We start from the raw sequence: 288,358 nt of genomic DNA on the forward strand, positions 1-288,358 counted from the left end.
ATTATTTATAAAATTCAATTGAAAAAGTTCAATTGTAAAAAATGCAAGGGTTTGTGGATTGATACTGAGTTAAACTTTGTGAAAAACATTGATTATCTTAAAATACAATGAATTCTAGGCTTGGGATACTCTATACTGTAGGTATAAAAAGATTTTTACAATGAACATTAGAAAGACACTTGTATCCCAGTTATGGTTAGCTCTCTTGGCCTATGGTGACATAATTTATGGGAATGCTATCCTGGATGTGACAATCTATATTGATTTATTCGTAGATGTCCATGTACAGTAGAACTCACCATTGCCTAATGTAAACTGATGTAAATGTAATCGCTTTTCAATAGCCGAAAGCTTGTTTATAGGAGCTGTCTAAGCTGTCTTAACACCATATACTGTATATTATTAGGTTGGTAATAGTTATAGATTATAGTTGGTTATAGCTTTTAGTTATAAGGCTCTGATGTATTGGAATTATTTACCCTCCGAACTAATATCACAGAGTTTAATTTGTGTATTTAAAACATGTCTTATTTGTAAAAACAGAATGTTATTATAATTGCAGTAAATATAATTTTATTAATGTTCAGCTTTTATTTGACGTACCTTTCATGGCAGCTATACAGTTTGTATTTTTATTTAGTTTTTTTTTTCTTTTTTATGTTGTGACTTTTGTGTTGTATTTTGTTGATCTATTGTTTGTAGAAACACTGTACTGTATATTTATTCTTACAGGACCCCCATGAAAACAAGATGATGCATTTCAAGGGGTTTTATCCTGTTAATAAGGTTTTAAAAAATAACAATTCTGGAGCTACAGCCCATACGTATGTAAACTTCCAGAGCCAGATTTGGGAGACGATACTGAGAGAGATGTTTATAAACATAATGGTTTTGTTACAGTTCCACCATCCAGCCACCAGAGGGCACCCCAACCTTTATTGCCTACTCCGACTGCACAGCCAAGGCGCAGACCAATCTATGCTCGCCTAGTGTCCCTAGCTCACCACGCCTTCCCTCCTCCAGCCTCTTAAACCTTGCTCATTGTTCAAACTGTGCTCAGTATTGTTGCCACTATACGGAGTGCTAGTTTGAGACTGGTATATTCTTCCCTGGTTCCTGTTTTGTCTCCCACTCCTGTTTACCTCCCTGTTCATACTGTAGTTCACTTCTCCTTTGTTTCTGTGTTTTGTTTGTTTGTAGCTTTTTGGATTGATTTCCTTCAGTTTGGTGTTTTCAGCCCTTGATCTTATTTTTTTTTCTCCTAGACTGCTAACCTGGTTTTTGCATTTTGGCCTGCTCCTTGACTCTGACTTTTTGGATAGTGTTCCTGGAGCTAGATTCTTTATTTCACCTTCTGGCTCTGGACTCCCCGCTTGCCTTTTGACCCCGGCCTTGGATAACCCTCATTTACTGTTTTGGTGCTTTGTGACCTAGGAACCCGCATCAGGTCTATTCTTTGTTTTCTGAGCTGTGGACCAGCTTTACAGCTTTTGGAGGTCAAAGAGTAACAACAACAGATCATCAGCAAAACAAGGAAGCTTGACAAGACTGACCTGGTGATGAAGCTGGTAGAGACTGAGAAGCAAGTGACTGAGATGACGAAGATGTCAAGGGAGAAGGTACAAATGAGAGGATGGTCCCGAGGAGCCAGACATTTGTGATCTGAACGGAAGATCTAAAGATCCATGGTGAAATGTGAATAATATGGAAGACGCTACAGATGCTACAGCATGCCTTCTCAATCTTGTCCTTCAACACCTTGAGGGAAACAAGATCCATGCTAGACTGCTGTTTGTGGATTTCTCCTCTGCATTTAATTGTATCCAACCTCACCTACTGGCAACTAAGCTATTGTCAAACTTTGGTCTTGATCTCAATCTCGTCAGCTGGGTTACTGATTTTCTAACAGACAGAACCCAGGGGGTGAGAGACAACAATGTTTTTTCCAACGAAAAGCATTCCTCTACTGTGTCCCCTGAAGGATGTGTATTAACTCCCTTACTTTTTGTCCTATACACAAATGATTGGAAGAGCTATCACCACTCAAGACACATAATCAAATTATGTGTCCTTATGTGTCCTCACACCTATTTACAGTATATGTCCTTACACCTAATTATGTGTCCTCACACCTGTAGAAGGTTCCACAGCCGAAACTTTGTGTTTTCTTTCTTCTTTTTTTTCAGCATGGAATAAACCTATTACATAATCAAATTTACTGATGAATCTGTCATTGTTAACCTGCTGCAGAGAGAATGGAGTGACACAGAGCACAAAAAAAGTGTTTATGCTTTAATTATTATGTTTTGTGCTGCCACATTATCAATTCTTGTCCATCAGATTGCATTCTGGAATCTGGAAAAAGGGATTCACAGGAAGCAGACTTAATAGTATATTTTCACATACATTGGTTTAGGATAACCCTTATTTGCTCATTGTGGTTTACATTTAATGGTACATTTTACATTTGATCTTCTGTGTATTCAACCATGTCTTAAGTATCATATTTCTTTTGGACAGATGACAATGTATTTAGACATGCAACTTCAAAGTATAAGATTGAATTTTATGTAATTTTTGCATTTACAAACTGCATAGCATAGCTCATAGAGTTAAAAATAAAATGATTACTGTATAGAACTAAGCCCATACACAACTACTGTCTCAGATGATTCTAACACCAGACTTGGACAAGTCCCTTTATATGGAGTGAAAGGTGATGATATAAGTACAGGTAGTTGCAGAATGTAAGAAAAAAAAACATTTCACGAAACACTGGAAGCCCAAAACAGGGCTGTGAGTGCTGTTCACCTGGGGCACCTACTGTAAAGGCACATTTGATAAATCTTTAATCATTGGTCCAGCTATTTTTGTGTAAATAAATTACAGTTTATTACATGGAGCACATTTCTTCTGTGCATCTGCTAACTACTACAGTATTTAGTAACACACGTGATACCTTGGTGACTTAATGAATTTCTAACCAAAGAGGAGGATGAAATTGAAAAAAAAAGGTTGCTTTTGCCTCATGTGTGCTGAGGTCTCAATAAGTAGGCGAAAATGTCATGTCATGTGTGTGGGCCTGCTTATGGAGCAGCTGAAGGCATATGAAAATGTTCACATCTGATGCTCAAGTCCCTTTCTAACACTCATTGGTCCTGTTAGACTGAAACCACCGTGCTACGATTTAAAAAAACATAATTCGTTTGGTGCTTTGGTGGCACAGTGGTCAGCATTGCCTATTTGCAGGGCTGGGGTCCAAGGTTTGATTCTGGACCTGGGGTGCTATTTTCGTGGCGTTGTTCTCCTGGTGTTCACATGGGTGTCATCAAGGTCCTCTAGTTTTCTCCCACAATCCAAAAACAAAGTGGTACAATAGTTTAATTGGTTTCTGGGAAAATTGGCCCTGGTGTGGGTGTGGTGTGTATCCTGCCTGGCACCCATTGATTGCTAGGAAAGGCCCTGGCTTCCCATCAACCCTGAATTGGAAGAAACAATTAGAAAATGGATAGATGACAATCCAAGAATAAAGTCAATGAACTGAACATCATGTGGCAATAATAGAGAGAGCTGAGTTCCAGAGAGCCAGAATGGATCTCCTTGAACTACAGTGCAGTTCAAGGCAGAGTTGTGGAATCCTATCCTTCAGCAATTTCATCAACAAGTTTCACACATCAAAGGCAGAGATCAAACTAGGTTGTGCTGCCTATGTTCTGGAGTTGCTGAATGTTTTTAACATCCCCAAGAGATCAGTTTGATGAAGTGGAAACATGTACAGAGACAAAATCAGAAACTGTAGCACAACCTTATTTCAATGAGATATATTGCATGAAGACAAACCGAATGAAGGAGATAATAATGTTATCATTGGCAGTTTGAGTGTGTGCCTTTAAAATCACCTTGAGGCACACATGAGTGTTGAAGAAGAGTTTGTTTTGTGACCAACTCTAACAATATTCTGCACACAGTGATTCATTCAACAGCATCAACTTTGGTTGGGTATTTGATCTTGAAACTGCTTTTCCACACAAACAACTCCAATTGTTAAACACAAAACAAAAGTAAAATTGGAATAAATCTATTGCAGCAGCTGAAATATCAGCATCTGCTTTTGTTTGTAACTGTTATAATTATATCCTTTGCAACTCTTCTCTGACAAATCCATAGCATCTCTCTTCAGCAGCTCACTTATTTCTTTTACTAGGGATCCACATATAAACAGGCAAATTTGACTTACACAAAGCTTCCTTTCTATCTACAATATATTAATCAACCACTTTGCAATATGTTAGATGTCCAGACAAATTGCTTTCACTGAAATAACGTTTGTTCGCATTCTGCAGCTCAGGTGAAACTCCTATTACATACTCAGATAAATCACAAATCCCAAAGGCCATTTCCTTTACAAACTGCATGGAGGTAATAGCACATTTAAAGAGGAGCACAGCTCCTGAAAAACCTCAAACATAGTGAAACAGCATGTGTTGGAGAATTCTACATGAGTAGGTTAAGCCAGATTTTAATTTAGAGCATATTTTAATAGTCGCTTGACAAAATTGTGATATTTGACTGTGCATTTTGTAAGGACACCAAGGGTAGTGTCTACAAAGTGAAGTACTGTACTTCACTTAAAAGGACGCCCTAATTTGAAATATTTTCACCTATAAGCACACCCAATGAAAGCTGTCAGCAATGGTTATGAAAGGGGATCTGCAATCCCAATTTCTTAGACCGGTTATGAAATCTTGGTAGCCAAATAAATTCATTGACAGTACAGAAAAAAAAATACAAATTTCAAATTAAGTAAAAAATTGTGAACTTTGTGAATGTACTGTAAGTTGCCATGTTGTTGCAGCGAATTGTGACGTGATGCAGCCCTTCCTGCTCACTAGTCACTGTAATGACTAATATAATGCAATGTATGAACGAATAAGTACAGGTTGTGCAACAGACATTTCACCATAGAAGGTTTCTAATGTGATCTGTACGCAGAGTTAACAAGTTTCTATTTATCGGCAAAACTGTCTCGAAGCCAAGAGCAATATTTCTTTTGAATTAAAGAGATATATTTGCAAGCCTGCTTGTTTACAGTGTAATAGGACCACTTCAGGCCATGGGAGGTTTTGTTACCTTGTTTTGAATCGCAGAATATAGCGCTGTGCATAGCTGGAAATTTAGTCTATGTTACTGTAAAACCCAGAAATATAAATATAGCATTGCAGTTTCCCTTGGATGAGCTGGGGAGCAGCTCTGTTAGCCTATTTAAGTTGACTACTGCACTGGCAGAGGTGTAGAGAGATGTATAGAATCACTGAGAGATGGTACAGTATGTAGCTGGTGTGAGGGATGGTCAAAGCTGACAAAGAAGAGCTGCTAGTTGAGAAACTGAGATGAATGAAAACCACTGAAAGAGCCACTGATAGAGAAAAGAGGCGGCAAGTGTGCAAGAGGCAGACTGGCTTGACACAAGGGAAGACAATGGCAGCCGATAGTTGAGAAACTACTGTGAGTAAATCTAATATGAGAGCAGCTGTTAGATGAGATGTGCTGGGAGAGCTGCCACTCTACGTGAACAGTGTACCTGCCTGGTACCATTAGATAGGGAAACTACATAAGTTTAGTTAGGAACTCAAAGAGGAGCTTAGATTTTTTTAAAATTTCATTTTATTCATGGTGGTTGGCGTACTCACAGTACACATAAAGAGCACATTTCTGAACCATGCGCCATGTGTTGGGGTATGTCTATCGATTGGGGATCTGCTTCTTTGTGTGCACAGTGATGATCATGCTCTCTGTGGCATCGCAATATACTTAAAAAGTCGAAGGCATATAAAAGTGTCTAGACAGGATGAGACTTACCTTAAAAAATGTACGCAATCAATCACTCACAACATGGCAAATGTATTTCTATGTGTGATGCATCATTTCCTCCACAAAATGGATGGGCATTATCTAGTTTCCTTATAGCATATACCACTTCATGAGCCAGCTTAATAGGCCTGTTACATGCACAGATAACAGACAATTTTAATTCATGGTCTTTTTAAAAGCATTTTTACAATTCATGGACAAGTGGCCTCAAGGGAACCTTTGAAGGTAAACTCTTCTGTGTTTATTGGTGTATACAAAGTACCACATCATTTACCATATATCAAAAACATAAACTCACAGGCATTAAAAAGTATTTCCAAACCCATGAAATGGTTTCCTGTATTAGGAATCTCAGAAAGAGTTTTTATGCATTTCAGTAACAATCTTATAGCTAGTTTCCTTTTTTTAAAATGATTTTTCCCGCTGGAAGCAAAGAAAGGTTGTTTACATCATGTAGGTTGAAAAGTACACATGGAGATTAGTAGACAATACAGGCAACAGTAGGGGCTCTGAAACACAAGATACTAGATGAAGTGTAATCCACCTGCTTTCTGGATGTGTAATTTACTGCAGTGTTATGGGATTTGTACACCATTACTTTCCAAACTGAAGATTTGTCTTTGCATAAGGAAATGAAAAATGAAAGAGGGTCCAGTTCCAACAGGAAATTTTAAAATGCTTTACTCTGCCCCTATAAAATGGGCACATACTGTTTTTTTTCTAAATCAATACAATATTATTAAATATAAGGAAAGAAGTATTGAACTGTACTCATCATCTGAATTATACCACACAGCATGCTGTAGTTATCTTGTATAGAAAAGAAAACATATCTTGAATAAGTCAGCATTAAACCTTTGCTTTTGGCACCACTGGCCATTATAAGGGCAGTAATGTGCCCATCAATACATGTTGTGCTGCCTACTTTCTATTGATTTGCTATATCACAGCTCACTACTGGGCATTTTGTAATTCCCAAGATCCTCAAGGGTGTTTTAAGAACAGACAGGGTTCCTGACTAGCTTAGCCAGTAAAGGTGCTTGTTGAGCATTTGGACTGAGCCCTGTAGTGCAGACGATAGCCTTAGAACAGGTTATGTCATCAGCCAACTGTGACAGGGGCTCCCCAAGCACCAGGATAATTGCTTGCCACTAGAGTTGGGACCGATAAGGATGGCTAGGGTTTTCTTAGGTTTGGCTTAAAACCCCTGTAACATGCTTGTTGCCTGTGAGTTTGTGGTGTTGTCAATAATTGTCATATTTTCTTCCAATCTGTGTTGACAGTACTGTGGGCACTGTAATGTTGTGAGCACTTTTCATGGTATGCATGGTATGCATTTCGGAGGGAAGTATACAGTACTTTTGCTCTTCCTACCAGCGATGGTATGAGGGTTCTGATGTTACATTCAATTAACAACTGGAGTTTTAAAATTGTGGTGATAGAAAAAAAATGCTTAGTCATTGAAAGTTTAAAAACATTTTTTGGGGTTGAGTTGAACTTCATATTTTTCATATTCAAGTACTCAATGTACAGGTTCCACAATATATTGGGTGTTCAGTTTAGAATAATAGATATTTGTTGACTTAAACAGGAGCTCACCTTGGTCTCTCAAGTTCCTAGCATTTGCTACACCATCATAGTTATTTTCAATAATAATAATAATAATAATAATAATAATAATAATAATAAAACAACAAAAAACATATAGAAAATATTTTTTAAAGATAATGACCACAAGATATAATCATTTTAATGTGTTTTTAAATATGTATTGCATAATGAAACATTTTAATGGAAGAAAAATGCTTCGGGTTTGCCTCTTGGGCAAAATAAAGATGTAGTGGAATTACATGCATTCTCAGTTTTCATCTGTTTACTTATTTGTTAAAGGTTTCTCAATATTGTACTTTTAATGTTGCAGCTGAAATCACCATGCGGGTGGTGATTTGTCATAACCCAAGCGCAAGAGACCGGAGAGTGAAAAATGAAAGATGACAATAAAGTAATTGATTACTGGCTGGCCAGTAGGGCTTAATCAGCCCAGGTTGGTCGGTAATGGGGAAGAACAATGGGCTAACTGCATCCCTAGCAAAAGGAGGCTGCTAAACACAGCTCCTTGGTCAGAAAAAGAGAGTCTTGGGTACGGGAAGAAACCGAATAGCGAGATCCATGAAAAGGGAACCGAATGGACTTAGAAGGGCAGTCCTCAGGAGTGCCAGGGCTGCAGGTCAGCAAGCTCAAGGGTTGATGCAGTGGCCAGTGAAAAAAATAAGAGTGGAAAAGAGTGCTGGATAGAAACTGAGGCTGCTGTGTCAGGTGATGTGAAGAGCAGGCTGGGAGCTAAGGCTGGTACGCTACAGTAGGTGACACTGGTGCCAGGCTTCTGCGCAGAGCGAAGCACTGTTGGAAGCCAAAATTGCTGGCAAACATAGTCCTCTGGAGCTTTGGGTACAGGTGAATCTGAATGGTGGGCCTCCTGAAAAGAGATCCGAACGGGTCTGAAGCACTGGCTTAAGGCTGCAGAGACCGTTGCACAGAACGAGGACTGGCTTGGTGTGGCGGGCGATGCTGGGCCTAAGGTTGGTGTGCCAGGTGCCACTGGAGCTGAAAACTGCTGTGTACAGTGAAGAGCTCTCTTAAAGGCAAAATTGCAAAGCAGAGTGAAGTGCTTTCTTGAAGCTGAAATTGCTGCCAAATACAGTCTGCAGGTAGGGGTGAAACCAAGTAGCAAGCCTCCTGAGAAGGGAACTGGGTGGAGTTGAAGGGCAGACTTCAGGCGGGAAACTGCTACACAGCCCGACATAGGGTCAAACAGTAAAGGGAAACTTGAGTACAGGACAAACAGAATAGTGAGCCTCCTGAAGAAGGGGACCAAATGGGTTACAGGGTAGTCTTGGCTGCAGCTTTTGCTTAGAGTAAAGTGCTGTCTTGCTCAGCGGAGATATGTGGAGAGTGAAAACAATAGTGCGAGTGAGGTAAAACCTGGGGTGATGTGAAAAATGACGAAGCACCGTCAAAGCGGTGCCTCAGCTTTAAATAGACAACTGGGAATTGAATAATAACATTGGTCACAAAAACGGGATCCAGTCAGAGTAGTAAACCCTGGAAAACCATAAGCCCTCTTGAGAAGGTGACGATTTCCCAGGGCAACAGGTAGCTGAAGGACGCCATCTTGACAGTATTTCTCAACTTACTGGATCTAGAATATTTTAATAAATCTTACAGTCGGATATAATAATAGCTATAAAAATGTATGCATATTTTTATATAGCTACAGACAGAAATGCATAGGTGAAGAGATATATAGTAGTAGATACTGTATAGATATATATCTAGTAGATACAGTATATAGTACATATAGCACATAGAACAACATGCTATACATATACATTCATTTAACATCACGTACAGACAAAACAGTAAAGATTAAAAGTTGTGAGGAATGTTTCCACAGCATACAATGTGAAAAGGTTTTTGAAAAAAAAAAGCTGTGGACATAGCTGTTTTATCAGACTTGCAAAATGCACGGTACTGCACAACGTCTGTTGGGACAGTTTACATGCAGTGCTCCATATAAACTAATTTGTGTTAATTGTAAAAAGCAATCCCACTTGATGATTAACCCAACCAACAAAAAGAGTAAATGAACTACTATTTACATTTTCACAGCTTCCTTACACTTGATCTTATATGTGAAATTAAGATCAGGTGCTGTAATGTGTGGACTAGGTGGAACAATAATTGGTCCCTTTGAGAAAAGAAATCTGTAGTAAAGCCCTTTCATGTTAATGTGGGGCAATGTGCAGAACAGCACGATCTTTTGGATGAATTGTTAAGACACAGAGTTGCTGTTGTTTTGGGTGTTCCAGGTCTCACAGCAACACAAGCTCTGAGGTCATTTGTTGTACAGTTATACTGATGAGCATATTCAATCATTTATCCTTTTTATGTATCTTTGTATTTTAATTTTGTCTGTTTAAATTTAATTTTGATTGTACATTTGTCAAAATAATTTTTGTTACAAAAACAAAAAATGTTCAAACCACAATATACAGTATGTGCAGTGCCACGTTCTGCTATTTGGAATGATGCAGCAAAACTTTTGGAGATGTGTTGTGGCCCTGTTACATCGTAAGCAAACAATGTGAATACATTGCTTCAAATGTGAATATATCTCTTTTAATCCAGCTGAAAAATTGCTTTCATTTTCGAGAGGGTTCTGCCAACAAAATTCTACTTACTTGTAAACTGTGCATGCAGATCATGTTGGAACATTTCCACAGTGAAATGTTTGTTGCACAACATGTATTTATTCACTTGTACATCACATTGCATTAAATGGTCAGTGACTAGTGAGCAGGAAGGGACGCATGATGTCGTAATTTGTGGGAACTTGAATGGGAGTTTGCGACAACATGGCAACCCTACTGTACTGTACTTAAACAAAGTTCACGATTTTTTGCTTAATTCGAAATGTGTTAAATTTTACCATAACATTAATGAATTTATTTTGTTACCAAGATTTAATAAAATTGGGACTGCAGTTCTCCTTTAAAAAACTCTTTCAAGGAATGCGATTGCCCTTGTGGCACAGTCGAGCAAGAACACTTACAAATTTACCACACAGAAATCTACCTGTTTTGAGGTATAAAAGCTTTCACAGCTTATTTCTTATTTACCAGTAAATACAACATGCTGGGAAAGGTTTTCTTTTTAAAGATTGTAAAAGATTTGGGTAAAAGTTGCTCACTGCTTGTGGCAACTCAGAGACAGTACAGGGTCAGCCATTTTCCACTAGTAAATGAACTTTTGCTGACAGATACAGCAAAATTTCTTTTGTTGTTTGGTGCTCTTTCTTTTTTCTCTTCAACTGCTTCTGTTAGTTTGGGCTGATCACTACCCCCATTATATTACACTGAATTGTTACTGGACCTCGGTTGACTAAAGGATTTTCTGCTTGGTGCTTGATAATAATTGGATGTGAAAATGTTGCTTACAGTGATTAAAGGCTCACACTTAAAAACACTCTGTAGCCATCAACATCTTTTCTATACATTTAAGTTCCATATTTTGCATATATCACATTTTCCTTCTGAGCAAGGGATTTTTTTAAAGAGACTTCTATTCAGTTTACCAAATAAATACCTAATTTTACATGTACAATGATCTAATTATGGCTGATTGTAATATGAAACACATTTTAGAATTGTTAAAGCTCTCAGATAATATTTTAATTGCACTCTATTTACATTCACAGCTTAATCATTTAATACTAAATTCCTGCATACTATAGTTTTACGGTGATCTAGAGGCAGTGGGACTTTCGTTCTAGCCAATAGAACCTTGGGGAGGTATATTAACTTCTACAGAATATGTGTTGAACTGAAGTTTTAGTTTAATTGTCCCCGTTCTGAAAATTACACACAGCACAATATTGTTTACCCAAAGAAACTAGTGTCCTAGCTTACTACACAATTTTGTTATCAATGCTCTTTGAAAAACAAACAATATTCAGTAATTACATATTTACATTTTTTCTTCTGTTCAATCATGGAAAAATTGTAACAGCTCAAATGAAAAATGCCCAGGACAGCCTGGATTGTGACAATAGGTGATGTGTATACAATTACTGAAACATTTATATTTTCAAATAAACTGATCAAAGGTATCAACTTTTACATTAGTATTTGTTTCTCTTATATAATGTGTCTTTATAAGCAGTAATCCAATACTGTATGCCTTATATTCTAGAAACTAGTAGAAAGTTGAAGGCTGTAAAATCCATTTCAAAATGTGATTTCAATTGATGGAGAATATAAGCCAAAATGTTTAAGCCTATAAAACCAGAACATGCATTCCATTATGATTTTTAAACACTTAAAAAACAAAATTGGAAGAAACACCTCCTATACTATTTATGTAAGTAGTGTCTAACTGAAGAATTCGATTACCTTTATTTTGGTACAGAAGATAAATGGTTTGGAACAGCAATTTACTCATGAACCAATATGGAAATAGTGTTGATTCCAAATGTATGAATTAAACATTGAATGGAAAATGCTCTTCCTTAGCTGAAGCGCTGCATTGTCTGAACAAAATAAAAGTAACTAAAATCTCTTTTAGTTAAGCGCTAAAAAATTGACAACTGAATAATTTAAGGGAATGCATGTACAGTATAGATAAGTTTTTCTTGAAAAAAGTACTCTAAGACAATAACTAGATCCAAAGTTGTGATGCAAGAAGTTGTATGTTAAACTGAGGAAATCTACTTACTTTTCATAGCTGAGGGAAGAATCTAGTGTTATCCAGATAAGTTGATTGAGGATAAATTCTTATTTGCAATGGCAGCCTGGAGAGTACCTACAGTACATATATGGTGGCATGTTTTGTTATACTATCTAAATAAAGTATCTTGTTTGAGGGAAAAAATCAGTGGTCTGTGCTGAATTTGAACAAATGATGATGTTGTAACAGACAAATAAGTTCTGGATCCCGAGATGAAGTTTAAACAACTGAGTTTATTGCATACAAGGAACAATAAAATCAAAGTATTGTTCGGAATATAGGTACAAAACTTTCAGTTTTTATAGCAAACTTCAGCCGTTTCTGATACAGGTTACCTGTGTTTGGACATTCCCAAGACCTTGTCCGGTTTTAGCTTTAGTTCCTTAGTTCCTTTAGTTCCTTAACTATCCTTAGTTAGGGACTCTCTATCTTGCACTTGGAATCTCTTATCAGTTAACTCCCATCCCTGCCATAACTCAAAGGTGCTTAAGCACGGAATGTCTTGTGTCACAAGAAGTCTTTGTGCAGAAAGAAATCAGTTAATACCTTTTTCACATCCTATATTTTTCTTTAATGATCTAATCTAGAGTACAGAGCCTTAACCACTACTCTGCTCTAGAGCTGCCCCATTAAGCTATTGAAGTTCTGTAGCTCAGCTATTCTACTGCTCAACATTAATTCATAAAAGAGACTGGTTGCAGCCCAAGCTAAGAAAATCTTTTTAGAAAAAAACATTTGCTATAACCTTCAGAAGGATGCAACAGAAAGAATGTCATGCTGTATATGTTTAAATAGATGGGCTGAAAAACCTGAAAAAAAATTAAGTTTATGTATGAGGAAGACTTAAATAAGCTTGAACCTTATGGAATCAAAGTGGGAGACAAAAGTTAAATTCTTCAGGTCAGACAAACTGTCTTTAACCATTATTTAAATACTGTATATTATTATATATTAGTAGGTTGTACAGCTTATTGATGGGGTATTGTGTGGAAGGTATTATGTACCAGTGAGTTTTAAACTCTTTCTTTCTGACAATCACCTGTGATGTGTCATTAATTTTTCTAATGTATGGGTTTTCTAAAACTTAATTTATCTCTATCCTTTTTATTTTCAAACATCTACTGTAAGTGAATCTTGATGTGTATATTGTTTGGCCCACTGAATTCTGGAAATGTCTTTTTTCCTTCATTTAAATAGGAAATGTAAATTAAGCAACCTAATTTAAGTTTCCTGTAATCAAATAAGGGGTGAGGGAGAGTAAAAGTCTGTAAATATTTCTCTTGTTTATAATTCTGATTAAAAATAATAATTAATAATTGCTTACACTTATATAGTGCTTTTTCTGGGCACTCCACTCAAAGCGCTTTACAGGTAACAGGGACTCCCCTCCACTACCATCAATGTGCAGCATCCACCTGGATGATGTGACGGCAGCCATAGTGCGCCAGAACGCTCACCACACATCAGCTATCAGTGGGGAGGAGAGCAGAGTAATGAAGCCAATTCATAGAAGGGGATTATTAGGAGGCCATGATTGGTAAAGGCCAATGGGAAATTTGGCCAGGACGCTGGGGTTACACCCCTACTCTTTTCGAGAAACGCCCTGGGATTTTTAATGACCACAGAGAGTCATGACCTCGGTTTTATGTCTCATCCAAAGGATGGCGCCTGTTTACAGTATAGTGTCCCTGTCACTATACTGGGGCATTAGGACCCACATGGACCGCAGGGTGAGCGCCCCCTGCTGGCCCCAAATGATTAGCTTCAGAGTAGTATTAAGCGAACTTTCTACATTCAAAACAATACTCACAATGATTGTACTAGAGTGTATATAATGTTTATCACTCCGAAAAGCTGAAATGACATTGGATGTCATTTGGGCGTTTCTTCAATGTGCTGCTGTATTAAAGGATATTTAGTGTGATTATTCTGTTGAGTAGAAAGAAATATAAATACTTGCATTTTTAAATAATATTTTGCCTTGTAACACTTCATTCACTACAGTAAAGGCAACTTCTAGCTAAAGGGGCAGCATGGGTGAGTTGATATAATTTCACAGAGTAATTCACTAATTACAGGAGAGCATTTTCCCCCTACAAAGTTTCATTTAGATTCAATACAGTATTGTGGTCTAACCACTTACTAATGTTTGCTGTTCAGTTTATTTATTCACAAGACCTTCTAATCCTTAATTAATTTTATTTTCTTATAATACTGGTTTACCATCACTAATCTCATTTTTTCACTTTCAGATCCACTTGGTCAGCCAGAGTGTTCACCAGGGGAATATGCTCTTGTTTTCAGTTTGAGTCAAGAATAATTGCACAATAATAACACTGCAATGAAATTTCACTAAGAATGGCACATTTTGTTGCTTTTATTTAACACATGCTATAAATACTTGTTTACATTACCTTTTCAAGTTTATTCAACTTAAGCCACATTATAACTGTTTATTATTTTCTGGATCAGGTTAAGCATTATTTTATAGGAAGTCTATTTCAAGTGGGAGTCAGCCATCTCTTTTCTACGATTGACACAGTCTGCCGGATGGTCACTTAGTGATTTTATGTAAATTTAAGAACTTGGGAGTGATATTTGATCCAGGCTTGACATTTGACCCACATGTGCAACATATTGCTGAAACATAATTTTTCCACCTCAGAAAAATCGCCAGACTTCATCCTACTGTACATTGTTGCTAACAGTTGCTGAATAGCTGGTCAAAACTTTTGTTTTTTCTTGTACTGACAACTGTAACACCCTCCTCACTTAGGTATCTGAATCCACATTGAACGAACTGTAGAACAGTGGCACAGTTACACAGTGATTAGCATTGCTGCCTAACAGCGCTGGGGCCTTTGGTTCACTTTTTGACCTGGGGTGATATCCATGTGGAGTTTATACTGTATATTACCCTGGTGCTGGTGGGAGCTTTGTTCTTCTCCTGCGGTATAATACTATTAAGTAATTGGTTTCTAGGAAAATTGTCCCTGTTGTCTTTTAATGGGCTGGCGTTCTGTCCTAGATGGATCCAACTTTTTTCCCGTTGCTTGCTGGGAAAGGGTCTGGCCCTCATGTGACCCAGAATTGGATGAAGTGGTTAGAAGATGGATAGAATTACCAATTAATCATTAATGGCCCACTTAATCCTCAATCTGGTTATGTACAAGTAATTTAGAGGCTGTATAGCAATCTACTGTATAAGAATTGCATCCTTCTCTTTAGCTAGCCTGCCACACCTATTCTTATTTATTCACAAATATACACAGCTATACTGTACGTTATGAGGTGTATTAAGAAATGTACTGAAATCAGAAGAAAAGCATTAGTTTTAGGTTTTAAGTAGTTAAGTAAAAGGTAATTAAAATTCAAAAGTCAGAAAGTGAAATTGCCATTCTTATTGCAGTTTGCCCAACTTTATTATTACAACGTATTTTGGTGACATAATGGGCTCCATCTTACAGTATGCACGAAATGGGTCATTTTTCATCTCGGTGACACACTGGAAAGCAAAACCATATTGCTAGTTTTCTGAGTTAAATGTGTTTTCCAGATTCTGTTAGTAGTATGTATATACATCAATGTCATAGCTCATAAATCATTATGTTTAAAGATTTGAATACATATTACATCCAGTGCTATAGAAAAAAAAAAACATTTTTATAAAACATTGATGACAAAGATGACAGTATTTGAAAACCAATGGAAATAAAATTTACTGACAGACAAATTCAATTAAAACTGTATGTGCATTTAAATATAATCATATGTTAAAATCTCCTGCTTTGCCTTTTTCATTTCAGCTATAGTTGTGTCAACCTCTTTTTGACCATATTAAACTAATTCTGAGTGGGACAGACTACCAAATAAACAAGAAAAAAATACAAACAGTTAAAACCAACAAAACAAGAGCAAAATTCCACTGGGAAAGAAAAACATTTTTGGGGGGGGTTTTAAGTTAAATTCACAAATTGAAAAGCTGACCTGAACTGAAAGAAGCAGCTTTACCATTTAGACAAAATAATTGTGCTATACTGTCCAACAAATCATAACTGACACAAATACATTTGTACAGTACAGTACAGTAATGGACAGGTGCATCATATACTGTAGGGCCAGATGCAGACAATGATACAGAATAAGCCATAGGCCTGAAAATACTTTGGAATATTGGGTAATTGAGTTAGGGAACATATTGTAAGATTTCAGATCTCGTTACAGTCACACTTTTTTATCTTCAACATAAACAGAATGATTACATTTTTTCCCTCACAATAAAATGTCTACACTTTGACAAATGTTTTTTAGTCTTTTCAAAGCTTTACTTTTTTTTTCTCTTTTCCACATGCATAAAATTTCATGGTTGTCAATAAGAAGCCAATCTGCCTCAGACTAATTCACTCAATTGTAGAAAAAGAAATGCATAATAACTCCATGGATTGTCAACGAAGGCTCCAGGATAACCTAGAGATAAAGTTACTGTGAATTCAAAACCTTAGCGACACAACCTTCCCGGAAGTGCTCCAGATACTACTAAACAATTTATGGAGCATAATTTGTATTTCCACACTTCCATGGTTTCTAGATGAATGTGGGCTAAAGAGCAGTTGGACTTGGGGCGAAAGTAAAACTTAGTGTAGAAGCTGAGCATGGAAAGTCAAATAAAAATGTTCTTTGCCTGCTAAATGATCTTTTAGCAAAGAGGAGACAGCATTGCGAGTTCAGAGTTTGGCACAAACATTTGAGTCAATACTATAAATAGTATTTAGTCCCCTTTCAGCACCTTTTTACATATTCAAGTCTAAGCCTGTCTATGGAAGTTGACATCCTTGGTTATCTGTGGAAACCACTAGCACTAATGTACAGACATTATAGATTTTTTAAGCTGTGCTTCACACATCTATGAACTTACCATCACTGGATGATTTATTGCTTTGTATGTCAGCTTAGGCAGCATTGCCCAGCACATTTTAAACAGCAGTCAAAAGGAAGTGTAATACTGTGATGATTAAAAAAAGGGGGAAAAAATCAGAGAGCTATTTTTTCATTTCAGTTTAAATGAATGTTGTGTCAGTTCAAACCATCATGGTCATACCTCTTTCCATTGCACTATAAATGTGTTATTTCTGCATGCATTGCTTTTGCCTGAGGTATTTTATACAAATTATACTTTCCTTCAGTTTAGTTACTTTGGTGCTGTGCAAACTTGATATTTTCACCCCTGTTTTTATTACTTCCAGTAACATTTTGCCTCCTCTGATTAGTTTCAGCAAGCTCAAATGCTGTTTGTGCTCAAAAGAGCATACAGTACTTTGAAGTTTAAATCTTTATCAAATAACAATATGCTCTGCATTTAACACATTGTTATGCAATGTGTTACAGTCTTTGTTTGAAACCATGAAAAGACATGCATACTGTACATGTACATCTTTTAGCTTTTATGAAAAGATGTACTGAAATGCAGAGGAATTTTCAAGCTAAAACCTTTACTGTAGCTAAAACTAAAATTAAGGAATGAAAAGATTGAAACTACCCTTGCAGAACACCTTTATCATGCCCACATATAATTCTTTCCATAATTGTACCCAAGCTACCTTAAATACACTTTTATTAAATATTACAATTCACTGATATCTTATTTGATCTTTGTCCAATTTGTTGTGATCTTAATCATAATTCCACCTTGTCCCTTTGGAAAGATTTTCCCTAGATACCACAAAAGTGATTAAGGCAATTTTATTTGTGCCCTAGAAACAAATTTACTGTAAGTTTTATAAATGGTATTCTTGGATTGGACCCCTCAGGTCCCAGAATAAAGAAATTTGTTTGATAACAATCAGCTCAATTCTGTAATGTATGATCACAGGAAAGGATCAGGCACATTCCTTTGCAATATTTCCTCTCTACCTTTCTCATTCTTTTAAAAACGTTCAGTAAATTAAAACAAAAAGAAGCATGTTGTTGCGTTTTTTGTTTGTTTAAAACAGTTCTAAATGGAGTTACGCATTGATGGCAGTTGCCCTTTGGTGAGTAAAATCCTTTGATCAGTTGTATCATTTAAGTCTGTTGGAGTTGCATCTAGTAAAGACAAACTTAAAGAACCCTTTAGTTTGGCTTTAAACTTTCGCATGGTACTGAAGCAGCCCTTATTTAAGTTGTCACATTACTGATGCCTTTTCTATTTTAATAATGTTGGACTTTAGTTCTCTTGCTCTTGCTTGCTTAGAAAATGTGTTTTGGGGCTTTGATGTTACTCTAAGTTGGTTCTGATCTTATCTTTTGGACAGAAAGCAGTTTTTTGTTTGGGTGGGGGGGGTGTGGTGTCATGCCCTCTGCAGCCAGAGGGCGCTCCTACTCTGTCCTGTCCCTAGTTTCCTGCCTGCTGCCCTTCCGGTCCCTCTCTTTCCCTTGGGCTATATATCTCCGGGTCTTGCACTCTGCCCTCGCTCAGCATTGACATTCGGATGTCCTGAGACCCGCCTAGCACCAGGTTGCCCCACGTCCCCTACTTGAGGGCATAGGCTTCTATACGGCACTCCTGAACTCTTTGCACTAACGAGCCCGGGCCTTTTTCCCGTTCTGCCGCTACGCATATGGGTCTTTTTCTGCTCTCCTGCTCTCCACGGTTAGTCCCTTTGGACGTCCGTGACATGTGGTAGCTCTGTCAGTTCCCTTGGATGACCCCCAGGGACCATTTTTGGACAAGTTCTATTTTAGATTTGTATACTGTAATTGTATAATTTGTATAATCTATTTCATAATTGTATAATTCCCATCAACCAAAAGCTTGAGTGGTCATGCTGTGAAAACCCATCTTTTTGCTGATGCCACATAGACAGTACAGTAGACATCTCAAATCAATTTAAGTGTCTCCATTCTAACAGACACTGTATTTGATATCAAATGTTTGTTGGGACATAACTCCTTGCAGTTAAATTGGGACAAAACTGTCTACTAGATTATCTGCCTTTACTGTGTAAGACAAATTGTTTGAGCATGACTATTGGTACTGTAGGACATACATGTATTCTGAATTTTGTGTTAGAATGAAAAATCTTGGAGTTATCCTTAGCCATAATCTCCTGTTTGAACCTCGTACTGAAAAAATCAGCCAGTCATCCTTCTTCTGTCTGGGGAATGTGGTCTACTGCCTTCTCTGTCAATGCTTGATATAGAGAAAGCAGTTCATACCTTTACTGCCTACTGACCTGATTACTGCAATGACCTTTGTGCAGACCACTCTGTACTGATTACAGCATATTGAAATATCTGAGTCCAATTATCAAGATATTCCTTTTCTTAAATGTCTGCATTGGTTTCTGATTCAGTCCAGAACTGATTCCAAAATCCCATTATTAATTTCAAAAGCCTTGAATTCTTTTGAAAATCTTTGATTATTTGGATGCAGGTTTGTTTTCTCTCTAAAGACTGCTTGACAAAAACTTCTGTTTTTATGCGCACTTCTAAATAATATCAAGGTCTCACTGGATACTTTTAAATGTTAACAGATTAGTGACTTGACATGTTTTTAACAACCACTTGTTTAAACAGGCTTTTATTACATTTTTATTTTTTAACTCCTTTTGTGTTCCCAGTGTTTATCTAGAGAACACTGGGATGTCATCATGGAAGTCACTTTATAAAATAATGATGTTGCAATCTATGACATGACTCATGATATCTTGCATGTAAACATCCTGATTTGCTTAACACTGAAAACATACTGAAAGATGGATTTGAAATCTTTTCTCGTTTATGTATTATTTACAATAGACTTCATTTGCCTGTATAACATAAAGGAAATGAAGGAAAGGAAAAAGGGGAAATAGGAGGAAAAGTGAAGGAGACATCTAGGAAACATGCAAGAGTTAACCAGGGGATTTTTTCCTTAGTTGTCCCTTTCAATTTTTCACACCAGAATGTGAAGCTGGTAACAAAAACTGACCTGCATACCTTCATAATAACACACCCTGCCAGTTTTCGTTAAAGGAGATGGTATATAAATTAATTCTGACACACAATTAGTGCTAATAAAGATTACTCGTTCCATATATATATTTAATGTAAAAAAATACTTAAGCAAGTGAAATGTGTAATGTTTTTAAAATCTGAATTTCCTCCTTATGTTCTTCTGGTTTGTAAAGACTTACTTTTCAATGATTATTTCTGTCGCAAAAGGCGATTCTGCTTCCGCAGAACTGAACATTCCCACAGAATAGTGTTTTCTAAGACATTCCCAGGTGTAATGGAATGTCATTTAACAGAATAGGCTGAAGAATCTGAGGATCTGAGCAAGGAAGGCTATAAGGGTACCTGAACCAAGTATTCAAGCTCCTCAAAAAGCTATTAAAGGTCAGTGTAATTCAGAAGAAAACAGTGAGTCAAACACAAACCAGGGGACTAAAGTGCAAACTACTGTATATCAAAGCATATTTAAAACCATGTACAGTACTTTAGGCATTTCTTAATCTAAATGGTTGTGGGAGCCTACAGTAGTAGATTCCATTACCAGGACGTTCCAAGAAATGGCTAAGTGAGAGATCAATGAATCAATTAAAGCGAATGACTACCAAACAGGCTCGGTGGGCTGAATGGCATCTTTCAGTTAATAACCTTTCTTATGTTCGAATGTTTGCTGGTATGATATTTCTGCATACACATTAAAATCAATGTGTAAGTTAAGGTGAACATCAATACATTTACATATTTTAGATAGTTTTGATAGCTGCATAATATGTACAGTAGGTCTGTTAAATGAACACAACAAGAAAAAGTTTAAAATCACCTGCTGTTTTATGATTACATTGGGCTTATTTCTTACAGATGAAAGCCTTGTCCATTTGTTCTAAGAAGCACTGTTACTGAATGTCACTTGAAGGTTTTATTGAAGCTGAGCCTTTCATAATCTCTCATGGTGATGCTTTACAAATCCAGTATTTAATTAGATTAGTCATTTAATCATTTACAGTTAGATGTTTAATTCCTTCATTTCTGTGTAAGCAGTGCCATTTTTTTATGTACTAGTTATGCAGACAACATAGATGCATACAGGGATATGATGTTTAACTAAGATATTTCCTTTTTCAAATTCAATACAATTTGAATAGCAAATTTGATTCACTTTCTAATTTCTGATGCTATGTCTAATGAAAAAGAATCTCAGAATACTGCACAGTGAATTTGACCATTTAAATACCTTTTAATTCTATTGAGAAGCATTTTGTAAAATTAAAGGGAGGTATGCATGTTAATTTGTGAAGTTTTGTCTAAAGCATAGTGGGTAGTTAATTAAATATGATAATCCAACATTGATATTATCATTGTCAATCTTTAACATTAAATTGTGAAATTAAATATACTGGCATTACTAATTCACATTTGTTCCCATTCTTTCAATAATAGCTGTTGGAGGTACAGTACTTCTGTCTTTCAGGTGAAGCTTTTTAAATAGAAAAAGGCCTTCTTTAAAAAATCATAATTCAATAGAGGTTTTTATAAACACAGGTTTTGAGAACAAAAATATTTTCCTATCAGTACTAATGATACATAGTTTATGAAAAGCAAAAAACCCCAAGTCCTCATTGATTTTGAGCCTTAAACCACAAATAAATTTTGCAAGAGTCACTATTATTCTACATTCAAAGCATTTGCAATTGATTTTTACTTGTTTTAACCTTTCTGTTCAATTCCATGACATTTTCTGATGAAAGTAATTCTTAAAGATGGAGGCTAGAGGCACAAGTCTATCAATACTATCACTGGGGAGAAATGCATTTTTACTAGATGGTAAACAGTAGATTCTTGCTTTGGAAATATTATTTCTTCACAGTTGGTGTGCTCTAGGAAGAAAAAAAAGTTAAGGGATGACTAATCATTGGCATAATTATTTGCAAAATTGTCTCAAGGCTGATTATAATGTGCAAAATCAAACTTGATTCACTTTAATGGTAATTAGTGCATAAACAATGGCCGTACTGTCCATCACCTGCATGGGCTGCTACAGTATGTCAAAACATGGTTGTTCTACATTCATTCCATAAGGCTTTACCTATAGGATTTCATACATTTGATCATGGTCACTGTGAAAAGTGAGTCCCATGCATGGAGAATTAACCAACAACTGTAATGAATAGTAGTAACAAATAGCAAAGACTTTATGAGACAAGCCAGCAGAAAGTACGGCTGCACAAGAAAGCTGAAGAACATTTGCAGAACAGATTCTCTTTGGGCCATTAACACTGCCGGACAAAGTAAGGCATAGAAAATTCTGATATTAATGAAAAGCAAAGTTATGTTTACTTGGTTGCAGGCAGCTACAGTATGACACAACTGTGAAAGTTGGGGAGATCAGTTCTGCCAGACTAATGTCCTTCAATATCACGCAAGAGAAACCTCTGCAGGAGGCTCACAGTGTTTTCCTCCTGGAGGCTACATACTGTAGCAAGGCTTTCTTGACAGCATTAAACTTCAGTAATAACCCTACAGGTTTAATGTAGATTGTTTATGTCCATTACAGCAGTCTGAACATACTTGCCAGTGTCTGGCACTCATGGTTTAAACAGTATATACAGTATGATTGAAGTGCCATCACATTTTTCTAGTGGATGAATGGATGGATGTTTGCTTGTTATGCCTTCCGGCACTTAGGGGCAACAACATTCTGTTGCTGTTACATTAACATTTGGCTTGTACGGGACAGGGCTGTTAGCTGTTAACTTCCAACATGAAGGACCTGGCTCCCGACGTGAGACACAAAACCACTACCCTGAGATTATGAGTCTCATGGTCTATCAACAGAGCTATCAGGGGCACTTTTTCAAGTGGAGATAACATTTAATGTTTTTTTGACACAATTTACAATTACTAAATGCAGTATCCTAGCATACAGTTGGTTCTGTGTCTGGATAAAAGCTGCCTAACATCTACTACTGGATAAATTTTCAGTTTGTAGGAACTCATTTCAGAAGCGATTGACAACCACTTGTTCTATTGTTTTATGTGTTTTTTCCTGCTTTTGTCCTCACTAGAACACCTTTGCTGCCACCACAGCTGAGTACATTTTCAACACTTATTCATTTATCTGTAGTCATGCATTTTTAACTTTGGTTACATACCTTATCATTGCAAAAACAGTGTACATGAATATTATTCCTACCTTGATGTTTCAGTTGCTGGACATTTTATCACATAATGCATTTGGTACACGGCTATTTTCATCTTAAAATAACATAGTGAGAAAGGGACAGAGCAATAGAGTTAGAGTTCAAGAAGGCGTGTGAAACAGTATTAAAAATTGTCTGGATGAGATCAGCAATTGTGGTACAGTACATGAATTAAGGAGTTCAAGGAAACAGCATTTACCAGGATGCTTCTTCATAGATCTTTGGATTCAGGTCACGTATGATCAATAGGGTTCATATCAAGAGCTTATCCAGACCACATTAGAACTGTGAAGCTCTGATTTTTTGCACAAGATATCTGGGTTTTGTAGATATTTTTGTATCAGACAGGTGATACATTTCCTTCATACCAGCTATCCATTGGGCTCTTAATACGATCCACACACTGACAAGCAAACCCTGAGTTGTCTGATAACAATAACTATGAAATTATTGAAAATCAATGGTGAAACACCACGTAGAGGACACAAAATGAAGCTATTGATAAACACATTTAAAACTGATTGCAGGAGGCTCTTATTTTTACACAGACGTTTGTGGGGGTCTGGAACAAGCTACACAGCTGTGTTGTCAGACTTGACTGTAACAGGCCTTCCTCTCAGAAGGTGTCTCATGAGGCCAGTGCACTTGGGAAAACCCCAATGGAAAGAAGAATGGTGGGAAGCAGATTTTACTTAACAAAGGTCTTCACTATTTACAAACCAAAACCCGCTCTAACCAACACAGTACCAAACTATCACCATGAGTACCTTTATTTACAAACTAAATGGTTTAAATTGAGCATATGTGATCTGACTGGCTACATCATTTATCTAATTAATCAATAATGTATATTATATGCACAGAAGACAGCAGGAAATCGAATCAAATAGACAGCAGGTCAGTTGACACTCCTAGCCTAATTACTGCTGGCCCGCTGGCTGGCCACATTGACACTCTGGATTTTTTCAAGAAATGGCTTTTTTTAGAACCTTAGATACTTAGCTACAAGTAACCAAATGAGTTAGCAACAGTGCAACCAGAAGGTACACGAAAATCAATGTGACAGCATCCTTTTCTTTTTCTTTTTCACAAAATGATATGAAAACAAAAACTTTTGTGTTGTCTGCGGCAGATGGTGGGTTGCTCTACATCTCCACTCTTTCCTTCTTGTTCAGCTGAGTTCTCTCAGCGTCTGGGGCTCTCGTACAGAACCCAAGAAGGTAGTGTCACTAGCTCTCCTGGCTACCTTGCACACCTGCCGAGAAGACGCGATTCATTTAAATAGGGCGGAGCTGCTGTAGCTCATTTGTTAGGTATCAGGAGTGCAACATCTGACAGATGGCTTCTCCGAGGCAGTGGCTCATGCTGACTGCTTGCCACAGTGTAGTTCTGGAGAAATAATTGTATTCCAAAAGATACACACACTTTTAAGTTGTGCCACCCATTGCAGTAAAAAATTAATAATACGTGGGCTGAAGAGTGGTTTGCATCTTGTTGCTTCTCTTTTGTATAAACCATGCTGTGGAAATAAAATGTGCTGGATGGCACCCTACTCCTAACACAAACCCATATGAAAATAGTGCCCTTTATCTTTCTTCTGTGGTTTCACTAAACTGTAATGATCTGTGTACGTATCTTGAACATAATTTTTATTCTTGAAGTGCTAATATTGGTTTAAATTACCACTATTTTGAGTGTTTTGTTTCACCTACCTGTATATGTTAACTGTACTGTACCATACCCAGAAACCAGTCACTCATTGATTATGTTCTAATGGTCAGAAACTGTTTCATACAATTTGAACAAACGTGGATTAATGATCATTTAGGAAGTTGCTGGGGCTTAGAGGACATTTGTAAATAAACCCTAGCATTTTATTCACAAATTTATAGTAACAGCAGTAATTTTTCTTATGTAATGGAACTAACCAATGCATGATTTGCCTGTTTCACCAGGCAATGTTAAGCTCTAAACTGCGTTCAGCCAATACAAGACATCTTTACATTGCTGTTTAAGTGTTTCTTTAAAACTTACTTTGTACATATGACTTTAATAGTACTTTGTTCTTACATATTAAAATGCAAAGGTATGCTGCAAACATTATTTTAAATGTATTATTATCCAAGTATGCAAGTATGTCTTGGGTGTGACTTACTGTACTATTGTCATTTAAAACTCCATTCAAATAATAATTTCTGCTTCATCATTTTGTTCAGTTTAATGAGCTCAGAAGCTGAAGGCCTCTTGAGGACAAGTAGAGGCATGTCACACAAGACAGGTTGAAAGAATTAGATATATTTGGCTTGGAACAAAGAAGGCTTCAGGGAACTTTGATTAAGTTGCATTAAACCTTGATAGGGAACTGGGAAAGTCAAAGGAAATCGCAGTGACAGATTGAATAGTGAATACTGAAAACAAGAGAAACATCTCATTTTAAAGATCTGAACTAGATATGTAAAACTACCTGTCCACAGCACTTCTTCAGACTTCAATGCCTGTGTTGTATTGCAGGTTTAGATTAATGATTGAAAGAAATCTGTAAATTACCTGTAGATTAATAATCAGATGCACATAATAGAGTAGAAATAAAACAAGTATTATTTTCTTTTAAAAAAAACTGCATTTACTGTACAATGATTCTATTAACAGCTAGCTATTGTTGTTGAGGTCCTTGTAGTATTTTTTGCTCAAGTAACTGAACGTTTTGTAGTCTAGGCATTCCAATGCTTAATCTGGTGGGCATTAATGACAAACAAATTTCCTCTGTGGTATTCTGTTAGTGGCTAAGTACAAAACCCTTAGCAGCTGTTGCTACGTGTATCAAGGACTGAAATATTACATATAAAAAGATTTCTGGGGACAACAGTGAGGACAATATAGTTTTGTCATCCAAAAACCATAATCTTTGATTGATTTTCTAATGTAATTCACCTCTCTTGATGTCATCATTTTAAGATAGTCTTACTTCCTTGTGTTCACTCTATTCAGGCAGCACGTCATTAGACTTGACTGGTATACAAATGTAAGTGCAGTTTTTGTGTTTTGAAAAAAGTTGAATAGCATTTTATGAAACGGACCAACAATTCACTTTGTGAACATAACTGTGTGAAACAATGAGCACTGTGTAGGCAGTTGCCATGTTATCTTAGTAGACTTGGCAATCTGTAATAAATCCATCTAAAATTACATTAATATATACATAACCACATCAAATCCTCTCGTGCCATCGTGCATTAGAAATCCATGGCAAGCCATGTTTATTTTATAGTAGAGATATATGTGACAGTTCACAGATGTTCTGCCTGCTTAAACCTTATATTCTGATTATAACATATGATACATGCGTAGTTTTTCTTCCACAATAAACTTCAGTGTAGCTCTATTTTAAAAAATACAGTAGGTCAAATAAAATGGACACCATTTTTCTTAAAACTTTCAGTTTTACAATCACAGTTATATGATAAGCAGAAAAATCAGACTTTAGTATATGTTGATTTTTGGCCACGTATAGAAATGTAGAGAGTACGTCAAGTTGCACTGAGGAAAAGTGAGTGGCAAGCAGTCTTGGGGTCCAGACAATCATGAAAATACCCTGTGAAAAGTGAAAGTGTATTCCATCAGGAGGTATTTTGCAAGTTGCTACTGAAGAAAAATGTAAAGCTTTTTTATTTTACTTTCTGGAAACTTCTTATTTTAGTACTAGAACACAATCCAAGAACAATCAATCTTTGACAGGTTTGCAATGATTATGTGCGGTGTACTGTAACCCCTGATGTTAATGCTTACAATGATAATGATTAAATAGCAATTTAGCTAGCTGATACAATCAATTAATATGATATACCAAAATAAAATATTGTGTTATTTAATACTATAGTATCCTGTACTTTATCATGGCATACCACACACAATAAAACAGAAATTAAACATCATTACTCTAAATTATATTAAAGCAATAAAGAACACTACAGTTAAGCAGAATAGTTTGAAGCTCTGAAACGTTTAGTCCCTAGTGACTATTTTTTGCTGTCTGGCCTCTATGTGTTCTACATTGAATCTTAAACCATTAAAACCACTTGTTTTGTTCAGTAGATGTCGCATTCAATTTATTATAATGCATAACAAAAATATGACATAATATAGGCACAACAGATATGGACTGTCTTCACACTCTCAGGAGTGAATAAAAAATATAAAACAGTAGCAGTATTTTATAATAGAGATAATATTTTTATTCCCACAGAGTACCTGTGAAGACACTGTAATAAAATGTATGTTTGTATGCGCTCACTGTGTCCATAACTGGTGGTTTCATGGACTCATACCAGAGTAAACTAATAAAATCTGATTTTCTGGAAAATGTGATTTTAAAATAAATTTACAGAATTCTTTTAGGGGCTCCTAATGCAAAAACATTTTCCCCTTAAAATCACTCAAATTGACAGTAACTTTGGATCATTACTTCAGTGTATAGCACTTAAAAAGCTGAGCATCTGATTTTCAATAAGAGAAATGCCTAAAGGGACAGTTTAAGAATAAATAAGGAGGCTGCTACAACAAATGCAATCCAAAAACAAAAGATGTAATAAACATGAAACTATGGATCTGTCTTTTAATGGTTATGTTCAAGTAAGGGGTTCAACTATATTACATAACCTATTGAAAAAACCCCAAATGTATAACTGCATAAAACCTTTAGCATCAAATTCCTTTACCACACTCAAATACCTTTTCAATTTTTGTATTATGTTGTGTGAAAGTGTAATGGTCTGTGAATCAAAATTGCTTGGAGAGGGCAATATTGCGCTCAAGTACCAGAAACCAATGTTTAGTAATCTATGCAGGACCTGCCCATCAGTTGTTAGGATATACTGTAGACTTTGAGGCCCAAACAATTCAGCTATGAAGCCATGCTTCAGCAGACACTAATTCTTTTTTTTCAAAGTGCTCTTTTATGATGATTTAAGGACTGAACCAACCATTATTTGCACAGCATGTATAGCTGTGCTGCTTCAGATAATCATCTGTACCATATAAGTCATCAGATCCTTGACCTAGGAGTCCAAATAGGGAGCATGTTAGGACTGACAGCTAAATCACATGTATCTAAATGCCTGGGAGTCAGAAGACTGTGTTGTCTATGGCTACATGTCCTAAGATTTATTTTTTGTAAAGCAATTTTTAAATGTGGTGTTGCCACCTGACCCCACAAAGATTGAAATGTGTGCTTTTAAACTGATATTCATGCCAAAATTGATTGTTAAGTATGCTAAGCTTGTACTGACTTTCACAATGAGACACTTCTTGTTTTCAGTCTTTTAACCAAATTTCTTTGTTCCTTTCATTTTCCCATAATGTTGGACCTTTCATCTTCTTTCAATCAATTTACCGCCCTAACAAGCTTTCAAGGATTAAATAGGTAGCACTAATCAGCCATTCATCCCTTTTGATCAATGCAATAAATCCTGTTATCCATTGTTGGTAAACAGTAAACGAATTACGAAGATCTCTCACAGTTGTAACTGCTTTTAGTGACTCTGTGGTTATAATGCAGTATCAGGTGTAACATTACAAAATTAAACTACATTTAAGGGACAGTTTAAGACAATAACTACAAGATACTAATCTGTCTAATCAACAATACGAGTTTAGCAAAATTTTAATGTTCAGTCTAAGCACTAATTTATCTTATCTCAGGGGCAACTATAAAAATTGGGCCAAGTGAAATGTCTCACTAGAGGCAGTATCATGCACTAACCCTTTCAACTGACATACAGTATATATTTTTTTTTCCACATCGACCTGATATAATAACTGTAGGCTTCTGATTGACTTGAAGAAAGCTTTACTCATCTAATTAATGTTGTCAACAAACTGTGTGTGACTCATGAAGCTTTTTTAGGTGTCCTTCAATAAATCAAACAGCATGATGCTATCACACCAACATAACTATTAAGCAGTAACTTATTGTTAAGTAAAAAATAACTCAATCTGCCTATCTATTGTTCTGTCTTTGTATTGTTCTGTCATTTGTCTCTTTCTTTTTCTTATTTCACTTGTTTTCCTGGAAACAGGCTACCGAAAGCCTTAAAATGCGAACCCATTGATCTCGGTTCCTGATGTTATATTGTACAGTATGTTTTAAAATATGTACAGTATTGTTTTCCTCAATGATAGGAAATTCTATTTTTTGTATAAGGTGGTTAGTGAAATGTCTTCCTGGAGTGCTACTGCTACTCCTGTACAACTCCTGCTACTGCTATCCATATTATATTTATAAATGTTATCTATATCTTATAAAGCCTGTTTACAGATTTACATCTTTAAAAAGTGAACTCCAATTCTGTTACTCACCTCATTTGTAACCGCCTGAGGTAATTTTTATAATACTTTTTGAGTTTGATATTTGACTTATTTTGTCATATATCTGTACAGCATTTCTTCTATTAGAAATTCACTCTATGCTGCCTTTAGACTTTTTTTATAACATAATGAGGCTTACAAATGAGACAATTAGACATGCTCAAACTGCAGCCCCACCTGCAGAGCCATTTATCATCTACCAGGCTACAAGCTACATGTGCCTGACAGGAGAGTTAGTACAGATTGGAGAAGTGGTACATCTATCACTGCAATTGCAAGCCTGTGGTCATGGTTTTCCTGGGTAGCCAAGAGACCTCTGGCAGAATAATACCATCCCTACCCTGACAGCTGTCTCCCCATTGCATGCTGACGCTTGGGGTCTCAGCCAGGCTTGTGACATGACCCCGTCTTGTGATTTCTGGATCAATGAGTTCAAACAGTTCTCTGAGTGAGCATGTTCACTGATTGAATCATGCAGGAGGCCTACAAATCCCTTCTTCAATAATTCATGTATGTTAACAATTGTGCATTCTTATTATTGTTTTCAGTAATACAATATCAAAACAATGACAATTAACTTTATATTAGTGCCTTTAAAAACAATCATCTTAAAGGTTTTTTGTTATTGAACATCGAAGGCCTGTATATACTGTAAAGATTTTCAACATAAAGGTTTTAAGGTTCTGAATTTCTGTGTATAGAAGGAAGTATATTTAATTTTATATGCATTTTTATTTATTATAATTGTAGTCTGTAATACAAACCAATATCTTTTTATTTTAAATTATTAGATTAAGAGCAATGAATTTAAGCATAAAAATGCCGACCACGCTCTTGGGGAGCCTGTAGTTTTGGATTTTCTTTATTTTTTTTAACATAGTAATTTATTTACTTAACCCAAATCTGACTACAGTATGTGAGTCAGACCCTTTTCATATAGACAAGCTTCTTTTGATTAGGTAAATTAAGTGCTGATTAACCTTAGAATTGCTTAAAACAATATTTAAATATATTACATCCATATTTAGCTGTACTTATTTCAGATCCTCCACCACTACATTATTAATTCACATATATATACTGTATATATGCCCCTTTTAAGTATTAGTTTTGCTATTTTTACTGCTCTAAAGCGTCATAATACAAAGAACTAACCCATGTAACTGAGTGAACTAATATATTAAACAGACATCGACTGCATTCATGGAGAGATGGGGAACAGGTGTGGGAAATACCATAACTTTTATTATAGCAAAGAGACTGTCAGTCGTTCGTCTCAGTCTTGTTGTGCCCATTCAGTAAACACTTCTACATGTCCTAAAGAAGATGGAATACACAGAAAGTGAGGATGGCTTTAGGAAAAACATGATGAATAGTTGCCCTTTCTCCTTTACTGTCATCAGTCAAGAAAATCACAGTGCCAGCTTTTTGCTCTTCCAGCAAAGGCATTAGGTGAATGAATGGATTTAAGATACTGCAGGCCTTCAAAGAAGACATCATCTTCTGTTCACTGTGGTATAGCAATATCCAGAGGAAAAGTAGTATTTATCTCATCAGGAGATTTATGTTGCATTGGAATTGCCTGATGATTTCAGGAACCTTGAGCATCAAATTTTAGTGTTGTTCAAAAAGAACAATTGTGTTACTTATGGACACAAAAGAGCACGTATTCCTAGTAATGTATGTCATTATGCGTTGCCACATTTGTTTTAAGAAATGTGCCTGTAATCCTTCTTTTGATTGCGCGTGACCTCCAAAAGTAACTTTTGCACTTGTGCAAGGGTTTGCCGTTGGCACTGTGGTCTACTGTATCTGAGGTCATTCATGAGGAAAGACTGAAGGCACTTCTATTCCAATGGGGAAAGGCATTTCTCCAGCAGCAGCAAGCGACATCAGACAGAGCCTGTTACAACCTGTAAGAGAAAAACACACCACAATGAATGTGACAGCAATTGTGATCAAAGATTAGCCTAATATAGTGCAAAATACATATTTTTAGAGTCTCAATACAATATACAATATATTGTATTCCTGTAATGAAATTGAACTGTGGAAATAATTTTAACATATGAGAGATTTATTTAATATTCACCATAAAATTTGAAAGCTGATTACTTATTGTAACGAAACAGTTCTTCCTGGGCCCTATGCAGATGACACAATCCGGAATAGTGAGGAAACACTGGGGGGGAAAAGTCATGCAGGAGACGGGAATGGTGACAGGGGGCGTGTCCTTGGTGTGCAGGTGTCCAGGGGGAGTGAGTCCAGGGCGAACAATCCAAGAAGTAGTCCAAACGGGGAATCCAAAACATAAGCATATGTCCATGGCCAGGTGATCCATCCGGGAGAATAAAAACAGGAACCGGGTTGGGACCGGCGGGGGGAACAGGAACAGAAAGTTAAAACCATAACGGAGCCAGACGCATCAGGACCCGGACCCACAGGAAACGGAATTCAATGTAGAGCCTCGAATGACGTGAGCGCCTGGCTTTTAAGGCGGACTGAATGGGGTTAGAATAAGGAACAGGTGGGTTAATAAGACAGAACAAGGAAGGGCTGGAGCGCCCTTAAGAGGAGGGGTTAGCGATTGTGACACTTATGGCTCTGTTTTTTACAATTTCTACATAAGTCTTTTTGCTTTGCTCTTGAGATTCTCCATGAATAAGTAGTTCTTCTAATACATATCCCTTACAATATGTCTTGGAAAGAAAAGAGGACTTTGAATTAATATACAATACTTTTATTACCTTACATTTTACTAAACATACTATACATTGGACTATATGTCCAAATACCTTTAGAATTTTAAATTAAGAAGCAGATCTGCAAATTGTTCAGAAGTGCCCATCAAAATATGTAAAAAACCAAACAAAACTGAATGCTTAAACAATGAAGGAAACAGTGATATTAGTCATTGCATTAGGATGAGCCATTACTTTGTTAGAAACTGTAATTGTGGGAAGTCCTTTTAGTAGTCTTTGCTTTAGTCCATTCCTCTGTAGTATAAAAGTATTATAGTTTTTATAGGAGTTGTGGGAGAATTGACTTTCAAGAAGTGATTTTGATTAGGTAGATCTGATAAATCTCACAAATAAGACTGTGATGAAAACAACAATAAGGTTCTCGTGAAAAAAAAGTGATACAGATGACATTTCCAGTAAGCTGATAAAAAGGGAAACAAAGTTTGGGATGCACAAAACATGACATTTGTTTACATGTTTGACAAGCTCCATTTATTTACATTAAAGTCAGGCTTGATACAACAGTCAAGTTTCTCATTTAATTATGCATACCTTCAGTAATCCATAGTGATAATGCAGTGGTTTAGTTCTTAAACTTCACTTATTTGCAGATTTCCGAAGTGTTCTAGTATACTGAGTCTTACTCTGGCAAGATGAGTTTTTAAAATTATCAAATCATTTCATAGTTAAAAGTGTGTATATACAAATGGGACCATGAGGACTTCAGCAGTACACTGCAGAGTGTACTAACATCACAAGTGTCCACAAGTGTCACTGTAAGTCATCATAGACAAACACTGTGGTTACAATGACTGTACATAAAGTGTAAATAGCATATACTATTAAACATTTTTGTTATCCTTGGTTACCATTGGGCCATTAACTAGTATACAATATATCATTGCTCCACATACTGTACATCATAACCACAATACAGTTGTTTGAATAGGCCAGCTAACTTAAAAACCTATTAGTTTTTACTAAGCAATATAGTTGCACAAAGTCTCATTAATGTGTTTCTACTAACCTCATTACTACTAGTAACTACTGTGGTAGTAACTGGTTCCGCCTCAACTTGATTAATTGGGTGAAAGACTGAGCAATAACATACTAATACTTATTTTCTTAAACATCAATTTGATTTTCAAAATAGTTGCCGCAGCGCCTAAGGTTAAGCCAGACTGCTCTGTCAGCAGAGAAGTAGCCTTAGTCTCCAACTGAATTATAATGTGATTATTAAATAATCCTATAATCAAATAAGTTAAAAAAAAACAAACAAATTATATAAGAAAAGGTGCAGAGACACTTTTAGAAGGTAGATAGGAAAGTTAAACGTAAATGATACCCAAGTTTTTCCCCTAAAACAAACAGTAGCACAGTAGAGAACATTAGTGTGTAGTGTACTAAAATAAGCAGATGTAAAAAAAAACATGGTGAAACACAGTAAATAAGTCTAGTCCTACATATGATGACTTTTAAAACAAAATACAACACTGCAGTGTCTTTCACTTTTAGGAAAAAAGAACGCTCGTATTTATTATTACCACTTTTAAAATGAATACCATCTTGAAATACTTTTGGTACTGCGTATATTTCTGTAGATGTTCATTTCCCTTGTGCATTTATCTTATTTGTTATTCAATAATGTGTCCTGAAAGACCTCTCTGGCTTCCTTGCTTGAATTTGTTCTAGTTCTATGATTCTTCTACTGTATATCCTCCCTTAGGCCATTGGGATATATTGCATTCTAGAAATTCAAAATTCATGTGGAAACTGAAGTAAATGCATATTAAATTCTCCATTCTAAATACAGTATATGAAATGTCTGTGGGAGACCTACCTTTGGCCAACTTTTAGGTTTTTTATGCCTTTGTTTTGTGTGCATAGTATGTTTGGTTTAACCCTGAAACTACTATATCTTGGTACCTATTTGAAGAAAATCTGTTCTCTCCATATAGACCAAGATCTGATTCATGCTGGAGTATCTTAGAATTTTGGAGAGTTGATTTTGCCCTATAATAATGCAATTCATTAAGATCAGGCCTTAAGTACAGTATAAAGATATAAGAAACTGAGTCTTCTTAATTCTCCCTTCTCGTTTTTCCCCACTAGAGTCATAAAGAGATCCACATTCTAACAGATATTCTCAATGTGTATTGTTAATGTCTTTGCTCTTCCCAGAACTTGTAAGCAGAATATTAGATTCCAGGTTCCTGTTTTGTACTTCTCTCAGTTCTGCAATGCATGTCTATGGTGCCACTAGAGGAGGTAGGCTACATAGGATAAGATGGTAGTAGGAAATTGTCTTTTCACATACCCCAGCTTGCTCTCCATGAGATACACAGACAGGGAGAGAAGCTTGGGGTCAGAGCACAGGGTCAGCCATTTATATGGTTCCCCTGGAGTAGCTGGGGTTAAGGGCCTTGCTCAGGGGCCCAACAGAGTAGGATTCCTCTGCAAGCCACAGGATGCGAGCCAACAACCTTCCAGCCACAGGCACAGATACTTAGCCACAGAGCCACTGCAGTGCTCCTAAAGGCACCACTGGGATTCAAACCCAGGATCTCCTGTTTACTAGACAGGTGCTTTAACCAACTAAGCCACGGCACCCGCTACATATCCAGTGCATAATCTGTTTAATCTCATGGACAAAACAAAGAAAATGATTTCCTGCATTTATGACATCTTATTGCAATTACAGTATATAAACAATGAAGTTACTATCTGAAACAATTGTAAATGTAAAAAATGAAGTGGTGCGATATTTGGGATAGTATGAATTTTGCTTTCAAAAATTAATAAACATTGAATGAGTCATCACTTAGATTCTCTTTCTTAGATTTTCTAGAGAGATCTGATCCATTATGGGTGATATCACATGAAGCTCATGTCCAGTCTCCTACTGTACAATATGTTTGCTTTGTATTGGATGCTATGTGAATATCCTTTAAAACAGGTTTTGGGAGTATCCAGGGTCGGTTAAGTTGTGCAGATAGGTCTCTTCATGTTTGCCTATTATTATAAGTTTGTACTGTACATTTTCTGCTTTCACTTAGTCCAATTCAGGTTCACAGGGAAGGCAGATCCTATCCTAGCAAGCAAGAGGCCCAAAGCAGAGTACCAGCCCATCACAGGGCACACGCAGACAAACACACACACACTCACACCAGGGCCAATTTTCCCAGAAGCCAACTAACCTACCAGAAAGTTGTTGGACTGTGGAAGGAAACCGGAACACCGGGAGGAAACCCATGTGAACACAAGGAGAAAACACAAACTTCACACCTTGAATCCAGGGTGCCAACTCTTCGAGGCAGCAATGTAAACACCATGTGCCCTCCCTTGGTAGATAGTGACCGTAATGTAGATCTTTTTCAATATTTTCAGTACTTTTTCAGAAACAGATCTTGCTGGCTGGTTTAACTGAAGCTAAAAAAGTTTCTGGTGGTGCATGAAGAAGCTCTCCATTCTCTCCTCTGTCATTGCTGAATTCTGGCCTACAGTATATAAATATTATTTACTGTATATTGAACATTTGACTGCTTGGAAGCATGATGCTGGTGTAAAGTTGATAGATGCTTGAAATCTTGCTGCTGATACAGTCAAAGCCTTCTGTATTTTCATGGGAGGTTATTTTGTAGCTGCTTGTATTTCAGAAGAAAACTGGAAGGAAATTCCACTCATGTGGTTGAATGATGGGTGAAGGGGTTATGTGAGGGATGGGAGAAATGTTGTTTTTTGGGGGTTTTTGTTATGAGAAACAATAGAAACTTTATATAACACAAATAATCCAATGGGTTGAGTGATTTATCTGTTACCCATTGGGGCATTCCTGATCTCAAAGATTCTGATAAGTTTGAAAATTTATGCCTTATCATTATTCTTTGAATGAATCACTATCCTAATAAATTAGAATTATATTATTTTGTTTGTGTTCTGTAAGGTAGAATGGCTTTTTCAAACTACATTTAAACACTGTTTCTTGTTTCTTTTCTTTGAAACATAAACTAAACTCAGAGCAGAGAAAGTGCTGTACAAGCCAAAGACTGAAATCATTTCCCCAGGAAATTGAAAAATATATATATTTTTATTATTATTTAAAAAAGTCTTTTTGAAATGGCTTTTGTCACTTGATTTGTCAAAAACAAATTATTGAAAAATAAATTCAGGGGAATTGATGTAAGATTGATAATCTTTGAATTCAATTAATTCAATTAGTAGTAGAAACTAAACTTTGAGGCCCAGAGAAACAATTGTCTAGGATTGGGCTGAGAACTGCTAGGCACGTCCTTTGCAGTGTGGAACGTTGTCTTTTCTGCTGAAGGATATAAAATTATTAGATTATTCTTTATTATTACAACCTTTAAACAGCTGTGCTAAACAACTTATTTTTATTGAAGAAACACCACCTTTCAAGAACAGTTTGACATTATTAATATTTTTTAAAGTATTAAAAGTGTCACAGCAGGTTAAATGTTAAAGCCAAAAAATGCTGGTACAAATAATTAAATTATTTTAGGAACACAAACTGTATTTAACAAAACATGTCCTGAAACTAAAACAATTACTGTAAGGGATAAAAAAGCCAGTCTTCAGCAGTTTTAATGCATTAGACTGTAGGGTAAGTGCTACTTTATCAGGGGTGCACTTCATTCAATCCAGAATTCAAGGAAACATTTACTGCACAACAGGCTACCTGAACATGACATTTTTTGAGGGAAAGATTATTAAAAAAATCAATCCAGGACTTTAATAGTATAAAGGCGGTCTCCTGAGAACAGCCCATGATGATTTCTCATCAGGCACTGGCGGCTATGTGCTAAAGAAATAAGGCCCATCAGCTCCTGTTTCTCAGCAGTCTAATGATCTTATGATCACTATAGTGGGTGAGTAATAAATTCTTTGATTCAAGAATGAGCTACAGTACCTCTCAAGGTTCAGTTTCTCAGTGTTTTGACACTGAAACAGGAGTGGCTGACAAACCTCTCTAGGAAAAAAAAAGGTGGATTTCACTCATATGAGCTTTGCTTTCACAAAGACAAAATGTGACTGGAGTAATTTTCTTCAGGCTACAGTCAGTGCTTCTATGCATGACAAGTGAAAAATGGGCCTAATACTAACTCTGCTGGAGGTCAGTGGAAGAAGTGTAAGAGAAGTGCTTCATTAATTACACAGTGTGTTTTCATGATGGCAGAAGCATGAACCTTAGCAATGTTACTGTCAGGTAAGGCAGGACTTGCTTAAGGTCCCGGGTAGTTTGGTGTGGGAGCTGGCTAGTTGCGACCCATGAGAAAAATAACAATAGTAACAATAGTAGATTTAACTCTCATTACTCATATCCTACCAAGAGTTTGCTATAATGTACATCACACTCACAGTTTTCCAGGCTTACATAAAAAGAAGCTGAAAAAAATAGACTACCATAGTTTTCATACTATAGTGTTGTGAATTATAGTACAATATACCACGATAGTGTCAAAAACCTGCCCATATTAAAATAAAAACAGGAAACAAGAAAGAATTCACACAAGACAAAGAAATGAGAAGGGGATGTTACCAAGAGAGAGCACATAGGGCTGACCGCAGCACTGTCCGTACACAGATACTGCTACTTGTAAAAGATATGCTTAAAGTGAAATATTTAAAGTGTAATAAAAACAATGATTAACCATCTAAAATCAGTTTTGTTAAACTGGTAGTTGCTTAATTTCCATGCACAGCACATAAGGATAACTGACACGCTGTTCAATATTCCTGCCATGAGTTAGATTGATTGAATGATGCTACTTAGAATGTGAAGTCACAATCAAATAGAGTGATAAATTATTCATTAACATAAGATAAATACAACATTAAAAGAAATGAATAGCTGAATAATATTTGAAATGAATTTTCTATTTTGTATTCCATAAAATATTGTTAATATGAATATTGGAATTTATCACTATTATTAAATTGTCTGAAAGAATGTCTCATTGAAGTGTTAACCTTTTGATAAATTTAAGCAATAGGATGAGATTTTAAGTGTTCCAGAGATTATGAAGCCAAATGATCATCAAACATAATACATTTCTTACTTTGCTTCTGCCTTCCGGCAAAAACTGGAGAAAAATAAACCACTTTTTTTTTTTTAGCACATCAGACCATTCTGATGCACAATATTGCAACTCACAATGATTTTTTTCTGATTGCCATCCATCAGACTGAGTGAATATCTATCTATTGATTTTCTAACTGCTTTGTCCAGTACAGGGTCACAGGGGCAGTCTGCGTCTACCTTGATAAGCAATAGACAGAAGGCAGGATACACCCTGGACAGGACACCAGTCCATTACCGGGCACACACAAAGACACATCCAGACTCACACCAGCGCCAATTTTACATCAGCCAATTAGGAACTGGAGCAGCCAGTGGGAATCCACAAGAACACAGGGAGACCATACAGTACAAACTCCATGCAGATAGCACCCCAGAAATGGAACCCAGGGTCCCAGCACTGTGAGGCAGTAATGCACTATGCCATTATGCCAACACACCGTGTGAACAATCATCACTATTAATTTGCTCTTGGCGGGTTACTACAATGTAGGACCATACATTATGATTTTCAAAAGATAAATAATTATAAAATGCAGGAAATTAAACCAAGAAAATATTTTAAGTTATTGAATAAAACCATTGTATTTGTGCTGAACAGAATATTACCAGTCTGAATGAAGTGAATGTCTGCCTTTATGAGCACGCACATGTCCATTTTTGCTGGGTTTGTTAGCATTCTCTTTCTATAGTATTTATTGTTTGTGTGCAAAGCAACTTCTAAACAGTTCCTTTTGGGCTGTTGGATAGAACATTCCTTCTCTAAAATAATGTGTTTAACCTGTCATTTAGAGTACATAGTATATGACTTCTGCCAATTCAGTGACAAGACAATAGTGATTGTTACCTGCAACAATAGATCATACTGGATTTGTACAGACTTTATCTTTGAAAATCAGAATCTGAAGATGTATCTTGTCACAGAGTCCCAATGTGTGCCTCACATTCACAAACTCCATTTACTCACATATAAATATATGTTGCTTACTACCATTTACTTAAAAAAAATATTGAACAGATTTTAACTTTTAAAACAGGGCACACGGGTCTTATTTATTTCAAATCTCTTGTAAAAAATGCACATATTTAACATACTGTACATAGAACTTTTCACTATCACTACTCTCATGGACTGTTCTAATCTCTGGTTTCTGCTCCATCTTTCTAATAAGTTATACAAAAGCAGGGCATGATGGGAAGTCCACCTCAGCAAATACCAGTAGCAATGGGCTGAGAAAGTGAACCTAGAACCTATGGAGATAGGAGGCTTGAAACTGAGGACCAGTCTTGGAATTGAGCTTGCATATGGTGACCCTGCCCTTGTTATCTGCCAAAGCTCTTCCCTACAAAAGTATTGTGCATTTTTTTCCCACAGACAGCTTATTGAAATTTTTTTAATTAATTTGTATTAGTTACTTATAATAGTGGCCATGTTCATTAGCTAGAGTGGTCTTGCATAATTTTCAAAAGATGATGATAAGACTACAGGTAAGTGAAGTGGAACATGAGTGAAGTCCTCCATTAGTTGAAGCCCAAGACAAGGCATATGGAAGTGTAACACATACCGCTGGAAGGTAGCATAGCAAGGGAATCTGCATATAAACCCAACCTTATGGTAAGGGAGATTAAACTGCCCAGGGAACCACACCAATGTTACACTCCCTAGCCTAAGCTGTAGTTGTTCTTCTTGTGACCGTTTAACTCCATGTTACAACCCTTGTAGCAGTGGAAGTTCCTCATCCAGTCAATTCAGTTTGGCTCAGTCTCTTTCTTTATACATCTTCTTTATTACTGCTACTTGATAAAAAAAAAATCTTTACTGGACTTCACTCTATCTGAATATTGTATAGTCTTTACAGAAATGCTCCCTAAGGATCTCACCCTGAGATCTTCTGTGCTCACTGTCCAGAGTCACAGCGATGGTCTTGACAGACAAACACTGACTCCACACTGCTTTTATAGAGAGCTGGCATTCCCAATGACAGTTCCATAATTTCCTCATGAGAATTGGGGGAAAATTATCCCCAGGACTGTCTCAACAGGGCCCTCTGGGGGGTCAACCCTGTTTCCACAGTCCCAACTTGTCTTCTCTGCTGCAGGAAGATTAAACTAACACTGGGAAAAAAAAACTGGATAAGTGGAGGCAAAATACATACCTTATTGGAAAAAAATTATTGCATAAAGATCAGGTTATGAGCCTGTGCAGAATCGCGATGGTCACACTGTTCACCTTCAGTTTTGGTAAGTGAGGCCCAAGATGAAAATCCAAGTCTGTATTTTTTAAAAAATATCTTCTAAGATGTGTATTATCTATATGTACTGGGTTAGGGAACTGAGTTCAGACCATCAGTCATTTTGAAATTAGGTGATTTGATGTCAGTTTTTTTTCAGGGACAAAGGCATCTGAGAAGATTTGTTCATTCATACTGTGTTCTCTTATAGTATGTATCTAACCCCCAGTGACATAAGGGTGTGGGCAAATGTGTGAAACAGTAAAATAATTAGCTGTGGGGATATGTGTGAAGGCATCATAAATAGTTGTAACTCCAATAGACTTGCTCCTATTTGACAGCAATCTATAATAAGTGCACATATTACTGTAAGAGAACATTGCAATCAATGTTAATTGATTTAATGGCCAAACCATAACTACAGTGACATTGAATCATACAGCAGAATACCTTGCTTTTCAGAGGGTGTGTGTTCATTATAAAACAGACCTGTTTCAAAACACCCGTATAAAGGCACACTGCCATTGTTCAAAACAGACATCTTTAGTGTAGCCTTCTGACATGCCTTCAGACACATGGTGTACCTCAGAATGCAATAACTCAAGCTGTCTCTAGCTCATTTAGGAGATGCACGTACCATATACAGTACATATACAATTCCTGTGGAAACACAGCAACTTTTTTACCAGTGCTGTATTAGTGATTGCAGGAAAAGAAAAGGAATAAAATGTTTTTTTGTTTTGTTTAAATGTCAAAATCTATATTTTGTATAAAATTTAAATTCCATGTAGTGATCACTTTGAAAGTCAATACACACATGTACACTGTACATACAATTGAATACAGTTGATGGTTATGAATTTTCTGAAGCTGAATTCACTACTGTCTGTGCAGCTGTCTCTGTGGTTTGTACTGTAACTACAGAAAAAATAAACCCCTGGTTTCTCAGCATTATTCTGGAATGTTCTGATATCCTGCTTGTAATAAAACTTTACTTTTGAAAGATAACTGACCAGTTTATATAGAATCCATATAAACTATTCACTTGCCCTTGAAGTGCTCTTGGAGATGAGGATGGACCATCACTCAACTTTTCAGGTTAAAATAAGGGTGATGTAACAATCTTGGTCATTGTAAACTCCATATTTTTTCTAAGTTGTTGACAGATGTAGTCTCCTAAAGCAGTCACCAGGTTCCAGGAATGTTCTGCTTCTGACCTGTTTGAGTCTCTACTGTATTTTGCGGAGGAATGAAATGATTTAAGCTGAGCAGAAGAGGTTGGGATATCGCTTTTTCATAAATTAGTTATATTAATCATCATTTGATGATTTGAAAGCATACTAAAAAGCGATAGCAACTTTCCTGTTTTTAGTAAATGATGGTTAAACTTGTGTTTTGCAGATCTGTTTATTCTAATTAGTGTGAAATGATTTTCCAGACACTTCCAATGGTACAGGGGAATATGGAGGCCAGTTCACTACTCCTGTGGTGCTTCCAAATGTTAGTGTATATTAACCTTCCATTATAGAGCATGCTCATGCTATCTGGTTTTATTCCCATGCTGTTAAGTGCTGGTGGCTACACATGCACTTGCCAGATGAAATACAGACAAGGTCAGCAAGATAGCAGTTTTACTACCACAGTTCTTAGTGCACTGCCCCCAGCAGTGCTCTACAGAGGGATGTTCAAAACAAATCACTAGCTCCTAACCTCTACAGTTTTTTTTTGCCTCTTCTTTTTTAAATATGATTAAAATTTTCGTTTGGCACGGTTAATGATGAGGTTGCAAGCTTTTGTAATTGTCCCCCAATACCTCTTGCTTTGCTAATCTTTGGATTCTTCAAGGACTGACTTCTTAATGACCCCAACTGTTTGCACTTTAAAATGACAGTGATGCAGCATTCCCAGCTTTTAGCTGAAGTCACCAGAGAATTGAACATTTAACATCTCTGATTCCAAATTTTGAAATACTGCAGAGATTCAGGCTCTTTCTTGATGGGCACTGAGGAATTTTGTTTTAAACATGAACTCATTCTGTTGTTCCAGATACATTTTAAATTCATTTTGTGACCCACACAATACAAAAAAACAAAAACAATGAATGACCAGCTTATGTTCATATCTATGCCAGCTGTCATTGCTGCATTCAATTCTAATGATGATTCCCAAATGGGTCAGCTGGTATATTTCTCCATTGGGAGAACAATTTACTTCCTCTAATCAAAAGAGCACTGGATTCAATCTGAAACTGTGAATAAAACTGTGATTGTTTCAAAGACTATTTTTTATGAAGGTGTATGGTTGTAGAAGGCATGCTTATTATTTAAACAGTCTTATGTTAAATGTGTTCCCAGAAAGTGAACATGAAATGCTTGTGATATTTAACTTACTGTATAATGCCCCTAACATTGTATCTGGCTTCTTAACCTGAATAGGTTGCAAGGCTGCATATTGTGACATCTATCTGATAGGAGTCTGATTGATTGATCGCTGCAAGAATGTGAGAACTGTAGTTCCTTGTCAGCAAACCAACCAATCAGTCAATCTTACAAGACAAGCATCAGTGCAAAAAACGAAAAACACTGACTACGGCTGCAGCTTGAGTTGGACAGAAGAAAATCTAAGGACAGCTTTCCTGGCCTGCAGTCACTGTACCTACTCAGTGGAGAAAACATCTAGATCAATGTACATTGATGTGAAAGGACTCATATCGCGGTGGTTTCAACACAAGGAAAAGAGTGTAGTAAGATCTGGCACAGGTTTTATTCAAATTTATTGAACGTGAATGATATTGTAGTACACAATTAAGTAACATAATTGGCACTTGGAACTGCCTTATAATTCGGGAGGATAGGATTCTTTGCCATCTGTGATTTTTAAATCTGAAGAGAAGTTTTTAAAATATGATTGGGTGGATTTTAAGATCAGTGGGGGTGTTCCCTCTCCCATTAGAGTTACTGTTTATGTACTCCATTAGAAAAAAAATCTATATAAAAAATATGCTTATAGACTTTATGGCCAATACACACTTTACAGAAATGGAACAGCTTCTTTAGGTTGCACCTATAGTAGGAAAACTAAAGTTCCGAGCTTCCAGATTTCACACATTATAGTGTAGTTCACATTACATTTATCTTCTAGTTGTATAGCTGTGACTACAATAGACATACTGTAAATTCATTGGGGGAAACTGAGAGTGCCTGTGAACAGATTGCAGCAGTACTTTTTAAAAGTGTAATTAAATAGTATAAATTAAAAAGTGCCGTGCAACATTAAAACAAACATGTTGTTCTGTAAATCCAAAATTATTCTCAAGTTTTCTTTGTTTCTTTTAAATCAACAAGCTCATGAAGCTTGAAATAGGGAATTTCAACAATCATTATCTTCACTTTAAAGCTACAGATGTTCTAGTTGTTTCTAATTATCTTTAATTATGCAACCACCACAACAGAACAGAGACAACTTTGATTGTTATGCTTCGTGACCCCTCCTCCACCCCAACAGAAAACATATAGTATACATATTTTTTTCATTTTTCTAGCACAATTATGAATTCTATTTTTATAATATAAAAAAATCAGTGTCTAGGAATCCAGTCAAAGGATGGGAAACCAAAATAGAACTCAGATCCGAAGAGTAACTGTGTCCAGGAGTAGTAATGGACACAGGATACCTGGGAAATAGTACTCCTAGCCATGTTCTGCCTTTAGGTAAAAAGAAGCAACACCATGTTTGCTGCAACAAAAACAAGAATTTGATATCCATATGTATTTGAAATTTTTGTTTGTATGGTTAGTACAATTTCTTAATGAGAAGGCTATGAAGTCAAAGAACTCATCAGTTCTTCATCACTTGAAATCAAAACTAAGGACCCAGAAATACCCAGAAGCACACATAAATATTTGTTACTATTAAGATAATTAGTTTTAGAGCTACGGCTGGAGTTAGGGTGAGCATTAGGTTTGCAATACTTTGTTATACTCAGATATACTTTGATACATAGCAGTGCTGACAATGCCCTGCATGCATCAACAAAGAATCAAATCACTCACTATAAATTCACTTGCATTTGAGTCACCAGAAGGTAGTATTTGGTGACAATACTAAATATGTCAGATGTTTTGGGGTTTCTTGTCTCTTTGCTCTGTATTCATTGCACAGTCCAAGAGAACAAGATCTTATGCTTCACCTCCCAAGCAGCAACAGCTTTTTTTTCTCCATTTTCCCTCAATGCCACTATTAATCACAGCCAACAGGGACCAAAGGGGACCCATTCCATCACAATATTCTAATCCTTTTTCTATTTGAAATTGAGGGTTTCATTGTCTTTGGGATTCTCAGAGATGAAATGTCCCCTAAATAGACATTTCACACTTACACAAAAAGGTTTTAACACCAGCTGAAGTACCCATATCTTTGTTCTTACTGACTTTTGATCCCGTATAAATGAATTGTGATTATTGACATTCAAATTATTTTGGCTGCAATACCCAAAGAACATTTACTGTATGCACTTGGTTAGAACACCCGAGGCTAGATAAATTCCAAATGGCATTAGTTAATTGAATAACATAATAAAATCCAATAATAAAGCTGCGTCATCAGCATATTGACTGACTTGTATTTTCTTTCCTTGTCTGCTAGTTATAATAGCTTTGATCCTTCTAAGGAACAAATAAAGGTTAGTTCCACACTGAAAAGTAAAAAGAAGTGAGTCATACCTGAAGAAGGCCAAACAGCTGTAACATTCCGTTTTGGAATTAACCTTACTTGTCCCTTTGTAACCTGCACTCTTATGGTATAATTTTTACATAAAGAAAACAGAATCATTGTCTGATGTGTGAATATCTGATTAACTGTTTTGATAGTTAAAACTGGGTGGTATAGTGGTTCAGTAGTTAGCATTGTTGCTGCGGTCCAAGGTTAAATTATTGACCTGGGGTGCTGTCTGTGTGGAGTTTGTATGTTGTCCCTGTGTTCCCATGGGTTTTCGCCAAGTGCTCTGGTTTTCTCAAACTGTCCAAGGACATACTGGTAGGACAATTTGCTTCTGTGAAATTTCTGTGAAATATGGCCTTGTGTGAGTGTGTGTCCGACTGCTGTGTGATGGACTGGCTTCCCATCCAGGGTGTATCTTGCCTTGTGCTTGTTGCTTGCTGGGATACGCTCAGGCTCCCCTGCGACCCCAAATTGGATGAAAGTTGAATGTGGTTAGAAAATGGATGAATAATTTAAAGTTTTTATTGTAATGTACTTTTTATGCCTTTCTGTTTTTACAATGTCCTACTTTTACATAACATTCGGATAAAGTTCACCATTGAAGTATACTTTGTAAAACTATTTGTTAAGTACAAAATCTTCTGTGACTTTAATTCCTGCTAACATTGAATATAATGAGCTTTATTTGCACACTTTACCACATTGTATTGTGGTACTGCTCTCCTTAAATAACAGATCATGAACATTTGGCATTTCAGAGCTCTCACAGTGGAACAATTACTGCTTTTTCTACACATGCCATGCTTTTTCAGTACTATGGATCACTTAGCAGAATTTTCTGCTTAAATGGGTTTACAAACAGTTCAGTGTAAAAGTGATTACTGTTGGAGAGGTTTCAAAAGGTCTCCCTATGGTAATTAAGAAAATATCTTGTTTAGCAAGAGGACTTACATTATTTCTTCTATGAGTGCATATATAATATATGATAACAACTAAAGATGACTGAAATTGTAAATGGACAGAAAATAATAGAAATAATATTATTAGAATGTAATATCCTAACTCTTAAAAATTAAGTGGAATGCTAAAATCTTTCTAAATCACCCAAATATCCTGTAACTGCTTATGTAACAAAAATTTATTTGTCATACTTAACATGATAATTTCTTTATAAACTAAATGCTTTAAATCCGTACACTTCATTTTCAAGATTTCTTCACTCATGCACTATGCTTTTGCAATAGAGGAGTATGGTTTGGACCTCAGCAGTAGCCATGGCGTGCTAGTCTTTGATGCCTTTCCAGAATAAGTTTTTTTTTTATGACCAATGATTATTGTTATTGCTTACTTCTGCCACAGTAGAACTAGCAACCATATTATCAAACAGATCGTAAAGGTCAGTGCAATGGCTGTATTTTTAAGTCATTCATAAGGCAAGCTAAAATGCAGTGCATGACAGAAAACATCTTGAATCAGTCATTGGCTTCAGCATTTTAGTTTTAAAAATGCTTTCAGGATTTTTGCAATGCAAATACAAAATACACTCACATATTATGTGAGTATCTAAACTGCTATAGAAACATCTAAACTGCTATAGAAACATACTGCATGGGCAAGTATAACACTTTTTTCCATGCATATGACATTCTAATTGTTCTTTGTCTTCATTGAATCTACCACTGAAAACATATTAATTTCATTCTGAATGGCTGATAATGTTTTTAATTAATAAATTCAAACACCGGTATCTTTACTGGTATGTGAATTTGTGTTTAGCTGAAAGTTTAAAATTACAATATGGAGTTTCTGGAGTTTTTTTTAACACTACAGCAACATTTCCACCTAGAGACCCAAAGTACCTTTTAGATTTGGGGTTTTTGAACCAAATGTAGTACAACCACAAAACTAGCACCAAATAAACTACATGTCTTAGGTAGAAAAGCTGGATATCATAGATTTGAAGTGATGATGTGAATGTGTATGATAATTATGTTTAACCATTTAGGTACCTCACTATGATAAAGTAGTGCCCTTCACATGAAATAAATGCTAACAGTGTTTATGCAATACTTCAATGTGACTGTGTTTGGTGTTAAATTAGTATATTCAGTGTAAAACTGAAGAAAAATGTAAACTTACCTTTTGTAGTTTCCTGTAAACAAAGGAAAAATAGATTAAATTCTTTATTGTTAAGGCTGTTACAGTAGGTCAAATAGGACATTTCTATAGAAAGGTTCATACAGTATTTTGGGGTTATTTGCAATACTATTGATTACAATGTGTTGAAAGCAATTTTTACTCTCGTCACATTATACTGCATATACATACCAGTTCTATTTGTTCATAATTTACTGTGAACCACATTTTTATTAATGCTTATAAAAAAATGATGTATTGCACCTGCAACTTTTGGGTTTATGAGTTTTTGCAGGAATTTCTATTTTATGCATAAACATATTGAAGTTGTTAACATCCATAGTCAGTTGAATTACTACTCTTATAAAAACAAGTAATGCAAACAAATACGTAGTGGCCTACTATAAAACTCATACTCCATCAATTCATAAAGAGTTAAATTCATACTACAACCAAACTGTTATTACTTTAGCTCTTTTCAGTATTATTTTCTAGAATGAGCTGCTCAGTTCTGTTGCTCTTTTTAATTATTGTAGTGTGATTAACACTTGTTTTTAATATATCTTTCTGATGCGTATGTTTCCACACCTAAGCATTGCCTTTTTGGATTATTACAAACTCACTTTTAATTTAAGTATTCGCTTAGTGTGATATAGAGTTTTATTAAGTCAAGAGGTTCTTGCTGGCTGAGTAGGCCTTTTCAGAAATGTAATGAAAATAATGACTAATTTTCTAAAACAAAAGTACAGCTTTGTATGTATGCTTTACTTTCCAAATTTGTTGCCATGTTTTTTCATTAAAAAACAGAACACAGCAGGTTTATATTGAGCTTTGTGGCAGCATTGGCTGGAAAACAGCCCATTGACTTTTTGCAGTCACCCCTTTCAATTTTGTTTTCCGTTGGGGAAACGTACATACCTGCACCTTGAAAAGAATAACAGTTTGTTTATTGTCAAAACTCTTTGTCAAAAAGCTTTTATTTCCATAGAGTAAAATATTGTCAGGAAAATGAACATTTGTGTATGTACGGAACTGTTACCCACATCCTACTTGAAAGATAAACACATTGTTTTACAATTGTTTTTTTTCATTTAGTTCCTAGGAAAATAACAAACTAATAGGAAAACTTTTGATAGTTTTATTTAATGTACTCACGACAGATAAAAATAGTTCATAGTGGTATGTTATACTTTAACTACCATTTGTGGAAAGCTTAAAAGTGCCACGTCCCATTCTTTAAAAGCTTTTATTTTTTGATTCACTGTTCCACAATGGCATTTATTTTTATTTCCACACCTCCCTCCACATTGACATCACAAGTTAAGTAACTCAGGCACTGCCACTCAGCATGGCACATGCTTTCCTCTGACACACTTGTTTCATCCATCTGCCATTTTCACACTTCTAGTGCCACAGTGACTACAGGTAAATTAGCACTGGCTGGAGGGGTGAGGCAGCTCATACTGATGATGCTGCAAAAACACAGTCGGTATAAGAGTCTCAGTTGGCTGCTGATGAGTGGCAATTTCAGCACAGCCTGGCTGAGACACCCTGTCGTACTCTTTTGTATACAACTGTTTGGGTAGTCCCAGTTAGTGACAAAAAGCCAGGTTTCAATGGGTTCCATCTGAAACACAGGGCTTTAGAGTATCAAAGACTTATAAAGATGCAAAACTTTATCTCTGTTAATTTAAATATTTACGTATTGCTAAGGACAACACTCATCCTGGTTCCTCACTTTTCCCCTCCCGTCCCTCTGGTAAGCGTTATAGGAGCTTAAAGATACAAACCTCCAGATTTAGAGACAGTTTCTTCCCACAAGCTGTTAGATTACTGAACTCTACCCCTACCCCTGAATCCCACTGATGTTTTTTTTTTTCTTCTCACACTGCTTGTCTGACTTGCTTTTAAAAAATGGTATGCTATTTAACTTGTTGTTACTGATGTTCTGTGTTTATGTTTTGGCTATTTCTCAATGTCTTCGTCAGAGCATACACACAAATAAGCATTTAATTGCACTTGTGCATATGACAAACTGAACTGAACTTAAATGCTACTCTCCACTATTCGTTCTAGCATTGTGCTGATTGTCTTTTAATTGTTTTGGCCGTGGAGCCTTCTTCAGGTGTGAGAGAGACAGGGCAGTAGGCAAAGGTAAAGTAGCGGGAGAACAAAGGTTGGGAGGGAGGAGGAGTGAGAGGCGGGAGCAGGGGACAGAAAGAGAGGCCAATCAAGAGGCCTCTCTTTCTGTCCCCTGCTCCCGCCTCTCACTCCTCCTCCCTCCCAACCTTTGTTCTCCCGCTACTTTACCTTTGCCTACTGCCCTGTCTCTCTCACACCTGAAGAAGGCTCCACGGCCGAAACGTTGTGTTCTCTTTCTTCTTTTTTTCAGCATGGAATAAACCTATTACTTGTTCCTTTGCAGCCTACGCATGCTGACGCAGCTACCCACCTGAACTACTTTTAATTGTTTTGCTACATTGTTTAGATGATATTCTTCTGCTGCCTCCTTTTAGTCCCAGTTATCATGGCTTGGGCAGTACAAAACTGTTGGACACAACTAGTAGTAGAATGTGAGGGGTTAAAACTCATCCCTCATTCTAAGTATGTCCATGTCATTGAAGCAGCAGAGCAGCCAGCGGCTTACATCTGAAACTGTGACTTGCAAGCAGATTATCATTTTCATTTGAAATCTTTGAAGCTGGAGGCACAGTCTGCATACTCCTTGCATCAAGACATCCAGAGCTAAGAAAGCAGTCCCTCTGGTTCTGATCTCTATATTTTATCGTCAGTTCATGCTGCATTGTTTGTTCAGCTAAGAAGAAGTGATGACTTCATTTGACATTCCACCCCATTGCTTATTTTTCATTTTAATGAAGACAAAAAACCCTCAGCTTCTTTTGCATGAGTTCCATGTGTGTTTCACAAACACATGCCACTGTGCTTAATGTTTGACTGATATCAACGCTGTTGCCACTGAGGGACAAAATAGAAACAAAAATCTCCATGAAATATCTAATGGTGTTAACAAAATCATCTGAAGGAACAGCCCTGCAAAATTGCTCAACTCACACCTTTGAATGTGCAGAGAAGTATAATTTAAGTACAAACATAAAGAGTATTTCAGGGTAACCAGGATTCAGTTTTTAACTGAGATTACATCTCATTATCAAACACAAATAAAATAAGGCATGAACACTGCTGCTAATGAATACAGGAATCAATATCATTTGTGGGGTGGCATAGTGACACAGTTGCTAGCATTGCTGCTTTGTGTTAATTCCCAGGGTGCAACCGTATCTATGTGGAGTTTGTATGTTCCTCCTGTGTTTGCGTATGTTTCTGCTGGGTGCTCCAGTTTTCTCCCTATTCAAAGACATATTGGAACAGTAGGTTAATTGGCTTCTGGGGAAATTGGACCTGGGTTGACTGTGGGCATGGTTGTGTCTGTGTGTTCCTTGCAATAGACTGGCATCCCATCCAGGGTGTATCCTGGGTGTATCTCGCCTTGTACTCTGTATTGGATAAGGAGGATAGAAAAATGGATGGATGGATATAATTTGTAATGCCTCTCAGTACACTTTTATATTCAAGGAACATCCATTAATCATCATATACATAGATATTCAGAGCTGTCCATGCATTTTTAATACTTTTTAAGTCTTGATTCTGCGTATATATATAGTTATGCCCATATTCCTCCAAATGAAAATGCTAATTTGTTCTAATTGATATTGTGTGTTAAAGGTCACTTAATAATCAGCACCAGAGGAGGTAGAAGTTAAAGGTACAGTATAGATTTTAATCTGAAATACCTACAATATATTTGTGTCTTAAAAGTCTAAACATTACTCAAAATATTAGGTCTGTCATCACTGTTTTTTTCATAGTTCAATCAGGTATATATGTTCTTGAAAAAATATATTATTCACTCTGCTGAGTCATCTGATTTCTTGCAAAGCTGGATGTGTAGCCAAAGGTTTCTGGAAGATTCTGGAGGATCACAAATCTATAGTACTGTATTGTAAGCCAATCTCTTACTTACAAAATATAACCCTTAATAGCATTAATTTGAACTGTGTTACTGCTGTCAGCTCTCAAAAATGCTGAGAGGTTGTTTTAACTATTGCTTTTACTGAATGACATAAAATTGCAAACCTTTGAGTAGAAAGGAAAAACCTACATGAATATTCAATTCAAGCAACTTGTTAGTTCAATTAAGGGTTCGGCTGGGTAATTTTAATTTAATCTCAACTGGAATTAAATCCAGCAGGTGTGTGGTCCTTCAGAAACAGGAATGGGAACCCCTACACTATGGGGCTCCAACCATAGTCCAGGAGAAGTTCAGTCCAATATACAGTAGGTAACCAAAAAATCACCAATTTCTAAAGGGTGGGAACATTTTAATTGAGATCAATTAAGTAGGTGATTTGTTAAAGGAGGTAATTTAGAGATCATCAGGACCAAACTTTCCGTATTCTACAGTTCCCAAGGACTGAGGCTGAACAGATTATTTGTTAATAGTAACAACATACAGGGCAGGAAATAATCAAGCGTTACATTCCAGCACAACTCTGATGATGGGAAAATAATCAGGCCCAAACGTAAGCAAGACATATATTTATTAACAATAAATATCATAGCTATAGAACACAGTACATACAGATATGTACACACAGAGTGTCAGAGTCCTACTTACTATAAACTTTTTTAATTCAATTGTTCAAAAATTATAAATTGAAGGTTAAAAACTCCAAAATGATTACAAATACATGTGGCTAATGTAATGCATTTGATAGTTAGGAATTAAATGATCTGAGGATCTCATGTATTTTTTTTCTTGAAAGAAGTGAAGTGGAGATTGTGGCTTAACCCACAAGATAGGATATCTTGTTCCTTACCCCCACAATCCTTTGTGTAAAGAAACGTCTCCTGTTCTCAAACTGACAGAGGTTAGAGCTATTTAAGCCACATCTTAATATTTAGAGTTAAAGCAGTTTGACTCATGATTTGACCCTTTGCATGTTAATAATTAAAAAATCAGGGTTGGAATGAGGTGGTGGAGCAACTATATATTTTTTAAATGTATGAAGTTATTGATGGGAGAATGGATGACATTCCCAGTTGTACCAAATATCAGTGCGCAGTACCACAGATAACTTGATCAGATGATTTCTTAGCATGATAGTACATGATATAATGCACTGGAATTTTCTGCAGAAAAAATCTTCATGTGCGTGCTTGAAATGAGTCAGCAGAATAAAATATCTCTCAGTTGCATGAAATATGTATACCTATTTTGCTGAGAAATTCCCAAAGCATGGAGGAGGCTGACTATATTACAAAGTGTTTTCTAGTTGTCATTGCATGCTTCCTAACCTTGTTTTGCTTGCTGGAGAGCTGTGCCTCAGCCCACAATTCTATTTGCAGCTGCTCATAGATGTATTTATATCTTTGAAAGGAATTCTTATTTGATCGGTAGCTGATTTCTGGTTTCGGTTCCTTATCGTATTTATTTACTGTATATATTTTAAATTATCCTACATGTCACTGTATAGGCTTACCTGTACATTTTCTGACTATTTTTAAAAATCATTTTAGAATGTACAGTAAAATAGCAACAGAAAAAACTAGGTTGAAAATCTGGCTAAATACCCTTGATTATCCAAAGAGCAATTTATATTTATATATACATATTTATATCTAATTTATATTCATTGGTATCTTGGATGCAGAACCATTTCTGTACAAATGCTTTCCATTAAATGACTGATACCGGACTACTGTAATACTAAAATAATAATTGGTTGCAGCAACACCTTGTAAGTGTTTTCAAAGGAGCATCAATATCCTCTTTATGGGGTTGTTATGCAATTGAGAAAGTCGTGGAAAGTAGATGGTTGCATAGCAAGGTCTTCTGCTGTCACGTCTGATTCAGAGACTCATCACAGTGGAGCTCACTGAGGCGCATTAACAAGCAGATGTGACCAGTATACATGCACTGTAGGAAAGCAAATCCCATTTGTGTCTGTCTTACTGAATATATCCTTTTGAATATGAAAGCACAAATGTAAAAAAAAAAGTTAATGGGGTTATTTACATTGTGTCCCCTGTTGTTGAAATAATAATATATGTAATTTTCCTGGCACAAGATGCATTTAGTAAGTACATTAAAAGAATCACTGCTGATGTGCCGACAAGTGTTCCTCCCTATTTCAAGCTGCTCTAAGATGAACAATGCACTCTGGTCCACTAGCCAGAGGAATTATGATTCAGGACATGTCAATACAAACATCCACACCACAGTGATTCTGTCATAAAAGGTACTGATGTGATATGGGCATTAAATGTGACAGCTAGCATGTACTATGAGCAACTGTAGACTAAGAATCATTCAAAATGCAAGTCACATGTTGACTGCATAGTATGCTTTGTGTACTGTATGTCCAAACATCCAGTATGACATGTAGAACTGACATTTATGTTGTATTTGATCAATGTATTCCTTGTAAGACACTTCAGGTTAAAGTATTGTTGAACAGCACTTACTGCTTTTCTATAAATTTATTTCTTCATTTCAATAACTTTGAATGGATATTTATTGTTTAGATGTTGCGTTGTTTTTTCTCTAATGCATTTTCTCCATTTCACAGTCTTTTACAATGCCTTTCCACCCCATTTCCAGTGCTGTTCCATTTTTTGGAACTGTACATATCGTATACACATTTTTAACGTGAATATTTTTAATCAACAACACTCCAACTGAACTGATCTTAAGGTGACAGATGATTTAGAGTTGTGGATTTAGGAAAGTTACTCAGAGACATGTCCTAACTATGCCTTTCTTTTATGTCTCATATTTGGATTTTGACTTTAGAACTAGGATCATGAAACTAAGATGACGGACCCAGGATACCTTGGCTATTTCATTCAGCTAACTCTAATGACAGACCCAGGAAAGCATGATCCCAACCTGGAAAGTTTCTGTTTTCCTCTCCTTCGTGTCTACATGGTGAACTGTTCCTATCTTTTTAACTGCTACAGTATATCATTCTGTATAGTGCACTGTGGAAGGTAAATTAATTGATTGATTGATGGATGGATGAAACAGTAGTGTTTGCATTCTATATACACTATAAATAATGCTCTGCTACTTTTTAGATAACATCCCCTTCCTGTCTGTATAAGTCTGTACTGATTTTATTTCATATTTTTAAACAGAAGACTTAGATTTGTTAAATGAACATTTCAGTAACTGCAGGAACACCTGGTCTGTTCATATCAGTATGCTCTGCTACAGTATATGTGAACCTGAATTGGGGGTTCTGAGGGATGCAGTTGTTTTTAATTATGTCTGCATCTCTGAAGTCTCTGAAATGTGTTTTTACATATTATTCCCAAGCAATTATCCTCTTCGTCAAATACAGTATTTATTTACAAAGGGGCAGAAATTGATAAAATACTGGTTGATAATTTTATAACAATTTTGGATTTAGACGGGATGGGAATTGCAATTGCAGATTACTACAGTGATTTTACTGAATTAATTAAAAGGAAAATACACATCAATTTGGAGTGAAGACTTAGAGTAAAAACAGTCATTTCATCTGTTCATCACCATAAGGGACTATCTACTGAAAACTGAGGAAGGCTTATATTGTAATTGTACCTACTAAATATGGTATTACTAAATTTCAACTGAATTTTACAGCACATAAAGGATGGAGTAAAGTTTTCAGATTTGAATGGATATTCTATGTTGTGTAGGTGCACCTGAATGCATGATTATCACATGAAAAGTGAAATGTTTTCTTTCGTTTGTGTCCTCCTCTAGATGCAGAATATTGCAGTTTTTTGAAGGTGCAAACCTCATAAATCATCAATCCCTGTTGGGTAAAGACATTTTAGCTGTAGCATGATTGTAGTAGCCCTGAGGTTCAAGTCAAGATGATAACGGTAACAATGAGAAGACGGTACTGCACAGTGTAGATTATCTGCAGTAGCTGGGATGGGGGTTAGAGAGTATAATTAATTTCAGAGATCAACCTATGACATATCTTTTTTCCTGAGAGCTTCGATGCAAATAGGAAAAGTCTCTTTTTTGGCCTAAAAGGCAGAAGAAGGGACAAAAACTGAGTTAAAATGACAGGAAGCACTGAAACATTTCCTTGTATGCACTCTTCTTTTCTTTCCTAGCTATTGCTCTGTCTGATCTCATTAGAAGTCTAATTGCAACTGTCTGTTCAAATATCAGAGAACAGCTATTGTAAATTTCCCCCCTTTCCTACTCCATTCTGAACTAATCTATGCTATGCCAGCAAGAGATAAGGTAAAGTGCTTGCCTACTGCCTTTCTACCATCTTCTGGTCTTTAGAACTGCACAATAATTCATTTGAAGTACAGTGGATTAAAAAAGTTAGTATTCTTCACAGGTGGGTTACTTTCCCTAATCTGTTCTGAGGTTTCATGGTTTCTTTCCATTCAACAGCTTTATTGCAGTCATTCTGGAAATCAAGGGTGTGATGTATTTTATGCTATTTTTTAATATTTGTGAATATAGTCTACAGGTACAATGCGAAGCCTTGGTATTTACCTAATAGATATACAGAAAATGGGACTAGTACCTCAATAGAATCAGGAAAAGCTGAGGAGCTTCCAAATATTTTTCCTTTTATTTGTTATATGCTTGTTCTTGATCTTTATTTATGAACTACCCCCATTAAGTATTCTGTAAGGGATAAAACTGAAATCACAATTTCTAACTGCAACTTTGGTGCTCACAAACCACATATTTTGCATTCGAAACATACGTTTTTGAAGAACTGTATACTGTATGTTCTTCAAAACTAAAGACACACATATACTGTACAGTACATATAAGTAATCAAAAAACAAAGATGACTTGTGTCCCTGAAAAAGGTGCCTTCCCAGCAAGTTCTTCAGTCCACCTTCCTGAATGAATGAGTTTCATTACATTATCTGCTTCACACCATGGAAAATGGGTTAGGCTCTGGCCTGATGAGCCACAGATTAATCTTACTAGCACATTAACTACTATAGTAGGTAGCTGTGCCATCATGTGTAGGCTGCAAAGCAACATGTAAAGGTTTATTCCATGCTGAAAAGAGAAGAAAGGAAACACACCCGAAGAAGGCTCTACAGCCGAAATGTTATGTTTCCTTTTTTCTCTTTTCAGCATGGAATAAACCTTTACATGTTCATTAACTACTATATACCACTCTGGCTGTAATCGGTGGGAGAAAACTGCAGATTCTGTATATGTGCTGTCTTAGTTGGAGAAAGGTGCATATGTTCTTATTGACTCACTCATTGATTTTCCAGTCAATACATGAAAACTGTCCATGAGCTGGGTACAGTAATGACTAATCCTAACATAAGTGGGGTAACAAGTCTCATTCTGAGCTTGTTAGAGGTGAATTAATTCCACCGGAAACTGTGTAAATGATTAATTCTGCTCTAGAAGGCTGACCTTTCGGCAAACTAGAACTGACAAAAGTCTGAGGAAGTGCTGTTGGGCTCAGGTCTGGAAATTGCCTGAGAGACATTGCAGGCTAAGAGCTGTACATGGCACAAGGGGAATAAAGAGAGAATCATGGAAGGATAAAATATGTTTATAGTTATGAGTTTATTGTGTGATTCTTTGTGCATGAGAAAAAACTGCCCGTTCGGCAATCAGCAGAACAACAAAGATTCTGCTCAAAAATAGCAATGTCAAAATGTCACAACATGGAATACATTTAATGATACATAAAATCAATGTTTACATGAAACAAATGTTTACATTCAAAATATCAACATGATATAGAAAAGATACATAAAAACAAGAATACTATGGTTCGTATCCTTGGTTACACTAACTTCCTAATCATTAAAAGTTAACTTTCGGGCACTCATGTAACTACAGCTACTTAAATGAATTAAATTTATATTAACATGTGTTAATATAACAGTTTTGTTCTCGAGAGGGTGAATAATGAATTATACTCATCCACAATCATGGATTCTTAACTGCTGCATTGTCCAATCTATGCTTTGCAGGCTCGCTGCCACTGCAGTCCTTAGGGAGCTTGAGGCATCAGTTAGAGAGAGATCTGCTGTAGCCTTGTGCTGACAGTGGATTCCCTCAAATGGATTGTCCTGTTTAGTGCAGAGCTAATGGAACAAAGTCTTTGCACAGGATGGTGACTGCTCAGTCAGGGCAAGTCAAACAAAAGAGAAACTCGGTTTGCTCCTGGAGTAGCAGTTAGTGCTGAATAATGGTATATTATGGTATATTCAGGTGTGTCAATGAGAATTCCTACAGTATTGGTCTGTTGATCAAGCAGGCACATGGTGTTAGCTAGTCACAAGGCCCTGGTGCAGGCTAGTCCTCAGGCAGAATTCTGTACTTATGTACAGGCTCACCCTCACACTCGGCACTTCATCCAAGAATTTAGACAACAAGTATGGCAAGCACGAGGTATAGTAGGTAGGTCGTTCAGCAGACAGAGCATGGAGTTAGAGGTGATGCACTGCTTTAAAACTGGGGGTAATTGGTCAAGAAGCTACCAAGTGGAGTGGATATTCACATCGTACAGTTCCCTGCTTGGATCGTTATCTTGCTGGATGATTGACCATGGCCTGTGACTTTTAGGATTATCTCCAAATGTGCCAACTGTACTGTATGTCCCTCTGCCAGATCTCCAACATCTTTGTTCACTGGGTTGGAAAACTGTACTCCCCCTATAGTGGATCTGTCCTTAGACTCTAAAAGCAATATACTGTATTGATGATTGTATCAGTGCTGCCAACTGCTCTAGTGATCAATTTTAGCATCTCTTTAACAACTCACTGATTCACATGCAGTGGGTATCTCCTTTACAGGTATGTTACTTCCATCCCAAATTAACTCCAGACTGATCTTTTCTGATAATTTCTCTGACTTTATATTTTATGCAGCATTGAGGCTGATTTCTATGACTATGCTCCATCAATGCAGTATTTTTTGGCAGGTAATATACATTGTACAGTATATCATTGAGGGTGCCCTTGCCTCAGCCAAAAACATGCCACAGACTACAACATTAACTGGAACGTTCACAATGAATGCTGTGAACTGAATTTAACTTATCCATGTTAAACAAACATGTTAGGCATGTTAAAACGTCCTGTCTATTCCGATAATACTCAGAAAAATTCCCTGTTTTATAGAATAGCCCTTCATCTGGATATCCTTTTTCCATATGTAGCATTCATCTCATACTGCTGACCCCCTAATCTGCAAAGCTCTCTTGTCCACAGATCCCTTGATTGTTCACAACTCCCAGCATGCAATTGGTCACTTTCTGCCATAGCTGCTTCACCTGAAAATATACACCCAGCAGCATGCATATTGCTTTATGCTTGTCCAGCAATATCATTTTTGACATTTCACACAAAAATGACCCCACCATTTAAATTGGTGAAGCAAGATGAAGACTGGCCAAACAGTTCAGGGAATATGTCAGAGCAGTGAGGTTCAGTTTCTCTGCAATATTTACCCATCTTACAGTACATGCCCTGATCATGATTTTACTGATCTTTCTGTGTCCTTTTACAGGTATTTAGACTTCTATACTAGAAAGACATAAAAAGGCACAATTTTCCTTAAACGTGGTTTAAATATCATTTTAGTACTTCATGATCATTTAATTTATTTCTAAACTTTACATTCATTTACAAATTGCTGACTTCCACTTGCTGACCTTTCTCCATGTCCCTACACGTTCACCTTTTCTTTTTGTCTTCCTTACTCCACTCGTCTGCTTAATATTTCTGCTCTCCACCTCTCTTTCACACATCTGAAGAGGAAGACTCCATTGTGAAAAAAAAATTCTCTCTGCTTTTCAGCAAGGACTTAACCTCAGCTTGATTTTGGTTTTGCTTTCGTAATTGTATTGACATTTTTGCAGTAGCAAATTACTACTAGTTCCCCTCTACATTATGCATTTTTGCACTGTTAATAATTTACAGTTCATTGTTTACAATGTAATGATTTATTAACATTATAAGGATGATAAATAGATAATAGTGAAACTATTACCCAACAAGCTATAAATCTTTATAAAACAAGTTATAAATAAATAATGTCCTTTTCAGTTATGTAAATAGCTTATTTAGTAAGGGATAAAAATTAGATCTGCCTCACCCCACATTCTCAATTTTTTAAATGTACAGTCAATCCACTCAGCTGTATTTAATTAAGTTTGTAAGGGGAGGGGTGTCAGAAAAGCAGATCTGATAATACTCTATAGAACAGTTACTACTGTAGGCTTTAGAATATAAATGATTAATTTAGCAGTACGAATACAGATTTTGCATCTTACACTTTATTAGTAACAGATCCATAGTGTTTAATTAATAAAACTTAACATAAAGCAGAGCCTTACCATTAATAAACTGACCAACCTAAAAACTACCACAATTGCCTAATTCTCCATCATGAATTCCAGGGTTGTGTATTGAGTACTGCACCATGGTGAGTGGTAAAAACAGATAAAGATGGGTTTGTGGATGTTTTGTATGCTGCTCAGTCTTTTATCACGTACAGTAAGACCCATTCATTTTTTCATTTCACAAGTTGCACATAACCACCACTTTCACCATTTCTGTGGACGTCATTGCACAGATCCATTAGAGACACTGTAAACTGTTTTAAAATCCTCTTAAAGACCTATAGTTTTACTATAGCTTTTATCACATGTACAGTATAATTTAGTTTGGTTTTACCAAGTCACTTTGCTGTTCTTTTTCCACTTTCTATTTGCTATGGTTGTGTATTCTACTTCTGTTGTTTCATAGAGTTTTGCGTTTGATAGAAAGTTCATAAAATTTAATTATTATAGGATTAAGACAAACTTTGTTGAACTATCCAAGATTTGTGAATGTTGTTTCCACTCTTGTTTAAGGACACAGGGACATTTTTCATCTATTCTCTACAGAGCAGCAAAATTCACAAGGAGTGATTTCTATCCAGCAAACTGCTTCCAAATGCATTACAATGCATTGAAGCTACCACAGCACGATAGCAACAGGATGCTAGTTTTCTGCTGCAGTATACTACAGTATATATGTATTCATTTCTTTTTTACCTGGAAGCCTGCTAAAGCTATATTGCGGTGGTTCAAGAAAATGAAGTACACATACGGTAATTCTCCAGCTTCTCTGACCTGACTTCCGACCTTCCCTGGCCAGAATTTTGATATTCATGAATTCTTGCTACTTCAACAGTATGTGTCTGGGTCTCTGTCTCACCGTCCTCCATTTTCTCTCTGGCAAAATTCTACCACAAAGTGAAATTTAACCCTCTACCTCCCGCACCCCTCAATTTTCAAATCATAGTTTCGCTTCTGCTGCTAGAATGTCTGTGTCTGTTTAAAAGTAACTTCATGTGAATGGGCTATGAATGGCAGTGTCATTCAGTTTGTCATCTGTTGGAGCACTAGAAAGCTATTGTTCTGAGAAAATCTTTGAAAATTCTAGTATTTTAAGTTACAGGGCTCTGAGTTGTTTTAAAAATGTAATCTTAAAATACAGTAAGTACATTTTAAGTTACTAACAATGCCCCATGTTAAAATACACCACTGAATATAGTATTCTTGTGAGCTTTTTTTTACTCATTGCAAACCAAAATGCAAAAAACATACAGAAAACAAATATAAGTAAGATATAACTAAGAAGTGGAGGGATTCACAAAAAATGGAATAAAGGGATTAAACATGTTTTGAAGACGAGAAAGAGGCATTTAAATATTATTCCCAAGGAATCATTTCAAATTAATGGGTGTCCTTTATTTTTGTGCTGAAAAAAGTAAATTTACATCTTTCCATTATAAAATGTTCATGACAAACCAAGTGTGATATTAGCATGTTTTGTGGTATTCTTGAAGTATGTAACCTAATGTAACTTCACTCTATGTCCCCCATTCTTAGCCCAATGTTGCCCACGGGTTTAAAAACTGTAAGTGAAACACTGACATTTTAATGTGTCCCTCAAGAATAAGATTCAAATGAATAAAGTGCCTCTTTTTCACTTTTTTTAATGAGCTTCTGCAAACCATTTTTTCCACTTTCAGATTAACACCACATTACTGCTTGTTATCATTGTCATGTAATATAAATGTAATATATACCCCTGCTTTAAAACTTGTACTGTAAGTTATGTTCATAATTCTGGAAATATTTTTCCTTTTATTGCATTTTAAGGTCAGAGCTGTCAGGAACTGACTGGTAAATTAAATTTCTCCTGTTAATTATGCGTGACTCCCCATTTCTTCTGTGATTTCTTACATGAGCCATTGAGTTGTTTATACTGAGATGTAAATACTGTGCTTTTCTTAACAATAAAGCCACTAACACTTTTCTTATAAGTTTGGTGAAAGATAGAGTAGGAGGTACAGTATAGTTTTAATACAGTATAACAGCATCAATTCTAAGATGATCATTATTCCTAAGGGATCATTTCAAATTAATTGGTGTCTGTAAAGGATGTACTGTATACAGTATAGATTTATGTTTAGTTATGTAAATTTAGTCCTATAAGTTGCTACCACCTTATACCAAGAGTACTACCTTAACACATCAGTAAATGAAAGACCCTGTCCCCTAAAAATAGTGTGATTTTCTAACATCCTAAATACAATACATCTAATTAATACAATCTGCAAAAACTAAATTAAAGAAAATGAATGATGCAGAATGATGCAATCTCTCCTGACTGTTATCGAACAGAACTTTAATTGTTTTATTTACACAGAACATCAATCTGAGGTCAACTGTTTTGTTTATATTTTTACAGTTTATAATAATAACAGGAGACAAGAATCAGTTTAACAAAGATTGTGAGGTGAGGAGTAGGAAGATAATAGATCACAGAGATACTGAGATACCAAGCCATATAGAGCCTTTAGGGTAGGCATGAGGATTTTGAAGTTGATATGAAACTTGATAGGAAGCCAGTTCAAAGACTCCAAGACAGGAGTAATGCAATCACTTGCACACAACCTGGTCAGGATTCTGGCTACCGAATTCTGGAATAGTGTTATTTGTTTAGTATGGATTAAGATACCCCAGTGACTGGGGCTTTGCATTAGGCAATTATGGAAAAGATGAATGAGTTGACCAGCTTTTCTGGTACAGTCAGAGACAACATAGTATATACTGTAGTCTGGCAATATTTCTTAAATGGAAGAATGATGTTATTACAATAAGGTGCACATGTGAATCAAAGGTCTAGCCTGTATCAAACAAATTCTACTATTTAGATTGAAATTCAAGCGCAGTGCCATCCCTATCAGTAACAAATAGGGTTACTGCACTGGCTTTACATAGTTAATGAGAGGTACCAAGAAGCACAATGCGCAGTGAGTTGCATTTATGTCAGTTATACCATTTTAAATTTAAGATATTTTGAATTATCCAGAATTTTATGTCAGAGATGCTATGAGAGAGTGCAGACACAGCTACATTGGCATCAGGTTTAGAATGGATGAAATTTTGAATACTGTATCATCAGTATAGAAGTGATAATTCAGACCATTTCATTTTACTAACTGACCAAGTGAACACGTAAATGCTGAACAGAAGGGTTACTAGTATCGAGCCTTGAGGAACACCACATTTGATTAACCCAGCATAAGAAACCCCCAAGACAGAAAAGGTCAGTGACCAGTAAAGTAAGAGCTGAACCATTTAAGAGCCATGTCAGAAACACTGTGGTTTTTTTAGTCACAGAAGTAACTGCAGAAGTTTTAAAAGCTAATGGTACAAGACTAGAGCTCAAGGACTAATTTATTATGTTGAGGATGACAAGGCAGTGGGCAGAAAAACAAGACTGAAATTATGCAGTAGGAACAGGATCTAATAAACAGGTGGTGGATTCCACGTGGAATATGAAGGTATACTTGTACAGTGTCAAGTTGAGAGAAACTAGAAAGAGAAGAACAAACAAAAGTAAGCATGCAGGAAGGAGGCTTAGTAGTAACATGCATAGTGGAGACAATGTGATGCTGGATGTTGTCAAATTTGGAAGTAAAAAACTGTAAGAAATTTTTGCAAAGGTAGGATGGTGGGATGAGGTTGGTAATGTAGTGTACTTAAACAATCTACTGTATTAATGGTGGAGAACAGGTATCTCAATTCTCAATGATATGGGAGAATTAGCTGGATCAAGCAGATTCCATTGCATCCTTGTATTTAATCATGTGTGCTTTCCAAAACTGAAAATGTACTTTCAAGTTAGAAAGATGCCACCCATGTTCTAGTTTGCGAGAGATGGTTTTCATTGAGCACAACTGGTCAGTAAGCCATGGGACAATGAGTATTGGAGATGGTTGGAGTTTTAAAAGGAGCTACTGTATGTAGTTAAAAGAGGGCTATTGAACACTTGTCTTGCAGAGTGTCTGAATGAGAAAAGCAAGACAAAGAAGACAGAGAAGAATCAGCAAAAATCCTTTGCTAAATTGGAAAGCACAGCACACATACAGTAAATGTTTTTTATTTAAAATCACACACAACGGAGAAGAAGTGCATAGGAGGGAAAACCAGATGGAATTTCTTCAAACGTGTATTATCATTATTTAAGTGAAATTGTCAAACAAATACAATCATTAAGTATTTTAAGAACGTGTACATATTTTCTCAAGCATTGCTCTTTATTTCAGTTGGCATCTTATCTACAGAGCACAAATTGGCATGAAGTGGTCACCTTTAAGCAAGCTTTAGGACTGTTTATACACTAATGAGGATGGTAAATAACAATTTGTATCATCTGGGTGAAAGAAAGAAGGAAACGACCGGAACACCAGCAAAAATAATTGAAAGCCTACAGAAACACTAGTAATGTATAACAGTACAGTACAGTATGTAATGGAAACCTTGTTATGCATTTTGGACTGAAATAAGGTGGCACGTCTTTACACAAAGACTTTTAATATCTCTAAAAGAATAAATGCATGAGGGCAATTAAAAGAATCTCCATCCAAAGGCAAAGTGCAAATAATCAATTTCCACCATTATATTACAGCTAATTCTTTTCCATGGGCACATGGTGGTAATTTGTGACATCTTGCCAAAGATGTGGTTATGTTTGCTGGTGGAAAAATGTAATGTACTATGCTCATGTTTTCGAACACATTAACCATCTCCTGATGGTAAGATTAAAGAGACCTTTGATTTTTGCTGAAGCAGCAAGATTAAGACAATCTTGAATTATCCCTGCAGCCAGAATGATACCACAGAGAGTAATTGCACGTTAATGATGGGATGTGTGTTGGTCCAGTGCTGGAGGCACCAAGAACACACTCTCTCAAGAGGAATCCTGAAGAACTACAGTAAATGCCTCAGAATATATTATCACTAACAAGTATTATTCTGACAAAGAGCTCAGCGAGGTCCCATTAGTGTGCTTTACAGAAAAAAGTCCATCAATATCAAATGCTGTAGTTCATCTGAATTAGAACACTATCTTTTCGGTACTGAAGTTTTATCTTAACCATGGGTTTTAAAATCTGGTTTAGGGGTGGGAGATTGTGTGTTTAATTCAAGTTAATACAGATACTTCATTATTTTATTAGTGTTCATGGGGTTTGTATCCATCTGGAACTGCTCAAATGTTTCTGAATGCAGGCCATACAGAGATATAAAATAATCAGAATTATTTTAGTCATTTTTTTTGGTCTTCCTACAAATTGTATTTTTTATACTAAGAGCTGGCATTACAAAATATGAAACGTATTATGGCTGAGCCATAATGGCTGACCTGTCTTCTAGTTGTTATTATTCTTTTGTGCATGTACTGTAGTTCTGTGTGTGTTTATATCTCATATGCAGCAGAGAAAACAAAAAGAAATGCAGCTCTTCCTTATCCTTATCCAACATGAAGGTTACTGTGAGGCCACACAGAGATTGATAAAAATGCCTGCCTTGCAGTCCTGTTAAATGATACGCATGTTTAGCATTTTGAGGTCTGTGTGCAAAGACAGGGCTGAGAAAGCGATTCCCTTCTTTTTCTTGATTTCAGTTTGATGTTGTTGCCAGACGTACGATACTATGCTTTTGTGGCCTCCTACTAACTCACCCTGGTGGATCTCTGTCAATGAAAGCGATAAACTTTTACTCAGTGACTGATGAGAAAGGAACATTGATACAGTAAATATAAACTGACAAATGTGCAACAGAAGAAATTCCACATAACAGAGACCTAAGGTCCAAACTGCAAGGAAATAATGGATAGATCCAGTAATAGTAAAATATTAAAGAAAATTATAGTGCATCAAGTACAGAATGTGAATTATTGATTCATGTACTGTACATTTTTTACACATTATAATAAATTTTCCATTCTTATACTTACAATGATAACATGATTAACTTGCAGGTATTGTTATGACAGTACATTTACTGACAAGATTTACTTTTTGCCATTGCTGAAAGTCTCCTCTTTTTACCAAAAGTTTTATTTTTACTAAAACCTTGAAATGAACTTGGTTTTTGATCAGATTTGTGCAAACTATTTTTATTTTACTGTCCCATAGCAAAATATACCTTTCCCAATCACAGCTGTTGAGGAAAAACTTGAGGTTTCCTAAACCAAGTACCACTGTAGTTCAGATCCTTGCTATGTTATTGAACAAGCATAAGAAAATGGGAACAGTTCCCAGCTAAAGGGAGGCATTTGACACATTTACATTTATCCAGTTTGGTAATTAGGAGTGAATTGATCTGAGGATCTCATCCAGTCATTTCTTGAGGAGCCAGGGTATCGCTTCAACAATGAGGCTGGTTTACTGGCTCAATACTCTCTCTTGTAAAGAATCTGCTAATTGAAACGTATTTCCCGGCTTTGAAACTCTTGGATGTAAGAAGGTTTAGAAGTAACATTTGAGGAGTTTGTGTCATTTTAAGGGTTAAATTAAGATGTACTGTACAGTACAAAGTATTTAAGTAAAAGTACTATTGAAAATGCTGTTATATGTTCAGTAAATTTACAGCAGGTCATTTTGTTTTCTTTGTTATTTTGTGCTATTCTGCTATTTTCATAATTAAAGACACAAATTGGATTCTATATCACTATTGGACCATAGCTAAGAAACAAAGGAACATCTCTGTATTTCTAGTGTTAAAATTGTTTCACTCTAGTTTTCATACAATTACACTGACTGAAAAGTTACAAATTCTCTAGCAAGTAAGACTCTCTCCCTTCTATTGGGCTACTTTGAGCACTGATCCAACTACTGGAAGACAGATCATTAGAAAGGTAATCAAAGAGAACTAATTAACCTAATATAATTTGTCGGAACTAGTTCACTGATGCTTCAAAAGGTCTGGAATGGTGGTAATCTTTGAGCTTGTATGCTGTCCCTGATATCTTAAATAAAGTTATATTCTTTTATTACCAATTGTTTCTCTGTACAACTTTCATTTTATGCCAGAGTTGTTAACTGCACATGGAGGTCATCAATGAAAACTATTAATAAACCATAAGTGAATACATTTCCTGGGGTTCCTGGGGTGGAAGACAAGTGCTTTAGAACCTATAATTACTGACCTTTATACTCTGATCTCTAAGAGATGTGTAAGCAAAAGAGATCACACATCAGATGCTTAAAGATATGTTTATACAACTTTCTCAGAAGTAAGCTGTACTTAACACTGTTGAAGGCCACTGACAAATCAATATATATTGATCATGCCCAGTTGCCCTTGTTCGATCCTCTTAAGAGATGGTCTGAGCAGTGCGGAGGAGCCATTCATGTAGAATAGTAACAATATAAATCCAGACGATAACATGGAAAGGGTGCTCTTTTGGCACCAGGAAATACCCAATAAATCACTATGTACAGTACGTTCTTCAGACAACTGTTCTCTTGAAACACACTTAACTCCCTAAAATCAGTTATCACAGATTTTATTGCTTAAATAATAATAAAAAATACATGTTTAAATGTAATAATTTTAAAAGACTACTTACACACGAAAAAAAAAAAGTTTTATTCATATTTTGAACACCAGTATGTGCATGTTTCAGTTTTCAAATAATTAATAAGAATTACAATTCTTAATAAGTCTATTAAAGAGTACACTTTATTATCAAACTTTTATTGAATTGTAACACTGAGATTTAGGTGGGGATCTGGAGAAAATGGTATATGATAATTATTATAGCTAGTTGTCATGGAGCACATTTGCAATTGATTTTTAAAATGCAGTGATTTTATCCTCAAAATAATCCTTGAATTTTGCTTGACACTTTTGCCCTTTGCTCCTATTTATTATTTTGGAGTTGTGTGAGTTAGTATTGTACAGTACATATAACATAGACAAGAGTACTGTTATCATCTTAAGGAATGGTAATTGATGTTTTAATGGAACATCTTTAAGAGGTATTAGTTGAAAATAGGGATTTGGCCCAGCACAGTCATGTTTGGGCTTTAACCTGTCAGGTTGCAAGAGTATCTCTCGGGACCTACCAGGAGCCTGCACTCCTGCAATATATGATAGATGTGCTTCTTTTTTCTTCTATTGAGTGAATGGTAAAAAGGGGAGGTCTTCTCCGCTAAACCTACTGTACTGGACTTTGAAGATGCAACAATTATGAGGGACAATTACTGTGCATATACTTTTACCTTCAGCCTGCTTCACTTCCTCCTGCATTATTGAAGGTTTGTTTGGTAAATCTCCCCTACTTTGTGCTCTTTGGCTCTCAATCAGTGCACTGGTGCAAAACATATTCCACAATATTTCATTCACAACTGCAACTGCTTTTTAGTATGCAGTGGTGTCTAACAATTTCAATGTAGGCGAAGGACTCTTCTCTATGATACACCAATGGGATCTGTGTAACTTAAACAATACATTTAACACACTGTGTTCTATCGGTCCCCCATCTCATACTTCAACTGTATATCCTGTACTGTGAGTACACACAAAGGACATCATGGCTCATGTCTATCTCCATCTCTGTCATGCTGGTATACGGGCACTACAAGTATAGAGTACAAGTATAATGGAATGAGCAGGGAGGAAGTTATAAAAATAAACTTAAAAAAACATGCATGAAGCTTCACCTGACATGTTCTATGTCATTTGCTGCCTTTAGTCATGTACATTATTATCCAAGCAAAACAAAAATTCCAGCATTTTCAGTATGCGTGGAGGATTCTCATTGAAGTCATTTCAATAACGTACAGTATGGGATATATTAATGACATTAGGTCTTAAAAGTTGATATCCAGGCTTTCTGTCTGTCGTCTGTCCCAGGAGGATAAGAAATTCTGTTATAAAAAGTACAATCCATCTAATGAAAGCTCTGAAAATAGTGCAAAAATCACTTAATTAACAGGCTCAGAAAGAACAGTGAGTGCCTCAGCTTCTTTAATTCACTGCCCTTATACCTTGGGGACTCATGTTCAATCAAAATGGCTGAAAATCGTTCCTGTCTGACAAGAGCACAGGTTACAATATAAGTCTGTGCAGTCTTAGTCTGCTCCCTAGTGAAACCCAGCACATATCTTCATTGCACTTCAATGAACACACATTTGAAAGCCTCTTAAAAGAACTGTTTTAATCCGTCAATGAGGCAACATGCAGATGCTTTTTTGTGCTGGTTCCTGAATTGCAATTTGGTAGCAGTCAAAGTTAAATATTACTGCTCAGACATAAAAAAGCCAATGTTTCATGCTATTCATGGTATCTTATGTTCTTTACTGGAACTGCTCAAATATTTTACATCACAGCTGAGATGATCCGTATAAATGACAGGCAATAACTCATTCCCTATTGGCATGTGAAATTAATGTCTCCTGTAATTTAGGAAGGCTGCTGAGAACCAAGATAATTTTATGTTCTACTTTTCTTTTTAATAATATGATTTTGATCTGGGAAAAATTAAACAATAAGTGAAAGAAGAATGATAAGGCACGTGGTTAAGCTCAATCACAAGGTTAAAGAGACAGAATCGCTATGCATGTGTACACCATATAACTGGGATGAAGAATATCAATCAAATACAGAATTATCTCTAACAAATACATTTTTCATGCACAATATTTTAAAATATTTTTATATTTGTTTGGTTCAAAACATCTTTCTTTGCTCATTCAATCAATTTACAACAATACATTCAGACATTCTATTACAAAGCAACAGAATGGTGATTAATAATTATGTTTTTGTGGGTAATTATAAGCACTTCATCTCTTAATTTATTCTTACTCATTATCACAGGTTCACTTAGCAAAGTAATCGTGGAATACCATTCTCTTTTTCTATGTTTGCATGATACTGTAGAAAATAAAAACGATTAAATGATTGTTTAAATGTAGGTCACTTAAACTTACTATCTGAAGGATAATTTTGTAATACAAATGTCCTTATTAAAATAAGGGTTTAACATAGTGTAGTAAATTCAAGTCTAGTTTATACTCTTCTTAATGATAGAATTGTGGCCAGAATGATTGCAAAGTTAGCAAAATAATCATGTCAATCTGAATATGCAAAATTGGCTTCTGTGTCACAAAAAACATGTTGTTAAATAAACAAGTTATTTTCATATCCAGTGACTTCCGGACATGATTTTTTCCCCTTTCACAGTTTACATGCATGATGCTAACATTAAAGAAACCAATATACATGTCTGCTACCATGTTGGTTTATGTTTCTGCTTAAGAAAAAGCTCAGAACTGCAACAGAAACTTACTATGCTGGGAGAGAGTAGTACCCTCTTATTACCTTTAATTAGCTTCAGTGTGATTTTCACTGCTTTCCTCAGCTTAGTAGTTGCATTTGAACATCTCACAAAAAGATAAGATTTTTTTCTTTTGTGGACTTCATTTAGGTTTAGCTGATTTCCTTAGAATGTTTGTTTGGACAATGGAATATCCTCTGCTGTCATTGATCTGTGGAGCTGGATATCTGAATATGGTAGCATTTACTGTTAATTTATTTTTGTTTGCGACTCCTTCTCCAATAGCATTAGTAAATAGACTCATTTGGTTTGTTATTTTATAATTATTTTGTATATCATATTACCATTTAACTTAGTAAAAAGCAATATCCAGTAGCTATTTCATTGTCCCAGGCTAAATGGGGTGTCACGTAGCGGTTCCTAACGGGCCCTATGCGGACGACGCGATCCGGAATAGTGAAGATACACGAGGGAGAAAGTCAGGCAGGAAAGGGTCAGGATACAGGGGGGCGTGTCCAAGGTGAGCAGGTGTCCTGGGGAAGTGAGTCCGGGCGAACAAACAAAGCCAAAGTCCAAACGGGAGAGTAGAGTCCAAGGCCAGGAGATCCATCCAAGGGTTAAAAGCATGAGCCGGGTCGGGACCGGCGGGGCAGGGAATCAGGAACAGAAGGTTAAAACCATAACGGAGCCAGACGCAGCAGGACCCCGGACTCTCACGATGCGGAAATCAATGAGGAACCAGGAGTGAGGTCCGCGTCTGGCTTTTAAGGGGGAAGGGGAATAGGGAACAGGTGCAGACAATGGGAGGGAACAAGGAAGGGCTGGAGCGCCCTTAAGAGGAGGGGTTAGCCATCGTGACATGGGGGATGCAAGAGAGCCATTTTTTTCAATGAATAAAACTCTTTATCCATCCACATGCAATAGTTCTAACAAGACATGTTTACAGTGTATGATGTGTATCTGTACTACATTTACAGAATTCCAACACAGAACCCAAATTACAACAAAGGTTATGGTAATAAGAAACAAAATAGAACTTGTCACTTTCATAATTTAAACTTTGGATATATTTTAAGGCATGGATTAATCTGGTAAGCAAATATTATTATTGTTATTACTAAATAAATAATATAATTCATAACATGATAATCAAATCTGAAACCTGAGGGAGCTATTTTAACAGTATCTCTGACCAGACTAGATTTAGATACTCTGTCAGTTACTGTGGGCTTGGCTAGATCAAAACAGCTAGTAGACGTGTGTCCATGACTAATATCTGAGGGTCTGTATCAAATGTTTTAGGAACCTACTGTTCCTTTTGAAAATTAATGCATGCATGTTATTTTTTTGGCAACAGTAAATGAGTGGTAATTTCTCCAGTGTAAATGAAAGCTCAATTATGTGTGTTTCTTAATGTTTCCTATTATGTAAATAAGTAGGTAGCAGATGCTCTAAATACTTTTAGGATTCTAACAATTAGTAATGGTCTAAATACAATACATTCTAGGCATACCTACAGTAGCAGGCATACCTGCTGTAAGTAAGTCGCTGCATGACATTCATAATCTTAATTATCAGTCTAGTGGCTCAGCAAAAGATTATTAAGACATTTTCTTAAAAAGTGTTTTCATTAATATCTAACAGAAGAGATTTAACTCACTGGAGGTAAAAGAAAACAAAGCTTCACAGGTGCCATTCCCCATCACCACTACCAATGTGTAGCCCCCACCTTTATCACGTGCGCCACTACACTCACCACACACCAGCTATCGGTGGGAGGAGAACAGAGTGATGAAGCCAATTCATAATGAGGATTATTTGGAGGCCATGATTAGTAAATACCAGGGAGAAATTTAGAAAGACAAGAACCCTGTAAACAAGAACTGTGAGGTTGAATGGCTTACTATAATACAGGGGGGAAATTTGTCTAGGACACTGGCATAACACTCCTACTCTTTTCAAGAAACATCCTGAGATTTTTAATGGCCACAGGACAGTCAGGATCTTGGTTTTATATCTCATCTGAAGGATGGTGCCTTTTTTACAGAATAGTGTCCCCTGTCACTATACTGGGGCATTAGGACCCACATGGACCACAGGGTGAGCACCCCCTGTTGGCCCCACTAACACCACTTCTAGCATCAACCTTAGTTTTTCCCAGGAGGTCTCCTATCCAGGTACTGACCAGGCTCACACCTGCTTAGGTTCAGTTTATTGCCAGTTGTGAGTTGCAGAGTGATATAGCTGCTGCGATAATTTGATTTTCAGCATCTCATTAATTCCTGTATTTTACTTTGTACTAATTTTTAGAAGGATACAAAGAATTTGTTTCAACAACATGGCTGGACAGTACAGTATGTTCCATTATCCACAACATGGTTCAGGAGTTTATTATAAACAGTCAATGCCTTTGGCTAAAAACATTCATTCTCTTTTTAAATGCACTTCTTCTCCATTTCTGATTCAGCCTTGTTTCTCTTAGATCCATAACTAATCCATTGGACAACTTTGATACTTTTCAGGATTTGTTAGTACCTTTATGAAGTCTCTTTATCACTCTCCTCTATTCAAATCTAAAATTAACATTGCAATACCTTTAGATAGAGTATGGTGACAGAGTAGCCTTTGAGGCTAATTATTACCTTGAATTAATTATTACCTGGAACTCCCAATTCTGGACAATGTAAAGTAATTCCACTCAAATGCTGTATGGAATTTGTTTTACTGTATTCCTTTTTGTGATTTGCAACTATTGTATTTTCCTCTTCAACATAGGTTCTTTCATCCTCAATTATGTTCATTTTCTTCAGTGAACATTTAAATTCTTTTCACAGTACACCACAGAAGCACTCTGTAACTCACTTAAAAATCAGGATAATGTTTTTGCATTTTTATATGTGCTTCTTAAAATTTTGGCTCCTTGTAGTACATTTAGATTCATCCATCATTACTTTATTTTCAAATCTTATCACTGCTCAGATTTAGAAGGAGATGGGATTACTTTGTGTCAAATTATCCTCGTTGCAAATCAATACTTTTTGATGGACTGTGGAATATCTAACTATTGATTATGAATGGTTGAAAGCTTGAACTAGACTTTCACCGTCAAATGAAACAATATTTAAAAAAAAAGTCACATCAACAAATCTTCTTGTCAAGATGTACTGAATGGTAGCTGTGACCAGAAAATTAAAAAAAAAATGTTTGCAATATGAGGCTGTACTTACAATCTTTTCTTTTTTATATAAAATACACTAATTATATAAAAAAGGGAGAATTGGGAGTTCCAGGTAATAATTAATTCAAGGTAATAATTAGCCTCAAAGGCTACTCTGTCACCATACTCTATCTAAAGGTATTGCAATGTGTTTTGATCACCTATTTTTAATAAATAAAATGCATTTTACAAAAGGTAAAATATAAGTCTGACAACATGTCTGTTTCAAGTACCACCATGTCCTCTGGTAGAATGCATTGAAACAATTCTGCTTTGGCCTTTATTCTCAGTGAATGACTGACAGTGCAGAACGCCCATGCAGGCACTCAATGAGACTGCAAACCAGATTAGAAGTGACACTATACACCCTATTGACATCTTTCACTAGTGACACGCTAGACTGTACTTCTTAAGACAGCAGAGGTATATAAGCCCTACAGAAGATAAAAGCACTTATGTAAACTGGTGTGTAAAAATGACTAGGTTGTGGTTTGATCCATAAATCCATTAATTTTGTTGAGAACATATTAATTATGTTGAGGAATGTTCTAAATATGCATTAAAATGAAAAAATATACCTCAGATACTTTCATATTTTCACCATAAAGAATCATGTTGAGAACCTCTGAACATAACAGGAATAATAATTTGTTGTCTTTGAAAGGCAAAATTATTCACACTACCCTGTAAATAAATGAGTTAGAGCCTACAGGTATTTTACGGTGCATTTTTTTCTACAGGCAGCCACATGCTCTATCTTGTGCAGATGTTTCTAAAGGAGAGACTTCAGATCTAGAGATTAAGCCTCATGGCCTGTACTCAGCTTTATAGGACTCAAGAACTAAGACTCGCTAAAGCTAAAACACATGATACAAATGTACAGCCTTGCTCTTATGCCTTGTGTCTTATTTCATCTTTATTGTAAGCTTAGCAAAGACAGAGAACATATTCAAGGTTAGACATTTTGCAGCATTATTTCTAGAAGCTCTATTAAATGGCAGCAGCAGTGACAGACATGAGGATTTTTAATTATTGCTACCCCATGCTAAATATTGATTACTATATGCAGTATGTACAGTAGCATGTTGTTCTTACTATATGTGTGTTTATATACAAATCTTGACTCACATACTGTATATATAGACACACACATAAAGTTATAGTTTGTAAACAGAAGTTACTGTATGTGATACAGTAAATGACTATTGATTAACCAAAAACATTACACTACAGCAGAAAGCCAAACTGTTTGACAGACAAAGTTGTGAAATGATAATTAAAATTAATATATATACTGTACTGTACACATTCACTGTATAATTGTACACAGTATATAGACATTTGTTTCATCAGCTAAGATAATCAGTATATTGACTTTTACACTATTTTACGTGTACATTTAAAGCTTGGAAACTGCTAACAGTCACATCAAATCAATGTTTTAAATAGGAATTGTATTAGGTTAAAGGCCTACCCATTCAGAAGCCTCTAGCCCTGTGCAATCATGTTCCTTCAGCCATTGAAAACTACCATTGACTTTAGGTGATATTAATAGTGTGGTTTGCAGATACTGTGTCCACACTCTGTAGGTAAACATATATTTTAATGTGTAGAAGCGATTTTAGATGATATAAACAAAGTCTCTGCTCTAACATAATCCTGTTATATAAAAATGGCAAAATCAATATCTATTTGAAAAGCAAATATGGTTAATTGCTGAATTATGAGATCCTCTGCAATAAGGTTTTAAAACAAAAATGCAGTTGAAAATAATTATGAAAGAGAAATGTCTATAAAGGCAGCACAGTGACACAGTAGTTAGTATTGTTGCTTTACAGTGCTGGAGCCCTGGGTTCAATTATAGACCGGTGTGCTATCTGAGTAGGATTTGTATGTTCACCCCTATGTTCCGTCTTCTACCAGTTTTATCCAATACAGGGTCATGGGGGAGCCAGAGCCTATCCCAGCAAGCAACGAGTGCAAGGCAGGATACACCCTGGACAGGGCGCCTGTGCATTGCAGGGCACACAGCGACAAACATTTAAGCCTCTGTGTGAAACTAAAAGCGACAGTTTTTCCAGAAACCAATTAGCCTACCACTATGTCTGACTGTGGGAGGAAACTAGAACACTGGGAGGAAACCCACACAAACATGGGAAAGCACACAGAAATAACCAGTAGTCAAAACTAGGACCCCAGCACTACAAAGCAGCAAGGCTAACCGCTGCACCACTCTACAGTGCCCCAGTGGGAAACACAACACATAAAATATCATCTTCCACCCATATTTAGCCCAGTGTTTTGAACAGAAAACAATGGTATAAAGTGCTTACTTACTATTGCTTATAAAAATGACAAGTAATAATCATGATATACTGTAGGCACAAAATAAATGTAATGTGGCACTGTGTGCTGCTGCTTTACAACTCCTCTGTCCTGTGTTTAATTCCATTCTGGGAAGTCTTCTGTGGGAGGTTACATGCCTCCCTATGTCCATGTGGATTGTATGTTCATGCGCTGTTTCTCCTTCTATCAAAATACAAACTGGCAAGGTTAATTGGTGTCACCAAATTGTCCCTGTAAACAGTATGTCCAGCCTGTGATTTAATGGCGTCCTGTCACTGTGTAGTCCCAACTTGCATTCTATGCTTGCAGGATTGGATCCAGACTACTAGGATTAGGCAGATCTCTCATAATCACATAATAAAGATGGATGGAAAATGATAATGAATTTACAGCTTTTCTCAAGTACACAGTATAGCCTTTTTGTTACCTCCAGTAATATGCAAGGTAAAGCATTTCATGATGTTATTAGATAAATAATAAAATGTTATAAACTAGCAAGGGTATGGACTAGGTCTTATTAATGAATTGAAAGTGTATGCTGCTGAGAAGCAGAGGTGATTAAAGAATGGGTTGTCATCCTGGACAACCTTGGTCTACCACCTATCAGTACTGAGGAAAAACCACAATGAGTTCAGTAAAATGTTGTTTGAAATCTATAAAGTCAAAGCTTAAAGTCTTTGTAAACCCCAACAATGAAGTGTTCCTTTCTGACAAACTACTTCAACCTTTGAAGCACTTAGTGAAGATAACATTGTATTTAAGTTATGGCTCCATATAGTAAAATTTGTAAGCCTAAGCTTTTCTTTATCATATAAAGGTGACATCTCTGACACTGAATGGAGAATGAGTGCAAGGAGGTCATCTGTAAGAACCAAGACCGTATTCTAGCAATATACAATTTTGCTTGTCATCCTACTCTTTTTAAGGAGTTTATCTTTTCTATGGTAGAGAAAATCACATTTATCTTTGAGTATATTGCCAGTCTTCATAAGAAGTGTCTCACTGGAGGATTAAAGGAAAGAAAAGACTTGAGGTCACTTTCAAAAATTTCCCAACAGTGTCTTGGCTGTTTCAAATAGCATGGAAGTTCATTTTATGAAACTTCTGAAATTTTACTATGCATACTAACACTATACATTGCATCTATACATTTTTATTAAATACATATGAAAGTAATCAGCAGGTCTGGCATAATTATACAATTCCCTATTTACAACTTACAATTTTATTTATCACTGGGAAAACAGAAATAATACCAGAACTAATGATATTGTACTCTTCTATTTGGAATCTTAGATATATTGAATAATTAATTATTGTAAAACATTAAGTGTGGTAGGAAAGGAGTGGTTCCTATACCTCAATCACAATAAGATGTATACAGTTTAATGAATGAAAATGTCTTAGTTCCACTTCAGAATGAATGGAAAGTAATTGGCAGTACACATTTCCCCATTAACTAAGCTTAAGAAAGAATACTAAGAATTAGTTTCACAGTTTATTGTATTCAGGTTTGTCATATGATCATATTTAACCGTAAAAAATGTTGAAATTTGAGTTCGATAGAAACACATTTTTAAGAACACTACATTAGTTACTGTACAGTGTGTTGCTGGCTACAGACAATTAATTCTATTTCTTTTCCCTTACAGGCATACCAAAGAATAAAAACATCTCTAGAGCCCAGTAAAAATAAATAAATTTAAGTAAGGAAATGAAAATGGACAGAAAACTAGGTTTGTTCTATTTCTTGGAACTGTTATAATAAACCATTGTTGGCGAAACATTTGTGTTTGTGCTAATTGTATTCATCTTTCTGTTCTTTCTATGGAGGGGTTTGAGTTTTCAACTGATACATGGAAGTGTCATTTACGTGAATATGTTCACGTCACTGAGTCATTTTTATATTTGAGTCATTGTGCTATGACTCAAATATACTGTAAAAATGTAAGTCAGCTACTGAATAACTCTTCTACAGTATGTTTTTCTTTAAGCATTTTTTATGTGAAATGTATTAGGATGCTGCTGCAATACTACTAAAGCAAATATAAGATGAGAACTAAAACTTTTTAGAGCTAATTAAGTTCTGGAAATTTGTGTTTAGTCCATTTTCTTCTTAGATTTAGCTGCAGAATAAGCAATCTCAAAGGATATTTAGGTGCTCAGCCTCTTTCTAACTGGAGCCTGCAGCAAGTCTCCATTGGTAGTTTAAAGGTTTCAAGGTACTGTAATATAGTCTTCCAAACTCACAGAATAAGTAAGCACTTTTCCCAGAATGTCTACTGCCTTGAGAGACAATTTGTTTCCTAGTGTGACACACATTTTAGTCTTGGTTTCAGCTCAGTGCTGTATAGTGCCTGTAACAGGGGAAAAAAAACAAGCTATAATGTCTTTTCACATACTATGCTTCCTAAGATTCTCGTAGAATGGCATGTTAGTATTTTAATTTGAGTTGATCAATTATGTTTTGTAATGCTGAACACAGTGGCTTTTAAAACGTATATTGTTGATTGCATTCCTTTATAAAATTGCAACTTTTAATCACATAATAGCACATAATGCAATCTAGATCACACAAGAGTGTGTTAGCTTTAGAGGGAGTCAACTCGCAAAAAAATCACTAAAAGTGAAAAAAGTAAAAAAAAAAACATGGCCTAAAATCTCTTTCCACACAAGAACATCCAAAGTCCTTATCCAAAAAAATAGAACAAATCCAGTCACACAGGTCACTTTCTCAGACAACTAAGGCAGAACCAAAACCATTTTTACCCTTACTGTTTTATACCTTCTCTGAACTTTTTCTTAGGTCAATCAATAACTTCATCACTGAATGTTCTGGAAAATTTAGTCTTTTTAGCATGGCTTACTCCTCTAAGCCTCTGCAAAGCATTGATGTACTTGCGTTGATGTACTGACCATACAATGAGTCTCACCAATATCCCACCAGATAACCAGCCCTGCATGTCAACCACCAGTCAATTGACAAGTTCCCAGACGAGCTGCACCTCCTCTTCCTCCTTCAGCATAACAAAGTTTACTGTGACAACAGGGGATTCCTAACCACAATCAGTGGCAACACAGCTACAGCACTTTGCAGATACTGTACCTGGGAGCACTAGACGAAGCTGCTTTCAGTGAAACATAACTGCCTTGTCGATGATTGATTCAACAACTTACCTTACATTAATTTAGAAAAGTACAGAAAAAAGGAATTGATGAATAGAGGTTAATAAAGTTGTTTCCCTAGTTATATCTATGTCTTTCTTGTGGGTAGCAGCGAGTAAACATGGTAACAGATACTTTACTAACAGACAGATATCAAACATACAGGTATTTGTTATCTGGTTGGTGTTGCCATTTCTCAGATGTGACTTGAGACTCAGGGGCTCCACATTTCAAGTCAGCAGTATACAGTTTCCTGTTAATCCTGTGGCCAGAGAACCGATCAAACAGGCATTTTGAGAGCAAGGTATCTCCTTAGAAAGTTTGTATTATAACAAGGCATGTCCTAAACCTTTAGTTGAAACACCAATTGATTATTATTTTATATTAAAAAGCAATTTTTTTGCAATACAATTTTATCTTATGACACTTCACTATCTGTACATCAACCATTATTTAGATCACCAAGACTAACTATACTGTCAAGACCAATTAATTGGTCAGTATGGATTCAAGTACTGTAGGTCTTAGTAAATTGTGTCATAAGATAACAAATTGTTGTCCTTTTCTGAATTATCTTATCAAACATCTCTTCCAGCAAAACAATTTTTAAATTACTCAAAACTTAAAAGTTTACTGTCTAAAACCTTTCCGGTAAGTGAATTTTAAACAAGAACTGGATAGTTACAGCAATAAACTATTGCAGACTAACATACAAGTGAAGGCTCGGACATTTTACAACCTTCTCAATGCAAAGTCAGACAATTCTTTTGATAGTTGTGCAATTCAGTGGACAGCTGATCTCTGTGTAGGGTCAGAGGAAATAGACTGGGATACTGTGTGGCATAATGTTAGTTATCCATTTAGAGATATACATAACAAACTGGTTCAGTACAAAATTTTAAGTAGACTCTATTGTACTCTAGAAAATTTGAAAAAGATAAAGTGGCATAATACACGAATGTGTTCCAAATGTAACACACATAAAGGATCGCTATTGCACTTGTTATGGTACTGTCAGCACATACTGTCATTCTGGACCTCCACAGTGGGGAAAGTTCTCAGGCACCGAAATATCTCAATTCCACTTACTCCCATTAAATGTATCCTTGGTAATTTATTTAAGGTTAAAGTAGTAATTTCATATAAAAATACTTTTTCGACTCTGTATTATTGCTAAAAAACGAATATTGTGAAAATGAGTGGACAGTACAGGACTATCGTACAAAGAATGGATTAAAGAAGCTGTATCACAAGTTAAATTTGAAAAGATTTTTATATAATTTACACGGGAAACTTAATGAGTATAGGATTGTTTGGGGCACATTAGAGACATGCTTGAATGGCACTGGATGTTAAGAATATTAGTAGGAAGTTTTTGAATTAATATTTTTTTGTGAATGTAAGTTTTTTTTGTTATTATCTAATAAGAACAAAAATGAGAGAGTGAAAAAAATAAAAATTAAAATAAAGAGGTCCTCCAAAGTTGGGGGGAGGTGGGTTAAAAAATAAGAAAAAAATACAGGCATTTTGTTTCTAGAACCTATTCTAGGTTGATTATGTACTGTACATTCGTTTTGCTAGCCAGTTTTCCATGTTTGGCTACTTTGTATATGGTATGATCTTTTTAGTGGGCATCATTTCATGCTTTAATACATTTTGTTTCATTTTAAAATATCTGTAGCATGATCGAAAAATGCATGCATTAAATCCATTCTGTTTAATGATGTGGTGCGATTAGTCTTGGTTTCTGGGTTCTGAATGATGACAGAGATTTCGAATGATTGTGATTCTGGATCTTGATGCTCATCATCTTTAATCTTTACAGGCATTATTCTTTAAAAGTGCAAATACAGACAAGGTCTAGTTAAAGTTCTACCTGTTTATTCCACCAGTTATTCTACACTTTTTTTACTAAACAGTTCTTTTGCCTTTGGAAAAAAACAAATCATTTAAAGGCTGCTATAGCCTCTCAGCTTCTACACTGAGTCATACTACTGTATGTTGTCAGTCTGGATTAAATACCTCTTGGAAGTGATTCAAGTCATCTACATAACCTCTATATAACCTGGTGGTTTACATTCTCTTTCTCCACAGGACACCACTGTGAGCTCCAGCCATGTGAAATAAAAGAAATCAACAGTGTTTTTAAAAATGTAGTGAATGCATTCAAATCACCTCTACTGTAGGTTGCAAAAGAAAGTAGAGCTCACCTCACATGATGCTGTATGAGCCTGCTACAGTGACATACCCCACTGGAGCTTGAAAAGCATTACAAATCTTCTGATACCTATGACCCATCTTTTGGCTCAGTGGGATTTTGTTAGGGGGATAGAAGATACCTAAGAGATGGTGAATAGAATCCCAGCCAGAGAAGAATCTCATGTGTGACATTGCTCCTGTAACATAGATCACTGATACTGATCAATCACTGAGGTTGCTACAGAAATTTAAGGAATAACTCATTTGTGCAGCTTTAGGGACTGGGAGATGCCAAAGAGACTGGAGAATGAATCCTAATGTTTAATGTTTTAACCCTAAACAAACCAACCCGTTGTAGATTTGCTTTAATCAGATTGACTCACAGAATGGTGATGATTGATCAGTCCATAATTTTCCATCATATCAAGTAAGTCAGTTGTGTAATTTTTCAACTGTATAATTTATAGTGTCACAGAATCAAAAGATTGCATGAAAACGTTGTGAGGTAATGAAATGTGGTCATGTGGTTCCAATGCAAAGTATATTTAACCAGGTTTAGTTTAGTAATATTTTCTCCTGTAGTTCAATAAGAATAATTTTCAGCAGTGCCATCAGTCCCGTGAATGTTTCAATGCAAGTATTGTGGGCAGTAAAAAACTGGTAAACATAATACAGAATTTTAAAAAAGAAACAGAATCCTTGTAAAATGACATTTTATTCTAATGGAGGTAACTTTTACATAATTTGTTAACTTATGCATTTGTATAGGTAAAGGAAAACTGAGAAAAAAAATAAGAAAGTGATTTATATAAATCCAAATGCACTACAGAAATTACAATAATCATTAAGATTCACTGTGTGAAGTCTGAATGTTTTCTCTATGTTTGTGTGAGTTTCCTCTGGGTGCTTTGGTTTCTTCCCACAGTCCACAAACCTATCGGAAGATTAGTTGACTTCTGGAAAAATTGGCTCAGGTATAGTATGAGTGCCTGTGTACATATCTGTGTTTGTGTCTGTCTGGCCTGCAATTTACTGCATCCTATCCAGTGTGTAACCTGCCTTGCACCTGTTGCTTGACAGGATAGGATACAACCCCCTGTGACCCTGAATTGGAAGAAAATCCAATCTATCAGAAAATAGATGGATGGGTTAAGCTTCACAAATTGAGTTTTAAATGAAACTTTGGAAGGACCAAAACATTATTTTGCTGACTTCTTCCTACACTACATATAAATATCATTACAAATTATCCTACAGATACAGTAATTTTCAGCAAAGACATTACCGTATATCTCTATCCCATCTAACTACAGAATTTTAAATAAAAGCTCAGAAGAAAGGCTCTCAGTTACATCTATCTACCTGTGTATAAATATACAACGCTATCTTACCCATTTAATCATTTAATCATCCACCCCATCATCACTTTTCCAGTAGGTCCCTGGTTCATTCTCATCTTCATAGGATGTTGTTTTTGCAGACTTAACAAATAAAGTTAATGAATAGTCACATTTTTCCTCAATTCCATATAATAATTAGGATTTGACTGCACTACTATGTAAAATATTAGACAAAGATACATGCAAATAAAAAGTGTACAAATTAAAGTTATACTTTTTATAAAACTCTGCAAACTGCCTTTTTTTGGGATTTTTCAACACATCCAGTACTGTATTGTTCTTCTGCATTCAGTTTTCTTCATATACAGGTACTGTTTATAGTCAATATAGAGTGTTCATATTCCACATCCTACTAGAATACAAATATCCATTCACAAGACTTTTTGCACTGGATAACATTAAATTAACTTTGATATCTTACAGCATTCATTTATCCTTCAAGAGTACATAGGTTGCAAATATGTGAAGACAAAAAGTAAGCCCATATTTTTAAGTTTACACGATGTTTAACACTGGACTAAAAAACTTCAAATTTTGCTTCTCTTTTCCTCCAAGAAAATTCTTGTTAGTGAAGAAAAGTTGAAAAGTTTTTTTTATTTGTCTGACTGTAACATATGGCTGACAAAATCATGAGATTTCTTAAAGTAATCAATGACTTTGTGCATTGATTATAACAAAATATTGCAATTGGTTTTCACTCATGTATGTTCATCATACAGTATTAAGGTATTGTTAAATGGTTCACTTGACAATATCTTGACCACCTTATCTCAATTCATAGCTTTTTATTTAAAGATCTTGCTGGAATCTGAGAACAATTCATTGTGCACATCATGCACAAAACTTGTTTTGTCTTCCTTACTTGGAGGCAACTGCAGTAGTTTTTGTTTTCCAGTATTTGTCAATATCACCTCACACATTTCTTTTTAGGCAAATTCTTTTCTTTGATTTTGTTTACAGTAGCTGCATCACTGCCTTTTTAAGACTGTTGCTGCATTATTGCTTTGTGTTTTTACCTTTACTTTGCATTTCTGAGTCTTTCATTAAACATTTAATAATAAAGGAATTGTGTTGAATCCTGAAAGCTGTCAATAGCGAACAACAACATTTTGTGAAAATATTTTTGATTGCCCATACTGTATACCTTGGCAAAACGCAAAATTACAGACCATTTTAAATTATAAACATGCTACACGCTAACTTATTATTTTATTCAAAAGATGAATCTCTCATTTAAATTTCAATTTAACAGACTATAGATGTCTTATATCTCTGTTTTTTGGGGGGTTAATTGTCTAAATAGTTTTGTCTGCTTCTGTATGTTTTGAAAGTAGAGGCACCTTGTAGTTAAACTTGATATATTTTTTGGAAACTGCTCAGTTTTCTGCAAGACAGATGTACTGTAGAAGTACAAAATCTGAAAATGCATAGACCTGGGTACTATCTCATTATCTCCCAGCTTCTCTGTCACTAGTGATTATTTCTCTGAGTGTTTACCTTTATACTGCATCCCTTTCACAGTGATTCAGACCATTCTAATTATCACATTGCTTACCTAAGAATGCTAAGAAAGATTACAAACAAAGGGACATCATTCATTTTGGCTATGTTATTTGGTTACCAGTAACTAATTGAGGTAATAATCTCATTCAGGTTTACTTGAAAAAAAGCTGTAGTATTGACTTTAATATAAGAGCTGGATAGCCTGTTCAATGTTCCCATGTGTAAAAAGTATGATACATACTGTAATAAAGGTATTTATTATTTACTTATTGCCTGATTTCTCAAAAAGTTGTTTTGCACCCGAACAGCTATGTTTTACACATACAGACACTAATAACAATATCTAAAGTAAACAGTACAAATAAACATTATATTATTAATAAATATAACACTACATAAAATACATCAGCCCATACAGTACATAGTCACTATGCACCACTCCTACAGCAAGTAAACCTACAGGCTCTGGAATCCACACAGCTTACCACAACCTGTAAATTTACTGATCACAATCACCTTAATCCCCTGTAATTGCACAATACCCCTTTATTTTTGTACATAACTATCATTTGCACTTGCCCATTGACCAGTACCTCCTATATTAACCCCTCCTGTTCCCAGGCCAAGAATGCTCTTCTTCTTAGTTTTTTTTATCAATGTCCATGGATTTATTTTCCAGTGCATTACAGTTCCATAGCTCAAATTGTCTTAAAAGCCTGATTGATTTCAAGCTGTTGTTTGTGAGTTCCCTGCAAAGCTATAGTTTTGGCTACTTTCTATTGTCTGTTTTTCTCTTCCTTTTGTAAATATTTTTCTGCACTGGAGCACTTTATGAAATTGGCACTTGCTTTGAACCTCATTTTGATTTCCGATGCAGGTTTTATGACTTCTGCGACCACCCTTTGACTTACAGCAAAACGCTTTAGTCACAGATGGCTCAGGAGAATTAAAGAAAGATTTTTGTTTTGCCAGATGCTTTTGCTTTTTTTTCCCCTTTTGTCTATTTTGTTTTGTTAGTGGTAAAAAACAAAAACATGAAATCAAAAGATTCGAGGGAGCATCTCAATGAGGATGTGCCTGTAACTGTGGGAGCAGAAAATATATCTACAGCCACTGAACTTGCTGATTTGGGCTGCCCTTAAGGAAAATTAATCAGTGGTGCCATCCTCCATTATAGGCATATGAAACAAGTTGGGGTTGTTGTTTGAGTTACAGAACCATCCTACAAAGTCAGTGACGTGATAGAATAATGCCAATAATAACTGAAAGGAAATAAAACTTGTCCTCACTGAGGAAAGCTACCAATTTCAGCTGTTTGAAAAATGCCTGGATGAACTGGATGTACAATGCACTGACCACAACATAACCCTTGAGCAACACATAGAATTTGCTTCAGATTCTGTAGGAGTGATCTGGATTCATCTGCATTAATGGCACCGGTGACTTTTTACGACCTCCTCAACTTCAGTCATCAGTATTTCCAGCTACAGTCATGACACTGCCTCCAATGGCCCATGTTCTCACTTCATCTATGTGTCTGGTACCAAAGTCCCTAGCACAGCTGCTGTATGTGCAGTAAAACTCACTGGACAGTGAAGAGAGGAGGTGAGACATCCTTTCACGTTAATGGACATTCATAATGGAATGTATAGATTATAATGTTTTAAAAGATGCTGTTTCAGCCAAAAATGAGATCTTGGCTGATGTTTATCACCAACATTTCCATGAAGTGACACTGACTGTTGGGGGAGAATGGGTATGGGGGGGGGTGTCCTTAAAGAAACTCTCCTAAAACAGGAAACGATTCCTGCTTTTAGTAACTGTTTCCATGCAGTTTGTTCATTTTGGATCCTACCCGTTGAAATGAGAAGTGGATTCATGATCATTAGCTTGCTACTGTCATGGAAGTCTGTCATTGGTCTGATATTTACCTTCAGACTCAGCCCACCATGTTTAACCCACAATTATTTACCTCACTCAGTGCAGGCCATGAGGATGCCAACCACTGTGTCAACATCTGATGAGGACCAGTTTTAATGTATCTTCTGTCGAGTCTCAGTCAAGTTCATTCATCAGTCCTGCCAGCAGCACACAAGACTCACAAGCCCTTATGTGCCATTCAGCAGTAAATCTCCACTGATGTGGTAAAAAGGGATACAAAGTTTATAATTGTTTCTTGGGAAAACTGAAATATTTTTTTTGCTGATTTTTGACTGGTGAAAATTAATGAAAGACCATTGTCTGATTTAGCCCATTTTCTGGACACTCCATTGAAAGTGCTTCATAGGAAATGGGGACTCCCCTCCACCGTCACCAACATGTAACATCCACCTGGATGATGCGACAGCAGTAGTGAGGAGAACAGATTGATGAATCCAGTTCATAAATGAGGATTATAAGGAGGCCATGATTGGTAAAGGCCAATGGGAAATTTGGCCAGGATGCGGGGGTAACACCCCTACTCTTTTCGAGAAATGCCATGGGATTTTTAATGACCACAGGAGAGTAGGGATCTTGATTATATATCTCATCCGAAGAACTGTGCCTTTTTACAGCGTAGTGTACCCGTCACTAGTTTGGGGCATTAGAAACCACACAGACCACAGGGTTAACACCATCTACTGGCCACACTAAAACCTCTTCCAGAAGCAACCTTGGCTTTTCCAACATGACTTCCAGCAAAGTATTGGCCAGTCTCACACCTGTTTAGCTTCAGTGGGTTGTCAGTTGTGAGCTTCAGGGCGATATACTGTAGCTGCTGACTATATCTGCTCTATATTGTAACAAGGAGCTTAGTAATTGCTGCATTGATAGGGATACATGAAAATATTTTTATGTTGATCTTAATTGTGATAAATTAGCTTTATTCAATGACTGTAGATGTAGCAGAATTTAATCTATGATGTTATATTAAGAACTGAATTGATGAGTATACAAGATGCGCTTGAATCTGTTTCATGCTCATTTACTGTCAATGTTGCTGTACTGTAGCAGGGGAGTGCAGAAGGGCAACTGAGGTTAATACTAATATGTAATACGAAATTAAACTTTATACATCAACAGAAACATTTTTATAATACAACCTATTTCAACCTGATTTTTTTATCTGTAACTTTCTATTTGTATCACTAATTTCTCACAATATGGTGGGTTTGATAATCTGCATACAATAACTAGCAAAGAAAACTGCCTCATTTCCACATTAAAACACATAATTATACTTTTTATTCCTCTGTCCAATGGTTCAGTAGCCTCGTTTTTCTAAATTCATCATTTTTTAAGGTTCACAATTATCTGCTCATAATTTGTTGTTATGAGCAATAGGTAAAGACATTCTTGTTGTATCGACCAGTTTGGATTTATTAAAGGCAAAGGAAGCTGAAATCATCTTTGTTAATATCTCAAGGAGATATCAGGTACCTTTTCTGTTTTGTTGCTTCGAGGAATCTACTGATTTGCCTTGCCTGTGGTAGATGTCAGCATCTTCTAGCTGCCAACCTGATGCTGATGCACAGGTGATACAGGGTGAAAATCAAAGCTTTTGTCATTATTGGGATAACCTAATGTTATCCTAAAATGGCATGTCAGAAATTACATAATGATTGTGATCAAGGGAAACTGCCAGCTTCTGTTTAAACTACCTTCTCTGTTGGGCATGAACATGCCATAGAGGATCATCTTCCTCCTGCATTGCAGTCGCATCATGTTAGTAACTTGTGTTTGGGTCACAAAAATCATATTCAATAAATGTGAACTATTGGAAATATTCACAAGAAAACAAGAAGCAATATCTGTGCTAGGAAATAAGCATAGACACCGACTCAACTAAATACTTTCAAAGAAGGCAGTAGAATGAACTGTTTGACTGTTTCTCACCGTAGTGAACCACATCAAAGCAATTGGATTGTAACTGGCCACTTCACATAATACCAATAATTACATCTTGTGCAAAATGACAGTTTTTCCTGTTTACTGTAGGATACGTACAACCACTTAAATAGAGCCTGATCATTTAGTGCATTGAACAGGGCTCATATTCAATAAGGTTGAGGTTATCACTAGCTCTAGTTTGTAAATTTTGCACAGATTGCAGATACAGTGTTTCCTAGCTTAATGAAATTCAAATTCACTGCTCCTCAACACATACCTTATAATAAAATCTTTAAACCTGTCATCTCAAGGTTGAATATGTAAATATTTGTTTTGGAACAGAATTAGTGAATCCATTCTATGAAAAACATAGTGTACAAAATACTTTTTTAATGTAACGTTAGTATTATAATGTACTCTATGAAAAAAAAGATTCAGGACATGCATAAAGATTACTTTGATGTGGTACAGAGATAAAAAAATCTCTAGAATTTATGCATGGTGTATGAAAGAAAGACAGGATAGACTTTCCAAAAATGTAACTTACAGGTTGTATCAACAAGGAGGAGGAGAATATAACATGTCCCAAAACATTACATGAATTTAAAGGTAAATTCATATTAACCTTTATGGATATACTAAATTAACACATTAATGGATAATTCTTATTTTCAGATTCTGCCATAGCTAGAGTTAAGAGGCAGCTGTTCAGAACTAGAAAGTGTGTTTAGGGTAGTTCTAAAAATCCAACAGATATATAGTATAACTGTTTAGATATATAGCTGTTTCATGACAGTTTCCTTTAGCTTTATTTTTTATTTGGCATTTTTTTCCGAGTCACTTACAGTAGGTTGTGGTTTCATAGATTCTTATGATTATGACCTAGGATTTTCTTAACAGTTTGGGTTATAGGTGTTAACGTTATTTGTTTGCTTGGTAGCAGCTTATTGTCAGTGGGTCAAATTTTATTTTAAAACATATTTATATTTATACTGTAATATATTTGTTTTGTGAATTGTGTTCTTATTCATTTTATAAACAATAAAAATAATAAAAAAGTGTCTGGTGTCTGTAATTTAGCAAATTGAACAGATCCATGCTTGATTACAGTCTACCATTATCATGATAAGTAGACAAAATAATACTAAAATAATTAAATAAAGGTATTTAACTTGCAAATAACTAAGAATCTTTTAGGATTTTTAGCCTTTGACTTATATGCAACCACATCCAATTCTGAAATTAGAAGAAAAAGCTTCACAAAACAACACTTCATAGTAGTGCCTATCTTTAAAATCTGCTGAAAAGACCCAATTAATATTATGTAAACTTTGCCTGTGTCTTTTAACACATTAATATATAGTTTTATACTGACTCAGACTGTTAAACAAAAACCTTTATCTTTGCTTTTTAAATGATATCTGACAAAAGGAGACTGATTGTTCAATCTTCTGTAACTGTTTGCTTTTGAAGCAATTCACTTAAAAGGGAAAAGTAAGCTTCTCTGAATACCATACTTAACCAACGCATAAATAGTTTATAACACAGTTGACAAAGAGGTATTGAAAGAAGCTAAAGTGAAAGCAGTTAAACAAATGCACCTGGGTATTGTGTTTCAAGGAATTTAGAATGGCTAAGGCTGATGTCACAAGAGACTGTTCTTACAATCCTTAAAGTGGTGCCTGGACTGCCAAGTGATATACTAAGGAAGCTTACTTCTGCTTCATCACAATTAATCATACAGTAAATAAACAATACATTTTTGCAAAAAAAAAATTCCAGCTGAAAGACATGTTTTGTTTCTTTCCATTAAACATTTACACAGGCCTCGACATTTCTGTAAAGTACAGTAAAAGATAAAAGACAATGAATATATGCTACACAAATGTACTGTAATTTGTCTGTTAGTCTCATCATAGTTCTTAATGAGGTAAGTCTCGCCTCAACAACACAAGTCACTGCCTGTGATATACAGTATGAGTCACGGATAGTGATCCCTAAATTCAGGAACTACTTTTGCTTTATAGACTACTACCCCACCTAGGAATTAGAAACAACATTACCCTTCTTTCCTAGCCATAGAATCTCACAGACTGGCTAAAGACAATTGTGTTGTTTAAGAGCCCTTTTTTATTTTCTAGTGATCACAACAGTTAACACTAGCTACCCAACACCCACGGCAGATTATACAAAATCAACATCAAAGGAATCACATTCCAGACTAGCCACAAGCACCCCATTGGCCCCATTTACTAAACATACAGTATGTCACTATAAAATTTAGACCAGCAGTGCTGTCCTCTGTGTAGCTCCTTTGGTGGTTCTTATGCATATTCTCCAGTCCTGGCCCCCATCCTGAATAATGTGATAAGGCTCCCCTCTCCACCTCGATTTCTCTGAGTCCAATGTTAGGTGTGGGGGGGAAGATGATGTTGGAACCTTCTCTAGCTGCTCACTGTAAAATCCCTGGTTCTGTGTCCTGTCCTGGTTCCAGTGCTGTAATTTGTTCTGCAAACCTTCCTTTTGTGACCGTTGCAGTTCCGCGCCGGCTCGTGCCCTCGCCACTCTACCCTGCTGGTTCGTCCCGCAACACCTGGGTGTGAACCTGGGTCTCCGGCGTAACACAACAGGGAACCAGCCGAGTGAGCTAAAGGAGACCTCCCTCAACCCAGGTGGCTGAGGTCCCTTCTACGCGCAGGGAGGGCGATGATGTCACCGTGCCCAAACTAGCTCCGCTACACTTCTTTCAGAAGGTTCCAGTTCTGTGTGACTGGGGCCTGGGGTTTTTTCAAGCCTCCTTTACTAAAGCTCTTGACTCTTCCCTCAGGGTGGGGAAACGTCCCCCCGATGTTTTGTGTGGGGAGAACAAACTGCCTTGGGCCAGGTGTAACAATGCACTGTTCCACCACATCCTGTCCCTGCCACCCTCCCAATCACACATGTTACCTCTGGATGGTGTCGTAATTCCCCAGATGCTTAGAGGGGGAGAAAACACAGAGGTTAAGGCATGAAAGTGCATGAACACTAGGGTGTAACTGGCCCAACAATGCCATTTAATATCCATACAGCACTTGACGTCTTGTGCCCAAACATGGAAATGTATTGTGTTTTTTATTTATAGTTGTTACAATACTGAAATTAAGGACCAATAGGAGAAAAGCAAATAATTCCTACATTTGCAAAGTTAAAACTGAGGAATTTTAATGTCTTGTGTACATGAAAAGAGCAAAATGTATTTTTTTATCTTAAATTTTTGACTGGATTATATGATAACAATTACTTGCATTATATGAGCACTAGCAGTACAGGTTCTAAATCTTTATTTATTTTGGAGTAATTTCAGGTAAAAATATATTAAATTCCAGATAGAATTACTTTGGCCATAGTAGTAGAATATTGAACTCACAAAAATGAATGGATCTGTATTATGAATATTCATTTTTTGGCCTAGAATTCCTTTATAATGTTGATGTTGTGTTTGATGCGAAGTGCTTACTTTTAATTAAATAAAACATTTTTTAAAGTTTATACTGTGTTCCTTGTGGTTATCCAGAGTATAACCTGTAAATTACTGCAGGTTGTGTTCTAAAAGCATATACTGTAGCATAAGCTGAAAAAACTGCAATGGTCTATTAAGTTCTTGTGACTGCATATGAATTTGCCCTGCATCATGTCAATATAGTTTGTGAGACCTTTGTGATTACATCTACACAGCAGATTCTACTACATAGAGCAGCAACAAAGTTTCCAAGCTATGAGCTAGAGTAGGGTCTTTTGCACAGGATATTAACTGTCATGCAGAAAGCTTCTACATCTCTTGTCCCTCTGAATCCAGGGGGTCATACTGTATCTCTGATAATAACAGAGATGGGCTTAGCAAGTAACAGATGTTTATCCTGATATACAAACTGTGGTTTTGAGGAACTGCCTTACTAGAAATTCAAACAAATTTACTAATCTGGTACTGTTCTCAGACTAAGCTCTTCCTTCAACTAGTTTTCTTGTAGTACCTGTAATTGCACTCACTCAGCATGGGCTTTAGAACCATCCCTGTCTTATCTTACAGAAGGAAATATCTGTATTAAAGTGTCTAGGTCCTAATTTTGACACAGTAAGTCTGAATAGTCCAGATTTCAGGGTGTTGTGCTAAATTAGCAGCTCTGTGATAATGGATGGAAAGACATTAGGAGTACATCCACAATATCCAAAAGTTCTTTATGTTCTTTATCACACCCTATGATAAAAAATCTTATGCTACAAAACCTCAAAGAGATCCAGTCTGCTGTATCAAGTGATGAGCTGCAGAAATATAATTTAAAGTATCTAAATTAGAGTACTGCGGACACAACAACAATTTGGCAATGACAAAAGCCTGAAGCAAAAGATAAGAGGTCTCTATAAGTAATAATAATTCTAATGTGGAATTAAGACTGGTGTGTTTTTTAACCTTAAAATACAGTAAAGTTAAAAGAAATTGACCAAGAGAATCATCAGATGGCCTTTGGGTTGAAATGGTTGATAAATGACAGTCATTCATATCTTATCACTGTAATTACAGGTAAGTCCCTGGATTGTTGTTTGATTTACAGTTTAATTTGGAAATCATTGTGAGTTTTATTGTATAGTTAAACATGTATGTACCTCCTCAGCATCTATCCAAACAGCATCCATTCTATTTATAGATTCTTTCTGAGTGCCAATCAGAATATTCTGATTCGGTCTACATTCTGCCTTACGCATTATAAGATTGGAAATAGGATACATCCTGGACGCCAGTCCATTGCGGAACACACAAAGACACAAAGACACACACACAACAGGGCCAACTTTTTACTAACAATACTAACCACAATCACTGTGCTGACCCATTCATGAACATACAGTATCCCACATATTTTAACAACAATAATGTCTGAAACTTGTACTCATTTTTTTCTTTTAATAAAGAGTACAAGACCTTTATTGTACAATTCTATTTATACTGTATCTCAGTATATATCAGAATATGAACACCACTAATCAGCACTGAAAAACTATAAATCACTTATTCAACTTGAAATCTAAAACCCATCATTAGTATAATGCTGGTGGTATTTTTAGCATGTTGTCTGTATAATATAATTGTTTTACCAATTATTTAGTAGAAAAGGCTAAAAGCAGGGGATGAGACAAGGTATTAGTCATAAAATCATTATGTAATTAATATAATACAGGCAATTTTGTACAGGGCCTATTTATAACTTTAAAAAAAGAAATTAACTGAAAGAAAATGACACTCATATAAAAATTATTATGAATAACATATAACAAAATAACAAACATATAAAAAAAATCAAATTAACAAGCATAGAATTATGTTCTGGATCATGGTAGCATCATGGTTAGCCATGCATCCACACAGCTCGTGTTTGCTGGGTTCTAGTCTTTCTAAATGTCTCCCTGGTCTTTACCAATCATGGCCTCCTGATAATCCCCATCTATGAATTGGCTTCATTACTCTGTTCTCCTCACTGCTTTTAGCTGATGTGTGTTGAGTGTACTGGTGCACTATGGCTGCTGTTGCCTCACCCAGGTGGGTGTTACAAATTGGTATTCCCCATTACCTGATAAGTGCTCAGAGTGAAGTGTCCAGAATTCTCTTATATTGTATTCTGAAGTATAACATCCAAAATCTAATAAAAAATAAAATTCTGCAACATTCTGATGTATTTTAAAACCTTAAGATAATTTATCTTACCCAGTTGACAGACAATTGTTCTTACATTTTTCTAAAAATATATATTTTTTTCTCTTAGGCATTCAATTAAGTTTGTTTAGGTTACCTGAAAAGTCATATAATAATATTGAAATTTCAGTTGCACATTGGAAAAGCTTAGTTTAATTTGTTTGAACGCCTGAATAAGAGCTTTATCAATGATAACTAAATTACTTACCAACTATGCACTCCTCCCTTGCTGACTTTACAAGCTAATTATATTGAAAAAAGTTAGAATGACTTTTAATCAATTTTATCCTCTCAAAGATTTTAAAAAGTAGCATTCCTTTTAGCCAAAAGACCTGACTGTATTTAACTCACAGAATTCAAATTACATACAGCATCATATAATTTCTTACAAAAATCTACAGTACATATATTTATCATCTTCATTTACAAAAGATATTTGGAATATTGAATCTGCCATTTGAAAGAACCCCTTTCAAATCTTATCACTAGACTCTGTCAGTTGGAAGCAAATCACTGAGAAATGTTCACTTGCACTGCATTTGCCATCCAGACATCAAACAATTAGTGTTAGGAGTAAAAAAAAATAAATCAACCATTCAATTCTAAGCTCTTTCAAGTTAACTCATTACATCAAGAGACCTTTGCGGAAGGAACATTGCATATTTGTTGTGTGATGCTGTGTTGGGTGGCTCATAGCAGGGGCACAGGTTTTAAAAAGATCCATGATGACAGACACACTACTAGACATGTCTAATGTTCAAAAGCACACTTTATTGACAGTTGTGAGTAAACCCAACCACCATACAACAAAATAAGAAACAAAAGAAAATCTCTTCTCTTGTTTACTTTAATTTACTTTTTCTGGTCTCTAACTCCTCTTGCTGGGCAGCTAAACTACTACCAGCACAAATGTCATGGGAGCCGGTTCAGACTCCCGTGGAGTGTGTTATTAAAGATCCTATGCGGACGGTAGAATCTGTAAAAGACAACGGAGAAAGGTACAACGGGGTTAGGATGGGTTGACAAGACAGGGGGCGGTTACTGTAGTGATCAGGTGCATGGGGGAAATGCGGAACCAACCAAGTCCAAGGAAGTCCAAAAAGGGAAATTGGGGCGCAGTCCATAATTCGAAGGCCAGGAGATCCATCCAAGACAAACAGTAAAAAAGGGAACTGGGTAGGAACCGTCAAAGGAACAGGAACTAAAAACATCACAGAGACCATGAGCTCTGAATCCTGGACCCAGGCGGTCAGGACGCCAGGGAATAAGGCCTGCCTTCGGGCTACCCGGAAAATAGGCAAGCCTTGTGGCGTCCATCTTCCACTACTGAGCCCAGAACGGCAGCGACGCTAGGCTTTTAACCAAAAACCAGACGAGATGCACCAGAAAATAAAAATAACTAATCATTACAGAAAGGGGTAGGAGCGCCCTCTAGAGGAGGGATGTGGAATATAACAACAAACAATCAAACATACCAGAGTATGATTGATACTCACTGGTAAGCCTTCTCTCTGGAGTTTGGCCATCTCAAAATGAATTCACACTTTCAGCCCATTATAGTTTGCAACCGCTCATTCCTTCTAATCCATATCCATCTGGATACTGTCTCTACTTGCTTACTAACTTCGGCCACTTACTTTTTCCTTGCTGCTCCTTTGCTATCAAGCAGCCCCAGGCCTCTCCAGAGTTTTGTTCTTACATGTTCCAGATGTCTTGCCAGGTTAGTGATCTCTCCCTTACATCTTCCCAACATGTCTACCTGCCCTATTTTTTCATTGCCAATGCTCTATCTTGCCGGATCTCTTCCTCAACCTTCCTAACACTGTTCTGTATCATATCCCTTCTAGTCAACTCACTTCCAGCTGGGTCTGGTTATACAGTACAGTCCAGGCCCAGTTTACCCTGATTCACTGACCTCACTATATCAAGATGCAACCTTTCCTCCACCTCCTTGAGTGCTGCACTGGCTGCCCATTTGACCCAGTTCTAAACTCTTTTCCCACCTGACAAAGCTGCTAATCTTTGCTTGTCATCTTGTAACATCATGACCTGGTGAACCTTAGTTGTTTTAAACTCTTCTTCTTATTATCTTATTGGTAGCTATAACTAACTGCCTGTGCTGTAAAGATCAATGGAAGAAAAGCATCTTGGAACATTCAGCCACCTCCTGAGAATGTTGTTGGTTTTCCTCTCCAATAACTCCACTGCTGACAGCGGTACATCATTGACCAGCAGAGGCCAGTGGAGTCTAGGAAGAACTCTATGTTGATAACACCAGGCCTTAACCTTGCCAGGTATGCCACTTCTGTCTACAGATGTCATCCAAATATCAGCTTGTGAAAGCATTTCTTTCACACTTTGCCATTAGATAAGATAAGATCATTTTATTGGCCATATACAATTTCTTGTATTAGGAATTTGTCTTTACCCAAACTTGCTCTCCATGAGACACACAGACAGGGAGAGAAGCTTGGGGTCAGAGTGCAGGGTCAGCCATTTTTTACAGAGCCCCTGGAGCAGTTGGGGTTAAGGACCTTGCTCAGGGGCCCAACAGAGTAGGATTCCTCTGCCGGCCATGGGATTCAAACCGACAACCTTCCAGCCACAGGGGGCAGATCCTTAGCCACAGAGCCACCACACTCCACTATATACTATTTCCCCAAGCTCTTAATAGGTTTTTCACTGACTGTAGGAGTGGTAACTTACAATTCTAAACCAGAATCTGCCCTGAACGTGCCCCTTTTTCAAGACTGAACTTCTTGATTTTTTTAGGCTTTTCACTCAGCTGGTGAGCTCTATGAGGTCTTCTAGAAACCCCATGGCATCTGGTGCTGACATGTCTGTAATCGTCAGATCATCCATGAACACTTTAATTGGAGCCTGCTGGATGCTACTTGCCAGAATTGCTTCTGTCATTTGTTTTTCTGCTGATTTCACAGGAAGGTTTACTGCTGCAGAAAACAAGATGACTGGTATATAGTTCATCCAGTGATGATGCCTACCTCTAGCCTCTGCCAGGGGTGGTGAAGTCCCTACTTGTGAATCAAGGTGTGGTTACCTTTAAGAATAAGAAAATACTGCCCCCGACTGTATTCTAATTAAGACTACCATCCAGCTTGCTTAATTCTTATAAAGATAAGTGGGAAGTATTTTAGATGAGAGAAGAATATCGTAGAGAAGACAGCAAACTCTTTGTAATGACTGGTGAAAAAAATATGATCATCGCCTGGGCAAAACAGTAAAGCTATCACTCCATATTAGTGAACTGCTCAGTGCATCCTGAGATACAGGAAATACTGTAACATTCTGTAGGAAAACTCTCAGACCTCTCTTAAACTTCTCTCTCTCTGTGGATCCTGAACAATCCACAGGCCATTGTCATCGAAGATGCCACCAGTAGTATGAACATTTTCTGTACATGTTTTCTGGAAATTATTCTATTATTTAAAGCTTATGAGAGACTGAAGGTGTGGCTGCCAAGGAATTAGTTGTTTCCTCTTCAAATGTCAATTTGACTGCCCTGATCTTCCGAGAAGAAAAAAGATTCCATGTCTAATTGGCTTAATTTAAGCTTCTTTACTTGGGCACAATGAGACTGATGCTCTGGAATCCACCAGAGTTTTAAACATGCTCAGATAAAAAAAATCTCTTAGAAAATAGCCTATATTGAAGAATTTTAAGAATTCAAGTTAATCCCAAACTACCAATAACAATGCAGATGGCAAATCACCTAATCCAGGAGATTTCCACTTCTGCCTGTATTGACCTGCCTTTAACTGTAGAGGAGTTAGGGGTGAGCTGAGGCAACGTCAGGAGGATTAACAATTCATTGATCTTAGCCATACTGTACCTGCCCTTGCTTCAGAAGAATACAGATGTCTTGGAAAACTTGCTTAACTTGCTCAGGGCTAGAGGGTATAATATTATTATTGTCTTTGATCACGTCAAAAGAAACCAAGAGACCTTTGCGGAACAAATTGCCACTTTGTTTTAATTATGTTAATATTAATATATAGAAGAAATATAAATAATCATATTTAAAGGAGTCTATTTTTAAATGTAGAGGTAGAGTGCAATGGATAATGAACTTGATTTTTTTCTTCCCATTAACTGCAATCATCTTACATTTATACTGTACATGATGCATGCTGTGTTAAGACATACAGTAAACTTATGCAAGGTTGGAAAGAATCTTGACATTAGAGCCCCTGCCCTCTACTCTTAATACACTTTTGGATTTGCAGTTGCTTAGGCATTCATCACAACTTTCATATGTTTAGTATGCATCTAAAATGGATTCAAAATAGTTGCTTAATATCATTTATGAAGCATTATCTGCTTTCTAAATAATAATACATGGAAAATATATTTTTAAGGATTTACATATTCTAACTTCTACATTGGTTCTAGCAAAGCAAATATATATACAGTAGGGTCCCGTATTGCTATAGTCATTTAATTATTGTTTGTGGGCAATTAATCTCTGAGTTATGTACTTAATTTCTGACATAAAGACTTTAATCCGACCATTATAGGATATTCTTCACAAAAAAAATATATTTATATAATTATATATAAAAATATTGTGATATTATTCTTGCTACTATTATAAATGCTGTGTCTCCTTCTACATTTTGCTAGTCTATTCATTTTTGCCTTAAATCAAAAACTTTTGAAACTTCAGGAATGCGCTCTCTCGGGAAACACTGTTATCTGATCTGATGTTTTTTCTAATCAGCAAGGTAAGACTAACCCATTCTTTGACAACTATTTTAATACTTCTGTGGATTAACCATTATAATTGAAAGACAAAGTTATAAATCTGTATTCCCTAGTCAGTTTAGATTCTTTGAAAATAAAAAAATGGCAATTGCACAAACCTAGTTACTGTGGGCTATCCTATATTATGTCTACACAAGAGACTCAGTGCTTCTGATGCCCTAAAATGAGCTGTCGAATCAGAATGAGTTTTTGTCTCTTGGGTGTGGGACAAGAGCATACCAAGGAATGAGCCTAAATCTGCTGCCATTAAACTTTAAATGAGCAGAAATTTGCCTTATGATTTTGATTATTTTCAGTAATATATGCCAGGAGCAGACGCTTTGCTCTGAGTCAGTTTTACTAAAAATCAAAACAGTCTCTTAATTTTGGTTGTTTTTAATTAACAATGACACCAAACTTAATATACTTTAGGCTTCATAGTGAGATTGACACTGAAAATAATTTGTACTACTCTGTCAGTGGAGAAAAAAATGGATGCAAATTCATTGGTACATTGGTAATGTACAAAGGCTTTAACAGCTTGAAAATGGTTTAAAAACTAATGAACACGAAAAGCACTAGAAGAGAAAACCTTGTCTGTTAACTTGTAAATAGAGTAAATTGTATGGTGTATGTTCATGTTGTATGATGAAGAGTGAGCAAATTGTCACTTTTAATAAATATTTATTTAACCAAGTGTGTCAGAATTAATACTCTTCACCACAGCTGTGCCAGAGAACAAAGAACACACATGCCTCTAACTATACCAACTGTTCAGTTACATTCTTGGCAAAATCATTTACAGTACAAGTAGGGGGTAATAATCATGTATTTTACTCATGGATTTGTCTGCTTGGTCATTTCAAAATGTTTCCATTTTCATAACCCCCAATTTGTAACACTATTAACAATTTGTCTGTTGATATACTGTTTGAACTTGTCACGATTGCTACTCCTCCTCTTAAGGGCGCTCCAGCCCTTCCTTGTTCTGTCCCATTAACTGCACCTGTTCCTTATTCCAGCCCCTCTTCAGTTCCCCCTTAAAAGCCAGACACAGACGTCATTCGAGGCTCTTCATTGAATTCCATTTCGCAAGAGACCGGGTCCTGCTGCGTCTGGCTCCGTTATGTTTTTAACTTTCTGTTCCTGATCCCCCCGCCGGATCCGACTCGGTTCCCGTTTTTATTCCCCGGATGGATCGCCTGACCATGGACTTTTGCTTCTGTTTTGGATTACCTGTTTGGACTTCTACATGGATTGTTCGCCCTGGACTCACATCCCCTGGACACCTGCACCCCTTGGACACGCCCCCTGTCTCCATACCCTCTCCTGCATGACTTTTTCCCCAGTGTTTCCTCACAAATCCGGATTGTGTCGTCTGCATAGGGCCCGGAAAGAACTGCTTCGTGACAGAACTGACACTAGACAAGTGTATTGTATTTATATACTGTAGTGTCACTCCAAGATAAATAAGAGAAGGTAGTGTGCAGCTAAGAATTACTGTAAATGGAAATCAGTACTCTTTCAAACACATGTTTTGCATTTACGTTTTTAAATTACATACATAGTTATCTAAACCTAATCTATTTGTAGAAAATAATGTACATATGCCTATTCTTTTGTGGGCCACAATACTTTTATAAATTTAACTTTGTATTTGTCACCAATATGGAGCAACTCTTTTGCTTTTCTCTTGACTTTAAACAATGGTAAGAAAGTGCCAAAGACCAGATAAGTACAATTTCCATTTAATCTGTAACTTTGCCATAGCCAAAATGTAAATGTAGTGGCTCTCTGAAGGCACCAGTTCTGTAGGGTTTGGGCATTTACTGTGACAATTATTAATTGTAGCAGTAAATCACAAAGTTATTTCTTTTGATGGCTTTAGAATCCAACCATGCGACATAACTCAAACAACGCACACACACAGGTACTAATACACGAGGATACATTTATTAATACATAGAATATGCATATAAACCTAACAGATCTTATCAAGAGGGTTATCAGAATACAAAAGGTATATATTCAATCAGTTACGAAGTGTTACACATATCAAGAGGACATACGTTCAGTATATCATTCATTAAGACCGTTTCATAAATGAACTTGGTTATAACTTCTACATTAGATACTCAAAACAAGTACATAACTCTTAGGAATTAAATTGATATCAACTGGTTGGGATAACAATTGAATTCTCGAGCTGTAATGCATTGAAGTTGAATACTCATCCAATTTCTGGGGATTCATATCTCCTGCAGGCACAAACAATCAGCTGCAGGCTTGTTGCTGTCCAATCCGCGCTCTCTGGCTCCGTGCCAGGCTGTGCTGTGCGGCTTGCGACAGTGCGCTGCTGATGCTCACTGACCGGCTAGTTAGTGTTGGCTTTAACTAGCAAAGTTTGTGCACAGGAGAAAAGATGACTGTGGGTCCCAGCAGGTCAGGAAGGGGACCGGTTCGTTCCTGATGAAGCGCTAGTTCTGAATAATGATTCAGCTGTCCACAGTTCTGACCTGTTCACGAGGCCTGCTGCTGGTGCTAACCTTGGGTGCATCCTCTGGTTATTCTCTGGCAACCTCCGCTCTAGACTCTTAGAACAAAGGAAAGTTCTGGCACTCGGACACACTGGCCGTTCCGTGGTTGTCCGGGCTGAGTCTCAGGATGGTCAGGAGGCGCGCTGTGAGAATGTCCTGCCCTTGGGAGCCTTCTGCTCCTGGGCTGTCCTGCCCTGGAATTCTCCTTTGAATTCCCTTAAGAAAAGTCCACAGAAGTCCACTCCTGAATCTCACAGGCTCTCTGTGTTGCCTGTTTTTACCTGGAGGAACTTCAGCTCGTTGATTGGCTGAAAGTTCCATGGGCATCAGAGTCCCACGTGGGTTACTCGGCCCTACCAGTCCCTGATTGGTTGATCAAGGTGAGATATGAGTCATTTACTCCTAACACTTAGGAATGCAGTCCAGATGTCCATCTGGCACTCCCTAGACAGATAGGCGCCAATGGATGACCATTGATCATGATAGCCAGGCTTAGCTAAGTGCATCCCCCTTTGGGAGCTGTCCTAGGAAACCTTATCAAAAGAAACCTTAAATCAGCCTGCATGAATAGTTTCTCTGTGGCTGCACCACAGAGATGAACAGAGAGATGAGGCCTAATTTGGGAAAACTCAGAAACACTTAATTCTTTCTTATTAATAAGCCTCGCCGCTACAAATCTTTGCCTAAAGACAAGAGCTCCTGTAACTGTTAATTAAAAAAATGAAAATGAAGAAACAATGAAAAACATAAGGGGTTGTTGGAATGGTACCAAATTTAACACTTTGCATGTACTGTAGACTCAAATGTTTTTTGTAACATGCAACATGTTGACATTATTGACTCGTTTTCTCCCATTTTGGTCATAAACTCTGTAGCTCTTTTAAAGTTGCCACACAGTGGCATCCCAGTTTCTTCGCAGTGTGGTTGCTTGATTTGGAGGAACAACATGATCTAGGCAGTGTCTAGGAGGTATGATACATTTTCCACTTCTCGACAATCAACTTCAATGTGCTCAAAGAGATATTCATTGTCTTTGAAATGTTTATTCAGTACGTTTCTCTTGATCTCCAGATCTACACTGATACAGCATTATCCCCGAGTTTATTTGAAAGCTCATTTGTCTTTATGGTTGACTCTTTTTAATACCTGACTCGTAGACCCCATAGAAACAAATGCATTTTTTTCTGTGGGTAATGTGAACCACTATCACTGCACAATGACAGAGGACATTCAACTTCTGTTATTATTACAAAATAATGATGCGCACCTTCGGTTTGGCATAGAGGGTGAATCCTTATGGATTGATATTTGTCATTTTATGGACATTTGACTTGTCTGACATACAATTTCAACACTCTGAGTAAGTACTGTTTCTAAATATTCGTTTTAAAACTATGTGCACATCATTTGTAATGAGGATACAATTCAGAGAAAGGAAGTAAGCTGCGGTAAAGTGCAGATTTCATTCATGCTATAAGTGTCTATGTCAGAAGGAGCATGGTGTAAGATTTTAAGCAGTGGGTAGTTTATTCTGCCTAAACAAAAAATAGGACAAGCAAACTAATGCTTTCAAAATATTGAAGTTTTTTTTTCTTTTTAACAGTGCATGTGAATGATGTACTAGGGTCTTTTCCTGTGTTGGTTCCACCAGCATTGCAATGACATGCCTTAATGTGTCTATAGCAATATACTGTAAATAATACAGTAGGCAGTGTTTATGCATTTGCACAGAACTACATTAGTAAATAAAAAAGAAGGCTATTACTTTTTAGTGGGCTACAAAGGACCTCATGAAGATCTTTAAGGAAAATAAAGAATTTTTTCTGACTGGTTTGAAATCTTGCAAATCTCATCAATGCATATTATGGCCCACGGTTGATGATCTGACTTTAGCATACTGACCTTATAGTTGCCTTCCTTAGACACAATTGAGACTCATATGTGAGCTGATACTAGATTTCCTCAGTGTACTGTACTGAGGCATCAGCTGTACATGAGTTTACCAGTTCTAACTCTCCAGGTGCCTCATTCTTTTCATCAGCCATTACCGCAACAGAGAATCACTTTATTTCTCAGGGGGCAAACAGCATTTGTTACTGGTGGATCTAAAGTAAGTTGGAGGCACGTTTTACACATGATTTAATCTAAATTAAAATCCAGAAGTCTTCAAACTGATGCTCAAAGCTGTTTTAACTTTGCAGGTTAATGTTACACTTGCAGAGTTGGGCTTGCTATTTGAAACCACCAGGTTGTAAACTGGAAATCGCATTTGTATATTCATATAATGTAATTAATTGTCTTTCTAATTGTTGCTGCCAGCCAATGTATGTCTGACTCATTTACTGTACATCTCATTATAGTAAGACAGAGAAAGAAATAGCATGTGAGGCTGACACCATGAATGAATTTATATAACTAACTGGCAACAAAGAAAAAATAGTTCAGAACCACCTATATGTAAATGAAACATTGTATATTGTTTATACAATACATTTATATAATTTACATTATTATGTATTTACATTATATAAATTAAATTATATAAATAACAATAATAACGTCTATCCATCCATCCATTTGGGGGAGCCAAAGCCTATTTCATTTCAAAAGGCACTTAGTGGGATACATCCTGGATGGGATACCAGACCATTGTAGGGGACACAGAGACACAGACATACACTTACACCAGGGCCAAATTTCCAAGCAGCCAATTAATCTACCAGAGGATCTGGAGGAAATCCATGTGAACACGGGGAGACCATTCATACTCCACACAGATAGCAACTGAAGACCAGAATCAAACCCAGGGCCCCAGTGCTGTGGCAGCACAGTGGCAGCAAAATTAACCACTGTGCCACCCACTACATTTACATATTAAAGAAAAAATATTTGTGACCATTTCATTTTGCTACTGTATTTATAGTTTATCTTTTGTTATAGGTTTAGGTTAGTTCTTGTTTTAATGAGAGTGATTTGTAAGATGCAGTATATTATCTGTGTTAAGATTAAGTTGACTCATTGGAATAATGTCAAAGATATAACAATTTGAACAGGCTTTTTGAAAAGGTGCTCCAAGTGTTAAAAAATTCAGAAACGTAACATGTATCATAATAGAAACTAATAAGGAATGACATTCCTTAGTTTAGGTGGGTAGCTGCGTCAGCATGCGTAGGCTGCAAAGGAACAAGTAATAGGTTTATTCCATGCTGAAAAAAAGAAGAAAGAGAACACAACGTTTCGGCCGTGGAGCCTTCTTCAGGTGTGAAAGGAACTAAGCTTCCTTAGTTTATGCGTTCATTTACATCTGATACAGCATAAAGCTTAAGTTATTTAAAGGCAGGTTTAATTTGCAATGACGGCAGATACCTTCTATATGCTTTTCTGTAGCTCTGCTACAAAATAGTAAAAATAATTGAAATAAAATATCAAGAAAAAATAGCTCAAAATAGAAAATTCAGACAAAACACATTAACTTAAAAATAATAGGAAGTAAAGGTGTAGCAAATGTGTAGCGGGGAGATATCAAGAGCAATATTAATGGAAATGGAAACTTGTGTAAGCCTTAAACAACCCTGAGATATGGATGTAATGACTTTTTTGGCATAAAACTGCAAAGTGCCTCATGCTCAGGCAGTTGTGGCTTTTAAATTTCACCGATCTACCTGCTTTATTTGTCCTGAGTGTGATGGCTTTAACTACATTGCTGTCAGGCCATCAGACTCACTTGCAGGCCTAATCAAGATCACTGAGTTCAGGAATGACAGCTCCCCTTAATCAACTACAAGACTAAGTCACAGAACAGACAGGGTCACTTTAGTAAGTTACTTCTACCATTTGGTAACAAATGTGTCCTTACCCAAGCCATAACTCTATACAGCTCAAAGATTGCTTTTGAAAGAATAATAGTATAGTTTGGGTTAAGCCCTTAATTACCGATTCCTTGTATTAGTGCATTCTCCCACTGATAGATCTTATTCTATCAATGAGTGGTTGTGATGGCCAGTAAAATGTGTTTTAAAAGAGTGTTTTTAAGGCCATGATCCATGCAGCAGCATAGCATGGGTGAAATGTGGACCACGTGCATGCCTGAAGGATAGAGGAAAGATCTATTGGAGGGGGTGCTATTTTGATGGACCAGTGGAGAATTCAAAATGGCCATCAGATACATACAGTACGTACAGTTCTGATTATCCTGTGGAGTGCTGATGCATCAGTGGAGAAAACATCATTCCTCTTCCTTCATTTCATACTGTTCTATCATGTGAGCACTTAAGTCTGGTTCCACACAGTTTCCTGTTAACTAGGAGATCAGCTCCTTTTGTTTGTTCAGGCACAGAATTAATTTCCATGCATGTGTGCAGTGTCCTGGTGGTGAAACTGACAAGCGGTATGATTGAGGAGCATGTGAGGAGCACTATGATAATAGTGATGGAATTTGAGGGAGTCAGTGGCCACGTGGGCTGTGGGGATTTGAGTGCCTGAGGTTGTTGGGCATTTCTGATGAATCCCTTTGGATTAGGTAGCAGTCTCTCCGTTTCCTGAGAACCAGTGTGGTACAGTCTGTGCCTGTTTGGTGTCTGGGTTGTGTGTTGCAAATGTTCCTAGAAAGGGTGCCCAGAAGGCTATTACTGGATTTCTGCTGTCTAAAGCAGTGGGGTAGTCTGCAGTCTCAAAATGGGTGAATGGGAAGTGTGCCTCATCAAACCTGCAATCAAGCACTAACTGCCCTATAAGATAACTGTGCCTGCTCAATATGCACATAATTTCATGGGTAGAAAGAGAACAATGCGTCCAACTAGACTACATCCCAGATAACACAGTAGTGCCACAATTTATAGTAGCTCTGCTTTTTCGATCCTTGGATTCTAACACAGTAGTTTGTGGGCTTAAAGTGTGACTCATTAAACAGCAGCTAACGCTGCTACCCCTAAAGACCTAGAGTACACTGTACAGTTTTGAAGGGGGGTGACATCACTTCAGAAGTGTAAGGACTGCAGGAAGGGGTTGACTTTTTTCCACTCTGTGGCCACCACCTTTTGATGGTGACCTAGGAGAGCTGTGTGGGGGAGTGTTCAGGGGCATTGGCATGCAAGGCAGATAGTTATCTGGGAGGATACTGAAGTCAGCACTAGTGTTGTAGAGCTTGAGTCCAAACTACAATTCTTCAGATCAACACTGGTGTCCTCGACACCAAAAGAACAAAGTACTTAACTTAATAGCTCTTCCAGTTACAGTACATCATCAATATTAAACTCAAATGTTAAGAATATAAAACACTGCCTTTTAATTTGTAATGCATGATTTGAACAAAGATTATATTACTTTTTAGTAATACTTAGATTTTAAACACAAAAAACAGATGTTATTTTCAAAAAGCCCTGAATGACGATTTTCTTAATATTTTGCTGAATATAGTATCTAATTTAAGGACATATTTTTCACAGGTCAGATCCAAAGTAGGTGCACTATGTCCATACCATCATAAATGTAACATTAATCAAATAAGCTGCACTGTATTATCTATGACAAGGAGTTGCAAAAGAGATGCATTTACATACAGAAGTCGATATTCATTTGTGATTATTCACATAGCTTATTGCTCTTCCTAAGATAGAAACATTGGGTTTCTTTCGGTAAGGCTCTGCAAGGTGCAGATTACATTTGCAGCCTCCTGAAAGGTGGAACAAGAAAGAAGCCTGCAACCGCAGAAACAGTAGTTTCAAACCTGCCACTGAGGCAAAAATGAAAGGAGCAGAGCTCAAACACTGAATGAATCCAGGTATTTCAGAGACCTGAAGTGGTTTTCACATTCTAAAAAATATCCTATTATTAGATTTTTCCTGCTATATACTGTATGTACTGTATATTCTTCTCATGCAAAATTGAAGTAGCTGATTTCTAGATGAATTCCATTTTTTATTTCCTCTTCTTAAAGAAAGGCATTCACAAAGAACTACATGCATTATAGACTTTCAAGGTAAACATAGAATGTATCAACAATAGAAAATGTACAGTATAAGTTATAAAACATTAAAATTTTCAATACCATCATGATGACCCTGTAGTTATAAGTCATAGCCAGATTCCTTAGAGCTGAGGTGGCTAACATCATGCATACTGTAGATGTTCAGAAGCTCAAAGCAAAAACAGGTAAGGTCCAAGTAACTTCATGAAGTTATTGCCCTTTTAGTGATGAATGACATTAACACGAACAGTATGATTACCATTTGCAACAAATTCATGCATCTTAGAAACAGAAGGAAGAACATATCCAAATTAATGGTCTTTTCAGGAGCCATACGATACCTGAATCGTGCAATGATGAACAACTGAAAATTTGATTTTGTCAATATAACAGATGGTTGAGAAAAAGAAGAATCCAAAGAAAAAATCCAAGGATGATACACAAGGAGCAAAATCAGAAAGTGTATACTGTATACCTTCAGACTATACTAGTTAAGTATAAATTGCAATAATCTGGCTGCTGAAATTTCCCTAGCTCTGTACTAAAACTATATTTTGCAGGCATCAGATCCCTTCTTCCCTGCTGTTGTCTCCAGGATTGGTGCCACTCCTTCCACCTCCATCTCTCTCCTGTCATCCTCCATCTTTCAGTGTTCAACTCTGTCAGTCTGGCTTCCGCTTTTATAAAACTTTAGTTAAAGCCTGTCAGCTTCTTGCGAGCATTGCACAGAACAATGCTGATACGTACAGTACATGCACCTCTGTTGCACCGACGTAAAACACCAAAGCTGCAGAAGCACGTTTAGTCCTATTTACTTAAAATCTACAGTACCATTTCCTTAAATGCATGACTGGTATCTAAACCATGTTTGTGTCCCTGGGATCTCTCAAGTCCTTTGAGATATCAGTCTTGAGTGCTTTGTGTACACAAAAGAGTGTTTTGTTTCTGTGATGGAGAACTATTGCACACTCTCACATTAGATGACCTCCTTTGAGCTATGTCATTGTATACTTACTTTATCATTTTAATCTTTATTTTGCATATATTTTTTTATTGTAAATAAGTATTGTTAATTTAATCTGTGGATGGGTTGTTTGTATTTTTGTTTTACTTGTTGTGTATGCACAGTGTTGTTCTTTTCTGTTTATTCCACCGTTTTGTGTCAGATGACACACCCTGACTCACATCAGGCCTATTTCTGAAACTGGTACTAGGAAAATTCCATAGAGAAAATGCAGCTAAGTTGTTGCATGTTTTTTTTTCCTTTTTTGTAAATATGTTTTCTTTTACAAGAGAGCTGTCAGTAAATGAGTGCGCTTTGGACCATTTATTTTTTCTGGTCTATATTTTTCTGTGGACTTCTGTGACCACCCTTAGGTGTACTGTAAACTTACAATAGTATGCCTCATGTTTTGTTTTCCTCAGCATGAAATTTAACATGAATGAATACACCTATAGGATTTTCGTAATTTTTAAATAGCTTATGTTCACTTGATGGAAGTTTTTGGCACTAGAAATCCAATTTTGGAGCCTTCCTTACACTTTTTTTATGACAGTTAGATAAGTCTGATGATCAAGCTGGGAATTAGATTAATCACAGAAGGAGCAGGACTGTGATTTGGCAGAAAAAGCGATCTCTCCTTCAAGGTCAACAATGTGGGATTTGTCAGATCAGCCAGAGTTGAGAACTAAAGCATTCCTCCAGATGAATCAAAGGCACCTGTCAGTGTAAGCCCTGCAGGAACAGAAATATGAAAAATATGGAATGCATCGAGCAGCCTGTTTAATGGTCAGTCTTTAATTGACAGCACACTTTAATTTTTGAAACCTAATAGCATATCTTGGCAGCTGAGATGAAGGAAGAAGACATGAATTGAAAGTAGCTTTAGCTCAAGTGGTGCACAACATCTGAGACTAGCAAAAGCAGAGCTCATTTTCACAGTGATGTTTTTCAGAGTTTATTCTTCAGCAATGAATGTTTAAATCACCTGCAAAATCCCTAGCGCGTTGCACTTCACAGCGTGTTTGAAGAGCACAGAGAAAAATCACACAGGCATGAGAACATGGGTGATGAGCACTATGGAACTCTACAGCATTGTGAACAGAAGGCAGTGACAGCACCAGAAAAATGTCAGGAAAACAAACAGTTTCATCTTGTTTGCTAGTAATAGACTATCATTTTTTTCAACTTTCATCCCTATACTACTGACAGAATGTGGTAAAATAATAATGTCAAGCAAGAACAAAATCAGTTTTTCACTGATTCAATAAACAAAGTCTTTTGTGGTCTCTAGAAATGACTACATACAACTGGATTTGAAAGTAAGGTTTAGTTTCTCAACAGATCTGAAAAAGTCCCCGGAATGTCTTTCTTATTTGTGGTGATACTGTAACTGTCATCTAAACAGCTGCAAAACAAAGCATTTCTACTGTAGGTTCAAGTTAAAGTGATTTTTTTGGAATCATTTAATGTACAGTAGATCTTTATATTATAACTTGCCATAGTCTTCTGTCAAAGAAAGTGTTATCTTTAACAAAATAAAGATTCTTCTTTATATTTTTAGTTGGACAAGAAATAAAATCAGCACTGTCTTGGAGATGGATGCAGTACTGAATATATTTTCTTACTGTAGGTGGTTATCCCATATTCAATGTGGACCCTAATCAGACAGGATGACTCAGCATCAAAGTCAAAGCAGATGTACTAAGGAATGAAGACAGGAAGTACAGCAAGAGATCTTGTTATAGTTCCTTTAAATGTAAGTCAATGCCATTCTTTTAAAATTAGGTTTTAAATTTCAGTTGTAGACTAGTCATCATAGTCTCTGTTTAGGTTTGGGCTTATACTGTACATACAGTAACAAGTACCTGATTTATTGATTACTTAATTATTATACAAGATGACTGTGATTGACAGTTTGGGGTTTTAGACTGAAAAGCAGGTTCTCACTGATTCCATATTAATCAGATTGTTATAATTCATATTGTGTTGTGCAATAGCCATAACATACAGTATAGAGGTGACTAGTATTTGGTTATCTGACTAAAGTTTGTGGTTTGCAGCTACAGCATGCTACTGTAAGTATATGATGGGTTTATAAAACAAATATTGGAGCAAAAAAAATAACCTAATATGGTAAGTGTTGGTGGGTATTATTTCACTATGTTTGTTAAATGTTTACTTTCAATAAAGATTAGAATACTTGAAAATCTAGTCAGGTGAATATGTTTACCCTTAACAGAACATTTGTGTCAATAGCTGAAAATAAGTCTAAAAAATAAGACTATAGCAAAGCACCAGAACAAGTGGAGCTGACAAAGGTAATCTTCTTAGTGCCTGCCAAAAATTGTTACTTTCAACAAAACTTGCTTAATCGGTGTCCCAGTATAAACCACGGCAGCAGTATTTTCAGTCCATTCAGTAAAAAAAAAGACAGTATTACATAAGGAAACTCAGAAAGTCTCTGAACTTTTAATTTAGAATGACATCAATTCTGGTGGCTGAGGGTGACATTGCCTAAGCTTCTTTTAATCTACTCAGATGATTGGTCACTGTACACTAATGACTCCCTGTTTGATAGTACATCCCCTGTCACGATTGGCCTGCTGCCCAACTCCTTAGAGCTGACATTAATATCCAGAGTGATATGAACATTCATCTGGATTTTATGTATCACTACATATTGACTCAGCCAGGTCACATACAAAGTGCTGTAAGTCATTCTATCAGTCATGAACAATCTTATTAGAAGTTTTGAAATAAGCCTTATTGGTAGCCTGAAAATGCTTTAAACATCAAGAGGAAGATGTCTGCATGATGGCTCCATGCAAAAAACAATATCTGAATTTTTGTCACTTACTTTTTACAGCACTTAGAGTGTGTGCTGAAATTCACTTCATGTTCTAGATTCATGTTTATAAATCCCTCATTGCTTTTTCTTAATGTCTGTTACATTTTCTACAGCTGTTATAGAATACTGGTTTGTAGTGAAGACTGTAAAGAGCCAGGGTGGCATTTCTTTCTGGTTCATGTGGACATTAAAGGCATTTTCTAGACAGCTCATTGAATGTTTGCCCAAGAAATGAGAGCAAAGCACTATGCCACATTCTCATGCTGGTCAAATATTCAGTCACGCCTCCTGGCAGGTTAAATACTGTACATAGGGCAGGAAGCATTCTACTTATTTATAGTCATTTGTAACAATTCAGTGGTCTGGACGTACCACAGTGCACAGAAGTACTATTACAAAAAAAAGATTTAAAAAAACAGATCTTTCAATAACCAGTGAATATATGTTCCTTCCTTGTTTCATGTTCTGTATTTGCAAACAATATCTATTTCCATGACATTTCCACTGAAAGCTGCTGATGACCCTAGATCTACAAGTTTAGAGCTGATGCAAGAGCAGAAGTTTGGAAAGTCCAGTGCTAAAGTTAATCAATCACATAGTGCTGGAATGAGCAATTTCATTTCAAGGAAGCTGTAGATATTTTGCTGACTTTTACCTTACTGCCTTAAAGCTTAGCTCACTTTTGGGAGCAAGAGTGTGCTGTTTTAAAGATTAAGAACATTGTACTATAAAGGTATTTATTGTTTTTTCCATTTACATTTAACAATTGTTAATAATATGAATGGTGTAGAAACATGTTAGAAACATGCTAAAAGTAAATTATTCTCCTGACATCTGCTTTTTCATGTGCAAATCAAAATAGCAGACAGATTGGTCGTCTCTGAAAGTGAATGAAATACTGTGAGGATGGAAATAGCACACTGGCTGCTCCTGTGTTAGGGATACAAGTGTTTGAGTGAGTTTGAGAGAGAGAGTATTAATAAAGAGGTGAGAGAGAACCTACAGTATAAGTTTAAGAAAAGTAAAATAAGAACATAAGATAGGAAGTACAGTATGTGTGAATGAAGAAAGACTTGAAATGACCAATGTACAGATAAGTCTGTTCAATCTTCCCTAATAAGGGAACAATACAAAATGTCTAAAATTTTGATGTGTCCAAAAAAGTGTATAAGAGCATACACAGACCACATAAAACCTGAAAAACGAAGGTTGCGCCATCACTGTAAGGATGTTGGTGGTGTCTAGTTGTGTTTATCATACTGGAGCTACAAATCAAAGGAGGCCCTGTGGGCTGTCTAACTCATTTTGTTGGTAGTAGCTAATTGATCTGAGGATCTTGTCAAGCTGTTTCTTGAAAGAAATCTGGGTATCAACTACAACACCATGACTGGGTAGCTTGTTGTAGACTCCCAAAGGACACCAATTCTCAGATTTACACTTGTCCCCTTAGTTTGCTCTTGTACCATCTGTTTATGTTTATTTTTATGTTTATGTTTAAATGTTAAGACTACTGAGAGGCACAGAAATGCAAGTACCTCACAATTGCTTGCTTGAGTGACTTTTCTGCAATGTAAGCTGTCAAAAACCACGTATCTCCAAATCAATTCTTTCACTCAGATGTATTTAGGTAATGGTTGTTGATGATTTGCTCCACACTATTATTCCCTCATTTGAGTGATATACAGTAGTAAAAAATGCATTTTTAACTAATTTGACTAAATGATTACTTAAAAAAGCCTCTGACATCTGGAGCTTTGAGTTACTGTTGTACCCAGCATTGGGAAAGGCCTTTAATGAAACCTGACCTCTCCAGCATGGTTTTTAAGAAATATACATAACTCACAAACTTTTGAAATGATACTGCATCCTTTACATTACAATTACTATGTTGTCACGATCGTAATCACTCCTCTTAAGGGCGCTCCAGCTCTTTCACATTTTAGTTGATTATGTGCACCTGCCTCCAATCCTTCCCCTCCTTATTTAAGCCGGGCGCTCTCGCTACTCCTGGCTCTGCATTGGAAGACGGACACCCGGAGGCCCGCCTACAACCAAGTCGCCCTACATCCACACCTTGAGGGCATAGGCCTCCTATCGGTGTCCTGACCCAGCTGAGTCCGGGGTTCAGAGCGCCTGGCCTCGTCATCCTGTTTTTATTCCCCATCCCCGTACTGGATCCCGTTCCGGTTTTTAACTGTGTCTTGCTTTCGTCGTGGATGGATCTACTGGATTTGGACCTTGGACTTTGCCCTGGATTTTCCCTTGGACTCCCTTGGACTTGTTTGCCATGGCCATGTCCCACGAACACCAGTTCACTCTCGTCACACCCCCCTGTACGTCAACCTGCCCTGATCCTCGTCATCTCCCCCCCATTTTCATTTTCCACTTACTTCCTGATTATACTGTCTGCAAAGGGTCCTGAACTATGCATTGTAACATATGTAAAAATTACAGAATCAATTTTTATTCAAAAACAGTCCAGTTCAGAGGAAAAGACACATTTTTCCCATCTAGCATTGAAAACATAAAAAAATTATGATGATTATTATGATGAGTAGAATTAATAAGTCAGAACACCTTTTTTTTGAGAAAACAATATAATTATGTGAGTAATTCAGAGGGAGTTGCATGATTTCTTATCTGTATTGCAACATCCTAATTCAAGCAAATTCTTTTCTTTTAGTTACATGTGTGAAACTGAATCTCAGCATATTTTTTTTCCTGTTTCCATTATTTATTACAATCACTGATCTCCTATACTATGAAGCTTTACAGGTTTTGTTACATTGCGCTACAACAATGTGACTACACTGCAGTTAACTTTTGACCCATTCATTGCCCAGTCTGAGACAGTTATAAAACGTGTTTGTTGAAAAATAAATTTAGATGTTTGCATTAGCAGTTTTTTTAAAACACTATAGTATAATATTTTGCTATCTTTGTTTACTCAAATATCTGTCCAAAGTTTGGTAATATAAAGGTTTTTCTAAATTAATAACTGCATATGCCCAAAGGTTGTTATATTTTCTCCTGAATTTTATAAGAGGGACAACAACAAGACATTAATTTAGGATATTTTATCTTCTACTGTTTTCAGTGAGAAAAAATAATGAATGAATTAAATGAAATGAATGAAAAAATGTCTTCAGTGACATCATCTCTGTCCTCTCATCATTTTCCGCTTCTACTTTTAATGAAAATTAAAACAACAAATTTGTTTGAACAAATTATACCCTATACTGTATATAAAACAGGTGATTGCAATCAATTCTACAGAGATATAATCCAACAAGCAACATTAAAACACTATCATGCAAGGTAAGTGGCTGAGTTTATTATATTCCTAATAAAAGTTATGAAAATAAAATTAAATGTAACAGGCCCAGTTTAAGAAAAAAGATACATTCACATGAAGAACAGGAAAATTGAAGTAATAATAGCATTGCATAACAAAATGTGATTTTGAAGATTATTATAAATAGCATAATTGAAATTTACGGATACAATACCAATAATTAAGGAAATACAAATATAACATAATCTGTATAACAGGATAACATTTAAGGTATCTATATGCTTGCAGGAGGAAGGGCCATGAAATGCTTACAGCTTTTATTATTACTTCTATTTTTTCTATATCTTCTATATATATTTTATCATTATATATTACGTGTATTGTTATTTCTTTCTGTACACTATTTACTTTCACCTTTGTAAGCAGGTAAATTGTAATACTGAAAAAAAATGTTTTTTTTTTCAGTATTACAAAATGTACAAAATGTTACACTCTTTCTCTTTGTATCTTGAGCCTCTGCAATGCAGTCTGTAGACTGCTGTTCCGTATGATTACTGCATTTATTAATTTCTCCATTAAACCATTTAGCACTTTCCTGTGCTGCTCCCAGTTTAGCATTGTAAGATCTTTCCTGCTCCATAATAGTCTTTCTTAAAATTAGAAATCTTAATTCTAAATTCAAGATTGAAAGATATAAAGAATAAACCAAAAGCTACTATATCATGGCATTTGTTCCTAGTGTTTCTATCACTATCAATATTATATTGTGCTTGAATATAGAATCAATCTTCAGCTATATCAGTTTCAGTTTCTGTAAACCCAATGCATGTGTGGAAAACTGAAATCTTCCAGTAACATAAAATCGCTTTTGCTACCTACTTTTCCAGACTCATCATACAGTAAGCTACTCATTCTCTATGCTGTCTATGCTGTACACTTATTATTGAACCCTCAGAATTTGCATTTTCCAGAACTTTAGTCCACACAGATTCTAAACTGCCTGTACCCACCTGCATTAGTCCTGTAGCTTGCAGGTTATTTGTGACATATGGTTCTATCCCTTCCAACCTGTCTATCTGTATGAAAAAAACATGTACCCATTAATTTTATATCCATCCTCCTATAGCCCTGTAAATTAGTGCAGTAGACTCAATCTTTTGAATTTTATTCTTTGTGCCTCTAGTCTTGAAGCATTACAGATCGGATGTGTTACTTACTGTAGGTTGGTCTCAGTTTTGCTTTTGGCATTCCTTCTTCTACCAGAATTGATCTGTTGTGGATGTCCCACCTCTAGGGTCACTAGCATAAATACAGCTCCACTTCTCTACTGCATATGCTTTCACAATATATCGGTGTCTGTCTGCATAAAGTGTAAGCTGTCATTCTTGTTAAGGTACAGTATCATATTGACATCTAATATCCTAAAAGCCTAAACCTCTTTTCTCTGTCAAAATTTTTCCTCTCGTTTCTCTCGACTTGCACCTAGCACAAAGTCGTAACAGACTTTCTGCTCCTGTGTTTACAATCTAAATCATTGAATGTTTCTTGCAGAATTATGGTTATGTCTTTCTCTCAGTTTTTCTCCCTTTAACTCATTTGTTCCAACACAGACAATGACAATTGGATTGAACGGACCCATGGTCAGGAGCCTTTCCACTCATTCAGGCCAAGATGTCTTATGAGAGTATTACTATTACTTGTGCACACTACACCATCTCTAACAAGTTCCCCACTATTACTAACTCTCTTTTAAATGGCCATAGCATGCAAAGTAAAATTAACACCAAAGCACACACCAAAATATTGTTAAAATATTCAAATTAGAAAAGCAGAATTTTATTGTTTCAAATCTACCTTTTCAATTCTATAATGCTTGCAGTATTCATTTTTGGGTTCATTCACTGGAAAAGTCATACTGTATCTAGATCCTCATATACAGGGTACAGTATACTGTATACTTTAAAAGATTAAGGTGTTTGCAGTGTTTTTGGTTCATGGGCGTGCATGTGTTACTAATATCACTAATATCACTACACCATCATTATTGCCACTTTTACTCACAACAGTAATAAAACATACTGTATGTGATAAAATCATTTACTGTAAATATTTTTTAAATACATGTAAAAATGTTTTTAGTAGTACACTACGGTGTACTTACGGAAAAGAAGAAGGTCTTAAATATACAAACTATTCTTTAAATGAAGGAAGACAAAATAGTTATCTATTTTTATTATGCTATTGTATTTTCAGAAACAAAGTTGCAACTACAGTGGTAAAGAATAAGTCAAGGTTTATTCTACACTGAAAAGTAAAAAGTAAGAAAACATAAGCAAAACAAACTTATTCTGTGCAGCCTTCTTCAGGTAACAGGAATAATTGCATGAGTCTGTACTGGAGCTGTGCTCAGACAGATGGCTGATGAGAAAGATGGGGCACAGGGAGCAGTAATCTGTCCTGTGGCAGTCGTGCATGCAAGTGTCTGTATGGCTTATTAATATGCAGATTTAAAGCTGTGCACCACTTCATTAATTAATTAATACCAATGTCCTCTGTCCTGTATTCTAATTTTGTATACTGTGATATTTGCTAATTAAGGTTAAACAAGACATAAACCTTTTATTTTCCACTAAATTCAAATGTCTGGCAGGCAATTGCTTGTTTCTCTTCATCATACCTTTGCTCAGTAGTAGCTTTTACCACATATAAGTAATGACGTAATTAAAATGAAATATTTTGTTCTGAAATCTTTTAACTTGTTTTGGGGAACAATATATTGCATAGATAAAGGAGAAAACATTGGTGATTTCTGTATATTAAAGTGCCACTATTTTCTGAGCCAATGGACAAATTACGTAGGATTCTAACGTACCCTGAATCCCTATTATAAAATAGGAATTAAATAATAGTATTGCTAATGGTGGGCAGACAGTAACTCTGTCTTAGTTTTGCTAAAATGCACTTGGGACTAACACAAATAATGAGCATGACTTTAGAACCATTTAACATGTTCAAAATTCTTTGAAGTGAAGCGTATGGGGACTGTGATTATTGTGAAATTACAACAGGGCCGTGAGTTCTCAGCATGTACCAACATTGTTTAATTTGTTTCGCACATGCTTCATTGAATGTACATCAAATTCATGAACCTTATAAGCTTAAAGGACTTACTATATGCACTATGGCTGAGTTTTAATATCCAATTACTCTTCTGGACACAAAACATCACTTAGTACTGATTTTTGTGTCCATTCCCTTATTCTCCTGACTGGAACTCAGAGTCAAAGGTTTTTTTCACTGATATACAGTAGGACGGAATATGTGAACATCTGATCACAGACAAACACTGATCCAGGAAGGCCCTTGCAGAAGCCTCCCTGACTGTCTTTTCGTATCTTTCTGGACTAGGCTAATGGATTGATTGAAATGCATAAGAATGAAAACAGTTCTACATTTCTGTTGTTCAGTCAATCAAATGAATGTACTGTAATCACAACCTGAGTTTTGGGATAACAAGGCTATTTTATTTTTAATATCTAAAGTCAGATGCCATTATTTACTTCAGTAAAAGTTAATTTTTTTGTAAGCCCATCCAATATTTTCTCCTAACTCTTGAGCTGCCTGCTATACATTTACACATTATACATTTCTATAAACTATTTACGTACTGTAGACATTATATACACTGTAGAACATGTCAAAGTCAGGCACTTGGTAACATTTCCTGGGACATAATGAACTACATGGATGAAAGCTAAATTATCAGTGTAATTGATGTCACTTTAGTTTCTGGTTGACTTTAGCAGCCTCTGTTAAAGTTTTTTTTCAAAAGTTTTTACATACGTTTATACTGTAGTTGTTTAGCATTTTTTCTGCATTTACCGGAAGGACTGTAATCATTTATTGAAAGTGCCCTGGCAGAAGCAAAAAGTTAGATAAGATAGCATATGACTACAGCTTCTGCCCACTTTAACTTTAGGCACCTGCCTGTGGCACACATACAGTACCAACAACAATGCAGCAAGTTAATTTTTGTGAGATGACTAAAATGTTGCTTTATAACCTACAGTATCAGTGGAATATAATGTAAGAGGAATTTAATGTGCTTGATTCTCTCCTAGCAAATTCTCTCTCTCTATACAGTATATATACAGTATATATTCAAAATAAATTCATAACATTTTTTGTAACTATTATTAAACTGTGCTTTTAATTTTCTGATTTAAATTCATGAGCAATCACTTCATATGATCCTGTGCCAACTTTTTATCAAATACCAACCCACTCTTGGGAATGAATCAACAAAAGGCATCACAGTGCTTGATCTTTAGAGAGCATGATAATGCTGTGTCAAGACGATGAATTAGTACTACTCTGTATTTATCAACCTGCATTGAATTAATGGGGGCTGGTTTATGCAGCCGAATTCTAAAATGTTGCACAAGGGAATAGTACCAATACAGATCTCAAGAGAGTTTTTGAAGGGCTATTAGTTTGTGCATTGCCAGCTGAGGAAGGTGCTGTGCTTACACATTAAATGATGTATAGTTTGAAAATAGAAATATTTGTGGCAAATGAAGGCAAAATATTCAGGATATGAAGTGTTTAATTATTCAGAATATAATTTAGCTCACAGCTTAATTGCTTATTTAACAACCTGTACTTTAACAGAAGTTAGGTAATATGGGCCAGCTTTAGTATTTATGAAATTAAAAAGCAAATTAAATCCTGTATCCTGCAGCCGACTTGTCTACACTATTGTTTGGCCTTAAGACTGTCTTTTCCATTTTGCATTTGTGTCTCTGGGGAGTACAGCGATTCTTGAGGGGCTTGGCACATTTCATAGCACAGCCCCAAGCCCTGAAACAAAAACTGAAGCCACACTCCAAATGTAGGTAACTACAATATTTCAGCTGCATTGTGGAAGTGGCGGCTTTTGCTAAATAAATGCTAAATACAATCTGCTGTGTCATGTGCAAGAGTTACAAATGCCTCGAATAAAACTACAGTTATTCTTTTTAAACTCTGGTCACTTTATCTATACAATTCATCCAGTCAATTAAAGGTCTGACATGACCTGTTTTGGCACTACCCACTTAAAATGATACTTTCCACTCCATACCAATGTGTCTTTCTAGTACAGTCTTTGAATATGAAAGGCATCCTTACCTTTTAGCATAATTAAATCAGATAATTTTCTTAGATGTAGCAACCCACCTCTTTTTTCCTGCATTAATAAATAATTATTAGAAGTCACTAGAGTTAACAGGACTGTTGGATGCAGGGTTTTTATGAATAGTGTGGTTCCCAGGCCGTTGTTGCTGTTACATTGTAAAATGAACAGATTAGCTGCTGGGCATTTGCTGACGTTCACGATGATGAAAATGTGGCCTTTGTTACACTATTCTTGTGTGCAATGTGTATAAGATTCAACAGGGGTTTTAATTCATGGAGGACTACCCCACACTGCTAAATAGAGCACCTCCACTGAAATAACAGATAGGTTACCTTTGTATGCCCTACAGGACTGTACAAAAATAAATAGGATCTAAATTTTTTGCTGTTTTGTGAAGTTATGCAAGTGACCACGTGTTTCTATGATATGCTATTTTATTTACTGTGGTGCAGTAAGGAAAAAAAAACACACCTAAAAGTAGCACCTGAAACATAAGTAATAATAAATGTAATTATATCACAAATATAAAGATTTGCTTTTACAGTAGGTCACACTATACTACACATTTTGAAATGGAATTTTGGAAAGGGAACACTAAGTAACAGTGTTTTACAATAATTTCTGACCTATGAACTTCATCCTTTACTCTTTTATTGTTGCATTGTTATTATCTGTTTTTACATGCAGAATTTTATGATTTCATTTACCATGCTATGTTCTCTGAAAAGACTTTGTTCAAGGATTTTCATCATATCTTTTTCATTAAGTATCAGTATTAATGAGAAAATATTAAAAGCGGAGCAACACATAAATATCTGCATTATCACCCATAAATGATGTCAGGGTACATCCACTGTGTGACAACATAAATTTTACAAAGTGTTAGATTTGTGACAAAGTCTGCCTTTTGTTCTGTGGATCACATGAATGAAAGCAGGACCCCAGGGATTTTGGGATTCCTGACTAAAAAGTGCTGTAGTAATTAATTAAATGTCAGCTAATAACTTTACTAACTACTGTGTTACAGTCTTGTACTTAAGAGCCCTTCCTCTAGGTATTGTTTCCTCATTCATCTGCTGACTACGATCAAGCAGAAATCCAACATGCTGCCTGATCAAAAATCAGCTAATAACTGTCTTAAGGGAGTTTTTCAAGGCTTATGTTGTTGTGAAAGCCCAAACACAGCTCTTTTGATTGGAGCAATCCTTCCTAATTAACTTTAGATTGAGCTGGCTAAAATTCATAATGTTGTTCTAAGGCCTACACAGTAGGTCTTTGTTAGCTTTGTCGAACCAAGAGCAGAGTAACAGTTTTTGCTGCCTGATGCAGCTGTACTGAGCTAATACTTTGTGGGGGATCCCATATCCTCATGTTGATCATCTCATGACGCTCTAATGACTTGCTATGAATCTATCTATTAGTTTGGATATCCAGAACAGTTTCTTGGTAATAATTTCCCTCTTCCATAAGACGTCTCCATCCAAATGCTTATGCAGTAGGTACTAGTTTTTTGAGTTGCTTAGTTTCTGGACACAGGCGTATTCATTTTGATTTTTTGTTTTGTCAATCCCTGAATTCTCTCATTTTGTCACGAACTTCATTGTAGGCTCCACATGTAGTTTTGATTATGGCTAGATGCAAATAATTTCAACATTAATTTCTAGTCACTGAAACCTCTTCAAGTTTAGTTGTTTAGTCTTTACAATGAAATCAAATCACTCCTACACTCAGTGAATCTTGCTACAGCATGTTTAGTATAACAGCACATTAACCATTGACTTTAAGTATAACCTTTTCCAATGTTTTCATCTAGAGTAATCAACAATATATAAATACAGCAACAATATACAAGCTAAAGAGAAAGATTGAAATGATCATATTAAAAGTTCTTTTTGTAAAATGGAGTTTGCATTTAATCTATCAGACTCAGACTTAGAATCTTACTGTAATTAGTACAGTATGACAAATATACTACTTCAGATTACATTATTTCTATGTTTTTGTGTTGTAAAATTGATCACATGAAAGAAATATACAGTGGTGTTGAATTTTTATCCACAAAATTGTTAGCAAAAATCAAATTGTTACAAGATTCTTTTGTGGAAATAGCCTTTGGAAAAAGTAAGACATTCTGGATCCTTGATCAATATTTTCATTTCAGGTAAAATAAGCATGTTTGGCCAATACCCATGCTGTATATGCTCATTGCTCACATCAGTGATGTTGTGAAAATATCAAGGACATACTGTATCACTGTAGATTAATAATTGATTGCTACATTTTTAGTTGGTACTTTTTTCTTGAACATTGATAAGATTCCAGAGACACAGTTGCTAGTTTTGAAAATTATTCTACAATGTATGCTATTCTTCAGTTGCATTTTTATTGTTTTATTTATTATTCTCTTAGGTAGCTCACACAGTAGCGTTTTACATAATACAGCTCTCTATACTGACATTTTGCTTTTATTTATACTCATGTTCACCTTAGTCAATAGCTGCAGCTGCTTTGACTATTTGCTGTTGGTCAGGAATTTATATCATCAGATGGAACTCAGCTTTCTTCAGGTGTTTTGACCTTTATCTATAGCGGCCTCCTGCTGGCAGGTCAACAGAGAAAGCCAGTCACAGCTCATTTCCTCTGGGCCTCCAGACTAGCTCCTATGTCTTGTTCTAGACCAAGCATGAGGTTCTCATGCCAGATACTGTACCAGGTTATGAGTCCAGGAGAAAAACAAATCAAGGGCTGAGAACATCAAACTGAAGAAAACCGAACCAGGAAGCTACACGCAGACAAAACTCAGGAACAAAGATGAGGTGAATAATGAACAGGGAGGTAAACAGGGCTAGGAGACAGAAGCAGGAACCAGGGAAGAATGTACCGACGGGTAGAACTAGAGCTCAGAATAATGGCGACAATATAGAGCACTGTTTGAACCATGAGCAGGGTTTAAATAGGCTGGAGGGCTAGGGAAACTAGACGAGCATAGATTGGTTATAGACATCTGTTTGGTCTGTGCTTCTGTTGTTTTGTGGGCAATAGCAACAGGCAATAGAGGTTGGGGTGCCCTCTGGTGGCCAGATGGTGGAACTGTAACACTGTCAGCAATCTCCACATTGTGCAGAGAATCCACTGCAATCAGCATCCACTGGGAATAACCACATCTGCTTCCCTTTTCCACTGCAATCTTGTACCAAATAGTCACATTTAGCACTTTCCCTCACAGAAGCCTTCTCAGATCCTTCCTCCCACAGCACTTTCAGCTTAACGATCTTTCTCACCTCTGGAGACCACACCACCACATTTGGGTTAGGGATGTTTGAACAACCTTGGGAAACTGCAAACTTCCTTCAAAGTTCACCCTCATGTCCTACGATGGAGCTTTATGTAAGACAGTCTTTGATTTAACCTGACCATGTCAGCCTCTCTCCCTCTCTGACAAAAGACACTTTTTAGATTTTAGATCCCCCATGATCTTGCTGTGTCTTACATCCATCTTTCTCCCGACTGTCCCCAAATGTCATCAAGACCTTGTCATGGTGCCATCTGCACCTCCCTTGGGAAAGTGCTATCCGGAGAGGATATGTGCCATGGTGCCCCTCTCCACAGAGCCTGCACAGTGAATCTTCCCTCATACCCCACCGGTGCGTTTGTGATATGAGGGTGTCCTGGACTGCCTGCAGCAGAAAAGAGATGTAAAAGGCCATCAAAGTTCTGTCCAAGTCAAAATACTTTCAAGAAAATTCTACTGTGTCCTTGTTCCCTCTAATCCAACTTGGATTGGAAATACACTCATCTGTAATTTGGAGGTACTTCAATCACCTACAAACGCTTAAACAAATCTTTACTCATAGTCCAGGTGAGACGCAGTAAAAGACTACAGCCTCAAAATAACTTTCCTTTTGTTCAGGATGAATTCTGATTCACCTGAAATCACTAACACTCAATAATAATGATAATAATGTTAAACTCAAGGAAATTATTTCAATGCACTTACACTATACTGTATATCTTTATGTTTTAGGGACAATTGTATTAGTACAACTATGAAGAAGAGCTTTTTTTCAGCCCTCATTTACTGGGCTCTGAAACAACATGAATTATTTAAGTAAGGCATTAAACCAATGGCATATCTCAGCCATTATAAAGTTCTTTTATGAGTTCACCGAAAGATAAAATTCTGTTCACATTCACGCTTTTACAAGGACATTCTCCCTTCTATGTAGCCAGTTTAACTATTCCTTAGGCTCCTAGATATCCTGCAGTCTGTTGCTGCAGAATCCTATATCCAGGCTAAATATGATTTAGTTCTATCATATTCAGCTTATATGTCCCAAGCACACAAACGCACACACTATTTAACTAATCATATCAATTATAACTTCATAATACTTTTTAGTACTGTACATGTTCAATATTTGAAAGCTTTTTAAAGTCCAGTGCAGTTACAATTTCTGAAAAAAAATTCATGAAGAATTCAAAAAGCTTTAAAAATCATATTTTACTCCTGCAAACTACTACTGATGAGGTTAATTTGGATCAAATTGTCCCTGAAACAAAACTAAAACAGAACATTTTGAAGGAAAATTGAAGGAACATTTTGATTGTAGTTTAGATTATTAATTACCTCATGTGTTTCATAGGTGAAGCATTTTGACTTTTTTTATAGGTAATTATGATACTGTTATATGTGTATTTATGTTACCTTAGACATATGTGTACAAAACTGTGTAATATATATATATGCACAGATCATATAAACAGCCATGTAAAGGAGGGAAAATAGAGGTAAAAAAAGAAAAGAAAAACATGGAATTGATGGGATCTCAGTATCATTTGAGCTGAAAGAGTCAAAACCTTTAAATGATCTAATTACCTAAAAAGCTAAGGATTAATATTTCATAAAGCCCATTTTGTTTTGTTTTTAAAATTAAATATACAGAACATTTTATTATGCTAATAATACTATTTCACCAGAGGCCATTTGGTTTTATTTCACTTGCTGTGTATACAGTATTTCAGGTGGGTAGCTGCATCACCATGCGTAGGCTGCAAAGGAACAAGTAATAGGTTTATTCCATGCTGAAAAAAAGAAGAAAGAGAACACAACGTTTCGGTCGTGGAGCCTTCTTCAGGTGTGAGAGAGACAGGGAAGTAGGTAAAGGTAAAGTAGCGGGAGAACAAAGGTTGGGAGGGAGGAGGAGTGAGAGGCGGGAGCAGGGGACAGAAAGAGAGGCCAATCAAGAGGTGTGAAGTCAGAATGGGTGCAGAGAGGTGTGAAATGAAACTTCCGATGAATGGAGAAAATTTAAAAGAACAGTAGTCTGTCATTAAGAGAAGGGAGAATGTGTGATCCTAGCTGCAGAATAATTTTAGTTTCAGTGGTCTTTCTGATGTATGAGTTCGGAAAACCATCTTTGAGAACACAGACGGAGAGATTAGAGTGGTCGTGGCCGTCAGAGGTGAAATGAGAAACAATGGGCTTGGAGAGATCTTTAATCTTCACAGCCCTGACGTGTTCTCTGAAGCGGTCTCCAAGTCTCCTTCCTGTTTCTCCAATGTAGATGGCTGGGCATTTACTGCAAGAGATACAGTAAATAAGGTTGCTGGAGGTACAAGATGCTGTCTGGGTGATCCGGAATTGTCCTGAGGGGCCTTGAATGAGTGTGGTGGTGGATGTGTACTTGCAGGTGATACAGCGAGCTCTGTTGCAAGGGAAAGTGCCTGGTGTGGATGGTTGCTGAGGGCGGTCAAGGGAGCTGTGAACAAGGAGGTTACGCAGATTAGGTGGTCGGCGATATGAGATGATAGGGCGATCAGAAAAGAGGGCCCCAATGGAGGGATCATCCTGTAGGATGGAAAAGTTGTGGTTAATGGTCCTGGGGATAGGAAGTGTGTTAGGGTGGTAAGGAAGCACCAAAGGAATGCGGTTGTTACGGCGGGAGTTCCTGATCGGGTTGATGGTCCGGGGGGTGTTTATGGCTCGGGCAAGGGCCCTGTCAATCACACTGCTGGGGTATCCTCTGTTGATGAAAAAGGAGTACATTTCGAGGGCTTGGTTCTCGAAGTCGATGTCGTCGCTGCATAATCGTCGTAGCCTAAGGAACTGTGAAAAAGGAAGAGAGTTTTTAGTGTGGTTGGGGTGAAATGAGCTGTACAGGAGGTAGCTGTGTGAATCCGTGGGTTTGTAATAAACTGAAGTGGACAGTCGGGGGTAGTTGATAGAGAAGTTGATGTCTAGAAATGGAAGAGTAGTGGAAGATATGTTAACCGTATATTTGAGGGACGGGTGGAAGTTGGTGAAATGGTGCAGGAAAAACTCAAGCTGATCGTTGGAGCATGTGGCGGCACCGACGCAGTCATCAATATATCGTTTGTAGAGGTCAGGGACATACAGTATGCAGTAGTGTGTACACTTTTTACTTTTATAAGCATCAGTTTTCTCTCAGCAGTTAAGGCCATCTGATACAATGACTGGATTCATTTGTAATTGTAACTCATTGTAACAGTTTGCAGGGTTTCATTTTATTTTTTCAAATAAAACACATTCAAATGTAAAAAATGAAACAATTTTATATATATATTCATGTACAACTGACATGGTGAAATAACCTTTTTCTTAAACTATTTTTTTCTACGTTTAAATAATTACAATAAGAATTACAATTATTCATTTTTCAGCTGGCCAATGTTTACTTAGTCTTTTTAAAAGTAAAAAAGAAACTGCATGCATATACATACAATATTATAGAACAAATTATCTAAATGAAACAGTAATAATGACAACACATTTCATTCTTGTCTCACTTTTCTGCAATAGCTATGTTTATGAGGATTAATAATTTAGTGTTGTTCTTTTTTTATATTTGCACTTTTCAAGTTTTGCTTGTAAAAGAAAAGATAAACCATGGCTGAAAACCGGTTGGATGTTACAGATAAAAAATCCATAAACTAAACTAATTTCTTGTTTCTGTGTAGGAATTACAGTAAATACATTTAAAGTTATTGACAGAATTCTGAAAGGAAAGTAGGGAAGTCAGAAGAAGTAGTTTAGGAGCTCACAACAATGAATGGTGTTTGGAATGCTTTTTACTGCAACCACTTATTGACAGTTCAGACAGAAATTAATATTTCGCCTTGGGTTATCTTTTGGCCTAGAAATCTTTTTGAAGGCTTGTCAAAGTTTTGAAATTTTAAAATTTGATTAAAATCATTGAACTTGAGCTGCTCTAAAAACTATGGATTTCAGATAGAACCAATTCCCACAATAATTATTATAAACATACTCCTACAATGTGCATAGCACATTGTAGTAAAGGGAATAGTAAGTGTATAAATAAGCTAATATAACTTGAGGGTCTGACCACATGTGTGGTTTACTTCATTAATCTTCACCGATTTTTAACAAGAAAGCCTTAAAAATTAATTACATTAAAATGCAATCAGAAATTACTTTAAGGAACAGCTATTCTTCATTGTAATTTAACATTGCCTCCTTCAACAATAATGCAACCAAGAGGATTCTGATTCATATTAGATTGGATTTTGCTTGCCTGGTTTATTGGATTGGTTTAATCAAGGTGTTTGACTATGCTCTCACCTTGAAGTTATATCAAAGCCCTACAGTGATGCTATTTGTCTGAGTATCTCAGGTTATAGCAAAGCTGTTTTCTTCCAAGTAAGTTAATGTCTGGGCATTTCCGAGATCAGTTCTTTTGGGATTACTGAAAGAGCAAAGAAGCTGTTTTTCTTTTAAGCAAGTTTTTTCCACAAAACTTGTTCAATTACTGAATGGCCTTGCCTGCTTCATTCAATGACAATATTAGTGAGAAATCTCCAGTATTATTTAGAAGACCATAAAAAATGAAAATACAGCCTTGTTAATTTATTTACTAGTGGTTTATTAATCAGAAAAGTAGATGAAAATAACTAAGCAGTGAATTCTGGATAGAAATTCAAATCCAAATCATAATAGTGAAAATTAAGACACAAAAAGTTAAAAAAAACTGTACCCTAATTTTTAGCTCAAATCAAAAATCATTTAAATTCTTTGAAGTATTTGCTTCAATTTTGAGAAACAGTGTTCAAAGGTTAAACTGCATTAAATAACAGTTTTGTAGAAAATTGCTTTCAAAACTGCTTATCAATCTTTAAACTTGTCTAAAGTTTTATTTTTATGCTGTTTTTCTTTGTCTTAAAATGTCACAGAATGTCATAATGCCCTTTTTATTGTCATGATGCATACAGTATATACTGTTGAATTTAGAATTTAGAATTCTATGTAACTAGGACACCTGTGAGCATGCTCACAGTTTCATTAGTTTTATCAGTATATGTATTTATTTTTTACTATGAGGGGAAAGAAGTCTTCACATTTTTATACCGACAGCATCAAATCTACTGACTAGGTATGCTGTGTCTAACTTACATTGATGGCAAAAATATGTCATTACATCTCTATCCATATGGCAGCTGGATTGCATTCCAAGATGTAAAGAATAATATTACAAGTTCCTTAAAACATCATTCAAATAGTACTTAAGAGTTATACTACTTTGTATTGACATGTGAATACGTTTTGTGAGCAATGTTGAGGCAGGAGTTATCACATGTTACATTTACTGAAACTTTTTTAAGTAGTTTGTGCAATGTGCTTGCAATATGATTATTTCTTGTTTATCTTTTTCATGTATTTTTATGACCTTTTACATGTAGGGTTTAATGTGATGGGTTTTATGTGACAATAGTTAGTACACTTCCATCTATCCAGTTTCTAACCTTTACAGTTTCTCTTAATCCATTTCAGGGATAAATAGGGATTTGATAGGGAGCCAGTGCTTGTTCCTCCAAGCAAAGGGCCCATGGAGGCACAGCCTGGAAGGGACACCGATCTATCGCAGAGCACACACAGACACACACTCAGACCAGGGCAGGTTTTCCCAGAACCTAATTAACCTACTAGCTTGTCTTTGGACTGTGTGAGGAGGCTGGATCATGCGGAGGAAACCCACTGAACATGGGGAGAACATACAAACTCCATGCAGAGAGCACCTTAGGTCAAGGATTGAACCCGGGGCAGCAATGGAAACCACTGCACCACTGTGCTGCCTACTAGTACACATCTCCATCATAATCTATCGTGTGCTTTTTTATTTGTACATGTTATCTATTGTCTGTCTGCTAAAGCAGGTTTACTACAAGGTCCCATTAGTGAGCGTCAACTGAAAAAGCCTATAGTGATTTTTTCTGTATGAATTCCATTTCATTGACTGTCATTCAAAGTGTTGACAATAAGACTGAAGAAGACTTCAGATGGCTTAATACTTTATTTTGTTAGAGAGGCACTGCTGTACCTATCATTCAAATGTCTTGCCACGAAAATCACATTTTTTTATTTCGATGGTCAATGAAGATACTGTAGTTTAATTAAAAAATGCAGTGTATAGCGGTTTAACTTAGAATGATGTAAATTTGGTATATTGTTGCTGCAGACTGAATATGAACAAAAGGGGGTTTCTAAGAAGACAATTTCTATTTCTATAGTAATAACAATGGTTATTGCAGAATCCCTGTCCTCTAATCTTAAAAAAAAAACAATTCAGAATGTCTTAAGGATCTTTTTAACCTTTTTAATTTTATGGAAAGTATTGCATATTTAGAAAGACATAAATAATAAAGATAATAACTACACTAACTGTCACTTTTTCAAAAATTAAACTTATTTGGCTAATGTATTGAAATAAACAGTATAGTGTTTATATAACATACTACACTTATTGAGTTAAGTGAACTTAATGGACACTTAATAATGCTTATAGTTTGCTTACAGTTTCATAAGAAAATTTTAAAATATATAAAAATATATTTAAAAAAATAAAATATATAAATGTGTTATAATTGTGTGCTTGGAATATTTGATAAAAAATTGCATCAAATGTACAGTAAATGTGGTTACTGACATGACTTTCTATTAAATTAATTCTATAGGTAGTGATTCCAGGTTTGAGGTTCACGGTTTTTGGAATATACAGTATCGTATCAAACCCTTTCTTACTGTACTGTAGGTACTTACTGTTATGAAATCAGTCACCTGTAAATTAAAATTGTAATTGTGAATTAGGAATACTATAATTGTTGCTTTGGGTTGATAAGAAAGGACTTAATGGAACTAAATGTTTACACTGAAGTTTTGGCTATACTAAAACAATGGGAATGATCTGAACTGTCATTTAGTTTTTAGGGAAAGGGCACCATCTTGCTTGTCAATTCAAACTGTTTCCTGAGTTGAAATTTAAAGGTCCTATCAATGGCCCAATGGAAACAAAGTGTATAATTCTGCAGAATGTACTATTTTCATGTGAAAAAAATTTAAAAATCTGGACCAGATGAAAAAATATATAATTGCATTAATGCATCTTACGAAAATAAAAATTAAAAAACACAACCATAAAGTTAAAGTTGTTCTGTTTATTCTGAGATGTCCTTAAGCAACATTGAGATAGGTCTACTTCTACAGACAAAAAAGTGTGTTCCTAGTTAAAAATATCACACATAGCACACCTTTTGTAACCTTAAAATATTATCAATAGAAGTCATCTCAATTCAAGAAAATGTTGACATACTGTATCCCAGATCATGTCTGCTTTTTATTCTCAAGATGTATTATGGGGTAATGTCGAATAGCTACTTTGTTATTACCAAGACCAAAACAAAGATTTTGATTTACAATAAGTCGAAAGCAATCCTGATAAGCTATGCTTGAAAAATATTATTTACATTAAGAATATGGCACTGAGAGATATAACATATGAGCCTGTCTGCTGTATCATCTATTTATTTGTTTGTTTTTTATTGCTTCCTATGGCCTGTTCATTATTGCCATCATTTCAGATTTCTAGATCAGAAAAATAACAACATAGAAATATATTGAGAGATCTTATCCTCTTTTCCAAAAATGAGCAAAAGAGATCAGCTTTACAGGTACAGAGCTGCTCTAAAATGTGTTTGATGTCTCAACAAGAGTTTGCAAAGTTATTTCTTACAGAGTGTCATACCTCATGTGTTTTGAAGAAACATACAGATCATAAATGGCATTAGGATAAAATTACAAGGTGTTTACAAGGTGACAAACCTTTTGATATTACACAACTTATCTCTCAATCTTTTGTTGTAATAAAGCATCTGGAGCAGGTCTTATCATCTGCTTTTACTTCTGAAGGTAGAGTCTGATAATCTCAGTCAAGAGTGTTTAATTATTGGTATCGATAAAAATTATAATTAATTATGTAACAATTAGTGTAGGTAAAAAGTAAAATTGAACTCTTCAGGATACTTTGGTCTTTGTTCTTGTTTGTTTACTGACTAGTGAGTCTGTATCTTTGCCTTTATGACGTTATCCCTAGCCTTAACGGGACACCATTATTACATTTTTCCTAAGAAAGTTATAATTTAATTACGGGCCTCCAGCAACTATATAAAATACTGTTATTCTGAAACATTACCTCTTGATTTAATATAGACCATGGTCATCCATACAATATTGTGATTTTGCTCCCACAGTAATCTTCTATTGTACTTTTCTTATACCCTGTAGTAACATGACTTGTTTAAATTGATTTGAAATAGTTCCTGTCATATATGGCAGGCTTATTATATATGTTTTTATATATGATTTTTTATATCATTTTATATAGAAATCACTGTCTGACACAACAGTCCCCGTGGAAAATAGAGACATATTTTTGCCATTAATGTGAATATTATTCTAACTTAATGCATTGTTGGAATAATAGGCACAATCTGAAAGCTTTACAGTGCAGAGATTTTCCTATGTAAACATGCCAATGGGCCTCAGTTTGAAATGGGAGAACCAAGCATTTTTGTGTTTGATAAGGTGAAAGGCCTTTCAATGTCCTTTTCAAACAGTACTTAGCCTCCTGTCACAAGACTACTTAAAATGACAATTGAAAGTGGTAAATTTATGAGGCGATTTTGTCATTCTGGCACACATCTATCAAGAGCTAGTATGACGGAACTTGATGAACAGAACGCATTATTACTGTATATGAGTTCTATTATATGGATCTTTTGACTTATTTTTCAACACAGTCAACAAAATGAAAATTATTATAAAAATACAAGCTCGTTAATTAATGTCTCATAAATACACCGTAAGAAATTTGCTAAAGCAGACGAAACAAGATCAACATCCATCGTAAGCAATTGTCATATAGGGCGCCATTGATAATCCTGAAACCTATGTAGCTTTACTTTGTTTTATATTTGTGCCTTTTTTTTTACATTTTGCTAGCTTCTGTGTATTTTTCAAATTGAATGTTTTTTTTTTAATTCGGTAAAGCATACAGAACACAGACAGCACCCAGTGATAGCAATTCACCTGGCTCTACACTGTACCAATTGCAGGGGTTGTCTGGCATTTCTGATTTTAGAGACAAAATCCCCCTTTAACTGATTGACAGATTGTCCGTTAAAGTCTGTGAAAGTGAAGTCCATTAATCCAAGGGTTTACTGTAGTTTAAGACAGATCTAAGTGAGGCCACTTTGCTTGAATCACCAATGCCTTGTGTAAGCGAAAATGCTGGCACAAGTGCAAGTTTTCATTAGTGTATCTGGGGCAGCATTAGGCTGGCAGATTCACTACCACATCTTTTAAGGCAATCAAATCTCAGCATGTACATGATTAAATAGCTTTTAAGAGGTACTGCAGGACCCTTGATCTAAATCTAAAGTAGAAGTAGCACAGCTGCTTAATCAAGGTACAGAAAATAACTTGCTAAATAATTCAGTGTTAATTAGAGAATTATCCCAGGAATCAAAAGACAAAAATGTGATATCATAATGGAAACGGAGCTTTGAAAATTAAACTAGACAATTAGCTTTAAGAACAGATTATGCTGCCTTTGCACAAACACATCAGATGCATACTGTAGCTGATAGAAAATACTGTGATGAATACTTGATGGTTCGTATCACAATGTATACAGTTCAGCTTCCATGTTTGTCAAAAAATATTGCCAACTGCATTAAAAAACCTAAGAAACTTTTAAATACATACACTGTTGTGAAAAAGCCTTAGACATAATCAAGACATAATCAAGCGTTAGATGTATGTTATGAACATCATCAATGTATTTAAGGCCTTCACTAGTGTAATATATTGTAACGCAATGGGGGCTCAGGCGGGCGCCCTTGCCGCTTCAGGTCGTCCCCGCACCGTCAGGGGCTCGAACCCGGGACTCCCGCGACGCTCTGCAGGGACCCAGCCCGGTGAGCTAAAGAGAGATCTCTCTACAGCCCAGTAGCTGTAGTCCTGCTATCACAGGGAAGGGTGGTGACGTCACCTGCTCTGGTACGCTGGCTCTTACACAGTGCCTGTCGGCCGTAAGCGTTACACTCTCCCCCGCTTAAATCGCCGTCCCCTGCGAAGGGCTATCCCACCCCGCTTCTGACACCAATGTAACGCAACGGGGGCTCAGGCGGGCGCCCTTGCCGCTTCAGGTCGTCCCCACACCATCCCGGGCTCGAACCGGGGACTCCCGCGTCGCTCTGCAGGGACCCAGCCCGGTGAGCTAAAGAGAGATCTCTCTACAGCCCAGTAGCTGTAGTCCTGCTATCACAGGGAAGGGCGGTGACGTCACCTGCTCTGGTACGCCGGCTCTTACACAGTGCCTGTCGGCCGTAAGCGTTACAATATATTTAAATGAATATCATATAAACTAAGACTGTAAACCTTTCATTTAGCTGTCTTTGATTTATATTATCAGAAACTGCCTTGTAATCCTGGACTCAAAGTAAAGTTGTACTCTTAATTGACATTATTTGTTCCTCTCTACACAACCATAATGCTGAAGACTATGTTTGTACTATAAAATACAGTTTCATGAAAATTAACTGTTTTCTTAAAAAAAGTTTAAATCTCCATATAAGAGAACCATAGAATAGAGTTTCTACCTGAAGAAAGAAAAACAGTAAACATAAAATAACGGTAGTTCAATGCAGATTGTCTGATGACTTTTTCACAGCAATGTATGTTTCAAGAAGCGTGCTAATATTTTTGATTTTTAAATTATGTTGAGCATTAAACCTTTTATCATGAGTAATGATGTCTTTGACTTACAGTATAAATTAATCCAACTTGATTAACAAATCAAGTTTCAAGCTATTCCCCTAATACATAGATTTATGTATGGTTTAAAAATATATCAAATCTCTTGACCTCTTATAATTTGTCACCTACCGTATTGATATTGTTAGAAATAATTATATGTGCACCTTTCAAAATACATTACATCATGTGAATTTTTAGAGACGATACAATTCATATAATAGCTAACAGTTCCATGTGAAAATGTCTAATTTCTTATTATCACAGATTGAAATTAATTTACCAGGATGAAAAAGTTTTTTTTTTTTACAGTGATCCTGGTCTTTTCTGAAAGTATTTCAGAAAAGAGATTAGTTAGAGATTACAATAATTGAATTGATAAGCTTTTTGAAAAAAAAATAGATTTAATCTAGGAAAGAATTAATGTCTTCTTTAGAGAATAATAAAGACCCCAATATTTTATGCATTACTAGATTTTCATAACTCAGTAATCAATTTAAAAAAGTACCTTTCCTATTATTCTGTAGTTTTTTTCATTTTCTATGTTTTGTTTTTAAACATTCAAAAAATAATGTTATATAGCTAAAGCCAAGTTTAATGCTCATTCTAGAAACATTCAAGGTAATTTGCACAAGTACTAGAATGATACTTTTTGGTCATTCTGTAACTGTAGGAAGATGCACACTACACATTAAAGCTGGAGAGCTGTGCTCCTATACAAGTTGCAAAGAAATAACTAGAGGTTAGTTTCACACTAAGGAGATGTAATACTGTATGCAACATTTTCAGATGTGGAGTCTTCTTCAGTTCTGAAGAAATCTGTAACTGAAAATTCCTCTATCTACTTTTTAGTATGGAGTTAACCTCTACTTGTCCCCATATACAGTATCACAGTTGTAGGTATTATAGCTACTGTAGCTAAAGTGAACTAAAATAGGCTTTGATTCATCTTTTGTACTGTATAGTAAGTACAATTGTTATACAATACACAGATTTTAATCAGACTACACCATGTACTGACAATATATTTTCTTTCCTTCTTTCAAGTCCCAGAGGAATATGCCATGAAAACATATTTTTTTGTTTTCAAATTAAGATTATAGGGATAGGAATTGCTACTAATTATCCTAGATTAAATATTGTGTTCCAGCCTCAATAAGACAGATGAATAGAGGAATCACAGAACAGATATTAACAAAAGATAACTGATTTTCATAAGATTTTTATGATTAATTACCTGCATGTCCTGCAGAAAGTAGAAAAACCTTGAAATTTACAGTATTTGACACAATTATTGAATTATTTTGAATTATTGAATTATTGTCACAATAAATATGTTCTCATTTCATGAGACTTTTATCACATGCAAAATCTGTAGACTATACAGTATACTGAACCTCTAGATCAATAGACTAGTATTAACATTAATGAAATATAATATAAAACAACTTGGGTTTTAACCATGAAAAATGTGAGTGTATGGTTTATCATATCAGGAGGCATTTGATTTATAAGCAAAAGATACCTAATATGAGAAATCATCAAAATGTTACTAAGAAATAGTTTGGAGGGAAAATGGACAATATCAGGAACTACTTAATACATACATTAAAAATGATTGATTTTCCAAAGCAATGTTTCCATTTATTATATTTGCCACAATCTCATATTTCATCTTTAATATAAATAAATATTAAGGAAACTAGGACAAGAAAGAAACAATCTACAGATAAATAAATATAAAAAATAAGATAACTTTTACTTATTTTTTTCTATTTAATTCGACTGGTATTATAAATAAAAGATACAGCTTCAGTTACAGTTACTTATTGATCTGTGCAAATCAGACATATTTTCAGACACTAATGTATGTGATGTGACCCTTCCCTGCTCACCAGTCACTGTAATGACTAATGTAATGTGATGTACGAGCGTAGAAATACTAGTTGTGCAGCAGACGTTGCACTGCAGAAATTTTCCAGCGTCATCTGCATGCAGAGTTAACAAGTAAATAGTATTTGTCGGCAAAACCGTTTCAAAGTCAAGAGCATTTATTATGATTTCTATTGGATTAAAAAAGATGTACTGTACAGTATTCACGTCTGCTTCTTTACAATGTCATAGAGCCATATCACATCACCAGACGTTTTGAATCGCAGAAAATGGCACTGCATATACTGTACAGGTATCTGGAAATTTTGTCTATTTTGTGATGTAAATTGGAGATTTTACGGTGTTACGGTGTACATTCTAGTTTTCTGTGGTTTGCATTCATCAATGCTGATTCTTTCTAACCCCAAAATATAAAAATAGAATTGCAGTTCCCATTTACAGTACTCTTTCTGGGTGATCTGAAACAAGCAGCTATTGCTTTCCCTCTTCTCCCTAGTTTTCTTAGTCTCCTTATTTCCTAGCCTCCCTTTCTTTTTCTCTTTCCCTTTTCTCTGGTTGTCTCATATTTTACTCTCTGTTCCTGGACTGTTGATTGACACTTAATCATTTTCCCTGAACGTAATTAACTGAGTAAACCAAAGTAAGCTTTACAATTGCTTTTATCAGTTAATTTTATTACTGGGACTAAATTTTATTTTATTACATCTCCTTGCTTGCTTGAAGATGGAAATGTTGACACTAGTCAGGTGTTCCCCATTGCATCTAGGCTGACTTCGTAACACTATGACATTTTTATTTGTTTACCTGAAAAGATGAAACCTCAATAAAGTCATGGTCAGTTATTACCAATACACCAGACTATCACTTGTTAGACCTGTTTGGAATCTCAGACTATAATTCTATAATTAAAAAGCACAAACTAAAAACTGAGAAACTTATTATGAATCAGTCAAAACATGGGTAAGTAGCTTTTTGGATGAGTTAAAACAGTTTGATTGCATTGTGTGGAACATATTAGAGTTGACCTGGAGGAAATGGGCAAAGTTATTACAGATTACTATCCTATGTGGATACTATTGTGCCACAGAAAGAAATCAAGATTTATCTAAACAATAAGCCCTGAACAAGAAAGGAAGAAGAAAAAAAATGTTTTTTTATTAATCTTTCTGCAATTTTGGACAGAGTTAACATCTGCTATAGTGGCAAACAGAATATACCATGAAATAATCATACCTGATCACTTTGCTTTTGCTAATGATTTGAACACGTTAATTCTCACTTTGCTAATGCTGACATCTTAAAAGTGATTGAGCTGGTATATCATTTACTTGAGGGTATGTATCTAGAGATATCAACTTCCAATGTGCTACTATCACTTACAAAAATTAACATATAAAAATCAGAGAGTTCTGATTATATTCCTGATATTATGTTAAAGGTTATGTTGCATATTTAACACATTTTCCACAGTTCTATTGATTTACAAGAAATACCATAATTTCATTCAAAATTAACTTGTTGTTGCTTTGATATCTACAGCATGAAATTGCTTTAATGTATGGTAAAGAAGATAGGTCATTACTTGAACCTTTCATAATTTGCTAGTTTTCATAAATTAGCTGGGAGTAGTGTGGAGAAATGTATATTCAAATCAGAGTAACAGTTTTCAGAAACTATTAATACCACATCAGACCACAATGTAGTAATTACCATCTAACAACTTAGCAAAATAGAACCTCCAGGTTTGTACTCTTACCTATAAGCAACCTCAGGCGGACATTCTGACTTGCATTATTTCCATTTTAAGCAACATCAATAGAAAAGATAAGATGGCTTGCATGCATTATGTGAAAGATCTTAGTAGCAGTGTGTTCCTGTTCTGCCACTAGCGGTAGACTTTAGATGAACTATCGGATAAAACCCAAATGTTTTACCCAAACACATCTGAAACATTGTATTTCAATTAATTACTATAAATAAAACACCACTTAAATACTGCAAGCTTTTAAAAAGAGCTATTCACAAGTTTTTCAATTAGTTTTTCATTAGTCTATTAGCAAGTATATGTACAGTATTTACAGAAATACAAAAACAAAGGGAAACAGAAGGTAAAGAGGTCTAAATGGATACACATTTGACACAGTAAAAATAAAATAACAATATTAAATCAACAATGCATTATGTAATTTTAAAACACTGGCAGAGGTTAATTCCACAGAAAGTAAAAATAAGTAAAATGAAAATCATTCCATCGTTGGCGCCTGCAGAAACTTTTGGGTAATTTTTAATTTTTCTCAAAAACATACACTTATATTTCTTTTTAAAATAAATATTGTTTGTGCAAATTAAAACAGAGAATACATTGCTATATGAATTATACCAAAGAATGATTTTTTAGCATCCATTGGATTGTATTTAACTTTAATTTACTGTATTTGCTCTTTCAAACAGACTGTATTTCTCAAGCAAGAACTGCCCCCGTTCTTAACTTTTTTGAAAGAAATAAAGTCCATTATTGTTTTAAAACAAAAAAGTCCATTATAGAACACAGAATTCAAAGCATTTGCCCCAAAAGTTCAGATATTGCTGAGTCAATCCTATGCAACTGAAACCACAGTAATACCATTCACATCTAATCTTATACAACAGCTCAGTTCCATTCTGCTATTTTCCTTTGGGTTAGTTGTACATAAAAACATAGAGCTATAAATAATGCTGCACAAAGTTGAACTGAAGAATATGTGCCAAGCCATGAACCAGTTAGTAATAATAACAACATTATTATTATTATCAACAAAAACAATAATAATTCTGATGATGATGAGACGGTAGCCATAGTGCGCACAGTACGCTCACCACACACCAGCTATGAGTGTGGAGGGGAACAGAGTGATTAAGCCAATTCATAGATAGGGATTATTAGGAGGCCATGACTGGTTAAGGCTAGTGGGAAATTTGGCGAGGAAGATTATGTACCCTTTTCATTTTTTGCTTTTTTAAAATTACATTGCTTTAAGAATGCATATGGAACAGAATTGATTAGAGTAGAGCATTTTTAGGAGTTGAACTATAACTAACTGTCATGTCCTCTGACTTTCCCTGTACCTAGCGCACTGTAGACTGTTTTAGGATTAGCAGGGGAAGTCCTTCCAATGGAAAATATACACATTTACAACCTCTCTAAAATTCAATCTCAGCTCTAGTTTATACAACTGAGTAAGAGAGAGAGTCAAGATGCCCAACATATTTAATGTATATAAAATTCTGTATTTTGAGAATCTGCACCCAATTTTAATATGTCTGAAAATTAAAAGACAAATCGACAGATAGAATGACCCATTCTGCTTAATGAACTTCATGTACAGTAGCCATGTTAAACATCTGTTTCCTTCATAAAACCTTATGAAAACCTTTCCTTACTCCTGCAGCCGAGTCTTATTTTGATATCACCCTAATGAATTGAAAACCCAAACTGAGTAGCCTTTTAAGCATTTAAACTGGACATTTAATTTATTTTTCTGTCACATATGCTTAGTTTAGGATTCTGGGTTGATGCAAGAAATCGTCCAGCCACAGTGTAAAAAAAACGAGGTGCTTGAAAGTTTATTACAAAGTACTGCCTCTAGCCACTGTAGAAAAAAAGGTAATCAAGAAGAAGCCAATACAAATCAAGGTGCTTATTGAGATGGGAGAACTGAAATTAGTTTTGAATCATAGCTTCCACATTGCCGTGTCTCATGACACCTCATCAGAAAAGGGTAGCTTGTCAATCAGTGTACTTATTGTTTCCACGTAGAGGGACTTCACTGGGGCCAAATGAATGTCACAAAATAAATATGTTTCAAAGTAAAGCAAAGAAGGTTATGAAGGATGTGTATGTCTCATGTAGTATGTAGCTCTGGCAAAGAGGTCTACAGGATACTGCTCTCTTGTTTGTACAATAAGCATTTCTATTACTATAGTCTAGTTAAAACACTGTTGCAAGCTAAGAAAAAAATGTATAATTTTGTACAGTATTATAATCAGAATCTCAATAAGTCTTCCATGTTCTGAACCCAGACAGAACAGTGTGCATTTTCTTTTAACTTATTTTATTTACCAGTTTTCTGAAGGGGTCAGTGTGATATTCTGTCTATTAGTAATCTACGATTTAATATTGTTCTTACCATTTTTTTTCCTTTTGCTTAAGGTTTAGAAGAATGTTGTTGGAAAACTACCAGAAAGATTGATTTTTTTCCTTTGTTTTGCTGCACAGCCCTAACTGTTTACAGTGATGGAGCGCCAAGCTATTCTAATACTGCACCAACTGTGACTGTTTTAAAAATGAAATAGGCAAAATACAATAACTAAATCCAAATTCAGGAAACAATCCCTCCAGTCCCTACCCTGCCAGCTTCTATCAGGTTAGTGAAATAATTTTCAGTGTTCTATTTGCAGTCTATTTCTCCCCTTGCAAGGTCTCTCTCCCCTTTATAAAAGTGACAGTATAAATAAGATACAGAATGGGTTTGCACATATGAGTGTGATACTGCATAATGCTGTCTTAATTACTTTTGGCCTTGATTAATTTAGATTCATGTTACATTCAGATTAAAATCCCATTTAACTCCTGTTCATAACAGCATTGAGCATTAATTCTAGTAAACATTTGCCAACTCAGTAAGTGTGTTTCTTAATATTGTCAAGGTGCCCAAGAATTCAGTTAATTTTATTTGTGAGGTTGATGGATATACCAAAAAAAGAGTATTGATTTAATTAGAAATTAGAACACATGAGATGTTCGAGCATTTAATGTTCGGGCATTTAAACAACCGAATATTTCAATTAGAAATGTTGCAATTTAGAATAAAAACAGTGATATTTTTTCCTGAGTTTTCAAACAAGTAACTTTAAGAGTTTTCAAGAAAAGAGGATTGTGATCACTTTTACTGTATGTTATGAAACAATGAAATATAACATTATAACAACGTTCAGAAAAAAATCCCAATTAAAAAAACCCCAGCAAAAACACTGTCAAAAGTCGTCTATTTGCTTGCAAGTGATTCTGTAACAAATCATATATTCTGTCTTGTTCTCAAGGAGGATGCCTGATGTGCTAGTGTCTGGGGTGAAATTTTTAGATTAATATAACTATGACTAATATTTTGCATTATAAAAGTAAGGATGTACATCACTTGTTAATAATAATGACATAGTTTTAATTAAAGTTACATGAAGAAAACAAGTAAAAGCAGATATAACTTTGTTCCATACACATGTAATAAAGGTGGTGACACAATGGTACAGGATAGGTGCTGACTCTCCTATGAACCTGTATTGGATAAAACAGTTAGAAAATGGATGAATGTACTACAGAACAAAAAGAAATTTGGATTCCGAAACATTGTTGTTTATGTCAGCAGTCTAGATAGTCTTTATTTTAGAAAAAAATGAAGTGAATATACTGTATAAAACCAAATAATTTAAGACATGAAAATAAACAGTTAGAAGAAACAATTGCAATAAACTTTTCATTTTTTTAATGACACAACTTTAAGTGTTTTCAAATAGAATTTTGTTATTTATTAATGGTAATGATTAAGATTTTGTAAAATATAAAATCAGATGGGGAGGGTCAAATCAATTTGGTCCCAGACAATCTGATCTGCATTACTTTAATTCACAACACCACAAATACCTCTAACCCATTTGACAACTGATTATGGCTGAATAACAATTTTTAATTTTTCACTGACCAGATAAAAGCTTTAATCTGACTTTTCAAATTACCCTAAGAGTTGTCTCATCACATGCCAGATTTTATATTGTTGTAATTTTTACTCTTTCATCTGATGAGCACTTTCTAGCATATACAGTAAGTGATGTCTAAGTGACGCACACTGAAAAAAGACCCTGCAACTGTGTTTTTGTAAAATATAATTCTCTCCTTAATCATGCTGAAACAATAAATAAGGTAGCTTCAAAGCAGTTTTCTCCTTTCAAACAGCATTTGAACCACATTGATAGCTTTTACCAAGTGTCATAAGCTGTTTATTAAAGGACTAACATCACATTTACACACATAAAACAGGATCTTATAGCAAAACAGTTGTTTAATATTACGGTACATCTCCTAAAGAGTCACTTCTTTCTGCATGCTAGAATTAGCTAAAGAAACCTTTGCTTGTTTTGTGTAGAGTAGGATGAGTATACTGTATATCAAATTTGAATTGCTCCTTCAAAGTGTCATGACTGCAGACTCAAAAGCAGCAAGATGTAGAAACTGTGCATGGTTCTGAATATTTTTGCAAGACACTTTATATCTATACAAATATGTCACTGTAGTTCATGGCATTTCACAACATTAACAGCTATTTTTGAAAAAGGTGGACTCAGAAGTCTCACTTCAGTAGATGGTTTCACCCCCCTCAGAATTCTGAAATGGCAAGAACTAATTCCCATTTTTCAAAATGACAATTTTTTATGCACAAAAAACTTGAAAAGATATTTCTTGTAAATTCTACATAAAGGGACAAATAGAGGTCAATTCCATTGTGAAAAGTAAAAATAAAATAAACACAAAAAAGATGTTGTGGGACCATGAGCATGCATGTTTTGGAAGGGAGAGAAAGCAGAAATCCGAGGCAAGGGGGTGTTATAGGAAAGGTACAAATAAAATGTAAGATTGGTTGAGGGGAAAGGGGGACAAAAGAAATTTAAATCTGAATAACAGATTCCAAGGTAAGTGTGGAAGGCAGCAATGGGTAAATGAATGGGGAACTTAAAAAAAAAGAGATTAGTTATCTCTGATAGTTATGCACTTAGGAAATGTACAAGTCCAGTTTAATCACGGTGAGGAGAGGTAAAATCAGGGGCTATTGGTTTAGAGAGATATTCTATTGGATTCTCACTATAGACATGTTGCCTGGAATGGTTGATCAGTCTTCTTGAGATTACTGGAAAAGAATGATGCCCTTTGGGTGATCTTGAAATTTTATAATTGAAAACATTGACAATGTGCAGTGTTGGATATGTATTTGCAGCTGATAAATGGATGGTGACTGTGGATGCTTTAGGGAAGTTGGGACAAGACGGCTCTGTAAGCATTTTGATTGGTAGTGCAGTAAGAAATGATATGGATGATCTTGAAAAAAAGGTTTAATTTGAAGGTTACATACTGTACACATATACGATACTATTATAAAATACTGAGTACATTTTTATTTGTCTTACATTTTAATAGTTTAATTTTATTTACTTAAAGTATTTTTATTTTTTAACCCTGTTATGATTAATATATTTTGTAATCCCTGGATAAGAGGAACCACAAAAAAATAATAATTTATATACAGTTGTACTCTTGTATTAATGTATTTTGTCCGTTTCATTATTGTATAAATAAAAGTGTGTGCTATTTGAATCCATATCATTGTTTGAATAGTCTTTGAATCCACTTATATATATATATTGACAATGTTCTGACTGACTGATTTCCATAAGGTACTCACTTAATTTTCCCATTTGTAATCCTTTCAATAAATTCAAACCAAACACTACCCAAACCTCATGTTTGCTTTGTTCTCCTGCATAGCATTGTAACAAAGAGAAACACACACACAACATCTAACACTATTTTGTACAGATATTTACAAATCTGCCAGTACCAGGGTTCTGTGTTTTACAGAAACAGGAAAGACTAAGTCTTCACTGCAGCCATTAATATATAAAATGATTATATTTTGATAAATCAAAATGCATTCACCTGAAATTACAACAAGAAGAGATCGATTTTTTATTTTAAAAAAGAAAATGAACAATCTGTACTAAGATTAAATAGCACAGGTTTTATCAACATGATAATGACACAAATGTCCTGGGAGACATTGTCTTGAGATCCCTGTTCTAATTTAAACAACCTTGAATGCTTGATTTTTTCATGCAGTCGGTTCTATATTAAGACAGCTTTATAACAGTCCTTGTGCATGTCAAACATATTGCCTTTAAACAACACTGCATTGATCAATTACATTTATGCAATCAACAGTAAAAATAAGTGTGCTGCTTTTCAGTGTAAGTATTCTGCTGTCAGAGTTAGGGCCAACTTTCAATACTTCACCTTCACCAATACCCTTAATATTCAGAGTAAAAGACTACCCTACTAGGTGAGGCTAAAGTGTTGTTTCTCCTTACAATATCCCAGTAGGGCACAAAATCCATATTGTAAGGTTTGATCTTTTTAAACATTTAGGCTTTTCATGCTTTTATTTAAATTACTATTGTTTAATAGTAAGTTCACACAAAGAATGGGTTAGTGCAATGTAACTTCAAGTTAAACAGTTGACTGTAACAAAAAAAAAATCATCCCAAATCAGAAAATTGTCCATTAAGAAATTATTTCATTACATCAGTAAAATCAAGGTGAAGGTCATGTAGCCTAGCCTTTTGTGAAGAGACAAATTGCATATGTTTTTGATGAGCAGTTCTACAATGTAATGGTTTTTATGGTTGCATTCTGGAATCCCAGAAGAGCTCAACAGAAAATAAGTCAAGAGACATGATAGAATGTGGACATGGTATCCCTGGAAGTGCTACTGAGCCTGAGCCAGTTTTAGAAAAAGACACTGTGCAAAGGAAATCCACAAACGACTCAATGACGTTGTCCCCAAACTATACACTGGTGACATTTGTCTGACAAATGTAAAGGTTGCGTTGACTCCTAGGACTTGGTCCCAGATTAATCTTGGTTATCAACTTGCTCCTCCGATTGCAGAGTGTGTCCTAGAGCAAGGAAGGTGCAGTGATGAAGGAGTGGGACAGTAGTAGGAAGCCACAGAAGGTGAATAGGGCCTGACAGCAGAAGGTACAGGGCTCTGAGACAAGCATAAATGAAGGGGGGAGACTCCAGGAGTCCCTAGGGAACACAAAAGTTTCCATGGAGGACACTAGTTATCCTTTTCTGAACATTAGCACAGAGGACACAGAAAGTGTTGTCCTCCAGCTGCTGTGGTCAGGCCCAGACAGATGACAACTGTAAAACAATTTGGAGTACCATTGCAGTAGTGAGTGAGCTGACCACATACTGTATAGTGTACAAGGTAATCCTCAGTGCTTTAGCTGTATGACTGCTATATAGGCTGACAGTAGTATGCCTGAGAGCAGCTAGTGGTATGCTAATATGATTTCCTTAACTTGTCTCTCTTCTTTTAGTTTCTCACCTTATTTGATTCTTCATGGCAATAACGTCAGCCTGGGGCATGCCATAAAGCAGCAATATATACTGTAGAAAGGTGCACACACAGTACAAGGCTGCACAGAAACACCACCGTTTACAGTGAACATCAATATATTTTGAGGAATGAAAGGGGAAAGAGGCATGGAGCAATAAGAGCCATGCAAAACTGTCAAAAACAGACAATCAATACAAAGAAGTATGGTAGTTGTTAACTCATGAGTTTAATTTTCTTTACTGTACAAAAAAAGAAGCATTAATGCATAACATTGGCCTTGTGTACTGGTTTTTATGATTATTTGTGGTTGTGTGTTTTTCCCCCAGTATTGGGAATAGAAGTTATAGTTGTAGAAAGTGTAATAGTGGCGATAATTCATCTGTCTAGTAGTAAGGTACACGGGTGCAAAGAGGCACAGCATGCTCTCTATTTCATTTTATGAGGTAATACTAAGAGAAAAGTAATCAGTCTAGGGTCAGAAGTGCCAAAATGCTTTCCCAAGAAGTTCAGATTTCAGACAAGCACAGGCACAGCCATGGTAACAGTAGCTTACCTGGCTGTTTTCAAATTTGATATTGGCACTCAAAGAGTATAATTGAGTAGTGAACAGTGTATGTTTCTTATTGAAATTCAAATTGCAGTGTGTCTATAGAAAACTATAAAGGTGCACCAGCCACTACAATTGGTGTTGGAAAAGATCTTTCCATTCAGGTTATGGTATGTTCAGATGAACATTTAATGTAATCTTTCAAAGCTAAGGATTAGAATTAGGGCTTCCTAGTATTATATCTGGGGAAGCAAGTCTTGATTTTATGTAAGAGCCCTAGGGCTGTGTGAGACAAAAAATGGCTTGACAAAAAGCTTTTAGACAATACTTTTAAAAACTTTCATACTACTGAATGCATTACTAAATTGTGGCAATCTACATGTCAGGCCTAGGTAGAACAGGACAATCAAACAGAACACCAGTGAAGAAATTGTTGTAAATTAAAATATCTTTTTTTCTATTTTTTAACACATGCACTGGTATTGTAGTTACACATTATTCAGAACTTCAGTGTTGCATGAAAACGATGTTTCATATAGTTACACCCTGGTAAATGCAATACAAGCTTACAATTGAGTAAATATTCTAAATTTGTTTAAAAGCCTTGCCAAGATGCGTTAGAGTTTTATTTTAACAACTTAATAAGAAATGTCAGTTTGTGTTACTCAGTGCATGCATGGAATGCTTGTCTCTTTTATTTTAGTGTGTGGCTTGAACACGAAAATAAGCATGATACACCAAAAGATGTGCATCAAAGACTAGCGATCAAAACATCTGTGTCAAATGGATAATGTAATCAAATTTGCCTTCAGATTTTTCCACTTGTTTATTAACTTTTATTAACAACATCTTCTAATGCAGTAAATCACAGTCTGCATGATTTCTTGAATTTGACAACTAGTTATACAGTATGTGGGGCATAGCCAAACACATTTTCAAAAGCACATTTGGGTATATTTAGCTTTCTACGTGATTGAAATCAAATTTAAATACAAACCCTAAAGGTTGGGGGATGGAGGATTTTGTCCTAGCATATCTGCTTAGGCCAATCAATAAAAGCCTCAACTCTGTAAAGGATGGCCCCAAACGTTCAGCTCTTATTCTGAATCTGGACTATGTCATTGACAAATTGCAACCTGGGGTTCCCATGCAGCTGGCAAACAATTGACCCCTGATTTGAGTGGTACTGATGTCAACCAGAGTTTTTTTTTGACTCAACACATTACAGTGACCTTCATTGCTTATCAGGTACCAGTGAGTCTGCAGTGCTAATATGGAGAACTCTCTGAAGTCTTCTGTCTATGCTTTAGTAGTTTCAAATTTGGCTTCACATTAAACAGAGGAAGTGCATGTCACCTTCATTTCTCCTGTGCTTTTTCAAAGGCTATAGACATAAGCTCAGGTGCTTAATACCTGGCAATTGCAAATTGGGGTGAAAAAAGGTGACTCCAATTTTCAGAATGATCAAGTCTTATAATATGCAATGCACAGAAAACTTAGAAAGGGCATGAGATATTTAAATAAAGGGTATGATATAACTTATTAAAATAGCAGCTACTGTATTTCTGAACACTCTCCATTCAGGATTTTATGTGTTTATATGTTGGACATGTACAGTATGCCAACAGACAGACAAACTCCCATTGCAACACTACTGTCACTGAATAATTCAATATTCACTTATTTCACTCAGTCTACTACAGCAGTCTACAGATTAGCTGCTTTAGAGTGACAGAATCTCCTAGTTTTCATACCAGCTGGCCTCTCTGTTATTTAATTTATCCATTTGCTGTCTGCTTATCCAGAATAATGCCATATTTAGTCAGTCAATGACTGGGGACATCTATCATAACTTGAAGTACTGGGGAACTCCAGGAACTATTTTGAGCATGGTTGTGCTACACTTCCACATTTCTGAGCCCACTGTCCATTTAATTGACATACCTCATGCAAATGTGTTCAAATCCAGTGTTAGACTAAGATTTACCCAAGAAATAACACTTATCCCTTCACTTCCAGCTCATAATAAACCTAAATGGAAGAAAGTTTATAGATAGACTATGAATCAACAAAATGAAGTTAGTGTATAAGTAAGCCCCTGATTGCATGCACTTAAGAGTAAAAGGCTGCTTAAAATACCCTCTCACAACAAACTACTTTCCTTGCAAGATGAAGCCAAATAAACTGCTGAAGAGGCTGCATTATCATTACAGTTCTTCTGCTCACAGTCTGAAAATGCAAGATAAGAAGAGCTGAAAGACAAAGCCACAAATAACATTCACCTCGTAGGCCTGTTCTTTTTTTCTTTTAGGTTAGCGGCATTTGAATAACAAGATATCAATATCATTTCATCACAAGTTCTTTATGCAGGTGTAAGGTTATTCTTCCACATTGCCATTGGGCTGCATTTGTACTGTGAGAGATATCATATTGCAAAATATTGATTACAGCTCCATTCCCTGCCTCAAACCGCATTTGCTATGCATACTTTTTGTTTTATTTTTCTAATTCCCTATCCAGTTCATCAGTTTTCCTTTTTTGTTTTACAGAATTTAAATGAACTGAATAAGATGAATCATGGTAGCACACAGTACTGTATGTAGTGCTATAAAAACATGATTGCTAATATTCAGAAAATAATTTCTGTTTGAAGCAAGGTTAAATTGATGTGTATCACAAACATGGGCATAATGCACAAAGAATCCAAGCTCTCATCTTTTAGTAGATTGTATGGTACAACAAGAGCATCAGCAGAAACACTGCCTAGAATTATCAATGAAATAATACTTTACAGGGTGTGCTACGGACTGTCACCCTTAAGATCTAAGGCAGGGAAAACAGTATTCTTAATATGACTAAAGGCATACAGTATGTGCTGTACATCTCTTATAATACTGTACATCCATTTTCTAATCACTTCACCAATTAAGGGTTGCAGAACCTGTCCAAAAAAAAGCAGGATGCGCAAAGCAGGATGCACCCTGGACATCCATCATAGGCACACACAGAGACATACACACACTCACACCAGGGCCAGTTTTCCCAGAAGTCAATTAACCTACCTGTTTGTATTTAGACTTTGGGAGGACACCAGAGCACCCAGAGAAAACCTGCACCAACACTGTGAGAACATACAAACTCCATACTAGGTCTGGAATTGAACCCAGGGTCCCAGTGCTGCAAGGCAGCAATGTTAACTACTGCACCACCATGCTGCCCCTCCTTATAATACTTAAAAATAAAAAAATGTTATTACAATATTAACCTACTTTTAAAATTTAGAATTACCAACTACTAATAAGCTTTGCTTACTGTACTCATTATAGTATGGGAATGATATAAACCATGGATACATTCACTAAAACCAGTGTTTCTTCTATTATTCAGTATTGAAGACCCAGAACACTTACTGGAAAGTTAAGCTGTTAGAAGTAAGACCAGTCCTACTCTAATTGAAAGCACTGAAAAGACACAATTGAGAAATACCCTAGTTAATCCAAACCCAGGCAGACTGAGACCAGTATGATCAATGAAAGCCTTTACTTATCGAGCCACTTGGGAGGCTGAAACATATATTATTGAGAACTTTTGGGAAAGTATTCCATTGAAATACACAGCTCAGTAAATCAAGGCAGAATGCTAGTCAGGAATGTGCTAATATTGATAATTAAAAACTTTCAACTTCAAAATGGTTTTACTAAAAGGCTTAACCAGAAGAGGTACCCTTTCAAATGATACAAAGTATTGTGCAGGCACTGTGGAGCTTTCAGCTAGAAAAAACAAACACTTAGGCACATTTCTTGAACAATGTTCAATTATTCAAATGTCTAAGTCTATTAAAAAAATAAATGACACACAGGTACGCACATTGCATTACAGAAACTAACATGCCTTTAAGTTATAATTATTCACTTATTCAATGTTTTTCTGAGGGAGTAATACAAATCAAATAAATTTCAAATAGATTAAACTATGGTGTCTGGATTTTTAGCAAAAAAGTACAAAAACAAAACTAAGGCAATCCTCACTGCTTTTCTAATGTTTCAAGGATGATTCCTAAAGTCGCATCTTATGCGCTTTGGCTAACATCCCAGGCAATGCTCTCTGCTGATTGATGTAAATAAGCTGTAGTGTAGCCACTGTAGGGGCAAGGCCTATAATTCTACTTAGAATTAAGTGTTAATAAAGATATCTAATAGTTTTTTTGCCTTAACCAAGCAACTAAATGCAGAGGAATGTGGCTAAAGAGGCCCCTGTGATAAAAGACATCATAAAGCTGTATCAAAGCTGAACAGTGTAGTGATATACAGTATAGCACAGATGGCTCCATCAAGTCTGTCATTTTCTTCCTAAAACCATGGGTCTAAGCTCGCTGTTCATAATTCAGTGGTGATGTCATACATTTAAAGCGAGAACCCATCTTATTTTCATTGGTTATGGATCCTCATTTCTCCAACTGAACTGGCAATCTTACTTTTCCAACCACATAACTGTAAGTAGTTCGAGTCAGGACTTGAATTTTTCTCTAAGATGCCAAACCGAGAGATTGAGTCTATATACAAGTATTAAAGAATTCTGCCCAAGATGTTCAAAACAGAAAAAATATTGTGTTTGTGAACCCTTGAGTTATATTTACCTGATCAATGAAATTAGGCAGATTGAGTTTTTACCGTGGCCTCCAAATTGTCCCCATGTATGATTGGCTTGCACTTGTCCTGTGGTGGACTGGCGCTGTCCAGGGTGTACCCTGCCTTACACTTGTTGCTTGCTGGGTAGGCTCTGGCTTCTAGTGACACTGGAGTGGTTTGGTAAATTACATGACATTATTATCATTTTGATCCTCCTTTCCAGAACCCCAGATATTTACTTTGCTTAGAGTGAAAATCATAGGAGGTGTATGCAGATCTACTTCACTTAATTTTAAGAAGCCAAATTTGGATCCACAAGTTCGAAACAACTACAGGCCTATCTCAAACGTCCCATTTCTATCTAAATTTCTTGAGAGAATAGTTGTGGCTCAACTTCAATTGTATCTGGATTCAAATAATATACCTGAGAATTTTCAGTCTGGTTTCCACCCAGGCAACAGCACTGAAACTGCATTAACAAGAGTCGTAAATGATATTCTGTTAGCTACTGATGCGCGGAATGCAACAGTGCTTGTGCTTCTAATCTTAGTGCTGCCTTTGACACGGTTGACCACTCTGTTTTGTTACACGGGCTTGAGTTTGAGGTTGGCTTATCTGGAACCGTCCTTAAGTGTTTTTCTTCAAATCTAAGTATAGTTTTAATTATGTTCAAATATCTAATAATTGTACTGCTTCGTCAATGTCACCAGTTCAATTTGGGGTACCACAGGGATCAGTGCTGGGACCAATATTGTTATCTCTCTACATGCTGCTACAAGGTTTGTTATAAAGGGGAGATGATGTGAAGCTGTTAACTGTAAAAAGTCTTTAGATTCTTTGGTGTTGTTGTTGCAAAGGGTAATGTGTTGTTGGAGGGAAGAAATGGTAGAAAACATTAGTTTCCACAAACACTGTTTTAGAAGTCTCTTAGTATTACCGGAGTCAAAAGAAAAAGTGTTACATTTTAGGTGAAATCCTTTGGGAATTATATTGTGACGACAACATCTGTAAAGGAAAAGGAGTTGGTAAGAGAGCCTGATCTTGGAACAGGTTGCTGTGAAGAGGTGGAAAGCTGGTTTAGTAAGAGAAGGGGGCAAGTGGCCCAGGGAGGAGAAGGAATGATGAAGTGATCTAGAAAAAGATTTAGAGGAAGGCATAATTATGGGTTTATTGCTTATGTGCTTCTATATATTTTAAAATAAATATTTTCAACCTTGAAAACTCAAAGTAATTAGAATTATTTCTGTTTCAGGAAACTCATCCAGACATATCTCTACCCAGAGATGTTGGTATAACACTTTGCATCATGTTCACATTGCCCTGTTGAGTGCCATTCCAGTTATTTCATAGGGCAATTTACTATATTAAATGACAAATCTGTGGAGAGAGGTGGCAGTGGCAGATCGTATACAGTTATACACTCTATTTACCATGGAAACACAACAGAGCCACAGATATTAATACAGATCATGTTCCATGTCCATCCAGAACATACTGGAATCTCACAATACCCAGAGACACTGTACCAAAACTGTATAATTCTATATGAGAAAAAGACCAAGTTTCTAAATGGCTTATATCATGGTATTTAGAAGCAGAAATACAGTATGGCATCATTGTGTTACATCAGATAAGAATTTAACTGGAACATATTTGTTCTGTACTTAGGCCTTACAATACAGGAGCTTTTCCTTTTGAATCTCAATGCATGGCTTAAGTTACATTTTTAATTTACTTGACCTGATTTATTTTTTTAACAACAGTATCAATTAATATCTTTGCTTTTTTCACTGCGGTGTTTCCCCCCTTTGAGACAGATACAGAACAGGAGCTTTTACAGTGCCTTTCCTGTCTTTTTATTTTATCAGGTCCTATTTTAGTGCTATATCCACAGGGGATGCCATAGAAACTGTACATACTGTATACAGTGTGAAGCTGGGAAAGTGACAGCCATGCTATCCTGAAAATGTACAGTAACAAAGATGTTCCCATGAGTATTAGAACTAGCTTCACAGAACATTTTGTGGAAAAGGTTTATCAGTTTAATACAAACATTACCATTATCTTTTTTTAGAAAATTATTTCTAGACCAATGAAGTGAAAAAATAGCACACAAGATCAGGATGTCTCTCAGGAAGCTTATATTTTATTTTTGTGTGTAAATGTACATTCTTGTAGTGTCACGATTGTAGTCCCTCCTCCTTAAGGGCGCTCCGGCTCTTCCTTGTTTGCCCTATTCCCCGCACCTGCCCCTTGTTCCAGTCTCCTTCCTGTTTCCCTTTAAAAGCCAGACGCAGTCGCCAATCATGGCTCTGCATCTGATTTCCACATCATGCGAGCCCGGGACCTGGTTGCGCCTGGCTCCTTTATGCTTTTAGCTTCCTGCTTCTGTTCCTGTTCCCCCTGCCGGTCCCGACCCGGCACCTGTTTTTAATCCCTTGTTTTGGATGGATTACCCGGCCATGGACTTTTGCTTGTTTTTTGGATTCTCCCTTGGACTTATTCTTTGGATTGTTTGCCTTGGCCACACCTCCCCGGATCACCAGCACTGCATGGACACGGCCCCCTGTTTTCATCCCCGTATTCCTGCATGACTTTTTCCCCAGTGTTTCCTCACAATTCTGGATTGTGTCATCCGCATAGGGTCCGGAAAGAACTGGACGTTACACTTAGCATTTATCAAAATAAAATATTAAATAAACTATTAATTTACTTATTTATTCAATAGTGTGCCACAAAGCAATGGCATCAACATAGATGTGAAGATTTGATGTGAAGGCACTATTGCACAGCTTTGAGACTATTCAGGTGTTATATATAAGAGGTAACAGCAATTACAGTTTCCATATACAGTACATACCAGTAATATACTGTATCTTTACAATCCAAGTTACTAAAGTTATTTAGTTAACCTTACAATTAATTAATATTCTAATATCCAGCAAAATCAATTAGCATTGATACAGTACACATACAGTATAAATATACACCTGTATAATAATGCATGCAATATATACAGTACATACAGTTTAAAAATGTTATACATACATACAATTTGACAATACAGTACCATGTAAAAATTACATCATATACAACATAGTAGTGTAAACACACTATAATGCTTAGTTGTACCATTGCCAATCTAATCCTGGAATTGCAGCAGAAAGGCATCTTATTTTACATTCAGTAAAACATTTCTATGTTTATAAACATCTAGGACCACATGAATTACCATTGAATGATATCTCTGAAGCCTTCCCTGAACTGTTTAAGCACAAAATTCCATGTCTACAATCTTTTCAAAAACACCCTGAACATGATTTGAACCACTAAAATGGACAATATAATTAGTCAATTACTTTTCTGAGGTATCTACAGTACTTTATATAACAGTTATTCCCTTAAATCCTGAATGGTTCAACAATCACTTTTTGGTTTAAAAGACATCCAGGTTTGGCTGCAATATTCTCATCACCAGTGACATCAGAATTAGCTTCAATTAGTTAATCTGAATCAATCAAAATTTCAAATTCAAATCGAGATTTATATCTCATCGAAAACATCATTGGTGATAAGGCACAGCTATTCAAGGGTAACCCTAGTACAGTTGGAGTGGAAAATCCAGAGAGTGCAAACCTCACCCCCCGATATCTAAAATGAAACTCTAATTAGGGCAATGTTGCCAATGGCTGCTAGAGATGAACACATGTGATGTTGAGACTTTGACTTCTTCTCCTTACCTTGCCTGAGGAAAGGGTACTTGAAAACAGGGGTGTCGTTTAATTTGTAATGTTTTGCTGTCTGTAGTACTAACATCAATGTACAAATGTGTATATACCCAGTTGATTTTCTGTGACCTTTTGTTGTAAATTTATGTGTGATTTGTTTGATGTTCTTTTACTATATATTTCACAGTGTTAGATAATAGTCATGGCCTGAGGAAAATGTATAGTACCTTTGTCAAAATCAATTCATTTCATTCATTTTTTTTCAAATGTGGCTTCAAGAAAGCATATTGTCATTAAATGTTTGAATACATTTGATCTGGAAATAAGAGAACTTCAAATGAGGTGGATAAAGAGAAGCCTCCAGTTTCCACTTTTGCAAGAGATTAGAAATATTTGGTCATCTGTAAGTAATACGTGGCTGCATTTTTCATTCTTTTACTGTTAATTACTATTTGAAGTATGGATGTGGTAACACATCAAATTACTAACCCCTAACAGGTTAGGTCAACTTCTAATAATTTCTCTACTTAGAATAAAGAGCACTACTTACTAATTACTGTTTGCTATTGTACAGTTTGCTTCCTGCATTGCAAATACCAACTTACAGTACAATTGAACTCATCAAAGAAATATTTTTTAAGAGCTCTGAGTGATTTTCATATTTTTGTTATCTTTACCTATTTAACTGTTTTCATTTGAACACTGAACCTTTGAAAAGGAACACAGCTGTGAACATATTTTAAAAGTTATGCAAAGACAAATAAAATACAGGCATAGACATAGACATAGACATAGACAAGTAGAACAATAACATCTGTGGCAGAGCTCAAATATCAAGGTACCAGCAATATGTATTTACTATTTTTATGCCGATTAAGCATTATAACCATAAATACAAAACATTACATATTCGCAGAAACAACTAATGTGAGCATGTTGTGAAACAGAATTCAATACAATAATTGAAGTTTTGTTTCACAAAGTAAAGTTAAAAATTGAGAAACAAGTTCCTGATTAAAATCATATTCAACTGTATTTCTCTTGAAAAAAATTACAATGATGAATATATTTGATCATTTTGTTTTCCTAAAAAAAACAGAATTACTAAGGTTAGTACAATACACTGTGACACTACTAGGATTTATCACAGTAAGTGGGGTGTGGTACTACATTTATAAACATATAAAGAAAGATTGAAGCAGTATAAGACTTGTAGAGTCTGGCAGGTCTAGCTTGAATCCTGATTGTGGAGGGTAGGTGTGTCTGCATGTTTTCTCTTAAAATCATCAGTTCCTAAATAACCAAGAGAAGTTATTAAAGAAAGGGCAATAATGAACTGATCATTAACCTGATCATACTGTAGGTCATTAAGAGCTGTGCAGAAAAAAAAACTACAATCATACTGGTCTCTAAGACCAGGACTGTAGACCCCTGGCTTAGTTAAGTACATTGAAGGCAGTGTTATTTTCATACCACTATGGAGTTATTTGTTTAACTGGTTCATGTGTCAGCAGAAAGCATTCTAGAGACTTATTATTATTTTAATATATTGTAGCTCATAACAATTGTACAGATTTTGCTGTCCCAATGTGGAATACTGGGAAAAAAAATCAAATGCATAGAAAAGCAAAGATGCATTTTATGTGAAGAACCTGTGAAGAACATAAGAACAGTTACGAACAAGAGTCCCATATACCCAGTTTGGTAGTTAGTAGGTAAGTGATCCAAGGATATTATCTAATCAGTTTCTTAAAAGATGCCAGGACAATATGCTGGATATTTTTTTTCTGTACAAACAGAACCCTCTGATAAAGAAGGGCCTTCTGTTCTCAGCTGTAAATGCACTTCTATATAGTTTTCATTTGTGTCCTTTCATTCATGTTTCTCGACTCATTCTGAAAAACTGCTTGTCTGACTTTATAATTGCCCTTGAGGATTCTGAATACTTGTATCAAGTCTAACCTCAGATTTTTACATTCACCACAAAGACGTTTGTGTTCGTTCACACTGACAAGCTGCAGAATGCATCTGGTTGTTCTTATCTGGACTGATTCCAGAGCAGCAAAATCTATTCTATAATGTGGAGACAAAAATTGTGCGGTCTGTGAAGCTAAGCATATATATAAACATGTATATGTAACCATAAAGCATAGAAACATAAAGCACCAGTTAAAAAACTAGTGCACACTATATGACCAATAAAGAATAAAATATATTAAAATCAAAGAATACATTCGAGTGCATGTAAGAAGATACTTTCAAACAATAGTGCCCTATCAGTAAAATAATAATGGACTATCAGTAAAAGCAATCATCTTGAATTTTGCTAGCTTATTGGCAGCAACACAGTGGTATTTCCACTCCATGTACACTAAGCCTACCAGCAGACGGCTTCACATAACTGTTTTTTCCAATTGATTATGACGTGCCACATTCATATTAATTCTAACACTAACACAATAGATCAACTTGTAGTTGCACCAAAATCAAATTTTATATTTGTCAATTTATACATTTATCTATTTTATAGACATTTTTTCTTTATATCATACTCTTAACATTTACATGCAATAATAATAATTCCTTACACTTATATAGCACTTTTCTGGAAACTCCACTCAAAGTGCTTTACAGGTAATGGGTACTCCCCTCCACCACCACCAATGTGCAGCCCCACCTGAATGATATGATGGCAGCCATAATGTGTTAGTACACTCACCACAAACATTTATCAGTGGGGAGAACAGAGGGATGAAGCCAGTTCAGAGATGGGGATTATTACGAGGCCATGATTGATAAAGGCCAATGGGAAATTTGGCCAGGACACCAGTGTAACACTCCTACTCTTTTAGAGAAACGCCCTGGGATTTTTAATGACCACAGCAGGTCAGGACCTTGGTTTTACATCTCATACGAAGGACGCTGCCTTTTTACAGTATAGTGTCCCCATCACCATACTGGGGCATTAGAACCCACATGGACTGCAGGGTGAACACCCTCTACTGGCTGCACTAACACCACTGCCAGAAGCAAACCTAGTTTTTCCCAGGAGGTGTCCTTTTTAGTTAATGACCAGGCTCACACCTGCTTAGCTTCAGCAGGTTGTCAGTTGTGAGTTGCAGGGTGATATGGCTGCTGGCAATAAACATACAAGATTCAATTTTCTTTCTAGTTATTGATTCACACACATACTGTATTAACACACTTTCTTTTATCACCTCCTTGAGAAACCTTAATGGATATACTCCCCTGCATAAAAAAATGAATCAAGAAACATCCAGATGATGTCTGAATGAAATAGCAGACTTGAGTCCATTGTTCGGCATCCACAAATGTTGTCTGTTATTTTCCAATATGTTAAATATTTTTTTGTATTCTAAATGATGCCTTAATAATTAATTATACAATGTTTGTATATCATCTCTTGATTTCTTTGAAGAGCAATTCTAGGACACATCCTAACATGTGGAGGCTTGTCTTTTTGAATGCTACCTTACAACATTGTCTAGAAGATATAAATAAAGTGTCCATGTAAAAACATAAGTCTTTTTCATAAGTAACCTCTTCTAGCCTAGTGTTTCCATTTTGTATTTATAGTTTATGTTTTTACTACTGGAAAAATGTTCATTATTTGCCCAGTTGCCTCATTCTTTTGAAGTCTTCTCTCCAGTTTTTCTATTATGGTGAAGTTTAAATGGCTACCAATTTAAAATTTTGGTAGCACATTAGTTCAATTAAAGTTACTTGAAGGCAAAATATCACCTTCGAAGAGGCTGTATGTGATTCAATAATAACCTTCATCGTCCTTCCCTCCAAATGATATAATGAGTCCAAGCTCTAAGTGATTTTAATAACACATCAAATTGAAGAACCATAACAGACAATGCAGCAGATAACTTTGTAATAGTGCTCAATGTATTCTAACCCACTATGGTGACTTTTTTATTGACTGTGAGAGGTATTTATTAAAGCACTCTCATAATTTCCAAAAAGCCTAAGTGAGAGGAATTTAAACTGGGAAATTTAGTATATTGTAGGTATTAACATATTTAAATGGGCAATCCCTGTTGAGATGAATCATCTCGTTTACCAGGATGCCCTTTGGACATCACAAAAGGAAGTAAGGTTCATTCATATGTTTCATTAGATTTTCTGTTGTTTTTTTTAGAAATCCACATACTGAAAGTGTAGGAATTGCATGTATTTTAAAAATGGGTTTTAATCAGAGATTAACGTAGATAAGGACTGGAGGCACATTTTAATGCAAAACCTGAAGATTTTTTTTTCAAATTAAATGTGCCTGGTGTTTGGTTTTTACTCGGGGAACACAAAAGCTCTGTACTGTTGAAATCCCTGAACATTATTATTTCACTAAGGCTAAATTTAATACACAAGACCAGTGGAAATTAGTTAAGCAATATGCATTTTGCCTAAGCTTTTTTAGCAAAGGGTATAATGTATATTCACCCAGCTGTCATCAGAAATTCACTTACTCCCAGGAAGGTTTGCAGAAACCTGAACCCTAATCCAGAATGTTTGGATGCAAAGTGGGACTTAACTCTGGATAAGACACCGGTCAATTGCAGAGAATACATACACAAAGACACAGACAATCAAATGACACCAATTTATATAACCAACATGCTTTTGGGAGATGGGAGGAAAGTGAAAACCCTGAGAAATCCCAGCCAAACACAGGAAAATGTGCAAACTGTTTTTTAAGAGTATTCTGGTGAAAAACTTGATCAATTTAGCAAACTCGCACAGGGAATTTGAATTGCTGATTTTCTGTCTTCAAACTGTGTGTTTAAGAAATGCTACAGTACTCTTATGTTTTGAAAGATAGCATGTACAGCACTTAAAGAAGACATTGAAATGGGACAAAAATGGGAATAACGTGAATATACAGAGATTACTAATTTAATTACCAAATGAATCAGATAATAATTAATAGAAACTTAAGTAAAATGTTAATGTTAAGTAAAGAGGTACTGTATAGCTTGATAATAGCTAACACTGTTTTCTATATAATTCTCAAGTGATATTTCCAAATAGCAATATGTATGTTTTATGGAAATGTAATTTTTAAAATATTTTAAACGTTTTTATACTGAAATTTTGGGCTAACGTGTTCAAGCTAAAAGGTTGAGGGATTTCAGCAGGGACAACAACCCTCTAAATACAGCATAAAGAAATTCCTTTCTTACCTTCCTACACTATGTCACTTTCATTCTGACTTCAGCATCATTCAAACTAAAACCTTTAATATTCAAAATGTATACTGATATTCCTTTTGGGTACATTTATAACATAATATTGCTTGTGCATAAATATGAAAAAAAAGATAGAACTAAACATTAACTTAACACAAAACAACTGGTAAATGTATAATAAGGGAACAGTATATGATGGTCAGCATTGCAAATAAAAAAAAAGGTATGCACAGTAAATGTTATGTCACAAACCGCACATAAGCGTGCAAGCGCTCCTGCATTTCCACGAGCTCTACTCTCCCTAAACTCCCACACACCAATGAACTCCACACTACTTAAACCCTCACACGTCTCCTTTTCCTCGCCCACTATTGAGGTTTCCTTCCTAAGCTCATGACCCCTTTACTTTCCCTGCAACTTTCAAATTAATACTCTCCTGGCTTTCGACTCCTAGCTCTTGTTCTCAACTACAACCTCGCCTCTCATTCATGTACTGTACTTCGCCTCCCCGGAACCTTCCTGGCTTTTGACCCCAAGCTTTCCTCCAAGACAACGACTTTGCCTACCGCCTTTGTACTTCGCCTCCTCGGAATTTTCCTGTTTTTTTACCCCTAGCTCTTGTCCAAGGCCATGGCTTCGTCTCTATATTTGGTACCGAACCACGAGGGATTTCCAGTATAGCCACGCACAGGGTCCTACATTCTGTTGCTTCATGCTACATGACATGTTGGTAATGCTATGACTTTCATAAAGGAGGTTGCAATATGTATTAATAAGCTTATAATGTCATATAACTTGCTGTTTATACACAACACAAAATTGCAGATTGCAGAAAATTATATTTATCTAATACAGTAGGAATGTGGTTTGTTTTCGTTGTGAAAAGTGTCACACCTGTTGAATACTGAATTATAGAACATTCTAGAGTAATTTGCTTTTCAGCAGACCTACAAGTCCAAGGTCCACCTTTACATGGCGAACAAACTAAATGTTACATTTCAGTTTCCTCAAAGTGATGAATGGAAGCCAATTTGACCATGTACCATCAAACCATTAAATCAAATTTGTAGTACTAGTTATCCAAAATTACTTTGCATATAGTATGTCAAAGTGCATTAGCAGAAATTTCAATGTGTTGAGTTCTTTCAAATAACAATAACATGCCACTCTAATATGTTTCATTACTCATAAAGTATTTCTTCCCATTTTAACAGCATTGATTTAAATAAAATTAATTTTATTAGTTAAATTAATTGCGTTTAGTTGCCAGCAAATTTAATGTTTTGAGTAGTTATATAATTTAGTAGCTATTAATCTGCTACTGTTCTGCAATGATAACTAAGAAATCAAAATCAATTCAAATATTATGATGTCAAAATAAATATAATGTGTAAATATGAAGTCGCATTGAGTTTTTTTATTTTTTAATAAAATATTTGTGACCTGCTTATAAACTGCGAATTTTAATGCATTGGTAATCATTCTTCTGGAAACTTGCAAGCCTTTTGCTTTTAAAGATTATTCATAAGGAAAGAGCCTGACAGCCTTGTTAATTAAAGACTTCAGACACACGCTGCGTGTCAAATTCATTTTAGAGACACCTTTGAAAAGCTCCCTTTGTCAAAAATCTTTCCTTCTTGCTGATTGACACCATAGACTATGTCTACTTCCCAGTCACATGCATTCCTTGGGGATTTGAACATTTCCAAATGTGAAATACATATGCCCTCTAGTAATACGATAAGGAATTTAAGAGATTTCATTTACACTTCCAATGGCACAAAGTTAGCATAAAAATGTCAATCCAAGCAGATTAAGTATGGATTTCTTTACTTGGTTATTATAAAACTGTGTACAAAAATCTGTGCAACTACAGTAATGGAGTGCAGTGTCAAAGGGGGTGTCATTAGAGACTGCCAGGGAGGAAACTGTAAAATCAAGGGTGTCTGCTCTACTGTAGGTAGCTTTAACTGACATTCTGAATGGCCACTGGAGTATAGCCATTCACAACACCAAATTTATTGCCTTTTTCCAAGCCAAGTTTAGGAAGAGTATCATAGGCTGAACACCACTGATACATGGATAACTTTTTAGTTTAAAAAAAGCAAACGGGTATGTTTTGCCTTTTGTGAATTCCACATGAATGTCCGTTTTAAGGAAAGTGTAGTACTGTATGTCAGTAAGGCACCTTGAAATGGCAGCAATAGAAACACCATGAAAATGTCATGTGAATTGTCATCAGTTATTAATACATGTCAATTACTTACTTCAATTTAAATTGTTGCATATCGTAAAGAGAAATTTTCAGTATGTCAGCAGCTGTATCACCCTGCAACTCACAACTGGCAACTGGCAACCCACTAAAGCAAAGCAGGTGTTAGTCTGTTTAATACCTGGATGGTAGACCTCCTGGGAAAGCCAAGGTTGCTGCTGGAAGGGATGTTATTGGGACCAGTAGGGAGCACTCACCCTGGGGTCTGTTTGGGTCCTAATGCCCCAGTATAGTGACAGGGAAACTGTACTGCCAAAAGGTACCGTCCTTCACATGAGACGTAAAACCGAGGTCCTGACTCATTAAAAATCCCGCGGTGTTTCTGAAAAAAAGTAGGGGTATAACCTCAGAGCCAAATTTCCATTACCAGTCATGGCCTCCTAATAATCCCCATCTATGAATTGGCTTCATCACTCTGTTCTCCTCTCCACTGATAGCTGCTGTGTGGTGAGCGTAGTGGCGCACTTTGGATCCGGTCACATCATCCAGGTGGGTGCTATTCATTAGTGGTGGTGGAGGGGAGTCCCCATAACTTGTAAAGTGCTTTGAGTGGAGTGTTCAGAAAAGCACACCATAAGTGTAAGGAATTATTATTAACAATTATTATAAGTAAGGATTTCATATACTGTACCTCTTTGAAAAAAAAGTCATCTACAGTATATGCTGAAGAAATCAGTGGAGTTCAGCCCAGCTCCGTGATTGTTTTTCAGATTTGTATATGTATTCTCAATTAAATCACATTACGAAGCGTTTATCAGGACCCTATGCAGACGATAGAATCCGGAAGGGAGTGCAACAAACACGGGGGAGAGACAGTGAGTAACTGGGCAGGTTGATGAACAGGGGGGGCATGGTCCAGGCGAACTAGTCCAAAACAATCCGAAAGGGGAAACCAAGAAGCTGAGGTTGACTGAGGGTTTGGTTGTAATGATCACCAGACCCTATGGTTACCCAGGACCAGGGTTAGACACTTAAGATCATCAATACAGCATTAATGATGCAAAGCAGGGGCAGGCAAAATGATGTGCACCCCTTTCCTTTAAGTGGTCTTTGATCAAGCTAGTGCTTTATTTGCTTAGTTGCTTCTGCTGCTCAAGATGTTTAAATAATGCAGGATACATGAGGAAAAAAAAGCCCTTGTAATGAAGTGAAAGTACAGATGCATTCCCCCGAGGTAAGGATCCCACACACAAAAAGTGGAGAAAGTATAACGAAAGACAATGTTAGCTGGTATAAAACAAACTGTATGACATATTCTAATGCTGAAATCTGGCAGATCAGAACTTAATTTGCCTTATGTAAACTATATGTAAAGAAATAGTTTAGAAATGGTAAAGAAGCATGAGAGATTTATTAAACCAAACAAAAGCATTCTATGGTTTTATGTAAATGCTTTCCTTTGATAAACCAGAAAATGGTTCTGTTCCCTATGCAGGTTTATGGTATATGGTATACACAATTTTGATTACTTTACAAAGAAGAGTAAACTCCTTCTCAGATAATCTGTTTGCAGTAATCTAACTGGAAACCTGTGTAATGTTTTGTACAAAAATGCCCTTACAAGAAGACAAATCATGCCTATAGTCAAATTAATTCAGAATTTTTCATGCAGATATTTTATGTATCATATTATAATATTTTAGTCTGGCTGATTGGCTAGACCACAATGGAACTGTGAAGTTTTCACTCTGTCAAGTTTGGTGTGCATTTTGAACTATTGGGTGGTCACACCTGATGATCGATACAGAAACTACATTTTTGTTCAAAGCTTTCATAACATTTTACCCACCAGTTCCTTAAAGAAGGTAGAAAATATATCACAAAATTAATCATTCTGTCTGTCTCCTGTCAAATGCCTAGAAATGAACCACTGAATGCATGAGTTATTCTCAACCAATGTTTATATACTGTAAGTATAATAGTAAACCACCATGTCAAAGGACCAGGTCTTTTGGTTGTACCCACAATATTTGAACAAATGGCACACTATCAAAGTATTTATCCCTCTTGAGTTTTTTACTGTGCTTTGCAATTCTCTAGAACAAAAAGTTTATCTTTTCATAACATGTATTTACTGATTTAACAGGTTAACCATCTCCAAATATTATTCTATGATGACAATCCATTTTTTCAATTTCTTCTCAAAAGACTACACACTTCAGCCACTCTCAGGATGTGAAATAAAGGTTTCATGGGCTTTACAGAACATCTTGACCATGTGTCACAAATAAAACATTTTTTTGGATTTGCTTTAGTTGACATTTCTTTCTTCTGTGACATTTTTTCTTTTTTTTAATGAAATTTGTCTTCTCCAAATTTGAAATGGTTTAAACTAATATTTTTTTTCTTTTCCTGTTGAAATATATTGCAACCCCAAAGGAATGTCAGTGCAGTTTATAGAGGTTTTGTGTGCTACAGCATGACTGAAAGTAAAAGCACCAATGCCCATGTCAGTCCCCTGTTGCTTCTTAAATGGCAAATCAAGAGATGTGAAGAAGATAGAAGAGGTTTGGCTGGATCAGAGTTCATAGTGTTCCTATCTGTTAAAACCAGAGGGCGCAGACGTGGGTGGAAATTGAGATTCGGTATCACGTAATAAATAACTGACCCCTGTGCACACTGATACAAACTCACACTCAAATCTCACATGTACTTGCTATTCCATTTAAAATTTTAAAATACATTCTTCTCTTCGTTTCACATAACATGAAATAATATTGCTGCAAACATTCGATCTGAACCGACTGAAGATGTATGGAAAGCTACAAAATCACTTTGCATTAAGGACAGAAATGCAATAGGTTGTCTGGGACTTTCATTTTAGTCCCAGACAACTAACACAAGTGATGCTCAGAATTTAGTTTATAGGTCTCCTGATATAACTTTATGTAAAAGTGCTTTATATTAAGACCTAGCAGCACATTATTTGAAAAACATACTGTATGATGGAACAGCAAATAAACAAATAGTGGATGGGTTGGGGCAAGAAATAAATAAAAATAAGGATAAATTATTAATTTCGAGGTAGTTATTACAATTGTCTTGTAATACATAACTCAAATAGACATAAGTGATAAAAAGTCCTTTATTTTACTGAGCTATTATTATGAAATATAAAAAAGAAAAATATATTCCTTCTATATCTGTTTCTCTTTACTAAAGCAACACGAGGTCAGGGGTGATTTGGTTCCAAAAAAATACAATTATTTTATATTGCAAATAAAAATTTTTAGTTGCAAAATGTATTATGCAACGTCTCATATCAATATTAGTCAGATGACACACAACCATAAAGACAAAAAGTGGAATTTGAAATTATTTCTTATGTTCTGCAAAAAGTACCATGTTCATCACAAGTACATCCATCTATTTCCTAACTATTTTATCCAGTACAGGAAGCCAAAAGTCTAAAGCATCAAGCAGATAAATCAATTAGCACTGGTGATTTAGAGCTCAAATGGAACAAACAACAGTCCACACAGTGGTTTTCCACAACCAGAGTTGGGAACCACTGGCATACTGGATCAGAAATGTCATGTACTGTGACGTCAGGAAACGCCTGGCGCTATGCAAGTTCACACTTGATCCACCCTGATGGCTTACAGTAGCTGTTGAACACTGCCCTCCATTTCACTTTTGAGCTACAGCCGATTATAGCTCAAACATTAATTCATCTGCAAGGGTCTTTTTTTCAATGGTGCAATCATCCCTATGTTTAATTTCTGTTCTCTGTTTCACTGTTTTTGACTTGACATTTCTTATTAGCAACAGTGTCTGAGCAGCTGGGTGCCTAATAAAGGCCAATTCATGCTAAGGTATGCGTTGCTGTTTTTGAATAAACATTAACATCTGTGCTCTCCTGGATTTTACATTGCTCAGTGTACACAGTTTGGAATATATACATTAACCACTTCAGCTGTCAGGTAAATCAGGTGTGATCCTTCAGTAGCTTTCTTTAGATATTACTTTGATTTGTATACGCTGGTCATATGTGGTTACCTTCCCAGGAGTCACTAAGTTCCCCACACATGACCAGGATACACACATGTGCGTTTTGAAACCCCAAAATCACTACCATTCTTCTAAAGCAGAAGCATTACTTTATTGATTTTTCAATTCCAATGCAAGTAACACTAAACTGAGGGTCCAAATACTGACAGATAAATAACGTATTCTTCATATAGGAAAAATATTATTATTAAAAGGTTACAACTTTTAATTTCCAACAAAATCATCTTTCAGGCTTAGGTAATAATAATTTATATCAAAATGATGCCAGACCACTGCAGTGGTTTGCAGTCATGTATGACTTCTCTATACACATTTCATTTTCCATCTTTCATCATTTTGTGGATCAAGAGATTCTAAATGTCACTGACTCTTATTGGTTCAGTCTAACCTACAACATTTAAAGATGCTGAGGGGAAGCTTATAGCAGATCTCATACGTGTCTGTTGTTACTGTACAATTGACATTTCAATGGCTTCTAGCTTTTTCACTATTAGGAATAAAACTGTATTCTATTACCATAATACAATAATTTTAAAACATCAACAGTACTAAACTAATTTCACTTAAAAAATGAAAAAAAAAACTTCATAGAACATAGAACATTATAGTAAACCAGTAGCTCTAGAGCTGTGGAACTTAGCCTTGATTATCAAGGGCTACATTATACTGCACATCTACTTAAGTCATCAGGAATTTGAGGCATATGAGTGCCTCAACTGGTAAAAGATTGCAATATGATTGCGGATTGAGTTCTACAATACAGATGTTACAAATTTGCGCTAGTACCAGGTCATGGTACTAGCTGACTGTCATCTGGATTTTCCAAACAATTGGCTTCCAATGTATGGTTGGGATTAGTCTGCCATTAAGCAACTTCTATCACTTACCTGTTAACTACACTTTTGTGGTGATGTCAGTGAGGGATGGATCTCTGTTCCAATCAACACCGAGCCTCCTACAAATCTCTGCAGATCTTTTAGTGCATCAAATGGTGAATGGCTTGATAAGTGCATGTGTTGGAGGAAATGGCCTGCACTTTTGAAGCCATCCTTTCTGCCCTCTCAATTCTTTCTCTCAAGGTACAAGGGTTGTTGTTCTGAGACACAATAGGCATTCCAACCTTTACTGGAAATATACCAAAAAATAATTGGTGATTCTACATGAGATCTGTGAAAATATTTTAAAATGGTAGAGCTCTGTCTGATCTACCATAAAGCAACACTGTAATTGGGATAAAATAAACGTTAAAAAAAATAATGTAAGGAAGCAACTGAAACTGCAAAAAAAAAATACTGTTCCTAGCAGTGTTAATGCTGTTCACATACGAAAATGTTTGTGGGTCTATGGGTCGATGCCTTATGTCACTCTTATTGACAGCAAGTATTTTTGCATACAATATAAATTAGAGGAGTTAAGATTCTCAAAGTCCAAAGATTAAATGACTGTGATCTACATGTTGTATATGACATGTCCCTTAAGTAGCTGAGAAAAAAATCTTAACCTTTAGGCCGGATAATAGTTCTATTTCACATACCAATAATGTTCTTGACTTTTTTTTGTATAAATACTGTAGCAAGATCATATTAAAATGGATTTTGCTATTACCATTTATTAGGTGGGATGGTTCACCCTCAGAAGTTTAATTGAAGGTCTTTTTGGGTGTTATCTGTATTTTTTAAATGATAAAATTATTCTCCATCTTTTTAACTACAATATCCAATCATTAAATGCTACTCATTTAATTTCCATCTTGCACCTTCTTTCAAACTTTTCTTTTTTTTGCACCTGTTAACCAGGTTGGGTTTTATATGATGAAATATGCATTTGTAAGTGTTTATCTTGTCAATATATGAGCAAGAAGTACAGTAAGTGCTTTAAAGTATTTGATACAAAGGTGACGATTGCCTGGCCACAGGTTACATTCTAGAGGTTACAGAGTTTAACCAATATGTACCAATTTGTGTTACTTTGAAAGGTCTACTTAGTACAGCTTCACAAATCTTAATTATTTAAAGGTGTCATTTTACATTGACCTTGTCATACAAGTCATGGTCTAATGCCAGACAACCCCTAATTATCTAGCATTATTAGATTATGTACATATTCAAAGGATGTGTGTGAGCATGTTTGAGAAGGGTGTGCTGCTAAATTTGCAATTTTTAATGCTTTCTGTAAATTTTCTTCCCACCTTTCTACTTTCTGAGTCACTAGACTAACAAAACATATGGAACAGTAAGATTAAAATACCTTCAGTACACCACGTACTGTACGTGCTGTTTCCACAATACAAACAATACAGACAACAGGAATAATCAGTTAAGTATTTTATTTTCAAACGTTTAGTCTTTCAACATTACGAAACATAAAACTTTCAATTTTAACAGATACTGTGATTTGTAAATCATATGTTCCTTTTTTATTATTGTTTGTGCCTTAATTTATGAAATGCACAGAACACGTAGTAAGTTCAACTAGAAACTTCAACATGAAAAACAAACCTCATTTCATCAAAGGAACAAAACCCTTGAATTGTGAGTTTTCAACTTCAAAAGCTTTCTTAATTTATGGGTTTCTTACATTGCAAGGAATAATTTTAAAGGAGGATTCTTGCACTGTAAAATGCATTACAGAATATGAACTCTTCACTGGTTACTAAGCAACTTTAGTTGGTCTGTATGCCCCTAAACAATACATCAGGAGGGCTGCATTCAAAGGATCATAGTGTGACCTTGCAGTGCATTCTCTCTGACAAGCAGCCTTGAAAGAATAAGATGATGACAACAGCTACACTTCCAATTACACAGTCTAGTAATGTCTATAGTAACCCTTTTTAGTTCAAGCTTTTTCTCTTCAGTTGAGTATGCTTTTATTTTTAGTTGTAAACACTTATTTTTATGGTTGAGCACAGAGTTAATTTTGGGATGAAACTGAAAATAAAAAGTTGTTTTTCATTGTAGACTGCTAAATAAACATGCTTCCTTAAAGTTGATAATAAACAGACATCAAATTCTACATTATGTTAGCACTACCATCTTGCTGCTTTAAATTCCTGTCTGAAATTTTAATCAATTTACTGTCTGAACTATTTTACTCAATTTGCAAAAAAAATATTTCATTTTAAAAGCTACCTGTCCTCTCATAATATACATTTTGGAGGCAAAAGCAGCACAAAATGCACAGACACATTATTTTCGAGTTGTTTCATTACATTTGGTATGGTTTACAACACCAATTATACTCAGACGGTAAAAAATACATGGTTTATTCTTATACTCTAACATATGCAGTATTGTTTAAAAGTTTGTGAACACAGAGAGACAGAATAGAGAAAAAATATATTTATTGTAAAACATGGATTCACTAATGTCTGTGTCCCTGGGCAGACATCTCTTTTTTCCTTCCAGAAAGGAAATTGATGTCAGAGTGTGATGACATCCCAATACGTCCTCTTTTTAAGTGGAAGAATCTGCAGCTGAAATGAATGTGTGTCATCTAATATACTAACTTACTGTAGGGTTATATCTTCTCTCAGCAGTTACCTGTACAGTACTTTTTCTTCTATTTTAAGAGTTTGGAAACAGTATGTACAATATCGAGTGACTGGGACAGTACTGGTGAGGCTGATTTATCAGGCGGACAGCTGCAAAGCACTATGCAATGGTTTCTACTTAATTGACAGTAACTGTAACTGTACATACAATTTTTTATATTAACCAGAAGTCTAAGGGCTTATCATAGGGATGAGAGATGTAATAGGTCCTTTGCACTTGTTTGCAAAAAATTACAAAAATACAGTATAAGATATATGTATTGTAACTTTCACTGTCCTGTAATCTCAGATTGAATTTACCTTGGTCTTCACAATCATTTAAAATTCTATACTACTGCTAAAGCATTTCACATTAATCTCTAAATTCATCTATATTAATCGCTACACTGATCCAATATTTTTAAAGCTAGATTTAGAAGTTTTGGGATTTAAAAGTATAGAATTATAGAAAATGTAGAAAAAAGAAATATGAAAAATAATTAATTGTATAGTGAGAGTACACAATAGTTTACTCACCTCTTCTATATTATTGAAGTCCAGATCCATCATCACCCATTGTCCCTGAATACTTTTAGAGAAAAATATATATTAGTTAATATATTCATCTTTATTTTTGTTATTATTTTGCTTGTTATTCGCAAATATTACCTTTTGTTCTTGCGGATCTCTCTGTATTATTTTTAGTCTCCTGTCTGTTCTGTAATTTTATGTTACAGATGCTGAGCCACTTCTGATTCAAATGGACTCTTACCTATCAAAGAAAACTGGGGGTCAGAACTTAGGGTATTTAGCTTAAATGCAACTACGATCTCTCCTTATCTGTGTGATGTTATACAGGTAGAGTGTTCTTAAAATCCTGATTCCAAATTGTTAGTGGTGTGTTCTGTTAATCAATTGACCAAAAAGTACAGTAGATCGCTGTAAAATCTATTTAGTAGCTAGATGTATAAAAATAAAGAGAGGATCTTACTAACATAACACCTGCAAAATGGAAGGTTTATTTCCATTAAGTGCCAAAGGCTAAAGCAGCCAATTTCATAACCATTCAGGACAGTTCATGTGAAGCAGAAGGAGAAGAAATCACATCTGATGTGAATTACATAAAGCCTAGATGCAACAATAAACAGCAATCAGTACGTACAGCTCAGCTGTTTATAAGAGATTAAACAAGATAGAGAAATAACACAGAAATTGTTTTTTAACTCAGAAGAACATAGAACAACTTAGTCCACATGACACAGAATTCTAGATCATCAGAGCTTGTAAAAACAATTAAACTGTAACATAAAATACAAAGATATAGAAATAACTGCAGATCCATCCTATGCCTGTTCAATGAAATAGTTGAAATGCCTCAGTCACAGAAAAACAATCTTCATATGATTTATGAGATCATGGAAAAATCAATTTATTATCATGCAATGTAAAAAGAAACAGAAAACAGGGTGGGTAAAATAAAATAACTTAATCAAAGTAAAAAGGGCTTTAATTTTATCTGTATTTTGTATTTTGTTGTATTTTAAAAGTTCAAATCAAATCAAATCAAAAGGTAAATGGATTACACAGTTTTAGATGCCTCCCCCAAGTAGCTTTATTACCAATTAGCACAATAGATGCAGTTTAGGTGTGTCAAGGCAGAGATAACCGTCCATTCAAAAGGAAAAGTCCTTCAGTGCAGCCATTAACACAAGTAAATGAACGCTCCAGATTTTTGACACAGTACACACAGTCGATAAAAGCACGCTGACATTTTATTCCACTGACACAAATCACTTGTTCTACACGATTACCCATCTCTCCTTTCAAGACCTTGCTCCATCCTACTTTCAAATGTTAACATGTGGATGTAAATAAACCTACACATAGCAAACCATTTAATGCGTAGATAGGGTTAGCTATTCTTTTCATGGTGCTTCAATTTTGGAGTTTTAAAAGTCCCCACCCATAAGAACAAAACTGTACCTCTCATATTTCATCTTGGCCAAGGATTTCTTATTATGTAGTTTAAAATGTAGGAGACCAGCTGACCAACAGCCCAATATTTCCCAATCTGTTGATTGTAACATATACAATTTACTGTATTGTTTATTCTGAATGTGCATGTTACGTCCCAGTGTGTGGTCTGTGTGTGTTTTTTTTGTTATGTTCCACACTGCTGACCTTTGATTGTTCTCCCTTCCCCATTGGCCCACCATTACACCACTGTTCCATATGAAATCATCATCAATCAGCCTCTCAGCCAATCAGACTGCATCTTATTTAGTATATACTGTAACATGGAGGTTTTCGGGAAGGAGAGGCCTTTCGTTTGACTTTGATCCTGTTTGGTTTTGCTTTGCTTCATTTTGCTTTGCTTATCGATTCGTTTCGCTTTTGCTTCAGGTTTGTTGTTTTGTTTTGTGTGTGTGTGTATTTTTATATAGCTTCGGCTTTGTTAGTTTCTGTTTGTTTCTTTGTACTTTTGTTTGTTTGTGTTTATCGTTGTTTTGCCATTACCTTGCCCTAACGTGTTACATGTTCAACCTTTGTGTTCTTTTGTACCCTGTTCCTGTTGATAACTCTCGTTTCCCTTATTTGTATTCCTAGTTCACTTGTGGTTTTGTGTGAACTTTTGTGTATAAGGTTAGTTTAGGTTGTTGGGTACATTCTACACACTTAGTTGATTTTGTATTAGTAACACTAGTTTAGTACGGGTGAGTGCCGTTTGTCTTGTATGGTTTTGGGTAGTCAGTGAAGATTAGCTAGGGTGTTGAAGACGTCGAAGACCGTGTGTTTCGGGTTTTCTTTTGTAGTCAGGTAAGCTTTCCCTTACTTTTTTAGTCAGCTCCATTTTGTTTGTTATTTTCTTTTCTTTGGCACCACTCTAGTTCCTTATCCCTGTGTGTTATTGTACCAGTCACTTGTTCAACTTAAAATCATCACCTTTGCACCCACCTTTGTCATCACGCTTCCTAGTCCCTCACCAGAACCCACCTGCTTCCAAAGAATTATCCTAAATGTTACACCCCTTTACCCCTAGACACTTGGGGTCGTAACAGTGTACAACAACCTTAGCATGTCACACCTGAAGAAGACTGAGCAGCCAAAACACTGTTTCTTTTTGCTATGTTTCAGCATGGAATTGACCTTTACTTGTTCATTTGCTTCATTCTCACTGTAGTATCCCATAGTGTCTGTTTTCCTTCCTAATTACTGTAGCTCTTTTTCTCCCTATATTGCTTGCATTTCTCCCTACAGTTTCTATTGCTTCCTAGTTTCAGGTTCCTCCCTACAGCAGTGTTTCCCAACTTGTTGTCCGTGTACAGTACTTTAGGTGATCCAAGCCTGTTGAACTCCTGAAAGTCAAAACTGTTACACTGTAAACCCATTTCTTCACAAGACACATTGTACTATTGTGTCTACTGTATACATTGTACTATGTAATTTAATGATTACTAGCACAGCAGCTTTACCTTTTTTTTTTCAAATGTATCTCTTATTGTATGTTTAGGTGAGAATTAACATACCCTCTGATCACATAAGATGCAACATCTTCTAATATGACATTATCTTGTATTATGCAAAACTAATACAGCCAACCATTAATGTCAGGTTTTACAGTATGAAGACAGGTCTGTAATTTTCAGAAGCAATCAAAAGCCATGATTATTTTTCCAAACATTGATTTCTAGTCAGACTGTAAACTATCTGCAGTTTGTTATAATATCCTTCTTGGTAGCAGGGCATAATGCCAGAAATCTAGAATCATCTTGCATTTTATTAAATGAGAATCCTATTATGCTAATCCAATTTAGCATTGTACTGAATAAAACTTGAATGTAGAAAGCATAATATATTATTTTAAAACAAATATAAAATCAAAACATCAACAGAAGGAAAAAAAAGAAGAGAATGTGTGTATATTTTATTTAAAGTTTATGATTTATATAATACATTTTATGTTTCCTTTTTTATGAATTGCTAAAACAGGACAATTACTAATTCAGGCCTTCTATTTAATAGGCCGAGCACAATATTTATCTTAAAACACTTTTTTCTTCTAAATGTCTCCAAGTCCATGGAGCTTAGCCTGTCTTTTCTAATTGTTTCCACTGTCAAAGACAAGCACAAACACCGACAGACAGCATGGTTCATCATTTTACTGGAACAATGAGATTTTAAAAGTTCAGGTCCATTGTTATTAATAATTCTGTTAAGGGCCAGCTGTGAATAAGTAACCTTTTAGAGCAGTCAATCTGTAAAGCAATAATGAAAACATATAGGCCTTCTACTCAAAACAAATGCAATAAACTTACTTCCAACTTAATTGTAATGACTATACAGTATATTGTAACACTACATATGTATAAGTTTAATGTAATCTTATAGTGACATGGTACTGTATGTACACAATGGACATTCAAAAAGTAATCGTGAAAGAAAAACATGGCTAATGGTTTGGAGGAGAAATCCAATTACCAAGGTGATCTTCAGTTTGATGAAGGTTGGAACCACTACAACAGCTCACTTGGGTGTGTTCCACTACTACTATTTCCCCAGAGGTGCTGAGTGACTTCTACAGTATACAGTCCTGTGTTAAAGGGGAACTACACTCCCAATTTCACAGACAGGTTATTAAATTTTGGTAACAACATCTAACTTTTTCCAATTCTGAATTAAGCACAACATCATGGACTTTATGAAAGTACTGTATGGGTGCCATGTTGTTGCAAACTGCTGGTCTTCCCACAGGTGTGAATTGTGATTTAAACCGGCCCTTCCTGCTTACTAGTCACTGTAATGACTAATGTAGTGTGATGTATGAGCAAATAAATACAGATTGTGCAGGAGACATTTCACTGCAGAAATGTTCCAACATGATCGACATGCAGAGTTAAAATTTGTTTCAAAATCAGTCAGGAGCAATATTTCTGTTGGATTGAAAGAGATGTATTTACATGCCTTTTTGCTTACAGTTTTATAGGGCTGCTTCATGTCACCAGAAGTTTTGTTGTCTTGCTCTGAATAGCAGACAATGACGGCAATATGGCGCTCTGCAAACCTTGAAATGTTGTCTATTTTGTGATGTACATTGGAGGTTTCACAAGTTACTGTGTACTGTGTTCATTGTGGTTTGAAAAACTTAGAATCAATACTGATTATTTATAACCTCAAACTAAAAAGCGTAGCATTCCAGTTTTCCTTTAACAGCCCTTCAGCACCCACACTGTCATACCTGTACATGAAACAGAATCAAGGGGAAGGGGAACACCACACCTACAAATGTGCTTGCTAGTGTATATAAACAAGCAAACTACACAAATTTACAGACTTAATTCTTTTAAATCCTTAGGGCTCTATATCCATTTCAATAACATCCTAAGCACTTTACAGATTAAAGCAGTAAAATTTTGTTGACCAGCAAAAGAGCAGTCAGACTAAACTAGAGAAAAAAAGTCATTTTAAATGTTTCGTGGCTTGCTGGGCTGGTTTCACAGAACAAGATTAACCATGCTCTTAATCTTATTTACCTGAAATAACATTAGGTAGCTCAGTATTAGCCATAAATGAACTCTGTGAAGCCACTAGATTAAGTTTAACTGGTGAAGCCATGTTACTGCACAAAACATTATGTACTGTGTGTTTGCAGCAGCAAAGTCTAGCAGACACTTTGCAGTGAAAATAAAAATGTCTGATTTAATATCAACTTATACTTGGCAAAAGAATCTAGAAGCATATTTAATAAAGACATCTCAAGCCAAAGTGCACTGGAAAAAAACAGTGCTCCTCATATAGAAAAGACATATCTTACTGTTAATTAACAGGGAATCTTTCCAGCTTCACAATGTTTCTTGTTTTGTGGACACGTCTTCAGCTTTATGAGAGAAAAAAATAAAAGAGGAATTAATTATAAGACACTTCTGTGGCCCACTTACCCCTGAATTCATGAACATATGCACTCCCTCAGCAGTCATTCTTTTTTCTTTTAGTGACAGGTCACTTCCAGTAATGGAACAGTGCCAGTTCCCTTGATGTTACATCAAACAGGAATATTCTTTAGAGCAGAAATATAAAAAAATATGAAGATGTAATAATCCCCTCCTTGGCAGGTGAGAAACTAATCTTATTTTTGTATTTATTTAATTATTTCTCTGAAATACATTTATGAAGAACTGTGTGGAAATGCTGTACCTTGCAAAAGCATTCAGAAATTTCCTACAGTGTGGTGTCCCATTTTGTGAAATTACAAATTTCAAAACATTAATACTCAGATTGAAGACATCCACAACAGGTCACAGTAAATGTCAGCAAAAACTATAGAGAAAAAAGGAAATATGTTGATTACATAAGTATTCAGACCTGCAAAGCCCATATTTAATAGAACTATTGGCAGCATTTACAGCCACTTATCCTTCTGGGCAAGTCTACCAACTTTGCATACTGCCTGTCATGCCCCACACTCTACCTCGCAAATACCGTTCCATTCCTGTCACACCCCACACTCTCCCTCGCAAAAGATGTTGCATTCCCAGAACCACTGTTTCACAATCTCATTCCTGATTGAACCCATCACATTCTCACATGCTCCAGATTCCACAAATTCTCACTCCCTAACCAATTATCCAACCACATCCCTTTCCTTTCAGTATTTAAACTCCCCTCACACACACCTTCCCATGCTCACTATTGAGAAGCCTCTTGTAGTATTCACCAGTGTGTGTTTCTAAGCCTTTTGACTGATCTCCTGTTACTAATCTTTTGCTCCTGCCTTTTGACCTTGCCTTCTGGATTTTTGTCTTTTGGCTTGTTTCTGGATATCTTGTTACTGGACCCTTTGCCTCCCTTATTGACCTTGCCTTTGGATTTCATCTTTTGGATTGTCCCTTTGCTATTCTGGGTTCCATGAGATTCACTGTCACACATAAGGATCCTCTAATTCTACCTATAGGTTCCCTGACACTGGCATGGTGCATTTTTTTTTTTTTAGTTCTTCTTGGCAGATTTGCTCAAGCTCTCTGTAGGTGCTTGGGGATTGCTTATGTACAGCAGTTTTCAAGTCTTTCTAGAACAGGAACAAGTAACGGTTTATTCCATGCTGAGTAGAGAAGTAAAGAACCACAACGTTTCACAACGTCTAACATACCCAAAGAAGGTTTTGCAGCCAAAAAATTGTTCTTTTCTTCCCTTGTCAGTATGGAATAAACCTTTGCTTGTTTCTTTGGAGACTACTCATGCTAATGCAGCTACCGACTGTACATGTAGTTGAACTACTTCTTTCCGGTGAGAACTGCTTCCAGAAATTATCAATAGAATAGGTCTTGGTCAGGTCACTCAAGGTCAGATATTCTTATTCTTAACCCCTCCAGTGTAGCCTTATCTTTGGATCATTGTGATTGTTACAACCCCAAGTGTCTAGGGGTAAAGTGGTGTAACATGTAGGATAAGTTTTGGATGCAGGTGGGTTCTGGTGAGGGACTTAGGAAGTGTGATAACAAGGGTTGGTGCAAAAACTGATTATTTTAAGGTGAATAAGTTACTGGTACATAAGACAATAACAGACGGGGCTAGGGAACTAGAGTGGTGCCAAAGAAAAGAAAAAAAAATGGAGCTGGCTAGGAAAGTGAGGGAAAGCTGACCTAACTAAAAAGAAAACCTGAAACACTCGGTCTTCGGTGTCTTCAAACACCCTAGCTAACCTTCACTGACTACCCAAAACCTTACAAGACAAAAGGCACTCACCCATACTAAACTAGTGTTACTAATACAAAAATCAATTAAGTGTGTGAAGTGTACCAAACAACCTAAACTAACCCGATACACAAGAGTTCACACAAATACACAAGTGAACTATGAATACAAACGAGAGTAGACAAGTAAATGGCAAGGTAATGGCAAAACAAGGATAAACACAAACCAACAAAGGCCAAAGCTATATGAAAACACACACGAACGAAGCCAAAGCAAAAACCATAAGCGAAACAAAACCAAAGCTAAGCCAAGTGAGACCGAAGTCAAACAAAAGGCCCCTTCATTCAGAAAACCTCCAACTTATGTACTAAATAAGCTGCTTTCTGATTGGCCGAGAAGCTGATTGATGATAATGTCACACAGAAACAAAGATGTAATGATGGGCAAATGAGAGAGGGAGAACAATCAAGGTCAGAAGTGTGGAACATAACAACAAAAAACACATGGACCACACACTGGGACATAACAGTGATGCTGAAAGCTAAAGGTTTGTCCCCATTTTATGTCCGAATCAGGTTTTCTCTAAGATTAGCTAGAACTTTGCTCCATGTTTCCATTAGTCTTGTCAAGCTTTCCTGGCCCTGTTGATGATAAGAAGAAATATAACATAACTGTTTTTGGCTGTTTATTTTAGAAAACAGTTCTAAAAATTAACTGATAAATCTCCTTGATTTTCCCAAATTATGTCTGTGTAAAATAATTATCATGTAATGTAAGACATAACTTACTAAATCAATTAATAAATTCACATTCTCACACTATGATAGAAAGAGAAAGAAAATAAGAATGTTAAAATGAAAAGATTTTTTGCTGTCTTGTGCACCTGATTATTAGTGTTTTATGTATTCCAGAAATACTATCAGACTTTTTATTGTTGTTTTATGACCATAATAAATCAATGTCCATGATATAGTAAGCAAGAGAAATACTTGAAATTAAAATTGTATCCACTGTAAAATACAATATTGATTCTGCTGATTGTCAGACTTCTATGTCTTTGTCATAGAGCTTCCAGCTCAGTGGTTTGAATTTTTCTTTGAGCATCAAAGTCTCTTCTTTTATTTATATTTAAAAGTCATAAACCATTTAAAATATCTAATGTAAGGCAGTTATAAAGCTACAAGCTGCAGAAATAAATATTACAATTAAAAATTGTAGCTTATAGCATTAACAGTATAAAGTCATTTAGAACACGACTCCTGAGTGGCTCAGCCATAAGGCTCACATTTGGATTGTGACTGGAAATTTCTAATCATCAACACACAATGTCCAGAACTGGCAGGTTTAAATCAACTAGGGGATCCTTACAAATCAATAATGCCTGGGCCTGCAGTAATGGTATTATTAATGAGAACCACAACAATCCTCTGTTGAATTCCACTGTTGCTGTAGATGCTGTTGCACTCCCAACTGTGAAAAGTGTCAGGAAGCTTTTAGCCCCTGGAGTTTCATTGTCTCCTTCATTCCAATGGAGGTGTCACCTACTTAACAGCACTTTTTCACCGTTTTAATTGTTTCTGACTGAAAATAATGCTAAAAAAGGACTGTTGGTGATAACTGTGGTATCAGTCAAGTAAGTGCTAATCTGCAGCGAAAAAAAGCTCCAGTATCAGTCTTGAAAAACTCTTTAAAATATATAATGCAGGAAATGCGAATTTAGAATTTCTTAAGAACATTTCAGGGAACCAAACTCTAATCTTTCTTTAGGCATCTCTAAATACTGGATTGTTTGAATAGAATAGAGTACTTTGGAGTCATCCTATTTAATGTGAAATGAGCCTCAACAAAATGCTTCAGATGCTCACCATGTCTCCCACACTTTGTTTTCTTATACTGTTTGGTGCACTGTTTGTAACAAATTTGAAACAAAGGAAAAACACTGTATCTTAGGATTTAAATGTCGTTTATGTTGAGGATTTCAACTTTTATAAAGTGTCCCAAATTATCAGATGCTAGGTAGATGTATTAGCTCTGTATCTCCATTGTTTTCAACACTTTTGAAGGGGAACACATGTTGAATTCACAGTGACATTCTTTGCAAGAAAACACTGTGAGATGTCTTATTTTCCTTTGCCAACAGAAATAGGTGCTTCCGAAAAAAAACAACAACAACACGTTCTACGAGTGTGAATTCTAATGAATTCAGATTAACTTGGCGTTAAAATATTCTTGGTGCTATGTTTTATTATTTTTTAAATGAACAAAAAGACAAAAATATTGTACGCTGAAGAAGAGCAGAATCATTAGAATATTTTGTCTCAGTTCCAGCATTCATAAAATCTTACTTAACACATGATTTTAAGGGACATAATTTGAACAGTGTGAGTCTATTCTGAAAAGATTTGTTTGATCCAGTTTTTCTTCCCCACAATATGCAAATAATAGGCTTTATTAATTAAAAAATAATTATTAATTGTCCTTCTGTAGTTAGTCAAATTTGATCTAAAACTCTTAACTGATATCTATAAAATGGTCTGTGCTGATAGCTGACAATTGCCAGTACGATATTATCAATGGTTATGTAGTTATATGCAGGAAAAAAAAATGCATCTCTTTTTGATGACGTATTCAGCTGAAGAAATGGCCTGTAATGATCTGTGAAAAAATGGAAGCACATGCAATCACACTAAAGAGGTACAGAGACATGCACTGTGAAGAGTAATTATACAGCAACCACAGAAACAAGAGTCAACGGGTGAGCTATACGGTAAGGAATAACAGTGAACATCAGTGCTGTAGATGGTTGTCCCTGTCCCTGTAAATGAAAATATCTAATGAAAAGATTACATATAATATAAGGGTCAATGAGCTTTGATTGATAGGTGTAGGCAATGGTTCCAGAATTTAGTGTGCGTTGTCAAACCAAGGTCACAAGCACTCAATGTGCATAGTTAGCTGCAACGATCAGAATGTATTTACAGTGCCCTTTAATTTTATTCACACTGTCAGTGAAATAGGGACTGAAAACAGCATATAACTCATTTATATGTTATCCATCTGTTTTCTAAACCCTTTATCCAATACAGGGTTGCAGGGGAGCATGAGCTTTTCTTGGCAAGCAATGTGTGAAAGGCAGGGTACACCCTGGAGGGGACACCAGTCCATTGCGGGGCAGACACAGACACAAACACACTCACACGAGTTTTCCCAGAAGCTGATCAACCGACAAGTATGTCTTTGGAATGTGTAAGAAAACTGGAGAGCACAGCAGAAATCCACACCAACACGAGGAGAACGTACTGCACAAACTCCATATACCATAGATAACATCCCCTGAATTGAATGCAGGGCCCCAGTGCTGAAAGGCAGCATTGCTAATCACCCTACCACCATATGAGTTACATCATCATTATTTGAATTATACAAAAAACATGAAGGTCACACTTACAGTACTTGCACATGTAAATTATTTTAGATAAAATTAAATTCCCAGAAAAATACTTTCTTTACATTGGTCCAGTACATCTAACAGGGCAATACATTTTTTTGCATCATCTGTGGTCTTTAGTGTGGCCAGAAGCATTCAGCACTTCATCATAATTTCTGGGTTAGAAATTATTAAGATATTTATAATTGAATTTACAAAAGATTCTGGTAAGTTCTAGTAAAGCAGAAGATTTTTATGTTTTCTGATGCAATAACAGAAACCCATAATTAGATAATGAAACAGAATGCTGAGATCATGTTGTTGTGATTATAGAAGTGGAAATGTACTGTTAAAATAAAAAAGCTGCAATTTAAATTCATTTTTTTGTTCTGAAGGACAGGTTGTTGGCCATTATTTTTTACCATTTTATGTCATTTGGATAGCAAACAGATCTGTTGGGGGTTTATGTGTAAATTGTTTTGTGTATTTTAATAATTGTTAGTACAGTATATGGAGGATGGTGTGTAATTTTAAAGGAATTTATGATTAAAATACCAAGGGATAAAAGAAATGTTTAAAGATCCCTCCACATACACACAAATAATAACTTCTACATTCAGCATTTTTTGGTTGGTTGTTTTTTTAACAATGTAAAAACTCTCTTTATGGTTCAATTTCTTTCTGTGTGACCTTGTTTGCTCATACTGCTTGAAAGACCTGCTGTTGTTACTGGAGCTGCTTCTTTGTCACTGGTCAGGCGATTCCAGTCTTTTTGCACGTCAGACACATTTCTTCTGGCTGCAGTGTTGTACAAGGTACGACATGCAGCAGTGATTCAGCATGCCTTGCCAGTATTGTACAGAAGTGCACCTCTCGATCTATCCATGCTTCAGAAACCCATCTCTGACCAAACATCTCAATCACATTTCCTGTATGCCTACTGTGTGTGCATCGCTGCACATCAGTTCTGCTGGAGCAACAGGATACACAAGTGGTGTGAGGAGCCATGGCAGTATGGGCCAAGCAAACACTTATGTAACAGGGATTATAAATATCTACATTGAATGAGTTTCACTGGTGTACTTGAACAGGTGTGGGCTTCTGTATGGCAGTGCTGTGTTCGTTTTTCAGTAAATTACTTTGTTTTTATTCATCCATTTTTTCACATACCGTATTCAATCCAATTAATAAAATTCAGGGTTTTGGTCTCAGCAAGCAACAGGCACAAGGCAGGACACCAGGCTAATTTTTTTCCAGAAGGCACTTAGGACTGTGAGAGGAAACTGGAACTCCCAAAGGAAACTGACATGGGGAGAAAAATCAAACTCAATGCAGATAGAACTCCAGATCTGGAAATGTATCCAAGGCCCCAGAGCAAGACAGCAATGCAAACCTCGGCACCACCATGCAGCCAGGTCTTATTAAAATTTGTTTGATAGACTCCTTTGTCCATGTTACAATATATACAGTAATATCTGAAGTACAGTAGTATTCACTCTTTAGAAGTTCAGTTAAATGTTTTGTTAATAAGGTGTGATTTCACACATTAATGTAGTGTGTCACCCCGTGTATCAGCACAGGGTAACTTGGCCCAGCAAGACGTTTTTACTGTTCATGCTGCATAAATAGTTAACAGATGGATTTCATGGTGACAGGAATGACTGACAATTATGTTTTTTTTAAAGTGAAGCTTTTAATTAAAAAAAATAAGGATGTTTAACACACACCAAATAATTTATGTCCATGCCAATATTTTTTTCCAAAAATATTCACAAAGTCAACCATGTAATCAGGTATCTAGACATAAGCTGTTACACATGATCCTCTGGCAACAATCAGGGTGAAAATGCTAACAGGATGTAAATACCCAAAAGTTTTGTTTACAATTTGAATGTGTGATCTTATGATCCAATGCTGATTTGCATTCTAGCAGAGCTCAGTTTCTCCATCAAACTCTTAATGAAATGAATAGATCGCTAATTAGAACATTTAAAGATACATTACTTGTGAAAATGTACTGTATAGGTCGTTTGAAATTTCCCCACACTTTTAAGCTGGCACCAAATATTAGGTTTAATTAGCAAATTAAGTTCTTGTAGTCATTGGTCAGGTTTGAGTTAGGACCAGAAAATACTGGAGGAATGAGGAGCACAATTAGAAAATACTGCTACAACCTAATAATACAGTATTCACAATATGTCTTTCTAACACGCTACTCATGCATGTGTCTACTAAGGCTCTAGTACTCAGTTATGAAACCTTTCATACTGTGCCTATTTTCTAATGAAGTGAATGCAGCCTCTACCACTATCCCTATGGTTAGTTAGAGACCAACTTCTCATACTATAACAAATAATCAATTTTCTAACTGCTTCATCCAATTCAGGGTTGTGGGGCTATCCCAGCAAGCAATGGACCCCAGTCAATCATAAGATAAGATCACTTTATTAGCCATATACAATTTCTTGCATTAGGAATTTGTCATTTCACATACCCCAGCTTGCTCTCTATGAGACACACAGGCACACAGAAGGGAAGAGAGAAGCTTAGGGTCAGAGCACAGAGTCAGCCATTTATACAACACCCCTGGAGCAGCTGGGGTTAAGGGCCTTGCTCAGGGCCCTAACGTAGTAGGATTCCTCTGCCAGCCGTGGTATTTGAGCCAGAAACCTTCCAGCAACAGGCACAGATCCTTAGCCACAGTGCCACCGCTCTGCCCATAGGGGACTCAGACATAGACATCCATTTGGGCGGAGCGGTGTCTGGAAGGTTGCTGGTTCAAATCCTGCAGCTGGTAGAGGAATCCTACTCCATTGGGTTCTTGAGCCCAGGCTCTTAACCCCAACTGCTCCAGGGGTGCTGTACAATGGCAGACCCTGTGCTCTGACCTCAGGCTCTCTCCCTATCTGTGTGTCTCATGGAGAGCAAGCTGGGGTATGCAAAAAGACAATTCCTAATGCAAGAAATTGTAAAGGGTTAATAAAGTGATGTTATTATTATTATACACTCACACCAGGGCCCTCACTCACACAATTTCCATAGAAACTAATTAACCTACCAGTGTGTTTTTAGATTGTAAGAGGAAATAAGAGCACCCACACAAATACAGAGAGAACATGCAAACTCCAAGCAGATAGTACCCCAGGTCTGGAATTAAACCCAGGGCTCCATCGATGTGAAGCAGCAGTGCAAACCACCATGCCGTTGTTCCACCTACTCCAACAGCCAGTTTAAGCAATACCCGATAGTCAATTACACCAAAACAATTTTAATCAGGGCACTATATTCTGTATGCTCCATAAAATCAACTAATTCATGGAATTAAGCTTTGCCTATATTACATCTTAGAGATATTAATAGGAATCTGTCATTCACCATTATGAAGCTTTATAGATTTTAAACACCAACACATCACAAAGAAGGTGTGACTCATCCTTTTTCAAAAATAATAAACTTTTACAAGACTAAAAGAAAAGAAGATGTTTCCTATGTGACATACTGTAAACTAGGTAGTTGAATTTATAGCACCCAGTTGGCATGCAATAAGATACTGAGCCATTATGAAGGCACTACAGTTTCCAGAAAAAGGTGCAGTGCCTGGCAAATATACTTACATCCTTCTTGTGGTGTCCTATTTTGTGATATTACAAAAAAACACTGTTTTGCCACTGTTTTACCTACAAAGTAAGTAGGCTGACAGTCTGCGCAGGGCTTTTAGGTTTTTGTGGACAAAACTGAGTGAAGCCAAATAAGAAAAGTCAGGCAACTGGTAAGGACCAGAGTAATGGGTCTATCCTGAAAGCTGGGTGATTAACCAGCTGGAAGAGGGCTGCTAGGAGATAATGCCATGAAACCAGGTAGAGAGAAGGAGCTGTGGGTAAAGCCGGTTGCTGTAGGAGTCGAACTCCATGGAATTAGTGCTGTATAACAGCTGGAGTGTGGCAGCTGAGAAAGTTTTCAGGTTCAGAGAGAAGAGGCTGCTAGGGAGTGGAGCCATATTGTAGGTCCTGCTGGAATGTAGCACAGGGAAGAGAAAAGCAGAAGGTCTGGTTTTAAAATGAAGTAAGTCTGTGTGCAGAGAGAGAGAGACGTGTTGTCATCTAGCTCTCACAACCTATATCTTAGCTCTGTCAACAATGACAGAGTGCCCAACCTACATTGAGGGGAGCCTTAAATATTGCCAATAACTGATTCATGATTCAAGCTCTCTAAAGTTGCATGTGGCACTTTTCAAGACATTCTACACATTCTTAATACACTGACTTTTACTCTGACTGGTCCTCTCAAGGACATTCACTTAGTTATTCTTAAGCAATTTCAGTTAAAATTTGTCATAGTGGATCATTGTCCTTCTGAAAGCAGGGCCAGCCCTGGGCATAGGTGAATTAGGCGAATGCTTAGGGCTTCAAGGCTGCCATGGGCCTCCTCAGTGTGCAAAACAACATATTTTTAATCAGCACGGTCAAACATGAGAGAAAAATTCCCTATAGTGTTTTTTTTTGTCTGCTGTGGATTACACTAAGGAAAGCCCAGTTGAAAAATGACCAAGCATAATTGGTTCAGTATTATATTTCTGAAGCACAGAAAAGGAGAACAGGATAAGCAATCTCAAAAAAGAGAGAATGCATTTATATTTCATATGGTTTTGAGTTGTTCTCATCCATATGACTAGTGAATGGTGGACAAGTCACATTTTCAAGCTAGACTACTTGAGGTGTTTTACTAGAAGTTAACCGATTCAAGTTTCTTGCAATTGTACACATTCTGTCTGGGTTTCCTGGCTAAAAATCATCTGCCCGGCCAAATAAAAGCGTGAAAGCAAATGTACAGTACAAAAGACTCTTCAGTGATTAAACATAATTGGCATTAAAATGCATTGTTTTCCTTGCGGTTTCGCATGTATTTTATTAAATGCGGGTATTGTAAACCCAACCTGTAGGCTTTTGGAATGCAGTCACTCTCCCAGTCACAGCAGCAGGAGCACAGATGATTTTTCCTGACCCCAAGCTGAATAAAACATACCTGAGGTCAACCAGGGCACAAGCCTGTCTCAGTGGACTTGCCATCAAGAGTATTGATCATGCAGTGGGTCAACTACTATTGTAATTGACATGACAATGTACAGTAATTCATGATTGTGCCTTCCAAAAATGTAGACAAATTAATTTGTAGAACTTTTTTTTTATAAAACTCCCATCTGCTCAGCATTACTGATTTCAGTAATATTCAGCGTCATTCAAAATGAATAAATCTCCTGTACAGTTTTTTCAACTTTATCTCTTGAGTTGTTTTGAAAGAACATTGCTCTTTGTGGTTGAATCTTTGCTTGAAATTTGCTACCTGTCTGAGGGACCTTACCAGACACAGCTGTAGTTGTGTTATTTTGTGTATTTTTTTTTTGTTCAAGTTTGGGCCTGATTATTACTCTGTCATGAAGCTCTGCTGCAGAATAGAAAGGACTCATGTGTTGCATAACACTCAGTAATCCCTGACTTTAGGGGATGGAATTATTAATCTTTGTAACTTGTTTGCATACTTGATCATATTAATTCTTTAATCTCCTTTTTTTGCAGTTTTAACACCCACAGGTTTGTAACAATATCTGTAGCTTGTTTCTGCTGCTTGCATGTTACACTCAAAATTAAATGTTATCTCTCATATGTTTCCCAGTCTCATGTTTACAGTGTTTGTTAATCCCTTTGTTTTGTCAATGTTTACCAGTTTACTACTGTACTTTGCCAGAATGTAGATGATTAATATAAATTAGAAAGAGTTGTGATCCCAGTACAAATTCCATGGTACTCTAATTAAAGCATAAATGCATCAATGTATACAGTAAGTTTTCAATTGAAGCACATGCATTACCTTGAATGCCTCATGCCAGCAATTTGAGACTTAATGTTCATTTAGAGCTTTCTGAAAATCTAAATATATCATATTGTCCATAACTATTATTGTTCAAATAACTCTAACGTGTTTCTCTAATAAGAAAGACCCCCATTTTCTAAAATCCTTGAATTGTATTTCCATTTTTTATTATACTTCAGAAGTTCATTTGTTTTCACTTTACTTTTTTCAGATTGCATGATATACTTTTGCAAGATGAGACAGATGTTAGAGGACCACATATTGTAATTCTAATGAAACACAGAGTAAATTTACAAATCTTAAGAACACCTTACACGAGAATAGCATGTCTCATTTTAAATCTCTATCTCTATCTCTAAACTTTACATTATGTATGATAGTTAAATAAAAATACACCTCAGATTTAACACATAGTACTCCTGAAATAGCAAGGCTAATTTTACTACAAGGTTTTGGCCAGAATATTATCTTAAAACTACAATTACTGTACAAATACAGAGAAATGCACTTGAATAGAAATAAAGATTGTACTAAAATAGAACTGGTTCTAACAATTTAGAACACTATTTGCAAGTAACTGTTCTTCTAAAAACATGTTGGATTTATTATTATTAAAGATAAATAATGATAATATGTTATAATTACAGGTCTTTTCAAGTAATAGAAATTGCAGATTGCTTCTTGTCAACCAAGACTGGAGACACATTTTCTACTCATTTCATAGTTTAATAAAAACATTTAACAGAAAATTTGTACAGTTCATGTATTCAGTAGAATCTATGCAATGACAAAATACATTTGAACCTTTTGTGGCAAACCTTTCTAATCTATATTGTAACAACTGTGGTGAATTAATTTTAATTATGTCTCAGGCTGAACTCTGCTGTTCTCATCTTTTAATACAAAAGTATTAATTTTGTTTATTTTGAGTTCTTATATATTTAATAGCTATTTGTTAATAATAATAATAATTGCTTACACTTATATAGCGCTTTTCTGGACACTCCACTCAAAGCACTTTACAGGTACAATAATGGGGACTCCCCTCCACCACCACCAATGTGCAGCATCCACCTGGATGATGCGACGGCAGCCAAAGTGCGCCAGAACGCTCACCACACATCAGCTATCAGGAGAGCAGGGGAGGAGAGCAGAGTAATGAAGCCAATTCATAGATGGGGATTATTAGGAGGCCATGATTGGTAAGGGTCACTGGGAAATAAATAAATATTTGGTCCTGGTTAAATAAATATCTAGGAGCCATTTCACCAGATGTAAGGTGCCCATACATGCGAAGCCTGTACATTGAACATGTACATACAGTACATTGAAGCTGTACCCTCGCTGATCTTTGAAGGCTTCATATTATTGAAGCTGTTATAGAACTCATAGAATATAGAATTGTTACTGTTTCAGTGTAGTGTACTGTAAAGAACTTCTCTGTATAAATGTAAACACTATTCTAAATACCAATCAGATCAATAGAGGTTAAAGGTTGTGTCTGTCCAACTCTGGCTGAAGAATAGAATGTCAATTTGACTCACTGTTTGAACTGAAGCCCCTTTTTGTCTGATACCCTTTGTGTCTGCTGATGTAAATAGCCAGTGTTAAGGCTGACCCTGGTCAGGCAATGATTTTGTAAGTGAAGCTGTTTGGAAATACACAGATGGAAATCACTAGGGTTGAAACAAGTATTGCCTGATCAACGAATTATGTGTGACTGCCTTCGACAGAAATGATGTGACTGGTGGTTGAGATGCCGAGCAACATGAGCACAGTGCTAAGAAAAGCAGTGCACTGAAAGCATTATTAGTGCAGATGAGACTCGCAGATAACCTGGACCTTTTGAAAGAGAGTAATGGCTGGGAGTGAAAAAATAAATAAGAGTGAAGAAAAGAGTATAATGGATTTACAGGGATACATCCAGATAGAGGAGTGCATGATAAACTACCCTAGAAATGCTGGACAATAGGTGTTCAGCAATGTAGTATAGTAGCACATAGACAGGGTCAGCAAACTGAGGTACAGAGGCCACAGAACTATCTAAAAGCACAATCTCTCACTATATGAATTCCCTGTGTCTTGTTTCCCCTTAGGCCTTTGTCTAGTTTATTTTCAGGACACAGAAGATACCCTTTTGTCAGAGCCTTTTCCTTTTACTGGCTGCAGTTAGATGTTTTCCCTGTACTTTTGTCATGCATCTGAGCAGTCAGGTACTCACATCTCTGAGCCTTATATTGTCTGATTGGCTTTTAAAGCATCTCAGAACTCTACACCATCCCCAGCATTACCCAGCTGGAAGCTAGTAATTGTGAACATCGGACAAACAGTAAAATGAACTTCAAAGGAAAACTTCCTCCCATTTCCTTTCAACTATAACTGTTCTAAAATAGCCTTAATATGTTGCTACATTGCTGGCATTTCCCTGTAAGTCACAAAAGCCAAGAACAAAAACCTTTGCCTTAACAACAGAGGCAGGTCCTATAGGAAAACAGAAACATTAAAGGATAGTATTCACTGCTCACAATACAATTTTAAAAATAGGGGTAGTAGGAAACAATATAGATGAAGTAAAGGGAAGATTAAAAGACTTAGGTACTTTAGAGCTGAGCAAACACCTGTAGCATTATTTTTTAGTTTTAACAGGTATAAAGTAGTACTGTAAAGACAGATGAGTAAAATGTGCATTATACATATTTATATACATAAATACGTTCGGCCCTGGTCCTGTAGGACTCTTGTATCTTAAGGTTTTTATTCCATCCAGGTCATGGTTGTCTAATCCTGATGCTGGAGAGACAGTATATCTGCAGGTTTTCATTCCAGCTGAGGAGTACAACCTGTATCAGTTGTAATTATTGATGAGCTCCAGTGGACCAATTAACTTCCCCCCAACTCTAGAGACTCTTTAAAGAGACTTAAAAAATCTGCAGACACAACAGAACCTCTATATACAGTACCTTACATACTGTAGGCTAATAAACCTTCTATTGTGTTTTGAGACCTAAATGGTTTTCAGATTTTAAAATCTTAAATACAGCTTCTCCCATTCAGGTGTGGGAAATTCAAGCAATTGAAACCCTGCAAAACTAAGAATGGAATTCCTTATAGTGATGTCATGCTTTATATCCCTGGGGACTTTACATACAATATAGGAAAAGAGAAAAAGGGCCTACTGTACATCCTTTTTAACAACCTGGCCCCACCTTCTGTCACAAAATGAAAATTAAATTTTTATTTCATTGATATTAAAGACCTAGTTTACCAGTACACGATTCAATTAAAAAAAATATATATATATATTTTTTAAATCTGGCAGGCTTCTTAGCTTTTAGTGCATCAATAATAAATAATGTACAAATATATTCTTTTCTTTAGTTTAAAGTTTTTGTGGTAGGCACAGCATAAAATTAATACAATTGGATTTTTTAAAAGAGATACCATTTTATTTCACTTTAATTTTATTAATGTCCATCAAGAGAAAGTCATTTCATATCATATGACTGTAAAATGCGTTATTAATATTAGTTATTCCTCTTTACACATTTGACTATTGAGTGACAAGAGTGCAAATGCAAACTGCAAAACATTTTTTTTTGCACAGCAGTCTATATTGGACAACATCTTAATGCCTCTAATCTTTAAACTTCTCTAAGATGTGAATTTATCAACTACAAGATCCTCGCTGTTTAGGATGTTCTTGTGTGCCAAACATGCTGCATTCACAAAAGAACCTGACAACTAGGCTGAGTAGGGCATACAGTTATCTCACAGACAGTGTATGGAAATCTGTATAAAGGATCAAAAGGCGATCTTTAAATATACTAGTCCTTAAATGGTGTGCTTCTCCAAATGGTATTTATTGTAAAGAAGATGTTTTAGTGTATGAAAGTTCCTTGTGAACAGTAAGCTGACCAGAGAAGGAGAGAAAAATATTCTGTTAGTCTGATCTCCGGGAGGTCTCTCCATTACAGAAAAAACTTCAAATCTTTTCTCAACTGAACTGTGACTCATCACTACATCACTACACATACAGTATACAGTATCCGTAATGGGTTGCATTTTCCATACAGCATGTTCTTCTTCCAAGACCTTAAAAACACTTATTATAAGAGCAAAATCACACGCTCATGGGAATTATTCCCATTAGTTTAATCAATCTTTTAATTTTGGCTCTTAAACATTACAGAGAGTTTTAATCTATTTTAAAACTTGGGCAGGACTGCCTCCATACTGAAGAGAACAGCTCAGTCCTGATTTTGTTTGGTACACTTTAGTTTCTTTTACTAGCTGAATCAGTTTAGTCATGAGTATCCTATCATTTTACTGTACTGCATATGCTGATATTTATGTTTTGGAGGGAAACTGGGAATCCTGAATTTGAAAAGAAATCATAGGAACAGTGAATTTTTCTCTTCACTGGATTTTCAAAAATAAAGAAGAATGCTCCTAACATATCAAGTTAGATAATCAGACGCATACAGTATATATATATATTAGAATTACAGTCTTCCAGGTTAGGGAGGGTGTTAATAGCAGCAGTCACAATGAATTATGTAAATGCATATTAGATTTTGTGGTCAATTAAAATCATACAAGAGATGTACAGTATATATAAAATGTTATCTTAATGATGGCAGGATGGAATGTATAATGTAAAATTAAAATGCTCAACATAAAAAGAAATTTGACTCGTTTTACTAGTTATCAAGGCATTCAAACTATTTATTTCTAATTGGGTTACAAATAACTCTGTAAAAAGACTCATGGTGAGACTTTAATTTCACAATGGTTTGAATATAGAACTGCTCCTCTTCTAGTCATGAATTCACTTACTGTATACTGTGTAATTTTAATTATAAATATTATTTATAATGTTGTCTTTTCATGATCACTGAGTTTGAAGTGCAGGCTTAAGGTGAATTTGTTGACCCCTACAAATTTTGAACACTTTAGTCTTCTAACATTGGGAAATCATACTGATTAGCATAGCATGTTAGCCAAATTACATACCGAATAAGAATCCAAAGTATTCAGTAAACTGTATATACTGTATATGAATAAAAACTGACTCCTTCTAAGTTTTGACTGACACACACGTTGTTCATTTGTTGTCAGTTAAAGAAGTGTCCAGGCCAGATTTTCCTGAAAGACCAATGTTCTGGTATGGATCTCTGCCAAAGACAAACTGCCATGAATGTAGATCTCATTTCTCATTCATAGAATCATTAGCTGTAGCTGGACCACATAATTCATGACAAGTTGTAAATCTAAATGATTCATGATAAGAATATAACAGCATTGTAATCATTTAGTGTAAAACTAGGCTTTGGATGCAGTTTTGTTTATCTGGGCAATTTGTATTTGGATATGTCTCTTTAAAAGTAAGTACATATATATTTTTTATGTAAATTGTATTAAATTCAATAAATTGTAGAATACAGTTACTCCTTTAAAGCAATTGATATAATACAGAAGAAATAAAAAAACAGACACCAAGAAATAGATTATGATACCTGTATCTGTTAAGACTCCATTGAACATCAGACATGGACAACCCTACCTGTAGATAAGATACTGTAGGTGCTTCTGTTGAATGTATTTTTTCAAAAAGATATACAGTATGTGCCTTGAACCAGGCCAGACATATAACATACAGTGTACTGCAGCTGAGTTATAGACTGTTTCTCTGTTTCAAGCTGTAAGTGAAGATTCTTGTAAGAATTACTATATTTCTGTAAAATTCTGTATAGATCACATATTGAATGAGAGAAAGGCAGAATGTCACAATATCAAACACTTTCTTGTGGAAACATGCCATAATATAATAAATTATAATGGATTTGTGAGAGTTTTACCTGCTCTTAAACTGTTTTAGTTAAGAAATAGAACAATGTTATTTCCTAAGATTATATTAAACTTCAGATATATCATGCAGACGTTTATCCTGGTTTACCTTTAAACAAAACAACATGTCATCGAATTCTGATTTCTCTACTTTTAATCACTGGAGCCTTCTTCCTTGAATCCTCTTCTATAATGCCTTTAAAAAAATGTATGTCTCTAAATGCCATGGAACTGAAAATGGTAAACACTTGTTTTGGATATAAAGTCTATGGTTTTACATTTTAAAGAACTACTCAAAAGCAAACAACTTTATTTTTCACATTGCATTCAAAGACTGTCATGTTTTGAGTTCAAAATGATCATTATCTCAGATTGTTACAGAACATCATTTCCATCGATCCTTCCATCCATCAACAACTTTGTTCAATACAGGGTCAACAGGTGCAAGGCAGTATACACTGTAGTATCCTCTCACGAGACACCAGTAAATGTAGGGGTTTGTGCTTAACTGGGACAATTATTAATTGTGGCAGTAAGTCACAAAATGATTCTTTTGATGGTATTAAAATCCAACCTTGCGGGATAACTCAAACGACGCACACACACAGGTACTAATACACTAAAATACATTTATTAATACATAAAATGTGCATATATACATAGCAGATCTTATCGTGAGGGTTAGCAGAATACAACAGGTATATTCATTCAGTCACGAAGAGTTACAAATACCAAGAGGGACATATGCTCAGTATATCATTCATTAGGCCGTTTCATAAATGAACTTGGTTACAACTTCTACACTAGATACTCAAATGCAAATGCAGAAAGTTGAATACTCATCCAATCTCTGGGGATTCAGATCTCCTGCAGACACAAAGAAGCAGTGGCAGGCTTGTTGCTGTCCAATCGGCGCTCTCTCTGGCTCGGTGTCAGGCAGTGTTGTTGCTGCTTGCGACGTGGTGGAAGAGATTCCTGCTGCTGTGCTGCTGATGCTCTCTGAAGACAGCTAGTTAGTGTTGACTGAAACTAGCAGAGTTTGTGCACAGGAGAAAAGTTACTGCGGGTCCCAGCAGGTCAGGAAGAGGACCGGTTCGTTCCTGATGAAGCGCTAGTCCTGAATACTGATTCAGCTGTCCACAGTTCTGACCTGTTCACAAGGCTTGCTGCTGATGCTAACCTCGAGTGGATCCTTTGGTTACGCACTGGTAACCTCAGTGCTCGACTCTTTAGAACAAAGGAAAGTCCTGCACTCGGACACACTGGCCGTTACGTGGTGGTCCGGACTGAGTCTGAGGATGTTCGAGAGGAGCCCTGAGGCTGAATGTGCAGCAGGCGTGCTGTGAGAATGTCCTGAGCTTGGGAACTGTGTTCCCTTGGGAACTGTGCCCTTTGGAACTGTTCTACAGGCTCTCTGTGTTGCCTGTTTTTACTGGAGGAAATGTAGGTCGTTCATTGGTTGAAAGTTTCATGGGCATCAGAGACCCACGTGGGGTTAACCTGCCCTACCAGTTCCTGATTGGCTGATGATGAGTAACCATGCATTCTGACCTTAGGGTTGTAAACCAACTTTGAATAACACTTTCCCTTGGAATCTCAGACTTTAAGGCGCCAGAGATTAACATTTATTAAGGTTGCTGGAGAATCTCAGGAATTGGGCGTTGTTCCTTATCAGGACACTATATCAGCTAGAAAAACACCTTAATTGTGAACCAAATGGAATGGCCTCTGTATCAAGCACCACTGAGATGAAGGAGAGAGGGACTGGCAAGGGAGCAGAAACCTTAATTTCTGTACTTTAATAAGCCTTGCCGCTACAACACCCTGCAAGGGGATTCATCACAGAATACTGTACACAGAATATTTCCATAAATCAAAGTAATAAAGGGAACTGTGACTGGGGCATAGTGGCAATGATATAATAGACTGGAATATACAGCTTTTAATGAACAACATTGTACTTTGTGTTTACTGTAGCTTTGGAGATATCAGCAATTATTAGCATCTAGTAGAGAATGAAGGAAAAGCATAAGAAAACAGAACAAGAATTATTCAGTTTGTTTGAAGTCATATATTTTGTTATAGTGCATAGATTTTGTTGAATATTGTTTGTAGAATGAATGATCCTTTAGGATGGAGCCAATCAGAGTACTGCTTTTCTAGTAGTGTTACAGAAGAATTTTATAGGCCTGCTATTTTAGCAGGATGCATGAGAAGTAAGGAGATGCAGACTCAGGCTTATAGTCAAAGTACTCTGGGGAGATTCATTGTTACACTGTTACCATTTGTACGAAGTACTGACTTGGAACTAAGCTGCTAGGAGCTGTGCAAAGCCTTTTTACCCACTACCCTTTTGAGATTTTGATATTAAAAAAGGTTTTGGATTTGATAAGTACCTTATTTTAAATGGATGTTTGTCCCACAGTTCCTTTAATAAATGACACTGCCTTTCTTTACAGCTGTTTGGTGTCCATTGATATGAGTTATTGCATAGTCCAGTCAGAGAAGTGGACCGTTGAAAAGGAATTAAAACTTGAGTTTGTACCGGTGTCACCAAACACATCTCATTTCTTCAATTGCTTTTTCTTGAATTGTAAATCGCAAACACAACAACAGAATTAAGTGCCAGACATGGAAAGTAAACTACTCCTATTTATGAGCTACATTGCTGTTGGCAGCCAGCCAGCAAAAATTGTCAACACTGCACAAAAAGATTGGGTCCCTCAGTCTACTCTATCCTAAAGGGCCTCGGCTTAGCCATTTTCGAGTCGCTGCTCAGGAAAAACAGGGAGAGACATAGCCCAGTTCAGTACTGTAGCATTAGTAACACAGGAACCCTTCTGAGTATTTAACACTCTGGTCATAAAAAATAAAAAAAATACAGGTAAAAAATGTTAACCAATTTTCAGTATAAAATGTGAATCTCTCAAGTAAACATTTTTAGCATTAGGCATGACTTTCTTTAGCATTAATATAATGGCTGTTAACCCCATATATGCTTACACATTGTTTATGCTTTTTGGAGTTAGTCCTTCTTTCTGTTCAAAGGCTCCCCTTGTGACTTGTGGGTTACCATGCTTTCTGTTCTATTATTCCAAGGCTTGGATCTCCCAGTCCATATCAGATCTTTCAATTCAACAAGAAATTTCAAATCAAGTGGTAAAACATACTTTTATACCCTAAATTTTAATTTTGTTTAGTACACTATATTAATTTGTATACATCACAATTGTTTTTATCTTTAACTTGCTTTTACTGTAACATCCCTTGAGATGTCACAGAGCATACCCAAAATACTAAAATATTTATTAATTAAATATTAAGTTTTTATTATCATCCTTTGGAAGGCATTATTTTTAGTGGGTTAGTCCCATAGATGTGCAGGTGGACTTAAGTAAGGAAAGTAGGTGAGCCACAGAAAGAAATCAACATTTTCTTGAAGTCATGTCATTGTAATCCTAGAACCTGGTCATCTTGCATTGTCCTATAGGAAAATCAATGCTTTTAGATTACCTTTCATGAACTGAAAAACTGTTACATCAATGACTTTGTAAACATATTAGCACTAAAGTTTGCCCCCAATCAGCAGTTAAGGTATTTTCATGTAAATGTACATTCCTTCCTGTATCATCACCATACTTCAGGCCCCACCAATGGTGAATATAAAAATAAATATAATATGTAATTTCCATCAGGCTGTAACCCACAAAGATTTCAGTTGTCACCATGCATGTAGAAGTCTTTATTCTGGGATGTGTCTTTTTTGCCATTGAGTGTGTTTCTTGGTTTTCTGAACTAGACTGCTTGACTTAATTTTCTGATCAGAGACAGGTTTCCTTCAATCAGACTGATATCAGCCGTGAGATCATCATTATGCAGGCAAAATATGTTTATATTGTTCATTGCATTAGTTACAATTACACTTACAATTTTGGTCCATCTTGCAACAAACCTGAAATCATAATGTACGAAAACAGTTCCTGTATGTTGAACTAAATGTCTGACGCATAAACACTTGTCTTGATTTCTCAATAGATTTAGATTTTATTGTAGTAATCCACAGAAAACAAAGCATCAAGTCATTAAAGGGCATCAGCCAAGCAAAATAAGGATGTGAAACATGTCTTAAACATGACAGGATTCAGATTAAATTGGTCCCTCCTGGTATTGAGATGCTATATTTAGTTATAAGAATGAAAGCAGGGCCAAGTTAGCCCAAAGTCAGATTGGTCATATCCATTCAGAAACTCACAAATACAAACTTTAGCATTATGAGCAGTTGTGGATAAACTGTGATAATGAAAAAAAAGTCTGGTTTGTCTTGATTATTTTGGCTGTGATCATAGAATCTTGTATCATTAAGTATATGTCCTTAGGTTCTTCAAAAAAACACAGATGAGCACAAATGTTTGTGTAACTATATAATGAAAAAGATTGCATATTAATTTGCAAAATTAACCATTTTTGTTGCTTTCCTTTTGCTTGACAGCCTTTCTTGGATACATATTAGTTGCCATGTTTGAACTATGATAATGCTTTAAACATGTAGGTAACATGTGATAGCTTGAAAGGTCTTGAATGGATAAGTAATACATTTTGTGTTATATTTCTGACATCTCAGCTTGCTTTTAGATATGAGGGTCCTCTAACTATATTCTGTTTGCACTTCGTGCTCATTTTCATTCTCAGGTATCCATAATTACATGTACATAAATCTAACAACCATATTTATTTACAAAGAAGAAGGAAAGAAAAATATCAGGATCTCTAAGCTAGTAAACTTCTGAAAAGTACTTAATAATCAATCGCAATAGTAAAGAAAGTTAAAAGCAACTATTAGTTGTAGCCTTAAAACCATTAAAAAGGGGCCAAAATGGCATGAGAGAAGTTTACTTAACTGAGCATTGTTCTTCATGCTGTGATGTGTAAGACTTCAGTCACTGAAGTTACATCTTTTTTCAAAGATAGGCACATATAATAGAGATTTAATGAAGCAGAGGATCTCTTCTTTCAGGTACCTCAGCCCTCCCACCCAAATCAATCTCATTCTTCCTACAATTCTCAAAATCAATCCTAAACTCATGGCAAAGGAGGGGTTTAAAAAATAAGATGAAAAAATCTGATCAGCATTTTTCCTGTTTCCAAATCCTTACAATAATCTCTTCCTTAGGAACTCCTCTTAAAATAGTCTCCACCAATCCATTTTCTAATCGCTTCATCCATTACAGGATGGTGGGAGAGCCGGCAAGCAGTGAGCTCCAGGAAGTATACAATTTAGATGGGACGCCAGTCCATCACAGGGCATACACAGACACAAACACACACAAGGCCAGTTTTCCCAGTAGCCAATTAACCTACCCGTATGTCTGAACTACAGCATGGGAAGAAAACAGAACACCAAGATAAAACCCACATGAATAAGAGAAGAACAAATAAATTCCACACAGAAAGCACCTCAAGAATTGAACAAACTTGAACCCAGTGCTTGCAAGAAAGCAATGTAAACCACTATGCCACAGTGCCACTCCTAAAATAATCTTCTTCCTCTAAAAATTATGTATTTAATTTGATCAATCCATTTTTATTAGTTTACACTCAAATGCTAACAAACTACATCTATGGGAGGTTGGCTGGGTATGCCCAAAAATGTCCTTTCTTACAATGTAGAAGTAGCAATATAGTACATTTCTCTGGGGTACACATGAAAATGTTTTTTTTAATTAAACAAAAGTAAAAATAGAAATTGCCCACAAGTAAATTTTGATTCCATTTACAAATCTCATGACAAACCAAATATCGTTAATATAGGTAAAAAGAACACAATATTAATTAAAAATTGTGGTCATTTATGACACTAGACTAAAAACTGTGCACCTACAGTAACTCCTCAATTCTGGACCTCAAAAGCACCACTCAAGCATATATTAAATTCTTCATTAAATCATAAACTTTTTAAATTTAGAAATACTAGTTTAAATTGTCCAGTTTTATTGACTAATTATTTCATTTACATAATTAATGGTTCATTTGGTATGAAAGCAAGAAGGCTATGTGGCCCTTAAAGACTGGAGAATTGAAACGCTGTTAGGCACAGAGTAAACATAATGCTTCTGCTTGTTCTACTGTAGCGGTAAGGCATATTATTAAACTTAGAATTAAGTGTTATTAATAACCTTGTCAAGGCAGCTTGGAGCTCTGTGCAGAGACACAGGAATGTGGTTAAAAGACACCTCTGATAAGAGACATCGTTAATCTGCATCCAAAACTGAACCATCTAATGATGCATTGTGCATATGAGCTCCAGTGATACTATAGCTTGTTTCTTCCCAAGACCATGGGAAAAAACCTTCTCTGTGTAAAATGCACCAATGGAGGATCTACAGGGTGGGTACCAGAACTATACAGTACCTGTTAGTATTCTAACCAATCACCAACTTGTGATGTTGTATCTTAAAAGCTAGGACCCACTCATTTCTTGTTCAGTAACTCACTGGCTCCTCATCTCTCTTGAACTTAAGTGGAAATCTGACTTTTCCAAAGAAGTCTGAGTCAGGACTTGAACTTTTCTTTAAGATGTAAGACATAGAGAGTGAGTCAGTAAGGTGCTGCATTCTGTCCAAGTTATTCTTTTTGAAACCGAAGAAATCTTGTGTTTGTGAACCCACGGTTATTTTCACCTGATTAACAAACTAAGATACAGTAGCTAGACTCATTTTGTCGACATCCTGAAATTCAAGCATATTCAGAACCAAGCCATAGCAGGACAAACTGAGTTCTTCCATCTGTTTACCTCACAGCCAGACCCAAGAAGACAACTGTGCGCAGACTGTTCAAGTAGTCTAGTTCAAGTAGGTAGCTGCATCAGCATGCATAGGCTGCAAAGGAACAAGTAAAGGTTTATTCTATGCTGATAAAAGAAGAAAAGAAACACAACGTTTTGGCTGTGGAGCCTTCTTTGGGAGTCACCTGAAGAATGCTCCACAGCCGAAACATTGTGTTTCTTTTCTTCTATTTTCAGCATGGAATAATTGTTTACTTATTCCTTTGCAGACTGTTTTAAATACTACTTTAATAAAATAAGTCAGCACTATGCTACTTCCTTGCAGAACTGCCTGAGGCCTAACATTAGGCAAAACACCTAAAAAAAACTCCAACCGAGTGGTAAACTTTTGAGAATAATATATTTGAATATCAGGGGGTTTCATTGTTGATATATATTTTAGTGTGATATTACAGCGCATGGTTCTTATCACACTCCAGAGTTTTTGTTTTTGTTTAAACACTCCTAAAGAAATTTCTTTTCACAGCTAACATTTTAGAATGCTGATGAGTATGATCATCCTCTCTTGTGCTTAAGAGCCTATGACTGTAGCATTGTTAATAAGAAATATCTGTGCTGTAAACACTACACATTTCTTCATGGTTGTCCATAAATTACACACTTTTGGATTAATTTCAATACTCTCTCAATTGTAACAAATGGTAATACTTGAAAAGAGATGCGATAAGAAGTTCTTGTGCACTATGTGTGCATGTGATATCAGCTCCGTTCTCAATTATGATACAGCAGGTACCTTTACAACAATTTTACAAAATTGTTTCAACTGCTCAAAGTGTCATTGGTTTTACAGAGACAATCCTTGTATACCTCAGATATAATGAAAGTCCCAGTGAGACATGATGATCTTTATACCATCTGAAGCCAGGAATTTCAAAAAAGTGTGGGACACTGACATTAGGTATTCTGTTGCAACATGACAATGCAATGGCACAGATTGATAGGGAAATCATTTGCACCAAAGAGGAAGCACAGTGAAGCTCTACCACATTCCCACATTCCCACAATTATTATGGATCTTATCTCGTCTTACTTTCTTCTCTATGGACCCTTGAGAATGTATCCACAAATATTATTTTTAAATCAAGTTTAAACCCTTAACACCCCACTAAGTTAAGTGATTCACTTAACTGGCATTCAATGTATGTAAGTTTTCCACTTAACTTAGTCCCTTGCTACAGTATGTCTCAAGACACTGGTTGTATGTAATTTAAACTGTTGCTAGGATACCAAAGATGCAGATGCTGTTTCTGGGAGCCCTCGTTAAGTAAGTTTAAATACAGAGACAGAAAATGATTTTTTTTTCTCAGAAGAACAAAAATACAACCAAACTCGTTGAGGAAGAATTCTAGAATGTGAGACTTCCCGTTCTCTGAACTGTCATACAGTACAGCAGAAAATAAATAAAATATGAATGCTAATTACGAGGTTTAAAAAGTACTTGCATTACTTCTCTGCCAATTCTTCTTTTGCTATAATAGCAAAATACCACAAATACACATTGACTTAAGAAAATAGATTTTTTTATTAAACTCAATAGTAAAACTTGAAGTTGTTTAATAATATTAGTAACCATAAAATCCACATGATTGGGAGCACAAAATAGGCTGACATTAACTCACCTATTTTATCACTAACATGTCATTTGACATAAATAGGAAATCTATGCAAAGCAAAATCAGCCATAAACTATACAGTACCAATTGCATTTAACTAATTGTATAATAATCATGCTCCAAAACTCACAAGAAGAGTGGTAACCATATTTATATTCACATAACACTCTAGTAGAAGCTAGCTATATTTTATGACACGATCAAAGATGGAGGATCCAAGATTAAATTGATGACAGTAGAATATTGCTACCCATTGATTTATGAAATGTTTTTGCCCTATGTTGTTTCCATCTGATGTTTGGTCATGGACATTTTATCATGTCCAAGAATGCAGCAATGGGCATGAGGCATCAAAATGCATTAGTAAAAGTGCCTTGTTTGCAAAATGCATCTTTTGAAGCTCAAGCACAAAAGACAAGGAGAGAACAAGGAGATTTTTGAGACTGGTAGTGTAGCGTTAAGGGGATGTATTGTGGGATACAAATATCATACAATGACATAATACAATGAACTGCGGTTTGATATAGTTAATACTGGATTTTTGTTTTGTGCCTTCTGAAGTGTTTTAACATTATAATGATAATTAAGAACTATGTCAGAAGTTACAATATTTATGAATAGCAAATTATTTTTAACCTCACATATCACATATAAAGTATTTGTCCAAAATACAGTCCCAATTGGACTTATGGCATTTCAGATCTATTATCAAGACCGAAGATTAATCAGTTATTACAACTCTTGTTTGGTGCCAAAACAATGCTACCAAGAGTGTATCAATTCAAGAGTTATTGCAAAGAATACTTGGCAAAATAAGATGTTTAAGTGGATAAATGAAGCAATCAAATTTTGTCTGATGATGCCTGGTCAGTAAACTTTTTTTTTCTGAATTGCCCTCATAAGAAGCACAGTAAAGGTAGTTTATTAACAATGGGTAATTCATAAGAATATGAGAACATACAGTAAGAATAATAATAATAATAATAATAATAATAATAAACTTTATTTTATATAGCGCCTTTAAAGGTGGCTTCTCAAAGCGCTTTACAGGATGACAATAACAATAAATAAGAAGACTACAACAATAAATAAGAAGATTTCACAAGATAGGAGACAATTATAATTACAACAATACAACAATAACAATAGAGGAGACCGTAGAAGGTGGTATTAAGAAGAGCAGAGGGGTGAAGAATGGAACCAGTTAAGTAAAGGCTTTTCTGAAGAAGAAGGTTTTGAGTCTGGATTTGAAGGAGTTTAGAGAAGGTGACTCTCTAATATCCTTGGGCAAAGAGTTCCAGAGCTTGGGGGCATAGCAGGAGAAGGCCCTGTCGCCCATACAATGTAGACGGGCTTGGGGGACAGTAAGGAGGGCAGAATTTGAAGAGCGGAGGTTGCGAGGTGGGGAGTAGGGCGATAAAAGTTCAGACAGGTATTGAGGTGCCAAGCCATGTAAAGCCTTATAGGTGAGCATGAGGATTTTAAAGTCTACGCGGAATTTGACCGGAAGCCAGTGCAAGGACTCCAGGATAGGAGTAATGTGAACACTTGCACTAGACCTGGTCAGGATTCTGGCTGCTGAATTTTGGACATACTGCAGCTTGTTCAGAGTAGATTTAGATACCCCAGGGAGTAGAGCATTGCAGTAGTCAATTCGAGAGAATACAAATATGTTGATCAGCTTTTCAGCCACAGTTAATGATAGCATAGGGCGTAGTCTTGCGATATTTCTAAGGTGAAAAAAAGATGTTTTGACAGTATGCTGTACATGTGGGTCGAATGTTAAGCCAGAATCGAATATAACCCCAAGGTTTTTCAATTTTGATTGAAGCTCAAGTACAGAGCCATCTACAGACAGGGTTACAGGACTGGCTTTACGAAGTTGATGGGGGGTACCGATAAGCATGACTTCAGTCTTGTCACAGTTAAGATGAAGGAAGTTTTGAGTCATCCAAATTTTTATGTCAGAGATGCAATTAGATAGAATAGAGACAGCCACATCAGTGTCGGGTTTGGTATGGATGTATATTTGAGTATCGTCAGCGTAAAAATGAAAGCTGAGGCCATGTGATCTTAAAAGCTGACCAAGTGGGAACATGTAAATGCTGAAGAGCAAGGGGCCCAGTATTGAGCCCTGGGGGACACCAGACTTGACAAGACCAATTTCAGACCTGTACCCATTGAAAGAGACAAAGTGTCAGAGATCAGTGAGGTAAGACTTAAACCATTTGAGGGCAGTGTCAGAGACTCCAAACACAGTCTCGAGACGAGAAAGTAAGATGTACAACAAGAAAGGGTACAAACAAGAGGAATTATTACAGGCCCCAAATCTATATAACCTAGAGTTGACCATAGATATTCCCACCACATTCAAAATCTTTCTTAGCATTTAATAAAGGAATAGGACAGAGGGTATACAATGTCCGTAGGTGCATGGGGGAGGCAAACATTTTCAGATGCAAGATAAACTTTTTATATTAATTTAAAAAGACCATTTTTTGTTAAACCCATACACATTTGGAATAATCAAATGTATTTTTTTTAGCTTGCACTAAGCCCATGACCATACACAGGGAAGAAGTGTAAATTGATGCTTTCTACCCTCACACCTTCAAGCCATTGAACTCATGTCAAGGTAGGACAGTCCTGTAACGGAGATTCAGAGCCAGCAGAGGAAGAGGCAGGTTGGTCTTTATCTTTTTTTCAATAGTAAGGTTATAAAAAAGTATTAATATCTTTTTGAAACAAACTGCCCTTGATGCCAAATAGGAAGGGGACCAAACTGGGGTCCAGTAGTCAAACATGTAAAGGAAATTAATAAAATGTTGAATGGTTGAGCTACATAATCTGAAATAATAAAAGTGAAATTTGCTAAGACAGCAAAACAACATGTGCTGAAGTTAAGGCTGGACAACACCAATTATGTCTGGGTCTCAAAGCAAATTCTGCTTAAATTTAATTTAATCATATTATAACGTCAAGAGAGTATTAGTTTTAGTATTATATCAATAATAAGATGTTATCCTCAAATTTGTATTCCATTGTTTTCATTAAAATAATTATAAATAATTATTAGATCTAAATCAGAAAAAACAAATATTCTAAGAAAGAGAAGGATCTAGAAAAGGCATGTTTTGCTTACCCAGCTCGAAAAGTAGTAGACATTAAATGTAGTGCTACTAAGTAACAAATAACTTTACTCTGATGATATTCATAAGATTATGAAGCAAATTCAGTAGGATCTTTAAAAAGTTTTTTGACTAATATCCAAGGAATGTGTGCTTCATCAACTGAGGTATGGGTGAAATCAAGAAATTTTAGCTTTCAATTTTGCCTTACACTGAGTTTGAAATCTTTATGTAACAGGCTGTCAGCTGCTGTGACTTTAAGAGCCCACAGCTGTAGGGGGTTAGTGATTTAACAAGCTACAGCTGTGGGCGATGTTACTTATATGGCAGGGACTGCAGTTTCCCTCCTGTGTAAATCTTGGAAAGATCTATTTCTCCTTAGCAATATAAGACACTGCTGGCCTGTGAATGCCATGGAAATGGTCATTTACAACTGTTAAGAATACATGCCATCCATCGGTGCTTTGTGAGAGAGGCCAGTCGCCCCAGACATGTATCTAGAAGGTTGGTGGCTGCACAGCACATGAAAAGTGACACAGCTGGACTGCAAGGTGCTGTGGTCAGTAAATACCCATGTGGAAAGACAGCAGGCTTAGTAGGCTATTCTCTTCTCCAGAATGGTGAATAACTTAAAGATCTGGGGAGCCCAAAGAAGTCCTATCTGCGAGCATTTAATTACACCCTGAGATTCTGGAGGTGTTCCATTGGAACATGGCCGTCAGACTGAAAGGACTCTCGGCTGCCTGTTATGCCCAAAGCAAATGAAAGTGGATTGGATATTAAGGGCCACACTCAGATATAGGATCCTGTGACTGCAGGATCGAAGGGCAGGAGATAGGACTGAAGGGAGCTCCGTCTCTGTACCAGAAGAGGATAGGGAAGATCTGTCTACTCCTGGCTCTCTGACAGTGCAGTGTATCTGTCATAGTGTGGTGATGCAGGACTGAGACATTGACAGCTGTAGTGCGTGTGTAAAGCACATGATGGCCAGGATGGGAGGAAAGTGTGATGACAGCTGCAAGTTAGAGCAAAGCTTCTGTACAGCACAGGCCCACAGTGAGTTCACCCAGAGGGGTGGGGTCAGTGTCCGTGACATTTGCATTTGCAATAAAGTGTTATTCAAATACCTGCAGGAGCCACATATTTACTAATTTGTCTGAATGTCACTTTCATCCAAAGCAACTTAAATTTGCCCTGCTCTTATTGCTCTTATTGTTAGTTGTTACCTAACTGTGTGTTTTACTATAGAGTAAAAATTCAGGTAAAGTATTTTGCTCAGGGGTACAGCAACACTCTCACCAGGGATTTAAACCCACAAACGTCTGGTTACAATTTGAGACTGCTAATCACTGTTCCACACTGCTGTCCCTATCAGTTAGACTTATCAGTTAGTGCAATTGTAGATCTGTAGATATTAGTATGGTGATCAGACAGCGACATGACTAAAATCTCTCTTGCATACCTGAAAAAAAGTAAACTCAATGACCAAGCAGTTAAATAAATGTAACATCCATATAGAACAGACTGTGCTGCAGATGCCACACTCTAGGTATTTGTCTCTTTCACCCTGTCAGGCATATGACATTCACAATTGTACCCAGAATTGCATGACTGAGTAGGTTCTAGCATGGATTAGTCAAGAGATTATAAAACCTAGTTTGAATGTGGAAAGGAATTAACTGAAACCAAAAGCCATGTTATTTTTTGCTTAATTATCAGCTTTCAAACAACCCAATCTCTTTAACACCTTATCCTCTGATCCCATTTTAGAAATTCTAAAATTTATTTCTAATATAATAAAAACTTTCTTTTGTTTTGTATTTTCTGAGAAGATTTCACCGTGTAATAAGGAGCAAGCAAAGGTTAATTCTTTGCTGAAAAATAGAAAGGAGCAACAAAATGTCTCGGGTGTTGAGCATTGTGAGGACTCAGCAGCCAAAAAGCAGTGCACTGTTGAGCATGATATTGTGACTTTTAGTGTGATAAATCTCTGTACCATGTACAAGCTCAGGATACTGCGCACATTTACCACTTTGGTGGTTCTCTGCACTTTTAAGTTGGCATCCCATATCATAATAACATTTTTGTGAAGTTACACATTAAAAAACATTACTGTGGATCTTCTGATTGTGCTGTTTAGTATATGACTGAACTGAACTGTCTTTTGACTATTAGAATTTTAAACTATAACCACCTAGTAGTCATTAAATTATACACATACTGTATTAGTACAACTCTAATGATGTTTAAAATGTGTTTTATTCTTTGACTTTCCCTAGTGTTCAGAAATGTCCTTTAAAAATGTTTAAAAAGCTCTTTTGAACTAGTATGTGAATAACTTGTATTATGCAACTTATTTTTTGTAATATGCATGAAATTGTCTAAAGTAGGGACACTTTAGCTTGGAGATTTTTTAAGGACACCTACTTTTAACAGATGATAACTCTTACATGAGGATATCTTAACACAAAATATAACAGGGTTTCTTTAAAGATGCAGCTTGTTTTAAGACAAAAGACAGACTTTGATATAAAGGCATAAGCTGACATTGATTGTTTTTGAAATGTCACACATTTTAAAAATGCATATAAAATGTTATAACAACAACAACAACAACAACAATAATAATAATAATAATAACAATAATAATAATAATAATAATAATAATAATAATAATAATAATAATAATAATAAAACTTAGCCTTTTTACAATATTTTACAATATTGTTTTGTAAAATGTTTTAATTTTTTTATTTTTCATACTGGGCTTTGTGTGCCCAAAATATTTGTTTGTTTTTGTTAGCTAAAATTCGCAATTCAAGCATTCCAATTGAGTCCAAATGCTCTAACGTCCAGATTTCTTTCTTTTTCCAATTAATGAAACAGGTCAGTGAATGCTTCTAACGAGCACAAGACAACAACACTCAAACTGGACTATCCCCACATGGATTCATCTACGGCTGATTTTCCTTCTCTGACGTTTCACAATGCCCAGGGCAATTTCACTCACTCCTTGGGACCCTCAGGCAAGGACTTGTACCAGTGATTGCTAGGACAAACAACTCACAAATTATGCCATGTATAGTTTTATGGGATTGATCCAAAATACATAAGATTATTATTAGTAGTAGTAGTATTATTCATGTTATGTAGTTCTGTCTGTGAAGTGTCAGTGGAAGTTAACTTTTACAGTAAATAAAGGCAAGGACTTTGACAATAGACTTGACCTTGAATTAAAGAATGAATTGGTATCACATAATACTTTAGCGTGGCTGCATTATTTATTATTTATGATGAATTGACTTGCCTTTACATAGCTTTTTTTTCCCAGATCTGTTTTTTAGATCAAAATTAAGTCAATGTAACCACTTTGCAAAGTATTGCAAAGTATGTCCAATATTTTTTTATTCTCTTTAAGGTCAACATTTTGCTGAGAAAGTAATGTTATAAAGTATTCCATTGCCAGGCTATAGAGACAGGGAACAATGCATTCTGTGGTCCTTCATTATTGAACTGACCTAGCTGCCAAAAAATAATTGAATAATTTAGGACTAGCAGAGACAATGATGTGCAATGGATGAGTCAAGTTAACCACCTCTGGTAACTGGCTTATTGAAAGGAGACTTGCTATGCCACTTCTTGTTACTATTAGCAGTTCTTGGCTTTGCTAATGGCAGACGGTTCTCTGGGAGGCTCTGATTATTAGTATTCGGATGTTGTGTTTTCTTCTTCTTTGGCATCACTGACTTATTTTCTTTTTGAGTGGCCAATTTTTTAGCTTGACTTAACTTGACTCATTGCTACCACCATTGTGCACTACACAAGCATTATTTCAGTAGAGCGGTTAGATCCTAATGAATGCAATAGAGGATTGAAATATGCGTAAAGTATTTGGTGTTACTCAGCTTGCCGAGGGAATGCCAGCCTAGCTTTGAAAAATGGTTGCCCAATCTATAGATTATAAGAGGGATATGTGAAGGGGAGTCCTGCATGTGACATTTATATACATGAGCAAGCAGGAGTGTGTGAGATTATCATATAGGCTTCCTCCCACACGTCTGTTATAAACTCCATAAATACATACTAAAAACGCATCCTCCAAAACAGACTGTGCACTCTTAGGGCATCTGAAACAAGCTAGGATGACAGAGATAATACTAATGTACAGCACCTCCTAGTGATCCCACCCCAGGCTCCCAGAGGTTGGTATAATATGCAACATTATTTTTTTAATAGCATTAATTTAGTTTTAGTTGAGTATTGCCGTAGATGCAATTCACACACATTTTACTAAAATAAATTGAAACTAAGCTGCAAATCAGTTATTGCTGATGATAAAGCTGAGTTGAGTTGTTGAGTGCATGATGGTGTCATAAGTTTAGAGGTGGATATAAAAGTTACAGTACCTATTGCTGCAGCAGTATTGTAAAGGTACAGCAAATGAATACATTGATAGGGCACAGGTTAGTACCCAGTGGAGTTTCTTTAGTAACTTAAAAAAGCTGGGATTCAAAGCTGACAGACATAGCACACTGTATATGGTTTTGTAAATAATTCTGAAACCAGGAAAGGGAGTCCCAAAATCAATATTACACTGTTCTTTTTTCAAAAACTCAAAGGAGTCACAATATGAAAAGTTTTAGATTAATCTATCAAGATAACTCTTAAACTGTGACTGTTGATGTCATTATAATATCATTGGGAAAATTAAAGGCTGTAGTAATGCATCCCAACCTTGAATAAAATCAGATACTATATTACTATTTCAAATGTGTTGGAACAACAAAACAACAGGGACATACTGGAGGTCTACAGCAGCAGGGTCTGACTTATCACCCCTTTGAACAGATGTAGAACAAGGGCAGACTTCTTAAAAGAGATTGGAAAAGTGTGTCAACATAGTATCTATTTGATCAGTGAATTTTATAAAGTAATGCAATACCATTGTGACCTGTGGACTTAAATTTGTCAATGTTACATACTGTAGCTGAATCAGAACTATTGTTAAGTACATAAAATACTTAACTGGCATTAACTGAATGAACATAGAATTAATTAATAATTTTTGTGTTTGTCAAAATAGTATTTCCCAAGTAAATAAAATGTATTAAAGAGAGGGTAATGATTTGTTTTCTTTAACTTAAATTGACTTTCAACAATTCTTAGGATTGTTTTAGGGGGTTGAGCATTAAAGGTGGTACTAATTAATTTTAAAGCTTCTAATGGATTTATTTCTAATCTCTCTAAAGGAAAGTAGTGATTTAATTAACTAATTAGTAGTGAGATTTTTAGAGAATCTAGCAGTTCAGTTAGATTATATTGCTTTATTAAAAATCAGGGCTAAAGCAAGAGCTACTGCTATGTCTGTCTATAAACCTCAGAACTTGTGTATGCATGCTGACAATATTGCTAAAATAATATTTAAAAAAGATCCAAACAACTAAACGACAGAAATTCCAGTTTATTAAAGATGTATTATGTGGAAACACCTATTCAGTCATTTATTTAAATTTCCTTTAGATAAAGTGAGGAGGGATTCACATTCAAACTTCACTAACACATAAAGCAATGATCTAGTGATCCTGCCAAAATCCATTCAATGTGTTTAGTGACCTACAGTCAAGTCTAGAAGGTTCAGTTATAATGTCAAAACATTTTTAATAATCAATGTGGAATTGACAATGTCAGTAGCTTAAACATAACACAGTTTAAGTCTCCCAGTAAAATACACTCAGAGACCATCAAGGAGCAATAGGTTCAATAAATAAAGGTAAGATTACTGCAGGTGTAGACGGTGGTCTACAATATCTAGTGATTTCCAGACACTTAGTTTTGGAGTGGTGGAAAGGGGCTAAAGTACCATACAATATATTAAGCCGTTCATGTTAAGAATGCAGTCTGCATCTGTTTAAAAGAGGGAAACCTAAACCTCATGATTAAAAAAATATTATAAAATACTGAAATGCCAACTGTATTTATTACTTGGGGGAGTCAGTTTAAAATGAATTTTGCCAGAGCAGATAAGAACAAAACAATCAAGCATTGTGAGAGGGCCATGCTGAATGGCTCAGTACCGTTTCTGGAGTTACAAACACATACTGTATAACATCTGAAAGTAATTTAATAATGATTTATTCATTTTCAGTAGGAAAGACAAAGCTGTGAAATAATTCCCTCTAATTCCCAGATTACTTAAGTGCTTAAAAACTAAATATGACTCGGTGTTACATGAAATTTGATATTTTGCAGCAGAATTTCTAAGACAAATATAGAAATATGAATAGTGATTGAATGAATGCAGGTGCCACAATCTAATGAATATACCATGGTATTGTGGTAACTACACTGTTAGGTCAAACAGACACAGGTTACATTATGTCAAAAAGGTTATCTTAGAAAGATTTAAAAAAAGAGAAAAAGTCCCACAAATCCAGAGTTAAACAAGGCCCTTGTTAATACTTGTATGACTTTATTTTCTACTGTTTTTGATGACAATTTTATGGTTTCTCCAGACACAAAGTCTTTGGTTAAGGAAATGGGCAGTGTCTACATCATCTGTATGCTGAGTATGAATAAAGCAATAAGGGACATACAAGGATATTAGCATTTAAAGTACGGTGGTTAAAACGTATTTCTCCCTAAAGTTTTGCCTTCAATTTAATTAAGGACTGGAGGTTCTGAAACATAAAGAATTAATGTGTTGCCATCAAATATGATGCAAAAAATGCACAACCCTTTTTTATTATATAAAATTAATGTGGTGCTGGAATATCTAAATAAATAATTGCGGGTGGCACAGTGGTGCAGTGGTTAGCATTGATGACTCACGGTGATTGGGCTCTGGGTTCAATTCTGGACAAGGGGTGCTATTTGTTTGGTGTTTGTAGGTTCTACCTGTGTTTGCTCCGATATGTCCCACAGTCCAAAGACATGCTGATACAGTAAGCTAACTGACTTCAGGGGAAATTGGCCCTGATGTGAGCCTGTGTGTGCCCTGTAATGGCCATATTCCTGTTATTTTGGCCATTTGGCTCATGTATCATGTAAATATCTCTATCAGCAAAATTTCAAAGTACAGTATATTTCCAAAGTACAACAATATTATGATTACAGTTCCCAAGTGGTTCTTTTACCTCAATATTCCTCACTCTGTCTTGATTATTTGAAATGAACAGATCGATACAACCCTTCACTCATGTAGGTAATAATAACAATAAACTTTATTTTATATAGCACCTTTAAAGGTGACTTCTAAAAGCACTTAACAGAATGACAACAACAATATATAAAAACAATACACAAGATAAAAACACAATTACAATACACAGAGGAGACTGTGGATGGTAGTACTAAGTATAGTAGGAGCAGAGGTGTAAAGAATGGAACATGTGAAGTAAAGGCTCTTCTAAAGAAGAAGGTTTTGAGTCTGGATTTGAAGGGATTTAGTGAAGGTGACTCTCTGATATCCTTCGGGAGGGAGTTCCAGAGCTTGGGGTCATAACAGGAGAAGGTTCTGTCACCCATAGAATGTAAACGGGTTTAGGAAACAGTTAGGAGACCAGAATTAGAAGAGCAAAGGTGGGGAGTAGGGAGATAATAGTTCAGACAGGTACTGAGGTGCCAAGCCATGCAGAGCCTTATAGGTGAGCATGAGGATTTTAAAGTCCACATAGAATTTGACAGGAAGCCAGTGCAAGGACTCCAGGATAGGAGTAATGTGAACACTTGCACTAGACGTGGTCAGGATTCTGGCTGCTGAATTTGGACATACTGCAGTTTGTTCAATGTAGATTTAGATACCCCAGTGAGTAGAGCATTACAGTAGTCAATTTGGGAAAACACAAATGTGTTGATCAACTTTTCAGCCACAGTTAGTGATAACCTAGGGTGTAATCTAACGTTATTTCTGAGGTGAAAAAAAGATATATTGACAATATGCTGCACATGTGGGTCGAATCTTAAGCCAGAATCGAATATCACCCCAAGGTTTTTCAATTGAGACTGAAGCTAAAGTACAGAACCATCTACTGATAGGGTTACATGATTGGCTTTACAAAGTTGATGGGGGGTGCCGATAAGCATGACTTCAGTCTTGTCACAGTTAAGATGAAGGAAATTTTGAGTCATCCAAGTTTTTATGTCAGAGATGCAATTAAATAGAATAGAGAGCAGTCACTTCAGTGTCAGGTTTGGTATTGATGTATATTTGAGTATCATCAGCATAGAAATGATAGCTGAGGCCATGTAATTTTAAAAGCTGACCAAGTGGAAACCTATAAATGCTTAAGAGCAAGGGGCCCAGTATTGACCCCTGAGGAACACCAGACTTAACAAGACCAATTTCAGACCTATACCCATTAAGAGAGACAAAGTGACAGCGGTCAGTGAGGTAAGACTTGAACCATTTGAGAGCAGTATCAGGAACTCCAAACACAGTCTCAAGATGAGAAAGTAAGATGTTATGGTCAACAGTGTCAAAAGCAGCACTGAGATCAAGAAGGATGAGTATAGAAAGAGAACCAGAATCAGAAGCTATTAGAAGATCGTTAGTGACTTTGATCAGGGCAGTTTCTGTGCTGTGAAGTTGATGGAAGCCAGATTGGTGGGGTTCGAAAAGGGTATTTGCCATGAGGTGGTTATGTAACTGAAATGTGACAGCCCTTTTAGAATTTTTGCAAGAAAGGGTAAGTTGGAGATGGAGCGAAAATTGTTTAGATTGTCGAGAGCCATGTTAGGCTTTTTTGGCATGGGGGTAATGGCAGCAGTTTTGAGGACCGGTGGTACAACGCCAGTGCTCAAGGATTAATTTATAATATTGAAGACAATGGGACAGAGAGAAGAGAAACAGGACTGAAATAAAGTGGTGGGAATGGGATCTAAAATAGATATGGTGGGTTTCATGTGTGTAGTTTGTTGAGGGATGCTGAGTCAAGAAGATAAAAGTTGATGAGATGGGAACCAGAAAAGTTGGATAGGAAGGGAGGAGGTATGGAAATGATACACGTAGTGGAGAGAATGTGATGCCGGATGTTGTCGATCTTGGAGGTAAAGAAATCTAAGAATGTGTTGCAAAGTTGCGATGAGGCAGGTAATGTGGTGGGGCAGTTTGGCTTTAGCAAACTGTTGATGGTGGAGAAAAGATGTCTGGGGGTGTTATGGTAATTTTCAATGATGTGAGACGTAGGTGGATCTAGCAGACTCTATTGTAACCTTATATATTTCTCCAAGCCTGATGATGTACATTTAGGCCAGAAAGACGCCACTTACACTCAGGTTTGCGGGTGCTCCAACAAACCAAATAAAAAAAACAAGTCAAGACAAGTCATTTCAGTTTCTGTCTTCTGGAAGTGGGAGGAAGAGGAGTAATCAATGTTATTACTATAGGTTTTACGTTCTGGATTCTGTTTTTTAAACTGTTTTTGGATTGCACATTATAAAACCATTGCTCCGGGAATGACTGATTGAAGTGCTATGTTTTAGTTTTTGGTTTAGCAGAAAGGGTCACTGCAAATATGTACTGTAGGCTGTTATTTCTCTCAGGTGGTTTATAAAAGTGATTTTGGGATGTTCTCCGAATGAATTGAATTGATTTGCTGCTTTTAAATATTTGGGATTTCACTTTTATAATATTGTGTAGCACTTGAATATACTTTGGGCTTTATTCATGCCATTTTTTATTTATACTGTATGACAGTATTTCGAGGAATATGCTGACTGTATGTTTTCCTGCCTTTTTATTACTTTTGCTATGGTTTTTTGGTACATATGTCCAGGTCCCAGTGAATGGGTCACTGCTGGTTTTAAATATGTATTACACTATATACTAGAATGCATGTTGATTTGAATTCAGACATCAAACAGCAAAATGTTTAGACATTTTTTACACTGTAAGAGCATTTAAATAGTTTTATTTCAGCTGACCTACAGTGAGCTGGCAGATGTTCATAGATTAAAACAAAAACCTCTAGAGCCATTTTTCATTCTTATGCTTGGAATAAAACAAAGACAGTTGTTCTCACAGTTCATAGGATGATAAATATTATCTAAGTGGTTTTAGCAGTGAATTTGAAGGTTGTTTCTGTCAAGTTATAGTAATACTTAACCGTATTAAGTTGTGCTTGTCATCAGTTTATGTGCATGTTTTTGGCAAATAGGTTTCAGACCATATACGGTTTTAATTCTCAGATTTCTAAAACGTTTTACAATCCTATCAATACCTTTCATACAAAATTTTAAATACATTTTATGTAAAGAAATTGAGAATTAATGGTGTAAAAATTTACATTTATTGTACAAAATAGTTGCAAAATACAGTCTTGCACTGATTACATTTTTAATTTTCTGTTTCCTATAGCACATCACCTCCACTACATTTCCAATCTCATTGTGAACCTATTTGTGTTCTAATTTAATTTCTTTCTTGGAATTATGTAAAATGCTGGCTTTTTAACTCTTTTTTACATCAGAATTAGGAAATTTTAAATAATCTACTGTATCTAAGGCCTTAGAAGATTTTTTACAGATTAACACTAATCCTGTAATTAATTCAGTCTTTGTGGGAGGTTACTAAATGTTTTATTAGAGGCTAGTATCTGCACAAAATCACAATTAATGGCATTAAGGTTGCAGAAAGGTTTCTTAAAAAAAGCAGAACAAAAAGTTGATCAGTTGCTCTTTGCAATTTCAGGATGTGTTTAATTAACCCTCTTTCTAGATTTTTTTAAAAATGTGTTGATATTAGTTTATTATTGTATCTGTTTATTGAATGACTGTACACACTCATTCAATATAGGAACTGATGTTTAGAAAAGTGTACTGTATGTATCAAAATAAGTTATGTAAATTGTCAATTGGTTCATTAATGACAATCATTAATGATTACAAAGGGCATTCTACTTATTTAAAATTATAGCTGAGACTGTATAGACTCAAACCTACTGTAGAAATTATATTTTAATGACCAGAGCAAATACCCCACACGCTAATCTACTCAAATACCGTATATTGCAAAGTGGGAGGAATAACAGAGTGCTAAAATACATTAATATAAATGATTATTTTATCATAAAATACACCCATAATTTAACCAATATATACTGTACCTGTAAATATACAACCTAGATGTATGAAACAATTCGACAGAAAATATGTACATTAAATAATGTAAAAAAACACCCCCAGTGGTTAGCTTATTTTCTATGTTTTGTCCAGCAAAATACGTACAGAACATAAGTCCTCTCAAAATAAATAATAAAAATTCCACATGTAGAGATAATTACAAATTGAAACAACTATTCATGTTGCACATGTAATAAGTGCTTTTGGATTGGCATTAACTGGAGTGAAGAAAATCACTCCACAAAAAGGCTATTACACTCAAATAAAAATGTCAAGTAGGCTGGGATTCAACATTTCTTTTCAATGGTACACAATCTTACAATGGAGAGCAAAGCAAATATGCATAAGCAAGGAGCTGGAGAGAGACAGTTTATTAATTAAAAACCTTAAACTCAATAATATAAATTGGTGGGACAGGTTCACAACTGAAACCTGTACCACCAAATGACTTTGTGTGATCCATTTAGAAATCTGACATTATTAGATTAATGTATTAGTGCAGTTATTACTTTATATGTCTGTATTCAAGATCACTATTCATTTTTATTGATGAAAAGAAGTTTAAACAGTCAATTGTATGTACCTTAGGACAAATATTTAGTTAAAGAATTAAAGTCTAATGCCATCAGGCAGTTTGCAAAATGTACCAATATACAGTATTTAATATAAGTGTCAAATATCTGAAATTTCCTTCCTTGAATCAGATTTGAGTGTTCCACTGAGACTCAGTTTTGCACCTATTAACCTTGCATAAGTGAAAAAAAATACACAAAATAATTAAGAACTAACCCATTAAGAACTAATATGTATAATTTTCATTTAAATATCCATGACATTTCTCAAAATCACACTTTTAGACATTTGAAATTCAGACACACATCATTTCTTTCTTAATCTATTGTAGGTTCACAGGCCTACAATGCAGTTGTATAATTGTTTTTCTTCAACAGAAGTTTTACTACACTTATACTCAACTGTTTAAACAATTTGTTCTGGCAGATCATAAGCTCACTGAATCAGCTTATACCTTCTGGATCATTTAAACAGTATAGTAGAGTATGCTTTCTAATTATACATTAAGATACAATCCACACCCTGCAATCAATACCCCTGCTGATAAAGCCTGTTATAACTATATTAAATCGTAATGATTAGAATTCTATCGTGCTACATAACAAGGCAGGTAGACATTAAAACTCAATTAAAATGCCAATTATAACAGCATGCTGGTTCTGTCTTCCTGTAACAGTAATAGAGCAAGGCACTGGATACATAATAACTGACTACAATCTGGTATAATGTAGTTTCTCATTCTCAAACCTCTTGCATGCACTGAAAGGGAAATATTGATTCTTAACATATTTTTATCAAAAATAAGATACTACTAATTAAAAATATAAAATATATTTTATGAAAGTATAATAGTGATATGTGCTAAAATTTAAAATCTGATACCTAAAATGTTATCCATAGATGATAGCTGCATTCTACAGTAATCTGTTCTCAAGACATGGCTCTAAGCATACAGAGGGCAGGATATAGCTCAAATAAGATTTCATGTGCAAGGGACTTATTTATGGCAGGAAATCTTTGATGATTCAGTAGTAACAAATAGGTTTGTCTCATCACAGTTTCTAAATGGTGCCCTCTGCTACAGTTTGACAACCAACCAGGCGTAACTAGTCCTAAAATTTGAGCTTTCAGAAAGCTCTCATCAGCAGAGGGAGACAAGTGCCTACAACGCAGACCAACTTAGCAGTTAAAAGACATCTCACATAGCAGAATTGCTAAACAGAATTCTTTATCCTCTGAAGACTCTAAACAAGGAAGAAATACGTATCCCGCAGAAAATGAAGAGGTATTTAGCTGGGAATTGTTTTCACTTTTGTGTGTGTTACAGTGAGGTGAGGGAAGCTTTTGAGATTGGAAGGTTTCTTAATTTTCCTCCAAACACTGATGGAAAAAAGAATTGAGAGCTGAAAATATTTCCCCACAGATTACCTTAAGTGTTAGTCCTGAAAGGATTCAGTTAACATAAAGAAAGGATAGAATTAGGTGGCTGTTTGAATTGACTTCAGAGTTTGCTTGTGAGGCAGAGCGGGAAAGCAATACTGTACATTCAAATCTTGTGAACCTCTTTACCACTGGAAATTCAGAATGACTTGTAGTTAACTAAAAGTGTTTTTAGTATATAAAATGTGTAGAAATTAGAATGACTATAAAATTGCCAAGCAATTTGTCATTTGTGTATGAGGAAATAATAATTCATAATAATTTATAATAATTGCTTACTCTTATATAGCACTTTTCTGGACACTCCACTCAAAGTGCTTTACAGGTAATGGGTACTCCCCTACACCACCACCGATGTGCAGCATCCACCTGGATGATAAGTAAACAGGTAGAGCTTCATTAAACTATAAAGTCTGTATTCACATAAAAAAATTATCAACAGCAAGACAGTTACAAGTTTCAAGAAAGTCAAAAGCTGATTGCTTTTATGTTCCCTTTTTGTCTGGGTTGCTGCCTTAGACTGCTTCAGATGTCACCTGTCATGAAACAGCATGCTCAATGGTTATAGTCCTTGTTATGTTTGTGGTACTGGGCTAAAACATTGGCCTGAAGCCTTAGAATGTAACCCTTGTCAGCAATCTCAGAGAACCCTTTTCTTCTCTTTTTCATAACTAAAAATAATAAAAATCATTCATCACTGGTATGCATATGGAGATAAATTAATAATAATAATAATAATAATAATAATAATAATAATAATAATAATAATTGCTTATACTTATATAGCGCTTTTCTGGACACTCCACTCAAAGCACTTTACAGGTAATGGGGACTCCCCTCCACCACCACCAATGTGCAGCATTCACCTGGATGATGCAACAGCAGCCATAGTGCACCAGAACGCTCACCACACATCAGCTATCAGTGGGGAGGAGAGCAGAGTAATGAAGCCAAGTCATAGATGGGGATTATTAGGAGGCCATGATTGGTAAGGGCCAATGGGAAATTTGGCCAGGACGCCAGGGTTACACCCCTACTCTTTTCGAGAAGCGCCCCGGGATTTTTAATGACCACAGAGAGTCAGGACCTCGGTTTTACATCTCATCCGAAGGACGGCGCCTGTTTAAAGTATAGTGTCCCCATCACTACAATGGGGCATTAGGACCCACCTCAAACCTCAAATGAATTAGTATTATTAAATTACATCAGTGTGAACATTAAAATAAATAATGTAACACACTTTTTATATCCCCAGGATCATAATTAACAACTATTCTATTTTACTGTAATGGAAACGTTCTTTCCAGACCCTATGCGGACAACACAGTCCGGGGTTGAGTGAGGAAACACTGGGAAAAAGTCATGCAGGATACGGGAATGAAGACAGGGGGGTGTGCCCTTGGAGTGCTGGTGGTCGGGAGAGGTGTGGCCGAGGCAAACGATCCAGGGATGAGACAAATGGGAAATCCAAAAAACAGGGCAAAAGTCCAAAACCAGGCGATCCATCCGAGACAGACGATTTAAAAATGGGAACCGGGTTGGAACCGGCAGGGGGCACAGGAACGGGAACAAGAAACAGACACTAAAAGCATAACGGAGCCAGGCGCATCCAGGTCCTGGGCTCGCATGATGTGGAAACCATTGCAGAGCCTGGGACCTGGATGCGCCTGGCTCCGTTATGCTTTTAGTTTCTGTTTCTTGTTTTGTCTTGCTTCACACCATTCCCCTTTTCTCAATGACCAACTTATTTTTGTGTATTTTCTGAAATTTGCACTTCCTGAGTGGCCTCTCTGCCTCTCCTGCCTCCTAACCTCTCCCAGCTTTTGTTCTTCTGGGCTACTTAATCTTTGGTGTCTGCCCTGTCTTTCTCACACCTGAAGAAGACTTCACAACCGAAATGTTGTGTTTTCTCTCTTCTCTTTTTAGCATGGAATAAGCCTATTACTTGTTCCTTTGCAGACTATGCATGCTGACGCAGCTACCCACCTGAACTATTAAAATAAATACTTCAGCAATACTTCATCTAACAATCTCTAAAACAAATCTTATTGGTTAATCTTACAATAGAGTGGTACTGTATCTATCAATACAGAGGATTCTGAGTTAACTGTACATATTTACTCTTAAAAAAGTTTGCTTTATTAGAAGTGTAAATGTTGTTCTTATTATTTATTACTGCTTAAACATTTCTTAATAATTACAGTATATGTAAGAGGACATGTTTACTAATACATACTATACATGACCCATTCAGACATACTGTATGTTATCAATTTTAGGGTATTTTCTGTCATCCCTTCTTGAATAAATACTTGCTAGGACTAAGGATAGACTGCATATTTCAAATAATAATCCAGAATCCTGCTATTTTCCCAAAAGTTAATATTAACATTTTTAAAATACAGTCTAATACTTTTATACACTCAATGTTTTCTGGAATGTGTTTGGAATATAAGTAATATAAGATTAGTTTTAATTTAAATCTCAATTTAATTTACAACATTTCAAATCAAATCAAATCAAATCAAAGTTTATTTATCAAATGCACAACAATACGGCGTGCAGCAGTAGTTGCTGGCAATGAAATGTCTTTTTCTGCGAGTTCACAAAAATGACAAGAATCACAAAAATCACAAAAATTCACAAAAACACAAAAATCACAAAATTGAGGTTACATTTTTGAAATTGAATAAAACTCAATGTGAGTAGAGCTGTTATGTGTCCATGGTGTGTGCAATATATACATGTAGTGCAGTTATGCTGAATATAGTGAGAATTGTGTGTCCTTGTAGCCATTACAGGTGATTTTCTTAGGAGCTACAGGTTGGCTATTTAGCAGTCTTATTGCCTGGAGGTAGAAGCTGTTCCGTAGTCTGTTGGACTTGGACCGAATGCTTTGGTACCGTTTACCGGACGGAAGGAGGGAAAACAGTTTGTGGCTGGGATGACTGGGGTCCTTGAGAATGGACCTGGCCTTCTTCAGACATCTAGCTGAGTAGATCTCCTGGATGCTTGGTAGCTCACAGCTGGTGATAAGCTGCACTGACTTCACCACCCTCTGCAATACTTTGCGATCCCGTGCGGAGCAGCTCCCATACCAGGCAGTGATGCAACCAGTCAGGATGCTCTCAATAGTGCACCTGTAGAAGTTGGCCTGGATATGTGATGGCATGCCGAACTTCTTTAGCCTGCGGAGAAAGAACAGGCGCTGCCGTGCTGTCTTGACCACGGTGTCGGTGTGTTGGGTCAAAGTTAAATCCTCTGCGATGTTAATTCCCAGGAACTTAAACCTGCTGACCCTCTCCACTGCAGTCCCATTGATGTGAATAGGTGTGTGGTCTCCACCCTGATGTTTCCTATAGTCCACAATCATCTCCTTAGTCTTACTGATGTTCAGAGAGAGGTTGTTCTCCTAACACCATACTGCCAGGGTTTCAACCTCCTCCCTTGTATGCAGACTCCTCACCATCTGTGATCAGGCCAATGACTGTTGTATCGTCCGCAAACTTGATGATGGAGTTTGAGTTATGCCTGGTGACACAATTGTAGCGGCAAGGCTTATTAAAATAAGACAGAATTAAGTGTTGCTGTGCTTTCCCAAATGAGGCCCCATCTCTCTCTTCATCTCTGTGGTGCAGCCACAGAGAAACTATTCATGCAGGCTGATTTAAGGTTTCCTTTGATAAGGAATAGCTCCCAAATGGGGATGCACTTAGCTAAGCCTGGCTATCATGATCAATGGTCATCCATTGGCGCCTATCTGTCTAGGGAGTGCCAGATGGACATCTGGACTGCATTCCTAAGTGTCAGGAGTAAGTGACTCATATCTCACCTTGATCAACCAATCAGGAACTGGTAGGGCCGAGTAACCCACGTGGGTCTCTGATGCCCATGAAACTTTCAGCCAATGAACAACCTGCAGTTCCTCCAGGTAAAAACAGGCAACACAGAGAGCCTGAAAAGGAGAATTCCAGGGGAAGAACAATTCCAGGGCAGGATGGCCCAGGAGCAGAAAGGCTCCCAAGGGCAGGACATTCTCGCAGCGCGCCTCCTGACCATCCTGAGACTCAGCCCGGACAACCACGTAACGGCCAGTGTGTCCGAGTGCCAGAACTTTCCTTTGTTCTAAGAGTCGAGAGCGGAGGTTGCCAGAGAGTAACCAAAAGATCCACCCGAGGTTAGCATCAGCAGCAAGCCTCGTGAACAGGTCGGAACTGTGGACAGCTGAATCACTATTCAGAACTAGCGCTTCATCAGGAACGAACCGGTCTTCTTCCTGACCTGCTGGGACCCACAGTAACTTTTGTTGAAGATCTGAATCCCCAGAGATTGGATGAGTATTCAACTTCACTGCATTACAGCTCGAGAATTCAATTGTTATCCCAACCGGTTGATATCAATTTAATTCCTAGGTGTTATGTACTTGTTTCAGTATCTAATGTAGAAGTTATAACCAAGTTCATTTACGAAACGGTCTAAATGAATGATATACTGAACGTACAGATGCAGCCATTCAAAATGGGTGGGGTATTTCGCGGTATACCCTGGTGACGTGTCGCATCAAAACGCAGTATCACGCGGTATATCGCGTCATTTGACGTCATGCCGGAAAGTATCCGGAATCACCTTGTAAAACCGCCAGGAGGAGCCAATAAAGCTTAACCTCTCATGTACAGCATTTGAGCTTTTAAATTTAAACTGTGTATTACAGCATGTTAATCATCAGTCATTAAAAAGTTGGTATATTTTATGAAAGCAAGATTGCTCAGTTGGACAAAAGTACACAACCTACCTTTATCAGAAATATTTATGCATCAAATCCTTTACCGAAGATATTACTAATAGTATTAATAATGAATGACTTTGGACAAGCTGTAAACTCAAAGTATTACGCTGGTCCACATTCTTTCTAACCGTCATTTTAAACGAAAATACTTTTAGTTTTTTCTTTGACAAACAGGACATTAGCTAGCCAATACGATAAAGGAACGATAAAGGAATGACTATTTTTGCTAATTTCTTTAGTACATTTGTACAAGCACTTGGAATCTGTCCAAGTCCTACTTTGTCAGGCATTTTCTTTTACTGCAACAGACATAAAAACTCCCTTGCTTTTAACAGAGCGTTTCATAATTTCATAATTGATTTTTCATAAAATCAACGCTTTCTTTTCCGTATACCAGATATTATGGAACCACTTCAGAAGGGTGTCAGCCAGTCATATTCCAGAAATCGGTACTTTAAAGAAAAAATACACACCGGTATTCCATTTCTCCCTAAACATTTTAAGCATCGCAGTCTTTAACTAACGTTAAATAACGTGTATAAAAAGTGGTAGTTTTAAGCTTTTCTGCGAATATGCTCGATACCGGAGTCAACAAGCATACTTTTAGAATTTGATTAATAGGGAATATAAAGTGGAATCGCGTATCTAAAAAAACTAAAAACGATATAATTTGGTTTCTGTCAAAGCACAATGAAACCTATAACTTGATTCTTATGGACGCCCAGTCCCGCCAGGGATTAAAGAAAAACATGGAATCGCGTATCTAAAAGCGCTATCATCCAGGTGGGTGCTGCACATTGGTGGTGGTGGAGGGGAGACCCCATTACCTGTAAAGCGCTTTGAGTGGAGGGTCCAGAAAAGCGCTATATAAGTGTAAGCAATTATTATTATTATTATTATTATTAAATTGCATTTTGAGTGCGGTTTTTGACTTTTTTAAAATTACAACCCATACATAAGCTGATACTGTTTAGACTTTTTCTACTTTTCCCAAACAGACTCATTTCCATAGCCCCGCCCCTTATGCAAAACCAACATCCCTCCCCTGTTCTCTCTCTCCGCTGGCGTTTGTAATCGTTTTTATTTTAAAATAAATTTTAGCAAAGTCATGTATTTTAAAAATCTTAAGATTTCTATATTTATGTCTTTATTTAGTGGTTTCATTAGTGACAAAAGCTAAACTTTCTTGGAAAAATGTCTTTTATGTAAACCATGTTTGCTATTAATTCATTTAGGGCTAGAATATGTTCATTGTCTTCCAATGAAAGAAGGGTTCCTTTCACCGTAGTCGGGAGACATTGGAAGCTTGCCACGCCCGGACTGTTACACCAATGCATTAGCATGTTAAAGCGATTTCATTGGGGAGCCTAGCTTTCTTAACTAGTAAGTACTGTACTTACTGGGTTTTGGAGGGGGGGAGGTGTCTTTCGCTGGAAATCTCCCCTTCTACTTTGAAAATACCTGTGAAACCAGTTTAATTCGTCACAGCCAGCACTCCCGCAGAGAGGGGGGTTGTACTTGCAGTGCATCGGTATAGATGGGAAAGCCAGAGCCGACCGCTACGCCGCCCACGTGTTATGCTCTTCGTTAATGTCTAAGCCGGAACACATCATTATATCTCATTTTGTATTTCTATAAAAAAAAAATCATTTGCCCAGCCTTACACTATTGTTGTTATTGTTTTTATCCTGTGAAGCGCTTTGAGGAGCCACCTTTAAAGGCGCCATATACAATAAAGTTCATTATTATTATTGTTAATTTGCTGGACAGAGAGGTGAACATTATTACGCAGAAGACAAAGATAGGGATTTACGTTGCATTGTGCATTGTGCTGCTGTAATACAGTTTTAAATAATTAAAAGTCTAAACAGTATCAGCTTTATTTATGGGTTTTAAATAAAGGTGATTTAAACGCGATTTAAATCAATATAAATGTTTATATTGTAACGCATAGGTGACTATTCATTGTTATTAAAATGACTTAAATTCGATCATGTTGTGATATTTAGAAATATAAATTTGTTTGGTGTGGGGTGCGGAACCAGGGAACTATTTACATGGAAAACAGGCGTTTCCAAGTGCTTGTACAATTGATGGAAATGTTCAAATAAATGTGCAAAAGAAATAAACAAAATAATCATTTATTTCTTTATCATATTGGCTAGCTAATGTCCTCTCTTTGCTAGTTAGTGGCTGTGTTTCTGCGTTGGGTAGCAACGGGTGACTATGTTCTCAGGCGGAAGATGTAAACAGCTTAATTTTCGTGTTAAATAATTTTTTAAAATTAAAATTCATTCTATACAGCAATCGCATATTTGGGTACCGTTTCATAAAACTTTCATGCTTAAAATGTTTAGGGAGAAATGGAAGACTGGTATGTATTTTTTCTTTAAACTACCAAGACCAGCCATACACAGTACAGTTTTCATACAGTAATGTTTATGTTCCTAAATTAATATCGTTTATGACCTTCAGATGCGTTATGCTCCTCTTCTTTTTATGCTCAGCTACTAAAATTTCCCTTTAGTGGTAAAATTTCATATAAATATTCAATACTAAGCAGATTAAAATGTGCACAGTAAAGAGATTAAATGATTAAATCTTTTCACTACCGACCAATGCACCACGAGTGGCCCTGTCGGTCATTTTGGCCAGCCAATCACTTACCGCGGTGCCCTGCGGTGGCTTTCCCGTACCGCGGGTTTGTACTGTGCATTTTGAATGGCTGCATCTGTATGTCCTCTTGATATGTGTAACTTCGTAACTGAATGAATATATATCTTTTGTATTCTGATAACCCTCACGATAAGATCTGTTAGGTTTACATGCATATTCTATGTATTAATAAATGTATCCTCGTGTATTAGTACCTGTGTGTGTGCGTTGTTTGAGTTATATCGCATGGTTGGATTCTAAGGCCATTAAAAGGCCATCATTTTGTGACTTACTGCTACAATTAATAATTGTCCCAGTAAATGCCCAAACCCCTACAGAACTGGTGCCTTGTGAGAGCACACTACACAGTCATGGGTAAATAAGGAGTTGAGGACAGGACTAAGCACGCAGCCTTGGGGGGCTCCAGTGTTTAGAGTCAGGGTAGAGGATATGTTGGTGCCCACCTTCACCACCTGCGGACGTTCCGTCAAGAAGTTCAGGATCCAATTACAGAGGGAGGTGTTCAGTCCCAGGTCCTGGAGCTTGATGACGAGCTTTGAGGGCACTATGGTATTGAATGCTGAGCTGTAATCAACAAACAGCATTCTCACATATGTTCCTTTCTTATCCAGGTGTGAGATGGCAGTATGGAGGGCAGTGGCAAATTCTTCAACATTTGAAGAATACTGTACACAATTTTCTGTATTAAGATAGAAAATTAAACAAGACTCACTCCTAACTATGACATTAATTGGCAAAGAAAAAAAAACAAATATTTTAAAGTATTTATTATTTTACATATCTAAAATAATTTTAATATTAGTTGTATTTTTTAAGGAAAACAAGTTAAAATTAGTTAAAATTATCAGAAAATAAAATTAAAATTATAGCTGCTACCTATTCCTGCCTCCAAGAATTGTGATGTCATTTGTTATATCATTTTCTACTGTATGTCAATGTTACGTATATCATCTTACAGATCATCAGTTCGTTATTTGTCATGTGAGGAAAACACACAATTGAACATTTCATTGTACTTAGGTACATATAGTATGACAATAAGCCCGAACTTGAATTTGACTCAGAATTAACTTTGTCTTGAACGTGACATGGAAGTGCATGCCTCACCAAGCACAAAATGTCGTATTTAATTATGAGCATGAGCCAAATACATTAACACATAAACAACATTTTTGACATCCCACACACATACAGTGCATTATTATTTTCATTTAAAGTTTCATTTAGAGTTGAGTTAATTAATGTTAAAATGAGTAAAGAAAGTTACTGAGTTAAAGAAATCCATAAAGTAATATCCACAGACACAGTATCTATCAAATATTACAACCATCCTTGCAAACTGTCTTCACCAGGATGCAATTATTTCCACTTATTATTAATTATTCCCCATAGCGGGCAGTAGCTAATAGTTCACTTTCCCTGCTAGGGCATAAAGATTAACATCAATCGGAGGGGAGATTTCCACTGGGAAACTTCCTGACATCTACAGTACATCACGAGTCCATGTGCTGCCTGGCTGTGGTGACGTTCAGCAGGTCCCATCCTGTGCTAGTGCTTTGTAAGGTGTCTGTTGTCACTGGCGCACTTGCAGAATGATTTCATACGGGAGTTCTTTTTCAAAAGTTTAATTTCTAAAATTAAAAAAATAAACATGGATGGGTTTCCAGAGGTCAAAGGTCAGGAGTACTGCAAGCTGCTAGCAGGGATCTAACTAAGCTACTAGCCGACTTCAGACTCGCCACCTCATCACCTTCTTGTTTTTACAATTCTAATGGTAAAGAAAAAAGGGCAGTTGCAGAAAAAAAATATAAAATGTATAAAAATATTTTAGATTATAATTATAAAAAATGTAATATACATAGTACCTATAAAATTTAGAATTCAAAAGCAAATATACATGTAAAAACCTCAATTGTGATTTTTGTTTAAGGGCCTCTTTAAATTCCCCTACCCTTTACCCAGGTGCTCCCACTGTCCAAAGACGTACTGGTAATTTGGCTTCTGGAAAAATTGGCTGTGGTGTGAGTGTCTGTTTGCCGTGTGAGGGACTAATGTCCTATCCAGGGTATCCAGGCTCCTGCTCCTCCACTGGATAAAGCAGTTAGAAAATGTATCACTGAATGCAAAATTGTAAAACTGTTCCAATTCAAAAACAATCTGGAAGAAATTCTTTTAAAAAATTGTTTAGTTAACAAATAAACATATTTTCAAATATTACTGAAGTCTGTATGTGTGATACAGTAACGTTTCCAATTTTGTTTTGCAAGCCAACTTAGTCCATTAAGCCTGTAACAAAACATACGGTATAATTCAATTTGCTTGTACTTTTCAATGTTTATGTATTTGCTTTGCATAAAATAATAAAAAATGGTCTCTTATTGCAGGAAGTTGGTCATTCTAACCTTGATCTGCAAACATCCTTTGAATTTCCTATTTATTTTAAAAGGATACAATAAGAAAGTTCCCTCTACAATTCCCTCTTCAATTTAAAAAAAAAATATTGGCATACCTACAAAGTATTATGACATGCTAGTTAAAGCTATTTTTAGTAAAGTAAAATCCTCACAACAACTAATTACAAGTACTTGATCTATTAGAGTGATAAATAGACAGTCATGTGATTATCCAAAGCAGAAGCCACTACACCTCAAGAATGAGATAGAGTAGCTGGAAAGTTACTTTCAAAGGCACAAACAAGTGCAAAGGCAACACTAACAAATGAGACTGGTTCTGTTCTCCTGCACCATAGTAGAGGGACTGAGTGACTGCTTAACAGTAATTCTCAGCCAGAACTAATGACTTTGAAAAAATGAAAAGCTAAGCTATCTAAAAATGCTATGAGGTCATTGGTATTACCATGCTTAAATAACATTTGTGATAAAAAAATCAGTCAGTGGTGTTTTAAACATCATCGGTATAAAAGAAAACAAAACCACACGAGATAACCACACTGATAAAGAGATCTCCAGTCAACACACACAGAAGCTCTACTTTTAATGGTTTATTTTACAAAACTGAAAACAAACACAAGATATAAAAAACACAGAGATTATGTTTTCCCAATGTTCAAATTTGGTGTAAAGGAACAAAGGAAGTTTCATGTTTGTATCAATTCATCCATATTGTTGTGAGCTATTTTAATACTATTTTAATATTTAACATACTTTAATGTACTGTATACAATTAATAAAACTGTATAAAATTGTATTTATTGTATTTGTTATTAGAGAAAGAGTTAATTATCACAATTTTGTTAAAAAAAAAACAACTTGCCTATGGCTGGGAATTGAATACAGGGCATACAAGCATGGCATGCAAAAGGTCTACTGCTGAACTAAAGTGTCATCCTGCATGAAAAAGCTCAAGTAAAAACAACAACCGTTTTATTTTCCATTACACTGCAACTAAGCATTATTATACAATTAAAATACTGATGTGATAATTGTGTCACGATTGTAGTCCCTCCTCCTTAAGGGCGCTCCGGCTCTTTCACTTCGGACCTGATTTTGTGCACCTGCCCCTTGTTTCAGCCTCCTTCCTGCCCCCCTTAAAAGCCAGACACCCACTCAGTTCGGGGATCTGCATTGGTTTCTGCATCATGCGAGCCTGGGTCCTGGATGTGTCTGGCTCTGTTATGTTTTTAACTTTTTGTACCTGTTCCCGTTCCCCCCGCCGGTCCCGAACCGGTTCCCGATTTTAATCTCCTGGATGGATCGCCTGGCCATTGATTTATGCTTGTTTTTTGGATATCTCTTTGGACTCGTCCCTGGATTTGTTTGGCTCGTTACATCTTCCCCGACCACCAGCACTCCTTGGACATGCCCCCCCTGTTTTTTCCCGTATCCTGCATGACTTTTTCCTAGTGTTTCCTCACTCGTCCGCATAGGGTCCGGAAAGAACTGTTCGTGACAAATTGCTTGCAAAGGAATTAAAACCAAGTGAACCAACGTCAGTTTTATATCAAAATCTTTCTAAATGAATTTTTATAAATAAAAATACTAAAAGAATACTTGAACAAAATTACTGAGGAACACAATAAGAACAACATATTATGAATAAAAAACATTTTGTCACACTTATTGTTGCATTGTTGAAGCAAATGTATGTTTTCTTTAAAGAAAATCCTTTATATAGTTCAGACTTGCGATATATAGTGCAATTTACTGTACACAACCATAAATCTTTCAAATCACTGCTGGCTTCTTTTTGATTTTTTTATTTGCATTTATATATGATCTGTTGTTAAAGCCACTATGTATATTATATTTTACTATCAAAAACTAAAATAAAATTATGCTTTTTAATCACTATTTATACACAGTTATAAATAATTCTGTATACTGTATTGTATTTATTTAAAAATGAAACAATTTGTTAATGTTTGTGTACAGAATGATTAGTGCAGGAAATCACTAATGGGTAGATACAGATTTAATTATTAAAATAAGATTTGCTGTATGTTAGACACACAGTATGTTAGGGATTCACTGCACCATCTGGCAGTTTTACTGAGTATTGCTGTCCTGCATCAGATTATTTTTAAAAAAGGTGTAAAGTAGTACCTTTCTACATACTACAGCATATTCATTGCAGTACTTCACAAAACGCCTTAAGTATTCTGTGTGGCTGCATCTGTAGAAGAGAGCAAAAGTGTGAGATTACAGTTTGATCTCCTCTATAACTTATATTTAACCACTTCATTTATTTTTTATGCCACGAGATAAAGTGAAACTTAGCAGTAATGCTTCATTGTCCTTTGGAAGGTAAAGCCACTCTTTAATAAAGAATAAACAAGAAGGGTCATTTCATATTTTAAATAAAATGTTATGATACAAGTTAGGATAAATCATGCCATCCATCCATTTTCTAGTGCTTCATCCAATAAAAAGAGCTTAGGGGGACTTGAAGCCTATCCTGGAAAGCTATGGGACTAAGGCAGGATACACCCTGGATACACCCCCATTGCAGGGCACACACAGACAAAGACATACACACACTTGCACCAGGGACAATTTTCCCTACCAGTATGTCTTTGGACTGTGAGAGGGTGTGAGGTGGTGTACTGTAAGCAAGCACTGTACACAGACATCTCATTGTACAGAAGATAAGGGTAGAGAAGAACAATGACATATCTCTGAGGTTAACATCCTAAAAAAAAGTTTATCTTATATAATATATTTAATGCCCAGATTTAGTCTGGACCTTTGTTCATTTTTTTATTAAAAAAATGCCACCTCATGCAGCATGGTACTTTCTATCATCATTATACTGAAACATGTTTTAAGATTTTCTCTGAAGTATTTTCTCAATATTTTGAATTTCTTTTTCTGAGGGAAAAAATTCCACATTCTGGTCTTCCAGCAATAATATCATTTTATTAAATGATTGCTACTCAAGGGCTGCTTCCAGGCCCAATACTGACATTTATTTTCAAGGTAGTATTTTAAATTCCAAAATACTCTAGCTACAGGTTTTCCCTTTGTTTCAATCCGTAAGAAGGACCCTAGGCAGAATCCTCAGAACTCAAAAGTACCAGTAGGGATTTATCCTAAAACGTGGGTCAGGAGGTCAGGCCAGGGTCAAAAACCAGTCAATCCACAATCACCAAGTCAAGATCCAGAAGACGAAGTCAAAGACAAAGCCAGGGGTCAGGGCCAAGATTCTGGGAAACGGGAAACGGGAAACGGGAAAGCAAATACTGAGCAAGGAGTGGTATATCAGGTTGGATTAAGTAGGCAGGTGGAAGAAGGTGTGTCTGATTAGTTTATTGGAAACTGCACTGATATGTGAAGGAGTTGATTAAGGGCGTATGGTTCACTGGGGGTGTGATGTAACACCCTTGCTTTGACTAAGTAATGGCACCTGGAATTATTCTTTCACATTTGACCTTTTGAATTATATGTTTTAGGACGAATGGTACTTTTGGCAATTTATTTGGCAAATACCCGGCAATATAATAAAATGTGTATATTTTATAAATAGATATTGACTACTGTATATATATACTGTATATAATATAGTATTATATGTATTCCTCACCTTTTTGTAACTTGGCTTCAGGACTACTGCTCTCCCAGCTAAGAAATGATTGGTTAATTTACTTTGAGTTGAAAACATAAAGTATTATTAAAAATTACTATGTATGTGGTGACTTTGAAAAATCCATCATGTGCTTAAGAATCATAATCTAGATAGGGCAGTATCTAATTTGTCAATAGCCGTATTAAATTCTAAGAACTTTGGAAAGCTTAATGTCTAAGACACCATATGCACAGCTAGGACTTTGATGTGGTTGCCTTGGGCATAAAGTAATAGTGCAGAACACATCATGCAGATAATGTGTGATAGTTCCAAGTGTAGCCTGTTTATCTTTCCAGTCACTTGTTAGTATGTGAATGCATAATTTATATAAAAATAGCTTTTACAGATGGCTTAATCTGATGTTATTTGTTAACTCCCCCAGTGAGGTGGATGAGTTAACTAAAAGGCATATAACTCTTTTGTCTCTGATGTCTTTATTACCACCTGTCCAGAAGACAGTAAATAAGCCATAATCAACATGGAAAAAGTAAATGTGCTCAGCATATCATTGCATAATCAGAATGATTTGAAGCAATTAAATACAGTATATATTCATCAGTAGGGATGACCTTTTGGCCAAAACATTTTTGTTTGTGAGTACATTTAGTAATTTTGGGAAAATACATTAGAGCTGTAATTCCCTGTTTAGTTTCTTGAGCACAAATATTCGGTAGAAAAGCATTAATAATGAAGTACATACTTGAGCCTAGTTGCTCACTAACCTGGAGCTAATCCCAAATCCTCTGATGCTGTTGAGCATCAGCAACAACCCACAAACACCTCTATGTATCATCCAGAGTGTTGCGCTTTCTTGTTTCTATGCTTCCATGATAGCACTTGAATATCTATGTCTTCACAAGGATCAGTGAATTTCTTATATTGGGCATATGAACATCTGCGTTTGAATTGACTTCTTTGATTTAAGTTTCACACAATTAACTGTACAGTGCTATGGAAACGTATTCAGATCCTTTATATGGCATACCATCCATCTACAGTACTTATCTATTTTCTAGCCATTTTATCATGTACAGGGTCATAGGCAGGTCACAGCAACAAGTGTAAGGCAGAATACACTCTGCCAGTCCATCTTGGGGTACAAACACAAACAAATAAGACATTCACAGACTCACAATAGAGCCAATTTTAATATAAAGCTCCATGCAGGTAGCATCCCTGGAATTGAATCCAGGGCTCCAGTCAGCAATGCCGCCCATGTGGTGTACCATTTTATTACAACATGATACAACCTAATACATTATTCAGAACCTATATGCTCAGACTGAAGGCTTCTAAGGGTAAGATAAGTTACAGTACTGTCGATGTCACCAAAAACAAAGGAACAAACCGAAATACTGTTTGTTGATTGTACAAGTATCCTGATCTGTGAACTCAGTAACTGGTGAAAGCTCATTTGGCAACAATACCACCCACATGTCTTTTTGAGTTAGTTTACGTGAACTTTGCACACTGGATTGTTGCAATGTTTTTTCCTATTGATCTTGGCAAACTTGCTCAAGCTCTCTCAAGTGATCTCTTTGAGGTCACCTATGGACTCAGTTTCGCAGTCTTTCTTTCACATATTCTTGAAAGGATTCAAGTCAGGACTTGAACTACAGTACATCACTCGAGATCATTCACTTTCTTATTCTTAAATCGATCCAGTGTAGCTTCGGCTTTGTGCTTTGGGTGATAATCCTGCAGGAGAGTAAACGTTTGTCCTAGTTTAGATCTTTAGTAAACAGAAGCAAAAGTTCTGCTAAGATTTGCCCAGATTTTGGTTAATTTATTTTCCATTCAGTCTTGACAATTCCCTGCTGATGGGAAGCACTGAATTAGCATCATGCTGCTACAACTATGCTTGAGAATATGGATGGTGTTGACTGGAAGATATACTGAGCTGAGTTTGTGCCAGATGTAACACTTTGCAGGTACATCAGAAAGTTCAATTCTGTACTTCCAAATCACAAAATCTTTCAAGACATAGTTTGTAGTGTCACTTAAATGATTTTTTGCAGACTCCATATAAGATCTGAGATGGGTTTGCCACTCCTCTCTACACACCAGCTTCATGGAGTGAATAGGATATTCTTAACTTTTTCTTTCTGTAGCCATTTTAACATCACCATTATCTAATGTTGAAATCCCTAACTAATTTATTGATCACATTAAAATAGGTAGTAAATAGCCCTCGGAGCATCAACTCGACCAGGAACTCCCAGTCTCACAACTGCATTCCTTTGGTGCTTCCCTACCACTCTAACACACTTTCTATCCCCAGGACCATTATTAACATCTACTCTATTTTACAGAGCGTTCCCTCCATTGGTACCTTTTTCTAACCACCCAATCATCTCATACTGCTGACCACCCAATCTACATAAACTTCTGGTTCACAGCTCCCTTGACTGCACTCGGCAATCATCTCTACCAGGCACCTTCCCGTGCAACAGAATGCGCTGCATCACCTGCAAATACATACAATATCTAACAACATGCTCATTTAGGGCCCCTCAGATCATTTCCAGATCACCCAGAGGACATGCTGTACCTCCAGCAACCTCATTTACTGTATCTCCTGCAAAAAATGCCCAGCTATCTACATTGGGGAAACCGGAAGGAGACTAGGATACTGCTTCAGAGAACATGTTAGGGCTCTGAAGATTAAAGATTTCTCCAAGCCCATAGTTTCTCATTTCACCTCAGACAGCCATGATCTCTCTGTCTCTGTTCTCAAAGAAGGGTTTCTCAACTCCCATAGTAGAAAAACAACAGAAATGAAACTCATCCTGAAACTAGGTTCACACCATCCCCCTTCTCTCAATGACCGATTTATTTTATGTAATCTTCTCTATTCTCATGCAGGTTTTGACTTCACACCTTTCTTCACCCTTCTCCACTTTGCACTTCCTGAGTGGCCTCTCTGCCTCCTCCCCTCTCCCAGCTTTTGTTCTTCTGTGCTATTTAATCTTTGCTGTCTGCCCTGTCTTTCTCACACCTGAAGAAGGCTTAACAGCTGAAACGTTGTGTTTGTTTCCTTCTCTTTTCAGCATGGAATAAACCTTTACCAATTTATTGATTGCCCAGCTGCTCAAGGGGACAATAAACAAGGGGATTATTAAGTAGAAGCATTGTATCACAGTAAGGCTTTGATATTTTTTGTATACTTCTCCTGATCTGTGCCTTTCAATAACTTTATATCCCTGACTTGCTTTAGAAGCTCTGGGTCTTCATGGTTGTGTCTTTACTTGTAAATTTACTACGTAACCAAGGAAGCTCAACAAGACAGCAGTTTTTATTTGGAAGTCATATGAAACTATTTCTACAACAGACAGAGGTCATTAAAATAATTGTGTGGTTTATTAAGGTACTTTTATGCAGGTAAATTGATTTAGGTTTGCTGCAGCACAGTGTGTGAACACTTATGTAATCATTTTCTTTCATATTGTTTATCTTTATACTTATTTCTTTTTGCTTTTTTATTCATCTGTTTGTTGCCTCTGACTGCTGTGCTGGACACCCATCCTGGAATACACAGCAATCCAGAATACTGTGCTATTTTGTACTGTAGTACTAAGGTTTAGGAAAGCATTTTTAAACTGTAATTTACAGTATGAAAAACATATGAAAAAATAATACAGACCAAAACGTAGTTCCTGTGAGTCCTTACTAAATTTTAGATAACCTGTCTTTGTAGCACTAACAGTCAATTTTTTTTAACCCAGTTATTATAGTCCAATGTCACTGCCATACTGAACAACCCAACACTCATATACAGTATTCAAGCCATTTCAGAATTCCAATATATCATGCAATCATCCAATAATTAGCTTCTTCAGGAAGTTTTAACAATCCCGAGTCATGGTATTGAATCCTATTTTATTAGCTTCTAGTGGTAAATCAATGGTCTTCAAATCCCTCTGACACAGATACTCTGCTGTAGAACTTACTTTTTTGCTGCTTCACTTCTCTTTATGGCTATTTATGTTATTTCATTGGTTCCAAAGCTACTTGGTAGGACTAGAAAACCCTGTTTTTGTTGTCTTTATGTCTATTCTCTCACCCTTCTTTTCCATTCGTTCCAGTTGTTCATCTGTTATGTTCACGGTGATCAGTGACTATTAATTTAAGAAAACAAATAGAAAAAATGAATTGTTAAATAATGCTGTTTATCACATTCTTATTACAGGATTTATTATAATCCAGTAACAGTAACCCATGACATTAAATCCAGCATTGTTTGAGAATTCTTATTTTTTAATAAAAGAGTTGATGCAAAAGGCTGGAAATATATGAAACAATATTCTGTAGAAGGTAACGAAGTAAGAGCCTGTAACTTAAAAGCTTTATGCGGATGTGGGCCTTTCCTGAGAAAAACACATTTATTGTTAAATTAAAATCTATGAAAAGAACACTGCATTGGTCCTAAACAATTATTGTACCTATGAATCTCTTAAATACCGTACCCCCTGAGTTTCAAAAGCATTTTTCTACTTCAGTTGTCCTGATTACATTTTGACAATACTTGCCCGAACTCTCAACGAATGCATTTTAAATAATGCCTTCAATAAAATGCTGCTGCAAAACTAGTCCCAAGAAGGCACTGAATTAAGATATGCCCTCCATAAAGCAAAAATAACTCTGTTGTATGATCACTGGCTATGTTAAACTTTGGAAGCTCTTGGGCATCCGGTTTTTTAATGTAATAATCTCAGTAGCACCAATGCAAAAACTGTAATTGCATGAAGTGTTAAAATGTTTTGGGGCTACTTGAGTGGCTCAATCACCTGACAGCAGGTTGAGCTCTATGATCACGGCTTCCACACCGAGTCACATCACTAGCTGATTGTGACCGTAATTCCCTAGGTGGTTGCCCACATCTGATCACCGATTGTGGGACTACTGTGGCAGGGCTCTTTTGCTTCAGAGTAATATAGTAACCCTTGTGGCCTCCTGGGCACTTGCAAACATGTGTTGCTGTTGGTGAGGGACATGCCTCTTCTCAATTGGGTGCTGAACCACTGGGGGGGTGGTGGGGGGGGGGGGGTTGTAGTGCCACAGATGTGTAGAAGGATAGGTGACTCTACAGTGGGCTGTCAGATGTTTGCCCAAAATTGAATTTTGTCTAAATTGTTTGGAATTTCCTTTGACTTTTCTACAGTGTTTCCTAATCTATTTTTATAACATTGGTAAACTTAACTGGTCTTCCTACCTAAAGTATACCAGAATCTATATCACTGCGAAATTAACTTAAAAATAGCAATGGTCATAATATAAACCTATAAACCTCTTTGGTTCTCCACTAATTACATTACCAATTACCAATAACCAATTTGATCAGTTAACTATTTTTCTTTATATCTAAGTATGAGCCTCTTTGCATCTAAAAAGTTCAACACCATAAATTTATTTTTCCTACTATTTGAGCATTTGTGAGGAAGCTTGCTACAATATATTGTGATATAGTGATATTATGATAGCTACAGATCATTTGCTTGTTACAAGCCCTCTAATAAGTTAACAAGACCTACCTTTTCTATATCCATAGTGAGTGTCCCCAAGGATCCTATTTCTGTAATTCTTTCATGGAGTTTTAATTATCATTACTATAATATAATGTAACATAACATAAGTAACTTATTCTAAAAGCATTTAGAGTAAAACTGAATAAAATTAAAGCATAGTCATACACTTCCACAGTATAAAGCCAAATGCCAAGTTAATTGGCTTCTGGAAAAACTGCCTCTGGTGTGAGTGTCTCTGTTTGTGCCATGTCCCAGATGTTTCCTGCCTTGCTGGGATAGACTCCAGCTCCCCAATGACTCTGTTTTGGTCAAAGCGGTAAGAAAATGGATGGATAGATAACAATAATGAGCAGTATTTTAAATTGACATAATAATAAACAATATTATAAGTTACCAAAATACAGCTTACTGGCTATTATTCCAGCAACTACACATTTTCACCAGAGAGCTGGGATGATATTTAGCACAGAGATATTTTATGGCAATCGAGTTTCTAATAAAACACACTGACTGCAGAAATCATGTACTGTATTACCTCTTCTAAAAGGGATGCACAGGGAAAGACCATTTTGTCCAGTATGTTTACATAGCACACAAGAAACTTGTAAACGGCAGTCTTCCTCCTTTGTGTGTCAGATACTTCATGAGAACTAGAGCCAACACATTCACGGAGAGCTTTTATTATAAGGATATTGACAGTTGTAGTTTAAGAGGGGTATTCCTATTTTCTGATCTCTTGAATAACACAAATTGTATCCAGACTATATTACAGTCTAGTCTTCAAAGACCTAATTATTCTGCAATCTTTCCCCTTTCTAATCCCTCTAGTAAAGAGATGTACAATAGGAGTAATACAGTACAATCCATGCATTGGATTATTATAAGATTATTAGCAATGAAAATAATTACTTGTTTTTATTAAGTTTTGGGAAATTTGATTTGGTCATACAATGATGTAATTGTAACATTTATTAAACGAAGTAGTCAAGACTCATATCTGAACAGCATGAAACTCGGTGTCGAGAGGTCCAAGTGAATAAAGTGAACCTAACAGGCTATTTACACACTATAATAAACACACATGCACACTCTAATAAAACTATGCTATTTTGGTGTCTCTGAACATTTTTATTATTTGTGATTTGATAAAATCCCTAAATCAGTCTCATTTTGGTTTTTTTTCTTTTTAAATCACTGTTGGCTTAAACTAGTGCACGGTTTTATTTATAACGTTTATTATTATAATATTTATTATATGTGTATGTGAGTATGTATGCGCACGTGCTCTCATGTTGGTCATTGAGATTTTCTGGGATTCCTATGAGAAGATGACTTGTAGGTGGATCTTGGATGCTTTGGTTTGATCAGAGGTGGTACTTGGTCCAAAAAGTTTGAGAACCACTGTCTTACGGTATTTAAACTGTAGCTCTTGGGTTCTGATTGGTCGGGAGTAGAGATGATAATGATGTCACAGCTCTTCACCCCACTGCCCTCAGGCAAGAGATACAAAAGCATATGGACACTTACCAGTAGATTCTTCAATAGCTTCTATCCACAAGCAGTGCGATTGGCGAACACATTGAGCCATGCCCCTCCGACCACACCTACACCATCTACCTCATTTTGATTTCTTATTTATTGCACATCTCCAGTCCAGTCCAGTTACATGTCTGCATTGTTTACATTCAAATTGTTTACCTGTTTACTTGAACACTGTCTACTGTTTGTTTGTATATTGTCTTGATGCACTGTCTGCACTTTATGTTTTTAAACTTGATTTAACAACCGAGAAACTTTCTTTCTGTAAGAATTCCATTGTACCAGTACATGTACTGGTTACATATGGCAATAAAGTTCAAGTTCAAGGTAGTTCAAAAATGGATCATGGCAGAATTGATATTAGAATCTATATTCTTATGAAATATGAATCCTTTTATATAATTTTAAGAAAAAAAACGTTAACTCAGATTTTTGTTTTTCTTTTAGGCAGATCTGTCCTTGCAGTATGTAAAAGTACTTATTGTGGCTCATGTATGCAATGAATAGTTCAGCATGTACATTTTTTACTATATGTATACTGTATACTATACAGTATGTAAAGTTAACATTTTTGAGTTATTAATTATTATTACTCAATTTCAGATCCTTATAACCTTCACAGCACATTTAATGTGTTCTCTTAGACAACTCCCTTTCTCATTGTGATCAGACTATGCTCAGGCCACCTAACCCATTTACATTGCATCTTTTAAATAACCAGTAATCTTTTTGTTGTTTGCTATTCTCTCCTCAACATTTACTGTAACATAGCTTATAATGTAGCTACATTATTTTCACTAAGGCTCAAAGCATTTTTACTGCACACATAACATGCATTCAGCATAGATTTTAACAGCAACTTCAATGCAATATTAGTTCTATATTTTCTTTATGGTTACAAAAACACAAAGGATATTGCTAATAGACCAACAAATGGCTTTGAAAACTACATCAAATGGAGGTAACTAAATTCTTTAAATACAGCAAGTAGCTTTATTTTGTGAAGACTTTGATGTTTTATTTTCAGTCCAGCTGTTTTTTTATCTTGTAAAGTTCAGACTATGCATACAATGACATATTCTGAAATCCCCAAAGCAGTAGAGCAATTTCAAAGAGTCATAAAATCTGCTAGTTTGTGGTTATATTTAAGGTTAAATGAAAACTTGTAAAGTAAAAAGTAAAAGCAAAATTAATAATAATACACTATGAAAAATGTAAAATTAATAAACTGTTATTTCTTGGATCAGAATGGCTTAGAAGAAACCTACAAAATAACAATACTGATAGAGCTGTAAAACATCAAGTAAAAAACAAACCTCTTACAATATCATACTATATTTAAATATGTATTTATACAAATTTTATTAAAGTGGAAAACATATAGTATTAATCCATGTGTACAGTGCCATGCAAAAGTCCCATTTGTGAAATTTCAAATTTATACATGCACATTTTTTAAACTTAATATTTCATTGCAATCCTTAACAAAACCTCAAACTAAAGACTTCTAAGTTGCAGTAACGTGTATAATAAATAAAGAGAAATATGTTTAAATATGTTGATTCCAAAGTATTCAAATCTATTAACTCAATATTTTGGCAGAAGAACCTTTGGCATCAATTAGTTTAGGTAAATCTATCAACTTTGCATGCTCACCTGGAGCAATTTATTTCCTATTCTTCTTGACAGATTTGCTCAACTGCTTTCAAGTTGCTTGGGGATAACTTGTGGACAGCAGTTTTCATGACTTTCCATTGATTCTCAACAGGATTAACATGAGGACTGTGACAGGGAAGCTTGACAACATTCACATAACGATGCTACCACCATTTCTGACAGTGGGGTGGTCATGACTAGATGATGCATTGTTATTTGCACTAGATGTAACATTTTGCAATTGTTACAAATGTGCTTGCAAAATGTTCAAATTTTGTTTCATCTGATCACAAAACATATTTTGACACAGTACCGGCTTCTTTCATGCAACAGTGTCATACAGTACAAACCAGCTTTGACTTATGGATACTTTCTCCTATCTCAGCCTTTGAACTGCTTTAAAGTTGTTGGTTTCACAGTGGTATTATTGTCCAGTTTCATCCTTGCTATTCAGTTAAGATGGATGGTCAGAGCTAGGCAGTGGTGTGGGTGCAACTTATACACTTTCCACTTCTTAATGATTGTATAGACTGTGCTTATAGGGATATTTAGAGACCTTTATAGTCTCCTGTCCTACATTTTCAAGGACTTTATGCCTGACTTGTTTTGAAATCTCCTTGGTTTTTTATTGTTGCGTCTTTAATTAATTTAGGTTTATCACAGCAGAGGATTTGAATACATACAGTATGCAATCATTCTTTACCGTTTTTCTTTCATATTTCAAATACATTATATAGGCACTTTTTTTTTCTTTAAATGTGTAGAGTACATGGTGTACTGGCATTGCTACTTAATAACATTTACAGTATATACAAAGTATATACTATAATATGACTAATATTATTTGCTATTTAAAAGTGTTATAATCACAAGCTTTAAAGCAGCAAAATGTGAATACGTTTGCAAGGCATTATATATTTCAATTAGATATTTCAGATACTGTATATCAGATATTGATATTTGACTCAATGTTTCTATTTGAAAAGCACTGGAGTAGTTCCACTGGGTAATACCCAGTACATTAAGCTCCCCTTCTACAAGAACTGTTTGTAATCCTAATATTACCATGCAAAACATAAAAAGATTAGAACATGCTTATGTAATATATAAACCATATCTAGAAGTAAAAGAACATTCATTTCAATTTTTCTTTTTATTTGTTTCAATATGTTATTCCACACCTTTCATGTTTTCATTTAAAATATTTATTTAAAAGTAATTTTTCAAGAATATTCAGAACAAAAAAGGAAATATTTTGAAGTATCAAGACATATCTTACATACACTATTTTCCATTTAACTAACTGTTAACTAAAAGATGCCACAACAAAGTTGCAGTACAGTAAAATAACAGGATGACAAAAGTGTTTCTTTTTCCTTTCAAGAAATATTTCTGTTTTGGAGAAATCTTTAAATTTACTCCTGTGCCTGGATCTGAGATGAGGATACTAAATGGGGCCAGAGTCTAAGCATTCAGGTCTTTATTTCTGCCCAGAAAGTCTTCAGCTGTCTTTGAAGTATATTAGAAGAGGTCACTATCCTTGCGGAGAAATGTAGTAAGAGCATTTGGGTGATAAAATTTCTCATTGACTAATGCAAAGTGATGCACTCAGGAACTGAAAAAAATACACAATACATATAACATGGGTGATTCTCAGCGCTCAATGAAAAAGATTTGGGTGTTTATGTTTATTTTTACTGTATTTATATCATTATCAAAGCAATATAAGGAAGCAGCAAAAAAGACAAATGGAATGCCTAGGTATAACGCAAAAAAGTGTGGAATTTAAATCAACGGAACGTATACTCAACTTTTTAAACATTATTTATAAAACCTCATTAAATGAGTTGTTATGTAAGTCAACATTACACAAAACATAAAAAGGGTAAAGGTTTTAAAACACTGTTCCTCAGGACATGTTAATATAGCCCTTGAAGGTCACTGAGTCTCTTGGTGATCATTCTACCTGTAGGAATATAACCTTTGAGCACCAAGGTTGAAGAACTCTGCCCTGAAGGGTTAGGTATCATAGAACTAGGATTACAGTACTGCATGCCTTTTTTACAGTTCACTCAACTGCCCACCACAGCTCAAATCTATATCTTCTTACAAGCGCTTTATATATACAGTAGATAATATAGGCTCATATCAAATACATCTAAACCAAGCATTTGAACAAATGTGATTACCTGTGAATTTGGAAAGGACAGAAAATGAGTTTTGTAGTATAAAACACATAACGACAACTTCATCAACAGTTAAAAACAGTTTTTTTTAAAGCAATTTTATAACCGTCACTTTCGGTGAACCCAACCACTCAGCTGCATTCCCTAATGACTCTCGGGGTTCCTGGTGAATTGATCCATAAGTGCAAATTTTGTGGATTGCATCCCCGGTTGTTTTCAAACCAATATAGACAGAAGGTTGAAGGCAACAGGGGTCGTGACATTAATGTTCACTAAGTTAGCCTTGTAAAGGTCAGAGGCATTTGAGATGCATACATGTTTTTTTGACTGTATTGCATGATGACGAATGGACATGGAGTCTAAAAAGAAACATTCCCTGGGCAGCTTTCCTGTCCTGATACCCTAGCAGCCTGAAGCCCCAGGCAGCCCCCACTCCAACAGCTTGTTTTGCGCTCTTCAATTTCCTCACCTGCCCTCTGTTTTCCTGGTTTCTCTGCTCTCTGGAATACTCATGGAAAACCCTGAAGCCCTGTGCCTGGCTCATCTCACTCATAGCACTACAGCAGCCAAGGATGTAACAAAAGTATGTTATTATATGGCGTACTTGTTCACAATATGATTAAATAAAAATATATAGTTTTAAGTGAGATACATTCTAAATCTGATAACATTAAATTTTTTTATATTAGCTTTTTATGCTTTCTAATTTGTGTACATGTTCATACAGAACCAAAGAAGGACAAGTTTAAACTGTCAGAAATAATTTAGAATTAATGAGAAATTATGCATAAAATACATAGTACAATATATGAATAATTGTACTGAGATCTTAACAGAATCTGTGCTATCATCCTGTATTTTATAAGAAGAGATCTGCAATAGACTTAAATTTTAACTAACAGAGAGACTAGAGAAAAGCTAGTAAGACAGTGAATGATGGAGCTCTTCACAGAATCTTCACCACCTGGATTGTTTCTTGTTAAACTAAAAACAAAATCAAAATTTGACTGCAGGAGCTCAAGGTCAAATCTAAGATGAGTTTTTTCATATCTGTGTAAATTTCCCTTTTCTACCTGGCATAAGTTTGTCATTTATTAAGTACACAACCATTTTGGATACAGAGGCATCTCAGTAGTTTAGAATTTGGGCTCATCAGTGGAAGTTTATTTCCTGAAAATAGTCTTATTTTCCAAGATAAAGATTAAAACAACTGAAATACAAAACTTTTCGGCATCTAAAATACAAAAGGTTTTTAACTGAAATGATAATTCTCATAATAGTACACATATCGCAACTATTGACCTGCAAGAGAATGCCCACTTTTATAGACTTCCTTCTTGAGAGAAAACCTTAATTTCTATAACGAAGCACTTCATACACCATTTTGTTCTCTTGATTGTACATGTGAGCACTCATACAGACCACCCAGCTTCAGTATCTCAGTTTCAAACATCCTGGTCTGTAGATGTAATGGGGCTTGTGCACTTAGCCAGCTACAGAAATGACACAAAGCCCCTCTGAAAGCTAGACAGTATAACTATCTGCTATGGCAGAGGATTGGCAGAGTTATCCACTGTCTAGGGAGTGGTGCTGTGAGTGGTTGAATCCAGTAAGCAACCAAGATCAAGTCCTGGCAGGGAGAGCTGTAGTTTCAACATACAGTCTCTCTCTTTCCTAGCGTTAATCCCGCATCAGCAGGGTCCGCTTGTCAGCACACCAGTCTCCATTTGGTGGTTTGAACCAAATCTTTGAGCTGACGTTCCCATTAACTGCGACCGAGAAATACTCCAACCAGCGCGTCGCTCCGCCTGCTGTCGGAGTGGGAGGGGAGGGAAGGAGAACAAAGTAATGTTGCCAATTCAAAGAGGGGAATTATTAGGAAGCATGGGAAATTTGGCCAGGACGCCGGGGTTACACCCCTACTCTTTTCGAGAAACACCCTGGGATTTTTAATGACCACAGAGAGTCAGGACCTTGGTTTTACGTCTCATCCGAAGGACGGTGCTGTCAGTTTCAACATACAGTAAACACTATAATATTTAATCCAGGCTGCATCAGTGGTTGTTTAGGTGATAAGTGAGTTGTTTAGGACCACAGAAAAGCACAGACTGCATACTGTATTAAAATCATCATATGTCGTATTTATGAACACAGAACAAAGTTTAATTAATGGAAATGAATCCTATATGAAAAAGCTAGTATTTTAAGCTTATGCAATGCAGTACAGGTAAAATAAATAGGGAATTTTTGTTGTTTCTTGAGAGTTGATAAAATATAAGTCATAAAGAGGTATTAGTAATAGGTTTATTCCATACTGAAAAAAAGAAGAAAGAAAACACAACGTTTCGGCTGTGGGGCCTTCTTCAGGTGTGAGCAACCTTCCTCACATGCAATATGGCTGAAGATCTTTAACCTTTAACAGGTGATATTTTACTAGTGTGACTAGTGAGCAAAGTAAGCAACATTTCGGATATTGGATGCTGATGACTGCCAACATATTACAGATGAGTTATGAACATCACTCCATAGTGGCCACAGTCTAGCAGGTTTTCTAGATCTCTTTTAGTCATGCAAAACTGGACATTCCTGTTGCATGAACCTATTTCCAGGGCGAGAGCTTATACGAATTTAAAGAGACAAACAGAACCTGCTGGAGTTTAGGTCCAAGGACCAGAGTTGGGGAATCTTGTTATAGTACCCTATTAAAAATACTACACAGCTTCACAGATCTTAAAATAAAAGTCAAATATTCAGTTCAATAAGGTTCAATGCTCTAGTTCTTGGAGTAAATGTATTGAAATGAATTAGCAATAGAAACATTAGAAAAGGAAAACATTAGGAGATACAATGGGGCACAGATACTTTATAGCTTTTAACATGTGATACTCTGTAACAATTAAATGAAAAAATTTGGAAAAAAAACATTGAAGATGTCATTCAAATATAAGTTATTTCAGCTATTTGCATGTGCTGGATGTATTCAGGAAAAAACATTACACGGTTTCCAGAAATGCAATCAACTTTCAGTATCAATTACTGTCATAATAGTGATATATTAAAGGCAATTCTGCTGGTTCTTGCTGCATTTCAGGATATGCTAAGGGTCATTTACTGCCTAATTGACTACCCAGAGAACAGGAAACCACATAGCATTCAACAATATTAGTGTTTATTGTTTCCTACAGGACTTCAAAGCTAGTCTTGACTGGTAGACATATAAGACTTATTTTCAGAATCTGCTTTAAGGCTAAAGTCACTGTGGTGCAAATCTTCCATAATGATTTTTGTGTGTATTTGATTCTGGTTTTAGATTTTAAACCTTTTTTTATATGTTTGAATTCAGAATGTGAAAAAGAATGTCAAATGTGAGTTTATCTGAAACATCTGTTCAATGATAATAAAAATCACCCTGCTCACATACAGAAATGATTTTCCTGCCTTTAATTTAACTGTATTGCCACTGTATATGACTAATATTTAACAATCAGTGCAAGGGAAAGGCTCATGTCCACCTGTGCAACAAACCATGCAGCCCACAGTTCTGCAGATGTGGATCTAATTGTACGCAACTTTAAAAATCAAAATAATTTTTAATTAGCCATATCAAATTTATGGGTGGCACAGTGGGGAAGTGATTAGCATTGCTGCCTCACTGTGCTGGTGTTTCCTCCAGCTGCTCTGGCTTTCTTCCCTAATCCAAAGATATAATGGTAGGTTAACTAGCTTTTGAGGAAATTGGCCTTTGTGTGTGTGTTTGTTTTTGTGTGTGCGTCTGTCCTGTGATGGACTGATGTCCCATCCAGGGTGTATCCTGCCTTACGTCCATTGCTTGCTGCATTAGGCTCTGGCTCCCCCGTGACCCTCTATTGGATAAAGTGGTTAGCAAATGGATGAATGAATATCATATTCAGGTTCTAATCCACATATTGGCCAGCAGCTATATCAATCTGCAACTCACAACTGGCAACCCAGTGAAGCTCAGCAGGTCTGAGCCTAGTCAGTACCTGGATGGGAGACCTCCTGGGAAAAACTAAGGTTGCTGCTGGAAGAGGTGTAAGTGGGGCCAGCAGGAGGCGCTCACCCTGCGGTCCATGTGGGTCCTATTGCCCCAGTATTATGACGGGGACACTATACTCTAAACAGGTGCCATCCTTCGGATGAGACGTAAAACCGAAGTCCTGACTCTCTGTGGTCAATAAAAAATTCCAGGGCGTTTCTCAAAAAGAGTAGGAGTGTAACCCCGGCATCCTGGCCAAATTTCCCATTGGCCCTTACCAATCATGGCCCCCTAATAATCCCCATCTATGAATTGGCTTCATTACTCTCCTCCTCACTAATAGCTGATGTGTGGTGAGCGTTCTGGTGCACTATAGCTACCGTCACATCATCCAGGTGGATGCTGCACATTGGTGGTGGTGGTGGAAGGGAGTCCCCATTACCTGTAAAGCGCTGTGAGTGGAGTGTCCAGAAAAGCGCTATATAAGTGTAAGCAATTATTATTATATTTCCCATCTGCCTGATAAATGTTAAGAAAACCCAGACCTTTCAGGTTATACAGTGTAAGGCCATGATACGACAGGAGAGGAGCTTCTCGTTGAGAAGCTGAAATCACAATATGTGTTTTCTGACAGTTGATTAAGATCATATTAAGTTCTCAAGCAGTAGTACAGAGAGTACACTTGTACAGAGGTGCGTTCAGCCCTGTAGTACAGACTAGGAATATTTTTGTATGGGCTGCATTATCGCCTGGCACAGAGCATCTGCAAGGCACAATAAGGAAAGTTCTAAAACCCATTTAGCCAAGGCAGAACAACAGGCTAGTTGCTGTGTACAATCAATAAGCCATGATATAAAAAATAATCACTCATACAATAATTTCTTCATTTGCAAGGGTTTTTTGGACTTCTTAAACGTTAAATTAAAATTTATTTAATGTAGCATGCGATGTGATCTTCCTGTGTCTCCTTCAGTATCTACCTGCAGTACCCAAAAAGAATTGTCCTTATTTTACTTATTAGATTAGAGGTGACATATTTTCACTGTTATCAAATTATCTGGTAGTTTCACAAATCCTCAGAAAGATTACAGAATCTTCTGGAAGTCACTATGATAGACACTGGGGTATTCAAGGTAGCTAAAAACAGTAGCATAACTCACAGAACCATATGATCTTGGAAAAATCTGAAAATTGGCCAAAGATATTATATTATCGACTTCAGCAAATTGAGTGAAAATATTCACACATATTTTTGACTATGGTGCCTGTCATCCAGAAATTCATGGCTAATGGGATGCTTGCTACACCAAGAAAGAGGTATAGCAGTCACCTCTATGAAAAATGACAAAGTTATCAGATAGTGGTGTATAAGTGGTGTGAAAAACTATGGTTATATTAGGACATAATGTCTCAATTTGAGATTAACCCCATGAATCTAATGACTACATCAGAGATCTATAACAACTTCAAAAACATTAATTTGCCAAATAGCAAATAAGTGACTTAAGTCAAATAGGATCAAACGATTCAATCAGATGAAATACAGTTTCATCAGCAATATGATTTATACTGACAAATAGTTAAAGGTCCATAAAATAAATGTTCTTAATAAGCCATCACAACAGACTCCAGTCAAATAGGACATGTGTGATGTGAACTGTAGAAACCAATGTATTCTGAAGGCACTGGAGAAGATTTGCATAAAGCAATGATCAAAAATCCATTCTGAGAACTGCCTGAACCTAATAAAATGCTGAAGAAAGTACCTTTTAGTAAGCATAGCAGGATCTATGAAATACTGTTTGTTGGGATATTAATATTAACATTTTTTTGGACATATTTGTGTGCAAAATGACTAGTCCTGACAGTTAGCACTTTCTCATGTTTTCATGTATTTAAACAATATATGCTGAATGTACCCTTGCATTTTTTATGAAGTTCCTAAGGAATGTTCAAAAGATAACAAGGCTTGCCAATCATCATGTTCCCGAGTATAAATGCAGGGCTCTCATCAAGTATTACCCAATGTACTAACTAAAATCTTTTTTTCTTCAATTTTCAATCTTTACCACACTTATTTTCAGGCAAACAATTAGAAATTACAATTTGCTGTGAGTAAAGAAGTTCTTATTCATTTGCTTCACAACTCATTTCTGGATTTTCTGGTTGATGACCCAGATTACAAATTCTTTCACAAAGTCAGCACTTCCTCAACTCTGGACCATCTATATTAGCCTCACTCTTAATCTCTACAAATGTCAGTTGTTTCCTTATGTTTTATTCTTTCAACTTCATGGCTAAATTAAAGCACAAAAATAAAATGGACTCTTTCCTAACTCTTTATCAGCTCCCTATATTTGCCAAATTGACTGGATAATATTTACCTCCAAATCAGCTTCTTCTGATATAAAGGACTGGCACACTTTCTTAAAGTTTTTCATTATCGTAGAAACTTCCTCTTCCACTGTGACAGTAAAAAATCCGTAACAAAATAAATTAATTGACAATATTGCAAAATTTGACAAATTCCGAATTAAGCACAAAATTGTGAACTTTGTGAAAGTACTGTATAGTCGAAAACCCTTGGTCCCGCCACGGACGAGAGTCCGAGTTTGCACAAACTGCAATGTGATAGCACTTCCTGCCTGCTAGTCACTCAAATGACTAATGCAATGTGATGTATGAGCGAATAAGTACAGCAGACATTTCACCGCAGGAATGTTCTAACATGATCTGCATTCAGAGTTAATAAGTAAGTTGTATTTGTCTGCAAAACAATCTCAAGGCCGAGATTAATATTTCTATTGGATTAAAAGAGCTGTATTCACAAGCCTGCTTGCTTACAGTGTAATAACGCTGCTTCACATCTCCTGAAGCTTTGTTGCCTTGTTCTGAATCTCAGAATATGGCGTTTCGCATACCTGGAAAGTTTGTCTATTTTGTTATGTAAATTTGAGGTTTTACACATTGCTGTGTACATTTTATTTTCATTGTGGTTTGCAATGCATTCATCAATGCCAATTCTTTCTAACCCCGAATTATAAAAATAGCATTGTAGTTCCCCTTTAAAATTCAGCAAAGCCACAGGTTGTACCTCCAGGTCCAGATTCTCTATTACAGAGCCCTACTAGTTCTAGAGCCTGTCTTTCAGCCTTTCTTTCCTCTGCATATGACCACACTAGGGCTCAGACTTCAGGGGTCCTCTCTTTTCACCTGCATCCTCCAACAAACATTCCATAATGACAAGGAGACATTATACCCATTCTTTCATGACTCTCACTGCTGCTTCATTGTCAGGCCACTTTTCTACTGCCACACAATTACCTTTCCATGCTTTGGCAGGTAAACAGAGTATGCCCCTATCGTACAAATGATGGGCATCCAGCCACATCCAATCGTAACATCTATACGGCAAATCTACACATACATGCCCTAGAGTTATCAGATTTGACCAATGTTACTGAAGTAACCCAGTCCACCTTATGCATAACATGACAGAACACTAAGCAAATAAAAATATTTCAAAGAATCTTACGAAGGTTATTTCATAGCTGACATTTCTGTATTCAATCACAGATAATAACATGCATACTGCATTTCAGTCTAAAACTAAAGAATCTATAAAAGACAGTGTACTGTGATTATGCAGTATACTTTTTATAATTTTATGAGGAAGAGCTGAGTTGACTAGGATCCACAAGCCAATGCCACTTGTATTATAGTTCCTTTCTGTCTGACACTTGGTAAGATCTCTACAAGATCAACACAATTGTTTAAGATAACTTCAATATGAAACATGCATACATACAATTGCCACAAAATAAATTCGAACAGTGCATAGTTCCTGGTGTAACTACTGCATACTGCAGTTGAAGCAGTACAGCATATCTCTCTGTGTTGTAGTTTGAATCTGAAGATAAACACGATCCCTTATAGTTACCTAATTTCCTTCATCATTGAGCACGACATCATTGAAGAGCTTCAGTTTGTCAGGTACACCTTAAGCTCACATGGCCGCCCCTCAACATCTTTGTCATTTTTGAAGTATTTTTACTGTAATCTCAGCCACTGCTCTCTCCAAGTGACAGAAAGTAGCTCTTGACAGCTTGACAGCTGGCCAGCAATCATTGAGCCTCTTGACAGATGGCCACAAATGTAGTCACCTTCTCTGGATGTATTTGTAGGTAGCCAAGTTATCGTCATTTCCAAAACTAAAAATGGTTTTCATTTTACTAACAATAAGAAATGGTATAACATTTTAATGATAGTGCTCCCCTACTCAGTTGTAACAACAGAGACAAGTTTTCCCTTAGCAATTTGCAACTATGAATTTGAATTTTCTGAAAACAAGGCAGCATGCATAATGATTTACAACTGTGAAATGGTATGTGTTTTTCAACAAAACAAGCATTTTTGTTTGCATTGACATTGTTTGACAGGACTGGTGTTTATTAACCATGGGAACATACCCAACCTTACAGTGAGAAAGATAGGAGAATGCTAGCACAACAATATTCAACTACTGTATGTAAACACTTAACTGAAAAATATAGCTGGGACAATGATGTGTTTCTGTTTTTACTTTTTAATGTTTATTCTTTAGTTTAAAATATAGGACATTACCTCATTATGGTGGGACACAGGATAAAAATGCTCCGAATGCTGTCTCATGAGTTGTGGGGTGTCTGGTTACTTTAACTTGACCACTCTTTTCTAGTGATACTATTGAATTTGATATTATTTTTGATTTTATTAATTTTCATCCAGATCTGCCGTGAAAAATGTTCAGATTTTTTAGATACTTTCCATAGTGTGATACAGGTTGCTTGCTTAGTCATTTCTATTTTTATTTTCTCTAACTGGTGTGTGAGCAGTATAGCTTTGTCTAGGGTTAGATCAGATTTTAACTGTTGAGACATATCCATGTTGCAATTTCCGTTCCATTTCAAAATCACTTATGTAATTTGCTTACTTAATACAACAGTAAATGTGTTTTAAAAGACATCAGTAAATATTTGTGACTGTAAGCTACAAACCTCCTGAAGACATAAAACTAATAGTTTGCCATTAACAGTTCATTTTAATGTTGTAGAAAAGGTGCATACTGCAGAAAAGCATTATAAATATATGCTTTATTCATTTTAAGTAAGTAAATAGAAAATACAGTATATTTATAATTATTGTATTTAGACAGCATATTTTAAATTATTGTACAGATAATATTGGATTTACAGTTCTAGCACTTGTAGAAAATCACTTACAGTACAAAATTAAGACTCTATGAGCAAAAAGGTTTGTAATAGTTTTTAGTAGTTGCCAACATGATTTCTTCATAGAGAGCAATAACAAAGAGCAAATAATAAAAGATGTCAAATATCCATCTAAACAAGAAGTGACTTTTCTAGTGAAAAGACAGGTTAAGGACTACCCAGTGTTACAAAATGACTCAAGTATTTCAGCTGACTTCTAAGTAAGCAGCTCTTATAAAGCAGTGGCCATAACACAAATTAAGGCATTTTTTTTTCAATATTTTATGTTTAAATTGTTTTAACCAGCAACAATTCAACTGAGCACTCTGTGACAATTCATTTAATCTGATTCAAATGATGGAACATTTTACCTTAGTGGAGACTTTATTTTGACTGGAAACATTTTGTTTCCTCTTTACAGTACTTAAGCGGTCAGAGGGTCTAGAAAGAAAGACACAGTGTTTGGCTATTGAGCTTTCTTCAGATGTAAGGTGCAAAAAATATTTTAGAGTTCTCTTACTCTCTACTTTTCAGTGTGGTATTAACCTCTACCTGTTTCTATCTTCACATTTGTCTGAACTACTTGTTTGTAGTCCCCAGTAGGTGAAGCATTAGACTGTTTTACTTCTTCTTTCACAACACCCTGCCTTCCAAGGTATAATTATGAACATATGGTGACTAAAATCTGCCAGCTTGCTTGGAACTGATGTAACACAATCTTTTTCCTATGCCGTTCTGTTTCAGGCTCTCTGTTTAACACAATCAAGCAATTTGCTGCTCCTATCCCATAGCAATTTCTCAATTACTAATGATTTTGAAATATAGAGTATGTGCAGATTGTTTTCTGAGAGGGGACTTAATATTATATTAAAAGAGATCATAATTTGTTAGAATAACTGAGGGAAAATGCTGGTGGTTGATGTACATGTCCTTTTGAATATGCTAAATTATTGCATACATTTAATATAATTCAGTAAGGTGTTCCTGGTGATCTAAAATGTACAGTATGTATACCCTGTGCATATGAAATAAAAGATGAATTATTGTGTCTGTCGGTCTTAGTTTTATAATTAAATTAAGTAAAACTCATGAAAGATATTTATGTTAAAAGTAAAGTGTCAGCAGCAGGCTAAGGACAAATAAACATTTTTCCCGAGAACTTGACATTTTGCATGGTTTGTGAAATTTGACTCATCTCTTTTTTTCTGAGCTGATAAATAGTAGAAGAAGAAAGTATTCAGCAGCTGATTATTCAAATGAAAGTTCCCAGGATTCATTTTCACAGTGCTAACCGCATCATATTTAATAACACCCTACTGATGCTGCTACAGAAAAAAAAATGCTCAGAGATTCCCTTTACAGTTGCTTTTGCTCTGCAGGCCTCCATTTTATCTCATTTGCTTAAAGCATGCTGGATGCATTTTACCCCACCTCGCATTAATAAATTTGTACAGTATGTTGATGCTTTTGTTACACTGTAGTAGTGCATATGCAGAACAGCAGAGACATCTCTTAGCACCATCAGTCATGTTTGGCTCCTGTCAACTCTTTCCAGTTACAGAAGAGAGGAAAAAGAGGGCATCTGCAAAACACTGGAGGCCCTGCTGTGAACAGTAGCATCTCCATCTAACAAGGAAAATATACAGTGCATATCCAAATGCATATCAAATGAGTAAGGGATTTTATTTTTAGAATGCATTTTATATGCACATCATGTACATCAGAATGTGGTATGGTGATAATGATCTTTTTTCACTCTTCCCAGGGTAGCAACCTACTTACTTTAAACTCGATAGATTTTTCTTATCATAAAAGGAGGACTTACTGTACTAACTTAAACCAAGGAACTTCCACATTAATGCCCCTTAATTAATTGTCACTTTTCAAGAAGTCACATTGCTACAGAGCCACAAAAAAAAAGGACGTAGATAGAGGATATTGTGAAATATTGTTACAATAAAAATAATGCAGTTTAAGAATTGTGTCTTCTGTGTTATGTACTGTACAAAAAATAATAGGGATGTTTATTTTAAAAAAGGATGCAGTACATTTATCTGAAAAACTGTTTAATGTTTTAATCATGTATTAATATGAATGTCTCAGCACTGAGAATAATTTTTGAAGACTTTTTTAGACTAATGCACTTTATTATGCTTCTTTCAAGACAAAAAGATGAATGAGATACACAAATCCATAATTGTAACAAAGCCAAAATTTCAAACATTTTCATACCAACTGCCAATTGGGATATGACAGATTTCCTTTTGGTGAACATCATGAAACATTGGTTTTACAGTCAATTGGTGGAAATTTGTTGACTGAGTACTATGTCTTTTATGAAACTCATTATCTGACTAAGGAGAACTTTGGACATTCATTATCTTGGAAAAACACACCAATAACAGATGCTAGTTGTCACGCCCCACACTCTCCCTCACAAACGACGTTACATTCCCGGAACCTCTGCTTCCCAATCTCATCCCTGATTGAACCCAGCACATTCTCACATGCATCAGATTCCTCAAATTCTCACTCCCTAACCAATCATCCAATCACACCCCTTTCCTTTCAGTTTTTAAACCCCCTTCGCACACCTTCCCACGCTCACTATTGAGAAGCCTTTCTTAGTATTCTCCAGTGTGCGTTTCCAAACCTTTCGACTGATCTCCCGTTACGAATCTTCTGCTTCCGCCTCTTGACCTCGCCTTCTGGATTTTGTCTTTTGAATTGTTTCTGAATATCTCTCGTTACCGGACCCTCTGCCTCCCTTATCGACCCAGCCTTTGGATTTTGTCTTTTGGATTGTCCCTTTGCTACTCTGCGTCCTGTGGGATTTCGGTCACGCATAAGGATCCTCCTATTCCACGTATAGGTTCCCTGACACTAGTGTTTTCAATATTAAAAGGTTAAGGAAAGAAAAGTGGAAAAATAAAAAAAACAATACTTAGATGCAAATTCCACTTAGATTATTGCTTTCACAATGGAGGGTTTGGAAGACTTTTGTTTAATTTTCCTAAAAATATAGGTTTGATTAGCCACTGCTGTATACTGTAGTTGTTGAACACAGTTTTTCTATCAGGTTTCAAAAATTAAATCTGTCATGATTGTGAAACTCCTCTGTTCAGTGATAGATAATTTCTACAACAAATATTTTTAGGTGGATTTCTAGATTGTGACACTCAGTTTCTGAGAATTCCTCTCCACTGCTTAACTGGATAGGGAATTGACAAGATTGAAATTAAGTGTTGTAAATTCAGACTTCAACTAAAATAAAAGACAAAACCCATTGCCAACATGTACTATGGAATTTATTTAAGCACATGGAAGCCTCTCTTCTGAATTGGACTATGTGAGCTGGCATTTAATTCTGAAGACATAGCTGTGACTTCTAGAGGCAGGATGGTTTGATTTTGATTTGATTCAATGATATTTAGCTTGAAACAAGAATGGATAATGGACAAATCAACTTGTTTTTGGTTCCAACAGGTCATTATGACAGTAAGGCCATGTTTAAATGGACAATAAGGATTCAGATGTGCTAAATGTGGCACAGTACAATGTTCAGAGAAAATGTTGACATGCTGTAGACCAATAATGATAAAATGCTATAGAAGTAGAATCTGGTAGGAGATTTAGTATACACTAATGTACATTTTGAGCTTTTTCTTGCTTTGTTTCTTTAATAAAGGTAGATGAACTTTAGTGATAGGTGTGAGGTTTCATCTTAGTTTTAGGTTCAGACTTGATGTCCACAGGGCTCCCTTGAATTCAAGACTCTAACCAGTAGTGTACTATGTATACATTCCAAGATAATTCAAGATTATTAAATGGTATGCCTGTTCCAGGAGGACACTGACCTTGGTTTCCATGCGAGAGATGGGGTTTACGGTTACAGTATTCCAGGCCCTAAATACTGTACTGCACATGATTTTGCTGTCAGATAATACTGTGTTTGTGTCCTTACAATGTAATGCTTGGTATTGTCATGTTCAAGTTACAATACCTCTGTCAGAACTGCTCAGATTAACATGGCAGGGGCCTGTAATACATTTTCAGAGTTCTTGTGCAAATATATGCCAGTTTGGTAACATTTGGCCACAACTATTATGGGGCTTGGCAAGGCTTGACACAAAAGATACTGTTATGACAGAATGGCCTAATCAGCAACTATAAGCTGTTTTAACCCAATTAGTTGGATACATTATAGTAAAATAGGGTAATTCCTTTGTACATGAGGAAGCTCATATTTAATTTGGCAGCAATTTGAATTTGTGTTAGATAATCCTCAAGAGCCTCACCGTTAATGCATATATGTATTACTATTTCACAAGTATATTACCAATAGCAATGAGGCAGGTCACATTTTGATGTTTGAGAAGGAGAAATCTGAGATGAGGAAATTATCATACTAATCCAATCCAATTCTGATGTCCAAAAAGTTGAAGAATGCTGTTTGACTTAAATTCAGTTTTCTGTCAACACACATCTGAAGTTTAGGCTTACATAACCCAACATATGTTACAGTATTTTCTATCTACTTGTCACTGGCAAGCAAAATACTTCATAATACTTCGGTATCAATATCTGTATATCATTGCCACATCATGTAACTTTTTCACAGTTATTTCAACAGGCTTTAGGTTGAAATTTAGTCCTACAGCCAGATCACTTTTGTCTCCACAATAAGTAAAATAATAATAGTAATAATTATGATTATTATTGTTGTTATTGTTATTATTGTTATTATTGTTATTATTGAACAATTATCCCATTACTTAATTATAACCTTTTGGTAAATTAGGTGAATAACCAGAATAATTTATATTAGTTTATGTTTTAATTAACTATACCACTCAATTTAGTCTGTAAAAAAGAAAAATAAAGTACACAAAAAATGTCAATGAAAATTTAAATATTATATTTGATGTTTTCATTCCCTCTATTGAGCCAAAAACAGCCACCCAGATCAACTCAATTAGAAACTCCCAGCCTCACAACTGCACTCCATTAGTACTTCCCTACAACCCTAACACCCTTTCTGTCCTTAGGACCATAATGACGACTTCCCCATCTTACAGGATGATCCCTCCACTTGTAGCCTTTTTTCTGACTGCCCCATCATCTCATATCTCTGACCACCTAAACTGTGTAACCTTCTTGTTCACAGCTCTTTTGACTGCCCTCAGCAATCATCCAAACCAGGCACTTTCTTCTGCAACAGAACTCACTGCATCACCTGTAAATATATAAAGTATCCAGAATACCAGACTCATTAAGGGCCCCTCAGGACAATTCTGGTTCACTCAGATGACATTTTGTAACTCCAGCAACTTTATTTACTGCATCTCTTGCAGGAAATGCCCAGCTACAGTATCTAGATTGGGGAAACAGGAAGGAAACTGGGAGACCTCTTCAGGAAACTTGTCAGGGCTGTAAGGATCAAAGATCTCTCCAAGTCCCATTGTTTCTCATTTCAACTCTAACGGTCATGTTCATACTGATCTCTCCGTCTGCATTCTCAAAGAGGGGTTTCAGAGCTCCTATTACAGAAAGACATTCGAAACCAATATTATCCTGAAACTAGGATCACACCTTCCGCCTTCTCTGCCTTCAACGACAGACTTGTTTCCTTCTAATCCTCTATTCCTTTGCAAGTTTTGACTTCACACCTCTCTTCACCTATCTTGATTTCACGCCACCAGAGTGTTCACTCCTGCACCCATCTCCTCTCCACTTCTGAATTTTGTTCTCCCATGCTTTATCAGCTGCTGATTTTCCTCTCTCACCCAAAGAAGGCTCCACAGCTGAAATGCTGTTTCTTATTTTCAGTTTTCAGCATGGAAAAAATCTTTACTTGTTCCTTTGCAGCCTACACATGTTGACGCAGCTACCTATTTGAACTACTCAAAACTTCCAATACCAATCTTATAATATTATCTGCCTCTGGAACAATAAAAAAATGGAACTGCCCACATTTCAATTAGTACACAGAATAGAAAAAGTCAAAGAAGAAGACATAGTATATTGTAAAGTATACAATTATATATAAATTATACAATAAGCTCTTACATTTGAATCCTTGGCTTTTGTAGAGTTCCCTGTCCCTTCCTAGCAGTCTTCAGTTTGTTTCCATCTTACATAAACTTATGATGTTTCTTTGAGGTCTCAATCACTTGTGGTGAGTTCTTCTAATGGTTTTCTCCACACTGCCCCCAGCTTAGCCATTGTACTTCGGAGCTCACCTGACCAAATAACTGTTAACTGTTAAATAAACTGTTAATCAAACAGCATCTGGAGGTTTTTTGTCAAAAGCTAATTTTACTGTCAGTGTAGACGAAGCCAGCTATTAAGTTCATTGTCTTCTACTGTCACAGTCTTTAGTAAAACAGTGATATTGCATATTCAGTTGTTTAACATATCTATTTAAAAATAATCTCAACACAATCTGGCATACACAACATCCATTCTAAATTAAATACAAAGTCCAATACAGTGTCAAAGCAAGCTAGGACACAGCTAGCAACAGGCTCAAGGAAGGATACATGGTAGATGACTAGCCATTCCATCATAGTGCTTTGGCATTCAACCTTTGTTAAAAAAAGTAAAATAGCATAATACATTAGAGTTTCTTATAGCATTTCCAGAGTACTATGGACATTAAAAATTAAACTTATCATGTGTAATATTTCATCTGGCTTCATTCTAGTCTATCCTTACAATTATTGACCTTTATATTGCTCATTTGTTTGATCAGTGCTGATGCAGATGCTTGTGCTAAATAAACACTTGTACAATGAGAGTACTTTAAATTACTGAAAAAAATTTACATACTTTGATGTGTCCATCCATGTGTGATCGTGCAATAGTATTTATTTGGGTTTCCTATACTGTAACTTTTTGACAGCTTACATATTTGGTTTAGATTTGGCTTGAAATGAACCAGCTTCAAAGTAATCAAACATCTTGCTATCTCATTCTAAGAAGGACTGTATATTGACAATACCTAGCAATTTTAAAAGACAGTTCTTCCCTGCACAGTTTATTGGATGATCCATAAATGCACCTACAGCATTGTAGTCACTACTAGACATGTAGTTTACATACTGTTTTGCATTTTTATTCTACATGCTACTTGAGAGGTTCTACGTCAAGCATAAAATACAAATCCAGAATAGAAACAAGATCAAAAGAAAAAAAAATACAGTGAGTACTCCAGACCACACAATTCCATCTCTCTATATCACAAAATGAAAACAAAAACCTTTTAAATCATAATGCAGTAAATACAAACCTTGCGTAGATAATGTGTATATACAGTATATACTGTACAGTATATACTGTAGGTGAAGAGCTGAATAAGGTAGAGGGCTAAATTGAACTACTGTATGATGCACAAACATATGAGTTACCAGACAAAAAATAAAGGGGTACCATGAGACCCAGACAGACAGCAGAAAAAAGAATTGCTGGGTGTACAAGCACTGCCCAGAGAAGGTCAAAGAAGCATAAAGATTAAATATTAATCTTTCAAAATGCAGGCCTCATTATCTTGAAATGACATCCGAAACTGAATGAGAAAAATATTCTCTAAAAAAAAGACCTCTGGGTGTGAGGGCATATTTGTTGTGCTGCTTATCTCAGACGAGAGCTATTAATGGAATGATTTGAGCAAAATTAAATAAATAAAAATCAATTGAGTAATCTCAAATGTAAATGTTGAATTTGCAGGTGAAACTATTTTTTCAATAACCAACTTATAGTGTTCAATTTTCTCCCCTTTAATGCTGGAATTCAGTCTTTGTGTGCAACACACACATAGAATTTGTTTTTGCATACATACTGTATATAATTAAATAATACAGCAGCTTCAGTCACTTTTTTACATACATCATGGGAACTGCATCAAAGACATTGCTTAGCGAGACTGTTAAAAGAAAAATATTTGATATGCATACAGTATGGATATTATTTATATTTTCTTTTAAAGATAGCTTTAAATGATGCTTGTGAAACAGCAGGTGAAAAAAAGGTATTTTGTAAATGCTTCAGACAAAATGTACAAAGAAGAAATTAATTCTGGCCAGGGTTTTGGAATTTATTATAGCTATTACAAAAACAGCAGAGCACTCAGATAAGATTTGATTGAGTGAGAGGAAAGTGCTGATAACCGTAGAACGATATTGCAGAAAACATCTATTTCATCTCACTTTCATGCAAATCCATGAACTCCACCTGTGACTCACAATGGACACCTAAGAAAAATTCAAACATATCTGAAGCACATCCCACATAACCTCTTAGAAAGCAATAGCAGAGAATCATATGACTCCTTATTCTGAAATTTTGCCATTACAGCAAATGTAAGATGTAATTGGGCCCTCACAAACAATCTTAAGATTAGACTGTCACTTTGCTGTACAGTTACAAAGCAATAAACAGTAAAGTTGGTGGTAGATAATAAATCACAATACTTTTCATGATCATATGTAATGCGATTCACAAATAGTGAATGGATACATTAAAATAAAGAAGAGAACTCATTAAGAACTAATAGCCATGACAGAGCAAACATTGCACTTAAAAATACAGTTTAGATGTATTTGTTGTTGAAGGAAGGTAGCTCTTCAGCAACTTGCTAATGATTTTTTCAATTATCATTACACTATAAGACTGTAAGAGGGTGGTAGGGTCAGACAAGATGGCAGTTCTTGTCTCTGAAACCACATTCCCCAGAAGGCAATAGTGAATCACCTGCCATCCTCAGTGATCTGACCAATTGGTGGAAGGCAGCACCATAGAGAAAAGGGAGGAAGGCAGTGAGTAACTGACTAGCCTTTCTTTTGGAGACATAAGCTGCTTAGTTGTTTGGCTTTATTTATAGAGAAGAGAATCTGAAGAAGCTTAGCGGGAGCTCAGACAGAGCTAGGCTTTTGTTGCGGCATTTACATTGCTAATAAGTAAATAAAGTCTGAGTCCATCTTACATCACTGCAGAAGCGCAGAAGCATTGTTTTCAAGTGCAAAGTTCTCTTAGTCAAGCTACTGTACACTAGACAGGAATCATTCACTGAAACTAATAGAAGTAACAGTTTTAGAAAATAATATTTCTACTTTTGTTTAGATATGTGATTTATAATATATAGCCATTGTTTGATTAATAGGACTGATTATCCCACTTAAAATTATTCTATAAGCTTAAACCTAAAATGAGCCAAAAATATACCCTATGTTTAATCTTGCAGATATGGAATAGATGTTAGCATCAACACAATTTACTGACAATTCACAAACTAACTCAAACATCTACATTCAAATTCATGCTCAGGGACCTAAATTTGAGTAATATGTATAAATCAAACAGGAGCAGACTCAGAAATGAGCATACAGTACAGCAGTAAAGATTTTCTAAAGCTCTATTTTTAACTCTAATTTTATTATCCATTTTACAAATGTGTTAGTAAAGGGTAGTTGATTTCTTTTCTTTTTTCCAGAATGTAAAATATTATGAAAATTGTGCTTTGCCCGTCTAGTTCCAGATGGAAATACTAGTCATATACTGTAACTTGTAGATCAAACTCCATTCTGAAAAATTTTCAGAACACAAAATTTAGTAGTAAAGTTGGAGTTTGTTGCATGCTTACTAATAAAATTAGGACAAAGTGTCCTAATCCTGGAGATTCCCTATGCAGCAGGTTGTACAGTATTACTGTACATTACATTAGTAATCTCAAAAGACATGGAACAATTTAATTGAGATAAATTAGGCAGGTGATTGATTAAATTAAGTAATTTAATCATTTGGAACGAAAATCTAAACACCCTTTATACCTCAAGGACAAGAGTTGTCTTTTAAATTACTTGCTTAATTGATCAATAACAAGCATGCCAGAGATTTTTCTTGTGAGCATAATGTTTAGTGTTTAAGAGAGAGATGAAGATCCTGCAATTTTCAATTAAAAAAAAACAATCAGTGGAAAAAAAAGTGAAAAGAGCAACAACACCTCTGAATGATTTGTACACAAAGTCATATTTCAAATGTGCATACTGGTAGATTAATAACACTGTAATATTTTGTCATATTGCATTAGCTATTTTTAAAACAATGCAATGTTTTCTTCTAATGATATGATAGGTATTTCCTTCATAGATAAAATGAATTCTGTGGAGCTAAAAAACCCTAAATAATATAGATATCACATACAAATATTTCTAATGAGATCTACCAGAAACTCTAGAAGAAACACTGTATATTCACTAGTTTATTGTAGTAGTACCACAGCAGTGGTAGAATGCTTGAAGATATACAGTAATATGCTATTGGAATGCTTTCAGTGTCCTGTATTTATACTTACTGTAGGCTCTGACTCCTTAAGAATATCAAAATGCATTCAAAAATTGGCATGTCAAAATCAATAAGTAAACTGGGTAGCTTATATTGTGCTTTCTCAGCCTCTTCAATTTTTAAAATTGATTATCAAATAGCATCATTACTCTTGAAAAAATGAATGCAGTGCATGGAAGTATAATGTGATGTTCTGATATGGTGCTTTCAAAACCAAAACACTGTCTGTGCTGCATTAAATATTAAAAACCATCAGTACAATTACATCTAAAAAATCAGAAAAATAAATGCTTAGAATGAGAAAATATTTTCCATATCAGATGGACTTCTTAGTAACCCAGTAGTCTCAGAAAAAAACTTGGTTTATAATTACCACTTGATATACTGTATAGGTAATGATTTCAGCAACCAATCAAACTATAGTTTTCTATTAATATAAATGATTCAGGTAAATTACAAAATATATGGAGCACAGCTACAGTATGTACTGTATGCTCTGAGCCAGCTGTGATTTGACTATGATCTACCGTAATACAGACAGGGGCAGAGCAGAGCAGTAACATGCAAAAACACATCCGATTGAGGTAGGATCTACCAAATCAGGCTATTCAGAAGCTGCTGTGGTTCTGTAACTTGAAGCCAAAGAGGATTGACAAGTAAGACACCACACTCTTTTCTCTGACCTTTTCCAGGATGGTTTGAAGGAGGGGTAGCCAATAGGAAAGAGTATATCCAACTGTGCAAAAAAAAAGCACATTATTAACCAGTTGACCATATCTATAACTTATCAGGAACCATAGCAGGAAGTGAGTAAACTTTTGTACAGAGAAGAGATTAATTACACTCTCACATCCACTGTATGATTGAGAGCTCCTTGCACGTGCCGATTCTGGGGTAATGGAAGAAAATACTGAATGACTAGAAACACAACTGAAATCCAGAGCACACATGTGTGTGCACAGACAGAGGCCTGTCTTTATAGTCCTCAAATTCTTCTCCCATTTGAGATCTCACCCTAACTCATGTTACAGGCATCCATTATGAAAATTATTCACCAGCAGAGGGCTTCTCAGTCAGTAATGTCTGTTGTGCATCACATGTAACACAGAGACATTGAACCATGCTGCCATACAGTGGTTGAAAGCACAGCTGGAATTAGGACAAGGCCAAGGTTGAAACTGTCATAAGCTCCAGCAACCTCTAAAACAGCATGGCAGTAACTGTCCTCTCCAACATACAGTATATGGAAGAGGTATGTAGCAAAAGAAACAATTTTCTGATTAGGAAAAGAGTACACTTCCAGAGACTGGAAATATGCAAAATTCATAGGCTTTGTCCTGGATTTGAAACTGAAATAACTGTAAGTGACTTGGGTAGTTAGCTATGTGAAAATATGTAAGGTATCTTTTAAGTTTACCACAGTGAACCTGTTGCCTGGCCTGAGGAAATAGAAGTTGTGCTTGTGAGTGAACGTTTTGTAATTTAGCACTCTGAGGAATTTGTTGAAACAATTCAGGTCAAGGATCAGGTGAAACCTACCATTCTCTTTTGGGCAACAGGACGTATTTTGAGTAAAAGCCTAAATCAGGCTTCATTCAATTTAATAACTTCTCCCAATTTTTCAAGTACTGCTGCTTTAAAGAAGCCTAGAAAAGATGCAGACAATCAGAATTCCATGATGAGGATTTACAGCCACTACTCTATGAAGTCAGCATTTCATAGGAGGGTGAGACTAAGGGGATGAAGAACAGTTTGTTTTGACAGATCCCAGCTTCTTGGACCAAAAGAAACTTTACTTATGACCCCAGCAAATCAGCAAAATGCTACAGAATGGTGAAGTGCTTTGGATGAAGTAAAGCAAAACCAAAAGTTACACAGTTGGGGCTACAGTTTTTGGTGACCTTTATCCATAGAGGAATTGCAGGAGGAAGCAACTTGCATAGCTTCTGGGAAGACTGCAAACAAAGAAGAATGCTGACCAATACTGAAGCATGTTCTTAGTTAGCATAGCCCAGTATGTGTGGAGCAAGCTTTCTGTGGTCAAGGTACAGCAGTATAGATAATTTTTACAAAGAGCTTGATCAATCAGAACTGCTTATAGGGACAAGCAAGATACTTGGACAAGCTCACCAGAGAAGTGAACATCATCAGAGGTGCAACAGTCAGGTGTGTAAGGGAGAAAATGTACAAAAACCACCCATTGCACATTTATAAATGCCTTAACAGGGGAAAATGCCACTACATTAAAATATTGGGGAGGTGCATGGATCTGCTGCCCAGGTCATCAATTCTTACAGTGAATCCACTTCCAAATTCTGTGCACAAAGTGCTCAGACATATCGAAGGCCTGTCAGGGTCAGGGATGTCACAAATGTGACAACTGGAGTAGAGACTTAAGAATATACCCAGGAGGGTTTGTCTATGGATTCCTGTACTACATGATAATCAGGTTCCTCCTTGAAAGCTTGTAATAATATTGCATATTTGAGGGAAAGTGCCAATCCAGGATTATGGTTTTAAATGGTTAGTTTAAACAAAAACTTTTATTTTTCACAAGTAACCTGACAAAGAATTACGGATCTCATTTTTTACTTTTTCCTGCCTTAAAGTTTTCTTGGAATGCCACTTAATGTATTTTAGCTGCCCAAGACAAAGAAACACTGTCAACACATTTTGATCAGATTTTATGCTGCTGCTTAATAGTGTACAACAAAATAAAACAAATCCAATGAAACATCAACAGGAAGTGTCAAGATCAAAGTGATAAATGGACTATTAGCAGTATCAATCAATTGCATTATACCTTGGCACTGTCACTCTTGACTTTGCAAGCCGTATTCAAGGAACGATTAGTGATCTCTTCAGATGCATCCTTCCTGTTGAAAACATTGATCAATGTAGACAGCTTGATGAAAAAAAGATTAAACTGCAACTTTGTTTTACTTACACTGCAATAGTAGTCATTCCACAATAGTGCTATGAAGTTCTATAGACTAATATTTAATATTCAAAAACACAGTTGCTTTTAAGTTCAGTTTAGAATGTGACTCAGGAACTACAGTATATATAGATAAATATGAATTTAGCTTCATTCTAAAAGTAAATAATTGTTGAGTTCAATGCATCATTTTGAACTACAATTACAACTACATCATTTTGAGGATCTACAATTGAGGGCGGCGCCCACACAGGCAGTAGCCCGGCAAGGTGTTTTAAATGGATCTTTTATATTTTCTTTTTTTTCTTTTTTATTGTTAATGTTCTTAGTTCTCAGTTTCTCTCTCACCAATGTTCATATACATAACTTATGATCTACAAGCACTTTTAGACATTGGAGCAAGATCCGTAGGACTATCACTTCGTCTGAAAGATCTTGACTCAATCAGCTCGCACAGACTTCTCCGACAAGGCCTGGAAACCACAGTATCACCTGAACAAGGTAACCAAGCCAGGAAGCGCTGCAAGTGATGTGAACGAAAACGGAAATGCGGTAAACGGGCTGGAGCAACAAACTACCGAACGCAACAAATATCCTTTACCAACCATTTTACTCGCCAATGTCCATCCCTTGATAACAAACTCAATGACCTTAGACTGAGACTCACAACAAATGAAAAATTAAAGAATGTTGTGCTTTTATTTTCACCAAAACATGGCTAACAGACAGTATTACGGACTCGGCTATACACCTAGACAGATTCTCTGCCTTCCGCATGGACATAACTACAGAGTCCAATAAAACAGAGGTGGAGGAGTATGCATTTATCATGGAATGGTGCAACAATGTATCTGCCATCATGAAATACTGCTTACCCGCTCTGGAATTTCTAATAATCAAATGCCACCCCTTCTATCTGCCCAGGGAATTTACAACTTTTATTATGTTGTAATAATAAAACCGCTGTCTACATCCCCCTTGATGCAAAGAAGTGCTGGAGGTCCTGTACACTGCAATAAACAAACAGGTATCTGCACATCCCGACGCAACCTTTATCGTCGCGGGTGACTTTAATCATACAAATCTCAACTCTGTTCTCCCGAAATACCATCAGCATGTTTGCTTCCAAATGAGAGGAGAAAACACTCTGGACCACATTTACACTAAGATTCAGAATACTTACAAGGTCGTACCCCTAAGCCTCTTTGGAAACTCAGACCACATCACTCTGTTTCTCTTCCCAGCATACAGACAGCTGCACAGGTGAGTGAAACCAGTTGTCAGGATGGTGAAATTGTGGCCTGAAGGAACTGAATCAGTCCTGCAGGACTGTTTTGAATGCACTGACTTGGATGTATTTAAAGAGGCAGCCACACAGGGATCACACACTGACATACAGGAATATGCATCATCAGTCACTAGCTACATCAGGAAATGTGGTGATGATGTTACACTCACGAAAGAAATAAGAACTTTTCCTAACCAGAAACCATAGATGAACAATGAGGTTCACATCTTAATCAAAGCAAGGGATGCAGCATTCAAATCGGGCAATAAGTCAGAACTAAAGTCAGCCAGGATCAAACTAAAGAATGGTATTGAACATGCCAAAAACACACTAAAACAGGAATCAGAGGAACACTTCAGCCCTAATGACCCACGGCGCATGTGGCAAGATATACAGGCCCTCAAAGACTACAAAAGGAAGAACATCTGTGCATCTGCCCATGATGCCTCTCAGCCTAACGAGCTCACCACCTTTTACGCTCAGTTTGAAGCCAGCAACACAGAACCAGTCAACAGAGCTGCACCCTCCGCAGCTGACCAGCTGCTCTCACTGTCTGCAGATGTGGTGAGGAGATCTCTGCTAAAAGTGAACATATACAAGGCTGCAGGACCTGACGGCATACCCCATAGCGTTCTCAGAGCCTGCGCCAATCAACTGGCAGGTGTATTCACAGACATTTTCAACATGTCCTTTGCCAAAGCTGTAGTCCCCACCTGCTTCAAGACAACCACCATCATCCCCATACCAATGAAAACCACAGTGACATGCCTTAATGACTACCGCTGGTGGCACTAACTCCTGTTATCATGAAGTGCTTCAAGATGCTAGTCATGAGACACATTAATGACACCATTTCAGACACACTGGACCTGTACCAATTCGCCTACCGGTCCAACAGATCCACAGATGATGCGATCTCCATTGCCATACACACTGTCCTATCCCATCTGGATAAAAAGAACACATGCACAAGACTACTATTCATCAACTTCAGCTCAGCTTTTAACACCATCATTCCAGAGAAACTGGTCCAGAAATTCAGTGCACTGGGTCTTGACACCACCCTCTACAACTGGATTCTGGACTTCCTGACAGGCAGACCCCAGACTATCAGGCTTGGAAACCATACCTCCGACACACTAACTCTGAACACTGGGATCCCCCAGGGTTATGTGCTAAGTCCATCTCTTTATGCCCTCTACACCCATGACTTTAAGGCCAAACATAACACTAACTCCATCAACAAATTTGCCACATGACACCACAGTTGGAGATCTGATCAGACAATGATGAGAGGGCATACAGGGAGGAGATCAATATCCTTACAATGCGGTGTGAAGACAACAATCTCACCCTCAACGTCAGCAAAACCAAGGAGCTGATCATCGATTTCTGAAAACTGCAAAACAGTAATCCCCCTATCCACATCAACGGGACTGAAGTGGAAAGGGTCAGTAACTTCAAATTCTTTGGCATCCATATCACTGAGGACCTCACATGGTCTCCCAATGCCACTTGTCTGATTAAGAAAGCACAAGTTGAAGAAGGCTAAGATATCTCCCCAGATCCTCACTAACTTTTACAGATGCACTACAGAAAGCATACTGACAGGTTGCATCACAGTGTGGTATGGCAACTGCAGTATTGCTGACCGCAAAGCCCTACAATGGGTGGTGAAAACTGCCCAGTCCATTTCTAGGGATGCTCTCCCATCCATCCAGGACATTTATGACAGATGGTGCTTGAGAAAAGCTCTAAGCATCATCAAAGACCCCACACACCCCAGCTACAGACTGTTTGACCCTCTACCATCTAGAAAACAGTACAGGAGCATTCAGGCCCAGACTACCAACTAAGAGACAGTTTTTACCCCGCACTATAAAACTATGAAACTTCCAGCCTCACTCACCTACAATCTGAACCTTTATGGTGTCAGGAAGCGCTAATTGTCAGAACACTCTTTGAGTGTTGCTGATTATGTGGTGGCCATTCAGAATTGGTTCACTGGTCTCTTCCTTGTACATAGGATTGATTAACCCTGTATTCGGTGCTCAGCAGTGTCAGATTTGTAACATCTTCGATGTCAGCTTGTACATTCGGACTTACTCCAGTACTTAATCTTTCGGTTTCCTGGTTGTGGATCTTCGGCGTAGACTCTTGGTTATTCCGGGTTTCGGACTTCTTCGTGAATCCATCTCTGTGTTCCTGGGTTGCGAAGTTCCTGGTTTTTCAGGTCCTGGTTTACCCCGTGAGAATGGCTTTGTATCCAACTCCTGGTGACACATGCCTTTGTATGGAGCAGTGCTGGTCTTGAGATTGGACTCTATATTTGGGTAACATTGTGATCACTGAAGTCTGGTTTTGGAGAGTCTCAGTACTTTGTCTTACGCCTGTATTTGGACTCATAAATCCTGATATCCTGTTCGCCCGATATCTTAGACGGTGTTGTAGACAATGTTATAGTGTTATTTCCCATGGGTTTGTTATTAAAACTTTGTATTCATTCTGTATGTATGTATTGGACTATAGTTTTGGTTCTTGTCCTTTAAGGGCTTCCACTGTGCCACATAGGGTCTAGGTTCTTTAGCGGTTTCTAATAATGTGGAATCCGTATCATACGGTGCCTTCTCTCTTTATCAAAACTCAAACACATATTGAAATTTACCTCTATCTCACATGTCAAGAAGTTCATTCCCCATAATTTTGTATCCTTTATTTCATTCTATTGACGTATTATTTTGCACAACTGTTGTTGTTTTGCACTCCACCTAGTATATCCTTTTTTGCTTAAATTTCTGCTTTTTGGTATATATAAATTAGGAGATACCAGCATGTTTGACAATATACAGACCACTTTAGGCTGATCTTGTCAAGTCTCAGTACTATCATGGAATATCTCCAAGAAAACAAGGCTGTTTCTAGAAGATCCTATGACATTTTGTTTGAAAGAGCTCCACCCATTGCCATTATTTCCATTTTATTGTGTTTCCTATTTTATATTATCCTATTTCTGTTTCTCATATTATCCTACAGTATTTCTGTTTCTCATTCCTCAATAGTCTGCTGTCCAGAGATCCCCTAATGGTTCTCACACCTGTGGCTTTCTTAGTGTGTCTTGATTGTTTGAAAAGAGTAAATGAGTGCAGGCATTCCCTCTGGTGCTCTAACAAACTGAGCAAGAAAGTATTTGTTGACCATACAAATGTACAAATGTACAACATTTTGGTTTAAACTGCAACTAAAGCAAATGTAAATACATCTCTTAATAACTGCATTGAAGAAAGTGACAAACAAGTCAGATTAAATCAATGATTACTTAGTCACACCTTGAAAGCAAACTGACTTTCACTCCTCCAAAGTGCTTTTCCGGAAATCAAAAGTGTCAACTTACTTTCAAGCAACGCATATCTAACAGTTAGCTATTAAGAAAACACTTTTAATTGGGTCGAAATGTGAATTAGTTTTTTTAATCTCATGGGAGATCATATGATACAGATTAGAAACACCTTAAATGGAAGGGTATATTGTTGTCATAACATTTAGATTTAAACTAGAAATAGAAGGGAGATAATGAAAATTGCAAATAATAGCACGCTGCACAAACAATGGGGAGGTTAACAAAATTCAAATGCCTCTACCTATGCATCCACCCATTATAAAAAAAAAAATATCTTAGTCTCGGTAAGAGCCGTGGCAACCCAGAGTCTGTATAAACGCTCAATGCTGATGTATACCCTGGACATGATTCCAGTCCAGTGCATGGTTCACACAAATAAGGTCAGGGGGAAGTTTAGAAATACCAATTAACTTAGCCAAAATGACTTTAGGAGCTGGGAGGAAAACAGAGCTCCCAGAGAAACCCAAAGAGGAAATGGACAGAGCAAGCAATCTGTATACAGTAGCCACCACAGGCTGAAATTAAACACAGAAACCATGAGTTAAGAGCAACAGTGCCTTCTGCCAATGCTGACATAAAACTTAAATGCAAAAACAGTACAGCTTTGATTTTACCACTGATACTCATTCCCTGGTCAATTGATCTCTTAAAATATTAATGATTTTTACTGATCTTAAGTTTTTTTTGTATTGATAAAAGACATTGAGGAATTAATATTGCTTATTGCACTTGCACAGCTGTAGCTCTACAGAAGCTATTCTGAGTATCAAGGGTTTATACATTAATTATTCTTTTCTAAAGTTTCAGGATTGTCAACATGACATGATGTATATCTTCAAAGGATTAATAAAAAAACTCTGCTTATGCAGGTCAAGTTTCAAGCAATCATACAGTATTTGCTATTCATTTAAGTTTAGAATTGCAAGATCTTATATTTAATATTATTTTTGTATTTGATATTTTACACTCCACAGTGTAACAGATCATTTGCAGGGAACAAGGAAAAATTCAGAATAAATTACCATATTTACACAAACCTTTGAACTCTTACATTCAAATTATTATTATAAACTTTAAACATTACTGCTTTCTGTTCTTTCTGGGAACATTTGAAAACTATATACAGTATCTACAGACAGACATTTCTCACAGAAAGGTTAGAGTAACAGTGCTACGACTCTACAAAGTATACAACAAGAATTCATGACTAAATCTGGGCTATAATCTAGGTGTTACCCTTTTTAAATACTTATGGTTTGCTGTTTTCAGTTCTTTTTTTATTCTAACATAACATTTGCTCTATACTTCAATTATAGTGTAGATTAAGATACATATTAGCATTATAGAGAGTCCATAGAGTGGACGAATATACAATATGTGATATTTTCTATATTGTGAATTAAGAGATATATCTGTGACATCTTTAACAGTGTGGATTAAGAGGACATCTCTATGGTATCTTCCATAGCATTAATTCAACAAAATATCTAATACCTTCCATAGTATGGATTCATAGAAATAAGTGGGATATAGTCAGGGTGGCATAGTGGCACAGTGGTTAGCGTTGCTGTCCTGTAGCACTGGCATCCTGAGTTTACCTACAGTGCTATTTGAATGGAGTTTGCATGGGTTTCCTCTGGGTGCTCCAGTTTCCAAAGACATACTGGTGGTTTAATTTGCTTCTGTAAAATTGACCTTGGTAAGAATGCATGTATGTTTGTGTCTTTGTGTACCCTGTGATGGACTATGGGATATCTTGCCTTGTGCCCTTTGGTTGCTTGGCTAGGCTCTGGCTCCCCCAGATACTTAATCCTCAAGGATGAGAAAATGGGTGGATGGATAGAGAGTGATACACTGTCAAAAATGGTTGAAATTGATGTTCTGTTATGTTTTTTTAAAAGGCAAACATACAGTTAACACAGTACTAACTTTGACATGGATTTATAACCTTGGAGATCAATAATTTCCTTTGCACATGATTCTGATTCCATCATTTTCTTTTTATACAACAATTGTTTTTGTATTACATACTAATTCAATATCTTCCTTTATACTTGTTTAATTTTATGTTCAAACTTTTCATGACAGTAGCATTCATGAAATCCTGTTTTATATGTGTACATGTACTGTACGGTATATAAGGCCTTATACTGTATACTGTATAAGTATACATTGTATACACGCTTACAATATATACGTCTTATGTACTACTTACACTATTTCACAGTTCTAAAATGTAACAATGGTAGCAGCCAGGACTGTGAATCAGGTTATTTTATAATTCTTATCTAGACTGAATCTGAAAGACCTGAGAAGGTGTATAACCTCATTTACAGCATATCAGTTCTTTCAAGGCTTTTTGAGAGTACAGGTCTTTATAGTTCCCCATGGTAATATGTTCTGATTTTCCAAGGCACCAAAAGTTTGATGAACTGTATTGATGCTATGAATTTTAATCACATTTTGCAAATATCTGCTGTAAGAACAAGACAACAGCCCTAAACATTTAGGTTTCAGCATATGAAGGTCTGCACACATACCTGTAAGTGTAATGTGTCCTCAGATTGTGCATAGACAAATCAGCAATCATGTGGATCAAAATGTTGTATAATTAGCAAAAATGTTTATATTAATAAAAGCACCAGTCATTGGGGTTTCTAGCTTAAAAAAAGTGAAAGGCAAGACCATCAATTTTCAAAGAGACATTTAATTGTTTTTCTAGTAGATATTATATTTTTATTGTATACAGTATATTGTATGTTGGTTGCTCTCAATAACTTTTTTTCTGACAGCCAAATATACTGTTGGAATAGAGGTGGTGTCTAATTTGGAGATTTGGAGACTTGGTGACCACAAAATACAACCAAGTTATGTAATTCTCCTCTTTTGGCCCTTAGATTTTTCCTTGTTCCCAAATCCATCCTCCTGTGTGTTGGGGCAAGATGCACTTGTGTCCTCTACCAGGTGAGTTTGCCACTGTTCCAGTGATTTAAGTAAATGTCTTAAGTATTACTCAAGTAGTGGTAAGTTGTATATTTATTTGTTGTACCCCTTGCCTGATTTACTGTATGAAGATTTATGAACACCCATTTGTCTCTTTTCTTCTGTGAGTTTTTTCCCCCCATTAATGGATGACAAAGAGATTTTACATGTATGTTACCTCATTTTTATACCCCAGTGAAACAGCAAGTCATTGAAGGCCACAAAATGTTTCCTTAAGACATAAAAAATGAGAATGTTGAGGCAGATTTAATTTTGTTTTGAAATAATCTTTAGGGAGTGTGGCATGGTGACACAGTGATAAGCACTGTTGTCTCACAAAGCCTGAAGAAAATTCAAGACCTGGCGTACTGTGTGCCTGGAGTTTGTATTTCTCCTGTGTTCATATGGGTTTCCTCCAAAAGCTCTGGGTTCCTCCTAACATCCAAAAACATACTGGTATTCTAATTGGCTTCTGGAAAAATTGGCCAGTATGAGTGTGTGTTTGTGTGTGTGTGTCTGCCCTACAATGGACTGACATCCCATACAGAGTGTAACATTCCTTGAGCCCGTTTCTTGCTCAGATAGGCTGTGGCTCCCCCATGACCCTGAATTGGAAGAAGCAGTTAGAAAATGGATAGGTGTATACTCTTTAAGGGTGCCAAATAAACTTATTAAGGATGCCAATACTTTTGGATGTAACTGTAACAATAAGATAAACATCAAAGAAATATATAAAATACAGACTACATTAAAAATATAACATGCAGACTAAATTAGCCTAGAACAGCTGAGAAGTTACTGCACACTGCCTGTAAAACTGGAACATAATCATTTCAGCAAATTAACATTTTAAAAGGAAAGTCTTGAAGAAATGTAATTAATTGAACCCTTCCTATAGAGAGTATATGTATTTTTTTATTTTGTAACATTAGGGGTTACTTTTCTGTGGTCTTAAAAGGACAGTAAAGTTATTGTGGTAGAAATTATTCACTTTATTAGTAATAATATGAATTTGCATATTAGTTTCCTTATGTCAGTGTTAGTTTCTTAGCTTCTGTTTTTCTTATTATGTAATTAGAACTCTTTTAGCTTAAAATAAACATTCATCTATCACTGTAGTATATAGAAGAAGCAGAAGTATTGCTTCTATGGAGTGTCAGCAGCCTCACTACACAGTCGAACAGGTGCAAAAAAGAGAAAAATAGTTAATTGAATTAAAAGGAACATTTAGGGAGACCAGCTTGAAATAATCTAAAATGGAATTTATCCTCCTCATTTGAGGTTAATAGATATCACAATGCTAAAATTAAGCATGAAACCATGCATTCTGATGTTATTTCAAAACCAAACAAAATCAGATTTTAATGACTTAATCTCATGCATTTTATTCACACAGACATCCTGACATCCTCCTTCTAGAACAAAAAAATAATTTACATGGGGAACCTAAAGAAAATGTTATGTGGACCCCTATAAACCAGCCAAAAAGTCTATACTATGCAAAGTGGCTTTTCCTATATTGTGTTTTTAAAGCATTCCTCCCTTTAAATTATCAATTAAAATGGAGATCACTCTGCAGAAGGCTTGTTCATTATAAGATTAGATTAATTCCCAGCCTTAGCATTAATTTTCAATCTAAGGAGAATCCTGTTGTTTTCCATTTAATGTTTTTTCAGTTTTCAATAGCAGGCACTGTTGGAAGAAAATGGGAGAAACATGTATTGTACTAAACCGAAATGCCCCCCTCCCCTGAATACCAACAACAGATATGTAAAGTGTCAATTTTTGGCTTTGAACAATAGCAAAAATTATAACCATGGTATCTCTTGATTAATGCCCCTACTCTTAAAAGCGGTGCTGCGGGATGACCAAGTTGTCTTTACCTTTATTTAAAAATAAATGAAGGACAGAATCTATTACAGTACAGTATCCCCTGTAACCACACTAGGCTATTTGTTTGGATATTTTCATCCAGAGGGATAAGTACCACAAATCTGGATTTACTATTTAAGTAACCTAAGATAAATGTGCATATATTGAATACATACTGTAGTCAAACGTGGTTATATTGATTATATAACTTACTGTATATTGATTCTACAGCTCTGAAACCAAAATAGCTTCAAGTATCCAAATTTGAATCCAAGACAGTATGGTATTTACTGAACACTGAACTGTAGTTTTGTTATGAAGTTATTAGTGTAATAAATTCAATATATTGATTCTACAGTATTTTACAGTATAAAAGGAAGCTGAGAAAGATGTTTATCAAATAATAGAATAATCAATTCTCTCAAGATGCAATATTTTATATTGATAATATCATGCAACAAACTTTTAGAGTGGAAACCTGGCTGAAAGCTTGTGACTACAGAAGTTTCAAATGTTCAAAATCAAATATGACTCATTTGATTTTCATTCACAACAAAATCTGCCTTCAAAACTTCTTGTTCCTATTTAATTTATGCTTCTTGTACTCTTTGTTCAAACAATATGCAGGGACTTCTAAACAATACAGCCAGTAAATATGTTTATTCTGAGGTGTTTATGACTGATGTTGCTGGGAAATGTTACTCTTGAAGCAGAATTGCACAGTTGGTAGAATGCTAAAAAGGGTATGTTTGTATTAAATTGGCCAGGACTATTTGTGCTCTTGGGAATACAATAATGCTTACTTCCTTGTATGCTTGCAGTGACGTCAGACTAAGGGACACACAGCTCTTTCAGCATCAACTGGTGTTTGCTGCATGTGTCAAAAACTGAATGGCTTGATATGTGATGTGTCTTGGAAGCACATTTATCGTTCTACATTCTTCCTAATCAGTAGAAGAGTCTTTGTTTTCAGCTGAGAAGTAAAGAGACTTGACAATTCCAAACTGGGTATGTTGAAAATGAAAAACTAAAAATATATATATATAAATAACACTGAACTAAAATATCAAAACTAGGATTAAGAGCAAAGGGTAGTGCAGTGGTGAAATGGATAACATTGCTTCCTTGAAGTGCTGGTACCCTGGGTTCAGTTCTGGATGTTGGGTGCTATCTTCATGAAGTTCAATGTATGTTTTCCCTGTGTTAACATGGGTTTTGACAGGTGTTCTGGTTTCCTTCCACAGTCCAAATACATACTGGTAGATTATTTGGCTTCTGCGATAGTCAGCCCTATGGTGTGAGCGTATACGTGTCTGTTACTGTGTATTCCCTGTGATGGACTGGCGACCCTTCCAGGTTGTATGCCACCTTGTGCTTGCTGCTTCCTGAGATAGGCTCAGGGTCTTCCCAACCCTGCATTGGATTAAGTGGCTAGAAAATGAATGGATGTGTGGATTAAGTGAAGAAGTTTTCAGTAATGTTCTTTCACTTTGTTATCTTTTGATAGATTTAAACCTTTACAAGTCAGAGAAACAGGTCATCTCATTCTCAAAACAGCCCTTAAATAGTTCAAACTACTGTACAGTAGGTGCAAAAAAAGGTTGCTGCCTTTTATTTAAACCGGCACAACCAAAAATCCTTAGGAGAAATATCAAAGGTTATTGTACAGTAGAAGAGGTCATCTATTGACTGCTCCCAAAAATATCTTTACTCATAATTTGAAAGTTGAAAGAGTCTTAATTCTTCATACAAATGACCCTTGAGAAGTGGCTAAAAACAATTAGTGTAATCAGATAGTAAAAAAATAAACTTTTTGTATTGAATTACCAAGTAACCAATCTTCTTTCAAATTTGTTCCATTATACAGCTAAGTTAATTCAAGGAAAGTTACAAAATGCTTTTTACATTTTAACACTTCAACAGCGTTTAATGCAATCTATTTTTAAGGGGTAATTTCAAAGTCTTTTTGGTAAAAACTTTTCCTAATTTCCTGATTGTGTTGTTTTGTTTTGTATTTTAAAGATTAAGTGTTTTAAATAGGTGAGCTAAGGTGAATGTTTAAGCCTTCATCACACTACAGGATTCAACATCACCTCTAGTCGGAGAGCATGTCAAAGTTAACAACTGCTGAATCTCGCAGCACTTTCTGTCCTAGAGGGTGTCAGATTATACGACTAGGAATCGCAGGAAGTAACTAATTACACAATCCCCTCACGACTTTTCATCACGGTTCCAAAACTCGTATTGCACTGCGAAAGTACTGCGAGGTCACCTCATTTTGGCAGCCAATCAATGTGGGGCATACCAGAATAAGAAGAGGAGCAACACACAAAAGTAAACAAACATAAAACATCGAACAGACATCTGTGCTGGCTCCAAGGTTCAATGAGCCTCTCCTCTATTTGCACAGTCCAAAACACTCGATTTCATTCTTTCCTTGTAGCTGCATTGTATGCATTTTACTTCCAGTTCAGCGCTCATTGGCTGTTGTCTGTCGCAGACACAAGAACCCACCCCTACATCTTGCAACTCGCCGGTTTGATTTTGTCGTAGTGAGTCACAGAGAGTCATAGGGGCTATTAAGAGTGCTATGACTGAGTTGCTGGGGGTGTCACACTACAAGAATACACACTACACGACAGTAATGAACACTCGCTGCAACTCTCTACGACTCACTGTGATTTTCTTACGATTATATAAATGAAGGCTATGACTGAAAATCCAAGGAATGTCGTGTAGTTTGACACCAGCATTACAGAGATGCACATTTAACATAATTTAATGAGATAAAGAGCGAACTGCATTCTTCCAATAGCCTTTAAATGTGTATTGTATGTAGCAAAATAATGGCTATCAAGTGACCTATCAAGTGAAAAATAAAAAAAGGGAATATTTCAAGTTACCCTTAAATTAGCCTTTGTAGAAGTATTTTATTAGGCAAAGCTTTCCTTCAACAGGGTGGTATAGTGGTGTAGTGATCAGTGTTGCTGCCCCACAGAGCTGGGGTCCTGGGTTCAATTCCTGGTATGTTATCTGAGTGGTATTTTTATGTTTTCACATAGGTTTTCTTCAGGTACTCTTGTTTCCTCCTAGAGTTCAAAGACAACCTGGTAGGTTAATTGTCTTATGGGAAAACTGGTCCTGGTGTGAGTGTGTGCTTGTTTTTGTTTACGTGCACCCTGCAATGGACTGGCGTCCCATTCGATTTGTAGTGTACTCTGCTTACACCTGTTACTTAAATGGGCTCCAGCTCCCCTGCAACCCTGTATTTGATAAAATGGTTGGACAATGAATGGATAGCTGTTTCCTCAGCAGACCAAATGAAAAATTAAAAAGGTAATAGCCTTTATAAAGAGTTGTACAATTTTTATTAACAAAATATCCACTTTAATCAAATTCAAATTAAGGAATTGAAGCTTATGTTTTAAGTTTAAAAATATTTTAAGTTCAGAATCTAGTTATCAAACTTTTAATAAATTCCATCATATTTGGTGCATTCAAAAAAAGAAAATTAAATTTAACTTCAGTAATGATTTTGTAAATTTATTACGTTCACCAAAAATCATGCAAATATCAAACACATCAACATTTTAAAAATCCTACAAAACATGTAATATATTAATTACATCCTGACTAGATTATTGAATTGAAAAAAAATAATCAATTTTAACATCAGCAGTGCGCACCTCCAGTGCACCATACTTAATTAACAGCTATTCACTGGAATGCACAAATAAATCCCATCAATTTAAATACTTCAGCATTTTAAATGATCTCAAATTCATCTGAATACCTAATAGTATCTATTTTGAAGCACCTAAATCACTGAATATCACCAATATCTTAACAAAAACAAAGTTGTACAATATACTAAATAATGTTTTAAATGTTTCCATTTCAAAGTGTTGTAAAAAAGAACTTTTAGATTAATGATAATCAATCAAAATAGACTTAAGCGCTATGCTCAAGCTAATGACAGCATACCAGGTATCACCTAGTGTAGCAAACATGTTTAGACTCTGACCTTTTCCAGCTCCCGTGACACTGGGGCCAGTGGGCAATCAACAAATCAATCATCCCATCTGCCCATTCCTGTGACAACACAATCGGGCAGGCTGTCAATGCCACTGGCCAGTAATTAAATGGTGCTTACCTGATTAGTGGAAGGATATTTCTTCCCACTTTGTTATCATTACAGCACCACATCTTAGCCATGGTTAGAGCTCAGCTTGATTCTCCCATGCTTAGTGTGTTTTCCTTGATTGATCTGCTCCTTGCTACTGAACTACTATTCCTGGATTCTCTTTTTGGCTTTGTTTGTGTCTCCCGTGCTTTCCGATTTCTTCCTGAGTACAACCTGGACCTCCTGACCTAGTCTTGCTCTCTCCAGTGCTTGGACTCTTATCTGTTTTTGTCATGGATGTCATAAGGGACGAACCATGGAGAGGCAGGAGAGCGGAAAAAGACCTATATGCGTAGCAGCAGAACGGGGGATTAGCCCAGGCTCAGCAGTTCAGGAGTCAAATAGAAACCAATGCCCTCAGGCAGCGGACTTGGGGCGACCTGGATGGTAGGAGGGTCTCAGGACATCCGAACATCAATGCTGAGCGAAGGTGAATCAGTGACCCGGAAATATATAGCCCCAGAGAGAGAGACACTGGAAGGACAGCAAAGCACAGGAAGCTAGGGACAGGACAGAGTAGGAGCGCCCTCTGGCTGCAGAGGGCGTGACAGTTTTTGGCTTCCAATTTTGCTACACCTCCACACCTGCATTTCTGCGACTGCTGTGTGGCTGCCTGGCTGCGCAGTTGCATCTTCATCTGCTTGCCCTGTGTGCCTGTCTCCCTGCTTGCTCCTGCAACTTTGCTGTCTCACTCTCTGTTCCCTGATCTCAGTACCATCCATCTCCTGCAAAGGTATCCTCTGTCCAGCCTGGACCACCATTCCTGTCAACTGGTTTTAGCAGTCCATTATACCTAGCTGTTTAAAAAATCATTAGGCTACTTTATTACAGTATATATATATATTATATACTGTGTGTATATATATATATTAATATACTCTTTATTTGCCAGCAGTGAGCTGCCACCACTTTGTAACTAATATTTTCTACTGCTTTACTGCACATTCTACACCTGCTGTTAAAGTGTTGCTTTAAGATATTATTTCAGTGGTATCTGGTGTTCTATACCTGATCTTGCACTGTGGTTGTTAAAATTTCTGTCGTTCCTTTGAGCCTAGAGATATGAATCCATTCAGTGGTTGCTCCTTAATCAGCTAAAGGTTAATCAAATTATTACTGTAAGAAAAAACTGAGCATGCAATGGCTTATTCTGCAAACGTTGTGTGATATAATGTTATTTTCCAAACATGTTTAGAGGAAACAGGCTCAAATGGCAGGTAGATTAGTTTTGTTTCTTCTGCCATTTTGCTAAGCATTTATGGGTTTGTACTATGACAGCAAACTTATCTTGATCTTGCTGGATGTCACAAAAGTCAGCAATGATGTTATAAGCAGATTCATCTTCTTTCAGTCTGCATCTGCCTTCACATTTCTTAATGTTTTTTTTTTTATCTGCTTCCCTTTCATTCAATTTACCTTTTCCAAAAGGTAACGCAAAACTGTTTATGGTTCCAATTTTGTTCTTTTCGTTCAGCTCAAATCTGAGTACAAGGTGATAATACTCTCTGGATGCAGTGCCTTTTATCCTTAAATGTTGTATTCCATCATTTTTGTAAACATGAAAATGCCTGTATACTTCACATAAAATAACCTCCTAATAACTGAGTGGATATTTTGGTATTTGATAAGCTTGCCAGATTGAAAGGAAGCAATCGAGCGCTTATAAAAGCTAAAATTTATTTTGATGTTATCAGTGAATCTTTTTACAGTCTTTAGAGCCTGATCTTGGTAATCTTTATAAAACAGCTTGAGCTTGTTCAAATAAAGGAGGTGGCTGATGCAATGATCTTTATCAATTATAAGTACAAGACCTTTCTTGTTGAGCATACTGGTGAGTAGTATTAATGCTACACATTAAAGTAAAGTAGACAAGAAATCACCTTTGACACCATGGCTATTTTCCCTATTTTGATGCTCTGTCTGCCATTATTTCATTGATACCTCTACAAACCAAACTAAAGCTAGGCTTATTTGGTAGATATTCATGAAAATCAGTATTCACATACTGTATATTGGAAGGTATCAAAAACCTTTTATTAATTAATTCACATTATATTTAAGCTTCTTTTAAATTCTTTGCTAATGTTACTCATTAAAAATCAATCTTTACAACCTCCGGAGCCATATCTACATCCCTTTTGTTCACTAGGGAGTATTTTATTACTACTGTAAGTGATTACATGTACTGTATATACTCTATTTGATACTGCTGAGGTAAGCATCTTACAAGTAGTAAGTAGGTAAATAATTGGATGATTGTACATAGGGTCGTTCTGTATCCTTGCCGTTTGAAAGAAAAAAATCTAGTTGTTAACCACTCAGGGATATCTTTTGGAACTCTTTTATGGTGTTATTTAGTACCTTAGTAATATTTTCATTAGGAAGATTATTTCCATATTTGAGCCACAATGACTTATTTGGCCAGAGCTTATCTTAGTTTCTATGCAGTTAGTGAAGAGAAAGCATGTGACACCAGTCCATCACAGTGCCTACCCTAAGAAAAAACTGGTCTGTATTCATATAGATGGGTGGACTGGGGCAACAAGGGTGAGGTTCCCTGCTCAAGATACAACAGCGGTGTGTAAAGCAGGTACTTGAATACACAAAACAACACCCATGAGTACAGAGACTTAACACTATGCTGTACATTTTTTAAACCAGACATTTTTAGCTTTATCTGGTCCTGGAGTTTTACAGTTGTGAGTTTTTCATTATTTCAATTATTTAACTTACTGTAAAGTCATTACCACAACATTTGGTGTGTTAATTTCTGACATGACTTCTCCCACTGTTTAATGTGAGAGACCTCCATGTAATGAATAACAAGTATATGCAAAAAGTATATAATGAAAAGTATTGTCAAGTCATCCAATGTACTTGATTGATTCAAAATGATTTAAACTGACTCTGGGTATCCTCAGTTAATAAAACGTATTATAATATTTTTCACTTGATTAACACCTACTGCAACTAACTTTATAAAAAAATCTATTTTAATTACCAGTTGTGCTTTTGCATTATTTTCTTATTCAATTAATTTGTTTTCTTATTCAAGTGAAACTCTTTGGAAATATTGAGCACAAAAAATTTGAACGTTTAACTCTGGACCTAAAAAAATCTAATCATAAAAGTAAGATACATTTTTTCAGTGGAGCAAATCAATGTGAATAATTTGACTATCATTAAATTCCAATACATTTTCAATAATGCTGCTCATAATGAGAAACCCATAAAACGTAAGTATAATATACATCATGCTACCTCTCATAACTTAATTTAGGAGTTAGATTTTGACTGGAATCATACAAGAACATTATAACATGATTGCATACTTTGTGGTATAGGTAATTTTCAGTAACAGCTTACATTAATTGCTTTAGCTCCATATCTCTTTTATATCCTTTATATAAATGACTTAAAGGATATACACTGAAAAGTGTTTAATTGTTTCACAATAACTCAAAACCTAAGAGAAAAATGACCAAGCATCCACTGATCTTGCAAATTACAGCTAGTGAAAAGATGCCCTCTTCCACAAAAATCAATGTTTGAAAGCCTTTATTTGTGGTACTGAGTGAGAATTATGCAAAAATGCTAAACTTTCAAACAAAAAAAACTAACTATAGATCTGAAGTTAAAAATAAAACCTTAAATTCAGAATTTGTAATAAAGATCTGCAGGTGAAAAGGCAAAAACTGTGAAGGTTTAAGAGCCTTCAGCAAAGTTAACTTAACTTAAAGTTAATAACTTTTTTGGATGTGATATAGAAGAAGGGACATTGACCTGACAGATATCTGAGATTTAGCCAAAACATAATAAAGCTTTTTGATTGATAAATTTAAAAGTTGGTTCTGCTCATAGAATGCTGTTATATTGCTTTTCAGAAGGTTGTCCACAATGTACGGTATCTCTGAATAATGAAGGTATGGGGGGATTGCTGTCAGAACATGGAACATGGAAAGTGGTGTTATGTATCCCAATGAAGTTTTGTTAGTAGATAGTACAGCACTTTATATTTTATAACACAAGCTTAGAGTAATGTTTAAGTTCAATGCTTTATTGCCATAACAACCAGAATTTGGTTTGGTTAGCTCATATAATTCAATTAAAGATATAAAATACAAATATACTACATAAAGCTGATAATAGACAGCATCCACCCACCCAACACATTCACAAGCCATCCTAAACACACCAGTGATAAAATACATAACAGCTGGAGTCAAATAGAATACCAATGAGCCATGCAAAAATGTCAAAATTCAAGTGCAGAATTTATGCACCTCACAGCCCCCAAGTAGGTGCAGCAACAAAACCTGGTAGTCCTGGTCTTAATAGACCTTAGCGGCTAGACCAGATGGGAGGAAAGTAAACAGAGGTTAGACAGGGTGGGAAGAAGGGACGGCATGTATGGAGGGAGACTTTTTTTTTATAAATCATTAAATATGAGGTCTTTGAAACAGGGAAAACAATAGAAGCAATAGTATTTTTAAGGAAAGAAAGAAAGCCTAAACCATTATCAGAAAGTTGTTTATTCCAGGTGAGAATCTAGAGCTTCTCCAAAATACATAGGTTGTAAGGTGGTACTGCACCCTGTGTAGATGCCAGTTCACTGAGGACTTATAAGGACACATACTTGTAAGCACTCAGTGATAAGTTAGAGACATCAATTAACCTATCCAGCCAGCAACATTCTTCCTATCTAAGTAATGCGGTAGGAAACTGGAACATATAACTGAAAGCTAACATAGACAGGAAGTAAACATGTTAAGTGTAAGTTATATGTTTTTATTTGTTTAGAGTGGCTGCTTTTAAACAGTTTTCTTGTTAACTGTAAAAGTATTAACAGTATATTATTCTGTAGTTCAGGTGGGTAGCTGCATCAGCATGCGTAGGCTTCACTGAAAAAAGAAAGAAAACATTTAGGCTGTGGAGCTTTCTTATAGGCTTAAACATATAATACATGCTATAGATATGTTTTAAATATGTCTTGTTACTTAGTTTTGAATTATTCTGCCACATCATTCCTAAGTCGTGTTTTTTTTTTCTTTCGACAAAGGACACAGCTAAACATTTAACACATGGCTGGGTATTTCTCTGACTTTAGATTAAATTAATATACAGCAAACTTCCTCATTAAGCATTTCAATATTTTTGGAGGCAAGATAGAAAATATAAAACCACTTCTTGGGGAAAATATACAGTGCGGGGCAATACATTTACAGTAAGTCATTAATAATTGAAACGGAGTAAAATCATGAAGGCAAAATCCACAGGGGTTGTTTAAGAACGAAATATGTTTTTATATTGATAAACAAATGGCTTCTTTATTGCAAAAATTGGAACTCGCTCAGGTTTTGTCACAACAGATGTAGATATTACATGAATGCTGTTGGTAATCAATTTCATATAGGTATATAATGATATTATGTGATAGTATATAGTAAGATTTACTCTTTAGATTTCAGCTTTAAAATCATGTTATTTGCACATGCATATCTGACAATACAGCTGTGGTTTGAGGTGCTTGGAGCATTCACATCAGGTACACTTCCAACAATGATCAATACCTGACTTTAAGTCTGGGAATGTACTGTACCTACTGGATCTGCTTGTAAATAATTCTAGAGTAGTAATATACAGTATTTTAATGTAGTACCCAAAATTGTACATAATATTCTAAATACTTTAGCTCATATTAGTATATTGTGCAAATTTAGCATAACATCCCTTGGAGTATATTCTACACTTAGCTTTATATCACAACATACTGTTCTTACTTTCCTGGTTTTTTGTTTGTGCACATTATCTATGATGTGTCAACATAAGCACATACAGTAATTCTTTTACTTACTGTACATACAAGCTTGGTGTGTCCTACTGTATTTTATATTTACAGTTTATAGTTCTGATACCTGCATTTAACACTCTGTACTTGTCAACATTCTGTGTTACAATTTGGGTGCTTTACTAATCTTTAATTTTGGCAAAATCCCTTTGAAGCCCCTTTGCACTTTCTGAAGTGTTTTCTAATCCTCTATTTTTGTAGTATTTGTGACTTAAGGGTAAAGCTGCATCAGCATGACAGCTGCAGAAGAGTAAGTATGAAGGTTCAAGTGGAAAAAAAAGACATTTTTAATTTGCATCTTTCTTCAGCTGTGTTGAGGAAGAGATTTACTAAACCAAAATCTGAGGCAAAGAGGTATGGGAGGGAAGAGAAAAAGAAAGAAAAGATGCGGATTTGCAGTGAATAGGTAAAAAAGAAACTTGTCTGTCTTACAACCAATACTGGAATATTATGTTATGTAAACTGTGTAAAGCGTGAGATATCCCAGCAGTTGCTCCTGTAAGTCATATAGTGGACCAGCAGGTGGCACTCTTGTCTCTTTACAGGACTCCCCAAACCAATGCCACAGTATGATGACCATGGGCACAGTGCTGGACTTTGACTGGGACCTTAAGTCAAGGTCCTGAGTACCTGGTGATTAAAGACCCTACTGCACTGCTTACAAAATTAAGGTTGTAAACCCAGTGTCTAGCCCACTTATGATACACAAATCCCTTGCCTCTTATCGCTGCTGTTTATAATGTCTTCAGTGGTGGGAGAGTGTCCCCTCATCACTGCAATCATTTATTATTCATGGAGACCCCTGTGGTACTCCAGTAATTACATAACCCTGATCTGAGCATTCATGCCTTATGTATGATCTATGTTTTTTTCCCTATTAGCTAGTTTTTTTTCCATCTATATGCATAACCTTGAATATCCATCTTCTTCATTTTGAAAATTAATCTTTTATGAGAAACTTTATCGGAAGTCTTCTGAAAATCTAAATATATCTTATATCAATAATATATGGAGTTTGTGATATAGATACAGTATACTCTACCATATCATAAACTACATTTGTACCCATTAGTAATATTGCTTGTTCAAAGAACTCTAAGAAGTTACTTTAGCAAGACCTACAGTACCTTTTCTAACCCATTTAGAATATCCCCAAGAAATGTATTTCCATAATGATAAGAACATCAGAGGAGTTACAAAACACAGGAGGCCACTAAACCCTCTTGCCCATTTGGTAGTCAGTAGCTCTGTGTATTTCACCCATTTGTTTCTTGAGCCAGGGTATCGGCTTCAACAACATGCCTGGCTTCCATCAGCTGTCAGATACTCCCGTGGCCCTTCAGGTAAAAAGTACCCCTTTTTCTTAGTTTTCGATGCACTTCCATGTAATTTCAACTTGTATCCATGGGTTCATGTTTCACAGTTGATTCTGAGGAAGTCCACTTGCTTTGATATTGTCTGGAGATTTCAAGTCTTCTAGTAGTCTAATCAGTTTAAGACTAAAACATTTTTAGGTCTTGTAGGCTGTCAACATAGGGTATTCCAAGCCCCAATAATATTGCTTAGTATATTATTTCCATATACAGTAGGTAATCCTCTAGTTTACTTCTATTTTTTCCATAGCCTTGAATGCAATAGAAGTTAGACTTGTTGGTATATAAGTACTTTAATCAGTTTAGTCAACCTTCTTAAGGATTGGCAATTTTCCAGTCCATAGATACTATCCCTATCTTGAACAGCTGATGGAAGCAATGAGTCAATGGCTTTTGAATACTATTATTTTTCATTTTCTTGAGTACAATTGGTAAGGTACCACTGGGGCCTTGGAATGTATTAATCTTGAGTGCTTCTAGCACCCAAACCAGTTCTGCCTCTTCCCTTTCATTGCCTATAGGTTTTTCATTATTTTCCTAGACATATTTAACCACATCCTTAATGGCTCTTTTGATGAGGTAGTCCTGAAATAACTTTTTTTTATTTTAGCCTCCATTACAATATTCTTTCCATCCTTTATAATAATATATTGCACAAATTCAATTCGTACTTTAATTTTTCTTAATCTGGATTCTGTAAAGTTTACAAAACATTTTATAAAGTGCTTTCTTTCTCAGCTCACTGGTTGAACCATTTGAAATATTCTTGATGTTCCATTAGTTTTGTTCTAATAATTATTTCTATAACCTCACATACAAAAGAAGTATAATACACGGATTTATATTAGTTATATGAGATTTGACACTCTATATGGATGGGTGGAGACATTGATAATTTTACAATAAACTGATACAACTATCACAAGTAACTGCTGAAGGAATTGTATTAATGTACTGTGGATAATATCTATTTTTAGATATGGATTATTATTGTAATGCATATGCCCCTGCACATAACAGGGATGTTGGCAGAAAGGTCTTCTTAAGCTTTGCTGGGAAGACCCCTGTTGCGCGATGCCAGAGACCTGGGTTCAAACCCATGTGGGGTGGAAGTGGTGAAGGCACAGGCCTGAAAACCTGAATCCATTACATTATTATTATTATCATCAATTAGACTTCACTACCAAATTGATCTGGCTATTGAGAAATTATAGTGATGTTCTAATGTGTATCATTACAGACATAAATGCCTTATTTTGTCTTTTTAAAACAAATATTTTTTTAAATTCATAAAAGGGAGTGTTTTACTGCATTTAATTATGAATAGATGTGATTACATGCATAACACCATACTTTAATGCACACACAATTTGAATATGATGAGCGTGACGTAGGCTAATGGCTTTAGCCATTTGTTTTGTTAAAAACACAGTTTCACTGAATTTACATTTGTTTAATTAAAGTAAAAATACATATTTTATTAAAATAACCAGATTTATTGCCTTTGGCTTATGAAGCTTAGGAATGCAGACTTCAAATCTTACATTCTCAGACTAATTACTCTGTGTCTTATTTGTGAAATAGTATTGTTTCCCTCTCTTAAAGGTTTCATTAGATTATTTTATGAATACAATTAATTGTTTCAGTCTGACACTGGAAAGTATATTTCAATGCATAATGAAAATGCAGCCCTTCAAAAGTAATCTCAAAAAGGTAAAGAAGGTATACACCATCTGCTGTGCATGATAAATAATGAATGCTATGGCTGATTGTTTTGATGAGTTCTTGTTTTTCTAGGAATTAAGTTTTGCACAGTGGAAGTCACATGATTAACAACATAAGCCATTTTTAAGAGGCCATTGACACAACTCTTCCAACACTCTTAAAAAATTGCTAGTACCTAGAGACTTGATAACTGTAGACTTAATGATCATCCAGAGGTATGAAAAAAAACTAATTCATGTAATTATAGACCAATACGTCAGACTTCAATTACATACTGTATAAGGTGATAGATAATAACTACATAGTCGACATGGAAGTAAAAAGTTGCTTACCCAACTTATTAGAGTTATTTGAAAAAATTGTAGTACAAGGATTAACATAGGGTCTATGATACAGTATAATTAGATATTCAGAAGGCTTTTGATATAGTTTCTCATAAACAATTAATTCTCACATTGCAGGTAGTAGCCATTCTGGGAAATTTGAGTGTTTGTATGGAGAATTTCTTATTAAATAGAAAACAGATAATACAGTTGACAGATAATACAAAATTAGGAGGATTAGCAAACACTGTAGAAGTAGCAAATGAAATTCAAAAAGATTTAGATGAAATTCAAGATTGGTTAAATATAGTACTTAAGATGACAGTTAATGTAGAGAAGTGCAGGGTTTACAGGTAGTAAAAGTGTAAACTATGCACCCAAAACATTTTACATGTATGTTAACACATCATTTACATCTTCTTGACAATGTGGGAAGCTATTAAAAAGCAAACCAAATGGTAGGATATATATAGCAAAACATGCAGAATTGAAGTAAGGGATGTGAACTCAGTACTAAGTCCTGATTTAGAAAATTATGTATAATTTTGGTCAGCATAATATAGAAAAGAATCTGCTGCTCTGGAGTCAGCCCAGAGAAGAGCAACCCAAATACTCGAGTCTGGAGTTTCCTTCAGGCTGAAGAAACTGAATATTGCTGGTCCTGAACAGAGAAGATCATGATTGAACCTGACATAAGTATTCAAAATCCTAATTTCCGATTAGAAAAGAGGTGCATCCACTGCCTACTTTTCCTCAGAGGCGTCAGGGATTTCTGTGTTGGTGAGAGCCAAGACTGGATGACCAATCCCACACTAGTGGCACTTGTGATCAATTGTGTGATGTTGCTTGGAGACTCCTGGACACAGTCGTCTAGTGAAATGACCCAGGCTCAAATTAAGAATGGCTATCTTATTGAATTCATGATGTGGGAAAACAGATGCCTAACAGTAAGATAAACATGTTCGAGCTAGATAAAGAACATTACTTTATGGAGTGCTTTAGTTCACTGAGTGAAATATTAATATTAATTAAAATGTCACCCAAAGAGAGCAAAACTTCTGGAAGTTCTACTGAGCTATGTGGTGATTTTTTGATTAAGCAAATGGAGGCTATGTAGTTGATGAAGATACAGATGTAACCTCTCTAAGACTCCATGCAAGCATTTGAGTCTCATGTGGTGAGATGGCCTAGTACAGCTGAATTCACTGTGTTCAGAGATGCCACAGAGACACCAACTGAATCCCAGCATGGGATGAATGGCACTCGGCATAAATCTTAATGATGGATGGGCTCCAGTCTAATTGATGTTGTGTGTGGGGTCAGATCTTGGGTCTGAGACACTGTTATAGACACTATATAGACTATCCACAAAATCCAAACAAGTATTGATCATGTCGAGCCTTAAATTAGGGAATATGTCACTCTTCTGAGACTTTAAGAACTGATGTTACCTTTACTGTCTCATTTTATTTTACTCTCCAGATATTCTGAAGCACATGGGGGACAAAACAACATACATCCAGCAGTCAAAATGTGAACCAAACTGATTTTGTATCAGTTGTGCTGAATCCCAAATTTAGTGATTGGGATTTAGTGATCCCAATGATTTTTGCAGAATATGCTATTAATTTATTAAGAAGGTCTATGCAATCTCATCAAATAAGACTGAAGGTGAACCAGGAAAAAAATAAGACTTTTTTTATTTTATTCCTGGTTCACCTGGGGTCTTTAAACAATATACCACTGCATTTGAAGGTAACAGTAAATGTGAAAAAATCAATACTGATAATGAAGAGTCATTGGCAACAATTTGAAAATGTCACTTTTGTCTCTGACAGGTTTGCTTCTGGATGTTTCCTTATTAATAATGACATTAGCATTATAGGCTCCAATAAAGAGGAACACATGTTTGGATCAGGTGGAAAACCCTAATTACAGGCAGTTTTTGCATTTGCCCTCTTAAACACTCTGTAAGACTACCTGTGGTTCTTGCACTCGTGCTATCTATGTCTTCAAATATCCCTCACCTCTAAATAAAACTCCCTTACTTTAAGTTTGACTTTCTTAAACTTTTAATTGAAAGTCAAGCAACAACAGGCAAAGGCTTTAAAAATCTTTAGAAAATTACAAGACATCTAAGGAGCTGTGCACACTCATAGAGTAGATACTTTTCAGTAGTTGGATTACAAATCAGCCCACTACATCTGTTTTTAAAAGCCAGCAATTGATTAGAACTTCTATTAAGATATTTCAGACAGTCTGGTTCTGTTGATGTAACACACTGTAGATGGCAGTTAGACAGGATATATATTTCCACAAATAGCACCTTGGTATTGTTTTCTATGTCTTTTTAAATA

This window comes from Atractosteus spatula, chromosome 1 (assembly GCF_055471065.1).
Source record: "Atractosteus spatula isolate fAtrSpa1 chromosome 1, fAtrSpa1.hap1, whole genome shotgun sequence".
Taxonomy (NCBI): Eukaryota; Metazoa; Chordata; class Actinopteri; order Semionotiformes; family Lepisosteidae; genus Atractosteus; species Atractosteus spatula.